General features: G+C 35.3%; 1 protein-coding gene across 2 annotated transcripts; it reads right to left on the minus strand.

Moving 5' to 3' along the window:
- Nucleotides 1-78,370: 78,370 nt before the first annotated feature.
- ARHGEF28 (Rho guanine nucleotide exchange factor 28) lies at nucleotides 78,371-243,501 on the minus strand. Of its 2 annotated transcripts, XM_051992267.1 has the most exons (28): nucleotides 242,432-243,501; nucleotides 214,703-214,827; nucleotides 210,602-210,879; nucleotides 206,072-206,279; nucleotides 201,523-201,634; nucleotides 196,780-196,822; nucleotides 190,721-190,844; nucleotides 190,211-190,343; nucleotides 186,367-186,422; nucleotides 185,566-185,617; nucleotides 184,165-184,312; nucleotides 183,925-184,052; nucleotides 179,542-179,682; nucleotides 177,911-178,158; nucleotides 174,236-174,358; nucleotides 172,338-172,455; nucleotides 168,780-169,034; nucleotides 167,734-167,810; nucleotides 149,537-149,715; nucleotides 146,219-146,310; nucleotides 143,920-144,102; nucleotides 142,244-142,375; nucleotides 138,050-138,150; nucleotides 134,027-134,065; nucleotides 133,861-133,908; nucleotides 124,777-125,262; nucleotides 121,908-122,208; nucleotides 78,371-79,505 (listed from the first exon to the last, which is right to left on the minus strand). In XM_051992267.1, exons 1-28 carry the CDS (start codon nucleotides 242,514-242,516, stop codon nucleotides 79,345-79,347), a joined length of 4,176 nt encoding a protein of 1,391 aa, XP_051848227.1. In that variant the 5' UTR covers nucleotides 242,517-243,501; the 3' UTR covers nucleotides 78,371-79,344. The 2 variants fall into 2 exon arrangements, with proteins under 2 accessions (XP_051848227.1, XP_051848219.1); XM_051992259.1 differs by lacking the exons at nucleotides 133,861-133,908; nucleotides 134,027-134,065; nucleotides 242,432-243,501 and adding an exon at nucleotides 197,470-197,550 and having other exon boundaries at nucleotides 214,703-214,822.
- Between the last annotated feature and the right edge of the window lie 10,816 nt (nucleotides 243,502-254,317).

Genomic DNA, 254,317 nt, shown 5'->3' on the forward strand with positions numbered 1-254,317 from the left:
GGCTATCATTATTTTAATGGCAGAGAAATTTTGAATGCTATGGATAAATTCATTTACCTTGGCAATATACTTTCAAAGGATGTATACATAGGTGATGAGGTTAACATATGCATTGCCAGAGCTAACTCAGCATTTGGGAGGCTCCAAAGGAAAGGGAGAGAAGAGGTATTAGGCTTCCTATCAAGCCTTTGATGTCTGGACACTTTACCAAAGCCATGCTAGAAAATTCAACTGCTTCCATTTGAACTGTGTTAGCAAGCTTCTGAAGTTCACCTGGCAAGATAAAGTAATAGACACTGAACATTCACACTCTACTGCAAAGGATGCAGTTCCATGGGCTGGCCACATTGCTCAAATGCCAAATGTATACTTTCTTCAAAGACTATTTTACAGAGCACTTACACAAGGCTTCCCTTGGAGTTTACATGGAGATCAGAAAAAGCAATACATAGACTTTCTCAAGGTCTCTCTGAAGAACTTTGGTGTCAGTTGTGAGACATGGGAGACACTGGCACAGGACCATCCAGTATGGAGAGCTTGCATTAAGGAAGGCACTATGATCTATGAGCACAGAATTGCAGTAACTCAAAAGAAATACAAGAAACTCATCTCTATCCCAAATAGTCACCCACATTCAGACACACTGTACACTCCCAATATCATGATGTCATTTTGATCTTCTTCAAGCAAGAAGGACAATATCATTATCTAATGGTGAAAGACAAAGCCCAATAGCTTATTTGGCATCATCTTAAAACTTCTGCCTTATATTCTAGTAGAAAATAGATCTATTTTACTTCATGAAAGTATCAACGTATCTCAACAAATGTTCATTAAATTGTGAACAGATGATCAGGTTGCATACTACTTTATAGAGAGTATAAATGCATAGGACTAATTTTTAAAATTAGAGTTACAACAAAACCAATCCTTTACATTTAAGTGTGTGTGTGTGTGTGTGTGTGTGTGGTGTGTGTGTGTGAAATCATTATTGTCTTCTATAGTCCTTAGGCACAAAAGGTAATCACTTCACATATATAACTATTATTAATATTATTTTTATATAGTTGTTACTGTTTGTTTCCAACTTTCTGTGACTCCATTTGGGATTTTCTTTGCAAAGATAATGAAGTAGCCATTTCCTTCTCTTTTTATAGATGAGGAAACTGAGTTAAGTGACTTGTTTAGGATAACTCAGCTATTAAGTGTTTGAGACCAAATTTGAACTCAGGAAGATTACTCTTTCTGATTCCAGAACCAGCACTCTGTCCACCATGTCACCTTACTATACCAACTTTTATATGTACAAAATAAATTTTAGGTGTTTTCTTCTCATTTTTTGCTAGCTTTCTAGCATTCATAGTTAGTGTCAATGTTAAAAATTCCAACCTGAAATCCATGATACTTACCAACCATCCACAAAATACAACCTAACACTCTAATATACAAAAAGTCAAATACTTTGAAGACAACAATCCAGTAACTAGGTGGTACAATGCATAGAGCACTGAACTTGTCATCAGAAGGCCCGGATTCAAAACTAATTTCAGATAGCTATGTAATCCTTGACACATCACTTAATCTCTGCCTACCTCAGTTTCCTCAACTGTGAAATGATGATAATATAATAGTTCATACCTACCAATATTTATAAAGTATTTACCACAATAGTTGACATATGTTAAGTGTTTAACAAATACTTATTCTGACCATTTTCAGAAGGAGAAATCAAAGCTGTCAATAGTCATGTGAAAAATGCTCTAAATACTAGTGATTAGAGAAAGTAAATTAAAACAACCTTGAGGTACCAATTCTTACCCATCAGATTGGCTAACATGATAGAAAAGGAAAATAACAAATGCTGAAGGGGATATGGAAAATTGGGTATGTTAATATACTGTTGGCCGAACTCTCTGAACTGATTCAATCATTATGGAAAATTTGGAACAATAATTTGGCTAAAAATCTATGTGTACCTTTGATCCAGCAATACTACAACTAACTCTATACTCCCCAAAAAGTAAAAAAAAAAAAAAAAAAAAAAAGGAAAAGGACCTATAGAGACAAAAATATTTATTGCAGAAATTTTTGTGATGTCAAAGGATTAGAAATTAAGAGGATACTCATTAATCCAGGAATTGATAAGCAAGTTGTAGTATTTGATACTATAAGAAATGATGAAAAGGATGCCTTCAGAAAAACTTAGGAAAATTTAACATGAACTGAAGCAAAGAGAAGTGAGCAGAACCAGAAAAACATTGTGCACAGTAATGGCAATATTGTAGCAATGATCATTTGTGAAATACTTAGCTACTCCAAAAAGACAATGATCCAAGATAATTCAAAAGCAGTCATAATGAAAGTGCTATTCACCTCCCAAGAGTGAACTGATGTAAATTGACATACATAGTTTTTTTTATTTTATTTTTCTTGCTTATTTTTGCAACTTGGAGAAATATGTGGAAATATGTTTTGTATGACTTTTTGTGTGTAATGAATATTTTATTTTTTGCCTTCTCAATAGGTAGGGAAGTACATCAAGGGATAGAATTTGGAACTAAAAAAATGTATTAACCAAAAAAAAAAAATAGACATAGAAAAACTAAAATAATTAAATAAATTCTTGTTCCCTTCCCCTTTCCCAACAGCTGGATTCTCTTGCACTTTGCTTCATAAGCATGTCCTATCTTCCATATACACCCATCCTTCAGGCCTTAGGGCTGAGGTTGGCTATGCTCCAGCCATGAAATCCCTAATCCTACCACTTTTCTCCTCTTATTTTCTACCCCACCCACCACAGCTACTTAGCTTCTCCCTGTTCCTCTGTTCCCCCACCCACGATGCAGGAAAAATATGTTATTAGGCTGTGGACTGCCTGTAAAAAGATGACAGTATAATTACCATACTGGGATTGGGAGTGGGTGGACAGGAGGATAAGAAGTAGCATTCAAGGACAGAGCTCAGTGAGAATAGGCTCTGGTCTCCTTCATTATTGGATGGAATGGAGAAAATGAGAGTTAAAGGAGAGGAAAAAGGGCTAGTCTCAAAACTCTACTGTTCCTTTTAACTGAGTTCTCTCAGGTGCTTTTAAAAAGGTGGGATTAAAATAATTTCTCTCTAGAATTAGAGAAAATAGACGTTGGATTCATAGACCACACCATCCTACCCCCAGGAATCCATGGATAGATTTCAAGGTATCTGTGAATCATTTAAATTATCTTTATACCTATTTCATTATAATTAATTTCTTTTGTAATTCTATATATTTTCTTTTTGCATTTGAAAACATTATTCAAGAGCTCCACAGGCTTCCCCAGACTGGCAAAGGAATCCAGGACACAAAAAAATCAAACTCTTGGCCTGGCATATAATATATGATTTCAGAAGCAAGCAGGAAGCATCCTCACCTAAGAAAAATCATCTCCCTCATCTGTTTAATATTGACTCAAATTTCCTTTAATTAGAGACAACTTTTAGACCATAATTAAAGAGGAAAGGCTTGAAAATGCAAATACAGTCAGTGTTCAGTATTTCATATTTGACAGCGGAAGCTCCCTGGGGCTCAAAACACTGGCTGGGTAGAATGGAAAGAATCTTTCCCAATAGGTTGTCCACCCATTAGAAACTTTCAAAACTTAGAGCAGAAGTTCTTAACTGTATCATATATGTCATGTTTTCCTTTGGCAATCTGGTGAAGTCTATGTATTCCTTCTCAAATGTTATTAAATGTATAAAATAAAATTTCAAAGAATTAGAGAGGAAATGAATTATTTTGAAATATAGTTGTAAGAAAAAAAGTTAAAACCCCAAGTTAAGAGCCCCTGTCTTGGAGTATCACGCTTTAGTGGAGGGGATGTGGAATTTGACAACCTTGTCACAATCTCTAACAAGATATAGCTAGCTCATCATCTGATGTAAATGAACCACTATTCCTGGCCCACATTTCTCTACCCCTAAATAGACTAGCTCTACTCCAACCAGCGCCATATCTGATTACCATTATTGTACCACCATGTTTTCCTACACCTCTTCACCTTCAATACACTTAAACTAGCACCAGGAAACAATGTATGCTGGTGATCTGATTACCACCACTATACTACTCTGTTTTTCCCTTTTCATAGATTTCATTGAATCTAATAAGGAAATCACATTAAAGATTATCTAATGTTCTTTCTAACCTTCCTTCAAGTTGCTATAAAGGGAAACTAGGAATTATGCTATTCTCTAGTCAGTATGTCCAAATGTGACATGTTAGTTTTGTCTCAGCTACCAAAATCAGAAAGCATAAGACATTTTCAAGGAATGTTGTCATCCAATTTTCAGCATACACCATATGAAGGGGAAAAGTCACATAAGATTAGAGAGGTAGATGAGAATCAAATTGTGAGATACCTTGAATACCCAGATGAAAAAATTTGGATTTTATTTGGAATACATAAAGTTATTTATTTACATTGAAGAAAAACGGAAACTTTTTATGAAATGAAATGTTGTAAAAATTAATAAGATTAATGTGGCAGCAAGTATATAAATAGATTGAAGTGAAATGCTGAAGATGGGAATACTAGCAGCCTGAGGGAATTGAACAGGATGATGGCAATGAGAGTGGAAAGGAGGACATGGTTAGAAGCAGCATGGCATAGCAGATGGAGAATTGGCATTGGAGTCAGGAACACTTACATTCTAGTCCCTCTGCTGGCATAATCCTAGGTAATTCATTTAACCTCTCAATACTGCAGACAACTCTCTTACGTTGCACAATAGTGGCCTATCTGCCTAGGTAGAAGGAATTTCTCTACCAGGTATTCCCCACTATACAATCACATATCCTATTCAGATAATAATAATAATAGTTATAATTACAATTATATTTATGTTACACTTAAAGATTTGCAGAGGCAAGCAGGTGGTGAAATAGATCCAGTGCTGAGTCCAGAATCAGGAATATTCTTCTTCATGAGTTCAAATCTGGCCTCAACTTCTTACTAGCTATGCACTGGATAAGTCAATTCACCCTGTTTGTCTCAGTTTCCTTATCTGTAAAATGTGCTAGAGAGAAAAATGGCAAACTATACATTTGTCTCTGCTTTGAAACTCCTCCAAAAATGGGCCACAAAGCGTTGGACATGACTATATGGCAACAACAAAAGATTTGTAAAACATTTTATGCATATTATGTCTTCTCCACAGCAACCTTATGAGATATGCCATATTATCATCCCCATTTCCTTTCTTCTAATTATTCTTTGTTTATTTGAATATTAATTTGGGGGGGGAGGAGGAAGCTTGATGTCATAGTGGATAGTGTACTGTCCCTGTAGGCTGGAGAATCTGAGTTTAAATCTGGCTTCAGACACTGTACACTTCCTAGCTGTGTGAGTCTAGGCAAGTTACTTAACTCCAATTGCCTCACAGAAAAACCAAAAAAAAAATTTTTTTTAATTTTGAGTGTCCAGTTGTCTTTCTTCTTCCAATTCCTTCCCAACCCATTGAGAAGGTAAATAATATATTATCCTATTTTCTGTTTTTTAATAATAGCTTTCTATTTTCAAAATAGATGCAGATAGTTTTCAACATTCACTTTTGCAAAACTTCGTGTTCTAAATTTTTTTCTCTTTCCCTTCCTCCTACCCCCTTCCCAGATAGCAAGTGATCCAATATATGTTAAGCATGTATAATTCTTCAATATATATATTTCTACAATTATGCTGCACAAGAAAAATCAGATCAAAAAGGGGGAAAATGAGGAAAAAAAAACAAAAAGCAAGCAAATAGCAAAAAAAAATACTATGTTGTGATCCACATTCAGTTCTCATAGTCTTTTTTTTGGATGTAGATGGCTCCCATCATAAATTTATTGGAATTGGTCTGAATCACCTCATTGTTGAAAAAAGCAATATCGATCAAAATAGATCATCACATATTCTTGTTGTCGCTGTTATTACCCCTATTTCCAAAGAAGTTAAGTGACCTATCAAATAAGAATATGAGATGGGATTCCCACTTAGGTCTTCTATATTTCAAATTAAGGATTCTCTTCACTTGTGGAACAATCATATGAAATGTCCTTGGGAAGTGAGGGTGGTGAGCTGCATGTCAGCATCTCTTTGTGACTCAGGATAAACTAAGTGCTTTTAAGTATCAATTCTTACTTTGGGACTTTGACTGGTTGAAACAGGGTCCAAATCAAGTAATTCCAAATTTAGGGTTTATATTTTCTAATTCCCACTTAACCAGTAAGGGAGTATAAAGGATTGGGGGCCAGTGAGGAAAAAGATATTCTAAGAATTTCTGAGTACCTTACCTTTTTGATAAATATCTCCCTCTTCCTATTTTGATCAACAACAAACTTTATATTGCTTCCTGAAACCTCTATTGGAACAAAGTTGAAAGCATGTCCTGAGTATTATCAAGTGTAGCCTGAATTAAATTTAAACAAGTTATCACCAGACTAATGTCTATCACATTAGACATGGTACTCACTATTTAAGTGGCCAGTGTGAATATCCATAAATAGAACAATTGCTGAGTGTGGCAACATTGACAAGAAAAGAGCCAAAAGGTATAATGAGGGCAAATCTCCCTCAAAGAGGCCTCGCCTTCAGCCCAAGGAAGCCTTGTGTAGGCTGAGACAACCAGCTGTGTTTACAGGCCAGCCCAGCATGAAGGCACAGTGCCAAAGGGTTAACACCAATCTGAGTGGTGGCTGTTTACTTGGTTTAAACCATAAAGAAATATCTACTTCCCCAGTCTTTTGTTCTAGAAATAAGATATGACCATATAATAGAGAATTAGAGAGAGGTAGAGCTAGAGAATCTCTAGTTAAGACCTTGCAATGTGTAAGCAGTTTTAAGTGGCTTCATCTCAATTTCATCTGCATTTTTGTGTTTAAAAAAATTGGCAATATAGTTCTTCTTTGTTTGGGGTGCATATTTTCTTTCCAGGGTTCAACTATGCTTGTATTTTTTTTTATTTTAGTTTTAAATTAATGTGCTAATCACTATCCAATTCTGAAAGCTTGTTCCAGATAGTCTGCAGTAAGACTAATCCAGTCTTCTAGGTAGAGAAAAATGACCTAAGAAGTGTGATCAAACCCCACTGTTTTGTGTCAACCTCCTCCCAAGATTCCCTATATTTGGATCTAGTTGCTCAAGGAAAAATGGGAGGCATGAATCTCTTCCATTTAAAAAACCTTTTTCTCTTCATAAATCCTTGGACCACAAGTTCTAGGTTCTGCTCTTAACTAGCAGCTATGTAATTTTGTTAACTCTTCTTTAATAGAACTCTTTAATAGAGCAGATAAACTTCCCAGCTCTAAAATGCTGTGAGATCTGCAATGGAAAATCCCTGTGACACAAAAATAAAGATATCAATAAAATTCATTTCAATAAAATACCATCAAGAGCAATACGATGTTTCCTAGCGTCCCTTCCAGTTCTAATGTTCTTGCTATCATTATACAAATTTAAAGCCCATTAAAATACCTTGAAAGATAGATAAGTGGTCAAAAGAATTTTTAAAAAAAGTTCTCAAGGAAAAAATTTCAAATTATTAAGAACCATATAAAAGAATGAACAGCTAGGTGGTTCAGGGGATAGAGTGCTAGACCTGGAGTCAGGATGCTGTGAGTTCAAATATGACCTTAGACAGTAGCTAAGTGATCCTGAGCAAGACACTGAACCCTGTTTGCCTCAATTTTCATATCTATAAAATGAGCTGGAGAAGAAAATGGCAAATTACACCAATATCTCTGCCAAGAAAACCCCAATTGGGTCATCTAGCTTAGGTTGGAAAGAAGTAATTAAGAATTTGAATTTAGATTGATATGTATATGAATTTGGAGAAGTGGATGAATATCCTAAAATGATTTTGCAAAGTCAAGTAGGAGGATATTCTCTGTTTATGTACTCATTCTTCCTTAGATAGATAAGTGGTGCAGTGGATAGAGTATTGAACCTGAATTCAGGAAAATGTGAATTCGAATCCTGCCATAGATATTAGCCAGACAAGTCACTTAACCTCTCTTAGTAAAATACAGATAATAATAGCACCTAGCTCCCAGATTATCTGTGAAGATTAGATCAAATAATATTTGTAAAGAACTTAGCATAATACCTGGCCCAGAATAAGCAGTTAAATATTTATTTCCTTCCTTTACTGGGAAATTCAGTATATTTTTGGCCATGAGCCAATTAACTCATTATTTCCTGGTGAAATAAATAGCTTATTTCATAGATGAAGAAATGCAGAGTGTAAAGGGCTTTTCTAGGTCATACTGTTATTTTGTGTTCAAGTTAGGGCTCTGGTCTTCAAGTTTACACCTCCCAGTTTTCTTCTAATATACACAATAGATTCAAAAACACAATGCCATAAACCACTGGTGTCTGCACACTGCCCAAGGGCAGTATTTGGTGTGATACTCCCAAATGTAGCTTAGAACTAGATTAAACATAATTGTGAAATATTTAACAAAATACATAAAAATATGATAAAATATAGATCACATTACAGTTTAAAATGAAATCAATGTGTGTGTACTGCGTAGATCCTTAGGTATCAGTTTGACAGTACTGCCATAGAAGATAATTTAGGAACTGAGAGGAACCTTGTTGTTATTCAGTAATGTCCATCTCTTCATGATCCTGTGGACTCCAATATTATCCATGAGTAGGGTTTTTTTGCGGGGGGAGCAGGGGAGGAAAAGATACTGGAATGGTTTGCTATTTCCTTCTTCAGTAGATTAAGTGACTTGTCCAGTGTCACACAGCTAGTGACTATCTGAGGCTAGATTTGAACTTATGTTTTCTTTACTTCAGGCCCAGTGCTCTATCCACTGAGTCAACTAGCTCTCTCAGAAGGGATTTACAGGTCATCTAATCCCATCCCCTCATTTTTCAGATGAGGAGAAAGAAGCCTAGTGAGTTTTAGTCCTGCCCACAGATACACGGGTAATCAATTGTAGAAATACCGTTTAAATCATGGGCATCTGAAACTAGATTTTATACTTTTTCCAATGGACAACTTTCCCTCCCACGATACTATTTTATATATATATATATATATATATATATATAAAACCAGGAGCTGGCATAGACACAGCTGTGGCTTAGCAGATATAACCTCTCCATGTGCAGAAGCTGAGGAGCTTGCTCCCAGATTGCAATGACAGGTAAGGAAAGTGTTTTGGAGAGACTGTTGAACATGTGTGGACCTTCTGTAATAGCCAACCACATGTGGAAGCCAGAGGGGTTTCTCCTTGTGAATGGCAGGACTGTCCTGGAATGGTTTTACTCTGAGTGAGGGACCTTGACTTATACATTGTTGTGGCACAGGGCATTATTGTGGCTGCCCCTGGAAGAAATGAGACAAGTCTGATTCGAGGCACTAAGGATGCCGATCTCAGTGGTAGCAGCAAACATTGAGAGAACCTTGAAGTTCTCCAAAGTGGAGCAAGTTTCATGTGGAACCTGATGAACACAATCAGCAGCTAAGTGACAAAGTGGATCGAGTGCCTGCCTTGAAGCCGGAGGACTCATCTTCTTGAGTTCAAATCTGGCCTCAAACACTAGCTGTGTGAGTCTGGGTAAAATGATTAACTCTGTTTGCCTCAATTTCTTCATCTGTAAAATGAGCTGAAGGAAGAAATGGCAAACTAACTGCTCCAGTATTTTTGCCAAGAAAAGCTCAGATGATGTCACAGAATCAGATATAGCTGAAATGACTGCACAATAGTAATTCCTGAAAGTTAAGTAAAAATGATTCCAAAAGGACTAGTGATGGCTTCCATTGTCCTTGGATGATCAGAGAGAGAGAGAGAGAGAGAGAGAGAGAGAGAGAGAGAGAGAGAGAGAGAGAGAGAGAAGTTAAAAATCTCTAAATCTAGAATGCTTCCATAACCAAATTTAGACAAGGCTCCACATATGGCATTTTTGCTTTGACTTACTCTCCCAGAGCCAGGCAGGATACATCTCTCCCCATCCCCATAGTTCTACTGTATCAAGAAAGCTTTGAGTGTCTCTTTTTCTTTAATGTTATTTGGAGCTTCCAATGACTATATTCCCATGAGGAAGGAATGTTATCCATTGTTAGGAGTCATCGACTAGTCCTAGTTCAAGGTATCACTTTAGCATCAATTAACTTTTCAAAGTGATAATTATTTCAAAGATATGACAAAAAATGCAAATATTTCCACCCACACCTCGAGGGAATACTCTCCCTTACATTCATCAATCTCTAGGCAAAATAGATGAATAACTTAGCTCAGTTCCTACATAACATTGTTCCCACCAAGTTCCTGGTACATGTCAGATGAGTTCTCATCTCGCCTTTGATGCCTTTGGGTACTGAGGGTCACTTATTGCTGATTCTGGCATCAAGACCAAACTGGCTCTAGAGTCCAGTGTCTGGGAACCAAAGGATGCTGATACCTTATGGATTTTCAAACTCACAAGGTCATGGCATCTCTGCTCCCTTCACCTAGAATGGAAAAGAATAAATACAGAAGTCAATGACCAAGATCTTTTTGTCAGCCTGTGTAACCTTATAAGGAATAGTTTTTCCTTGTAACCACATGTTTTCATTAGGTCCACACCCAAAAAAGTCACTGAGATTTTCTCAGGAGTAAAAGAGACAAAATAGATTGTGGTTGATGCTGACAGGCCCTTTTTAATGCCTCCACAACCAAGCAAAAAGCCTCTTATTCAACAAGTGGCTAATTGACCATAACCAGTACCAAATGTCTATATGTGCTTCACAGCAACCCCAATAAGTTGTTGCCCTTACGCAATATTGTTAATCTCTCAGACACAAGCTTCCTAACTTCTTCATAAGCCAATGGAGTCTGTACATATGCTAAATCTCAGTTACTCGTACTTTCTAATGCCATTACCTGAGCTGCATTTTGACAGCTCCCAAATCTCCTTGATGTGGCAATGGATTTTTTGTCTTTATTTAGACTTTTTACAGCTAATAGGATGATATTCAATGGCTCATCAGGTAAAAAGGGAAGTTTTTTAATTAAGTTTTGTTCTTTTCCTCAGTCTCTTATGGCCCATTAACTTCAGAGCTGAGAGGAGGGAATGATCCAGGATAAGTGGTATTATTATTTGGGCTTCACCATAATAGCAGAATCTGGAAGTTATACTCCCAGTTATTTCCATCAGTTTTTATTGGTCCCCAAAACATTAGGAAAGAATGGGGAATTCTGTCCATCTCTTCTGAGATATCTTTCTGTCCTGAGCTTAGCATAATCATGCTGCTATTAAACAAGAGGTAGGGGGGAGGGCAGAATGAGTTACCTTTTAGCCCCTAGGAATATCTCCCCTCTAGGAGTCTCAAAATGCCATGGATTTTTAAAAAGTCATCATCTGATTACATTTCATTACACTGAGAAAAAAAATTGTTTTCGTTTATATGCTTACCCACAGAGGCCCTACAATTGGTGTATTCACCAAGTCAATTAGAGTCAGTAAATTACTCAGACACATAAAAGTAATGAACTTTTCTGACATAATTGTTTTCTAGAAAGCTCAAGGTGTCTAGAGAGCTGCAAAATCAAATCAGCTGACTTATCCCATTCCTATTCTCATTCACGTATGAAAGCAAAGTTTATTTTTCTTCTTCACATTCCTGCTTTCTAAAATATCATCACTATTATCATTATCACCACTACTATTATGGGAGTAAGGCATTGTGATTCTGGAGTTGGACAGACTTGGCTCTAAGTCCTTCTTCTGAAATATAATGCCTTTGAAACTTTGGGCAAGTCACTTAACCTCATAATGTCCCAGGAAACCTTCCAAGGCTCTAAGTTACAGGTGAATCACCCATTCACATTGGTGGAGGGATCTTCCCATACTAGAAGCACCCCACAACTTTGGAATCATGGGTATGGAAACCTAAAACACATGATTTCATTTCTAAGATTTTCAGAACTAGACAGAGGCATCCTATTCCATCATCTCTTTGCCTCTAGGCAGGAGTTTTTTTTAAATTCTCCCACATAATTAGTGCAGAATAGGAGTAGCAGTATTGTCACCACATGCTAAGAGAGGTGGCCTGAAAAGGGGCTCAGGGCCCTACCTCTCTTAACTTGTTATATCCCTTTCCTCATCTATAAAATGGGGATAATAAGTGTCTTCTGCGCAGTGTTCCTATGAGGATCAATAAAGTTAGCAAGTAAAGTGCACCATAAATATTAGCTATTCTCATCATGATCATCATTATAGGAGGCCTCTATCTTTACTGAAATACATTACACTTTTTGTTGTTTGCTTTTCATTATTAAGTTTTCCCATGAGGTCTTTGTTCCCTTAATAAAAACATCTATTATGGAATAAAGGAGATAAGCAAATAGCAATTTTATTGCTAACTGGAGATACATCTATATCTTTATGTATGTTTATATTTATCTATACCTATATCAATCTCCAGGTAGATGCAACAGAGATATAAAGATATAGATATTCATACGTATATGAATATCTATATCTTTATATCTCTGTATATATATATATGTATATATATATATATATATCCATACACACACACACATATATATATATATATATATAAATCTAGGTGATAACTACATAAAATATATACATACATATATCTGTATATATATATGTGTGTGTATAATATATACATACATAAATAGATATAGATAGAGAATTATATGTGTGTATGTGGGGGGTAACATGTATGTATATGTGTATGATCAAACAGTAACAAAGTATAAGTGTATAGTTATATACGTATGTGTGGTGATACATATGTGTATACACAGATATATGCACACATATATACACATATATGTATAGTGATTATATTTATACACATTTTATTTATTTATATTTATACACATGTTTATATGTGTTTATGGTGTGTGTGTGTATATATATATATATATATATATATATATATATATATATATGTAGTAATACAGATAAAGGTATATGTACATATATGTGTGGTTTTATATTTATATAGTTTTATATATGCATCATATAAATATATATAGTTTTAAAAATCAGATAGTAACCATATATTTTATATGTATGTGTGGTGTTTTATATATGTATGTATGCATATATTAAAAATTCCACATACATATAAATGTTTTAATATATATATATATATGTATATACAATAACCAGGTCAAACAAAATGTATATATGTATATGTTTATATATGTGTGTATATATATATATATATGTTTGTATATGTGTATGTATTCTTAATTGTTCACAAAATTAGTTTTTTATACTCTCTCTTGTTTATATATTAAAATATTTGTGTTTGTTGATGATTATTAGGTTCACAATTATTAAGATTTTTTTTTGAGAGCTAAAAATTTTGTATGCACCAATATGAAAACATAAGGATTCTTTTTGGTTAAATTTTCTGATTAACTTCCCAGCTTTAAAACCTTTGATGACTTTCAATTCCTTTCCAAATAAAGTTCCAACCTCTTACTTTCTAAATTATGATCCAGATTCTGACTCCAACCTATGTTTCCAACCTTATTTCACGAGAACTCTGTTTTACCTACTTTGTATGCTAGCCAAACTGTTCTACCAACACTGCTTTTTTCAATGTTGTTTTTACTCATGCTTCTGTTTGTTATGCTTGAATTGCTGCTCATTCTTGGTTTCCACATGTTGAAATCTTTCTGATTCTTCCGGACCCATCTTCCCTTCAAAGCCCTTCTTAATTCCACCAACCGGGAACACTCTCTGATTCATTGGAATCATCCTACTCTTCTGCATCTATTTCTTTCTACCTGGTGTTATGATCATTTGTGTACATTCTTGAATGTAGAGGCCATCTATTATTATTCCCATGTCTTTTGCCTTGCATGTAGTAGGTGCTTGATAATTCTTTGTTAAGTTGAATTGACACGGGCAAATGTCATAATTCCAATCAAAGAGCTTTAGTGACTCTATGATAGAATATAAATTCCTTCATTTGGCATTTAAGCTCTTCAAGGAGTGATTCCAATATCTGTTTCCAGCTTTATTGCATACTATTCCTTGTTCCTAACCCAACTGAACTACTAACTATTCCTTAATTTTATATTGCCCTTTCTTCCCTCCATGTATTTATAAACTCTTTCTCCCATTTCCCATGCTTGGAATGCCCTTCCTCTGCAACTCAGCCTGCTCATCTCTTTCTCTCTTCCCTCAAGACCTAATTCAATTGTCACCTCTTCTCTGAAGCCTTCTCTAATCTTTCAGCTAATACTTCTTGGACTGGACTTCTCTTTGACCTGAATTATATTCTACAAACTTGTATCAAACTTGTTTGAGCATGTACCTTATTAATTTCAATTATATTATAAATGTATTGAGGACAGGAACTATACTATATTTTATCTTTCTACTCCGAGTTCACTGACTTGTATTTAATATATGCTTAAGATAACATCAAATTGAAATGAATTGAGCTGAATTGAAGATATGTCTATTTGGATCCTGAGAGTACTATGTAGAAATTACATCTTATTCTCTCTTTTATAGTATACCATACTTAGTAGTCATTATAATAGCAAATGGATTGAGTGCTCATAGCATACAGTAAGCTCATTGAGGCTTAAACTATGTCCTGACCTTCTTCTCTTTTCCCCATGGCATTCAGCCAATACTAATCACATCATAAATTCCCAATAAATCATTGTTTGTTTAATTACTTATGACCCTATGTTCCACATATTGAATAAATCAAATGCAGTCATCTCTTCTGTTACAATCTGTAACAGGTTGTTTCTTTAATCAAATGAGATCAAATGAGAAATGTATTAAGTGTTTAGCACAGAATCTGGCACATAATAGGTACTTAATAAATACTAGTTCGCCTTATTTTAAAACTCAATTCATGTACCACCCCCAGTACAAGCCTGTGCATCATGATGTCCTTAAATGTTCATTCTCTCTATCTCTCTTTGAATATGTGTGTGTGTCTGTTTCTGTTTCTATCTCTCTCTCTTTCTTTTTTTTCTTTGTCTCTATCTCTTCATTTTTCTCTTTCTCCGTCTCTCTCTCTCTCTCTCTCTCTCTCTCTCTCTCTCTTTTTATGCTTCTCTCTCTGTCTGTCTCTTTTTTTTTCCCTTTCTCCCTCCCTTCAAGTTGCCTTATGGTTGCTTGCCAATATATATATCCTACCTCCCCATAATACCCTTGTAAGCCCCTTGAGTTGGGAGACTTTCATTTTTGTTTTTATATCCCCAGTGAATTGTATAACATAGGCAGTTAATAAATGCTTGAAGTATTGGATGGGATCATATTAAATGGTTCTCACTTTCCCCATGCTTCCAAGTTTCAATCTATTGCCAATTTCCAGTATATGCTGTTATTTTTTAATATATCGTCCATGACTACTGTGTACCCAAACAAAACCATATGCTATTATTTTTGGAGGCCATCACCAGTATGAAATGAATTGAGAAAACTTGGCTTTCAGCCTGTTGAAATTTGAGTAATCAAGTGGGTGTATACAGTTGGTCCAGTTGGGCAATTTTTATAAAGATGTGTGGCTCCCTTGATTTTAGTTCCACATTCTTTGGGCATTTGACTGGGCAACCTTGAACTTCTAGGTTCTAAGAGTCTGGGAGCTCCTGAGTGTATTAAAATACTTGTAAATTCATCTCACTCTGAAATGTTCACACCTTAGTAAGTCAGATTCATTATCATGGAAATAGGTGTAGTATTTGACAAACATGCACATACATTTTCAACAATCCCATTTTCCATTTCCACTTAACCTGTCAAGAGGCAAGTTATGTATATACAAACAAACAGCTTAGTATACAAATGATTGTTCAGGAAAAAGATTCACCAGTGCATAAAGAAAAGACATTTACATCTAGAAATCTGATCCTAATGTGAAACAAGCTAATCCTCTGAATATTTTTCTCCTGTTTAGAGTGCCTTCCAATGACACATACTTACTTTTTCCTTCTAGCTTTTTTTTTCATATTCATCTTATCTGAGAAAGCTTTCCTATGTAACTTCTACAAATACACTGCTATCCTGATGAGGTTTAAATATATTATATTGCAACAATTTATGGAAAACCACTGATTTCAAAGCAACTATCATACACAGAGCAATAAAGATATGAGGGAGATATAATATGTAATTAATGTGAGAAGGAAAACAATAGTAAAAATTGTCATTAAAAAATTATATGATGAAAAGAGAAAAGAGTTGATTGTGTTACAAGAGCAAAGGATGAAGGTAAATAATCATACTACTCAAATGGTACTCTGGCCATGTTGGAATAAAGTAAAGGTTCTCCAGGATTTTGGATAGACCCTCTGGATAAGAATAGCACAGAATGGGCAGGCATCAATGGCATATGATCTTCACATTGAAGGGAATTCTAAAATCAATAAGATCATAGATTTATTGTGTGTGTATGTATGCATATGTATATATGTGTGGGAACATACATACATACATGTATCTGTCTGTGTAAATAATTTGTTTTATGTATGTACTATGTTTTAATCTTCTCTCTCCAGCTAGATATAAGTGACTAAAATCAAGTCAGTCACTTGAGGATGGGCATCATTTATTCTATATTAGGAGGGAGTACCTCAGAGTTTATACTAGCAAAATGAATACAGTCAGGAATCAGTAAATGTTTTCTGAATGTTGCATAATAGGATATAATGTTCCTTAGAAGATTTTTTAATTAGTGGGGAAGGCACGGGAGTCCAGAAAATTTGAGTTCAAAGACTAAAATGCTTCATCTTCTGTGAAGTGATGATATGATGTAATACATCATGGTGTGGTATATGGAAAGAGCCCTGTACTTGGAGTCAGAATCAAAATACCTTGGGTTAATTCCTGACTCTGCTAATATTGATAATATAATCTTGGCCAATTCCCTTAACCTTTCTGAGAATCAATTTTCTCATTTATAAATTGCGGAAAGAGAAAGATAGCATCTACATTACATTAAAGAAAAAATGCATATAATTTTTTGTAAATACTATAAAATGTGAAGTATTATTATTGTTATATCATCACAATTGTCACTGAACACCAGCCATGTGACCAGCACCACAGTGAAAAGCATAAGAAATATCTGAAATAATAAATAAATTCATCTTTGTCCTCAGAGTATCTCTAATCTAGTTAAATAGCATATAAGTTGTAACATAACAAGAAAAGGGGTAACTATAACAGTATATGTAATTAGGAGTAAATATGTGTAACAAAGGTATAAATACAACCAAAACTCACAAAAAAGGGAGATTAGTGTAGATTTGTATAGTCAAAGGAAACTCAGACAGTTTACTCCTGGAGCTTCAAGATGCAAACAAAATTTTTTTAATAACATAATTTTTATAATTATTTAGAATTCAGATATCTGGCATTTTTATTTTTATGGAATATAACTATAAACTAGAAAAGACGTTTATATAAAATCTCAACAATAAAAACTGATGCCTAAAAGCTCATGCACTATAAATATAGGAGACAACTTAAATCCCTCACCCTGAGCTGATTTTATTATTTTGTTACATTTTACATACAAGTCTAGGAAGAAAAGGAGGGGAAGAAAAAGGTATGAGAGAAAAGGAAGAAAGGGAGGAAAGGAGAAAGGGGGAGGAAGGAAAGAAGGGAGGGAAGAAGGGAAGGGAGAAAGGAAGAGAGAGAAAGAAGAAAGGAGAGAGGAAGGAAGGAGAGAGGGAGGGAGGAGAGAAAAAGGGAAAGAGAGAGGGAGGGAAGAGAAAGAAAGGGAGAAAAAATTAGTTTAGTGAGTTTGGAATTACATGCAATGTTCTGAACCACATAGTATTACATCCTTGTAATAAAAAAGGGATAGAGTGAATATTTGATCATCTTTTTTTCCCCAAGTTCTGTTTTGTTATTCTATCCTATTCTATCCCACCCTATCCTACTCTATTATGTAGGAAATCACTAAAATAGAGGCAGCATAGAATCAAGGCTAGAGAGCCAACCTCAGCGCCATGAAGATTAAGTTTCAGAAAAGTCTTAGAGAAGATTCTAAATGGGTTAGATCCTGACTGTCACCTTCTGACTGTGCAGGTATCTTTGTTTCTAAGTGTTATCAGCAATTCTCCCAGACTCTAAGTTGCAAAGCAGGTGCAGATCTGCCCTGGTTCAGGATGCTCTCTATATTAATGAAATCATAATTCTGTTCCAAAAAACATTTCCCAATAATGTCAGAATGCTTTAAATGTGTAGGGAGAAACATTCCTACTTCATCAGCAAATTGTAAATATTGACACACCTGAACCTAAATTCAAGTAGAAACCCCTCAAGCATTTACTATGCTAAACTAACTCCATAAGTTGAGTTGATTCTCTGTGAATGATACCTCAAACCCTACACCACCCCACTATTGAAAGGCAGACAGGCAGGATGGGACAGTGCAAGTCAGAAAACAGAAGAACCCCTCCAGGATGTTTATTAACCATGACCATATGTAGCTTGCAAGCACATTTAATGAGCACGATCTGACTGAACATAAGCCCAAGAAGCAATGCTTCCAGTAAATGGACACTAACAATTTTCCATAAAAAATGTATCAAGTAACAGACTCCAGAGTCCGTCTAAATTGCCTGCTGCTGCCTAAAAGGACAGGCACTATATGATGCTTTTTAACCATTACAGGAACTATATAGTTACTTTGTAGCTGACATTTCTAGCTTCTCTCAGACAAGTCAGATGCTGTGTTTTCTCATCCATGTCAAATGGTAGTAAGAGTTGCCATTTATTTGAGTGACTTTTTACTAGAGTTCCTTGCTGATACTGTCAGGCTAATCTTCACCACGTACTCCAGGGTAAAGAATGAACAGATTATTTATCTCCATTTTACAGGAGACACTGAAGCAAAGACCCAATAGGACTGGTCTGTCCCAGTACGCTCAATGCACTGAGTCTTAATCCAATAGTTAGTCTGTAGTCAGCAGCAATATGAAAGCCAATATCAACTGGAAATGTCAGTGGATCTTTTAGCTTCTCTACATTTCTTGTTTTTCCCTGTTAGCCATCAACAGGAACATAAAGAGGGTGAGAAGTATGGAGAAATAGTGCAATCCAGCATTTTCTCTCCAGGTCATATTTAAAAGAATATTAATGTTATTATATACAATGTTCTCTTAGTTCTGCTCACTTTGCTCTTCACCATTTTGTACAAATCTTTCCATAAGCTCTTCTCAGATCCAATGACTTCCACAAAATAGAACAGGCTGATTTCTATGGTGTCTGGACTTAAGGCAAGGTTTTTAGAGCTAGATCATAAGTTCTGTTTTGAAAGGTTCCTTAGCAGTCATAAATATACAGAGGAAACTACAACTCAGAACTGTTATGGGCACAGAGAGAGTCCACAGCTAGGATTTGACTTATCATAAATACACAAATCAAAAACAAAGGACCTGTGAACAGAGACACTGTCTGTATCCAGAGAAAGAACTGATTAATAGAAAAAGGGGATAGAATAATTTTACCTATGTGTATGTACATCATAGATCTGCAGCTTCTTGTGTAATCATCTTTTTTATACAATATTGTAGAAATACTTGTTTTATTCTATAAATTTAAAATAATTTTTTTTAAAAGGAAAAGGATAAAATAAAAATGAAGAAATGGATTCTGGGGGGCAATCACATGTGCCCAACTTAATGTTCTGTTCTCTCTTTCCATCTAACTCACAGTATTGTGGTGAAGCTAAAATGAGATAATTTGTATATTTGCTGTGCAAACTAAGGAGCTGTGCAAATGTCAATTATTTGTAATATCAACAGATAATCAAAAGCAACCTTCTTTAATACAAAATTTGGTCCTATCTTCCCCAAGGAGGAGGAACTTCAAATCTGAAAAGTGGTTGAATGATCTCACAGAATTGGAAAGTGAAGTGTCCAAAAGGAGAGGATCATTGTAAGGGGTTTTATAGATCAGCTGTCATATGCTTCTCATTTTGCACATGAAGGAATGGAGTCCCAAGGAGGTTGGGTGATCTGCTCAAATGGCCACAAAAGTAGTCATCAGTAGAGTCAAGTCAAATAGATCATTTAACTCCAAATTCAATGCTTCTATCACCATACTCCCTCCTGTCTTCTATATTATGTTCTATAAAAATAAGCTTTTTTGCAAAACCAGGAAAACATTGTACACAGTAATAGTAAAATTGTAAGGTGATCATCTCTGAATGGCTTAGCTATTCCCAGCAATACAATGATCCAAAACAAATTTGAAGAAGTCATGATGGAAAATGCTATCACTCTCCAAAGAAAGAACTGATAGAGTCTGAATGAAGATTGAATGATGCTTTTTTGGCCTTTTTTTGGTCTGTATTTTCTTTTGCAACATGGCTAATACAGAAATACATCTTGCATTACTACACATATATAACCTATATCAAATTGCTTGACTTCTCAACAAGGGGAGAGAGGAGGGAGGAAGAAAAATCAAACTCAAAAATTTTTTAAATAAATGTTAAATTTTTTGTATGCTATTGTGGCAAAATAAAATAAATTTTAAAGAATGTAAAGTCCTTAACATCAGAAATTATTAATTTTTGTCTTTGTATCCCTAGAAAACTAGTATAATGCTATAAATGCTTATTGAATGGATGAATGAATAAATAAATATTGAAATCCTTTTATTCTCCCAATTATTCTCTAACTGCTGCATCAGAATAATAGGCCTGAAGCCTCTTCCATCCAAGTAAGGCTCAGGGAGCAAATAATTTAGTCCTACTTGAGACTCATTAGATGTGATCTCCTGAACCTCTAATTCAGGAGTTCTTAGCCTAGGGACCATGAAAAAAATATATATATATAGAAAGAGCCATATACATACAATCATACATACATTATGCTATTTCAACATAATTGTCTTCTTTTATAATTTTATATATTTTATATTATGGCATTAACAGCATTATTCTAAGAAGGGATCCATGACAGGACCTGCTCTAAGGGATTCAGTTCTTATTATAAAACCTGCCACTTACTGATTACACCAGCAAATTGGAGATATTGTTGATTTAATTATCACATATCTCCCTGGCATGCCTACTTTTCACCTCTCAACTCTGCCAAATATTACTGGCAAAATGCTTTTTCTTCTCTCATCAATATGACTATTTCCCCCTTGATGAATCCCTATTGCTCCCAGCATCATATTTGGACTACTCTTCTCCAGTATGGATATTCTCCCTTACTCTGTGTCTTTCAACTTCTTCACTGATATCTTGGACTTGAATTAGGCATACTCACCAGTCTGGAGACTTGTTTAAAAGCAGGTCTTTTTAATTAGTTGGCCCTGAGAGAATAGGCCAGAAGTGTTGGGGGTGGCCCTGAAGAGTGACAAATGCTTCACAACAGAGGATATAAATGGGAATAGAAAGACAGATTATCTATCCTTCTGCTTTTCTTCTTTCTTTCCTACTCCAAATCAGTTATTTGCTGCTCAGGAAAAAAAAGAGAGCTAACAATAACAATAATAATAATAATAGCAATTTTTGATGTTTTAAGGTTCACCAAGTGCTTTATAAATATTGCCTCACTGTATCTTCACAACTACCCTAGGAGACAGGTGCTATTATTATAGTCATATCTATAACTATGTCCTTTTAGTTGAAATACTGGATGGATCTAGAGAGAAAGGAAAGCAGAAAGAATATTGGCTTTGATGAGGGAAGTCCTGGATCTGAATCTTGATTCTGCAACATGCTATTGTGGGACTTTTTCCTCTGTGAGACTCCCTTCCTCATCTGTATAATGATGGGATTGGACTCATTGACTTCCAAGAGCTCTTCATCTATCATCCTTTAATCTGAATTATGAACATGCACTTGCCTCCTAATTATGCCTCTTGGCCTAAAATCAAGCCTTTAAATCCCTTGTGCAGGAAAAAGAGGTGACACATACATTATGATTTGGCCTATGTACCGAACACATATATAGGTACTGGTCATCAATATTGCCTGGAGACTGGGGCTTCAAGAGGATCATTGATTATTTGACTGGCTGGTTTATTCCATGCAGAGCCAGAAAAGTTTGATCCATTATGACACTGTATCTTCTGTGTTTCACATTGGAAAATGACTTCTGGCAGAATGCATCTTCCCCATTCAAAATAAAACAGCTTGTAAAAAGGTCTCATTAGACTTCCTGGACATCAAATAGCTATTACAAAAGAGACTGTGAATGAGTTTCTGCATGAGGGAGATATGGAAGCATACGGAGTAAATTTCCCTTCAAAATGCACATTGTCTTTAGAACCCAGTGCTGGCAAAACACGCACTGGGTTCTACCCAATGAAAATGGTTGGAGGCATTTGGCTGAACCCAAAATGCCAGAAGTCTTCCCAATGTTTAATGCAGCAGGGTTGATTTTTCCAATGCAGCCAGATTGCAGGTTGCTAGGGGAGAATCTCATTATGTCATCCCATAGAAGAATCTGTTCCAACATGCCAACTTTTCTACAGTGGGATCAAAGACTTTCTCCTCTCTTTCATCTTTTCTTCTCTATAGTATCCCAGGGTTTCTAAGTTATTAGCTGGGGTTCATGCTTTCCACTGGGATCAGCAGAGTTTATCAGCTTGCCTAGGGTAGGGTGAGTAACTCAGGCTGCATAAACAAATACCAGCAGGAACACAGATTGACTAATTATCCATTGTCATAACATTAATTTGGTGTGGGATGTTAGAGGTATTAGGTGACCTCATTTTAGTCCAGAAGATGACATCTTCTACTATTATCGAGCTGGATAGAGATTCTAGCTCTAATATTTTTAAAAATAACAATCACAGTTCCATTTTTTATTGCAAAATTATTTGATAATACAAAATGGTTTCCTTAAGCCAACTGCAGAAAGCTTCTAGTAAGGGTTTAGTCTACCAGTTCACAAGATTTAGAAAATGATATATAATGAGCATGATTTGAGTAGATAATACAACTAATAGGTAAAAGGGCTATGATTATAAATTCTCTTTTCACTGTGCTGTCTCTGTACCTTATGTGATGTGTTTAATAATATACTCAAAACTCTGGATTTTTTTGGAGAGAAATTATGTGTGAAAATACACACACACATACACATACATATATGTTTACATATACATACAGATAGATATGGATGAATGGATAGACAGACATATAATTCTAGGATTGCCCAGGATGTTCTATTTGCTGCATTCTATGGGTGACCATGTTTCATGTTGAATTTGTAATGTCAATTACAAAAGAACAGGTCATGGTTTGTATGATTCTTCTATCCTCAAAGGGGAAATAGGAGGAATAAAGGTGTATCCCAAGTTAACCTTGGCGTGGGGAAAAACCTGGGCTGGTCCAGAGATTCTCCAGATTTTCAGATAGTTCAATAAAATCAGGAACTTCAGGAAATTCAACAAGACTAAAAGATAATAAAATCCTAGTTCTAGAACCAAAAGAGATCCCATAGAAAAAAGCATTTATTAAATGCCTACCATGTGCTTAAGCACTTAAGATTGGTTTAAGCACATTACAAATATTATCCAATCCATACATTACCTAATCCAGTCTCTCATTTTGCAAACAAAGAAACTAGGGTCAGGTAAAATTAATTTATATAAGGATACATGGGTAGGATTTAAAAGCAGGATTTGAACCTACATTCTCCAAATCAATGCTCTTTCCGATCATACCACACCAAAGTCAAACTGGGATATACTCACAAAACTTAATAAATAGTGATCCAAAATTTCCTGGGCCTGATAAGAAAATGAACACATTCTCCCTAGGGTTCTTCCTAGAGTACTAAGGAGTAAACATTTTTTGGTAGACATAATTTTTGGTGAGATATGATTTGGATAAAGTGTATTTTGAATCCCTCCCAACTCTAAGATTCTATAATGTTGTGATTATCCTAGACTTTAGGGTCAGACTTTTTGAATGAGGGCAATCTCAATCAAAAATAACTGAGATAGCTGGTCTTTCCCCTTAATTCAGAGAATTTGTTTGAAATAAGAGCAGTCTTGGAAACATGGTGGATAGGACAAGCAAACAATTCTTTACATCTAGTTCCATGCAATGTGTCTGGAACAATTCCATGATGCACCCAAACCCTAGGTATTAGATAATTTGCCTAGGAACACTTCTTTTGTAGTTGTATCAAGACAATAAGTAGCAAATACATCTTTCTTTCTGTTCTGTAAACTTATATGACTGTGCTTGAGAGGTCAGAATTAATTATCTCTCATTTGGCTGATAGTACCTTGAAGCTCTCTTTAGGCACTCACTTAATCCTTATGTCTTAGCAGGGAAGGAGGTGATGAATAATAACTGTCACCACTTCCTAGGTAGAGGCACTAAGGTCATAAACAAAATGCCTGGAGAGGAAGAGCAGAAGAAAGATAAGCATCGATCTAGGGTCATCCAGCTAACTAATGATGACCCCCAAATTAGAAAGGTCAGACCTCCATCTTAGGCCATGTCCTCTGTCTTAAAATAACCTTTCTCTTTCTTCCTTTGAGAAAGAGTTGGTATTTGTCCAACTGAGACACTAATGAAGTTTCTGAAATTTGCTTTGAAGTCTTTGGAAAGAAGACCTTGGGTGACTATGGGATGAATGTCATGGCAGATACAGGGTTAGTTCTAAATGCAAATTTGGCATGTCCCAATTACCACTTTCTGAGATGGCTACTCAATAATTTTCTTTATGTTAGAAAACCTCTGAGCCTTATTTCATCCCATTCTGAAGATGAGTCCTTTTGAGAATATTGTTTGTGGGAGGGGGATGGTAGAAAGAGTAGCAAACTTGAAGTCCAAAGATCTGGGTTCAAATCCCAGCTTCGCTATGATAGCAAACTCTTTGAAGGTAGACACTGTTTTCATTTATTATAATAGCTGAGGACATTGCATAAAACATATCAGATATTTATCAAATGGAAATCACAACTTTGGGAAGCTTCAGTTTCTTTAATTATAAAATAAAATAAATGCAAGCTTTTATATTTAGATTAGATAGCTATGAGGTCTCTTTTGGCTCCAACATTCAATGATTCTATAATTAAAAATGAAAATACTACAGTCTATTTCCATAAGAAGAAATGGCTCTGCATCATATGTGCCAAGCTAATGAAGGGTTAAAATTTTGTAGAATGAGTTAACCTGAAATCTTCCCATGACTACAGCTGGCGGATCTAACAAGCATCTCTTTAGAAGAAACTTTTGACCTGTACCTTATAAGCTCTATTAACCATACTGGAAATGACATGTCATGCAATTAGACCAAATACATTAATATCAAACATCGGTGACTCCAGCAGAGAAATAACCCAACAGTCCTGCTGGGGTGATGCCAGGATGCTCATGGATGCTAATTTGTAATGTGAGCCCACCTGCGTGAGCCTATCATCAGAGTGGTAATTAGCAGTTGGGAGAATTCCACAGATCCCAAAAGCTTGTGGGTTTTGCTTTTTTTTTTTTTTTAAACATTTATTCTCAGGTCTAGAGTCAAGGGCCTGGACTATTACCCCTGACAAACCAGGAAAAGCTGCCAATAGGCACTCAGTGGTTCAGACAATTAGTTCATTTCCTTAAACAATGTTGACAGACCCCTGTCTTTCATTAAGCTGCCTGGAACTCAATCCTTTGATGCATCCCAAGGGGAAAATCAAGAGTGAAGGAGTTTGTTTCCAGACAGTTCAACAACAACAAAATGAAGAAGTACCTGAAGAATGATAATTAAATCATTTCACCAAAGAGTGAATTTAGATAAATGTCCCAAGAGCCCATCTATACAAATCAGTCTAGAAAATCCTCAGTGCTAGCCAAGGGCACAGTGTGGGTTTCTAATGTTGCTAAACTTGAAATTCATTTTTCTTTAAAAACATAGTTATAATGATTTGAAGACCAGTATTGGAGTGGGTATGATTTAGAAAATTCATAATACATATATAAACACTTACCTCAAACAGCCAGCCTCTTTGTTTAATCAGTTGATGTTAATATTCAGATACTTTTTGTATCTTGTTGCTTAATTTTTTTTTTTGCAATCCAGCAATCAAGTTACAATAAAGTTAGTACTTATGCAGAAAAAAGAAATCCATTTTTCTTGATATTTCAAGTATCCAGGAAAATAATATTTAACTAAAGCAATAATTTACCTCAACACATATTAAGATTTGCAATATAATTTATATATATTATTTCATTTGATCTTCAAAATAATCTTAGGAGGCAATGGCTATTACTATACTTATTTTACATTTAAGAAAACTGAGGCTAAGAACAATCAAATGACTTGCTCAGGATCACAGAGCTAGCTCATGCTGAGGTAGCATTTGAACAAAGGTTTTCTTAATTTCACGTCTAGTCCTCTATTCTCTGTACTACGTTGATGCCTCTTTTTTTTTTCTTTTTAAAATGCTTATTCCTCTAATTTAAAAAAAATAGCTATCATTTCCTGAAATCTCCCATCACTTCAAGAGAACTTTTTCTTTTAACCGTTAAATACAGTCAAGTTAAGCAAATAAGTACATTGCCATGTCTGAAACTTGATGTCCACCTCTCTGAGAGAAATAGGAGGTATGGTTTACCATTATTCCTCTGAAGTTATGGCTAGTTATTATTTTGAGGAGAGTCCCAAGGTACTTCAGTGCTATGTTCCTATACATCATTGTGGTCTTTTTGTAAATTGTTCTTTTTGATTCTGCTTGCTATACTTTGAATTAGTTACATCAATCTTCTTGAATTTCCAAATTCTTCATATGCATCATTATGCACAGAAATATTCTGTTGCATTCAAATATTATATTTTGTTTATTCATTTCCCAATTGTTGGGAACCCATTTTCTTTCTTGTACTTTGTTGTCACAAAAAGGATTGCTAAAATGTTGTTTTAAGGAGTCAGATGTAACTGAAACAACTATACAACAAAAATACGTGTTTTTGTGAATAAAACATCTTATCTTCTCAGGAAACAATAGTCAAAAGATAATATGCTATCTGATAGTGTAAGCATTTTTTCAACTCTTCCTTTGGGAAGGATTTTTGACTGTTTTTAGTGGTAGGGTGGTAACTAGGGGGTATAGGCAATAAAGCACTGTATTTGTTGTCAGGAAGTTCTAAGTCAAAATCCTGCCTCAGACACTTACTAGCTGTGAGATCTTTGAATGTTTAACCACTTTGAGCCTCAGTTTTCTCATCTGTAAAATGAATGGGTTAGATTCAATGGCCTTCAATGTCTTTTTCAACCAAATGTATGATTGTATTAACCTATAAAAGGATCCTGTTATCCTATAAAAAAGAAGTAATTTAAGCCAAGGAGGCTAATGAAAAGAAAGAATTCTATATTGCCTTCAGCAATTCAGACTTGCAGAAGTAAAGACTAATGACCCTAGCTTGAGTGAAAATATTTATTTCTGTTTCTTCATTTTTTGACAAGCAAAATGGCCCCATAAAGAAAGTTCAGAGTTTTCTTTGCTTATTCTTTTTTTAAACAGGTCTTTTTGAAGTTTATTCAAGTATCATCTTGACCAATATCATCTCAAGAAACCTTCAGATATTTAAATATTTTGAAATGATTTTGTCTCATTCTGAGATGTTAAAATGCTTTACATTCAACTTTGATGCAGTCCTAGAAGAGCTTAACGGTGATTATTGTTCCCATTTTAGAGAGAGGGAAAATGGAATTCAAAGCTTCATAATCAGGTTCCCAACTTTGGAGAATATTTAGAGGAAGACAAAAGTGGCAGTGAAGAGCCATTGGAAGAGCCAAAGGCCATTGCAAATGTATTAAAGTACTAGAGATTTGAAGGCCTGGAGAAGAAAAGGTTCAAGGGGGAAACAAAAGCTGCTTCCTGGTGTCAGAAGGTCTCTTATAGGAAAAAAGGACTACTCAGAGTTGACCACAACCTAATACTATGCTAAGCTCTGAGAAAATAAAAACAAGTAGAAAGAAGGACAGTTCTAATCTTGAAGTAACTTAGAAGCAATAAATAAAAGAAGACTGAAAAGGGGGAGATAGAGGGAAAGGAGAATGTATCCACATGTGGCAGAGTGGATTAGATATGGAGACCAAGAGTCGAATTTAGAGAAGAAAAGTCATGGTTGACCAGGGCACCTTCCTTAAAATGGAGATTTTGGAAGAAGTCAACCAATCAGAGGGAGGGGCCGGAGGGAAAGCATGTCCTTCCAGTGTGATAAAACCAAAGGAAGAGCAAACTTCCAGTGTAAGAAGATTATTGTGACATGGTAGAGAAAGTTCAGCGTATAAAGAGAAGACCAAGGGAAGGAAAGATTGGTCTTCTGTTTGCCCCCACAAAGGGTAAAAGTAGGAGGATTAAGTAGAAATTTCAGAGTTAAATTTAGACTTGATGTCAGGAAAAAAACTTTATTTTTCCCTAATTATTTTGCTATTTTATTTTTCCCTATATTTATACAAAAACAATTTTAACATACATTTTTAAAACTTTGAGTTCCAAATTCTACCCTCCCCACCCTGCATCTTTCATTGAGAAGGCACAATTTGAAACAGGTTATACATGTGTAGTCTTGCAAAACTTTTCCATATTAGTCATGTTGTAAAAAAAACAGACCAAAAGAAAAAAACTCAAAAGAAATAAAGTTTAAAAAGTTATGCTTCAATCTGCATTCAGATCCCATTAGTTCTTTTTCTGGAAATGGATAATGTTTTTCATAAGAAGTCCATAAGTTGTCTTAGATAGTTGTATTGCTGAAAATAACTAAATCTTACTTGATTTTCAAGATACTTTTTGAGTTCTTTCATGGCCTAAAACCAATTAATATTTTTCTTGGAGGTTTTGAATGTAGGACTTTTGACTTTATACCTTCTTCTGAGTATGTGTTTTTATCTCCCTTGTCACTAGAGTAACTTTCTATAGTCAGAACTTTTTCTATTGTTTGCTCATTTTTCTAGCCTATTTCTTGACTTTTAACTCTTTGATGGTATCCAGAAGACCACATTGTCCCAAACCTCAGGGATTTTGTGCTACTATTTTGAGAGATATTTCTAAAGACTTATAAGTTTTCAGTTCCTTGGAAGTTGAGTGGATGCCCATCAGTTGGAGAATGGCTGAATAAGTTGTGGTATATGAATGTTATGGATTATTATTGTTTTATAAGAAAAGATCAGCAGGATGATTTCAGAGAGGGCTGAAGAGACTTACATGAATTGATGCTAAGTGAAGTGAGGAGAACTAAGAGAACATTGTTCATAGGAATAGCAAGATTATATGATGATCAATTCTGACGGATGTGGCTCTTTTGAACTGTGAGGTGATTCAGGCCAGTTCCAATGCTCTTGTGATGAAGAGAGCCACGTGCACCCTCAGAGAGGACTGTGGGGACTGAGTTAAATCACAAAATAGTATTTTAACTTTTCTAAATGTTGCTTGTTTGCATTTTGTTTTCTTTCTCATTTTTTTCCCTTTTTGATTTGATTTTTCTTGTGCAGCATTATGATTGTGGAAATATTTATAGAAGAATTGTACATGTTTACCATATATTTGGATTACTTGTGTTTAGGGGAAGGAGTGGGGGAAAGGAGGGAAAAAATTTTGGAACACAAGGTTTTGCAAAGGTGAATGTTGAAAATTATCTATTCATGTGTTTTGCAAATAAAAATATTTAATAAAAAATTTTTTACAGAAGTTTTCAGTTCTTTTATGGTGGTATGATCTAAGAAGAGATGCATTTCCTAATCTCTCTGCCAATGCTCTGGTCTATGAGTAAGGATAAACACTCTTTTCTGCTTTGGAATTGTAACAAGGTTTCCTGTGCTCACTACAGCCATGAGCTGGAGGTATTTCTGCTTATCCTGGTATCCTTTTCCTCTTTTTACAGTCTCTTTGGGATACAGACCCTATAATCTCCTTCTGACCAGTTGTTCAACCTCCTTGCTGTCTATGGGCTAAGCTGCTCTTGCTGCTTATTCAGTAGCTCCCAATAGCTGCTCCTAATTTTCTGGATCTTGTCTGTACTGGTACGGCCTTTCCTAGACTGCGTTCTAATCTCACTGAAACACAACAGACCTTCTATGTTATCTTTGGCTGGAAAATTATTTTAACTCATCCTTTTGTGAGTTCTATTGCTCCAGGAATTGGTTTATACTATTATTTAAAGGTTTTCATACAGGATTTTGGGAGAATACTTTTTCTCTACTGTCTTAGTTCCACCCTTCAGACAAAACTTCTTAGATTATGTTCATAGGACAAAATAGTCAGTGATTATATTAATCTAGTGTTTGACAGCTTTTAGGATAAAACTCACTATAATATTTTGGGATAAAAAACTCACTATTTGACAAAAACTGCTGGGAAAATTGGAAACTAGCAGAAAGCATTGACTCACACCTAACACCCTATATCAAGATAAGGTCGAAATGGATAAAGAGTGATAATATAAGCAAATTAGAAGAACAAAGGTATAGTTTACCTCTCAGATCTGTGGAGAAGGAATGAATGTGTGGCCAAAGAAGAACTGGAAATCATCATTGAACAAAAAATAGGCAATTTTGATTATGATAAGTTAAAAAGTTTTTGTACAAACAAAACTAATGCAGGCAAAATTAGAAGGGAAGCAATAAATTGGGGAAATATTTTTACATTCAAAGGTTCTGATAAAAGCCTCATTTCATATAGAGAATTTATAATATAAGCCATTCTCCAATTAATAAATGGACAAAGAATATCAACAGACAATTTTCAGATGAAGAAATTAAAACTATCTCTAATTATATAAAAAGTGCTCTAAATCACTTTTGATCAGAGAAATGCAAATTAAGACAACTTTGAGGTATCACTGCCCACTTCTCAGATTGGCTAAGATGACAGGAAAAAACAATGACAAATGTTGGAAGAGATGTGGGAAAACTGGGACACTAATACATTCTTGGTGGATTATGAATGGATCCAACCATTCTGGAGAGCAATTTGGAACTATGCTCAAAAAGTTATCAAACTGTGATCCAGTAATGTTTCTACTGGGCTTATATCCCAAAGAGATCTTAAAAGAAGGGAAAGGGACCCATATGTGCAAAAATGTTTGTGGCAGCCCTTTTTGTAGTGACAAGGAATTGGAAACTGAGTGGAAGCCCATCATTTGGAGAATGGCTCAATGTGTTGTGTTACATGAATGTTATAAAATATTATTGTTCTATAAGAAATGACCAGCAAGGTGATTTCACAAGGCTTGGAGAGACATATAAACTAATGCTAAGTGAAATGAGCAGAACCAGGAGATCATTATACACAACAAAAGGAAAATTATATGATGATTAATTCTGATGGATGTGGCTCTCTTCAATAATGAGATGATTCAGACCAGTTCCAGCAATCTTGTAATGAATAAAGCTATCTACAACCAGAAAGAGGAGTGTGGGAACTGAGTATAGATCACAACATAGCATTTTCACTCTTTGTTGTTGTTTGCTTGTATTTTTTCTCATTTTTGTCCTTTTTGATTTGATTTTTTTTGTGCAGCAAAATAATTGTCTGAATGTGTTTGCATATATTGGATTTAGCATATATATTTACCATGTTTAACATATATTGGATTACTTGCTTTCTAGGAGTGGGGATGGGAAGACCGGGGAAGAGAGGGGGGTATTGAAAATTTATCCATGCATATCTTTTGAAAATTTAAAAGTTTTAATAAAAAAAACTTCTTAATTATAGTGGGCCAAAGTGAATGAGATGGAAGTCTTCAAATAAAGTTTGGATGTCCACTTGTCAGGATTGCTGCAGATAGAATGATTGTTCAAGTATCAGTTGGACTGGATAGATGGTCCCTGAGGTCCTTTCTGGGATGGTATGAAATTGATTAGCTGTCCAAACAATGTCTACACTGCCTAACTCCTAATCATCTGCCCAAGCTATTCTATCACATTTCCTTCTAATTACTTTTTTCCCCTTCCAATTACTTCTTAACCTAGTCACTGAAAATAATAGCTGCTTTTTACAAATTGGATACTAAATGTTTGAATAGGGTAGTTTCAGTTGCTAGCCTGAGGCTTTTAAACTTTCTTTGGCAGGTGAAGGCTGGTCCTATTCATTTCCAGAATAATTTTTCCTCTAGTTGACAGCAAGGTTAATCTTTAAGGTAAATGCTCTATTTCTATCAAAAGCACTTTGGCTATTTAGGAATACAATAATCTGTGTGCCTAATTTATAAAGGTCTAAAAGAGCTTTTAATCTTTTCCTTAATGAAGCCAAAATGAAAATGTGTCATAGTGGAAGACAAACAGGTGAAAGCATTTGAATTATTTGGTGCCAATGGAACCCAACTTTCTGTAGTTGTTCCAGGGAATGTCTTGGCTCATTTGCTCTTGGCTGGGAGGTAATTCATTACCCCAATTGTAACTAGCCTGCCTGAGTGCTCATTATCTCATATCCCCCATTTCCCAATCAATCACCTCTCTGGTTGTCCTGCCTAGGCCTATTCTATTGAAATGTCAGCTAAAGTTAGAATCTGCTTAAAAAGTCAGGGTCTCATTATCTTTAGTTCCAGGTTAACTTAGTCTCATCATTTTTTAAAGAAATCATTAAGTTAACTGAGGATTTTCTAATAATGTCTGAGTCGGGGCTTACACTGCATTTTGATGAGAATTCCCTTTTAACACTGAATCCTGGGTAAAAATGAAGATGCTACATATTGCTCTCAGCCATCTAGAAAAAAATAGTTTTATTTTTAGATTTCTAAGCAACTTTATAAATGTACAGTTTTCCCAATTGAGTTGACATTTCATAAAGTTGGTATTCTCTGAAAGGGAGTGAGAAGGATTTATCAAAGAAGGGAATCCAGCATGATGCTAACACAGATAGCTTGATTCTATTTACATCAGGATTGAGGTTGGTGACTGGGTTGTTTATTTTAAAAAACAGAAATTCTTCCTATCCTTCTCTATAAACTTGGTCAGGAGGAATATATCATCATTTATTCAGGAAAATTTTACAGTGCTAATTAGCCCTTTGTTTGTCTTCCCTAATTACTTGGAAATTTTTCAAGGAAAAAAAAACATTTGTAAGGATGGCTTTTTAATCTCTTTTTACTTATCTCTACCTCTAAACATATCTACATGTTCCTCCCAAACCTCTGGGAGAGGGAAAACTAAGCTTTCCGGCCTGGCAGTAATGTACAATGAAAGATTCCTGAATTTTGAGTTATAAGACATTATTTTAAATCTCAACTCCACAACCTATTATCTGTACAGTTTTGAACAGTCACCTCATTTGTCTCATCCTTACCTGTTGCCAGACCAGAAATGAGAGTTTCTGGCTATTGCTCCAAATGCCTCTTCTTTATCAAGGAGCATTCATTTTGCCCTTATTGAAAACATCCTTATGAAGAGAGATTCCAGCTAACCCTATAGAAGAATGTAGGGAGAGAGACCTGTTAGTTTTTGAACTCCGTCTCTTCCTTAGTAACCTTCATTTAGTACAAATGCTGGTTATTTTAATTTCATTTCTTACCCTAATCTCTAACATCATAAGTCATCAACATAGTGGTGCCTTGAATTGATCCATTTTATTGGTAAGAATGTTTTGGCTCATTTCTGATAATGAGCATTAGTTTCTTCTTTAGAAATTGTTGCAGTTCTTCTTTGAGGCAATGAATGTAAGCTTTATCATAAAGGAGACTTATAGAATATTCATCACACAACTTTGAGCAAAATCAATTGAATGGACCCTATAATCCTCAAGAATGTAAGTATCCTCAGCCTCCCTGCAAAGGATTTTATGGAAACATATCATGGCAGGTGTTTTGAATTATTTACTTCCATACCACAACCAGATCAGATCTCATCATGTTGTTTCCCCATGTTAAAATCATGTTTTAAAAGTTTAAAATTTTTAAATTTTCAAAAGATATGCACGGATAAATTTTCAATACCCTCCTCCCTGTCTTCCCATCCCCACTCCTAGATAGCAAGTAATCCAATATATGTTAAACATGATAAACATATATGCTAAATCCAATATATGCAAACATATTCAGACAATTATCTTGCTGCACAAAAAAAAATCAAATCAAAAAGGAAAAAAAATGAGAAAAAATGCAATGGAAACATTGTTTCCATGTTTCAATTCTCCCTAACTTTGTCAGTCTCCAAAAGGCAGAAAACTACTTCTCTCCTGGGGAATCTAGGAGTATTCCTAAAGGGCTGCAACCATCTTCTTGTACTGTCACTCAAGAAACAGCATGGAGGATATTCCCCAATCAAACTCCATTAGTCATACAGATCTAATTAGCTTTTTTTTTTAATTTTTTTTTATTTAATGATTACTTTATAATGACAACATTATTCCTTGCACTCGTTTCTTTTCCGATTTTTTCCCCCCTCCCTCCCTCCACCCCCTCCCCTAGATGGCAAGCAGTCCTTTATATGTTGGATATGTTGCAGTATATCCTAGATACAATATATGTTTGCAGAACCGAACAGTTCTCCTGTTGCATAGGGAGAATTGGATTCAGAAGGTATAAATAACCCGGGAAGAAAAACTAAAATGCAGATAGTTCACATTTGTTTCCCAGTGTTCGTTCTTTGGGTGTAGCTGCTTATGTCCGTCATTTATCAATTGAAACTTAGTTAGGTCAATAAAATATTTTCTTGGAAGTCTGATTGGTATAGCACTAAATAAATAGATTAGTTTAGGGAGTATTGTCATCTTTATTATGTTCGCTCGGCCGATCCAAGAGCACTTAATATTTTTCCAATTATTTAAGTCTGACTTTATTTGTGTGGAGACTTTTTTATAATTTTGCTCATATAATTCCTGACTTTCCTTTGGTAGATAGATTCCCAAATATTTTATGGTATCAACAGTTATTCTGAATGGAATTTCTCTTTGTATCTCTTGCTGTTGGGTTTTGTTGGTGATGTATAAAAATGCTGAGGATTTATGGGGATTTATTTTGTAGCCAGCTACTTTGCTAAAATTATGAATTATTTCCAATAGCTTTTTGGTAGAATCTCTGGGGTTCTCTAGGTATACCATCATATCATCTGCAAAGAGTGATAGTTTGGTTTCCTCATTGCCTACTCTAATTCCTTTTATATCTTTCTCGACTCTTATTGCCGAGGCTAGTGTTTCTAATACGATATTAAATAATAATGGTGATAGTGGGCAACCTTGCTTCACTCCAGATCTTACTGGGAAAGGTTCCAGTTTTTCCCCATTGCATATGATGCTTACTGATGGTTTTAAATATATGCTCCTGACTATTTTAAGGAAAAGTCCATTTATTCCTATGCTCTCAAGTGTTTTTATTAGGAATGGGTGTTGGATTTTATCAAATGCTTTTTCTGCATCTATTGAGATGATCATGTGGTTTTTGTTTGTTTGGTTATTGATATAGTCAATTATGCTAATAGTTTTCCTAATATTGAACCAGCCCTGCATTCCTGGTATAAATCCTACTTGGTCATAGTGTATTATCCTGGTGACAATTTTCTGTAATCTTTTTGCTAATATTTTATTTAAGATTTTAGCATCAATATTCATTAGGGAGATTGGTCTATAATTTTCTTTCTCTGTTTTCAGCCTACCTGGTTTAGGTATCAGTACCATATTTGTGTCATAAAAGGAGTTTGGTAGGACTCCTTCAATCCCTATTTTTTCAAATAGTTTATATAACATTGGAGTTAATTGTTCTTTAAATGTTTGGTAGAATTCACATGTAAATCCATCTGGTCCTGGGGATTTTTTCTTAGGGAGTTGATTGATAGTTTGTTCTATTTCTTTTTCTGAGATGGGACTGTTTAGGATATTTACTTCTTCCTCTGTTAGTTTGGGCAAGCTGTATTTTTGGAGGTATTTTTCTATTTCATTTAAGTTGTCGAATTTATTGGCATAAAGTTGGGCAAAGTAACTCCTAATTATTGCTCTAATTTCCTCTTCGTTAGTGATGAGTTCTCCCTTTTCATTTTTAAGACTAACAATTTGATTTTCCTCTTCGAGAATCTCAAGGGAATTAATGAAAAAAAAATCAAATGAAGGTGGCCTAGCTGTACCTGATCTAAAATTATATTATAAAGCAGCAGTCACCAAAACCATTTGGTATTGGCTAAGAAATAGATTAGTGGATCAGTGGAAAAGGCTAGGCTCACAAGACAGAATAGTCAATTATAGCAATCTAGTGTTTGACAAACCCAAAGCCCCTAACTTCTGGGAAAAGAATTCATTATTTGATAAAAACTGCTGGGATAATTGGAAATTAGTATGGCAGAAATTAGGCATGGACCCACACTTAACACCATATACCAAGATAAGATCAAAATGGGTCTATGACCTAGGCATAAAGAACGAGATTATAAATAAATTAGAGGAACATAGAATAGTTTATCTCTCAGACTTGTGGAGGAGAAAGAAATTTGTGACCAAAGATGAACTAGAGACCATTACTGATCACAGAATAGAAAATTTCGATTACATCAAATTAAAAAGCCTTTGTACAAATAAAACTAATGCAAACAAGATTAGAAGGGAAACAACAAACTGGGAAAACATTTTCACAGTTAAAGGTTCTGATAAAGGCCTCATTTCCAAAATATATAGAGAACTGACTCAAATTTATAAGAAATCAAGCCATTCTCCAATTGATAAATGGTCAAAGGATATGAACAGACAATTTTCAGAGGATGAGATTGAAACTATCACCACTCATATGAAAGAGTGTTCCAAATCATTATTGATCAGAGAAATGCAAATTAAGACAACTCTGAGATACCACTACACACCTGTCAGATTGGCTAAGATGACAGGAAAAAATAATGATGAATGTTGGAGGGGATGCGGGAAAACTGGGACACTAATGCATTGTTGGTGGAGTTGTGAACGAATCCAACCATTCTGGAGAGCAATCTGGAATTATGCCCAAAAAATTATCAAAATGTGCATATCCTTTGATCCAGCAGTGTTTCTATTGGGCTTATATCCAAAGAAATACTAAAGAAGGGAAAGGGACCTGTATGTGCCAAAATGTTTGTAGCAGCCCTGTTTGTAGTGGCTAGAAACTGGAAAATGAATGGATGCCCATCAATTGGAGAATGGCTGGGTAAATTGTGGTATATGAATGTTATGGAATATTATTGTTCTGTAAGAAATGACCAGCAGGATGAATACAGAGAGGCTTGGAGAGACCTACATGAACTGATGCTAAGTGAAATGAGCAGAACCAGGAGATCATTATACACTTCGACAACGATATTGTATGAGGACATATTTTGATGGAAGTGGATTTCTTTGACAAAGAGACCTGAGTTTCAATTGATAAATGACGGACAAAAGCAGCTACACCCAAAGAAAGAACACTGGAAAACGAATGTGAACTATCTGCATTTTTGTTTTTCTTCCCGGATTATTTATACCTTCTGAATCCAATTCTCCCTACGCAACAAGAGAACTGTTCGGTTCTGCAAACATATATTGTATCTAGGATATACTGCAACATATCCAACATATAAAGGACTGCTTGCCATCTAGGGGAGGGGGTGGAGGGAGGGAGGGGAAAAAAAAATCGGAACAGAAATGAGTGTCAATATAATGTAATTATTAAATAAAAAATTTAAATAAAAAAAAAATAAAAAAATAAAAAAAATAAAAAAAAAAAAAAAAAAAAAAAAAGAAACTTAGTTAGGTCTCTTTGTCAAAGAAATCCACTTCCATCAAAATATGTCCTCATACATCTAATTAGCTTTTATAAAGGAGTATCTACTAAAATATAGAATGAAAATAGTGGGTACAAAAACATCCTCCCAAAATCTGATATATGCCTTCCTATAAATAAATCTTTTCTCACTTACAGGAATCCTCATGAAGGGTATGTAACTCTCCACAGATCTGGGGATTCTGTTCTAATTTCTCTAATGATATAACCAATGGGGCAGAGAGTGAAGAGTGCAGAACCTCCCTCTGGTCTCATTCCTGCCCCAGCCCCTTGTTTCTTATGAAATTTTGGCTTCTCAAAAGACTCCCAAAGCTTAAATAACTAATGCTAAAATCTCTTATTCTAAGATACTTCTCTGAGTCATTTTCCAATCATCTGACTCTTTCTGACCCCATTTAGGATTTTCTTGGAAAATATATTTGAGTAGTTATCTTTCTCAAATTCATTTTACAGAGGAGGAAACTGAGGTAGTGACTTGCTCAGGGTCATATAGTTAGTAAGTGTCTGAAAACAAATTTGAACTCAGGCAAATGAATCTTCCCAATTCTAGTACTGGTACTCTATGCATTATGGAAACACCTAGCTGCCCTAGAATGTGTCTAATTCTTTCAACAAGTCTCAACATATTTTGTCATCTGATTGGCTCAAATCATTGCCTGCTTCTTCTTTTAATTAAATGGCATTATACTAAGCACTTTACAAATATGTCATTCAATCCTCATGTTAACATTGGAAAATAGGTGCTATTAATATCCCATTATACAGATGAAGAAACTGAGACAGAGATTTGCCTAGTAAGTATCTGAGTTCAGATTTGAACTCAGCCCAACAGGCCCAGTATTTGATCCACTTTGCTACCTAGTTTCCTTTTACAAATTTGATTGATGGAAAAATTTTGTAACTCCAAAGAGGCTTTCTCACTTGTTAAAGATATAAGAACGGGAGACTATTTTGTTATTTACCATTAAGTGGAGTTGAGGGTGGAAAGGGATACTCCACTTTCATTTCAATAAATGCACAATCCTGTCCAAATGATTAAATCCCACCATGGCCTCATTCAAATCCTTGCCTTCTCATCTTATCCCTTATCACTCTCCTATAAAGAACCTTCTAATTCTTGGGAGACTTTCCTCTAGAGCTGTTACTATTCCATAGGTATTACAATTACAATTTTTTGTACCATTGTAAATACCATTACAATATTTTCATTTGTTCTCTCTTGTTCTTAATACATGAACAGTCAACTTCCTTGTTTAGTCCTACATTTCATGGATGATGTCTGTGACATTTCTTGAATGTATTTCATTGCTGGCAATATACTCTAACTTGTTTATGGCTAGCATTCAATCCTGTGTAGTCCTTTCAAGGATCTGTAATTCTGGTTCTTCAGGGGATGCAGTGATTTGTAGACACAGAGAATAACTGGAAACATTTCTGTGTTTAAAGATGTGATTTTGTGTCCAGGAGCAACTTGGTAAGATTGAAAGTATGAAATCAAAGCTGCTCTTTTTTCCTACTAAATTCTGTTATGATCTGTAATGCCTTTTGAAGATATAATAATTGATGAGCTGATGATCCAACTGCATGCTGCATTCTAGGGAATATATATTCTTTATTCATTTGTATAATTTGTTTTTCCTGTGATTATTGTTGTCAGTCTTCCTCCCTCCCTTCCTCCCTTCCTTCCTTCCTTTCTTCCTTCCTTCCTTCCTTCCTTCCTTCCTTCCTTCCTTCTTTCCTTCCTTCCTTCTTTCCTTCCTTTCTTTCTTCTTTCTTTCCTTCTTTCCTTCCTTCCTTTCTTTTTTCCTTTCTTCCTTCTTCCCTTCCTCCTTTTTTTTATTTCTTTCTTTCCTTTTTTTCTTGGTTGCAATGTTCAGAAATTACTCTCTTATTGACTACTAGGAGATGCTTACTTCTCTGGCCTTCAGCTTCTGCAAAAAAATGAGGGGATTGGACTAGTGACCTTTGAAATCCCTGCCAAAATCTAAGTATATGATTCTATGAATATCTTGACCAGGCTGCTCCTCAGCCAGCACACATCATGTGATCCGTATACCATACACCGAAACTATAGCTTAGCGAAATGCACCAGAGTTTGCATTCTTTTGACATAGCTTTCAAAATCCTGGGTTAACCTTTTTGCTGTGATGAGGCATCAGATTAGGGCTTTTGGATGTCAATATGCCTAGAAATAATTATCACATTCTTTCCACAAAATTGGGTGATTCTTTTCATTTCCCTGTTGCTATCAATGGTACCATTATTCTCTCAGTAGTTTTGGCTCAAAGCTATTTTTCATTGATGTCTCTTCGTCATTCTAATCTCTGCTTTCTCTCCATAACCATACCCTAATAGATTATTATCAAATAAATTTTCCTAAAGCAACACTTTCTTATATTTCTTCTCTTTAAAAACAGTTATTAACTGTACATTGCTTGGAAGATAAAATATAAATTCTTTAGTGTGACATCCTAGATCACAATCTAGTCTTATCCTATCTCTCAAGCTTCAGCTCCTACTACTTGCCCACATGCATCCTCTTCTTAGGACAATAATCTATTTCTGGCTCCATTTCACAGGTGTTTCTACCTCTGGACTCTTTCTTCACATTATTCTTCTTTCACAGTTTCAATCAATTTCTTACATAATCTGCATTGATCAAATAAGCCTAGACTGTTTAAAGATAACCTCTCTGTTAATTTTTGTAGGCAATGACCTGACCCCAAATTATTTCCATAAACTCTTCCATTTCTGAAAACAAAAAGGCACATGACAAAGTCATTTATTTGATTCTTCTTTATCAACATGTGGTTGATTGACTTCATGTGGATGTCACTCATGGAGAACCTTTTGATACCAGTCTTGGATCGTAGCCATTTCACTGGCTCTCTCTGGAGATAAACCTTTTTCATCGCTATGTGACAAATCCAATGGCATATACCTTTTATGGGCTTATACTTTTACTTTTCAAACTGGGGTCTGTTTCATAGAATTATTATATACTCTGAAGATATCTATCTTTCCACTGTTTTTTAACAGGAAGTGTTAATTTTTTATATAGTCCTTTAGGAACTGAGCAAAAATGAGGCCTCTTAAAGGAATGGATGTTTGGGGAGTTTTTTTTTAAGATACCTTCTAGATCCATTGGCTTTAATTTTACTATGCCAAAAGTATATGTATGGAGGGCTACTTGTGGGTTTTCATTTTCTAAATGTGTTCTTATTCTTGTTATTAATGTTTGGCATTCACAATATTATTTTCAGTGTCTAGCACAGTGTTGGCCAGATAGTGAGTGCTCAATAAAAACTTGCTTAATGAAGAAAAGAACATAAACTCTGGTTCATTTACCAGGTTCCTAATAAGAATCAGATAACATGTCTAATGATGTTTAATGAATTTGCCTCTTTTCTAAGTGCTGCTTTCCACTTGGCTTTCCTTGAAATCTGTGGTTTGGCAAGAACTTTGAGTTTATTTGAAGCCAATAGTTGAATGAACTCACTTAGCTTCAGTTAGTCAATCAATAAGAGTTTATTAAACGGCAATTCTGTATCAGTCACTGTGCTAAGTTCTAGGGATGCAAATAGTAGTAAAAGAACTTCTGTAGTTGAGGAACTCACAACTAAAAGGGAGAGAACCATGCAAATAACTAAATACAAATAAGCTATATAGAGGATACATTAGAGTTAACCAATAGAGGGAAGGCACTAGAATTAAGAGAGATTGGGAAAGACTTCCTAAAAAAAAGATAAGATTTTGGTAGATATTTGAAAGAAGCCAAGAAATCCAAAAGGTGAAAGAGGAAATTTTCATGCTTCTTGATAAAGGTAGTAAAGCAAGGAAAAGGAGATTGCTGTTGTTCCTCATTCACTTCATGTAGGTGACAGATCAGGAAGTAGGGTATTGAATTGATCACAACTTTTTTTGATATTTTGAGCTCCTCTGAAGAATTCTGTTTTCTAAATGTTTTCTGATAACAAAGTCCCCTAGCTTGTTCACTGGACTAGACATATATGATAAAAGGAGATTTTCCTACTATTTATTTTGCAATACCACAGCTGAATCAACTCACCGAAGTCAACTCCACTTTGCTTAAAGATTTCCATGGTTTCCCTTATATTAAAGTATCAGCCTGTTCTCACTCTCTTAAAGCTGAAGTCATTCATTTTTTTTCCTTCCAATTTTTTTCAGCAGATAAATTATCTAAAATATATTTTGCCTTGATGGAGGGGGAGGGTATGGATATTAGTGAAATTCAAAACATAGTTGAGCTTCTCATTAGTGGCCAGAAACATGGAAATAAATCTCAGCTAATTCCAAAGGCAAAATTTAATCTCTGCTAACTACTTCCATAACCTTGTCATAGTGGTTCCCCCCACAGGAGAACAGAGATAATCCTCAAATAATAAGAAAGGTGGAAAGTGCAACAGATTTAACAGTCAAGTTGAAGGGTGGGTGAACCACAGACCACATCTGGAGGTGATAATGGGTTGTCCTTTGTATGCACAGATGCAACCACATGCTTTGAGTTTTTTCTGTTGTGATAATGGCTTTGCACTCATGTATCCCTGCCTTCCCTTTTGCAATCAAAATTGCCCATCTGTAGGATGATGAATGGCATTAGAAGGGCGCCCCATAGTAGGCTGGCACAGAATGAAACAACTGACCAGCTCAGAGGCTGAAGCCTCAAACTTGTCCTAAGCACCATGCTTCCCCCCCCCACTTCAGACACCTAGGAGACATCTGAGCAGTCACTGGTTGAAATCATAGAAGGCACTTTGCAAAAAAATATAATGATATCACAGAAACTAATCACTGACAATAGAAGGAGTGAGAGTCCTTATGACAAAGCCTTTCCCTCCCTCAAGACTTCACTCATTTCCATCTCCTACATGAAGCCTTCTCTGATTCTCTGAATAGAGATATCAATATAACTAATAATCCATAACCATGTTCTGAACAATCCTATGTGCCAGGCATGTGATAATCACCAGAGAAACAAAAAAAGACAAAATATATCTCCGGCCTCAAGAAGTTCACACTAGATAAATTTTGGTCTAAGGATATACTCAAGAGGTTTCAGGAAAGTGAGTATCTTATTTTGTCTTGAGGTGAATTAAAAAAAAAAGACATGGTAGATGTTATGAGAATACCACTTTTTAGAATGATAAATATTGAATAGGATGTGGGAAAACTGAGACACTGATGTATTGTTGGTGGAGTTGTAAACTGATCCAGCCATTTTAGAGGGAAATTTGGAATTATGCCCAAGGGGCTATAAAATTGCATTTCTGATCCTGCAATGTCTCTATGGGGGTCTGTGTCCTAAAGACATCATAAAAGAGGGGAAAGAACCCCCAAGTGCAAAAAATGTTTGCAACAGTTCTTTTTGTAGTGTTACCTACTATATTCTAGTTATTTTGTTAAAGTTCAGAGAATGAAGAACTTGCGATTTCATTGGTATAGAACCTCCTCTACCAGGAGAGATCAGTAATTATTTTCTAGGCTTAAAAACTTATTCAGGGTGCTGTCATATGGCTAGTATATATCTGAATCACACTTAAATCTATCTCCAAGGTCAGCCCTCCATTTACTATGTTGTGCATTAGTTGTAGTGCTAAGTGCCAGGAATATATATATATATGTTAGAGGCGGGAGGCGGGAGGCGGGGGGCAGGGTTAGGGTTAGAGTCGGGTTAGGGTTAGGGTTAGATTTAGATTTAGGGTTAGGATTAGGTTTAGGGTTAGGGTTAGGGTTAGAGTCGGGAGGCGGGAGGGGGGAGGCAGTTGATAGAGTCGGGAGGCGAATTTAGGGTTAGGGTTAGGGTTAGAGTCGGGAGGCATTTAGGGTTAGGGTTAGGGTTAGAGTCGGGAGGCGGGTTAGGGTTAGGGTTAGGGTTAGAGTCGGGAGGCGCGAATTTAGGGTTGGGGGAGTCGGGAGGCAGGGTCGGGAGTCGGGAGTCGGGTTAGGGTTAGAGTCGGGAGGCGAATTTAGGGTTAGGTTAGGGTTAGGGTTAGGGTTAGAGTCGGGAGGCGCGCATTTAGGGTTAGGGTTAGAGTCGGGAGGGTTAGGGTTAGGGTTGGGTTAGGGTTAGGTTTGGGTGAGGGTTGGGGTTAGGGTTAGGGTTAGGGTTTAGGCTTAGGCTTAGGGTTTAGTGTTAGGGTTAGGGTTAAGGTTTAGGGTTAAAGTTAGGGTTAGGGTGCGAATTTAGGGTTAGGGTTAGGATTAGGTTAGGATTAAGATTACGATTAGGGTTAGGGTTAATGTTAGGATTAGGGTTAGTGTTAGGTTTAGGTTTAGGATTAAGTTAGGTTAGGGTTAGTATTACGATTAGGATTAGGATTCGGGAGGCATTTAGGGTTAGGGTTGGGTTAGAGTCGGGTTAGGGTTAGAGTCGGGAGGCATTTAGGGTTAGAGTCGGGAGGCCCGAATTTAGAGTCGGGAGGCATTTAGGGTTAGAGTCGGGAGTCGGGAGGCGGGAGTCGGGAGGCATTTAGGGTTAGGGTTAGAGTCGGGAGGCATTTAGGGTTAGGGTTAGAGTTGGGTTAGGGTTAGAGTCGGGAAGCGGGAGTCGGGAGTCGGGAGGCGGGAGGCATTTAGGGTTAGGGTTAGATGTGCGAATTTACGGTTAGGGTTAGGGTTAGGGTTAAGGTTAAAATTAGTATTAGGATTAGGGTTAGGATTAGGATTAGGATTAGGATTATTATTAGGGTTATTAGGGTTAGAGTTAGGATTAGGATTAAGATTATTATTAGGGTTATTAGGGTTAGAGTTAGGATTAGGATTAAGATTATTATTAGGGTTAGGGTTAGAATTAGGATTAGGATTAGGGTTAGCTTTTGGTGAGAGTTAGGGTTAGGATTAGGATTAGGATTAGGGTTAGGGTTAGGCTTTAGGGTTAGGGTTAGGGTTAGGGTCGGGAGTCGGGTTAGGGTTAGGGTTAAAGTTAGGGTTAGAGTCGGGAGTCGGGGAGTCGGGAGTCGGGAGGCGAGCATTTAGGGTTAGAGTCGGGAGTCGGGAGGCGCGCATTTAGGGTTAGGGTTAGGGTTAGAGTCGGGAGCGCGCATTTAGGGTTAGGGTTAGGGTTAGGGTTAGAGTCGGGAGTCGGGAGGCGCGAATTTAGCGTTAGAGTCGGGAGGCAGCGCGCATTTAGGGTTAGGTTTAGGGTTAGGGTTAGGGTTAGAGTCGGGAGGCAGCGCGCATTTAGGGTTGGGTTAGGGTTAGGGTTAGGGTTAGGTTTAGGGTTAGAGTAGGGAGTCGGGAGTCGGGAGTCGGGAGGCATTTAGGGTTAGGGTTAGGGTTAGAGTCGGGAGGCAAGAATTTAGGGTTGGGAGTCGGGAGGCGGGAGGCATTTAGGGTTAGGGTTAGAGTCGGGAGGCAGCGCGCATTTTGGGAGTCGGGAGGCGGGAGGCGCGCGCATTTAGGGTTAGGGTTAGGGTTAGAGTCGGGAGGCATTTAGAGTCGGGAGGCATTTTGGGAGTCGGGAGGCAGGATTTAGGGTCGGGTTAGGGTTAGATAGAGTCGGGAGTCGGGAGGCGAATTTAGGGTTAGAGTTGGGGGAGTCGGGAGTCGGGAGTCGGGAGGCATTTAGGGTTAGAGTCGGGAGGCATTTAGGGTTAGGGTTAGGGTTAGGATTAGAATTAGGGCTAGGGTTAGGGTTAGGGTTAGGGTTAGGGTTAGGTTCAGTGTTAGAGTTAGGGTTTTGGTTAGGATTAGGATTAGAATTAGGGTTAGTGTTAGAGTTAGGGTTAGGTTAGGGTTAGGGTTAGGGTTAGGATTAGGGTTAGAGTCAGGCATTTAGGGTTAGGGTTAGGATTTGGGTTAGGGTTAGGGTTAGGGTTAGGGTTCGGGTTAGGGTTAGGGTTAGGATTAGGCTTAGGGTTAGGATTAGGATTAGGATTAGGATTAGGATTAGGGTTAGGGTTAGGATTAGGATTAGGATGAGGATTAGGGTTAGGGTTAAGATTAGGATTGGGATTAGGATTAGGATTAGGGTTAGGGTTAGGGTTAGGGTTAGGATTAGGATTAGGATTACGATTAAAATTAGGATTAGAGTTATGTTTAGGGTTAGGGTTAGGATTAGGATTAGGATTAGGGTTAGGATTTGGGTTAGGGTTAGGGTTAGGATTTGGGTTAGGGTTAGGATTTGGGTTAGAGTCATGCATTTAGGGTTAGGGTTAGGGTTAGGGTTAGGGTTAGGGTCAGGATAAGGGTTAGGTTTATGGTTAGGGTTAGGGTTAGAGTCAGGCATTTAGGGTTAGGGTTAGGATTAGTGTTAGAGTTAGGGTTATGGTTAGGATTAGGATTAGAATTAGGGCTAGGGTTAGGGTTAGGGTTAGGGTTAGGGTTAGGTTCAGTGTTAGAGTTAGGGTTTTGGTTAGGATTAGGATTAGAATTAGGGTTAGTGTTAGAGTTAGGGTTAGGTTAGGGTTAGGATTAGGATTAGGGTTAGGGTTAGGCTTAGGGTTAGGTTTAGGTTTAGGATTTGGATTAGGTTTAGGGTTAGGGTTAGGGTGCAAATTTAGGGTTAGGGTTAGGGTGAATTTAGGGTTAGGGTTAGGGTTAGGGTTAGGGTTACGGTTAGGTTTAGGGTTAGGGTTAGGGTTAGGTTTAGGATTAGGTTAGGGTTAGAGTTAGCGTTAGGATTAGGATTAGGATTAGTGTTAGGGTTAGGGTTAGGGTTAGGGTTTAGGGTTAGGGTTAGGGTTAGGGTTAGGGTTAGGATTTTTCGCGAATTTAGGGTTAGATTTATGGTTAGGGTTAGGGTTAGGGTTAGGATTAGGATTTTTCACTTAAAGCCAATTCTGAAGGCAGTAAGATACCCACTATATTCTTCCCCCTCCATTCTTTCTGTCATATATAATTGGTTTCCTATGTTTCTTCATGAGATTCAGTACCCCCACTTTACTTTTTTTCTGGTACACTGTTTTTTCCACATCAGTTTCTAGAACAAGGTATACATGTATTCTTTATACATCTTTATATCAGAAATATAGTTCCCTAGATTAATCTTTACCTTTTTAGATTTCTCTTGAGTTCTATATTTGTAGATCAAACTTTTTGTTAAGTTCTGTCTTTTTCACCAAAAATAGGTGAAATTCGCTTACTTCGTTGAATGTCCATCTTCTTCCCTGGAAAAAGATGCTCATTCTCGCTGGGTAAGTTATTTTTGGTTGCTTACCAAGTTCCTTAGCCTTTCGAAATATCATATTCCAGGCCCTTCGATCCTTTAATGTGGATGCTGCCAGATCCTGGGTGATCCTTATTGTGGCTCCTTGATACTTGAATTGGTTTTTTCTAGCCGCTTGCAATATTTTTTCCTTCGTCTGAGGGTTCTGGCATTTGGCCACTATATTCCTTGGTGTTTTGATTTTAGGATCCCTTTCAGTGGGTGATCGATGAATCCTTTCAATGTTCATTTTTTCCTCTGATCCTATGACTTCTGGGCATTTCTCTTTTATAATTTCCTGGAAAATAGTGTCCAGGCTCTTTTTTTCATCATGTTTTTCTGGGAGTCCAATGATTCTCAGATTGTCTCTCCTGGATCTGTTTTCCAGGTCTGTTGTCTTTCCCAGAAGGTATTTCACATTCTTTTCCATTGTTTGATTTTTATGGATTTGCTTGACTGATTCTTCTTGTCTCCTCGAGTCATTCAATTCCAATTGTTCAATTCTGATTTTCAGTGAAGTATTTTCTTCACTCACTTTTTAAAAATCTTTTTCTTATTGTCCCATTGAGTTCTTTTGTTCTGTGGAATTTTTTTCCATTTCGCCAATTTTGTTTTCCAGTTCACCAATCCTATTTTTCAAGGATTTTATTTCTTTATCCACTCTCTCTTTAACTGACTTCTCCAGGCTCTTTTGCCAAGCCTCCCTCTCCTTTTCCCATTTTTCTTCTAGCTCCCTTGTGAGAGCCTTCTTAATTACTTCTATGAGGTTCATCTGTGCTGAGGAACAGATGATCTCCTCCTTTGGGTTAGGGTTAGGGTTATGTTAGGGTTAGGGTTAGGGTTAGGGTTAGAGCGAATTTAGGGTTAGGGTTAGGGTTAGAGCGAATTTAGGGTTAAGGTTAGGGTTAGGGTTTAGGGTTAGGGTTAGGGTTAGGGTTAGGGTTAGGATTAGGGTTAGAGTCAGGCATTTAGGGTTAGGGTTAGGATTTGGGTTAGGGTTAGGGTTAGGGTTCGGGTTAGGGTTAGGGTTAGGTTTAGGCTTAGGGTTAGGATTAGGATTAGGATTAGGATTAGGATTAGGGTTAGGGTTAGGATTAGGATTAGGATTAGGGTTAGGGTTAGGATTAGGATGAGGATTAGGGTTAGGGTTAAGATTAGGATTGGGATTAGGATTAGGATTAGGGTTAGGGTTAGGGTTAGGGTTAGGGTTAGGATTTGGGTTAGGATTACGATTAAAATTAGGATTAGAGTTATGTTTAGGGTTAGGGTTAGGATTAGGATTAGGATTAGGGTTAGGATTTGGGTTAGGGTTAGGGTTAGGGTTAGGATTTGGGTTAGGGTTAGGATTTGGGTTAGAGTCATGCATTTAGGGTTAGGGTTAGGGTTAGGGTTAGGGTTAGGGTCAGGATAAGGGTTAGGTTTATGGTTAGGGTTAGGGTTAGGGTTAGAGTCAGGCATTTAGGGTTAGGGTTAGGATTAGTGTTAGAGTTAGGGTTATGGTTAGGATTAGGATTAGATTTAGGGTTAGGGTTAGGGTTAGGGTTAGGGTTAGGGTTAGAGTTAGGGTTAGGGTTAGGGTTAGGGTTAGGGTTAGGATTAGGGTTAGGGTTAGGCTTAGGGTTAGGGTTAGGTTTAGGATTTGGATTAGGTTTAGGGTTAGGGTTAGGGTGCAAATTTAGGGTTAGGGTTAGGGTGAATTTAGGGTTAGGGTTAGGGTTAGGGTTACGGTTAAGTTTAGGGTTAGGGTTAGGTTTAGGATTAGGTTAGGGTTAGAGTTAGCGTTAGGATTAGGATTAGGATTAGTGTTAGGGTTAGGGTTAGGGTTTAGGGTTAGGGTTAGGGTTAGGGTTAGGGTTAGGATTTTTCGCGAATTTAGGGTTAGAGTTTAGGGTTAGGGTTAGGGTTAGGGTTAGGATTAGGATTTTTCACTTAAAGCCAATTCTGAAGGCAGTAAGATACCCACTATATTCTTCCCCCTCCATTCTTTCTGTCATATATAATTGGTTTCCTATGTTTCTTCATGAGATTCAGTACCCCCACTTTACTTTTTTTCTGGTACACTGTTTTTTCCACATCAGTTTCTAGAACAAGGTATACATGTATTCTTTATACATCTTTATATCAGAAATATAGTTCCCTAGATTAATCTTTACCTTTTTAGATTTCTCTTGAGTTCTATATTTGTAGATCAAACTTTTTGTTAAGTTCTGTCTTTTTCACCAAAAATAGGTGAAATTCGCTTACTTCGTTGAATGTCCATCTTCTTCCCTGGAAAAAGATGCTCATTCTCGCTGGGTAAGTTATTTTTGGGTTAGGGTTAGAGTCGGGAGGCATTTAGGGTTAGAGTCGGGTTAGGGTTAGGGTTAGGGTTAGGGTTAGGATTAGGATTAGGATTAGGATTAGGATTAGGGTTAGGATTAAGATTAGGATTAGGGTTAGGGTTAGGATTAGGATTAGGATTAGGATTAGGGTTAAGGTTAGGATTAGGATTAGGATTAGGATTAGGATTAGGATTAGGGTTATGGTTAGGATTAGGATTAGGATTAGGATTAGGGTTATGTTAGGGTTAGGGGTAGGGGTAGGGTTATGGTTAGGGTTAGGGTTAGGATTAGGATTAGGATTAGGATTAGGGTTAGGGTTAGAGTCGGGAGTCGGGAGGCATTTAGGGTTAGAGTCGGGAGGCGCGCATTTAGGGTTAGAGTCGGGAGTCGGGAGTCGGGAGGCGCATTTAGGGTTAGGGTTAGGGTTAGGGTTAGGGTTAGAGTCGGGAGGCATTTAGGGTTAGGGTTAGGGTTAGGGTTAGGGTTAGAGTCGGGAGGCATTTAGGGTTAGGGTTAGGGTTAGGGTTAGGGTTAGGGTTAGGGTTAGGGTTAGGGTTAGGGTTAGAGTCGGGAGTCGGGAGGCAGCGCGCATTTAGGGTTAGGGTTAGGGTTAGGGTTAGGGTTAGGGTTAGGGTTAGGGTCGGGAGTCGGGAGGCGCATTTAGGGTTAGGGTTAGAGTCGGGAGGCGCGAATTTAGGGTTAGGGTTAGGGTTAGGGTTAGGGTTAGAGTCGGGAGTCGGGAGGCGGGTTAGGGTTAGAGTCGGGAGTCGGGAGTCGGGAGGCGGGAGTCGGGAGTCGGGTTAGGGTTAGAGTCGGGAGTCGGGAGGCAGCGCGCATTTAGGGTTAGAGTCGGGAGGCGCGAATTTAGGGTTAGGGTTAGAGTCGGGAGGCAGCGCGCATTTAGGGTTAGGGTTAGGGTTAGAGTCGGGAGGCATTTAGGGTTAGAGTCGGGAGTCGGGAGTCGGGAGGCATTTAGGGTTAGAGTCGGGAGTCGGGAGGCGAATTTAGGGTTAGAGTCGGGAGGCGAATTTAGGGTTAGGGTTAGGGTTAGGGTTAGGGTTAGAGTCGGGAGGCGCGAATTTAGGGTTAGGGTTAGGGTTAGGGTTAGAGTCGGGAGTCGGGAGGCATTTAGGGTTAGGGTTAGGGTTAGGGTTAGGGTTAGGGTTGGGTTAGAGTCGGGAGGCAGGGTTAGGGTTAGGGTTAGGGTTAGGGTTAGGGTTAGGGTTAGGGTTAGGGTTAGGGTTAGAGTCGGGAGGCGCGAATTTAGGGTTAGGGTTAGGGTTAGGGTTAGGATTAGGATTAGGATTAGGATTAGTGTTAGGGTTAGGATTAGGATTAGGATTAGGGTTAGGGTTAGGATTAGGATGAGGATTAGGGTTAGGGTTAAGATTAGGATTGGGATTAGGAATAGGATTAGGGTTAGGGTTAGGATTAGGATTAGGGTTAGGGTTAGGATTAGGAGTAGGATTAGGATTACGATTAAAATTAGGATTAGAGTTATGTTTAGGGTTAGGGTTAGGATTAGGATTAGGATTAGGGTTAGGATTTGGGTTAGGGTTAGGGTTAGGGTTCGGGTTAGGATTAGGATTAGGGTTAGGGTTAGGGTTAGGATTAGAGTTATGTTTAGGGTTAGGGTTAGGGTTAGGATTAGGATTAGGATTAGGGTTAGGATTTGGGTTAGGGTTAGGGTTAGGATTAGGGTTAGGGTTAGAGTCAGGCATTTAGGGTTAGGGTTAGGATTAGGGTTAGGGTTAGGGTTAGGATTCGTGTTAGGGTTAGGGTTAGGGTTAGGATTAGGCGAATTTAGGGTTAGGGTTAGGGTTAGGGTTAGGGTTAGGGTTAGGGTTAGGATTAGGATTAGGGTTAGGGTTAGGATTAGGATGAGGATTAGGGTTAGGGTTAAGATTAGGATTGGGATTAGGATTAGGATTAGGGTTAGGGTTAGGATTAGGATTAGGGTTAGGGTTAGGATTAGGAGTAGGATTAGGATTACGATTAAAATTAGGATTAGAGTTATGTTTAGGGTTAGGGTTAGGATTAGGATTAGGATTAGGGTTAGGATTTGGGTTAGGGTTAGGGTTAGGGTTAGGGTTCGGGTTAGGATTAGGATTAGGATTAGGGTTAGGGTTAGGGTTAGGATTAGGATTAGGATTAGGGTTAGGGTTAGGGTTAGGGTTCGGGTTCGGGTTAGGGTTAGGGTCAGGATAAGGGTTAGGTTTAGGGTTAGGGTTAGGGTTAGAGTCAGGCATTTAGGGTTAGGGTTAGGATTAGGGTTAGAGTTAGGGTTATGGTTAGGATTAGGATTAGAATTAGGGCTAGGGTTAGGGTTAGGGTTAGGGTTAGGGTTAGGTTCAGTGTTAGAGTTAGGGTTTTGGTTAGGATTAGGATTAGAATTAGGGTTAGTGTTAGAGTTAGGGTTAGGTTAGGGTTAGGATTAGGATTAGGGTTAGGGTTAGGCTTAGGGTTAGGGTTAGGTTTAGGATTTGGATTAGGTTTAGGGTTAGGGTTAAGGTTAGGATTAGGGTTAGGGTTAGGGTTAGGGTTAGGGTTAGGGTTAGGGTTAGGGTTAGGGTTAGGGTTAGGGTTAGGGTTACGGTTAGGGTTAGGGTTAGGGTTAGGGTTAGGTTTAGGATTAGGTTAGGGTTAGAGTTAGCATTAGGATTAGGGTTAGGGTTAGGGTTAGGGTTAGGGTTAGGGTTAGGGTTTAGGGTTAGGGTTAGGGTTAGGATTTTTCGCGAATTTAGGGTTAGATTTAGGGTTAGGGTTAGGGTTAGGGTTAGGATTAGGATTTTTCACTTAAAGCCAATTCTGAAGGCAGTAAGATACCCACTATATTCTTCCCCCTCCATTCTTTCTGTCATATATAATTGGTTTCCTATGTTTCTTCATGAGATTCAGTACCCCCACTTTACTTTTTTTCTGGTACACTGTTTTTTCCACATCAGTTTCTAGAACAAGGTATACATGTATTCTTTATACATCTTTATATCAGAAATATAGTTCCCTAGATTAATCTTTACCTTTTTAGATTTCTCTTGAGTTCTATATTTGTAGATCAAACTTTTTGTTAAGTTCTGTCTTTTTCACCAAAAATAGGTGAAATTCGCTTACTTCGTTGAATGTCCATCTTCTTCCCTGGAAAAAGATGCTCATTCTCGCTGGGTAAGTTATTTTTGGGTTAGGGTTAGAGTCGGGAGGCATTTAGGGTTAGAGTCGGGTTAGGGTTAGGGTTAGGGTTAGAGTCGGGAGGCGGGAGGCATTTAGGGTTAGGGTTAGAGTCGGGAGGCATTTAGGGTTAGGGTTAGGGTTAGAGTCGGGAGGCGGGAGGCATTTAGGGTTAGGGTTAGAGTCGGGAGTCGGGAGGCATTTAGGGTTAGAGTCGGGAGGCGCGCATTTTAGGGTTAGGGTTAGAGTCGGGTTAGGGTTAGGGTTAGGGTTAGGGTTAGGGTTAGGGTTAGGGTTTAGGGTTAGGGTTAGGGTTAGGATTTTTCGCGAATTTAGGGTTAGATTTATGGTTAGGGTTAGGGTTAGGGTTAGGATTAGGATTTTTCACTTAAAGCCAATTCTGAAGGCAGTAAGATACCCACTATATTCTTCCCCCTCCATTCTTTCTGTCATATATAATTGGTTTCCTATGTTTCTTCATGAGATTCAGTACCCCCACTTTACTTTTTTTCTGGTACACTGTTTTTTCCACATCAGTTTCTAGAACAAGGTATACATGTATTCTTTATACATCTTTATATCAGAAATATAGTTCCCTAGATTAATCTTTACCTTTTTAGATTTCTCTTGAGTTCTATATTTGTAGATCAAACTTTTTGTTAAGTTCTGTCTTTTTCACCAAAAATAGGTGAAATTCGCTTACTTCGTTGAATGTCCATCTTCTTCCCTGGAAAAAGATGCTCATTCTCGCTGGGTAAGTTATTTTTGGGTTAGGGTTAGAGTCGGGAGGCATTTAGGGTTAGGGTTAGGGTTAGGGTTAGGGTTAGGGTTAGGATTACGATTAGGATTAGGATTAGGGTTAGGGTTAGGATAAGGATTAGGATTAGGTTTAGGGTTAGGGTTAGGGTTAGGATTAGGATTAGGGTTAAGGTTAGGATTAGGATTAGGATTAGGATTAGGATTAGGATTAGGGTTATGGTTAGGATTAGGATTAGGATTAGGATTAGGGTTATGTTAGGGTTAGGGGTAGGGGTAGGGTTATGGTTAGGGTTAGGGTTAGGATTAGGATTAGGATTAGGATTAGGGTTAGGGTTAGAGTCGGGAGTCGGGAGGCATTTAGGGTTAGAGTCGGGAGGCGCGCATTTAGGGTTAGAGTCGGGAGTCGGGAGTCGGGAGGCGCATTTAGGGTTAGGGTTAGGGTTAGGGTTAGGGTTAGAGTCGGGAGGCATTTAGGGTTAGGGTTAGGGTTAGGGTTAGGGTTAGAGTCGGGAGGCATTTAGGGTTAGGGTTAGGGTTAGGGTTAGGGTTAGGGTTAGGGTTAGGGTTAGGGTTAGGGTTAGAGTCGGGAGTCGGGAGGCAGCGCGCATTTAGGGTTAGGGTTAGGGTTAGGGTTAGGGTTAGGGTTAGGGTTAGGGTCGGGAGGCGGGAGGCGCATTTAGGGTTAGGGTTAGAGTCGGGAGGCGCGAATTTAGGGTTAGGGTTAGGGTTAGGGTTAGGGTTAGAGTCGGGAGTCGGGAGGCGGGTTAGGGTTAGAGTCGGGAGTCGGGAGTCGGGAGGCGGGAGTCGGGAGTCGGGTTAGAGTCGGGAGTCGGGAGGCAGCGCGCATTTAGGGTTAGAGTCGGGAGGCGCGAATTTAGGGTTAGGGTTAGAGTCGGGAGGCAGCGCGCGTATTTTTAGGGTTAGGGTTAGAGTCGGGAGGCATTTAGGGTTAGAGTCGGGAGTCGGGAGTCGGGAGGCATTTTAGGGTTAGAGTCGGGGAGTCGGGAGGCGAATTTAGGGTTAGAGTCGGGAGGCGAATTTAGGGTTAGGGTTAGGGTTAGGGTTAGGGTTAGAGTCGGGAGGCGCGAATTTAGGGTTAGGGTTAGGGTTAGGGTTAGAGTCGGGAGTCGGGAGGCATTTAGGGTTAGGGTTAGGGTTAGGGTTAGGGTTAGGGTTAGGGTTAGGGTTAGGGTTAGGGTTAGGGTTAGGGTTAGGGTTAGGGTTAGGGTTAGGGTTAGAGTCGGGAGGCGCACTTTAGGGTTAGGGTTAGGGTTAGGGTTAGGGTTAGGGTTAGGATTCGTGTTAGGGTTAGGGTTAGGGTTAGGGTTAGGGTTAGGATTAGGCTTAGGGTTAGGGTTAGGATTAGGATTAGGATTAGGATTAGGATTAGGGTTACGGTTAGGATTAGGATTAGGGTTAGGGTTAGGATTAGGAGTAGGATTAGGATTACGATTAAAATTAGGATTAGAGTTATGTTTAGGGTTAGGGTTAGGATTAGGATTAGGATTAGGGTTAGGATTTGGGTTAGGGTTAGGGTTAGGGTTCGGGTTAGGATTAGGATTTAGGGTTAGGATTAGGGTTAGGGTTAGGGTTAGGATTAGGATTAGGATTAGGGTTAGGGTTAGGGTTAGGGTTAGGGTTAGGGTTAGGGTTAGGGTTAGGGTTAGGGTTAGGGTTAGGGTCAGGATAAGGGTTAGGTTTATGGTTAGGGTTAGGGTTAGGGTTAGGGTTAGAGTCAGGCATTTAGGGTTAGGGTTAGGATTAGGGTTAGAGTTAGGGTTATGGTTAGGATTAGGATTAGAATTAGGGCTAGGGTTAGGGTTAGGGTTAGGGTTAGGGTTAGGTTCAGTGTTAGAGTTAGGGTTTTGGTTAGGATTAGGATTAGAATTAGGGTTAGTGTTAGAGTTAGGGTTAGGTTAGGGTTAGGATTAGGATTAGGGTTAGGGTTAGGCTTAGGGTTAGGGTTAGGTTTAGGATTTGGATTAGGTTTAGGGTTAGGGTTAAGGTTAGGATTAGGGTTAGGGTTAGGGTTTAGGGTTAGGGTTAGGGTTTAGGCTTAGGGTTAGGGTTAGGGTTAGGGTTAGGGTGCGCGAATTTAGGGTTAGGGTTAGGGTTAGGGTTAGGGTGAATTTAGGTTTAGGGTTAGGGTTAGGGTTAGGGTTACGGTTAGGTTTAGGGTTAGGGTTAGGGTTAGGTTTAGGATTAGGTTAGGGTTAGAGTTAGCATTAGGATTAGGATTAGGATTAGTGTTAGGGTTAGGGTTAGGGTTAGGGTTTAGGGTTAGGGTTAGGGTTAGGGTTAGGGTTAGGGTTAGGATTTTTCGCGAATTTAGGGTTAGATTTATGGTTAGGGTTAGGGTTACGGTTAGGATTAGGATTTTTCACTTAAAGCCAATTCTGAAGGCAGTAAGATACCCACTATATTCTTCCCCCTCCATTCTTTCTGTCATATATAATTGGTTTCCTATGTTTCTTCATGAGATTCAGTACCCCCACTTTACTTTTTTTCTGGTACACTGTTTTTTCCACATCAGTTTCTAGAACAAGGTATACATGTATTCTTTATACATCTTTATATCAGAAATATAGTTCCCTAGATTAATCTTTACCTTTTTAGATTTCTCTTGAGTTCTATATTTGTAGATCAAACTTTTTGTTAAGTTCTGTCTTTTTCACCAAAAATAGGTGAAATTCGCTTACTTCGTTGAATGTCCATCTTCTTCCCTGGAAAAAGATGCTCATTCTCGCTGGGTAAGTTATTTTTGGTTGCTTACCAAGTTCCTTAGCCTTTCGAAATAACATATTCCAGGCCCTTCTATCCTTTAATGTGGATGCTGCCAGATCCTGGTTGATCCTTATTGTGGCTCCTTGATACTTGAATTGGTTTTTTCTAGCCGCTTGCAATATTTTTTCCTTCGCCTGAGTGTTCTGGCATTTGGCCACTATATTCCTTGGTGTTTTGATTTTAGGATCCCTTTCAGTGGGTGATCGATGAATCCTTTCAATGTTCATTTTTTCCTCTGTTCCTATGACTTCTGGGCATTTCTCTTTTATAATTTCCTGGAAAATAGTGTCCAGGCTCTTTTTTTCATCATGTTTTTCTGGGATTCCAATGATTCTCAGATTGACTCTCCTGGATCTGTTTTCCAGGTCTGTTGTCTTTCCCAGAAGGTATTTCACATTCTTTTCCATTGTTTGATTTTTGTGGATTTGCTTGACTGATTCTTCTTGTCTCCTCGAGTCATTCAATTCCAATTGTTCAATTCTGATTTTCAGTGAAGTATTTTCTTCACTCACTTTTTAAAAATCTTTTTCTAATTGTCCCATTGAGTTCTTTTGTTCTGTGGAATTTTTTTCCATTTCGCCAATTTTGTTTTCCAGTTCACCAATCCTATTTTTCAAGGATTTTATTTCTTTATCCACTCTCTCTTTAACTGACTTCTCCAGGCTCTTTTGCCAAGCCTCCCTCTCCTTTTCCCATTTTTCTTCTAGCTCCCTTGTGAGAGCCTTCTTAATTACTTCTATGAGGTTCATCTGTGCTGAGGAACAGATGATCTCCTCCTTTGGGTTAGGGTTAGGGTTATGTTAGGGTTAGGGTTAGGGTTAGGGTTAGAGCGAATTTAGGGTTAGGGTTAGGGTTAGAGCGAATTTAGGGTTAAGGTTAGGGTTAGGGTTAGGGTTAGGGTTAGGATTAGGATTAGGATTAGGGTTAGGATTTGGGTTAGGGTTAGGGTTAGGATTAGGGTTAGGGTTAGAGTCAGGCATTTAGGGTTAGGGTTAGGGTTAGGATTTGGGTTAGGGTTAAGGTTAGGGTTAGGGTTAGGATTTAGGGTTAGGGTTAGGGTTAGGGTTAGGGTTAGGGTTAGGGTTAGGTTTAGGATTAGGTTAGGTTAGGGTTACCATTAGGATTAGGATTAGGATTAGGGTTAGGGTTAGGGTTAGGATTAGGATTAGGATTAGGATTAGGGTTAGGATTAGGATTAGGATTAGGGTTAGGGTTAGGATTAGGATTAGGATTAGGATTAGGGTTAGGGTTAGGATTAGGATTAGGATTAGGATTAGGGTTATGTTTAGGGTTAGGGTTAGGATTAGGATTAGGATTAGGGTTAGGGTTAGGATTAGGATTAGGATTAGGATTAGGGTTAGGGTTAGGATTAGGATTAGGATTAGGGTTAGGGTTAGGATTAGGATTAGGATTAGGATTACGATTAGGATTAGGATTAGGGTTATGTTTAGGGTTAGGGTTAGGATTAGGGTTAGGGTTAGGTTAGGGTTAGGGTTAGGGTTAGGGTTAGGGTTAGGGTTAGGGTTAGAGTCGGGAGGCGGGAGTCGGGAGTCGGGAGGCGGGAGTCGGGAGGCGAATTTAGGGTTAGAGTCGGGAGGCGCATTTAGGGTTAGGGTTAGGGTTAGGGTTAGGGTTAGGGTTAGGGTTAGGGTTAGGGTTAGGATTAGGGTTAGGGTTAGGGTTAGGGTTTAGGCTTAGGGTTAGGGTTAGGATTAGGGTTAGGGTGCAAATTTAGGGTTAGGGTTAGGGTGAATTTAGCGTTAGGGTTAGGGTTAGGGTTAGGGTTACGGTTAGGTTTAGGGTTAGGGTTAGGGTTAGGTTTAGGATTAGGTTAGGGTTAGAGTTAGCATTAGGATTAGGATTAGGATTAGGGTTAGGGTTAGGGTTAGGGTTAGGGTTAGGGTTAGGGTTAGGGTTAGGGTTAGGGTTAGGGTTAGGGTTAGGGTTAGGGTTAGGGTTAGGGTTAGGGTTAGGTTAGGGTTAGGGTTAGGGTTAGGGTTAGGGTTAGGGTTAGGATTAGGATTTTTCACTTAAAGCCAATTCTGAAGGCAGTAAGATACCCACTATATTCTTCCCCCTCCATTCTTTCTGTCATATATAATTGGTTTCCTATGTTTCTTCATGAGATTCAGTACCCCCACTTTACTTTTTTTCTGGTACACTGTTTTTTCCACATCAGTTTCTAGAACAAGGTATACATGTATTCTTTATACATCTTTATATCAGAAATATAGTTCCCTAGATTAATCTTTACCTTTTTAGATTTCTCTTGAGTTCTATATTTGTAGATCAAACTTTTTGTTAAGTTCTGTCTTTTTCACCAAAAATAGGTGAAATTCGCTTACTTCGTTGAATGTCCATCTTCTTCCCTGGAAAAAGATGCTCATTCTCGCTGGGTAAGTTATTTTTGGTTGCTTACCAAGTTCCTTAGCCTTTCGAAATATCATATTCCAGGCCCTTCGATCCTTTAATGTGGATGCTGCCAGATCCTGGGTGATCCTTATTGTGGCTCCTTGATACTTGAATTGGTTTTTTCTAGCCGCTTGCAATATTTTTTCCTTCGCCTGAGTGTTCTGGCATTTGGCCACTATATTCCTTGGTGTTTTGATTTTAGGATCCCTTTCAGTGGGTGATCGATGAATCCTTTCAATGTTCATTTTTTCCTCTGTTCCTATGACTTCTGGGCATTTCTCTTTTATAATTTCCTGGAAAATAGTGTCCAGGCTCTTTTTTTCATCATGTTTTTCTGGGATTCCAATGATTCTCAGATTGACTCTCCTGGATCTGTTTTCCAGGTCTGTTGTCTTTCCCAGAAGGTATTTCACATTCTTTTCCATTGTTTGATTTTTGTGGATTTGCTTGACTGATTCTTCTTGTCTCCTCGAGTCATTCAATTCCAATTGTTCAATTCTGATTTTCAGTGAAGTATTTTCTTCACTCACTTTTTAAAAATCTTTTTCTAATTGTCCCATTGAGTTCTTTTGTTCTGTGGAATTTTTTTCCATTTCGCCAATTTTGTTTTCCAGTTCACCAATCCTATTTTTCAAGGATTTTATTTCTTTATCCACTCTCTCTTTAACTGACTTCTCCAGGCTCTTTTGCCAAGCCTCCCTCTCCTTTTCCCATTTTTCTTCTAGCTCCCTTGTGAGAGCCTTCTTAATTACTTCTATGAGGTTCATCTGTGCTGAGGAACAGATGATCTCCTCCTTTGGGTTAGGGTTAGGGTTATGTTAGGGTTAGGGTTAGGGTTAGGGTTAGAGCGAATTTAGGGTTAGGGTTAGGGTTAGAGCGAATTTAGGGTTAAGGTTAGGGTTAGGGTTAGGGTTAGGGTTAGGATTAGGATTAGGATTAGGGTTAGGATTTGGGTTAGGGTTAGGGTTAGGATTAGGGTTAGGGTTAGAGTCAGGCATTTATGGTTAGGGTTAGGGTTAGGATTTGGGTTAGGGTTAAGGTTATGGTTAGGGTTAGGATTCGAATTAGGGTTAGGGTTAGGGTTAGGGTTAGGGTTAGGGTTAGGGTTAGGTTTAGGATTAGGTTAGGGTTAGAGTTAGCATTAGGATTAGGATTAGGATTAGGGTTAGGCTTAGGGTTAGGATTAGGATTAGGATTAGGATTAGGGTTAGGATTAAGATTAGGATTAGGGTTAGGGTTAGGATTAGGATTAGGATTAGGATTAGGGTTAAGGTTAGGATTAGGATTAGGATTAGGATTAGGGTTATGTTTAGGGTTAGGGTTAGGATTAGGATTAGGATCAGGATTAGGGTTATGGTTAGGATTAGGATTAGGATTAGGATTAGGATTAGGATTAGGGTTAGTGTTAGTATTAGGATTAGGATTAGGGTTAGGGTTAGGGTTAGGGTTAGGGTTAGGGTTAGGGTTACGATTAGGATTAGGATTAGGGTTAGGGTTAGGATAAGGATTAGGATTAGGATTAGGGTTAGTTTTAGGATTAGGATTAGGATTAGGGTTAGGGTTAGGATAAGGATTAGGATTAGGATTACGATTAGGATTAGGATTAGGGTTATGTTTAGGGTTAGGGTTAGGATTTAGGGTTAGGGTTAGGTTAGGGTTAGGGTTAGGGTTAGGGTTAGGGTTAGGGTTAGGGTTAGGGTTAGAGTCGGGAGGCGGGAGTCGGGAGTCGGGAGGCGGGAGTCGGGAGGCGAATTTAGGGTTAGAGTCGGGAGGCGCATTTAGGGTTAGGGTTAGGGTTAGGGTTAGGGTTAGGGTTAGGGTTAGGGTTAGGGTTAGGATTAGGGTTAGGGTTAGGGTTAGGTTAGGCTTAGGGTTAGGGTTAGGGTTAGGGTTAGGGTGCAAATTTAGGGTTAGGGTTAGGGTGAATTTAGCGTTAGGGTTAGGGTTAGGGTTAGGGTTACGGTTAGGTTTAGGGTTAGGGTTAGGGTTAGGTTTAGGGTTAGGTTAGGGTTAGGGTTAGCATTAGGATTAGGATTAGGATTAGGGTTAGGGTTAGGGTTAGGGTTAGGGTTAGGGTTAGGGTTAGGGTTAGGGTTAGGGTTAGGGTTAGGGTTAGGGTTAGGCTTAGGGTTCGGATTAGGATTTTTCACTTAAAGCCGATTCTGAAGGCAGTAAGATACCCACTATATTCTTCCCCCTCCATTCTTTCTGTCATATATAATTGGTTTCCTATGCCTCTTCATGAGATATGGTACCCCCACTTTACCCTTTTTCTGGTACACTGTTTTTTCCACATCAGTTTCTAGAACAAGGTATACATGTATTCTTTATACATCTTTATATCAGAAATATAGTTCCCTAGATTAATCTTTACCTTTTTAGATTTCTCTTGAGTTCTATATTTGTAGATCAAACTTTTTGTTAAGTTCTGTCTTTTTCACCAAAAATAGGTGAAATTCGCTTACTTCGTTGAATGTCCATCTTCTTCCCTGGAAAAAGATGCTCATTCTCGCTGGGTAAGTTATTTTTGGTTGCTTACCAAGTTCCTTAGCCTTTCGAAATATCATATTCCAGGCCCTTCTATCCTTTAATGTGGATGCTGCCAGATCCTGGTTGATCCTTATTGTGGCTCCTTGATACTTGAATTGGTTTTTTCTAGCCGCTTGCAATATTTTTTCCTTCGCCTGAGTGTTCTGGCATTTGGCCACTATATTCCTTGGTGTTTTGATTTTAGGATCCCTTTCAGTGGGTGATCGATGAATCCTTTCAATGTTCATTTTTTCCTCTGTTCCTATGACTTCTGGGCATTTCTCTTTTATAATTTCCTGGAAAATTTAGGGTTAGGGTTAGGGTGAATTTAGCGTTAGGGTTAGGGTTAGGGTTAGGTTTAGGATTAGGTTAGGGTTAGAGTTAGCATTAGGATTAGGATTAGGATTAGTGTTAGGGTTAGGGTTAGGGTTAGGGTTTAGGGTTAGGGTTAGGGTTAGGGTTAGGGTTAGGGTTAGGATTTTTCGCGAATTTAGGGTTAGATTTATGGTTAGGGTTAGGGTTACGGTTAGGATTAGGATTTTTCACTTAAAGCCAATTCTGAAGGCAGTAAGATACCCACTATATTCTTCCCCCTCCATTCTTTCTGTCATATATAATTGGTTTCCTATGTTTCTTCATGAGATTTAGTACCCCCACTTTACTTTTTTTCTGGTACACTGTTTTTTCCACATCAGTTTCTAGAACAAGGTATACATGTATTCTTTATACATCTTTATATCAGAAATATAGTTCCCTAGATTAATCTTTACCTTTTTAGATTTCTCTTGAGTTCTATATTTGTAGATCAAACTTTTTGTTAAGTTCTGTCTTTTTCACCAAAAATAGGTGAAATTCGCTTACTTCGTTGAATGTCCATCTTCTTCCCTGGAAAAAGATGCGCATTCTCGCTGGGTAAGTTATTTTTGGTTGCTTACCAAGTTCCTTAGCCTTTCGAAATAACATATTCCAGGCCCTTCTATCCTTTAATGTGGATGCTGCCAGATCCTGGTTGATCCTTATTGTGGCTCCTTGATACTTGAATTGGTTTTTTCTAGCCGCTTGCAATATTTTTTCCTTCGCCTGAGTGTTCTGGCATTTGGCCACTATATTCCTTGGTGTTTTGATTTTAGGATCCCTTTCAGTGGGTGATCGATGAATCCTTTCAATGTTCATTTTTTCCTCTGTTCCTATGACTTCTGGGCATTTCTCTTTTATAATTTCCTGGAAAATAGTGTCCAGGCTCTTTTTTTCATCATGTTTTTCTGGGATTCCAATGATTCTCAGATTGACTCTCCTGGATCTGTTTTCCAGGTCTGTTGTCTTTCCCAGAAGGTATTTCACATTCTTTTCCATTGTTTGATTTTTGTGGATTTGCTTGACTGATTCTTCTTGTCTCCTCGAGTCATTCAATTCCAATTGTTCAATTCTGATTTTCAGTGAAGTATTTTCTTCACTCACTTTTTAAAAATCTTTTTCTAATTGTCCCATTGAGTTCTTTTGTTCTGTGGAATTTTTTTCCATTTCGCCAATTTTGTTTTCCAGTTCACCAATCCTATTTTTCAAGGATTTTATTTCTTTATCCACTCTCTCTTTAACTGACTTCTCCAGGCTCTTTTGCCAAGCCTCCCTCTCCTTTTCCCATTTTTCTTCTAGCTCCCTTGTGAGAGCCTTCTTAATTACTTCTATGAGGTTCATCTGTGCTGAGGAACAGATGATCTCCTCCTTTGGGTTAGGGTTAGGGTTATGTTAGGGTTAGGGTTAGGGTTAGGGTTAGAGCGAATTTAGGGTTAGGGTTAGGGTTAGAGCGAATTTAGGGTTAAGGTTAGGGTTAGGGTTAGGGTTAGGGTTAGGATTAGGATTAGGATTAGGGTTAGGATTTGGGTTAGGGTTAGGGTTAGGATTAGGGTTAGGGTTAGAGTCAGGCATTTATGGTTAGGGTTAGGGTTAGGATTTGGGTTAGGGTTAAGGTTATGGTTAGGGTTAGGATTCGAATTAGGGTTAGGGTTAGGGTTAGGGTTAGGGTTAGGGTTAGGGTTAGGTTTAGGATTAGGTTAGGGTTAGAGTTAGCATTAGGATTAGGATTAGGATTAGGGTTAGGCTTAGGGTTAGGATTAGGATTAGGATTAGGATTAGGGTTAGGATTAAGATTAGGATTAGGGTTAGGGTTAGGATTAGGATTAGGATTAGGATTAGGGTTAAGGTTAGGATTAGGATTAGGATTAGGATTAGGGTTATGTTTAGGGTTAGGGTTAGGATTAGGATTAGGATCAGGATTAGGGTTATGGTTAGGATTAGGATTAGGATTAGGATTAGGATTAGGATTAGGGTTAGTGTTAGTATTAGGATTAGGATTAGGGTTAGGGTTAGGATTAGGATTAGGATTAGGGTTAGGGTTAGGATTAGGATTAGGATTAGGGTTAGGGTTAGGATTAGGATTAGGATTAGGATTAGGGTTAGTTTTAGGATTAGGATTAGGATTAGGGTTAGGGTTAGGATTAGGATTAGGATTAGGATTACGATTAGGATTAGGATTAGGGTTATGTTTAGGGTTAGGGTTAGGATTAGGGTTAGGGTTAGGGTTAGGGTTAGGGTTAGGGTTAGGGTTAGGGTTAGGGTTAGGGTTAGGGTTAGAGTCGGGAGGCATTTAGGGTTAGAGTCGGGAGTCGGGAGGCGGGAGGCGGGAGGCGCGCATTTAGGGTTAGGGTTAGGGTTAGGGTTAGGGTTAGGGTTAGGGTTAGGGTTAGGATTAGGGTTAGGGTTAGGGTTAGGGTTTAGGCTTAGGGTTAGGGTTAGGATTAGGGTTAGGGTTAGGGTTAGGGTTAGGGTGAATTTAGGGTTAGGGTTAGGGTTAGGGTTAGGGTTACGGTTAGGTTTAGGGTTAGGGTTAGGGTTAGGTTTAGGATTAGGTTAGGGTTAGAGTTAGCATTAGGATTAGGATTAGGATTAGGGTTAGGGTTAGGGTTAGGGTTAGGGTTTAGGGTTAGGGTTAGGGTTAGGATTTTTCGCGAATTTAGGGTTAGATTTATGGTTAGGGTTAGGGTTAGGGTTAGGATTAGGATTTTTCACTTAAAGCCAATTCTGAAGGCAGTAAGATACCCACTATATTCTTCCCCCTCCATTCTTTCTGTCATATATAATTGGTTTCCTATGCCTCTTCATGAGATATGGTACCCCCACTTTACCCTTTTTCTGGTACACTGTTTTTTCCACATCAGTTTCTAGAACAAGGTATACATGTATTCTTTATACATCTTTATATCAGAAATATAGTTCCCAAGATTAATGTTTATCTTTTTAGATTTCTCTTGAGTTCTATATTTGTAGATCAAACTTTTTGTTAAGTTCTGTCTTTTTCACCAAAAATAGGTGAAATTCGCTTACTTCGTTGAATGTCCATCTTCTTCCCTGGAAAAAGATGCTCATTCTCGCTGGGTAAGTTATTTTTGGTTGCTTACCAAGTTCCTTAGCCTTTCGAAATATCATATTCCAGGCCCTTCGATCCTTTAATGTGGATGCTGCCAGATCCTGGGTGATCCTTATTGTGGCTCCTTGATACTTGAATTGGTTTTTTCTAGCCGCTTGCAATATTTTTTCCTTCGTCTGAGGGTTCTGGCATTTGGCCACTATATTCCTTGGTGTTTTGATTTTAGGATCCCTTTCAGTGGGTGATCGATGAATCCTTTCAATGTTCATTTTTTCCTCTGATCCTATGACTTCTGGGCAGTTCTCTTTGATAATTTCCTGGAAAATAGTGTCCAGGCTCTTTTTTTCATCATGTTTTTCTGGGATTCCAATGATTCTCAGATTGACTCTCCTGGATCTGTTTTCCAGGTCTGTTGTCTTTCCCAGAAGGTATTTCACATTCTTTTCCATTGTTTGATTTTTATGGATTTGCTTGACTGATTCTTCTTGTCTCCTCGAGTCATTCAATTCCAATTGTTCAATTCTGATTTTCAGTGAAGTATTTTCTTCACTCACTTTTTAAAAATCTTTTTCTTATTGTCCCATTGAGTTCTTTTGTTCTGTGGAATTTTTTTCCATTTCGCCAATTTTGTTTTCCAGTTCACCAATCCTATTTTTCAAGGATTTTATTTCTTTATCCACTCTCTCTTTAACTGACTTCTCCAGGCTTTTTTGCCAAGCCTCCCTCTCCTTTTCCCATTTTTCTTCTAGCTCCCTTGTGAGAGCCTTCTTAATTACTTCTATGAGGTTCATCTGTGCTGAGTCTCCTCAGGATTTAGTGTCTGCTCTCTATCTGTGTAGAAGCTGTCAAGGGTTAAAGTCCTCTTCAGTTTCTTGCTCATTCTGTCTAATAATCAAAGACAGACTAGCAAAGAAAAAAAGAAAAAACTGGGGTCTTTCTTTGGGGGAGGGGCTGGGTGTTGTTATCGAGCTTCCTCTACAGACTGCAGGGAGCAGCATTGAGGCACTAGCCCGACTGTACTGCGCCTGCGCTCTGAGATCCCAGAGTGTGCTGAGTCACTGTGTGTGGGGGTGGGGGGGAAGGGAGGGGGCGGCCAGGTCCTGAGAGACTCCAGCTGTTTGGAGTTGTATTCTTCAGCCCGGTTTTTAGCTTCTCTGCTGGGCTGCTGACTTGCTGCCGGAGCAAAGTATCCAAACCTGTAGCGAAGCTCTCCCAACAGAGACGGCTGCGATCACTCCCCACCCCCTCTCCATTCTGCTCCGGTGCTCTTACTGCTGCTGCCTGCTGCCTGCACCCAATCTAAAACCGTCCCAGCCCTCCAGTAAAGACAGACCTTTCTTGGCGAATCTCAAGGATGGCTTCTCTTGGTAACTATTTGAGGGTTTCTTTTCAGTCAAGCATTAATTCAGAGGCTTGTAATGAAATGGATAGTGAGAGAAAGCGTGGACATATATAGGACTGTTTGCCATCTAGGGGAGGGGGTGGAGGGAGGGAGGGGAAAAATCGGAACAGAAATGAGTGCAAGTGATAATGTTGTAAAAAAATTACCCTGACATGGATTCTGTCAATATAAAGTAATTATTAAATAAAAATTTAAAAAAAAAAAAAAGGATTAGGATTAGGTTTAGGATTAGGGTTAGTGTTAGGGTTAGCATTAGGATTAGGATTAGGATTAGGGTTAGGATTAGGGTTAGGTTTAGGGTTAGGTTTAGGGTTAGGTTTAGGGTTAGATTTAGGGTTAGGGTTTAGGGTTAGGGTTAGGGTTAGGGTTATAGTCGGGAGGCGTGAATTTAGGGTTAGGGTTAGGGTTAGGGTTAGGGTTAGGGTTAGGGTTAGGGTTAGGTTCAGTTTTAGGGTTAGGGTTAGAGTCGGGACTTTTGGGTTCGGGTTAGGTTTAGTGTTAGGGTTAGAGTCGGGTTAGGGTTAGGGTTAGAGTCTGGTTAAGGTTACAGAATATATATATATATTTTCCTGGCACTTAGCACTACAACTAATGCAAAGAGAGAGATGGAGAAAGGGAAGGAGGGGTGTGAGAAAGAGACAGAGAGAGACAGAGATAGACAGAGACAGAGACAGAGCACACACATATAAAGGAGATATAAGTTAACCTTGGAGGAGATGGCACTAACAGTTGGGAGTGAGGAAGCTTTGATATTGGGTCTTTGGGGAGTTTAACACTCAAACAAATACACCCATTGCCCCAAATTAAGGAAACTATTAATGGAAACAGGTGTGGAAGAAGGGCTTGACTTCATGTTATTTTTCCCTTAGGGAGGGAATCCATTGCATGGCCTGTGTTTTAATACCTCTTCTATTTTCTGCTCAATTGGAAAAACAACAATGTGGTCACCAGCTGAATAGGCCAAGAACCCCTCCCTCCATCTGTCCTTCCTCCCATATAATGTCATCTAATTTTCCAGAAGTGAGGGTCACTGAAACTAGCAAGCTTGGAGAAAGAAATCAAATCTCATGCTTTGAAAGGAAAACAATATTCTTTCTACCTTCCCCATCACCTGATGCAGAAATGATAGACTCAAAGTATAGAATGAAATATATTTTCTTTTTGTACATAGCCAATGTTGGAATTTATGTTGCTTGACTGAATATTTTTACAAGAGTTTTGTTTTTCTTTTCTTTATTTTTCAGTTATGAGAGGGATGACAGGAGAGAGATTAAATGAATTTTTTAATTGAAAATATAATAAAATTCAAATTCTATGAAGGAATTGGACTATATAACCTCCAATGTCCTTTCCAGCTCTGAATGTATGATCTAATGAATTGTTTCATTATTTGTCATTTATTCTTGAAGAGGACCATGACATCAGGGAGGTGATGACATTACATGCAAGTGAATTGGATTTAAGTCAGGGAGGGTTATACAAGGCCACCTACCTCATTTTCTTCTCCAGATCCATCTGAGTCCAATGGCCAGATGTTAATTACAAGACAATCTTGGAAACTGAGTGGGTCAAGGCCACAATGGAGAGAATGAATGCTCCTTTATTAAATTTTATATTATTGAGCCAGGAACAAAGTCATCAACCTCCATTCACTTCCTCATGACCTCATGAGTGTGCATACCATCCTCAAAATGAAGAAAAAAAGAGACATTGTGGGCAAAGGTCTATAAGGGTTAATAGTCAAGAAGCGTTTCTATCAATGACTAAGATCCTTGAATCTTTCATTTTCATCATTTATGATTCCATACTTCATTTTCCTCTGGGGCAGGTGGAATAGGCAGAGTTCTATTAGCTGATGAAGTTTGTTTTTAACAAAATATTATTGTAAAGTCATATCCATGAACACATTTTCTTTTTAGGAGTCTCTGAATCAAGAAACCATGGATCATTGGAGAGGGAAAGTTCTTTGGAGAAAAGAAGTTGTAAAGGACCTTGAGAGCAGTCTTGAAGTATTTAAAGGGCTGAAAAGAAAGAATGATTAAAGCTTTTACCTGGACCCAAAGGGCAAAACTAAGACCCCAGAGGGGAACATGAAGAGAGATGGGATTTTGCTCAATAAAAGGAAAATCTTCCTAATTAGAACCAGAGCTGTCTCAAAGTTGGAATGGATTGTCTAGCAAGGTAGCAAGTTTCCCATCATTTCAGGGCTCCAAGGTACCACTATTTGGGGGTAAGTAGAAAATCTCCTGCTCAAATTTAGGTAGGAACAATAACCTGTGAGGTCATTTCTTGCTCTGAGATTCTATAATCTTAGGAAACCATTTAGTACAAACCCCTTCTTTTAACAGAAGAAGCCATCTCAACTCAGATTGGCAATTCATTCATTTATAACTACTTACGTGGCAGAGTTTGTGATTAGAAGCCCAGATTTCAGATTCCTAGTCCAGAATTCTTCATTTATACAGTGCTGCCAGGAATCCTGCCTGCCCTGCCAAACTGGAGCTCTTGGCTCATGTCTTTGGGCATGATGTCCAAGTCTATGATTGCAATGAACTCCCAGTATGAAGGGGAAAATAAGTCTCTAACCAATTCTAATTGGATGGCCTTGAGCAACTGATAGTCCCAGAGGTTCTCCTAGAACATGGAGAGGGTCAGTCCAGGACCAAACAGTCAGCATATGAAAGAAACTGGACTTTAATCCAAACTTTTCTGATTCTGAGGGTGGTTCTTTAACCATTTGGCTTTGGAGCACCATATTTAACTACACAGATATATTTATATTTATGTAATGGATAAACAGATTATATTTACATATGTACATGTGTATGAACACATAGACATGTGTATTTTTTAATTTCATATATATGCTATATATACATATATGTATGTGTAGTCTTCTCATTAAAATGTAAGTTCATTGTGACTAAAGATTGTTTCATTCTTTGTACTTAAATTCCCAGTACTTAGGACAATGCCCAGGGTATGATAAACACTTAATCCATATTTGCTGATTGACTGGTTGATGTTACTCTTAAAAAAGACACAAAGGTATCAGTTCTGGTTCCTTCTAAAGGAACCTTCATACCATTAAAACTACTACCGTGTTTCCCCGATAATAAGACCTATCCCGAAAATAAGCCCTCCTCTTACTGTGTAAGATTCCTCTAAAATAAGCCCTATTGAGATTGCTATTGTAGTGAAGGTGATCCCCTGCGCTACACGCTACATTATGGTACCCTCTGTATGCACAATGCCCCCTCCCCTCCCCGGGTGAAACGCACGGACCGCTCCGAGCTGCATCCATTCAGAGCTGCAGCAGTGAGCGCGTCATCCTGTTCTTCCCCAGTGATTTGCTTGCTGGCGCCATTGAGAGCAGTGCCACGGAGGAGAGCTGAGGCAGGAAACATAAAACCCGGTATGTAAGCGGGAGTGAGGGGGCATGATGGAGGATAAAAGGGGCATGATGGAGGATAAAAGAAGAACTCAGGGGGCATGATGGAGGATAAAAGAAAAACTCAGCCAGCACTCACCGTGCTAAAGAAATGAAGAACTTCCTTGCAGAGAGAAGAATAGCTCAAGTAATGATTCCTGCAGGAATGACTGCCTATCTCCAGACCCTTGATATTGTAATAAACAAGCCATTCAAGGACCATTTGCGCAGAAAAGTCAATGACTACATTGAAAATAGAATGGAAAATCAGCGTGGAAACTTTGTGAAGCCCTGTCTGCAAGAAGTCGTGACTTGGGTGAAGAAGTCATGAGATAAAATTACTGACAGCTGTGTCGCCAAGGCACTACAAGCAGGTTACCTGGACAAGACATGTTCATTTAAAGAGAGCTATATTGCTGGACGTGACAGATTGGGTCCACTTCTTCTGAAGAAAATAGAAGCACAAGACATCCAGGACGGAATTCAGGGTATGGACACTTATGACAATGTTGATGAAGAAGATGACATGATCATTATTGAATAAAGATACTTTTTTTTGTTCACATTTACCTGTTTATTAAAATTGCTGTCAATGTTCATTAAAATAAGCCCTCCCCTGAAAATACGCCCTCTGGTGTTTTTCTGTCCAAAAAAAAAAAAAATAAGACAGTGTCTTATTATCGGGGAAACACGGTAACATTAGAACATGTACGCCAGGCCAGAGAAGAACTTAAGTGGTATTTTATTCCACTATTCAGTCTGTTTCTCTACTCATCGGTGTCATTCTCAGGATAGTCTCTCTGTGACAGTTGGGCAGCACAGCTGGCTCTCTCCCCATTGCTGGCAAAGACCCCTGAGCATCCTAGTCCACTAACACAGGTCCACCCGCAGGCTGAGTGACCCCGGCAGATTGATGAGGATACAATCATCCAGCCTCGTTTTATCTAGGTTGCAGACAGTCAGTTACTTGAACCTACTGGTCCTAAATCATGTTTTGTATTTTGCAATTTCTCTCATAAATCATGATGGAAAGGAAAAAAAAAAGAAAGAAAAACGTGTCTGGAATCCATAGCCATTTAAATTATTGCTCTGTCTGGAATGTGTCGTGGGTCAGTAGGTAAGGAGGAGAGTTGTGGAAGTCATCAGTGGTTCCTGTCACCTGAGAAACTGTCAACTGTGGCCAGTGTCTCTGTGTGTGTGTGTGTGTGTGTGTGTGTGTGTGTGTGTGTGTGTGTTTCTCTCTCCCCCCCTTACCTACACACACCCTCTTTAATTACAAACAGAGAATAGTGCATACTACACATTTCACAACATCTGTTCAGGCCTTAATTAATCCAACCCTCCTACAATCACCATGGCAACAATGCTTAACAGACTTGAATGGTTCATTAGGAAGCCTTCCTCTTCATATGTGCTTCCCTTTATAGCCGTTACTAACGTTTTTCTCCATTTGTTCCAGAGTTGATGTGCATGGAAACCAAAGCAATTTGTGCCTCAAGAGACCAGGTGATGAGACCACCTTCTTTCAGCATTACCTTAGCAACACCAATTGCCCAAACTATACTAGAAATAAGGGACAGTTCCAATTTTTTAATAAAGGGATTTCAAATCCCCAGTTAGAATCGTGGTGCTACAAAGAATTCCTGTACTGGAAAACGTGCTTGCCTGGGACACCTTGGTGGTACAATCTATTATTGTCTGAAAAGTAAGGAGCAAAAACTTAAATAATAAGGGGAACTTCATAAGGAGCTATGTTCTCAAAACCTCTATCTCCTCCTGGACCTTAATTAATCATCTATTGTCCCCTCTCCTCACCTACTGACTTGGCAACCAGGGCATAGTTTTTAAAGATGGAAGAAATGGACTGAGAGCTTCTAGGAAAGAAATGGACCTATTGACCTACATGAAATCACAATCTGAGAGACTATTTTATTCGAAGGTGCTCTAACTAGAGCCAATTATGCTGACATTTACATTTTTGGTGCTTATATAAGCTGCTCATAAAAATAAGCATTTCACAAGGAAAAAAAATCCAAATAACACGTTTCCTCTATCATGGTGGGGAACCTTTTTATTTTCTGCCAAGGGTCATTTGGATATTTATAACTTCTTTCACAAAATTATCAACTTTTAAAACTCAAGCACTTGGAGGTTGTTCTACTTAGCTTTCAACTCATCATTGTCATTATGAAATGATTTTGTGGGCCTTGGCTTGAAGTCCCCACCCCGATCTATATGAATATTGGGATTGAAGTAAAGAGGGCAGAGAAGCAGGAAAGAATAGAAGGTAAATGGAGCTGGGATAATAACTGGCTTTAGTTAAAACATTAAAGTTAGTAAGAATCTGCCAGCAGACCAAGGAGGGAGAAGCAAAGAAACCTGGATAATCACCAAGATAACATCTAATATAACAAAGAATTACTATAGGAGACAAACCACAGACATTTAGACATCTTTCCTATAAAGGAAAATATTAGGGACAAAGAAGCCTCCAAACTAGCTCTGAGCATAGAAGAGCTTCACCAACCTTGCTTAGAGTGACTAATTCTAATGAGCCAGGAGCCCAAACTTGAATCTTTTGGGGTAAGATCCCCCCAAATCTGGCAGTACTCTAAATGGGGAGTTTGATTCAGTATGGGGGCTACGAGGTCATATTGGACCTTGGAAGTCTGGAAGTCAGCAGTATCAAGTAGTTGTGACATAAGGTGCTATGAGAATGCAGTCTAATTTCCTCATCCTCTTTGCCAGGGATAGTATTCCTGATTTATATTTCCCTGGGCAAATATCTATTATAAAAATTCAAAACAGCTTGTGATAGCTGAGACTTCGGACTTAAAGGGCTTCACAGCATCTGATTGGTATCCAACAACTGGATTTTAATTATGATGTGTTATAAGCTATTCATCCATGAAGCTCCTATGAAACCATTGACCCATGACTCTCTTTCAAATTACTTCATCCAAAACAAGTTTCAATGACCAATTCTAAACATTTTCTTTTCCCTCCTCACACAGAAAAAATGCAATTGAGCAAAAGAATTGAACAGGTTCTGGGTCTAGCTCTATCTACATAATTTCAGATCATTTTTTCATCCATCCATCCATTCACTCATTCAACAAAGATTCATTAAGAACCAACTGATATTTTAAATTTTTGGAAGAAACACTGCAGATGAAGACCTGAAAAATTAGTGAATCCTATTTCCATTTGAATCATCATAAACTTGCAAAACAGGATTTTTGGCTGTTGCTGTGATTAAAAGAAAGTATATGCAAAAATCAGTGGTGGAACAGGAAACAAAGATAGTGGTTTCCAATCAGATTCCAACATTTAAGAAGCTATACAGTGCTTAATAAATCTACTTATCCCATTAGTAATTGTAGTTGATTAAAAATGAAAAAATATTATTTCTTTCAATGGATATATATTATTTTTTCAACACCTACCATATAAATGCTTTTAAGGTTTTTTGGAATCAACTACTTAATAAATTGAACTTTTAGATATGGATAGGTAGCAAAGCTAGAGATCTGATTTTAAAAAATTGTTGAGATATTCTAAGGGTGAGAAAGTTTGGGGCTGTGCTGATTGGATATCCCTGCCTTGGGATGTCTGATTTTGGATTGGTTTCTGAAATCTTGAAGATATATCACTCAAATAAGATGCCCTTCATTCTTTATATTTGATTATGGACAGGGTTGTTGCTGAATATTCCTTTTAATATTCCCTGCCCCCTACCCTTATGATTGCCCTTCATTGATACAGGAGTATATCAGTTCTTAGGGTAGTCTGATTAACAGTGCAATGGTAAGAGCATGTGTTCTAAGTTTTTTTTTTAATTTCTGTTTTAATTATCTCCATTTATTTTCCCAATTGTGCCTCCTTTTTTCCCTCCTCCATATCACCTTGGATGAAGGAAGGGTTGGGGGTTGTGATTAGCACTGGTCAAAGAAAAAGGGAAGAGAGGACAGCCTCAAGGTTTTTACATATATATATATATATATTCTACTTCAAGTTCTATGGGGCAGTATCCTCTCACAGAATAATTCTCTGGTCATCTACAAGTTGGGGGAGGTTGTCTTTGCTCTATCACAAACAGTTAACTTGAATCCTCTCACACTAAGGCCACTATTGTCTTACATTTCTTGGTGGGGAGAAAAGGGAGAGTTAAAAAGGCTCTGCACTCGTTATCAGAGGAATTATGTTCAATTCTAAGTCTGCCACTGACTGTACAAATTCGGATGTGCTATTTCTACTCCTGAGCCTCAGTTTTCTCATCAATCAGTCATGACAATCAACAGACCTTTATTAAGAATGTACTCTTTGTGGTAGGCTCTGTAGTAAGCCTAGGAGGTAAAAAGACAAAAACATTAAAAAATTGTGCCTGCCCTCAAGGAGATTATATTCTCTTTAAAATGAGGGTTTGGGCCTATATCAGTGGTATCATACTCAAATAAAACTGGATCCCTGCTATGCGAAGGCTTGATTATATTTAGCTAGAAGGCCTTAGAGTAACATTATCTATGTTGTATTGTATTTTGATTTATTTTGTTAAACATTTCCTAATTACATTTTAGTTTAGTTCAGGTCATATTCCAAAGTTTTGCCAGCTATGAGTTTGTCACCTTTGGAAATGCTCTCTAAGGTTTCTTCTAGTCTTAAAATCTATGAAACACTTCATTGGTTTGGTAAAGTGGTCAGTAGCAGTTCTTGAAGAGCTTATTTTTAGTGGAAAGAAATTGGGTCAATTTTCTCTGACTTTGTTACAGCTACATAGGGATCTTCTGTATGATTTCTGATCTCCTGATTTAATGAAGGACATAAGGAAAAGGGCAGAATTGTAATTAATTCCATGTTATAGAGCCACAGAACCAGACTTCCTCTGCCCCTTGACAACCAGCAACTTTACTGAAAAGATTCATTTGTGATTCCATTAAAATGAGAGAATTACTAAGAATTTCCTGAGGACATATTTCTGTTTCCAGGCAGGGCATAAGGCAGGCTTGACTGTATGGTGTAAATTTGCCTTATGTTTTTCCCTTCTCCCTCCCATCCTCTGGTCTTTTTTGTTATCAAAGAGAATGAGTAGCAACAGGGTATGGCTAGGTGGAAATCTGGAAGTGGCCCTCCAAGTCCATAATTAAAGCTTAAACACTCCAATTGATGGTATGGCTTCCCAAGTGGAAAGCATTAAAAGCCACTGGAGTTAAAGCTATGTGAATGGGATAAGCAAAAATAAGTCCCAACAAGAATGAAGGCTATCTGTATAAAGTAGCTATTAACTTGTATAGGAATGGATACACTTGGCTGCTTTGAAATTGCAAACAGGTTTGGGGCCATGGTAAAGAAAGCCCAGCCCTGTTCTCAGAAAGAGAGGTGGCAGGATTATTTCATTTCACACAGAGCAAAGATTTTCTGGCCCACAGGACTGATGAAGCAAGTCAGCAAGGTTCCAGCAAAAAGGGGTTTCTTGGACATTCACTCCAATTGGCTCATTTTAATTTCATTTTAAAGTCCTAAATTATATTGAATAATAGAAGCATTAAAACAATCTAGAAGGTTTGAGCTGCATAAATGATTTTGATTATAAGATTTTTGCTTACAAGTTACTTATCTGAAATAAGTGGTGGCTTGAATTAAATGAATAAAATCAGCATTAATTTTCCCCTTGCTTTTGAGGTTATATATTGCACAAAATGCTCAACTTGTAAATCGTGAAGAACTACATTCAAATGTTGGCTCAGGGACTTACTAGCTGTGTGACCTGGACAAATCATTTGATTTTTTTCTGTACCTTATTTTCCTTATCTGAAAATGAGAGGGTTGAACTTGGTGACCTCCTAGGTCCTTTCTAGTTCTCGACCTATGATCCCATGAATTCTCCCTTCCCAAACTTTACCTGTAAACTCCAGTGAGACAGGATGAGGAAATTCTGGATGACAATTCTTGATGACTACAATTATGCTGGACTACAATTAGACTCTTCTTATAGTGTTTTAAAGAAACAGATTCTGAGATTCCTTGTCTCCTTGCCATCCAAACCAGAAAGCCTACATACATCTAAATTGAAGGTTAGTGTCAGTTCCTTTAATGATCACTCTATAATAATTCATACTTTGCTTTAAAACCTCTATGAGATAGATAGCTATTATTATTATCCACATTTTATGGTTGAGAAAAGTGAAACTCAGAGAGTTTAAATAAGCATCAGAGCCATGATAGAGACATAATTCCAAATCCAGTGTTCTGTCTTTATGCCATACTATCTCAACTGAATATATTTCCTCCATACTATAGTTCAAAGCCTTCAATTAAGTTTTAGTAGATGAAATATTCATCCGTCAAATTTACCATGCTATTTGTAGGGCAGCTTAAATCTGGGAGTATTGTTGCTATATATGTATACAGACATGTATGTATGTGAATATTATATATAATATACACACACCAATATACATCTATGTGGGTATCCATATGTAAATATTTTATGTGTACACACACATACAAATAAACTAAGCTAGCAATATGGGCCAAAAAAAAAAAAAAAGACAGTTATCTTGCCCTTTTAGTTCAGTTTTCATCCTTACTCAAGTTTATCTGCATTATAAGAATACAAAAATCTTGGTGGCAATGGGGAGGAAGCAGGTATGGCTCAGTGAAGACTTTGTTTTAGACTTATGAGTCATTTGGGATTTATTAAAAAGCAGCCCTCAAAATCATTTTGAAATGGTAGATAAGCAATTAAGACACTAAGGCTTTATAACAAAAATTGGAAGCAATAATATGTATCTTTCTAGCAAAAGGAAGAGTATTCAAAGATATTTAAGCTGCTAATTAATTTTAGCCTAAGGACATTCTTCTTTGCCTGAATTTGGTTGCTAATAACCTCAATTAAACAGTCATCAGCTTGCCCACAATAAGGAGAGGCTTTCTGATCTCTGTGGTTTAGCAGATGAGAGTCAAAATGGCCAGTAGACATTCTGAAGAGATGAAGTTTTAAAATGGAATCTAAGAAAAAGTCAGCCACTTGAAATCAAGAGAGACAACTGACAAGCTACAAAGACTAAATATAGATCTAGAGCTATAGCTATATAATCACAAAACACCATCAGGAAGTAATATCAATCTAAATACCTCATGGTATAAATAAATAAAATTTTGGTAATTTGACATCATCAAGGGAATGAATTTTCCCTTCATGTGTATAATCTGACCATATGTTTCCTACATATGCATTATTCAAGTATAATCCCAATGTTTGTCTACTCCACTGATCATATGTGTATTTGTGAAAGACTGTGATCCCAGGCTTATGAAGGAAATTATTGCTTCTCTCCTCTCTATCCTATTTCATGAAATACTTTTCTTTGAATTAATTGTCTCCTCTAGCTGTGACGTAAAAAACAAACCCATTGGTGGGGACTTTTGCACTCTGCTCTTGAGTGTATGTGGATTCACTTAAGAGTTCCCTGAACCTATGTTACTTTTTCAGGGGGCCCATAGTAGTGAAAAAAACCCAAATAGTATATTCACAAAATAGGACTGGAATTTTATACAATTTAGGAATTGGGATGGATTATTCCAAGTATGTGTGGTCTTTTCCTCTCATTATCTTAAAAAGATATGTTCACTAAACATTAATACAAGACAATAAACAGAAAGAATGACAGAGTCCCTATTCCATTTGAGTTTTCATTGTATAAGAAAGTTGATGATTTGTTGTGTCAGATTATGATCTATGACTATGTAATGTAATGTAATTTTAAAAATTCAATGATTAAAAGTAGTTCCAATAAAAAGTTGGAAGATAAGAAAGTATATGATAAAGGACTAATTAACAACTCTATGAATCTGAATGGATTGTCCTTGAACAGAAATGAGTTAAACATTTATCATCATCATTGGTGGAAAAAGGAGTAAGAGATTTAAATTACTGAGAATTAGACTAGACCAAGTAGTCTTAACCTGCTACCTTCATTTATACATATGTATGTGTGTACATAATAATATATTAATATAACAAATGATTTCTTAACTAAATTTCAAAATAATTAGTGTCCTTAGAAGTCATATATTTTATTTTATTCATTAAAAAGCAGTATTTTGAGAAAAATTCCATGGACTTCACAATATTGCCAAAGAACTACTACACACCAAAAGGTTAAAAAAAAAAAAAAAAAAAAAAAAAAAACCTTGGATCTAACACACACTTTCTTTCCTGTAAAAGGTTAAGAATTTTCAAGTAGCATGATAGACATGGATAGAGCATTTAAAAAAACTTTTTCTGGAGTTATTTAAGAATGTGATTACTATGGCTAATAGTTTAGGAGTTTGCATGTAAGTGGCTTTGTTGAAGAAATCCTTTCTATTTTGTAAAATATTTCCTTACTGGCTTTTCTCATGTGATTGTGACTGTGATTGAATTTGCATAGTGTGGATATATTTCTATTATATAGAGATATATACACAAATACATATTTAATTAATGCAACAAAGCTTCATTTTAAACTGTGTGCTGGGGGTTTGTAGGTGGGGGAAAGATCAGGGCCTGTATATGTTAGTTCATCAGTACAGGAATCTTCCAGTGTGGGGGTTCCCTTTGCTGATACAGATTGGCAACTCAAGCGATATATCTTGAGAAGTATCTGGACTCCTAAGAGGTTAATTGCCTCAACTAATGTCATATAGCTAGCATCTTACTGACTCCAAAGTGCTCGCCACCATACCATGAGGATTTAAACTGAATACTCATGTGTCACAGAAAATGACAAAAGATATGATTCCAAGAGAAACTTGGGAAGCCCTGTGTAAACTGCTATAAAATGAGGTAAGCAAGATTGGAGGAACAATTAAAGCTACAATAACAAAAATAAAATTCTAATCAATGTAATGACCAACCATGATAACAGAGGACCAATGATAAAGAATGCTACCCATTTCTTGATAGAGTTTATAAACAAAATATGCAGAATGAGATAGACATTTTTGGATATGGTCAATGTGGGAGTGTGTTTTGCTTGATTATGCATTTTGGTCCTTTTGTTTTTGCGGCGAGTGGGGAGGGAGGTAGAAAAGAGACAAAAAATGTTGATTGAAAAAACAATTTAAAATAAAATAAAATAATAATTTAATATTTAATAATAATAAAATAATAATTTATTTTATTCAAATGGAGAAATCAACTTATTTCTAGATCCCAATACTCCTCTCAGTAAATGTTGACATTCAAGATCGATTAAATGTCTTAGCAAGTTTTTTTTTTTTAATCTGAGGTTTCATTATGGGCTGAAACTAAATATAAGAAATTACAATACAGAACAAGTGAGGCATAAGATATTTATTGACACTGACAAAAAAGTATACAAATTTTCTGAAGAACAAGATTTGAAAATATTTCCTGGTTTATTTCTACCACACAAAGACTGATATTACATTGAAGATGGGGGGAAAGAAGAGGGACTGCTATTTTTCCTTTCTGGAAAAGAAGAAGACATGCACTGGACTTCATAGCTGTAGCACAGTTTGTTTTTTTTCCCTTTAAAACAACTGAAGGGTTTTATTTGATGAGTGGCAAGTGGATGTCCATATTTTCTAGACAACACAGGAAAGGATGGCATCCCCCAAGTCTCTAACAAGAATTCCACTTCATGAGTCATGGTTGACTGGTGAGTATCGCTGATCCTTTTGGATGATTATGTTGAAAGAAGATACTAGATTGTAGCTTGAAGATCCATTGTAACCACTTAACCACAGTCATTCTATTTCAAGGATTCACTCATCTCTGTGCTCTCAAGTGAGAACAGCACATTTAGGGCAGCTGAGAAAGGGATTCTCCTATTCTCCTCAGTCTTCTGTAGTCACAGGTTTTTGTAAAACGGTGCCTATGGCTTAAAAAAAAAGTACTTCCACCAAACATGGAACTCTTTACAACTTTTATAAATCCAAGTTTTAAGAGAAATTTGGAGATTCGAGATGATAAAAATACAATTTGAAATTCTTGTCATTATGACATTTAAATATTTCTTTTTTAAATTGGATTTCCCCATCAGACATCTGTAAGGGGCTTTGATAAGTTAAAGATTGTTTTTTAAAAAGAGGAGTGTTTTTAAAATAACTTAATTGTTATACTCATGTCAAAAACAGGTTTTGCACAGAATATTAAATACAATTCTTAAAGCAGATAGTTCTTATGGACAGCAACTACGCACAACAGGAAAGCAAAAATTACAACTTTATCTCCAAAGTGCTAATGTTTTGTTTGAAAAAACTATGACAAAAATCAATGACAACACACAATCAGAGGTAAACAATATTTTCTTCAATTCCATCACCATTGTCCCCATCATGTAAGCTTGTGGACGGCAAGTTCAACTTAGCTTCAGGACCCTGCCAGGGCTGAACACTTCCAGGATTTGAATTGTATGTTTTTGAGCACTGACTTTGATTCTCCTCCAAATCTGTAACATAAAAATAGATACATGTTCATAGAATGCCTGATATAGGAAGAAGCAGTTAGGACTAACTTAATTCTCAAAGAATCAGTTCTCAAAGAATAGTTTTGTTTATAATGTCCTGAGTACTGAAAGCTTGATGACAGAAGAATCATGTAGATAATGGCCATGTTAACTAATAAGTGAGGAAATTAAATTCTTCATAGTCACAGAAGCCATCTACAATTCCCACCTACATTCCTGAATAGTGATCAAAAAGGATCCAATTGGACAGAGCTGTGCATGCTTACCAGTGAGTTATGGTTCATTAGACTTGTCCATTGGGACAAAGGGTTACAACCTTATAAATACATTACACATAAATCTCTATATTATTTTACATTCACATGGCATCTTTTACTTGAAGATCTCAAAGCCAAGAAGAGTTCTTGGGATGTCCAATATATTTCTTTTGATTTTTTTAACTTTTAGGATTTAATAGGTATCCAGGAGGTGTAAGCTGGGTAGGATTGGAAGAAGGGGATCTTTGGATTTTTATTATTATGTGAATCATTTAAGAGTAATCAAAGTCATTTAACTGCAATAGTTAAGGCTCCCAGAATAAATCATTTCTGTTGTCAATGATGGTAAGGCTTCCTATGGTTTCATTATTGTATTTGTGCAGTTACCTGGCAACATCAGTGTATTGCTGTTTCTATCTTTCACTGATGAAACCCAATGACACTGAATTTCGATCAGGGAGAAAGGAGACATAAGGAGAAGGTAGATGCAGAAAATTATTTTCTCTGCAATCTGTTTCCCTGACACTCTGATCTTCATAAGCCTTAAAGTACAATATGAACATGAGTCATCATCATTATTATTCTTACTAACTCGATCAAATCATAACAATGAACAACTCCTTAGAAATAACACTAAATTGGTGTCTCAGTTTCTTGATTAATAAAATAGAGATAGTGTTATCTGGCAATCTCATGGGATTTTTATGAGATAATATTTGTAAGTACTTTGTAAAATAGAAGGGTTATAGTAGAAATGGGGAATTATAGAGATAATTATTCCCCTGAGTCATAGACCATACTAATATTCTCTTTATGATTTACTAATATCTTCTCTTTTCTCAAGCATTGATAAACTATCAAAATAGCAAGGTTTAGCAATTCTTTTATAATTCAGTTTAATCTCCCTTATTATTTGAAATCATTCTCCAGTTGTAAAATTTTGATGAATGTTTTTTAAAATAATGACAATGTTGATGTGATTTAGAAAATATCTCTCATGTTGGAATGATCCTCTGGTAGTGACTCTTGGCTACTACCAAGACATTAGTAAGGCCCTGGGGTAATAAACTGCATAATAGATAGAGTACTGACCTAGAAATTAGGAGAACCTGAGTTCAAATCCAGCCTTAACAATTACTAGTTGTGTGACCCTTGTCAAGTCACTTAACCCCAATTGCCTTGACAAAAAAAAAAAAAAAAGCAGCAGCAAGGCCTAATTTGGTCCAAATATAATTCTCTTTCTCCACTAGCCCCATCCCACTCACCTACAGGAGGTACAGGATGCTTCCTCTAACTTCTCTCCTTTTACCACTCCTAAATTGTGGGCAGCAACAGGCCTGGGAGTTGGTAAGGGAAAAGCAGCAGCTTTCCTATGAAGCAATAAGCTGTCACTTGGGAAGCAAATGCCAAAGGCAGACAGGATAATTGCTCCAGGAAAGCTAACAAACAGCCCATGGAGAGGTGGCTCTGCATAGGCATTAAGCCATCAATGTTTCTTTAAATGCAGAATGTGCCAACAGTAGAAAGAAAAATAACCTTGGTCACATTAGGGTGCTACAGAGGAAATAAAGACCAGACTTCAAAATGCTGAAAATCCTATAGAAAACACCTGGTCCTCTGAGTCTGGAGTTTAGTGATAGAAACTATAAATGACAGAAAGGCTGGAGAGATGCTAACAGTCTGATATGACTGAAATTTTTAAAAGTTTAACACAAAGCTGGTACAAAATTTGAGTCAATTTCTTAGTATAGCCAAACTAGGCTAATACTCCATTTACCATGTAACTAAAAGATTCTCAATTTTGAAAAAAAAAAAGGTATATAGCCTTCTAAAAAAGTCTGGCTTTTTTTCCTTCTTGTGTCACTGAGATTATGACTGGCTTAATTATTTTTAGATTTCCTAAAGCACTAGCTAGTTGTTGAATAAATGAAATAAAAATGAATACACTCTGGTTTCTTAGGCAAATAAATGTGTTTTTTTTTTATAGATGTAGAACCTGAGACATAGAAGGTATATTCTTTAACTTCAGTAGAATGCTTTAAGGATCATTTATCTGAAAGAAATCTGAAAATATTTTCTGTCTCAAAAATTGGTACAGATATTGAATCAGCAATCTCTATTTAATAGCAGCAAAAACCATGAAGCTTTCATTTCCATCTTGCAGAAAAACTACAAGCCAGCTTATATTGTTTGCTCTAAGTTCACCTTTCTGATGATTTTACAACAGACTTTCAATTTCCTCTCAATTCCTGATCGAAGAGATTTCACTTCTCATTGCCAGTATTCTTAATGAAATGACTGCCATAAATATTATATTCCTTCAGAGTCCAAAAGGGTAAACCTAAACTCTGCCTTTCAAAGCAGATTCTGATGGATAGAAACTTTGAGCATGGTTCATGAAACCCTACACTGAGAAGGAGAAATCTATAGCTGAAGGCAACAGAGAAAAGATTGCTTATAATAATGTGAGACAAAGGGTAGAGAAAGAAAGAAATTCAAGAATACTACACTGGAGGTTCTAGGTGCTTGAAAGTCTCAGGCAAGTCTTGATTTTTCAAGAAGACTGTAGCAGAGGCCAAAACACAAAATGTGAATCATCATGTATCCCTTTATTCAGTAGAAATATTAGTTTTTACTTTGGTGAGTTTTTTTTTTTATATTGGCAAATGTAATTTTTAGTAAAAATTGCATTTTTTTACATTGGTAAATGAAGAAACTGAGAAAAACCCTTAAAAGGAAAAAATAAATTAAAAGAAGAGAATCAATAATCATTTGGTCCCAACGTGACTAATGTGAGTTAAAAGTGCAGCCAAAAACAAATGAATAACGCTGTAATTTCAGACCGATCATGGTGCGTTGTTTTGATTGTATGTCACCTGGCCTGGAACTCAATTTCCTTCATTGTGGTTTCTTCTTGCTGTCTATCTGAACTGTGCAGGAAAGGTCAGACAGTTTGTCTTTGAAATTAGAAACTGTTCCATGATTCCTGATTTTATTACTCTTTTTTCATCCTTAAAATATCTCCAGAAAGCCAGTGTATATTTATCAAGGCCAGCCCCGTTTGTCCACACGTTTTACCCAAGAGAGAATAATGATCATGTAGAATTTCAGCTAAAAAAAATTAAAAACTAAAATAAAATCATATTGAGTTTTGAGACTAAAGTTTTGAAAGGGAAAATTAATCACCTAATTTCATATGTAAGCAAAACGCTGCCAGGATTGATGAGTATAAAAACATTTTTTTTTCAAGAGAAAAAAAAATTCACTAAAGTTCTCCAATACCTCATCATGGTATAAATGTTACCCTGAGTTCTCAAAGGCAATGCTAGTTCAGCTTAAGCTCTGGAAAAGCTTTTATTGTTGCATCAAAAACATAGTGTATCTATTATCTGAGGACCGGATATCACTTATAGAATGGTGACAATATAGAAGTCTTTGACCATGGGACATATGAAACAAAGAAAAATACAGAATGATACTTTCTGCTATGACACTGGTGATGTGGTTGAAAGAAGGATTCAGATAGTTTTTAGACCACCTATAAATAATAATTTGATGGCTGACATGCTAAATGTGAATTTTGTCCAGTGGTTAGGACGGAGAGTCAATCTTTTTTTTTTCTATCATAGACACCTTTTGTAGTCTGATGTAGCTATGGGTTCCTTGTTGGAATAATATTTTTAATTCATAAAATAAAATATATGGTATTACAAAAGAAACTGATTATATTTAAATATCAAAATATTTTTTTCAAAAACAGATTCACAAAAACAAACCAAAACAACAATAAAAAAACTTTCCCTTTAAAGATAAACCAAAGACACACAATATGTTTCATATGTCTTATGCTTCATTTTGTAAAATATTTTGCAGATGTACTCTTCAGTTACTCCTAAACACCTGATTCATTAAAGAATTTCCTTTCTAATTCATCAATACAAACTTAAATTGACTGAAGTAACCTAACAAAGTACCATTATGTTCTGGTACTAAGAAAGTGACCTTTCAATAAAACTATTGAAATGCAAATAAATAAATAAATAAGTTCACAGACCCCAGATTAAGGAACTCTAAAAGGATTACTTCATTAATATCATTACTGACATCCTTACTGTAAATTAAACCAGAAGGTCTAAACATATCATATAGGAGCTACATAACCAGGAAACCAACTGGTCAGGTAGGAAGAGCTGTACACACTAAAATCCTAAATAATATTAAAAGACCTGAAGAAATTGGACATAATAGTAGATGCCTATAATGCCTGCTACTGGGTGGCTGAGGTTGGTACGTTGCATGAACTTGGTAGTTTTGAACATTACATTAAGGTTAAAGACTTATCTTTAGTATGTCTTCAAAAAGTCTGGTGCCAATAGGGTGAGTCCCTGAGAGATGGGAGCTTAAAGAGGGTTAAAGCATCCTAGATCAAAAAAGGAGTAAGTCAAAGCTTCTATGCCCATCAGCAAAGGAGACAAGCTTAATGAGTGGCTGATGCATCTCCAGCCTAAGAGAAATAGCACTCTATTTCACTAACCAGGCTCAAAACAACAACAACAAAAACACCAAATAACATCTTAAGGAAAACAATGGGCTGGTGAAATATTCTATGGAAGATTTATAGGAGGGCACAAATAAAGTCATATAAGATAAGAAGGCAATCTCTGTTAGAGAAAGAACACTGACATGGATGAAATCATAAATTCATTTAAATATGGGTAAATAACTATTTCTTCATTGAAGCATCATGGTGATGTGAAGTCAATCCTTAATTACCAAAAGTCATATTAGCAAAATGAAAGGTCTGACAGGACCAATCCAACTGGGAAAGGGCAACTTGAGTATAGATACAGAAATAGACTATTTTTGTCTGTGTAGCTATATTCAATGTGTCTCATCATCCAGTTGGCTGATCATCACTAAATTCTGCTATAATAGAACTTGAAGACTATTAAGTTCATTAAGGGGCTGTGGTATAGTTTGGTTTGGAAGAGAGTCCAATGAAATTACAGATTCTTGAAGTATTAAAGAAAAAAAAACTATTAGATTATTATTATTATTTTAAATTTTCCCAAGCCAATTGGATTTAATTACTTGCCCAAGGCTACAAAGCTACTAAGTGTCAAGTGTTGAGCTTGGATTTGGACTCAGTTCTTCCTGATTTCAGAGCCAGTGCTCTATCCAGTGTTCCCCCTACCTAACCCCGAAAAGCTATTAGTACAACAGTAAGATACCAACCCCAAAGGTAGTAGAGAATTACTATTGTTGTTATTCGGTCATTTCAGTCATATTTGAACCTTTGTGATCTCTTTTGGGATTTTCTTGGCAAAGATACTGGAGTAGTTTGGCATTTCTGCTTCTTGCTCATTGTTCAGATGGAGAAACTGTCGTCAATAGAGCTAAATGATTTACTCAAGGTCACATAGCTAGTAAATGTCTGAGCTTGGAGTTGAACTCATGAAGATGAGTCTTTCTGACTCCAGGTCCTCCTAACTGTCCATATAGCAAAGTACTGTGGACATCTCAAATCTTTCATCCAAGTATCTCAAAGCACACTTATTTCTTTAATGGTTCTATTATCCATATGAAGGTAGTTGAAAGGATAAGATAAAACCTCCAAGTATATCCTCAAATAGAAGACACTCAACTTTTCAAATACTCAAATGGATCTCTGATTTTTGGATCAGATCCAAACCTATCCCATGCCTTCTCATAAACTTGCCACAAGGGAATGCACACAAGTTCACTCCTGATCCCAAATGAGTTTCAAATGAGACCAATGTCTAGTTCCCACATGCAAGTTAGCTAGTTTCTTTAGGAAGCCAAGGGCTGTACAGTTGGCACCCAATAATTCACAATTAAAAGAAAAAGGTAGAGGCACATATCATTACAAAGCAACCTGTGTGCTTTCCCATAGCCTCTTTGGCTTTCTGCATCCTTGATCTTGCTTGCTCTCTTGGCATCTCTGTCCCAGTTTCAGCATGTCTGGCAATCATTTCCAGTTTCTGCCTCAGCTTGGAATGTTTGATGTCTGTTTCTAGTATTAACCTCTCATAGGTATTCTTGCTTTTGAGGGACAATAACAGCTTACAGCAATGGCAGCCCAGTGTGCTGTCTCTGCTTCTGACTAACCCATCAGCTACCATGGAGCACCCTATGCCCAACTTACTTTGGAAGCTCCAGCTTCCTAAGGAAGTTCTAATGGGGAGAGATGACAATGTCTTTTGTCTTCTTCGTCCCATCCCTCACATCATACTGTCAGCAGCTAAGAATGCAAAATTTATTTTATATGCAGATAGAATAGTAGTGTGATGCTTAATCAAGAAGCTAACTTGGCTTGTTTTACCTATAAATGGAATTTTTCCCTAGAATGTTTTTTCTTTTACCTGAGGCTGACTAGTTCTCTTAATTCAGTCTTAGATGTTGCCAGATAGTGGCTTAATTCCAAGAGAATTCCCCATAATTTTCTACAAGAAAATTATGTTCTTCAAGCCTTCCAAACCCTAAGTTATTTACTTCCCTGGATCTTACAACCAGAACCTACTGAACTGTACTTATCTCATAATCCAATCATAACCACTGCTTCTGGAAAAAGATGGATCTGCAGACTTCTTTTCTGTTCCGTTCACCATCTTCTTGACTTCTTGACCAAAATATCTTTTTCCAAATCACCATCATCCCTTTTTTAGCCTCTTCATTTCAAGCTATTGATCAGGTTTATATTTCATGCCTTATTCTTCTGAAGTATGTTTTCTTCAAACTCATTATCACTACCTCTTTCTGTGAGTTAACTTCAGAACCGCCATAATTATACTGAACACGCAAAGGATCTATGATTTTGTCCCAGGGCTATGGTAAGGTCTGGGAGAATGGGAGAGAGGGATGATTCCCACTCCAGTGTAACTTCTGAGATTTATAATGATCTTCTGATGACAATTCAAAGCAATTCCATTTCCTGGCATGGCATCAGTTTACTCTCCAGATTTCACAGGCACACAACAATAAGGTCAGACCAATAGCTCTGTAGTCAATGTAATACTTTTCTTCTGTACTTTCCTTCAGAACTTCCCAAAACACTGAGCTAGCTCTGGAAATGCATGAATCAACCTTATAATCTATGTGTACATCTTACGAAGTATACTTCCAAGGTGAGTGAACTTAGCCACAGTATTCAAAATTTCCATTTGTTGTAATTAATCGCTCTAAGTATGGATGGCATGGCACTGGTTGGTACTGAACCTCTGTTTTCTAGTGTTAACTGTCAGATCACAATTAGTATATGAGCAGAGAACTATTTGAATTGTGTAAGGAAGAGTCTGAAGATCACCTGGCAAGATAAGATACCAGACACTTTCTTGAGTTGAATTGTCAAGCATTCAAACTCCACTTCAGAGAGCCAACTTTGGACTGGCCTCATTGTTTGAAAGCCAAACATTTGTTTACCTAAAAGCCTTGAAAATTCCTACCAAGCAAGCACTCATAGAGAAGTCCGAAGAAGCAATACAAAGACATTCTCAAGATTTCTCTCTCTCAAGAATTTTGAAATCAATTATAAGACATGGGAGTCACTGGCACAGGTCTGTCCAGCATAGCATCTCTCATCAGAGAAAGTGCTGTGCTCTATGAGCAAAGCAAAATTGCAGTAGCTCAAAAGAAATGTGAAATACAAAAATTTAGAGCCAGATCCACTCCAAACATTCATGTAGACTGTTTGTACCCAACCTGTCTTCCAAACTTGTATTGGTCTGTTCAGCCACTGTCAGACACACTGTACTTCGATCCTGACAACGTAATGTCATTTTGGTGCTTTTTGAGAACAAAGGACAACAACATGACTTCAAAGAGAAGTTTACTCATATATTTAGTGAGGGCCAGAACTGGTATTTGAACCCAAGTCTCCTAGTCTTCTATTCATTGTTCTAGGGCAGTGGTCTTCAAAGCGTAGTCCAAAGAATTGTTGGGGTCTCTGAAACCCTTTCAGAGGGTCTACAAATTAAAAATTATTTTTTATTTCTAACATAGTAAATAGCTATAAATATAACCCATGTGAACAAAAACTTCTTGAACAAATCCTTGATGGTTTCTTAACAACATAAAAATACTGAGAACAAAAGTTTGAGAACCACTGTTAGGCTGTCTTAATATCATAAAACTTTCATCTGTAAAGCCCTTTGTTATTAAGGAGATATTTTATTTCTAAGGAAAAGAGTATAATCATGATAGGGTTGAGGCTATCATAATAGTAAGCACAAAAGAAGCACTTTGACTAAAAGGATTCACATTTGAACTCACCAGAGTTTGTTCACAGTAATAATAATATTGCAAGGATGATCAATTGTGAAAGACTTAACTCTGATCAAGACAATGATCCAAGACAATTTCAAAGGACCCATAAATGAAAGGTATTATTTACCTCCAGAGAGAGAACTGATGGTCTCTGACTATTGATTGAAGCATGCTTAAAAAAAACACCTTTATTTTTAATTGTATTTTTAATTTACAACAAGACTAATATGGAAATATGTTTTGCATGACCTCACATATAATTCAAATCCAACTGCTTGCTTTCCCAAGAAAGAAGGAAAGATCAGATGGAAGGAGAGAATGTGGGACCCAAAATGTTAAAATATTTATATATATAATTAGGAAATATTTAAAGAAATCTTAAAAATTAAGCTTACCAGAATAAAGCCTATATCAAGATTTTTTTCAGTAAGAAGCAGCATAATAAATTCAGGCCTAGATAAGCTTTGGGAAAAGGATAGAAATGGGTAGTCAGCTGCTCTGTCCATTACTGTCCTGTTCCTAATTCTCAGAACTAATAAAGTTATGGAGAAGGAATCTACTACTCAAAAGATCTATGCTCCCCAGTCTCACTCTAGAAGCTTTATCTACAGTCTAGAGTCATGGGAATTTGCCCATTATGCTCTGAGGAACCATTAAAACACTCTATGTACTCTATATAGTGTGTGACTATTAAAGTAACTGATTGTTTTACCAGAAGAATTTCTACATCCAAATGTGTGCCTGGGAAACTACAATTATCCCAATTATGCTCTCTGCTCCAAATATCCTGACAAATCTTCTTTGGAAATAGTCTTCAAATGACTTTTGAATCTCTGAAGTCACATTCTTTCAACTATCTTCTATGGTGGCAAGTCTTTAGCGTTTGAGGTTGCTTCAATTCTTAAAAATGCAGTAACTATACAGATCCTAAAGGTAACTATTAAAAAGGACAACATCCATCTGTCCCTCCAAGCTTGGTATATGCTTATGCAACCAACTGTCTCACCCTCAAAAATTCAAACCCAATTGTCATCACTTTATAAGCTCATTGAATATTTACTAAAATATTTATAAAAAATTTATATTCTTAAATATCATCTGAGTATATTAGAGGAATTTGACCTTGAATTTTTTCATTGTTATGTCTATTCTACTATCCAGCAGGGGTTATCTTAGTCATCAGTTTTATTCATTTGCTCTCCGGCAACTCAATTGCTTTGTCAACCTTTAAGTGTTCTATAAATAGGACCAATTATTCTCATATTCAACTCTATGACCACAACTATTTAGCAGAGAATATGCTCTTAATGCTAACAAAAATGTTACTTAAAAATACTCAATGATTCATAGTGTCTACCTTAAGTTCTTAATCACTTAAAAGTTTATGTATCAATTTTACTTTCCAACATCCACGGAGCTTGATTGCAGCGATATCTTTTGTTGTTTTTGTTGGGTTCCTTTTTAGTCATGTCCAACTTTTTGTGACCCCAATTGGAGTTTTCTTGTCAAAGATACTGAACTGGTTTGTCATTTCCTTTTCCAGCTCATTTTACAGATGAGGAACTGAGGCAAATAGGATTAAGTGACTTGTCCCAGAACCATTAAACCATACAGCAATACCTTGTATTTACCCATTTCAAAGGGTAACTAGATAATTCAGTGGATAGAGTGCCAGGTCTACACTCAGGAAGATGGAGTCCAAATCTGGTCTCAGACAGAACTAGTTGTGTGACCTTAGGCAATTTACTTAATTAACCTCTTTTGCCTCAATTTCCTCAACTGCAAAATGAGCTGGAGAAGGAAATGGCAAACCATTCTAGTATCTCTGCCAAGAAAACCCCAAATGGGGCTACAAAGAGTAAGACTTGACTGAAAAAAATCTGAAAGTAAAAAATGACTGAACAACACATTTCAAAGTGCTTTCACGAGCATCATCTCATTTGATAAGAAGGTAGCATTGTATTATGGGAAAAGCTGTAGAGTGAAAATCAAACAGCCCCAGCTAGATCCTGAGTGTGCTGCTGACTGATTAGTTATGTAACTCAGAGTTATTTCTCTTTTTTGAAGAACTTCAATGGCTTCCATTTCCTCACCTTTAAAATGAAGAGCTTTGGCCTAGATCAATAAGGTCCCTTTCACTTCTAGAAACTTTCAAGTCTCTATGACTAATTGATGTCTTCAACAGACTTAAGGTAAGCAGATAACCTACTCCCTCTTTTAAAAGCAGATCTGTAATTCCACTGTATATAGAATTGTGGATCAGAAAACTTTAACAGTGCAGGCTATCACCTGCTTTAAAACTTTACTGTTTTAAAGAGTTTCTAGGGGATAGCAAACAACACAGCCAGAAATAGGGGCCAGTCTAAAAAGGCCCAAAGCTCTTCCTTCTTCCCTTGTATCATTCATCAAGTAGACAAAGGCAGATCTTGAACCCAGATCTTCCTGATTTAGAGAATTGCTTTGATGGTCCTGAACCATACTGTCTCTTTAGATAGCTTTATCTCAGTTTCGTGAAAGAAGAAGCTCAATAGGCTAGCCCAAGATTATATAGCTACACACTGATGGAAGTGGAATTGGAATCTAGATCTTCTGGGCATGTTGTTTGAATGTCAAATATTCATTTGCCTAAAAGGCTATTTTATGGAGAATTCGAACATGGAGAATTCGCATAAGACAAGCACCAACAAAGAAATCAGAAGAACTTACATGGATACTTTCAAAGTCTCTCTGAAGGACTTTGGAATTTATTGTAAAACATGGAGATCTGGCACAGGATCATCCAGCATGTGTGCCTATATCAAAGAAGGTGCTATGATCCAGGTAAAGCACAATTGTAGTAGCTCAAAAGAAACATGAAATGTGCAAATTCAGAGCCATCTCCACTCCTAATGTTCACGTACACTATTTGTGCCTGATCTGTAGTAGAGCCTCCTAAACTCATAATACATCTGATCAGCCACAATCAGATACACTGTACCTTGACTCTAACACAGGAGTATCATTTTGGTCCTTTATAAGAACAAAGGACACCTCTGAATACAGATATTTCCTTCCTATAGAGATATGTCAAGCAAAATTCCATGAATATTCAATTATCTATAGTAAGGAAGGACAGGCCTGACAATGCAAATTTAAATCTAGAGACAATCCCCAACTCTCCCCTCATTAACTATCTTTTTCAACTTCCTGATTGGCACTTGAGTTTTACCATTTCTGTCTGATCATTCCCTGCCCCTTCTCCCAAAGGATCTCTAACAAGTAAGGAAAGGACAGAAGGGCAGAATAAGACAGAGAAACTATGCAAATCAGCTTCTGGACAGTTGAGGTTTGCCAATAAGTGAAATCAGCATTCTCTACTATTAGCTCTCATAAACTGTTCCCTCTGGGCAGCTGGATAATTCATTATTTTCAAGGCTGGACTATACAATTTAAGAGGAATTTCTGTGTCAAGTGAATAATGAATAAAATACTCCCTAAATTGTGGCGTGCTTTAACTATTTCAAGCCACAAAGTCACCATTTACAATAGAACAATTATGCTGACGATTATAATGGTGATAGTAATAATAACATTAGCTTGCATTTATGTTCCATGCCATGATTATATAGTACTCTCATACATATTTTCTCATTTGTTTTTTATAATAGTGCTGTAAAAGAGGCAGACCAGGGATCACCCAGTGTATGCATAACAAAGCTAAGGGTCACATGGTTTTTCTCAAGGTCATATGGTTAACAAATGATGATGGTGGGCCTTGATTCCTGGGCTTTGGACTCCAGATACAGTCTTCTTTCCTTTGTTCCTCTCTCATTTACCAAATGGCATGTTAATGTCTCAAAACAATTCACTTTCTAAATATTTTGTCGACATTTAGGAAACACAATTCAGTATCTTAAACAGTATCTTAAAATGAATTTACATCTTTTTAAAAATTGGAGTTTATACTGTTTTTCAGCATTATTTGACAATAATGGCCCACCACTTATCTCTGCCCTTCTAAACAACACATTTCTGAGGTGAGCCCACCCACAGCCTATTTCAGCTCTCCAAGGACAATGTTTGGAAAAGCAAATGATAAATGAAAAAGGATGTTATTGCAGAAGTCTGTGCTTCATCTTTAACATGGCTGCGACTGTGAGGAAAGGACTTGAAGAGGCACCTAACTACTCACTAAGTGGGCTTTGAGGTAGACACAGGGTTTCTGTATCTTTCTTGTTCCTTCCATACTGATTTACAGCCTTCATCTACATGCCCTACTGTGGAGCAAAATAAGTTTTAAATCAGTATCACTTGTACAAAGCTTTGATTTAATTTTTTTTTCAATGCAGTGCCACCTGCCCTCCTTCTGTTAAAATGTCAGGACTGACTGCAAAGATCTAAATTTAGCTCAACAGCGCACCCCAGAGCCAGGCACCCAGAAGTTCAAGGCAGCCAGAAGCAAAATATTTAGTCTACTATTGAATTCAACCACCAACTATTCTCCCTGTCATCCCATTCCATCCTCCCCTCTAACACTCATCACCCAGAACATCACGTCTCTCTGACTTGGCTTTGGTCTTGTTTAATGTGATCAAGTGTTCTGGTTTACATTTTTTTTATTAATATAAATATACAAATATTTCACTGCTGTTATTGCCAAAAGCCAAATTGTAATTTTTCCCTAGGGCAGCCTGGACTTGAATTTAGATTTGTATCTTTGATGTTCAGCCCCCTTCAGAAAAATTATCTATTCTATTTGATCATTAAGATATCCCCATGCTGCTCAGACATTTCTAATGCCAGTTCTGAATGTAGACAATGACTAATAGTCACTCTGTGGGGCAATCTACAATAGTATTATTTTACTAGAAAACATTTTCTGCACAATAGAACCCACTGGGTTTGGAATCAGGAAGATTCACTTTTCTGATTTCAAATCTAAATTTCAAATCAAACATTTACTAGTTATGTGGCCCTAGTTAAGTTACTTAATCATGTTAGCCTCAGTTTCTTCATCTGTAAAATGAGAAGGAAATGGTCAATCACTCTAATACCTTTGCCAAGAGAACACCAATTGGGATCATGAAGAGTCAGACATGACTATGTATCAACAACAACAACATGGAGATTTTGGAAGTGTAGTCTTTTCCCTGTCTTGTTGGTTCACAATTTAAATTTGGAAGACATCCCAAGTTTGTTCATCTCAACTATCATAGTAATAATGTTTAAATCCTAAAAAGCAGCTAGGAATAATGATGAGAGCAACAGCCTTGGAATCAAGAAGACCTGAAATATTACCACTGGCAGATACTATTTGTGTGACTTGTGGGCAAGGCAACTGACCATGCAGTGTGCCCAAGAGACTCTCTAAGATTATATAAATTATGGATGAGTTGCTGATCTTCAATGATGGAAGAAGTGATTACACAGGGAATTCCCTATTCCCATAAAAAAATCACAAGTCTAGAATTGTTGGGGAGTTTTAAAGCTTGGACAGGACTCCTTTATCATTATTTTCTTCATTTCTTCAGTGATTCCTTCACTGATGTAAATACTTCCAATACAGAGGCAAAATCTGTGATAGGAAACAGTCTTCATGAGTTGATATGGCAAAAAAAATTACTTAATGGGTAGTTAACTTTGTAGCAAGAATCCTGAAGTTTGTCTACACTAGTCTACAGGGGATAAACATACACAGATCATCAACAGTATCATATCTGAGATCTTTCCAGCTTGGTATGTCCTAACAGAATTAGTGTTTGTTGGTTCAAGAACTCAGGGATATCTTCACCTAGCAAGGAGACATAGACATTGAACTCTAAGGAAAGCAACAGTGTTACTGACTTTTGTATATTCATTGGATCTCAGTCATATTTTTGGTGCTGAAAGTGAGTCAATAACTTTCTTGGAACAACTAGATGGCAGAGTAGATAAAGTATTTGATCTGTAATTTGAAAGACCAAAGTATATATCTTGCCTTAGATACTTACTAGCTGTATGATCCTGTACAAATTATTTCACTTCTCTCAGTCTCAGTGGTTTAAACTATAAAGTATGGATAATCATATGAAATAACATATGTAGAGCTCTTTACAAATTTTTAAAGTGCTATATAAATTCTAATTGGTGTTAATATTATATTATATTATGTTGTATTTATTATATTGTATTGTATTGTATTATATTGTATTATGTTATATTATATTATAATAGTGATATTATCTGGTTACTGTTATTATCACCCTATGCTCTTTACATACAAATACAGTTTTTTTGAAGTAGGGAATAAAATTACACTGTGATTTTGAGTGGAGTAAAGAACCATGAAATGACTAGAAAATGGAATTTAGCCTTTTCTTATACTAGTCATAAACACATCCTTACCCTTTTGTTCCTTTCCAACTCTGTTGCCGGATAATCAATAGATGCAAGTCAGTGTCATGACACCAGCATCATTCAACATATTTTTCTATATCAGCTCCATACTTCAGAGGAGTTTGAGATTGTAGATATATATGTTTTTTAAATTATCTCCCTCTCAAGACATTATTTTACTTAATGTCAACAGAATCCTATCTCCATCCAATGATCTCAGCCCAAGTTTTAGTCAAGATAGAGTTCTGTTACTCTATTGGTATAAGTCTTGTCTTATAGATAAAAACATAAAGATTAGGTGGTCTGTTAAAGGGCAAGGCTGTTTTTATTAAAAATAGAACAAAAGTTAAAACATATTGTATCCTTTCATTAGAATATAAACCCTGAGAGATCAGGGACTGTATTTGTTTCCTATTTGTGTTTGCATCACTTTTGCATTTGTATCTTCCATGTATGTAAAAATGCTTGTCAGTTGATACATCATCTCCAAAATCTTATCTTCCTAGATTTAGAAGCTGATACATCAGTATCAGTAACTCAAGGGCATCTTCATCTCCTTATATTCCTTCAAGGCTCAACACAGACATCATGTTTTTTGTAAAGCCTTCTCTGACCATTTCATTCCCTATACAGGCTTGTTAATGTCTTCTGCTTCTCTGTGTACAGATTACCCTCCTTTCTCATCTCACCTCAGACTTCTAAGTTCGAAGAGGGTATATAGTTTTTCATTTTAATTTTTATTATAGTAGGACCTAGAACCTTGTTAACTGTTGTTATTCAGTTATTTCAGTTCTGTCTGATGTTTGGTGATCCCATTTTAAGTTTTTCATGACAAAGATATTGGAGTACTTTATCATTCCCTTCTCCAGCTCCCTTTTATAGATGAGGAAACTGAGGCAAATAGAATTAAATGGCTTACCCAAAAATCATACAGCTGGTAAGTGTCTAGAACTGGATTTGAAATCATGAAGAGGTGGTCCAGTATTCTATTCACTGTGTCACTTTGCATTTATTAACTGTCCATTAAAATGAAAAGACTACTGGAAGTTAATGACAGAACTAGAAAAGGAAGGGCTCTCAAGTTAAAAGTTTATAATGTTTCAAACACTTAATATGACAGAATTACTAAATGCATTGTATTTCCTACTCTATTGCCACTTCAGGTGTGGGATTTCTTGGTAACTGGGGAGTCACAATGAGCAAAAATGAGAGACATTCTTTAGGTGCCAAACAACCTTCAATGACTTGATACAACTCTGAAAGATCAGTCACCTGTATGTGTTTGTGATGGTTTCAATATTAAAATGAAGAAAGAAAAAGAAAATTATTCCCACAAACCTCTGCCACACACTGAATGAGGTTTCATTTGAGTTTATAGATGCTCATAAAAATGAAATGTCATGCAAGGTCTTTGCCCTTGACTAAAATAAGCAATAATGGTTTTTAGGTAATATAAAATTCACAGAATTTCTCATTTGATGTTTTAATTGGATTCTACCTAATGTAATAAATGTTGCTATTGAGGCAGTTCTCTTGGGGCTTTGACTCCCCTCTTTTGTCATTTATTTCAACCTAAGGTCATTTAAATCTGAAATCATTAACTTTTATAACTAAAGAAGGCTGCATTTCTTGCAGTGATCAACATTGCTTAAGATAAAATTTTACCTCTTGGAATTATAGTCACATGAGTCACTGATTCAGTTTTAGAATGCAGAAGCAGTCTGCAAAGTTCAAGTCTGCTGTCTTGGCATTTAAGCAAGAGCTGGTACAAATTCCCAGAAAAATAACTGGTAAGTATTGTAATAAGAAACACAATGACTGATATTTATACGGTGACTTGAAGTTTTCAAAGTGTTTTACAGACATTACTTTATTTGAACCTCATAATAACTATGTGAAGTAGGCATTATCACTATTATCACACCTATTTTACATATGAGTAAACTAAGGCTAAGAAAAATGATAAAATAGATGTGTATCAAAGGTGAGTTTGAACCTAGAATTTCTAGATTCCCAAGTCCAGCATCTAAGTCACACTACTTCCCTAGTATATAGAGTGGTTGATTGAGTAACCACTCAATCATGTACAACACAAGATGTGTTAGTTATTTGGGATCTTGGATCATCTAGTCTTGTCTGACTCATTTGACAGATGAAGAAACTAAGAGTCAGAATTATCCAAGATCACATGGCTAATTAGTAACAGAATTGGAACAAGAAGCTGTATCTGTGTCTTAGTTTAGCATTTTTTTTACTCTGCTCCTCAGGGAAATCTTATAGGCACAAATTTATTTGCTGACAAAATGAGGGGGAGATCCATGAGACAGAATCAGGTTCCATTTGTTAGCTTTTGAAAGGAGTCTGACAAGCCTGGGATGAAAGGCAATGTGTGAAGGCACAAAGAAAACATCTCTAGTCATAGGCAAGGGCAATGGATAGAGTGCCAGCCTTGGAATCAGGAGAACCTAAGTTTAAATCCAGACACTTGCAAGCTGGGTGGCCCTGAGCATGTCACTTAACCCTATTTGCCTCAGTTTCCTCATCTGTAATTATGAGCTGGAAAAGGAAATGGTCAACCACCCCAGTATCTTTGCCAAGAAAAGTCCAAATGGCATCAGACGCTACTGAAATAGCCAAACCACAACAAAAGCATACAGTAGAATAGATCAAGGAATAGACTAGAACTAGAATAAAAGAGTTAAATAATTGATCAATTTATGCATTCAATGTGTCTGTGCACTATGTATATTATGTATATTTGCTTTATGTCTCTGGACTTTTTTTTTCAACAATAGTGGGTTTTTTTTAATGCCTTAGAAATAGGCAGACTAGTTGATCTTTAAGGTCCCTTCTATGAATAGAATATAAGAGATTATTGGAAGTAGAATGAATTTAAGAGGAAGCAAGTGTCATCTAGTAGAAGAAGCACTAGCATGGAGCTAGAAGACCCAAGTTCATATCCGATGCTATAACTTGTTACCTATAGGATCCTGGGCAAGTCACTTAAACTGGCAGAGGCCATTTTCTCATTTATAAAATAAGGGGACTAGAATAGATATATCTCTCATCCTTTAAAAATAATTTATTTCATGCCCGAAGAGATATCACATTGTACATACCCTTTGATCTATCAGTGTCTCTACTGGGCCTATCTCCCAAAGGGATCATAAAAAAGGGAAAAGGACGTACGTATACAAAAATATTTGGAGCAGCCCTTTTCGTAGTGGTAAAGAACTGGAAACTGAGTGGAAGCCCATCAGTTGGGGAATGGTTGAATAAGTTATGGTATATTAATGTTATGGAATATTATTGTTCTATAAGAAACAATCAACAGGATGATTTTAGAGAGGTCTGGAGAGACTTACATGAAAAGATGCTAAGTGAAGTGAGTAGAACCAAGAGAACACTGTGCACAAGAAGAAGAAGAATATGTAATGATCAATTCTGATGGATGTGGTTCTTTTCAACAATGAATTGGTTCAGACCACTTTGAATAGACTTGTGATGGAGAGAGCCATTTGCATCCAGAAAGAAGACTGTGGGGACTGTATATGGATCACAACATAGTATTTTCACCTTTTTTTTGTTGTTGTTGTTTGTTACTTTTTGTTTTTTTTCTCATTTTTTTCTCTTTTTGATCTGATTTTTCTTGTGAAGCATGATAAATGTGGAAATATATAGAAGAATTGTAAATGTTTAACATATATTGGATTACTTGCTAAGGGGAGGGTGGGGGAAAGGGAGGAATAAAAATTTGGATAAGAAGGTTTTGCAAAGGCGAATATTCAAAACTATCTTTGCATATATTTTGAAAATAAGAAGCTATCATTTAAAAATAATTTAGTTCAATTCCTCATTTTACAAATGAAGAAACCAAGGCAAAGAGAATTGGTGTTAGAATCTGAACTAAAACTAAGGTTTCCTCATTCTCAATACAATTTTCCCTTCTGCTAGACTGAATTGGCTAAGAGATCAAAATCTGGTTTTGAATTTATTTGACATACTATACAACTTTGAAGAGTGAATTAAATTGCATTGATAACATAGTACTGAACTCCTTCAAATATAAAGCTTACATGGTGGGCAATACTGTCATAGCAGTAAATGCTTCATACTTTTAGTGACTCAGAAACATACCCCACTGTAATCTGACTATGCATGGCACCCATCCATACCCTCAAGAACTATGTTCTTTATTCTGCTGAGAAAAGAAAATTCTAATACATTTGTTTACCAGCTGAATGAGACAGAAAATCAACCTTGCCCGGGAAAAGCAGCTGCTAAAAATCTCAGGCAAACAAGACACACACAAAAACATCATTTCACCAAGAGAAGACAAGCAACTAAATCAAAGAGATGTGAGCTAATTAGTTGTCTGTCTTTTAAGGATTGTGTTGTTATTGGATTTCAATAACAAAAAAATTTGTCATCCAATTTTTTACATTAAAGATCTATAAATAATTGTTTCTTTTGTTTCCTCTCTTGATCACACTGGAATTATTTAATGTCAAAAAAATGGCCACTCCTGTTTGGTATTGTATAATTAGCAATTACATAAATAAATAAATAAAAAGCAACATGTAATGCATTTTCTTCTTCACTTTATAAGTTTTATCTTATAAACATTAAGTGAAAAATCACTTTTTGACATAATCAAGAGTCTACCAAGAAGTGAAAATGTCTCTGAAATATCAACCTTTCCAAATGGAGATGGGGCTTTTTTTATGCCAAACTCAAAAGTGATTACAAATCTAAAAGTAAATTACAATTTGTAGAGGACTTTTCTGGCAAGATACAGATTTAAAAACACTTGGTTTCAGAAGTCAAGGTAAAGGTCAGTGAATTATATGACTAGAAGTGAAGCTTGATTTTTTTTTTAACCTACACAAATCATTCACATGTATAGGAAAAGATAAATCCCAGTAGTATATGCAATTGTTAAAATGGAAATAAGTCAAGACCATTTAAAAATAGAAGAGAGCATAATGCCAAAAGATTCTTCCCCCCCTTTTCCTTTAGAAAATGATTTAAAATGTGGTCCTGGCAACACAGATGTCATGTGTATTGACTATGTAGTAGTTAATATTTGTATACTGTGACACATGACCCATGACTAACAGATGGGGCTGAAGCAGGCAGTTAACTTCCCTCTAATTAGCCACCAGGTGATAGGAACTATCATGTCTATGCTATATCCTCCTCCTTTGGGAAAATTATTTTTCTTCTGTAAACAATCATTCACTGGAAGGAGTCATACTATTACTAAAAAGTCTAGCTCGTTTCATTGATGAGTACATGTAAACAAATACTAACCATAAAGAGCAGAATGCTTTTCTCATAATAGAAGAGGTCTAGTGAACCCCTAGAGTAAGGAGTAATGTAAGTAATGAACTGCCCCCTCCGGCTTTGATCCTTTTTAAATACAAAGGACAACAGACAAAGAGCAAGGAGACATATAGGTAGGTAAATGTACAAGGTACAGAACCTTGGTTGATTGTAAGAACTGAGCCCATTTTAGGGCTCAGATTTAGGTGCTAAACAGGACACCAGGAATCACTGAAATTTGTTGCCAGATATAAAACCAATTGGAGGGCAACCTTTTGTCTCTATATATTGAGTTTAATTTCCTCTAAACAACATTCTCTTCATGGCCAGTCACTTAATCTCTCTAAGCTTCAGTTTTCCTATCTGTAAAGTGGAGATAATACCTATAGTACCTACTCTCTTAATTGTTATAAAATGAGATAATGATGTAAAGAAGCTGTAAGCCCTAATTAAGGTGCTATAAAAATATTAACTAATATTACCAATAGTATCACTAACTGTGGGCCCTAAGAAAGGTTTCATGAAGAAGGTATTTTATAATTGATATGATTTCAATAGATGTAGAAGATGGTGGGGAGGTACACTGTAGTTACGGAGAATGAAATAAGCAAGGAACTGAGGCAGGAAAATACACAATGTATATTGGAACTGAATAATCCCATTTTTGGCTAGATACTAGATTTTGAAATAAGGTAGAAATGAAGGGTGGTGACAATTGTGGGAGGTTTTGAATACCAGGCTAAATTGAATGAATTTTATTCAGTAAATAATAGGGAATCATTGATGAGTTTTGAATGGAAGATCTTTGAATAGATTTGTGCACATTTTTTATATAATGCTTTAGATTTTGCCAAGCCCTTCACAAATATTATTTCATTTGAGCCTAACAGCAACCTCAGGAGATGGCTGCTATTATTGTCTCCATTTTACAGTTGAATGAACTGAGGTCAACAGAGATTAAATTACTTGCCTAGACTCACACATATAGTGTCTGAGACTAGATAACAAGTCAGGTCTTCCTGATTCCACATGTCTGGTGATATTTCCATTATATCACAAAGAAAAATGAATCTATCACCAGAGGTCAGGATAAGTTGGAGAACACAGCAAGTGGAGACACCAAGTTGGCCAGTAGATTAAGTAGCAACAGTCCTGAGAGCCTACAGCAGTCCTGCCCCTGTTGTAGAAAAGCAGTAGGAGAAATAGAGAGGATTAATGGAAGATTTCTTGTGGTCACAGAATCAATAGAACTTGAGTATTGGTTTTTAGAAATGAAAAAGGGAAGAGTTAAAGATAACAACAAGATTTCAAAAATGGAAGTCTAGATAAGTAAATCTTTTAATGTAATTTATAGTAGGCATCTAAATGTTTTCATTAATGAATGGAATCTATAATGATCTCAGTCTTGATCTTATTAAGATATATATATTTTTGGTCTTGATATGTACTTCTCTAAAATAGATTAGATAGATAGATAAAAAATAAACAGAATTTAAAGGAAAGGCAGATTATGCAGAAGATTAAATCTGCCCAATTTTAGCTCCAACAAACTTGAGATTTGCATAAATAACTGTAGATGCAGTTATGGAGGTCTGGAGAAAGGTGACATACAAATGATGGTTTAAGAAACATATAGAGAGAGATGAAATCAAGAACAAAAGGGTTGATTTTATCAAGGAAAAGCCCCAATTCATCAGAGAATAAAACAAAGGAAAGACTTGGGGAATGGTAGAGAGGATTTTTAAGGTATGGGGGAGAACAGTCAGTTAGAAATTAATTGCCTCCATTTTTCTCAGAAAGGTAAGAGGGAAGGGTCCTTTGCTGAGAGAGTAATAAAGGGGAGCTGAATAAAAAGAGAAGATTAAAGACAACAGGTAAAAAAGATTAGCCATGGCAAAGAATAGTGAAGTCTCTCTCTCTGGGACCAGGAAGAATGTGGGAAGAATGGGTGAAGGTCTTTAAAAGCTTTGCTTCTTCTTCATTAAAACCATGAGCAGTTAAACATTTCCAGACTAAACATGGTTATGGGACTTTCAGCACAGTGAGCATGTTAATAGGCACAGCTTTCCCAGCTGCTATGATGGCCCAAAAGCACTACTCAGAAAGGCCTGACTAGGATTTACATGCTTCCATGCTGGCTTTAGAGACAAATAGGCCACAGCTACTAACCACACACGCTAGCTTTATCAAGTTGTTATTGGATTTTTTGATGTGTCATTTATATCTCAATTATTCCCATGAAGGAGAAATGCAGATATGCTCCATAAAAAAGCCCATTTTGGCATTTTTTTAGGAATAAACTGAGTGTCTCTCTCAGTCATCAAAGGTCCAATTGGCACATTAGACTAGTACACTCTAGCAAATAGATCTCTGGTGGCTTGAGAAATTCAAGGCTCTTTTCATTGGAGTTCACTTTCTTTTCACAAGCAAGAGCAAGTTAAGTAGCATCTAAAGGGGAGTTTGATACTCTACAGGTAGACTGCATGATTAAAGCAGATATGGCAGGAGTTTGGAACTGGCCCACAGCAAATCCCTAGAAAAGGTATGCATTCATATTTTTAGAAGCATTTTGTTATTCTCTTCTGCCAGGGAGCACTGACTACTCACTTGATGCCCAGAAAAGGAGGGTAGGGTGGTCTGGTTGATCCCATTTCAGCATCTAGAATGACATACCTCAGTTCTGCTTATGGACTCATTTGGACTCATCCTCCTCAAAAGACTCACCAGTATTTCCAGGGGATTTTCAACAGCTCTCCTTTGCCAAGAATTACCAAACTGTGCAAACAGTTGCTTTGTAGGAGGTGAGAAATCCCTCTGTGATGCTCCTAATCACTAATGCCTGTCCCCTCAAGCTACCTTGATTTAAACTACTTTATATTTATTCTTTTTCTCTTTTTCTGTATATGTTTATATATGCACTATATGTACATGTGTGTATACACATATCTGTATATATATACTTGTCATCTTTGACCCATAAGATGTAGGTTCCTTAGAATAAGGGCTGTCAGATTTTTCTTTTTATTTGCCATATTTGGCATAGTACTAAGCACATAATAGATGCTTAACAAATGCATACTGATTTATAATTGATAGGATAGCCTGTAAGCAATATTTGGAGAGATTTATGAATATCAAAAGAGTTTTAATTTTGAGGCTATCATGATTGTTTTTAGGTATAGAGGGAGTACTTTTTAATGTGGATATTCGCTGAACAAAATCTGAACATTTTAAGCAGGAAAGATAATAGTAATACAGAAGGAACATATTCACTGTCACCAACAAATAAAAAGCCTTTCCCTTCTCTTATCATTCACTGGTTTCCTCGGGTGAAAAGATTTTCACATAATTTCCCAAGTCATTTTATTTTCTAATTGATTTGAGCAGCTCACAGATGAGCCCATTCGTTGTTCATTAAAGTTACCAAAGCAAGAAGCAGTTGTTAAAGAGTGATGGGACATAGGAAATGATAGAAGCATTTCCAGGTAGGCAGTCTTGCAGTCATGTAAAACTTCTTACAAATTCATTTTAGTTGCTTACTCAGCACATTGTAAGTAAAAATAAATTATCCTAACAACTGTGTGGCAGCTACAGAAAGGAAAAAAAAAACCCAAAAAAACAAAAACACCTCACCAGATTCCTCTCCCCACTCCCAAACCAGCATTGCTTTATTATTTTTCTAGGCATCTGTGATTGCAGTTTGTAATCTCTAGGGTAATGTTAATGTACAACTGCACAGTCTCTTGCAGAACCCATGTTTGAATCCTGACAATTACTATACTACCACAAACAGACCATCACATTTTGGCAAAAATATTGTTGTGCTTTTTTTCTGTACACTATGTACATATAAAAAGAGGTTTATATATGTAAAGTCTTATGAATTCATGTTAAAGGAAATATGGAAATTGTGCATCAAAAGTCATATGACAATTTCTCACAAGATTTAATTCACTGTTAGAGTCTTGAAAAATGAACATAGAGTCAAAGAACCATGGAACTTCTCAATAGCAATCAGTGTCAAATGTCAAAGATGTAACTCTCTAATCAAAAGCTGACCACTTTCAAAACCTGCTGTTTCTAAGGAAATGAAAAAAACCAAAACCTTTTTCCATTTATGTAGCTGTCTCTCTACATCAAGCATTCAAGCATTTAAATGCTCCATAAAAAAAAATCAGGAAACAAGGTCATATGAAAACTAGAACAAGGTACACTATTGATATACATACACTTTCAGGTCTTATAATAGCTCCTTTTACTGTACTAAAAAGACAACAAAGCCAAATAACTTTGTAGGAATGTCATTCAAAATGATAGGAATAGTTGCCAATTTTAAGTCTGAATATGAAAATTCCAGAAGTATCCACCAGAGCAGAGTTACGTGGTGACACTTTTCCCTTTAGTGTCTCACTCCAGTTCTTCTGCCTTTCACCATCTGCTTCTAACAAATGGTGCTGTTATTCCCATGGCAAAAACAAGTTTCCCCTGTGACTCAGTCCTAAAAAGAATCCCACAAATGTTTCCTCATGCAGCTGAATATGAATCTTTGGATTCTTGGGAGGGGGGTGTGAAACAACTAGTTAGCTATTAACAATCAAGATGGCTGAAGAATTTCCCTTTTCCTTTCCCCCTCCTCACGAACACACTGTGAACTCCTTCTCTCCCCCATTATTTCTCACTGTCTGCATCGTAGGAGCAGAATTCCCCCATGGAGAAGTTCATGTTGTTACTCAGTTGAATCAGAGAAATGGGGAACCAGCAAACTGTGAATACCTAATGCCCTGGAGACCTGCTAAGGCTTCTGAGGGCACATAAGAAACCAAAAAGTCATGTCAGTGTCAATGTGGAGTCTGCCTTTTGTTCCTTGCAGATCCAGATTGCTAGACTGCATTGCTCTCTTTGTAGGATTACAACCTTTGAGATGATGAATTGATTGCAAATCACCGCAGGGGATGAGGGTGCCAAGATCACTAAGGAAACAGGTCATTAAGTAAAATTAAAACCCTGCTAAGATCATTCTTGTAAATGTGTCTTCCAGGGTTTTACAGCATCTTTCCTCAAAACAGTCTCAAATCACTAGGGGATCACCACTGGCTATGTTTTTGGTAGAACATCCAAGGAAGTTGTTTTTAGCCCAAACACCTAGCATGTTATGCCGGATCTTGCTCAATGTGCTTTAGGAAAGAAAAAAAGTCTTATGATATAAGGGGATTTGGAAAAAAAAAAAGCCGTTAGTACAGATGAAATCATTAGGGAAAAGAATGTTCCAAAGATTTTACCCAGACTTGGTGCATAAAACAAAAATACTATGATATAATTAAGGGAGCAACTCTAGGCCTTCTTGGCACTATGGCATCTTTGGAAGCTTTCACATTTGTTTTTTGCTAAACCACCCAACTGAACAACAAGATTTTAGATTAAATTGAAGTTTACACAATGGTACTAGATGAATATCCTGCCCTTTTATCCAAGGAAACTTTAAAAGTGATTTATTATGTCGAGTTAACTTCTCCACAGATGGAAAAGTAAAGAACGGAAATATTTATTGTCTTGTCCAAGGTCAGCTGCAGAAAAGCAAGATAGCGTCTACTCCCACACAACCAGCTGGGCTTCCAAATCAATCTAAAGATAATGCTGGAGAACTTTTCTGACAATTAACCCAGTGGAAAGGATAGGAAGCAGATAATTCTTGTGGTGCTGGTAAACTTAATTTTAAGATTGTTGGAATAGACAATGCATTATTTCATATCATATTTCGGTGTTGAAGAGAAGATTGTGCCAAGAAAATTATTCACACTTTGAGAGCAGTTCTAAGGAAATAACTACTAATTGCTTTGCCTCAGGGTGATACCATAGACAGTTTAAAAAGATTCAGCCTCAGACTAAGGGTTTAAGAAGGAATTACATAGGTGTCTAGCTGGTCTACCATCCTTAATTTGCTGACTTTTAAGCTTCCTTATGGAGGAAAATCCTAGTGCACAGATAAGCTTATTGTTTTTAATACAGCTATTAAATTTGACACTAAATATAATTACAGAACATTCTTACCTGCTTGGAAAAAACTCAAGTATTTTAAGGGAAAAATTATAATCAACATAATTTTCCTTTGCTATTCAAGTTCATAACATACCAGATCAGTGCCATCATATTGAGAAAAGAACTGGACCAGGAGTAAGAAGATTTAGATTGTAGTCTAGTCATGACACTTTTCAGTTGTGTAACTCTGAATAAGTCATTAATTATTATAAGACTCAGTTTCCCAATTTGGAAAATCAGAACAAGAATCCTGTCCTGTCTACTTCAGAGGATTTTTAGAGGTTCACTTGAGGCAATTATATGTGAAAATGCTTTAAAAGCTAGAAAGCCTAGAAAAATGTAAGGAATTATTAGAAACATAATGATGATGATAAAGCACAATGTTTTTAATGAAGAATTAATCTACAAAATTAGACTGCCCTTATAGTAGTAAAGAATTACCCCCAAAGTCTAATAAATTGACTTCACATACACTTAGCACATAGTAGATGTTTAATATGTGTTTGATTAGGTAGGTGCCACAGAGGATAAGAATGCTGAGCCTAGAGTCAGAAAGAATTATCTTCCTGAATTCAAATCTGGCCTCAGACAGTAGTAGCTGTGTGATTCTGAACAAGTCATTTAACCTCAAATTTTTGCCTCAAATTTTTGATCTGCAAATGAGCTGGAAAAGGAAATGACAAAGAATTCCAGCATCTTTATCAAGAAAACTTTAAATGGGATCATGAAGAATAAGACCTGACCAAAAAAAAAATGACAGAACAAGTATATCTTTGTTGATTGATTACTAAATTAATTAATACAGTTAGTTCTGCTATGATGCTTGGTTTGAAAATGCAAATCTATTCCAATGGGATTGATATAGTAGGAACAATTTGAGTATAAGTTATATTTCAAATTTCCTTGTGTACATTTCAGTATCTGGGGAAGTTGCAAGAATGCAGAACAACACCATTTTATCATAGATCACAAGCTGCACACACATTTCCATAAATAAATTTCAGGGTTTTTTTCAAGGGGAAATGCCATCTTTATTGTATATATCTTCTAGTGAAGAAAGAACTGTGCAGTATTTGTCTTGCCCACTGTTATTGACTTTGCCATCTCAGGAACAGGGGTGTAGCCTGAGTAGCAGCAGACCAAGTCTATGGAAGCTACTGCCATTATTGGGATATTTTCCATTTCTTAACCATTTAATATGTATTATTATATTTATTAGGTTTCTATCTTTTTTTAATGTATCACTAACAAAGTTTTTAGTGTCATGCCCTTAACCTCAACTTTCCCATAAGCCCCGTGGTTTTTAGTGCGTTGTTTTACATAAAATGGTGATTTTTAGGAATACTGTCAGAGCAGAACTGATTAGAATGATGTATATCTATCCTATCATATATTGTACCATACATTACTATATATGTAAGACTATGATAATATATGTCTATTGACTAATGTATAATAATGTATGATTGTAACAATGTATGTAAATAGATACATTTTGAGACAACTGGGTAGGAAGAAGATTCCTCATGACTACACATCCATTCCTCACTAATAAGTCATTAACCAACATCCAAGAGAGAAAATACAGAGTAGATGGAAAAGTAATCTGAGAGGGAAAATCTCATTAGCTGGGGGCACCAGGAACAAAAAAAGAAATGGGATGTGAAGAAATGGGTCTTGAAGAGAGACAAGGCAGCTAAAAAGACAAAGCATTTTAGGAATGTATTTGTTTGTATTTATTTTTATGCCATTTCCCCATTTAGATCATAAGCCCTCTGACAGGAGAGAGTGTCTTGTGCCTCTTTTTATATCCTTAATGTGCATAGTGTCTGGCACATAGTAGGTGCTTAATAAATGTTTATTGATTGACTGGTTATGGATTACTTGGTGGCCAATCTCCTGGTGGAACTTAGAAAGATTCTTGGGTGACCACTCAGCCTTAAAACCTCAATGTCATCTTTGACTCTTCATTTGCAATCACCCTAAATAGTCAATTGAATGTCACATATTGTTGTTTCTATTTCTACAACATCTCTCCTATGTCCCCCCCGCCCCTTCTCCTTACTCACCACCCTGGTACAGGCTTTCTTCACCTTGCATCTTGACTATTCCAATCGCTTTCTAATACATTACTGCCTCAAGTCTTCCCACACAAATCTTTCTTTTATCAGCTGCCTAAGTAATCCTTTCTAAAACACAGGTCTGATCAAGTCATCACCCTCTCCCCTCTACTCATTAAACTTGAATGGTTCCCTAATACTTCAAAAATCAAACATAAAACATTCTGTTTGGTATTTAAAGTCCTTCACCCCCCTGGCTCCCTTTTGCCTTAATCCCTTCCATGTATAATATGATTTAGTGACACTGATCTTACTGTTATTTGAATAAGAATGTCCTCATATTTATCTCTTAGTTTCCTTGACCTCTTCAATGCTCTGCTCAAATTTTACTTTCTACAAAAAGGTCTTACCAGGTTTTCCCATAGGAAGTGCCCATTTACACTATGTGTGTGTATGTGTGTGTGTGTATATATATATACACACATACACACATATATTATCTATCTATCTATCTATCTATCTATATATATATATATATCTTAAATATATGTATATATCTTGTATGCATGTATGTGTGTGTGAGAGAATATATATATATATATATACACACACATATATATATATAATATTGTATGTACACATAGTGATTTTCACATTGTCTTTCCTCATTAGAATATAAATTCTTTGAGCTCAAGGACCATATTTTTGCTTTTCTTTGCATTTCCAGCATTTAACACTGTGCCTGATACATAGTGAGTGCTGAATAATAACTTATTATATGATTAATCAAACCTATCAACAGCACTTCCAGCTTATTAAGACCTAAGAAAACTTGGATTTTCCTGGCAAAGCCTTTGAGGACCTTAAAAACAAAGAGTACGTATAAGACTACTACTAGATAGAAAGTTCCTTATGATTTACATATACAGTACACTATCCAGGACCCAACAAGATTCCAAAGCCTTTCATCTCTAGGAAGAAAAGTAGACCATGTATATGCATAACAAAAAGACTTCAAAACTAATCAGATCTATCCAGTCAGCTTAAATTACTCCTACTTTCTTACAAATAATGCTGTACTTACATTTTTTAAACATGTCAGTATCTTTAGGCTGTGGGAGCAACAGGTCCATCTACGTAAGTGGTCAGCCTGAAAACTGCATGTTGCTGATCTGGATCTGTGCTCCTCACCTTTACAAGCATATTTGAGTTTTTAAAATTTAAAATTTTTTAAATTTATTTCAGGGTGACCAACCCTATTGGAATGATTTACACTCACCAAACTTACAAGAAACTAAAGATTCACCTGCAAAAAGGAATACAATACCCTACTTTTGCTAGGTAGACTTTCCCCTTGGTCAATGTTAGAAAGAAAGGCCCCCAAATGCCTTCTCTCCAACTCCTCTTTTCTTAACCATGAAGACTACTATGCTATTGTGTAATTATTTTTGAAGTCTTTTTTCTTATCATTCTGAAGTTTCAAAAATGACAGATTCTTTTTGATGTTTCCCCTTGGTTTTGGCTGCTTCTTGATGGTATGTAGGGAAGTTCCTTAGTTTTAACAGCTACACAGTTACAAACTGGAAGATTTCCTGTGGGTATCTAATCCAAACCATAAAGTATAGATTTTTCTTAGCTTCTATTATTGGGAGCCTTATTCTTTTCCTTGGTGCTATGGGGTAGGATAGGGGCTCAGCACTATTCTCTCACTATTCTCTGAGAAAAGAACCATCTTGATACTTTTAGGTCTCAATAATCAGCAACTTCAGCAGTAACTACCCTTCCTAATATGACCAGCTCAGACTAGTTCTGTGAGCCAATATGGCAGAATGGAAAGAGTGTTGAAAGTGGAGTCAAAGAACCTGTATTCAAGTCTGGGCTCTGTTATTTACTATATAGATCTGGGAAATCCCTAATCCTTTCTAGGCCTCAGTTTTCTCATGTCCAAAGTGATCGAGTTAAACTAGATAACTTCTAAAGACACTTACTGCTCTAACTCTAAGATCCCCTAGTGGACAAAAACAAGTCTTCTCCTAAGGAATCTCCAAATCTCCCAGACCTGAAAAACATGGGATTATTCCCTGGACCTCAGGCTTGAACTGGAAGACTGCCAGAGAGCAACCACATGGTCCTGCCAGAATAGCTATGGTGCCACAGAAGAGTGTTTTGTTCAATTAAACTCAGCTCCACTGAAGCAAAGACAAGTAGCCAGAATTGATCACCAGTTTCAGGTTCTATCTGCAGTTGAATCTTATTGGTGTTTATGGGCAGAGTGAGAATTGGCTAAGGAAAACCTGTACCTACTGATCACATTCTCTCTCCTGCCATTCTGTAGTAGTATGTGAGGTTTTCTCTATCTGCATATCTCAAATATGCCTCCTTCTAGATGCCTTTGAGTGGGATTTTTTATTCTTGAGCCTTAAATTTGTTTTCTATCAGATGTCTATGCTTCTGTCTGACATGCCATGTTATCAGCAATATAACAAAGATACAAAAGATTCCACTTCCTCATTTCACTCTTTTCACTTACGTTGGGTCCAAAATGTTCTCTTCACCTAGTGCAGACATACTTGGACTTTCTTCACCACTACATATGTTTAGTAATACTAAACAAATGTACTTTTAAATTATGGAACTAAAAAAAAAAGAATAGAGACATATACTCTTAGGCCCTGACATTGTTTTATTTAGCATCGTAAAATATTAAGATTGGAAGGACCTTTAGATTTCATTTAGTCTAAGCCTTCATTTTATAGAAATAGAAAACAGAGGGTCAAACATATTAATTAACCTCAACAAAATCACATAGTTAATTCACATTAAGATTGGAACCCTGTTGTCCTAACTTGCAAAAATACTATTCTTTCCACTATATTTTGTAGGCCCATGGTGATTTATGCGATACACAGTAGTGGTCTTTCTAAATAAGAAATAAATGAGAAAACCCACCATTAGTAATAATCAACATTTAATAAGTAAGGCATGAAGGGCTGGCACAGCTTTGCAAAGTTTTAGGTCATCTTTCTTCATAGGTAAAGGACAGTAGTCTTCATGGTCAAGACTAAAAGAAGTAGAGTTGGAGAGTAAGGATCTGTCAGCCAGCCTTCATCTAGCATTGGCCAAAAGGAAAGTGTTCTATGTGGCCAAAACAGTATTGCATTCCTCTTTGCAGGAGAATCTTTGTAGTGGGTAAGATTGATTCAGGTACCTCAACTTAGTGAGGTAACCTTAAAATTATTTAACCCCTTTTGATGTGCTATATGTGGTTATATATTATGGTTCAATTATATCTCTACCTTCCCCATACACAGTTTTTAGATAATGAGTATTTTGAAATGCAAGGAGTTTAAATCAAAATTAGGGTTAATCTGTGATCATTAAGATAGATAAATCAAAAGAGAAAAGCCAAAACATCAATAAAGTCCAATAGAGCAGGAAGAGTGAAGACCAACAAGAGTCTTAAGGTATTAATGAATGTGTGTGAAGTAGAATACTTTTAGTGACCTTTAAACGAAGTCCCACGTTTTCAGCATCAATATTCTTCTGATGATGTTAAATAACTGAAACATGAACTGACACAATTTCCAAATGATTGACATTTCAGGTGAACCAAAGGGCAATGAATAGCATGGTGGGCACAGAGTAAACTGCAGCAAATTATCCACAAAGAATTGCAAGACAGAATTGTGAAAAAAATATTTTTTAAAAAATTACATGCTTTGAAAAGAAGGAAGGCCAATAAAATAGTAAGAATATGTGTATAGGGGTGGAAATGGGGGAAAATGTATTCAAGAGATCACCATGTGTTTCATGCCTAGCCAAGCAAGGTCACAAGAGCCCAAAGGAAAGTTTTCGGTATCTTAGGTAAACCTCTTGTGTAACATTTCCAGGAAGACATGGGCAGAATTGCAAAGAAAGAGTAAATCATGGTTGGTTGGGATTCTGGATTTTAAAATCAATGAGGTTACACATCCATTAAAATATCATAGCATGAAGTAGAAAAGTTGGCTTGGTATCTGTATAAAAGGAGTCTTCCTGCCACCAGGGCTTAGAACTAAGTGGGTTTGAATAAGAATTCTTGTACCAGTCTTTTCTAATCTCCATCTGTACCTGCCCACGTCAAGCCCACCACTCCCAAGCAGCTTCTGTACTAAACCACGATATGTACAATGCAAAGGGATCAACATAGGTATACTTCTACTATGGGATTTTTATCTTGGTCATGCTTGGTCATACTATCATTTTTCCTTAGAGACATAATCTTGTCAGAGTCCATGGCTGAGAGTAGTTTGTGACTACTACTCTGTAGTATTGGGGATCTTAAAAACACTAGAGAAGACATGGTACACAATGGCAGGTCTGCTCCCAATAGCCAATGGATGGCTTTATCCTGAAATGACTGGAAATTATCTTGGAAATAATACCAAGGAAACCATGCTGATCCAATTAGATTCTTTTGTCTGAGAACTTCATAATTATGTCTTCTAGAAAAACTGATGGTGGCACTTGAGGCTCTAGACAATGGAGATACTCCTCCTTACTCTCAGCTCTTCTGACCAATGTCTATATTTCTGTTCTTGAGTCTTTCTTTCCTGAGTCTTCCTCTATTGTTGTAAAATGAATTACTTCTGTAAACTATCTAATCCCCAAGGATGAGGATAGGGCTGATATAGTTGTGTTTTTTTTTCTTCAGAGGCAGAGCAAAAATTATAATTATGCTTATTGATAGTAATAATTTAGATTAAAATCTTTTCTATGTATTCAAAATGTCTTTATAATAAGCCATGGGAAGCAGACAATGTCATCAATGTTCTTCAGCTTAGGGACATAATACAGAGACAGGCTATTTAGAACTTGCCCAAGGCCACATGTATAGTTAACCATTCCTCTGAGACTTCTAGTCCAATCTTGGGGCAGCTAGATAGCACCGCAGATAGAGTCTGGAGTCAGGAAGACTCATCTTAGACACTTACTAGCTATGTGACCTGAACAAGTCACTTGACCCAGTTAGCCTCAGTTTCCTCATCTGTAAAATGAGTTGGAGAAAGAAGTGACAAACCACTTATTATCTTTGCCAAGAAAGTTCCAAAAGGGGTCATGAAGAATTGGATATAAATAAAATGACTGAACAAGTTTAAACTCTCCTCTTCTATATGACTACTTCCACATAATAATGATAATAACTCGCCTATGTATCTCCAGCCTCCAAGTCTGCAAATTATTCAATAGCTCTCTTCAGAACCCTATGCTGTTGGATTTTGGGGTCATGGAATGACAAATCTACAATGAAAAAGGAACTCAGAGACCATTGAGTCTCACCACCCTCATTTATGGGATGAAGATACTGAGGGCCAAGGAGATTAACTGACTTTCCTTACTTCATACAGGTAATAAGCCAACACTGGCAGCATTTGATGCCAGGTCCTCTAACTCCTTCCATCTGGCTGGTTTCAAATTGCAATTTACAATCTAATCATCATGAGCAGGTCATAACATCTTAAAACCTCAGTTTTCTTATGGAAATAATAAAATTTTTAGTCATGGATGAGGCTGAAATGAGATCAGAGCTATTAACACTTGGTAAATTTTAAAATATTTAAAATATGCTTAAATAAAAATAAATACAAATTTTAAAATATTTTAAAATGTTAAGCAATAATGATGGTGATATTACTATTGCTCTTTCACTTTAATCTGACTCTTTAAGAACTTACTTAGGGTTTTCTTGGCAAAGATACTAGAGTGGTTTGCCATTTCCTTCTCCAGCTCATCTTATAGATGGGGAAACTGAAGCACATAGGATTAAGTGATTTGCCCAGAGTCACACAGTTAGTAAGTGCCTAAAGCCACATTTGAACCCAGGTCTTCCTAAATCCAACCCAGAATTCTATTCTCTATGGCACCTCGCTGATGATAATAACTGGCATTTATATATCACTCATCATATAGGCTACCCCATTCAGATTTCATCATAATCTTTTGAGGTAAGTGCCTCAAACTGAGGCTGACAGAATTTATATAACTAACCCAGAGAGACAAACAGCTAGTTAAGTGTCAATGGTTGGATTCAAATTTTAGGTTTCCAAATTCAGTACAGTATAATTATTATTATGAATCATTGCCTAATCTCAAAAGGTTCAAAAAATAAAGCAGCAAGATAAACAGCTATTCATTTATCCCTCTTCTCTCAGAATCAAATCTAGTTCTGATCAAGGCCAAATAATACAAACCTACCAGAGAAGACCCAACTCTACCCAGTCAGCCAACCCCATTGTAAATATTATGAAAATAATTCCCAAGATCAAAGTAGAATTTCAAGGTTATTTTGATCAAAAAGCTGCAGTTTTCTGATGGATGTGACCCTTTTCAACAATGAGATGAACCAAATCAGTTCCAATAGAGCAGTAGTGAATTGAACCAGCTACGCCCAGCAAAAAAACTCTGGGAGATGACTATGAACCATTACATAGAATTCCCAATCCCTCTGTTTTTGTCCGCCTGCATTTTTTATTTCCTTCATAGGCTAATAGTACACCATTTCAAAGTCTGATTCTTTCTGTACAGCAAAATAACTGTTAAGACATGTATACTTATATTGTATTTAATTTATAATTTAACATATTTAACATGTATTGGTCAACTAGCCATTGGGGGGTGAGGATGGGGGAATGAGGGGAAAATTGGAACAAAAAGTTTGGCAATTGTCAATGCTTCAAAATTACCCATGCATACAACTTGTAAATAAAAAGCTATTAAAAAAAGAGTTGCAATTGAGAGTATTCTGACATTCTGCTCTAGAAATATCCTACCTATCAAATAGAGATAATAATAACAAATATACCAGATTGTATTCACAGAGTATTTTAAAGCTCTACAGTGGTTTGTCTCAGTTGATCATCTCCAACTAAATTGTATCCCTTCAAATCCAAATGCAATTATTTCTTGGAAACAATGTTCTAGAACATTTTAGTTGTGTGTTATTTTAGTTGTGTGGATTGGGGATGATGCAATGCCAACTAAGTTCTCATGGGACCCTTTGATCTTGGAACAGGCTCCCACCTTCGTGGCTCATCTGAATCCAGATTGGATTCCAAGGGGAGGATGAACAGGCTCATTAAATTCTATTTCACTTCTGAATATGGCCCCATGCTGGATTTGCTTCCTGCACATCCACTCTAAGCCCCCAGACTCCATGCACTGGGCTGCATGCAATAAGAGAGAGTGGCTCCCAGCCCAGTAAGCTTCTGCAGCCCTTCATACACTCTGGAGCTGGATAATCAGGCAGCTGGCAATCAGCCACTTTTTGCTCACTCAGACTCTCAAGACAAATGTCATGCTGCTCTTTACTGGGAGAGAACATGCAGAAAGCTAAAGTCAAGACTTTATACTTGTCCTTAAGAAAAATTAAAAACCAGCTCATTGAGTCTAAGTTGTTTTTGTTTAGTTTTTTAAATTTAAATAAATGTAGATTAACTAAAATAAGTTCTTATTCTTCTCAAACTATTAATCAAAACCACAGTATAATTCCTGAAGGAAGAAAGGAATGAGACTTCCTAATTTCCATTTTCCTTGAAATGGATACCATGCTTCCTGAATGTTTATTAGCTATATTTAGGTAAAAATTTATTTCCCAAACAATACTGTGATAGTATCTATTTTTTTTTTTGCTGAAATTAAACCATTCTTAGGTTGAACATCTAAAGTAGAGGGGGGAACCATTTTCCTGCCAAGAACCATTTGGATATTTATAACATCATTCACAGCCATACAAAATGATCAACTTTTAGAACTCAAGTAGTGGGAGGTTGTTGTACCTAGCTTTCAGCTCATCATCAACTGCAGTTGATTATGAAAATGATTTTTCAGGCTTTATATAATCTTCAGACAGAATTCTAAAGGAATAGAGATTCTAAATCAGTGGTTCTCAAACTTTTGTTTTCAGTATCTTTATCCTAATAAAAATTATTGAGGATCTCTCCAAAGTGTTTTTGTTTATCTGGATTATATTTATAGACATTTACCATATTGGAAATAAAAACTATTTTTGAATTTGTAGACCCTTTAGAAGGGTTTCAGAGATCCCCAGGATTCTCTAGACCATGCTTTGAGAACCACTGTTCTAAATGGTAAGCAGTAGAGAGCTGGGTAGCTAGATGGTTCAGTAGATAGAGCTCCATGCCTGGAGGTAGGAGGACCTGAGTTCAAAAATGACCTTAGACACTTATTAGCTGTGTGTCCCTGGACACACAGTTTACTCTTCTGTAAAATGAATTGAAGAAGAAAATGGTAAACAAATGCAATCATGAAGGATCAAACACAACTTAGGTGAATGAAAAACAAGTACAGAACAAAGCTCAAAGCCAGGAGCACCGGGGTCCAAGTCCTGCCTCTAATACCTACTAGACATATGATTCTACACAAACCATTTAACTTCTCAGGACTCTAGATGAATCTCTAAAATTATAAATTGCAGGTGTAAAGGGAATTTCTATAGTCAGGAACTCTCTATGTTACTGAAAAATGGATCTAATCCCTAACTCATATAGATATAGAAATGTCAGTATATCCTCAATTGTAGCTTAAATTGAGAAATGCAGTTTCTAAATCTACAAAGTTTTGGAGAACTTTTAATTTTGTAATAGCAAAATATTTAATATAATCATTTGTATAGTATAATATAATATGTATAGCATAATATATCTATAATATAATATACAATAGTATAATATTTATATCCTATAATATTAAATACAATCAATGGGCCATTATCAATATTTATTTCTTTTAAGTTCAAATTTACCCCTAAATCAAATATAGGAAGTAGCAACAATAGTTGGCCAATTACAACTGAATTTCAGCACCTTCAAATAAGTTTCTAGCCTTCATGGAAAGAGAAAATATTGCAATTTGAAAACAACCATTTTTCTCCTTATGGCCCTTTTAAACACAACTTTCCAACTAAAAGTTTACCATCTACTACTACTATAACTGTCAGTTTCTCTTTTGTGGAAAAATCTTAAAATCTTTACTGAAACTACTTTCCAAATAAGAGACACAAATAAGTTATTATTGAATTATTCCATCTTAAGTACCTACAGAATTGACTATCTTTGCAAAGTTAAGACTATGTAAAGACTATACTTACAAAGTTAAACACTATGGTGTTTTTATTTGGGAATTCAAATGTCCATAGAATCATGGAATTTTTATGACTCTTGGGACCTCAGAGGTCATCAGGTCCAATTCATACCTGAAAGGAATCCCCATAATAATATCAATAGGAGGTTATTTAGTTTCTGCTTGAAGATCTCTGTTCTTAAGGTATCCCATTCCATTTCTAGTCAGCTCTAGCTGATAGAAAGTTTGTCTTGTTATCAAATCTAAATCTGTCTCTTTATAACTTTTATCTATAATTTCTGATTCTGAGGGGTCTCTGGGCCCAAATGACACAAGTCTTTTACAAATCAACCCTTTAAAGATTTGAATAGTGCTTCCATGTCAGAGCAGCTAGGTCATCACAGCTGCACCCAAAGCGAAGAAGACTCATCTTTCCAAGTTCAAATCTAGTCTCAGACACTTAATAGCTGTGTGACTCTGGGCAAGTCATTTAACCCTGTTTGTCTCAATTTTCTCCTCTGTAAAATGAGTTGGAAAAGGAAATGGTAAACCACTCCAGTATCTTTACCAAGAAAAGTCACAAAGATTCACACATGACTGAAATGACAACAATAATGACAAATGCCGCTTTATTTCCTTATTATTTTTTCTCTAATATACACTTTTAATATCTTCAACCAATCCTCATATGGTATAAACTCAAGGTCTATAGTTTTCCTTGTTGTACTATCCTGAATGGTTTCCTTTGTCCTTATGTCCTCCCTAATCCACAGCAACAGCCAGGATGGATCACAATATTTTAACTATGGTCTGATAATAGTAAAACACTGAGAAATTTTCATTTCTTCATTTCTAAAAGCTTTGTTATTGTTGTTCAATCATTTTTCAGTCATGTCTGACTCTTTGTGATTCCCATTTGGGATTTTCTTGGTTTTCTCAGTAAATAGCTGAGGTTGTATTTGAACTCATGAAGATGAGTTTTCTTGATTTCTGGCTCAGTACTCTATCCTTCAAATTACCCAACTCCCCCTTAAGTGAAGGAATACAAGTTGTATATTGCCAGTGCTCAAACAAAGGTCACAAAAGGCTGGAACATTAACTTTGCTCCAATTTCTAAAGCCAAACCCAAAAGATAGAACACTCATACACCCTATTAATAACTAAACTAAATGAAGGGCCTGACAACTTTAAAGGGACTCTCTAGGATCAGCACAGAATTCATTAACATATTATAACTCCTAGGGGAACTGGATTGGACAAACGAACTCAATTCTAAATCTGGGCCAAATTTACAACATCTGGGAATTATTTCCTTTCTGATGGCCTTTAATGTTTCAGAAATTGTATGAAATTTGCAGTTCTACTTATCTGAGCAAGTCATCACCAATGATTGCTAGAGCAACTAACAAAGTATTGTTAAATAATTAATCAAGAAGCATTTTATTAAGTGCCATCTATGTGACAATAAAAAAAAATTCTGGGCAGGAATCAAAGAAGATGTCTTCTTAAGTTCAAATCTGTATACTTATTAGGTAGGTGTCCCTAAATAAGTCACTTAATCCTGTTTGCCTACGTTTCCTCATCTGTAAAATGAGCTAGAGAAGAAAATGACAAACTTCAGTATCTCTACCAAGAAAACCCTAAATGGAGTCACAAAGAGTCACACATGACTAAAATAACTAAACAACAAAATGTGATTTACACTATGCTTCCTGGGGTTTAGGTATATAAACACAAAACCAAAAAGATTTTCCCTCCTCTCAAGTAGCCTATAAGCAGGCTTTGTTGAACTTATGAATTAACAAACTTGTATTTACAACATTGGATAAAATTCCCCTAATTAAATGGATCAAGATTAAATGCAGATTTAATTAAATTCCAAGAGTCACATTAAGTGAAAACTAAATGGAAAAGGTTATAGAAAATTCAGAGTCATTCTACTCACTAAAGGTCATTCTCCTCTCTGTTTCAAAGAACTAAAGAAAAGAAAGGCAGACTAAATTGCCTTCTCATTCTGAATCTTTTCTTCTGCAACTTGGCTTTCATCCTGTCTCTCTTCTCTGTGAAATCCAAGGAAATACAAGAGCATTAGCAGTTCATTTTGTGCTGCTTTGTATCAGTCTTTGAGGAAGAGTCTCTCCTAATGGCCCGGATGACCTGTTCTCATTCTGTTTTCTCTCTCCATAGATTTCCCTCCTTTAATGTTCATTTTTATATCATTCATTTGTCTTGTTACTGAACTATTTCGGTCTTGTCCAACTCTTCATGGCTTTTGGAATTTTCTTGGCAGAGATACTGATGGGGTTTGCCATTTCCTTCTGAGGTAAACAAGGTTAACATGAATGCCCAAAGTCACACATTTGGGCCAATATCTGGACCAGTAAGTATCTGGGCCAGGTATGAATTCAAGAAGACAAGGCTCCTTGACTCCAGGCCCAGCATTCTATCCACTGTACCATGTAGCTGCCCATAATCTCTTAGCAACCTCTTTTCTCCTCTACAAGCATCATGAGTCATATTCAATGCAGCACAGAGGGTCATAAATCTAGAACTGGATTTAGAACTTTTAGAGGCCATCTGTTTTAAACCCTTCATTTTACAGATGAGAAAACTGAGTCCTAGAGAGATTAGGTCACACAGCTACAAATTATTGGAATCAGGATGGAGATCTAGGATCCCTTAATTTCAAATCTTAGCAAGTCTGTTTGTATGTTGTCCAGTCTGTCATTGGACTTTTGCTCCAAATCTTTTCAGTGGAAAATACACTAGAAACAAAATCCATCAAACATAAGAGTATTTTTTAGTACTTCCTCTGCCTACAAACTGTCTTCTGCTTTCATAGGAAGATGGGCTTTGTATATAATCACCCTATTTTTTTCCATAGTTCATATCCTATCTTGCTAGCTAGTACAATGCCAAACTATTTTAAAAGCTTTCCTCTCTGAAACATGCTTTGACAAAGGAATTAAATCTAAACACAGCAATGAAAAAGCTGGCAAAAAATATGGAGATGGGGCGGGGTGAAAGAAAAAGAGAGAGAAACATTTGTTTAAATAAATATTGAGTATGGTTTAACTCAAACTGAGTCTTATGAATTAAACTAAAGCCAGTAAGTGTAACCACACTGATGAGAATATAAAACATGATAAAAAAAACAAGTCTGTCTCATATCATTACAACAAATCCATACCAGCCCTAACCTAATATTTCTTCTCTCCCACACTTTCTTTCTACTCCAAATGTTCCTATAGACTTTTCATATCCAACTTGTTCTAGTGTCTTCCAAGCTGATACTGGTCTGATCAGCCACAGTTGGATATACTATACATTGAACCTAACAGTGATGTCAATTTAGTCCTCTAATTACAAAGGACAACAACCAGTCACTACAGCAAAATCTTCTCTTAAACCTATTGTCCATCTCTCAGGAATGGGAATAGTTCTAGAAAAAGTACAAACTAAAATTTTACATTCAACATTCATTTAGCATTTATGATGTTCATAAAGCTCTCTGACCTCCATAGAACCTAAGACAAAAATGTTACAAAATTTATCCTATATGTTGAATACATAAATCACATTCCATAAAATGGCTTTCCTTCCCTTCCAAAAATGAGAATTTTAAATAGTATTTTCAGGATATTTGGCTAATTTTTCTTTGAAATAGATAGTTTGCAAAAATGAGATGATGGCTGAAATAGCTATGAAATTGTGCCTATGGCATGGCTTGGTAGTCAATTACAGATTACAAAAGCAACAAAATGCACAGGAGAAAATGGGTGTGCTGCCCTGAAATATTAGTACACAAGTGTGTGTCTTATGTTTCTAGAGCATTTTGTGGTAGGTGATTTATTTCACTCCCATGTGGCCAGTCGTTTGCTAATTCTGTATCATGCCATCTGTTTTCTGCTAAAAGATCTTCAAGTTCTTCTCATTCTCTCTACTGTATCCCACAGAACTCATTTTATAAAAGCTATATATCTGATTCATTTAGATGCATGGTAACATAGATGCCTTTTTATTTTTATTTAACAAATGCTTTAATGAAATTAATAAATTATGCTATTATAAGGTAATTATGAAGACAATATCTTTTTAAAATACTAGCAGTTTCATTTCTGATGTTTACTAGCAGTAGAAACAATTTCATTATACAGTAGGAAAATACCTGTGATTGGACCTACAACCACCTTTTATTCAAGTGCAACCTATATCCTCCAACTCTTCTGAGAAACAATTACTCATAGTTAGTAATAGTAGTTCATAGTTATAAAGGCTTTATAGTTTGTAAAGTATTCCTGTCACAGAAATCTTGTGAAGTAGGGAGTCAAAATATTATTATCCCCATTATATGAATGAGGGAATGGATTCTGAAAGGTCAAGTGATTTGTAATTACTGGAATTGGGACTTGAATCAAAGTCTTTTGGCTCTGTGCCCATGATTTTTCCAAGAAAACATGCCTTAGGTCTAGGAATTGATGAAGGGAATACTCTATTAACAGTTGGTAAGCAAACCTGCGTAGAATCGAAACAGGACAACTTCTTTTAGTACAGAATTTCATTTAGTCTATGGCTTCCACCTCTACCTATGTTACTATATTTCATTTTGTTAACTCAACTATTTTGCTTCTCACTCCTTCATATAAAGATATCCTAATCTGTCCACATAGCTGGACTTGCTGCCATCACCAAGAACGTCTCCAGTAGATCCTGTCACAGATACCAGCTCAGTCTCCACTGGCGTCTATGTCATTGACCAATCATGACTCTCCTTTCTTCCAATCTATTTATGCTCCCCCACCCCTAAACAAATATATATTACATACATTTAGTAATTTCTATCTATTCATATTCTGCAACTAACTTTGCTTGACTCTAAGATGACTCATTCAGCAAACAATTAATTGCTAGTCTAAATTATACAGGATATATATATATTTAAAATCAATTACCATTGTTACAACAATCCTTGTTGCCTCGGAGGAGATTAGGTACCTGATGACCAGGATCAGTAGCTCTCCATAGTTCATGTGTAACATTGGAGTGATAAGAAAGGTCCATCTTGAGGTCTGTCTGGTTCTCACTAGTCCTTGTTAAATCAGAATTTGAGATATTTAAGGGGAATATGATATCTTGGTGTACTCCAGATGAGTTTGATTTGTTGACAGTGTTGAGTGACATATGTACCAAAGCTTCATTTATGAAGAATGAATTCTCATGGCAGAAGCTGTCCGATCGATTAAGGCCTGTTACCTGTGCAAGAAATTACAAGGGAAAATATTACAGATTCTCTAGTAGTTTACTTATAACATTGTTCACAAGACAGACTCCAAGAACAGAATTTCTTAAATTAGTTCCAATGAGAGGGAAGATCAGGAGAAGTACTCTGACCCTTAATATTCTCCTCCTCCCCATTTTTCTCATGGACCTAAAACTAGATAGATAGATAGATAGATAGATAGATAGATAGATAGATAGATAGACAGACAGATAGATAGATATAGATATAGATAGATATAAATTTGTTTAGCATTCTATTTCTACTATTTTGGATCAAAGGCATTGAGAAGAAATATTCATTTTTTCTAAATAATTTAAAAAATTATCCAGGATTATAATAGAGTATTTATACATCATAAGTTTATAAAGAAGATATTTTATGGTTCAATTAGGATGGAAAATTAAATGCAACAGAAACCAGCTGAAAAACTGGAATCAAACTTTGCAACTTAGTGCATACTGAATCATGCCAAAAATGAGGTTTGGTATAAGAAAGTAAATTGCAAAAATATATTTAATTTTCCATGCATCTTTGGAAAAGAAAATTCAATGGAAAACTTCCTTACCACTAGTTAATTACATATCAAACAAATCTTCATAGTCATTAGTTCAAATTTTTTTGCACTTAAATATCAAATTAACATGGAGAGAAACATCTTCTTAATCAAGGAAAGCAGAGGTATAAAACCTGCCTGCAATGGGCCAGAACAATGTAACTTGGGAAATATTTAACAAAAAATGCCATAAAATAAATGTTACATTTGGTTCTGTTCAATCAATATGAGCCCTAAGGGATATTTATGAATGAAGAATAGTCCTATCTCTATTTAACACCACCAATATGAAGGAAGCAACACAAAGAGACTAAGACATCTCATCAATGCAGTGATCAATGATAATTTCAGAGATAATCTCAGCAGAGATGTGGTAGAAGCAGAAAGACATGGCCAATGTGCTTATTTGTTTTGTTTAATTTTACTTATTTATTACAAAGGAGGAGAGTCATTAAGAAATGTCAGTGGTATTAAAAAGAAGATTAGTAACACGTTTTTAAAAGGAGAGTTTTAAATAGAAATAATGAAATATAATTTAATCTCTAAACAAGAGCAGTTGTGAATATTTATTTTTGGTCCAGATCTGTTTGACTTTATTGTTATAGGGAACTCCCATTGTAGAAATTCCCTCCATTTATATAAATCAGCAACTCTTCTGTAATAGAATTTTGGGGGGTATTTGGAGTACTGCAAAATTAACTGAATTGTCCATCATCACACAGTCAGTGTGTGTCAGATGTTGGATATACACCCAGGTCTTCTAGTGCCAAGTTTGACCTTCTACTCACTATACTACAGATTTCCCCAACAGATACTCACTGCCCAGGATAACAAAATAGAACAAAATATAGCCTTAAGGGTCTCTGGATGATCACATAAGAAGGTTCTTTAAATAACAGAATGCCAGGGTCTTCTCAAAGAAAAGCTCTAGTTCAGGATCATGAACTCCTTTAGCAATCTGATGATTCCCTTCACAGAATAACATTTTAAATGCATAAAATGAAAAACATAGGATTACAAAAGAAACAAAATTATGTTTAAATAGAGTTTACAAAATACTAAAAATTATTTTTTTAAAAGTTCACTGGCCCCATATTAAGGGCTTCGGCTTTAGAACAGAGTTGTAAATGGACCACTTTAAAATGCAATTGGAAAATATTTAAGAAAAATGAATTAAAATACAATACAAAATGTTAGTGTATAGTTTTTTAAGTTTATGTATGCAGGGATGCCTTAGTCCTATTTAGTGGCTTTCCCATCCCCATTTCTATTTGTGTTTGACAACACTGGTCAGAAGATAAATGTTTCTTTGTTAACTTGTTTCCTTCCTATGGAAAGAAAACCTAAAAAATGTAAGCCTTTCTGATTTCTATTTCTCATTGTTATAGAGAGATGTATAAATATTTGTAAATTTGAATAAATTTCATATAATTATATTAAACATGAACATAGTATGTTATTAAATTGCATATCTAGCTTGTATATCCATTTCTATATCTTTATCTTCAAGACGTAGCATGCCCCAATAGATAAAGAACTAGATATAGAGACCTAGGTTCAAATTCTATCTCTAACATATCCTATGTGACCATGGGAAAGTCACTTCTCAATGTTCCAGGTTATGCAGCACTTAGTCAATTACTTAACACTAGACATTCAGCGCAGATATCTATTTGCACTAGTAGAAATAGTACCAGAAGTTCCCTACATTGATGAAATGACAGATTTAATAAAAATCAGATGAAGGAGGGAGGAAGGGAAGGAAGGAGAAAGGGGAAGACAGAGAGAGTTCCTAAGACTTCTGATACCCACAAATAAATTCAAGCATGGCACCTGAACTCTTACTTAAAAACTAAAAATATGATTCTTTAGAAATAGCCCTAGAGTGGTCCTAGAACTACCATGATGTCTTATGAATGGGACCTCCAAATTAAGAAGCCTCTCTGACTACCCATCATCAGTAGCCACATGCTCCCCAAAGCTGTACCTCATTGCTTCCTGGAGAAAAGGCTGCAGGGAGACTACTCTGCCGACTGTGTTTCCAGTGACAAAGGAGATTCTGCTGGATCCTGACCTTCGCTCTTTCCCTCTCCACCATCCTCTGACCTTCTCTTAGCCGCTCAAGATTTTGCTGATACTCCTGAAGCTGATGATCTAGCTCCCCTCGACTCCGACTGAGCATCTCCTCCTGACTTTGACATTCCTTCTCACGCTCCAGCAGCCATTTTTCCTTTGCCTCCTGCTCCCGCTGCCTCTGGTCACATTTGCGGTACCAACGCTGCTGCTCCTGCTGGAACTGATGCTGTAGCTTGTGGATGTTGGCCAGCTCTTCCCGCTGTTTCTCCAAGTGGCGGGATTTTTCTTGCTCCTGGAGCAGTCCACCCCGGAGAGATAAACCATGGGGCATTCTCTCAGGGTCCTGGAGAATTAACTTATGGAGCTCAATGTGACTGTCTTGTATGGTCAGGGCAGCCTGATTCAGGGGAAAAGCAAAAACCAAAAAGGGTCCAATATCATTAAAGCTCTGGGTGCAGACCACCCTCTCACTTTGAATCCATCAGTATTTATTAAGCACCTAATATGGGGCAGGCAGTGGAAACAGGCCACAGGGATACAAATACCAAAAAATGAAATAAACCTCAGGTTGCTTAAAAACACATAAAAATAGAATTCAGGACCATTCATTTTCTACTACTGTTTTGATTTTTTCTTAATGAGTTTACTTGATCTATCTAAGGCTCCTAGAGCTAGGGTTCTTAACCTTCTGTTTTTCAAGGACTCTTTTGGCAAAATGGTGAAGTCTATGAACCACTTAGAATAATGTTTTTAAATGCATAAAATACATAGAATTAAAAAGAAAACTAATTACATCCAAAGAACTTTAATCAAGTTCTATAGAGCCTAGGTTAAAAACTTCTGTCTAGCCAATCTCTAAAAATTCCTTTCAGTTTTACTTTATTAATCAATCAATCAACAGACATTTATTAAACCCAAAGAAGCAAAAGAGTTTAATATTTCAAGCTGACTCTTCAATTTCTTTTCTAAAGATCTGGTTGGGGATTTATATGGAGGAACATTAGTGGGAAAGCATCCCATATGTCAGAAATGTATTCTGCTATTGCTCCTTTGACCATATTTAAATAAATCTATCATGTAGAAACTGAGTACATGAAATTACAAGGCTAAATGGTATAAACCTAGTTGTACTCTCCTCCAAATCCCTAAATGGAGTCCTTCTTTAGCTATCCTGGCTACATAAGGACACACAAAAAAAAAAAAAAAAACAAGGAAGCCCTTTGGAAATCACTGATAAATAATATCTTGCTAAATTACAAGGACTCTTCTGAGAATAGGAGTTAATGGTCTTAGCTACTAAGGCTGTTGCTGTTGCTCTTACTCAGCACCATAGCTGGAAGGCCATATATAAGGCATTGAGTAGAAATTATTTGATTGCTCATAGGAGTCTGGGATGATTAAGGAGAAATAGACAACTTACAAATCCACAGGACATTACTAACTAGATTTAAAAATAATTTTGTGTTATAGTATCTGACTTTGAAAAGTTTGGCAGTATCCCTAAAAAAAATTCCCTAGATTTTGAAGGATTTCACAGAACCAGAAAATCTCAGTAAATGCTCATGGCAGCCTTTAATTTTAAAAGTGTGAAAGATTAGGGTAAGGATAAACCCAAAATGAATACATGCTGGGTCCACACATATATTTGTATCTGATATGACATTATTGTTCTCTTGGGGCCAAAATCACATTATTCTCCATATTTCTTAGAACATTTTTTAAACTGTCCACATAGCAGATGCTGGGAATACAGAGATTTGACTGAGAAAATCTCATGTGTGGGTAATTTTTTTTTCATTTTGAAAAAACAAAGAATTTTAGATCATGTTTAAAACTAATGCCACTCAACAGTTGTCTCATATTCATAATATAATAACTAGGAATGTTTGCACCTGCACCAAGACGAAAGAAGGATGGAAAGAGACCCCAGGAAATCAATGTGTGAGAAGAAGAGTGTGAGAGACAGGGTAGAAAGAAAAACTCATTCCTGGTGCTCATCTGGCATTTTTCAATCCAATCCATCAAGTATTTATTAAGTACTTACTAGATGGCAGACAATACGGTATAAGTCTTGAAACAACAAAAACAAAACAAAATAATTTCTGCCTTCAATAAGCTTAAATTCTATTGAAAATGCAATCCATCAACAGAATAAACATGATAATTTGTGGAAGGAAGGAATGAGCATTAATCACTGAGGGGAAGAAGGGAGCAGGAAAGATTTCCAGAAATATCAAGAGTTGGCCTTGAGGAAAACTAGAGATTCTTAGAGGCAATCACAAAGAGGAATATTTTCTTATCAGGAAAAGCATGGAATCGGGAGATGAAATGTGGAGTTCAGGGAACAGCAAGTTGGCCAATTTGGGCAGAATGAAGAATAAATAAATGGGAGTTATGTGAAATAATGTTGAAAAGAGGGCTGGGGCTAGTTGAGGTCTTTAAAAACCAAATTGACAAGTTTGTGTTTTGTCATGTGACATTAGGCAATCCTTGGAGTTTCTCAAAGGTTCTTTAAGTGACATTGTCAGACTTGTGCTTTAAGAAAAATATTTTCATATATGTGTGAAGGATGAATTAGAGAGAACAAATAAAGGAAGGGGGGAAGCTTGGCGTGGAGGACACAGCAATATTTGAGATTAGTGGTGTCAAACTCACTACTACATTGTTCATAAGAATCTCTGCTATTGGATATAGGTTTAGAACACCACAAATTAACATCATTTATGTTCTATTGTATTTTTATTTAATTTGTTAAATACTATCCAATTATATTTTAGCTTGGTTTTGGCAGTAATCTGATGTTTAATACCTCTAGGCTAAGAAACTAGTACTTAAATCAGGGTGTGGATCATGTGAGCAGAGAGAAAAGGGTGATTGGAAGAAATGTTGTACAGGTTAAAAAAAAAAAGTCAGTGGAGGAAAAATGAAAAAGTCAAGGATAATTCCAAGGTTACAAGCCAGGATGAGTATAAGGCTAATATTGTTCTAAAGTGAAGTAGAAAGGAAACATGATTTTTCCAGAGGGAAAACTAATGCATTAGACGCCTAAAACACACCTTGATAGAGATGAATATAGTCAAATTAGTGCAGAAGAATTAGCCCCATGGAGAAAGACTAGGGCTGGATAGATAGATCTGAAAGTCATCTTTTAAAAGATGCTGATAAAAGGTTGGAAATTGGGAGAATGCCCACTAATTGGAGAATGGCTGAACAAATTATTTTATGTGGTTATCATTGAATACTACTCTGCTATAAGAAATGATGAACAGGATGCTCTCAGAAAAATCTGGAAAAACTTATATGAGCCAATACAAAGTGAAATGTGACATGTACAAAGTAACAGTAATATTTTAAGATGATCAGCTATAAATGACTTAAGCTATTCTCAGCAATTGAATGAATCAAGACAACTCTGAGGGACTTATGATGAAAAATGCTATCTATCCCTGGACAAAGAAATTATAAAGTCTGAATACAAATTGAAGCATACTTTTTTTAAAACTTTCTCCATTTTTCTTGAGGGCTTTTTTTGGTCTATGCTTTCTTTTACACATGGAAATATGGTTTGCATGAATACATATAACTTGCCTTCTCGATGAGGGTACTGGAGAAGGAGGAAGGGAGAGAATTTAGAACTCAAAGTTTTAAGACAAATGTTTTCAATTGTTTTATATATAATTGGGGAAAATAAAATACAAATACTAATTTTTAAATGAGAGCGAACAAGATTATCAAAAAAGCAGGTGTAGAAAGGCAAGAAACAAGGAACTTTGCAAGAGGACAAGAATTTGGGAGGATGTTCGTCAAAGAAAATGGACTCGGCAGACAGATCTGAAGAAAAACAGTTGATGGAAAAATCATGAAAGTTAAGTGGAAAAAAAGAGAATTGAGGAAGAGGAGGTAGACAAAAGTATCAAGAGTTTCTGAGAGGTCAAGGATGAGGAGTGAGAAAAGCATATCAGATTTTACAGTGAAGAGTTCCTTGATAACATCTGAGAGAACATTTTTAGTTGAGTGGCAGAATTGGAAGTCAAATTACAGGGGATTAAGACATAAGTAGAAGAGGAAGGAGAGGCAAGGAGTAAGAAGGTTTGTTTTTATAGAAAACTGGGTATATAAGAACAACACAGGGTGAAACTACATAAGATTGCTTGCCATGGAAGGAGAGGGAAAAAGAAGTAGAATTCAGAACTCAAAACTTAAAAAAAAAACAGTTTAAGAAAAATAAAATATTATATATATATATACATTATGTATATATATATAATATTTTATTTTTCTTAAATTGTGTATTATATATATATGTATATATATATATATATATATATATATATATATATATACACACACACACACACACACATACACACACACACACACAGGGTGCACCCAAAATTTTTGTGCAGCTTTAAGCTATTAAAGCTTAAACAATTTTAATAGCTTAAAACATTTTTTCTATATTGCTATCCTAAACCAGTCAATCCATGCAAGCTCTAACTAGCATACTAGCAAAAATGATTAATTAGAAAGCTATCATCTATAAGATGTCCCAAAAGTTTTAGAGAAGTTTTAAGCTACTAGAAACACCCTTCAGATGACAGTTTTCTAACTAATTGTTTTTGCTAACAATACGCTACTTGGGTGTTGCATGAAGTTCTTGGTTTTGGATGGCTAACATTGGGGGAATAGGGGAAAGGTTCAAGGCCATTCTTCACTCACCTACTTCTTCTATATCAACTACCCCTATTTCTATTCAGAACTAACTATCATCCTAAGCATTCTTCCCCTTCTTCCTCACACTGACGTAGGCTAAGTCTTGAACACAGGAAGGAGCCGCAAAGGTAGGGAGGCTCCTTTAAGATGCAGGGAGCTTACCTGACAGCTTAACCCAATCGAGGTCAAGCAAAGAAGACCTGATAATTGTGTGTGTGTGTGTGTGTGTGTGTGTGTGTGTGTGAGAGAGAGAGAGAGAGAGAGAGAGAGAGAGAGAGAGAGAGACAAACAGACACAGAGAGACAGAGACAGAGAGAGAAGGAGAAAGAAAGATAGACAGAGACAGAGACAGAATGAGAGAGAGACAGAGAGAGGAGAAAGAGAGAGACAGAGACAGAAAGAGATAGAGAGAGAAGAAGAGACAGAGAGATACACACAGACAGATAAAAAGAAAGAGACAAAGACAGAGGGACAGAAAGGGGAAGAATATGACAGAAAGAAACAGATGGAGGAAAGAGCACTGACCTTTCTGAAGTGAAAGGCAAAGGGACATTGGGTTAAGAGCACCCCATGCTTATAAGGTGCTCTCTCTGCTATTGTTCTCCAGATGATTGGGTATCTCAGGTGTTGAATAAAGGTCCTGGAGCGTCTTTGAGCTTTAAAAGTGTTAGTGCTGTAAGAAGTAGCAAAGACTGATAAATTTTCTTAACCTTGAACAAAAGGGTGTCCAAAAGGAGCAATTCAGTCTTTTCTCTCCTTCCCTCCTTCCCCCAAAAATTCAGTTCAAGGCAGCTAGATGGCACTATAGTACACAAAGTGCTGGGCCTGCAGTCAGGAAGGCTCGTTTTTCTGGGTTCAAAACTAGCCTCAGATATTTCCCAATTGTGTGACTCCAGGCAAGACACAACCTCCAGTAACTTTGCCAAGAAAACCTAAAAAAGGGTCATGAAGAGACAGACATGACTAAAAACAACTGAATAACAAATTCAATCCCATGTACAGAACACTATGCTAGTTGTTGGGGATATAAATACAAAAATGGTATTCTCCCTGAGCTGGAAGAACCTAAATTCTAGTGAGGTGGGGGATACATTATGTGCATAGATAAATAAATGCAAGAAGGAGAAATGGAGAGAGAAAAAAGAGAATAAGATGGGCCTGATTGAGCATTAATAGCTAAAAGTGATTGCCAAAGGTAGTGTCATTTGAGACAGTGCCTCAACAACAAGAAGAAATGGTTTATATTAATCTTACTCTGTATAAATTAGGTCCTTGGGACTAAATATACTGGGTACTCTAGAATACATACATATTAGAAGTCATGTAGTCCAAGGCTCTCACTTTACAGATGGGGAAACAAAGGTACAGAAAAGGTTAAAAGTGACTTGCCTAAGATGACACATGTCAAATGGCAGAGTCTGACATCAAATCCAGCATACTAATCAGACTTAGTAAAGCTAAAACTAGTTGAAAATATTCCCAAATTCATTTTACATTTTAGCTGCTTTAAGGTCATTAGTTGTTATCATTCCTTTGTTCTCGAAGAGGACCATGATATCAAAGAAGTGGCTGCCATGACATGAAAGTGAATTAGATTGAAGTGAAGGAGAAATGTGCACTTTCCCCTCCAAAGTCACCTGGGTCCCATACCCAGATATAGATTAGGACCACTGGAGATGGCCCTGGATGTAGCAGTACCGAAAAGTCAGAGAAAGGATACAATTCCCTTTCTGAATGTGGGGAAATGTACTTGGTACATTCTTTCAATTTGAGTTTAATATCCATGCTTGTGCTATTCTGACCCAGGACAAATTTTACACTGTTTTAGTATTTCAAAATAACAATCCCTAAGAAACCAAGACAGAACAGTGAGATATTTCATTACAACCACACAATTCTGGTTATCACACCATAATTCTTCTGTTATAGTCCAAAACGGACTAAGTACAGGACAACTAGATGGTGCAATAGATAGAGAACCAAACCCGGAATTAGGAGGTCCTGAATTCCAATTCATCTTCAGATACCTTAACATTCCCTAGCTATATGACCCTGGGCAAGTCAGTTAACTCCAATTTCCTCACAAAAATAAAATAAAATAAAATAAAATGGACTAACTAATAAAATGCATGAAAATGTAGAGTTCTATTTAGTTATTCAAAATCTAAAGAGATACCACTTTTTGATTTAGATTATATCATAGAATTTAGAGCTGGAAGAACCCAACTTCAGATATGCCTGATCCAACTCTTTTTAGTTTACAAATGAAAAAACTGAGACCTAGAGACAGTGACTTTCTAGTCAGTGAGATCACAAAGCTGTGGAAAAAGATTTAGCATCTGAATCTAAGTCTCTGATTCTAAGTATACTCTTCCCAGAGGATAAGACCACCTGTATATTAAAATGGAATACTTAGATGGCACAGTAGATAGAATACTGGTCCAGGAATCAGGAAAACTGAGTTCAGATCTGGCCTCAGACTTCCTAGCTGTGTGATCATGGACAGATCACTTAACTCTGTTTGACTCACTTTATTCATCTGTAAAATGAACTGGAGAAGGAAATAGCTCCAGGATCTTTGCCCGGAAAACCCCAAGTGGAGTCATGAAGATTTGGACATGAAGATTTAACAAACAACAAGTATATTAACATGGCTTATAAATGGAATCTGAGGATTGGATTTTTGTTTGGGCTGGAGTTCATATTACAGATTTTAGAAAGTTTCAGATTCTTTTCTCTTCTGAACCCTAGCATAACAAGCAGGACTTGGCCAGACTTACACAGCCCAGAAGGAAGTCAGCAGCACTGGCCCTAGGGCAGTGTGAAGTCACTGTCCCCTATAGAGGAAACTTGGACCAATCTCCCCTTAGCCCTAAGAACAGACTTCAACCTTTAAAAATGAGCAAAAAAAAAAAAAAAAGCTAAATAGGTTTTTTTTTGGAGACAGGGAAGAACTGACCTCAAACCCTGAGGATGCTAAAAGCAAAACATCTCCAGATGAAGCCTCATCTGGATACAAGTTGGTTTCCATCTCACAAGGCTCTCTTGGAAGAATTCAAAAAGGGTCTTAAAAGAGTTAGAAGAAAAATGAGGAAAGGAAACGAGGGACCAGGGAAAGGAAACTCAGAAATTGTCTAAAGAAAATCATTACTTAAAAATAGTTTTGCAAAATGAAAAAAGAAAAGAACTCCTTGAAAAACAGAATTTGTTAAATGGAAATATATCCAATGAGCAAAATAACTCCTTTAAAAGTTCAATTGGCCAAATGTAAAAGAAATGATCAGCAGGATGATTTCAGAAAGGCCAAGAGAGATTAGAAGAACTAATGCTATTTAAAATGAATAGAACCAAGAGAACATTATACATAGAAACAACCAAGATTATATGATGATCAGTTCTGATGGACATAAATCTCTTTACAACGGTGAGGTGATTTGAGCCAGTTCCAATAGACTTGTAATGAAGAGAGCCATCTGCATTCAGAAAGAGAATTAAAGAGACTGAATGTGGATCACAACATAGTTTTTTCACCTTTTATGTTGTTGTTTGCTACCTTTTTTATCATTTTCTTTCCTTTTTAATCTGATTGTTCTTGTGCAGAATGATAAATGTAGAAATATGCATGGAAAAATTGTTCATGTTTAACATATATTGGATTACTTGTTGTCCGGGGGAGAGATGGAGGAGGGAGAGAAATTTGGAACACAAGGTTTTGCAAGAGTGAATATTGAAAACTATCTTTGTATGTATTTTGAAAATTAAAAGCTATTATTTTAAAAAGAACTAATGAGAAATATTCAATAGTGTTCCTATAGGTTTGTTGCCTTCTTTATCATAAGCCAAATTGATAAATAAATGAAAGAAGGAAAAATAAAAGAGAAGAATGAGCAAATGGCCCAGATCCCTTCCTTGGCTTCACCAAGAGCTGATCATCAAGCCTGACAATTACATGTAGTCAAATGACATTCTAAAAGTTCAAAGGCCAGTTATGGAAAAGAATATGAGCTTTCTAAAGAAAGCATAAGTAAGATGCTCCACTAACCTGACTGGGACTCCTACCAAAGCATATTTAACAACATTTGAAAAAGAACAAATTGCTTCATGGATTTAGGACACAAGCCCAAGTAAATTCAATTATTTAGATGAATTGAACTTTGTATATTTCCTTGGGGTTCTTTTCCTTTAGAAAAACTCTCATATTCAAGTCTAGGAATCATCAAATAAGGCAAATTACATGAAGAGTAACATTTACAAAGTGAAAACTACAAAAGGGATCAATTACCTGAAGGCTATACAAGAGACGGGTTAGATTCTGGATGGCTTGTATAATCTGAAATATAAGATTAATAGGGTCAAGTTTTTTTTTAAAGTTTAATTTAAAATTTTAAAAAGTTCAGTTTATCCAAGTAAAAGATATAAATGATATATTTGTGGTAGAGGAAGCTCACCTCTGCCTGTGATGAACCTGGAAAATCTATGTATTCAGCCTACAATGAATAAAAATATAAGATTTGTTGTTGTTATAAATACAAATAATTACTACAACTTGAAAAAAGTATGCTATTCAATTTTAAAACAATCTCTAACTTCTCCCTCCCCCCAAAGAATAAAGATTTCATATTTTTAAAAAGAAAATAATTTGGAAGTTATCTTATACACCAAAAAAAAAATCATAGCAAACTCAATCACAATGCCAAAGGTTACCTGGTACAAAAGCAAATGGAATATTTCTCTGAAGCACTAGACTATAATCCAGACTTTGGTATAACACTGGATTCATGCTGCTTTGTAGACTCTAAGACTAAGTTGACCTTCCAAATTTCTTTCAGGCCAGAATATCTTGCAATTAGAGTATGGCTGAGTCTATGCAAAACCAAGATTAGAAAGGCATAAAAGAAAGAGAAGGCTATAGATCATGGTTCCTTTGAGACCAGCTTCCGAGGTTATATTCTCATCTCTGAGATCTCAAATAAATTTGGTGTGACTCTAAAGTGGAAGCTCTTAACCTATAGTCAATGCCCCCCCCATAAGGCATCTATGGAGAGATTTCAAGGAGTCTGTGAAGTTGGATGGAAAAAAATACATCTTTCATTTACTAACCTCTACCCCAAATTTAGCATTTTCTTATTTTGAGAAGGTGTCTGCCCAAAAGCTTCCCCAGACTCAAAGGGGTCCATGTTACAAAACAGGTTAAGAGCCCCTGTGATGGAGGCAATGTATTAGACATATAGAGAGGGTGAATCCCTCTGAGCATCTCTAAAATTCAGCCCATGAAGACAACAAACTTTCAGCTATCCCCTTTGGACTATGAGCGATCTTGGAGAAGAAAGACAGCCATTTATTTTTCTTTGACTCCCCAGATCTTAGCACAGTGCCTAGCTCAGGGTAGGCAAAATAAATATTTATCAATGGACTGACCTTGCATGTGCCCAATGACTCAATTATTGAGAGGTTGGCTACATAACCTTAAGAAAGTACTCGACATTTACTTCCTCTTCCTTTTCATTACAATTCCTACCTGCCTTGGAAACACTCCATTACTGTTATTTTGTCTGCTAGAAGGAAAACAAGAAAAATGGCAGGTGTGGTAAAGCTCTGCCTGGCTATTTAACTACCTGCCTGCAACTGAAAAGATTTCAATTTAGGAGGATTAAACTGGTGCCTGCAAAAGCTGCCAGGTTATTTCTGAACTGTGTGTGTGTGTGTGTGTGTGTGTAAATGCACAGAGAGAAAGAAGAAGGAAGAGACAGAGGAAGGAAGTGGGGAAAGGAGGAAGGAAGGGGGGGAAGAGAGGAAAGAAGGGAGGAAGGAAGGAGAGAAGAAAAGAAAAGAAAGAAAGAAAGAAAGAAAAAAAGAAAAGAAGGAAGGAAGGAAGGAAGGAAGGAAGGAAGGAAGGAAGGAAGGAAGGAAGGAAGGAAGGAAGGAAGGAAGGAAGGAAGGAAGGAAAGAAGGAAGAAGGAAGAAGGAAGGAAGGAAGGAAGGAAGGAAGGAAGGAAGGAAGAAGGAAGGAAGGAAGAAGGAAGAAGGAAGGAAGAAGGAAGGAAGGAAGGAAGGAAGGAAGGAAGGAAGGAAGGAAGGAAGGAAGGAAGGAAGGAGGAAGGAAGGAGGAAGGAAGGAAGGAAAAGGAAGGAAGGAAGGAAGAAGGAAGGAAGGAAGGAAGGAAGAAGAAGGAAGGAAGGAAGGAAGGAAGGAAGGAAGAAGGAAGGAAGAAGGAAGGAAGGAAGGAAGGAAGGAAGGAAGGAAGAAGGAAGGAAGGAAGGAAGAAGGAAGGAAGGAAGGAAGGAAGGAAGGAAGGAAGAAGGAAGGAAGGAAGGAAGGAAGGAAGAAAAGAAAAGAAAAGAAAAGAAAGAAGAGAAAGAAAGAAAACTTCTGAACTCTATGAGACAAACTTGTATTTATATTTTATATATAGGGAGAGAGAAAGATTAAGAAGTTTACAGACATTATATATATGCATATATATGTCTGTATGCTTCTTAATATATTAAGAAGTATATATATATACACATTCATATAGAGAGACAGAGAAAAAAAGAGATTATTTTTGAAATACATACATGAAAAATTATGTGTGTATATGTATATACACACATATGAATACTTTTTCCCATTCCATTTTCCTTTCCTCCTCCATGATTATAATAATTAAATCAAAATTTAGTTTACTCTATTGATTCCTTTTAAATTATACCCATAGATACCTGAGGCATGAGAAACAGAGAGGGATGTGTCATTTCTAGATAATTACCACTAGCTTCCCAAGAACTAAATGAGTCAGGCAAAACATTGTTCCTTATATGAAGAAGTCTTGGCCCTGGAGGGCTGCTCTTTAATGGGGCTAGTCAGCCACCTCGTGGTACATCTGGAGAAGTACAAGATTGATAGAGAACAAAAGCCAACAAATGTTCCTTATTTCAATTTCAGCTTTAATTGTTTCTAATTTTTGTAGAAATGCCAAAAAAGTCACACAGAGCTACCTAGAATAGTAAATTCCAAAGCACAGTATTGATGGTATTTCAAAGGTTAGATGGCCATTTAAATGATCCCTTTTTATGCCTCATCTTACTTATGACAAATAGCAAGACCTTTCCATAATATTGCTGCAGGGGCAAAATTTCTGGAAGTTAGTTGACTCTAATAAGAATAACCTGCAAAGTTGATCCATCCTTCCTATCCATCTTTAAGTAAAGGGAAGAAAAGAAGACAGAAACCAGTTCTCTCTTATACTATTGAACTCCTGAGCATCAGAAATTAAGAAGTCCTCAATGAGAAAAGTAAATTTGAGGAAATAGGTGATAAGTTAGGAAGCTTATAATCAGAATTAATAAAGGAAAAAAATTTATTTTTTATAGAAACATGTATTTGGGGATGCATCAAATGGATGCATATGAACACATGTTAATAAATATATTCCTATTTTAGGTACAATAAAACTGAAGACTAAGCCAGGTTATGCTGTAGTATAAAAACCCAAGATTCAGATTCAGAAGAACCTGGGTTCAAATCGTGTTTGTGTGACCTTAAATAAGTGATATCCCTGAGTTCCAATTTTCTCAAAAGGAAAATGTGGAGGAGGATTTTATTAAAGTATAGTCTTAACATTTTTGTTTTATCATGGACCTTTTTGGTGGCTTGGTGGAACCTATGGAGCCTCATAATAATATTTAAATAATTTAAGAAGAAGCTAAATTTCAGTTAAAAGCTAGTTAAAATAAAGATATATAGATATAAATATTTTCCTAACCAAGTTCAGAAACCACATCATCCTTGGGAACCCTAGACCCAAGATTAAGAGCCCCTAGACTAGCTTTTCTCCAAAATTTCTTTATATCTAAATTGGGTGGTAGAAATAATCAGAATTCAGAGGTCTTGCCCTATTGCCTCAATACCACCCCAATTAAAGACAATCAGAAGTGTCATAGGTGCAAGAAATAGCAAAGGTATATGCTAATATGCCCATTTTAGAACTAGTCAAAGAGAGATGAAATCTTATAAATTCCTATCACCCAAAAAGAATATCTTAGGTCACAAAGATGCCACCCCAAGACATAATTAGATAGTATGGATGTTAATGGGAAGAACATGAGATCTGAGAAGTTGGAAAGAGGGAACCTAAAAGGTCACACAAAAAGGGAAAAGGGGAAAAAACAAAAACAAAAAGCGCATTTGGGTGAGAAATAAGAAATAGATGAAGAGCAGGTACACACACACACATAATTCATCAGATTATAAAATCTTTTTAATGCTTTTTAAAAATCTGCTGTTTTGTTAATACCCTACATGGTAGAGCTATTCATATGGATGTTCAAATTAAGGCAGGGAGAAAAACAAAGTAATTCAGGAAAATAATACAAATATTGATATTCCTGCTATCATTTCTCTTGTCATTTATGGCCCAGGAAATTAAACTTCAGCTGACTTTTATTTTATAAGACAACAAATGCATTTTACTAATAGTTGAGTAACAATACCTTCTCCCCTGCATCAGGGCTTGTCATGTTATTTACAATACCACGGATACAGGAATCCAAATCACAAGATTCTCTTCTTCCTTCTCCTTCGATAACTTGTGCTGAAAGCACACCATTTAAGACAGAAACAAGAAAGAACTTAGCAAATTCATGAAAATATGCAAAACGTTTTCTAAGCCATAACATCAAATAATATTTAGTGAAGCCCCAATATCTAAAGTATTAAAATGGAATATGACAAAAAAAAATCCCTGCCCTCTTGGAGCTTACATACTAACAGAGAAAAGAATGGTGTAAAAATCATTGAAAGAGGCAAATAGATGTGATAGATGGAGGGTTAGACTTGGAGTCAAAAAGACCTGAGCTCAAATGTGGCCTCAGATACTTACAAGCTGCATGACCTTATGGAAGTCACTTAACCACTGTTTGCCTCAGTTTCTCATCTGTAAAATGGGGATAATAACACATACTTTCCAGGGTTGTAGTGAGGATAAAATGAGATAATTGTAAAGTATTTTGCAAACCTTAAAGCACTGAGATACATGTGCAAATATATAAAGATATGTACATATGTAGATAGATATAAAGATGTTATATGTAATTAGATATAGATCTATATCTATCCACCTATCATATAACTTTTAATGCCTCTTTTTTCTTCAGACTGGATTTTACAAGTCATTTCCACTTAATCAGGGGAAGTCTTGCCAAAAATTTAATATAGGTTACTGAGGAAAGAACAGTATATCTATAAAATTTATAGGGGACAGTGAGTAAAACAATAGATTTCATACTATTTTCATCTAGTATTTTATACTATTTTCACATAGTATTTCATACTATACTATTCATACTTTTGTAATATGCTCACTTATCAGATAAAGAGAATAAGCAATACAGCAAGCATTGACAAATATGCCAAAGCATATGGAAAGTAAGAATGAAGTATATTCATAAGGATTATAAAGATAAATGTCTATTGTATTCCAATGCAATACTCAAGGAATAAAAATCTCTATCCCTCCAAATACTTTTCAATCATTTCAAAACTGTTACTTTTTTCTTATGCTACAAATTAATATGCTGAATAGCCATTTAAATTTTAAAAAATCAAGAGTATCAAAATAGTAGGTCCACTACTAGAATACTGCATATATTTTCTGAATTTTTTGATGTTTTGATCAGTTTTTCTGATTTGTTTTACTCCTCTTATTTTCTTTGAAAATTATTACTTGTTAGAACAAATAGCTCTCCAGAAAGGGGAAGAAGACTGAGAAAATTTTATGAATTTAAAAACAAGAGACATCAATTTAAAAAATTTTAAATAGCACTTGAGGAAAATCTGAAAAAAAAAAATCACATATCATTTAACTTAACAGTTAACTGTTAAGATTTCTTTATGGGATTTTAAAATTATTTACTAATACTGTATTATAGAACTTAAACTCTATCTACTTTATATTTATATAGCACTTTTCACCTCTCAGAGAGTTTTCACATAATATATTTTATTTGTTCCATATCAAATTAGAGTACTGACAAAACCCATGTATATCTTGTGACATTTTTAAATCAAGTTACATACCTGAACATATTTGTGTAAGAACAAGGGATTTGTGATTCCATCAGCCAAGGGCATACCCAACATGGATATACCTCCTATCCTAGGCTAAATTAAGCTGCCTTTCATTTGGTTGATAAGTCATAGGGAGTTATCTGAGGCACACAGATATTAAATAACTTATCCAAGATTATAGCTAATGAGTATTAGAGGCCTGATTTGAATCTAGTTTTTTTTCTGATTCAAAATCCAGCACTCTCTTCATTAATTTATGTTTTGCTCTTCTTTTCCTTCCCCCATTCATTTTCTTTCTCTTCCCTTTTCCCCCTTTATTTGGGTGTATTTTTCTATAGTGCCACTTTGGGACTCTCCATACCTATGTGGAGAAGTATGTTCAAATGCTTAAGGAAATCTGTGATTTCATCTATGTAAACATTCCCTCTAATAAATGAGAAAGTGATCTACCTATTCCTGCTCACCTCATCTTATCTATGTCTTCCCACAGAACAAGACATAGATGCATCACAGCAGTTAGAAGACACCAGGAGTCCAATACACATTTCTATGATGTATTAAGAGCCCTTTCTTATGTATATGTGAATTTTCTTTTCAATGGAATGGGCTAAAAGATCAAAATTAACTTAGGAGAATTGTTCCCCCACCTGTTCCCTGTTCAGTTAGATTTCATTTCATTCAAAAGAAGATTCCACTGTTAGACACTTTACTTAACACTCAATAAAATGTACTAGATGAAGTGCTAAAGAATCTGTCATTTTCCTCTCCTGAAAGAAATGATGACAGTAACATTTAGGGGGAAAATTACACAAAATCCTCAAAAGGAGTTTGAGTAAAATAAAGGCAAGAGAAAGGAACAGAGAAATAAAATTTCCCCTTGTTACAGGAAATATATTAGTCTCAGTCTAGTTAAGGGGTTTTCCAGCATGCATTCCCAAGAAACCAAGTATCTCATCCCAGTTATTCTCAGTCAGACTCTGGGAATCTAATTCTGGAAATCTAAGGTATCTTGGGTTTGACTTTGAATAGATTAAACCCTAGAGCAATTTCAGAACTCATCCAGTCACAGTCAAGTATCTTCTAAGCTCAAGAGGACTTTAGATTTTGCTGAACTTCCAGAAGAGGACTTACCTTGGGCAGGAATGGAATGCACACACCTGTCCCTACTCACCAGCACCTCCTCTGGGGTCAGCATAATGCAAAGCAGCCTCCCCAGATGTGTTAACCTCAGCACCCAATTAGGGACAAAGCACAATGAATGGACAACATCTTCCTCACCATCCCCCTACACTGTATTCATTTTGATGATACAATATTGGAAAAACCTCAATATTGAAGGATCCAGACAGTGGCAACAGGTAAAAGGAAATACATTAGAAATTTCTCTAAGCCCTGTGATGAGTTTGGGTGATGGAAACAAGGAAACTTGGAACCACCTCAAACATGAGAGGAAGGAAGAAGTGATCATGTGTTCTCTGCAGCTGCAGAGATGGAAAAGGGTCCTCTTCCAGTACTCCCTCGGGTGGAAAGGGAAGAAGCAGATGCCTACATATATTTTTAGATAATACTTCCTCAATCACAAAAAAGTGATTCTTTTTTAAAAAGGAAATCGCCCTGTGTAGCTCAATCTGGGATTTGTAGAAATGGGAAACATGTGTACACATTCTGGAAATAGAAACTGAAAATTAGATCAAGCAGGACCTGAGAAGAAAAATTTATTATATTGTACAGAATCTGTAAATTTTTAAAAAAAGAAACTCTCCTGCTTCTATTTATCTTAATTAAAAGAGCATTGAATTTTTAAAGAAATGCCAAAGTTGCAATTTTTCCCTCAAAACTTTGACTGCTTGTAAAAGGATTAGTCATTGTGCATTTATGACTATTTGGAAGGAGGTTTATGTCATTTCTCCATGGTCATGGAGCAATGCACTATGTCGATGGCTAGGAAGCTCCACCTCAGTAACCTTTGTAGAAGATATCAATCAGCATGGTGTTCAGATTTTTGATGGTGCTTGATCAGTAACAGAAACGTGAAGTCTTGAAAGTTTACCTAACTCATTTTCCTCCACCTCAATCCTCCTGCATTTGAAAGAAATTGGAATGCTTCCTTAACTAACTGGCTCTGAGCTGAGCTTTGGTTTTCCCCTTTCAGGAACATTTCTTTTGACATCTTTATCTCTTGTAGATTTGTGTTTGGGGAGAGAGAAGGAGCATGCATCATTTCTAATTGTCTGGTCCTGTTGCCTCAGTGGATACATGAGACTAAAATCAAAGGTTAGATTCCTGTAGGAATCTGTTTGCTTTGTCCTGGTTAATCCTCTCTTTTATAGGCTATTAACTTCAGACATTTCTTCAACTGAGAAGTGTTAAATCAAAGATAGTAGTATCAGCTAATCCTATCCCATTATCACAAGAAAAAGAAACATTCATCCCCCTTATTTTTGCATATGGACAATATCTTCCAATGAACATTTTAAGATTAAGTTATAGAGATGGCAGAGTTGGGCAGACAATCAAAAGCCCCTGACTAAGGAAGGCTAATTCATCTAATAAGATCTCATTCTTCCCCAACAATCTGGATCATCTTTTGCTCCATTCCAAAGCCTATTTCCACTTACAAGCAGTAGAAGGTGCAAGTACTTCGCTAGCCTGGAGTGTGTCTGTCGAGCCCAGTTCTCCACAATTCTCCTCTGATGAATGATTTGTATCACCTGTTTGTGTGGCCATCACAGCAACTTGGAGGCTCTCAGCTGAAGAGACAAATACACAAGACTGGGTTAAGGAAGAGAACTAAGTTTTGACATCTGAAGGGTCTCTTCTATGCCAAAATGTTCAAAGAAGCTTTCTTTTGTGGTAACAAAAAATTGGAAACAAAGTGAGAGTTCACCAGTTAGGTGATAACTGAATGAATAGAGGCATATAAATATAATGAAATGTTGTGCCTTTTGAAATGACATATATGAAGAATTCAGAGAAACATGGCAAGATCTGTTTCAAGTGATGCAGAAAGAATTCAGTATAACTACAACAAAACACATGTAATTATAATAATGTAAATGAAACAATACTGTGAGGTATCCAACTGTAATGGTCTCAGATAGTAGTGCTGAAATATATCTTTCTAACTTTCAGTTTTTTCAACTGAAGGACCAGAGATTTGGAATCTAGCATATGTTGTCAAACATGGTGACAATATCTGTAGATACTGTAGTGTCTAAGCCCAAAGTATACTTTTGGTGACCAATACAAAAAAGCAACAAGAAAACTATTTTTAAAAGAAAACAAAATAAATGTATATAATGGAAAAACTTCTCTGCAGTTCGATTAACTAAGGTATTATGAAAGTATTATTTGAAAGTATTAGGTATTCATGAAGACCAGAGCTAAAACATTTGATTTTAAATTAAGGCATATCAATTGATTGATATTTATATAAGTTGTTACAAACAAATGTAATGGAACATTATTGTGCTATGGCACAATATAAGTGATGGAAATGAAGAAAGCAGAGGATGGAAAGACTGATATAAAATTATACCCAATGAAATGATCAGAACCAAAAAAAAAAAAAAAACCAACCAAACAAACAAACAACAACAACATATACAATGACGATGTTCATATATTTGGAAGTAAAAGGGGTGTGAAAACAAAAAATACTCCCAAAAACAAAATAAAATGAAAGAATGTCTACTAGAATGAGGAAAAGCATTATAGAGACCTAATAATTGTTAAAAGAACTAATGGCCTCATTCTGGCAACAAAAGTTCTCAGGTACAAGTGGATGTGTTGATTGTCAATTATTCAGGGCTGACAAGCTTGTTAGTAGCTGCCCTGGCTTCTTGGGAGCTCTCCAGCTCCTCAATGACTGCCTGCATTTAGGGTCTGTCATTGTCACAAATCCAATCAAAAAAGGGCAAAAGCAATGAAGGTAACTGAACCCATAACAATTCAACAAGCAATTAAGTACCTATTTAGCATATGTGTTCAGCACTTGATTTTACTGTCAGTACTCTAGTAAAAATCTTGACAGGGTAGACTTTCAAAGCTTGACTAAAATGAACTTGGCAATGTTTCTGAATTTTAGTTGTGGAGCACACCCATTATCAGGGTGCTTCTCTTTGTGTCGGACTTCTGTCAGAGTAAATCCACCATAACATCTCTCATTTTGGGAAATCACTTCAATTTACTAGATCTAGCCTTAAAGGGCTTAGATGGGGTACTTCTTAGTGATCCAAGTTTTATGTATCCAACAGTGGCTGAATTTAGCAGCTTCCTTTCTAAACCAACTCACCTTCCTTTAGTGCTGCTGCTAATAATGAGGCTGCCTGAGGAGCTTCTCCTGGGTCAGGCTTAATAAGGAGATGAGGTTCTAAATGCACATCTTCAAGTCCACTCATTTCTCCAAGTTCAGCATAGATATGTAATTTTTCTTCCAAATATGTGCAGATCTGTTGGTCCTGGTTTCTAAGTAGCTCTGCAAAATTATATTTGTCAAAGGGTAAAACCATTGTTCACATTAAAGGAAACACTATCTCAAATGAGATAACGTATGACATCTACTTTGCAAACCTTATTAAAGGACTTATATTGAATTGTTCAGTTGTGTACGACTCTTTATGGTCCCATTTGGGATTTTTTTTTTTTTTTGGCAGAGATATTAGCGTGATTTGCTGTTTCCTTCTCCAGTTCATTTTACAGATGGGAAAAAAAAAAAACTGAAGCAAACAGGATTAAGAGACTTTCCCAGAGTGACATAGCTAGTAAATGCCTGGGGTTAGCTTTGAACTCAGGAAGATGAGTCTTCTTCACATCTGCTCCTCTCTACTGTGATGCCCAATGAACTTAAACAGGGTGTTCCAAATAGTTTTAAGTAATTGAAATTAATTAAAAAATTAAAAATGGGGGGGAGGAATTCTGCATAAATATTAGCTTTTATTTTCATATGGAGACAAGTTATAACTCCAATAAATCAATACTCATTAAACTCCTAATTTATGCCTATGAGACACAAACATAAAAGCAGGAGTCCCTAATCTCAAGAAGCTAAGGCTCTACTGGGGAGAGAGAGGAGAGAAGACAAAGATTCTGCCATAGCAACGTTGCCAGTTTCAGGAAATGGCATTCGCTGCTATATGGTAACGATTGTTATTTTCTCTTCAGTCTTGAATCTGATACAAAAAATGGACTCTTTAAGTGGTAGCTAGATAGTGCAGCAGATAAAACACTAGCCCTAAAATCACGAGAACCTGCGTTCAAATCCAGTCTCAGATACTTAACACTTATTAGCTGTGTGACTCTGATAAAGTCAGAACCCCAATTGCTTTGCTCAAAAAGAAAACAAATTAAAAAAAAAAAAAGGAATGGACTTTAGATAATTCTGTCATTATTCACCAATAAACAAATTAAAAACTAAAAAAAAAACTGAAGCTTCAGATTGCCTTAGGTAGGTCCTAATACACTGGCTTGTTTCTGTTTATAAGAATTCATAGTCATTGGTTATTTCTATGTGTGCACTTTTCACTGACTTAATTATACTAATTACACAATATAAGTGTATTTAAGTACATTATATGTATATATACCACATATATACTTATATAATATAAATATATGTAATGTACTATAAGCATGACATATAATTAAATACATGATACAAATATATACTATATAATATAAATACATGTATAATATAAATAGATAATATACTATATGCATATAATAGAACTATGTGATATGCCATATTATGTTTAACACATTAATGTTATATAAATAAATATAATAAATATATGGTTTATAATATGTTATATTGTATATAATATATAATAAAATGTTATACCATGTATTTACATATTGCTTATGATATATTACACTGAACATATGTAATATATCCTATGTGTTATATAACATAAACATTCCATTGTAATATATAAAAATATAAAATATTTATATTCCATTGTAAATATTACATGATATAAATACATTAATGTTTGTTATGTAACATATTCTATATATTATATATACTTTATACTATACTGTTCTGTATGTACTGCATATTATACTAAATCATATCACATATATGAATATATAATTACATATTTCATGTATATATAATACAAGTCAATATATTGTATATTATACTAAAATATATCATGTGAATATATAATTATACATTATTGATAATCTATACATATATGTAATTTATGTGTAATTATATATGTATATATATATAATCAACTAGAAATTTTATTGAAAAAAATAATGCAAATGGGAGCAAGATAGGATACGTATTGAAAAAAGCAACCATTGATTAGGCAGAACACGAGTTTTGATTCTTGCTCTACAATTAATTGCCTCTGTCACTTTGGACAAGGCACTTTAGCCTCAGTGTCCTCATCCATAAAATGTGAGAGTTGATCAATCTCCATGATTCCTTCCATCTCTAACATGCTAGGGCATCTGTGACTATGACAATAGTATGTACAATTAGATAATGGTATGTAAAATAGAATGGGGGCACTAAACTCTCAAATTTGCCTTCAAAACAAACTTATTTGATGGCTGGACAGCTGTAGCTTACGGATCCACCATACCTTGGCATTGCTGGATTCTAGCTACTCTTGCTTCAGTTTTCTTTTTATCCTCATCAGATTCACTCATCCTTCCCCCTTCTTCCTCTGGGCAACTGAAAAAGACAATCATTGACAGAGACAACTTGAAATGAAATCCTTATGTTCTCATTCTACATTCATTAAGAAACACACTGGAATAATGATCTGTAGACTGACCAATACAGTACTAGATAGAGAAAATTGGTACATTGTAGATTTATCCTGAACCTCATCCAGTGCCAAAAGAACTTTCTAATATTATATGACAGTTCCATGGCTCACAACCCAAGAACAGTGTTAAAATGAAAAGTTTCAGTACAGAAGAAAAACATATTTGGCAGCCATTGAAATGAAATATGAACTTCTACTTTCTAATACATGTATCCTTTTTCATGTTGTTAGATTTTTTTTGGAGGGGGAAACAGCTGAGGAAAAGGAAAACTAAAACTGAGTATAACTTTAAAATTATTTTTTATCTTTTAATTTTCTTTTAATTATCTTTTAAGATCCATCAAATAATCTGATTTTTTTTTTAATTTGAAAACTGATTGTGCATAAACTTTGACTACATATCTACTGAGGAAAGGCTTTGTTCTTTCTTCCTCATCTTTCCCACTTTCCTATGTGTGTGTACCAATTATTAATATTTTGGATATATATGGTAAAATATGATGTACGAATTTGTTCCAGCTATTTCCCTTCTAATTCAAACAGTATTTATCTTATTTGAGCAAAAGCAATGTTATGTAAACAAAACTGTCCATTTTATCTTCTATGATCATCTCTATTACTTATTTAGTTTAAGAATTCTCCCTTAGGGAAAAGAAAAAAATGTTTCTTCAGAAACTTATTATCTTCAAAGGGCATTGAGCTAGTTAAATAAGAAAGAGAAATCTGGGATAGATTTTTATGCACAACTATAAACAGTTTGGTGACAAAATACATCAAATGCAATATGGAAGATAACAAATGCAGAGAGGGAAAAGGGATAACTAAAAGGAAGGGAAACACCAGAGGGGGGATATTCTCAAGCAAAACAAACTTCCCAGTCCTGAAGAAGCTGATGGAAAGAAAAGGAAAAGGAGAGGAGAGGTGAAAAAAGGAGAGAACTGGAATCTAGTGGGCTGTCATCAACTGATAAATGACTGTACAAATTGTTGTATATCAATGTGATGAAATACAATTGTACTATAAGAAATGATGGAAAACACATCAGAAAGTCCTGGATAGTTTGAATTGATGCAGAGTAAAATAATAAGAACCAAAAGAAAAAATTATAAAAGGAAACTTTATAATGAAAAAACAATTGTAAAACATTCATGACCGTAAGCGATGATCAACCAGATTTCCTATGATGAAGTAAATTATACACCTTCTAATAGAGAATTATTGGACTCAGAATGCAGCAAGAAACATATATATTGCGGTCATGGTCATTATTTGTATTTTCTTTGCTTTGCTTATTTGTTACATGTTGTTTATCTGTTTATATACATCTAGATAGATAGGTAGATAGATGAAGAGAGAGAGAGAGAGAGAGAGAGAGAGAGAGAGAGAGAGAGAGAGAGAAAGAAAAGGAAGGAGGGAGGGGGAGAAAGGATATGAGGAAGGTAAGTTAGCAATATTGATACAATGTAATTTAAAAAGGTCATTGAAACATTTTTTTAATGTTCAAAAGACATTAGAAGGAAGTTCGTATGAAAACACAGACAAGCAGGACAATTTTGATAACATTTGGAATTTATTTTTATACTTTAAAAAAAATCAAGCAATAGGAAATGGAGAAGACTTGTGATTTTCATATATAATCCTTTTTTTGCATTCCATTGTGTTCCTGGAAATTCCTGTTTTTTGTTTATTTATTGTTTACATTGAGAATAAGAGATACATTTTAAAATATTTCTCTCCTTCCAAACTATGAAACCATGTGGAAAAGTTGCTAGACTTGGTATTATGAAGACTGGGTTTCAAATACTGCTTCAGACATTTACAAGTTATATGTTTCTAAACAAATCAAATAAGTTCTGTCAGCCTGTTTCATAAAACTGGGACAACAATAGCACCTACCTCACAAGAGTATGTGAGGATCAAATGAGATAACATGTATGCATTGTAAACATTAAAGTGCTTTGTAAATATTAACTACTATTATTGTTAGAGCAACTAGGTGGTGCCATAGATAGAATACCAATCCTGGAGTCAGAAAGAGTCTATCTTTATGAATTATAATCTGGCTTCAGTCACTCTAGGCAAGTCACTTAGCACTGTTTAGCTCAGTTTCCTCATTTGTAAAATGAACTGGAGAAAGGAATGGGGCATACCCCAGTATCTTTGCCAAGAAAACCCCAAATGGGGGTCACAAAGAGTTGAACATGACTCAACAACAACAAAATTATTATTGTTCTTAAATTCACAATAAAAAATTTTTAAATCTAATAACTATTATAAATCACCTTAATCATTTCTATAAAAAGGCAATAAGAAAAATGTAATTAAGGATACTGTACTATCATTTCAGTTACATCTGATTCATTGTGACCCCATTTTGGAGTTTTCTTAATAGAAATACTGAAGTGGTTTGCCATTTCCTTTACCAGCTCATTTGACAAATGAGTAAACTGAGGCAAAGAGGGTTAAGTGACTTACACAGGGTCACAAATCTTGATAAGTGTCTTAGACAAGATTTGAACTCAGAAAGAGGAACCTTCTTGACTTCAAGTAGTACTCCATATGCTATATCATGTATTTGCCCTAAAGATATGCAGATCAAGTAATCAATATATTTATTAAGTGCTTATGATTTGTAAGATATTCTGCTAGCCATTATAAGGGATACAAAGAAAAATCAGAAATGGTCCCTGTTCTCAAAGAGCTTATAATCTAACTGGGGAGTTAAGAAACATTTCACAAAAAAAAAAAAAAAAAAAAAAACATACTAATGTTATGGATGTCCTTTGAATGGTACACATTGGACACTGTATAGGAACTCTGTGTAAAAATAAAAAAGAGAACTTGAGGTAGTCAGGGAAGGCTTCATGGAAGAGTTGTGATTGCAGATGATTCTTGAAGGATGGCTAGAAGTCAAATGGGTGGACAGGAGGGATGAGGAGATTCCAGGCAGGAAAATAATAAATTAAAAAAGAGAGGCAGCAATACCCAAGGCGTGTTCAAGGGAGAGTGGGTGGATCAATCTGGCTGGAACAAAGGCTTTATTTAGGGGAGGATTGGAGATAAGGTTAGAATGATCTTCCCTCAACAATCAGCTTCAATTCCTAGTACAAGATAACATTGCAACATTACCTTTCTACTGCTTGTTGTATCCTCCTCATCCAGTTATTACGCTCTTCCTTAGAATTGGTATGAATTTCATACATCTCAGGGCCAGCAGATGAAGCACTGATGAGAAACATCCCTCTTTCTTCATTGGCTACTTCTCTAGCAATCAGCTTTTGAAGGGAGATAACAGATGGCTTCTGGTCCTAAGTAAAATGAGAAGAAATCCAAATAAAATTATGTCACTTCCAGAGGCAATTGTTTCACCTAAATGCTATTGCTAAAGATATTAACAGAGAAGAAGTTCTCAAACTTTTTAATTTCAGGGTCCCTTTAAATTCTTAGAAATTGTTAAAGACTCCCAAAGAACTTTTGTTTATGAGATTCTATTAACATTTGCCCTTTTAGAAATCAAGGCATTTTAATATCAATGATACTAATTAACTGATGATAATAATTAATAATAAAATATTAATAGTTTTTATTATGCAAATAAATTTGGCCTTACACAACTCTTGAAATAATCTTTTGACAACTCTGGTGATCCTGACCAACTCTGAGGATCACTTATAAAAACTTAGTTATTCATGTAAATAGGGATCAGTCATAGAAATGAAAAATTCCACAAAATTTTCTTAAATCATGAGGTTCAGCCTATTACACACTATCCTCTAACTCATCTGACATTTTACCAGCTTCATTAATATGTAGCTAAATTGGTGTACATTTAAATTTGTTTTGTTTTCTTTATTTAATCTGTCACGGAAATGTTAACTGAGCAATATAAGAAAAGCGTGATTAAAAAAAAAAAGACAAGAGAAATGGGTAAATTAGTTTGTGAAAACTCACTTTTCAGCTATTTTCTTCTCATTCAAACAAAATAAATCTTAGAAAATAATCTACAATACTCAAATTTTCTCACTTTTTTATCCATTTCTTCATTCTAAAAGGCATATAAACTAGATCATAAAGACTGCATCAAACATCATTTTCTTAGATAAAGCTCTTTTATTAACACAAGTATAAAACATGGCATAAAATTTTAGATAAAACCTCATCCAATGAAAAACCTTTAAATAGATTGTTGACAACTGAGTAGTACAGTAGATAGAGCTCTGGACCTTGACTTCAACTCAAAGCAGGTTTTAACAACTTAAAAGCTCTGTGATCCTGGGTAATTCACCTAATCTACCTCCCTCAATTTCTTCAGCTATAAAATGGAGAGCATCTACCATGGTTATAAGTAGCAAATGAGATAATGTAATTATCATTTCCACATAATGGGAGTTAGGGGCATGGTGTTTCAGTGATCTGGAAAATCCATGTAAAAATTTTGGGCTTTCTCTTTATACCAGAGAAAAAGCCTGAATTGTGTTATTAAAAGATAAAATATGTTGATATCAGACAATATTATACGTATATATTATGTACATGCAGTTTTGAGTTTCTAAACTTTTTCTGTCATTAACTAGTCTTTGTGTGTTGTCTGCAGCTTCTGTAAAACTCCAAAAACATTTTCAGCTAATTTGTTTTGCCAAGCTACAATATATCAAAACTGCAATGGGGAAAGTCATGATGTGAAAAGTATATATGTATTTGTAAAGTCCTTTGAACCATTCCAAAGACATAGTAGGTGGTTAATAAATGCTTGTTTTTTCTTTCATTCCTTCTTCCCTGTCTCCCAATCTAATCCTGAAAATTAAATTTTATCCAAAAAACCCTCTAAAGTAATCTTATAATATAACTGCTATAATTTAAAGATCTCTTCCCCAAACACAAAATTAAGAGTGTTTTACATGTTCAAATTTTCCAAACACATTTTAGCTGCTGTCTTCTGTAGTAAAAAGACCAAATATGAGTTGCTGTGTCAGCAAACCAAAATCAGTTTTCTAACCTGTGGCTTTTTCATTTTGTAAATATTATAAATTTATAGCTATCATTGACATCTCTCACCCTCAAATCAGGACAGCCATTTGTATATGTCAGGTGCAATACTTTTGAAAATAGTAGGTTTATCTAATTAATCATATTTGAACTGATACTATCTTTTTATAAATGACTTTTTAAATCCTTCCAACTTCACATGAAAAATTGCAGAGGTAGAATTCTCAGACATCAATCCAAATCAGCAAAAGGCCTGTTTGGGAGCAGTCACAAGAAATTATCAGGGAATCAGAAGAAAAGAGCAAAAACAACCATCTCCCTCACTCCCCTGCCAATAAAAGGTATTCAAAGATAATCCATTGACCATTTGGGAGGAGCTATAAAGGTAATTAAAAGAGGCATGTCCAATGTCTTTGTTCTTGAGTATATGTATCCTTGAGCCATATTTGGAGGCAATATTTATATAGGATCTATCACAAGATCAGAAGATCTGCATTCAAGCCCGAGCTTTGAAATATACTAATGTGATGATCAGGACCAACATGTTACTCTGCCGGAAATCCATAATTTTCTTATCCATAAAATATTGAAGTTGAATTAAATTGGTCCTTAATTTTTTTTCTTTTTTTTATGGACCCTTTAGCCATATGATAAATCTATGGACATCTTCTCATAATAATGTCTAAACATATAAAATACATAAGATTACAAAGGAAAGCAACTATTGACATAGTTACTCTCTTTCACCTATATACATAGAGATAGATGAAAATAGATATGAATAGAGATGAAATTAGGCAAATAGATAAACATAGAGAAATGGAGATGAAAGGAAGGAAGGAAGGAAAAAAGGAAGGAAGGAAGGAAAAAGGAAGGAAGGAAGGAAAGAAGGAAGGAAGGAAGAAAAGAAGGAAGAAAGGAAGAAAAGAAGGAAGGAACAAAGGAAGGAAGGAAGGAAGGAAAGAAGAAAAGAAGGAAGGAAGGAAAGAAGGGAGGGAGGAGGTCACAGACCCCAGGTTAAAAACCTCTAGATTCTTTTTTTTTAATATTTTATTTTTCCCAGTTACATGTAAAACATTTTTTACATTTAAAAAAAAAAAAACTTTTAGAGTTCCAAATTCTCTCCCTTCTTCTCTCACACCCTACACATTTCATAAAAATCATGTTATGAAAGAAAACATAGATCTCCTCCCACCCATCCCCCAAAAACCCTCAGGAAAAGTAAAGTTGTTTTTTAAAAGTATTCTTCAATCTTTTTTTTCAGGCACAATCAGTTCTTTCTCTGGGTATGGATAGCATTTTTCATCATAAGTCCTTCAGAGAAGTTTTGGGTCATCTTGTATTATAGGAAAGTTGTTCATAGCTGATCATCCCCCAACATTGCTGTTACTTTGTACATAACACATTTCATTTTGCATGAGCTCACAGAGAACATTCCAGGTTTTTCTGAAAATATCCTGTTCATCATTTTTTGTAGAAGAATAGTATTCCATTATAATCACATACCATAATTTATTCAGCAATTCCGCAATTGATGAGCATCCCCTCAATGTCCAACTCTTTTTCCTGAGAAAAGAGCTGCTATACATATTTTTGTATATGTAAGTCTTTCCCCCTTTTTAAATCTCTTTTGGGACACATGCCTAGAAGTAAACCTCTGTATTCTTGAGGTCCCACTAGCTTAGACATTCTATGAATATAAGAATTATAATTATATAGCTGAACACTTGATTTTTACTATAAAGTTATCCTTAAGTTTCTTGGCATGAAAGTTCCTTATGGAAGAGTTTGTCTTACAAAGAAATCTTTTGGTTCATTACTTAAATTAAATCCCTTTGGATGAGATCCAAGCTAAGAGGATAGCAAGAATGACTGTTGCAAATTCAATCTTCTCTATGGTCTTTACAAAATGCAAGAAAAAATATTTAACTCATCACCAAATATTAAAGCAAATGTTATTAAATATAAAGCATATTGACATTGGTTGGAAAAGCTGGACAAGGTCTTCATAAAAGATCTTTACTTTTTCATCTTCACCAATGGATATTGTAACACAAGCTACAATTATCTTTATGATAATAATGGGATTATACTTTGTGTGTAAAACCTCCTGATGCCAGGGGGAATCCCTCCTGAGCAGGAAAGGGTTGAGTGTAAGCCCAAAGACAGCGTGTTTTTGTCTTCCAACCAACTTTGCTTAACTTACAAAGGCTCGGTATCAAAGGATTGGCCTTCAAGAATTTTACTTGAACATAAGGGAAACACAGAAGCATCTTTCCAGAAATGAAAAGGTCATGATCTGTATTAGTGGTCAGCATTCCACAAAGAATGAAATGTCATTTTGTATCAAGAAAAGATCCTTTATAATTGAAGTCTAGTCATCCTTTTAATTAAGAAACCATGAATTAAGAAATTAGTAAGAAGACTGCAATGTTATCTAATGGATTTATGATCTTTTATACTCCCAATGTACCTTCTTAGCTATATGATTCTCATCTATATCTTACACTAAGTCCTCCATAGAAGATCTACCTAAATTATACTAGGAAATCATTCTAGGATTCTTTTAATACTACAAGATTACCAATGTAGCACATGAGATAACTATTTTTGAATCTCACTTTCAATTTTATTTACAACTTATATGTACTGGATATATTTTATGTCACTTCTCATCATGTCATTTTTGTATATAAGTTTGACTTACTTTTATACCTACTATGAATACTTCCATTGCCCTTTCAGTTACTTTTGATTTCAATTCTGCAGAGACTCTAGTATTTGATGATTTACACTCATATGACAATACTGTGGGAATATGGGTTTTAAGGAGTTAAGTTTTTATAAAATCACAGACTGGGATTACTGAAAGTATGGCACAATTTCCCAAATGCAAAGCAATCCGAATCCTTCAGCTTGACCCAATTCTGGTTCCATCTGCAACAACCCATCTGAAATAGACATATATATATATATATATATATATATATATATATTGAAAGACTAACTTGACAGGCTGCCAATAGAGTTATATATTGCAGTCTATGCAATATACATTTTATATCCATTTTGTTTTTCCAGTGTGGATAATTACACAATCTATTTTGTGCTGCCATGGATTTAACTGAGGATTCTTTGTAGTATCCTGGGGTTGAATGCAATTAGTACAATGTCATCTATCAAGAGAAACATTTGGATAATCTCACTACCAATAATAAGTCCTTCTATTTGAACTGTACATGAGACAGTTAGAAAGATGTATATGATGATGTATTATTCATAATGTATATATGTGTGTGCATATATGCATATGCATATACATATGTGCATACAAAACACTCAAGTTTCTGAGTAGACTACAAGCTTTTAAATATTCTTTGGCCTTTTAATATTCTTTATCTCAATCCACATTTTTCAAAATTATTTTATGACATTTTCTCCTGTTCCCACCTTTGCATTGACATTATTAAATATGAATATATATTGACCTAGTTGAGAGAAGTTTGTCAAGGTCTTTATAAACCATCTCTACTTATTCATCTTTATCAATGGATGTTGGTAAATAAGGTATAATTATCTTCATGATAATCATATAGATCATAAAGATAGTAAAGCAATATATTCAACTGCCACATGGAATCAGATATTTTGCTACCTTTGGGAAGTCAGTCAGTCAACTAGCATTCTTTAATTACCTATTATGTATCAGGAACTGTACTAAGCTTCTGGAAGATAAAGGAAAAAATAAACAGTTCCTGTTCCCAAGGAGCTTACAGGGCAATAAAAGAAATAGCTTGCAAATAACTATGCATAAATAAGGATAACTTATAACTTAGAGTTGAAATTAGGGGTATTTTCAGAGCGAAGGCATTAGGACTGAATGAGAGGAAGCAAAGAGAAACTAACTCTGTCAACTCTTCTCTTTGAGATGAACCAATGAACTCCTCTTCCATTTGACTAACACTTCTTTATGCATTCTGGTTTCATTTGTAGTGCCATGAATGAAATTCAATAAAGGTCATCTGAGGCACATATTCTCTGAACAAGATAATAGTTGATTAGCAAGACAAGGGTCCACCAATAGAGTGGGTTAATGGCCAAAGACTCCTATCAAGGTGCAGCTCCTTTTTATAAGTAAAACGCAAAGAACAGAACAGGCAGTGTCGTAGGAATGAGAACAATATGATTGGTTACAGAGCTAACACGAAGGAATAATGATTGGTTGGAAAATAGAAATCAGGGACTGGCAATAAACCTCTCTTTGTCCCCTGTGACTAGAAATGTACATTGTTTGAGTCCACCTGCAAGATTAGAGATAGTAGATCAGACTTCTTTGGATAGCAAACCGGACATCCTTGAAGAATAGTTTGGTTATGTAAAGATATAAGCGCACACTCCCTGGTGTCTAACCAAATTTCCCACAGATAACAGACTTCCTTGAGGCAAGACTAGACCAGTGATTAGCGGGAAAATTGGATTTTTAAACTTAACTCCTTGCAGGCAAGCTGACTTTCTGAATTAAGTTCAGAGATAAAGAATCACAGCTTAAGCTGTCACAGGACAAAACCCTTTGACTGTAAATAGGATCAGTTTTTTAAAATGATACAGGATTAATTTACTCTTCTCAGTAGTAAGAATGCAAATAAGGTCCAGTTTCTCCAGCAAATGTCATCTCCACTGGTTGTGGACAAAGATTATGAATTAAGAATGCCAAGTTAAATTAATGTTTACTTACAATTTAAGAATATTCTGATCCTTAGAATCTCCTGACAATTCTGATTTTATACCATTCTGCTCTTCCATCATCATCCTACAAGTGAAAATGTTGTCCCACCACACAGAAGCATTTTGTATTTTTGTCCATTTCATGGGTCACGATACCCCACACCCCTCCCAACAAATCTCCTTTTGGTTTTTGGCTAGGTTGGTCCCCAGAAAGCAGATAGACCCAGTCTAAGGCCCAGGTTAAATTCTTTTAAGCTTGAAAAGACATTTTAGAGCTTGCATTTCATTGTCATAAGCCCAGAGTTCTTTCCATTGTAAGGTCACTAAGTAAAGACTTTGTGCTGTGTTAGAATTTTTTTTTTTTTTGCTTTGTTTTACTTTTTGGCCCAGACCTATGATTTCATGAATGTGAACAGATCCTAGTGTTGAAATTCTTTCTATCAACATGCAAAATAGTAACTTCTCTGAAACTTAAAATCTTAGAAATCTGCCTAGAGCATTGAGAGTTTAGTGGCTTACCATGGTCATTCAGTTAATATATACAAATTTAGGATCTTCTAACTATAAGGCTTGCCTTCTTCATCAGATGATGCTATGTCTCATAGAATTTTTTTTTGAAATTTTGACTGACATGGCTAAATTGCACAAATTTTACTTTGGATAGCAGCAAATCCAACTCTGGAAACACTTTAATGCACAGATATCTTTAATTAAAGACTAAGGATTTATATAAATGAACAATTGATTAACCTCAACATTAAATTTGCATCAACCTTATTAAATATGTTGGGACTTAGTTGGGAGAAGTTTGTCAAGGTTTTTGCACACTATTTCTACTTATTCATCCTTACCAATGGATGTTGGTAAATAAGGTATATTTTCATAATAATCTTATAATCATATTCATCATGAAGATGGTAAGGCAATAAATTCAGCTGCCCCATGAAATGAGATATTTTGCTATCTTTGGGAAGAGTCAGTCAACTAGAATTCTTTAATTATATACCATGTGTCAGATACTGTGCTGAGCTTCTGTGCTGAGGAAAAAAATAAACAGTCCCTGTTATCCAGGACCTTACAGATTATAAAAGAAATAGCATGCAAACAATAATTTCTTCAGGTCACTACATAAAATAACCTAGAACATAAAATGTTATCCCAGGTCAAAATATTAATCCATCTAAGTCCAATATTCTATGTAAGAAGTATTTTGGGGGCTTCATGATGATTATACCCTTGGACCATTATATCAACTTCCAAGATAACTTTTACCAGTGGTGACTTCTTTGAATTAGTTGTCTAATGAAATCAATATAAGAATTTAATAAAATATAATACACATTAAAAAGGATATTGATATGTGTGCACACATACATATACAGAGGAATTGATAAGAGAATCCCTGAGAAAGTAAAGAATCCTTAATTTAAATCATTTTTACAAAAAAATAAAGGGAACAAAAGAAATCAAGAAGAAAAGAAATAAAGGGGGAAATGGAGTTTTCAATTGGAACTCTTCTTTTTGGATGTTCTAATATTATAGGAATTTCCTAGAAAATTTAAAATTTAACCAGATAATCAATTTTTAGTATATCTCCTTTACACATCAAAACTGTTTCTTTGAGATGATTTCTTCATGGATGAATGCATATAGGCTATCATCTACTCATGAATATAGAAAGTCATATGAATGAACTTTGTGTCATCTAAAATACTGATGTCTAGAAACTCATCTACAAAACCACTATGGAAGTTCATATAGGTAGGCTGGTGAATGACTAGCTGAGTACTAGACTTGAATTCAGAAAGGCCTGAATTCAAATCTTGTCTCAGATACTTACTAGCTATGTGACCTTGAAGAGATCATTTAATCTCTCTCAGCCTCAGTCTCTGAGTCTATAAAATTGGGATTATAACAGCACTTACGTCCTAGGTTATTCATGACAATAAAATAAGATCATTTATATGCAGTACTTCACAAACTTTTAAGTGCTATTAAAGAGGAGCAAACCAGTGTGGATTTGTAAGCTCTTATTATTGTATAAGTGGGTATTGACAGTATTCCTCCATAAAAGCAGATGACAGCCACTCTCTGGAGAATTTAACTGATAATAGAGGTTAAGTTCATACAAGGGATGTAACATAAGAAATTACAGATTATCGACACATGAACCAGCTGAAGCTAAGAGACATACTGGGGCAATAGTATATGAATGGTATGGAGAATGGTCTTCTATCTTTTATCACAATGATATACCATAATCCATCATAATGGAGCCATCTCCATTTTAATTTTATGAAAAGCCTAATGAAGACAGTATTTTATAAGGAAAACCATTGAACTTCTAATATTAGCATTGATAATAATGTTCACATTTATGTAAATAGAAATATATATATATATATTATATATGATGCTTTTAACTTTTAAAAGAACTTATTTTATTTCCTTTTATTTATAACACAATTTACCTCCTTTAAATCTTCAAGGAGTGCTGCCTAGCCTTAATATCCTAGATTTTAGGAGAAAACTATTAATACTTCTCACAATCTTCCACACTTTGATCCAATATTTGAGTCTTCATCTGTCAAAGTAGAGTCTCATGCCTTTATCCTCTGTGCATTCTATCTCCTTGATAAATTTAGCTGTTAATCCCAGAATCTTTTCCAATTTCCTAATGTATTTCTTGAGGAAGAGCAACCAGGATTTATTTACCCTTGCTAGTACCAGGCTTGTACACTTCCAGATAGAGAAAGTTTGAGTTTGTCTTTTTTAAAGGGTACAAGGAATAGTAAAACCTCAGCTACTCATGACAGAAGTGGGTGACGGAAATATCAAGGAAAGCCATTACTCAAGAACAAGAACAATAGCCATGACTATTAACTGCTACCATCAATTGTTCGAGTACTAAACAAATGGCATGCTTATGTAACCTATAATATGATCTACAAAATGATTAAGAAATTTATATGCAACCAGTGATAAAGATGAAATTGCTACTTCAAGAATAACATTGCTCATAGTAATAGATGACCATGAAATCTAGTATTTAATAAACCTAAAGATCCAAGCTTTGGGAGCAAGAACTCACCATTTGAAAAGAAAATTGATGAAGAAAACTGGAAAGCACTTTGGCGAGACAGAAACCAACATTTCACACCATATACCAAAATAAAATGAAAATGTGTAAATTATTTAGACATAAAGGATGATATCAAATTATAGGACTATAGAAAAATTTATCTTTCAGATCTAAAGAAAAGAGAAGAATTTATGATCAAATAATAGATAAAAACTATCATGGGAAGTAAAATGGTTAATTTTGATTACATGATTAAAAAGTTTTTTCACAAATAAAACCAATTTAGCCAAAATTAGAAGGAAAGCACAAAACAAGGATAATTTTTTTATAGAATATGCTCTGATAAATGCCAAATTGTTCAAATATATGAGCCATTAAAAAAAATAAGAACCATTTCCCCAATTGATAATTAGTCAAAAGACTCATGAATAGGCAGTTTTCAGAAGAATCAATAATCACATGAAAAAGTACCCTAAATCACTATTGATTAGAGAAGCATAAATTAAAGCAAATAAGAAGTACCACCTCATTAGATTAGCTAAAATGAAAAAGAAAATGACAAATACTGTAGAGGAATGTGGAAAAATAGGTAACCTAATGTACTGTTAGTAGTGCTATGAACTGTTCCAACCATTCTGGAGAACAACTTGGAACTATGCCCAAAAGTCTATAAAACTGTGTATACTCTTTGACCCAGCAATACCACTACCAGATCTGTATTCCAAAGAGATCAAAGAAAAGGGAAAGGGACCTATTTGTACAAAAACATTTGTAGTAGCTCTTTTTGTGATGGCAAAGAACTGGAAATTGAGAGGATGTCCATCATGGGGAATAGCTAGACAAATTGTAGTATGTGATTGTGACAGAGTACTATTGTGCTATAAGAACTGATGAACAGGATGTTTTCATAAAAATCTGAGAAGACATATATGAACTAATTCAAAGTGAAGTGAACAGAACTACAACATTGTACACAGTAACAGTAATGCTTTAATCATGATCAGCTCTGAAAAACTTAGCTCACAGTGATAATACAATGATCCAAGACAATTCCAATAAATAACAAAAAATCTTTCCAGAGAGAGAATTGATGAAGTATTTTTTTCGTTTTTATTTTTTGCAACACATTCAATATGTCTTGCATGACTTCACATGGATATTTGATATAACTTATTTTATTAATGGATGGGAAAGAAACTGGAGGAAAGGATAACTTGGAACTCAAAATTTTAAAAAAATGAATGAGGTAGATAGACAGAGAGATAGATAAATGTATTTTTTTAAATAGTTTTAGTTTCCTAAGATAACTAGTACTTGGTGGGCTTTTTGGAATGTAGTAACATATTGGATTAATGAAGCATTATCATTAGCAGTATCTTAATATCATCTATCCTCAAACATATCCTAGTATGAGAAGTTATATTACAGCAAAGGTATAGCTTCATCCTAAGACTTTGGTTATTCTGTCCTGCCATTTATCATAGATATGGTATGTGGGTAACAGTGAAAAAAGAAGCTGAGTATGAAATCTGCAGCAAAGTCACATATCAGAGTCATCCCACTATTGCATAGTTCTTTAGCTAGACTTGATCTTTCCTGCTGCAGTGACTGAAGGTCTCTTGAGAAAGAGGCTAGTCTTTTTAATTCCAATTTCTAATTCCAATTCAGTACTAGGCAGTAAGTCATCAAGGCAACAAAATTTGGTGATAACCACATTTTTTGCTTTAAATAAAAACCTTTGCTAAGATTCCATTATTATGGGACTTCCGGCCAAGATGGCGGAGAGGAAATACACTTCTGTGTAATCTCCGTGTTTTTCTCTCACTATTCATTTCATTTCATGCCTCTGAATTAATGCTCGACTGAAAAAAAACCATACAATTACATACCAAGAGAAACCATCCTTGAGACTCGTCAAGAAAGGTCTGTTTTTGCGCGAGGGCGGGGACGGTATTTGGAAGCAGTCTGCGGGCAGCAGCTGCAACCAGAGCACAGATAGCAGCTCAGAACCGGGTAGAGCGGAGAGGGGGTAGGACGCGATCGCAGCCGTCTCTGCGGTGAGAGCTTTGCTATAGGAGCAAGTCAGCAGCCCAGCAGAGAAGCTAAAAACACCGGGGGTGAAGAATACAATCCCAAACAGCTGGAGTCTCTCGGGACCTGGCCACCCCTCCCCCACAGTGTCTCAGCCCGCTCGGATCTCAGAGCGCTCGGATCTCAGCGCGCAGGCGCCATAGCACAGTAGGACCCGTGCCTCACGAATACCCTGCCCCTCCCCCAAAGAAAGCAGCCTCCATTCAAGGGGTTTTTTTCCTTCTGTTTCTTTGATAGTTTGTCTTTGATAAATAGACAGAATGAGCAAGAAACTGAAAAAGAATTTAACCCTGGACAGCTTTTATACAGATAAAGAGCAGACTCCAAACCCTGAGGAGACTAAAAACAAACAGTCCCCAGGTGAATCCCCGAAGGAGGAGACCTTATGTCCCTCAGCACAGATGAATCTCATGGAGGAAATTAAAAAGGCTCTCACAAGGGAGCTAGAAGAAAAATGGGAAAAGGAGAGGGAGGCTCTGCAAAAGGAGAGGCAGGCTTGGCAAAAGAGCCTGGAGAAGTCAGTTAAAGAGAGAGTGGATAAAGAAACCAAATCCTTGAAAAATAGGATTAGTGAACTGGAAACAGAAAACAGCTCTCTAAAAAACAAAATTGGCAAAATGGAAAAAAATTCCACAGAACAAAAGAACTCAATTGGACAATTAGAAAAAGATCTTAAAAAAGTGAGTGAAGAAAATACCTCACTGAAAATCAGGGTCGAACAATTGGAATTGAATGACTCGAGGAGACAAGAAGAATCAGTCAAGCAAATCCAAAAAAATCAAACAATGGAAAAGGATGTGAAATACCTTCTGGGGAAGACAACAGACCTGGAAAACAGATCCAGGAGAGACAACCTGAGAATCATCGGACTTCCAGAAAAGTATGATGAAAAAAAAAGCCTGGACACTATCTTCCAGGAAATTATCAAAGAGAACTGCCCAGAAGTCATAGAAACAGAAGGTAAAATAGACATTGAAAGAATTCATCGATCCCCTACTGAAAGGGATCCTAAAATCAAAACACCAAGGAATATAGTGGCCAAATGCCAGAACCCTCAGGCAAAGGAAAAAATACTGCAAGCGGCTAGAAAAACCCAATTCAAGTATCAAGGAGCCACAATAAGGATCACCCAGGATCTGGCAGCATCCACATTAAAGGATCGAAGGGCCTGGAATATGATATTCCGAAAGGCTAAGGAACTTGGTATGCAACCAAAAATAACTTACCCAGCGAGATTGAACATCTTTTTCCAGGGAAGAAGATGGACATTCAACGAAATAAGCGAATTTCATCTATTTCTGATGAAAAAGCCAGAACTTAACAAAAAATTTGATCTACAAGCACAGAACTCAAGAGAAATCTAAAAAGGTAAAGATTAATCTTGGGAACTATATTTCGGCTGTAAAGATGTATAAAGAATACATGTATACCTTGTTCTAGAAACTAGTTGTGGAAAGGACATTGTACTAGAAAAAAGGGAAAGTGGGGGTACTACATTTCATGAAGAGGCAAAGAAAACCTAGTATATCTGAGAGAAAGAATGGAGAGGAATGAAAATAGTGAGTATTTTACTGCTTTCAGAATTGGCATTAAGAGAAGAATTTTAGACATATTCAATCTATGGTGAAACTTCTCCCACCTCATTGAAAAGTGAGAAGGGAAAAGTGAAAAAGGAAGGAATAAGCTAAGTGGAAGGGAATACGGTAACTGGGAGGGAAAGGGGCAAGTTGGGGGGGGAACTCTAAGGGGGGGGAGGGATACTGAAAAAGGGAGGGCTGTGAGAAGCAAGGGGAGCTCACAAGCTTAATGCTGGGAAGGGGGGTAAGGGAGGGGGTAAGGGAGTAAGAAGGGAGAAAAGCATAAACCGGGGTTAACAAGATGGCAAGTAATACAGAATTGGTCATTTTAACCATAAATGTGAACGGGGTAAACTCCTCTATAAAGAGGAAGCGGTTAGCAGAATGGATTAAAAGCCAGAATCCTACAATATGTTGTATACAGGAAACACACCTGAAGCGGGGTGATACATGCAGGTTAAAGGTAAAAGGTTGGAGCAAAATCTACTATGCTTCAGGTGAAGCCAAAAAAGCAGGGGTAGCCATCCTGATCTCAGATCAAGCTAAAGCAAAAATTGATCTAATCAAAAGAGATAAGGAAGGGCACTATATCTTGCTAAAGGGTAGAATGAATAATGAAGAAGTATCTATATTAAATATATATGCACCAAGTAGTGTAGCATCTAAATTCCTAAAAGAGAAATTAAGAGAGCTGCAAGAAGAAATAGACAGTAAAACTATAATAGTGGGAGATCTCAACCTTGCACTCTCAGAATTAGATAAATCAAACCACAAAATAAATAAGAAAGAAGTCAAAGAGATAAATAGAATACTAGAAAAATTAGATATGATAGATCTCTGGAGAAAATGTAATGGGGACAGAAAGGAGTACACCTTCTTTTCAGCAGTTCATGGAACTTATACAAAAATTGATCATATATTAGGACATAAAAACCTCAAACTCAAATGCAGTAAGGCAGAAATAGTGAATGCATCCTTTTCAGACCATGATGCATTGAAAATTACATTCAATAAAAAGCCACAGGAAAGTAGACCAAAAAATAATTGGAAACTAAATAATCTCATACTAAAGAATGATTGGGTGAAACAGCAAATTATAGACATAATTAATAACTTCATCCAAGAAAATGATAATAATGAGACATCATACCAAAATGTATGGGATGCAGCCAAAGCGGTAATAAGGGGAAATCTCATATCTCTAGAGGCCTATTTGTATAAAATAGAGAAAGAGAAGGTCAATGAATTGGGCTTGCAACTAAAAATGCTAGAAAAGGAACAAATTAAAAACCCCCAATCAAACACTAAACTTGAAATTCAAAAAATAAAAGGAGAGATCAATAAAATTGAAAGTAAAAAAACTATTGAATTGATTAATAAAACTAAGAGTTGGTTCTATGAAAAAACCAACAAAATAGACAAACCCTTAGTAAATCTGATTAAAAAAAGGAAAGAGGAAAATCAAATTGTTAGTCTTAAAAATGAAAAGGGAGAACTCACCACTAACGAAGAGGAAATTAGAGCAATAATTAGGAGTTACTTTGCCCAACTTTACGCCAATAAATTCGACAACTTAAATGAAATAGAAGAATACCTCCAAAAATATAGCTTACCTAAACTAACAGAGGAAGAAGTAAATATCCTAAACACTCCTATCTCAGAAAAAGAAATAGAACAAACTATCAATCAACTCCCTAAGAAAAAAAACCCCAGGACCAGATGGATTTACATCTGAATTCTATCAAACATTTAAAGATCAATTAACTCCAATGCTAAATAAACTATTTGAAGAAGTAGGGATTGAAGGAGTCCTACCAAACTCCTTTTATGACACAGATATGGTACTGATACCTAAACCAGGTAGGCTGAAAACAGAGAAAGAAAATTATAGACCAATCTCCCTAATGAATATTGATGCTAAAATCTTAAATAAAATATTAGCAAAAAGATTACAGAAAATCATCCCCAGGATAATACACTATGACCAAGTAGGATTTATACCAGGAATGCAGGGCTGGTTCAATATTAGGAAAACTATTAACATAATTGACTATATCAACAACCAACCAAACAAAAACCATATGATCATTTCAATAGATGCAGAAAAAGCATTTGATAAAATCCAACAGCCATTCCTAATAAAAACACTTGAGAGCATAGGAATAAAAGGACTTTTCCTTAAAATAGTTAGGAGCATATATTTTAAACCTTCAGTAAGCATCATATGCAATGGGGAAAAACTGGAACCTTTCCCGGTAAGATCTGGAGTGAAGCAAGGTTGCCCACTATCACCATTATTATTCAATATTGTATTAGAAACACTGGCCTCTGCAATAAGAGTCGAGAAAGAGATTAAAGGAATTAGAGTAGGCAATGAGGAAACCAAACTATCACTCTTTGCAGATGATATGATGGTATACCTAGAAAACCCCAGAGATTCTACTAAAAAGCTATTAGAAATAATTCATAATTTTAGCAAAGTAGCAGGATACAAAATAAATCCCCATAAATCCTCAGCATTCTTATACACCACCAACAAAATCCAAGAGCAAGAGATACAAAGAGAAATTCCATTCAAAATAACTGTTGATAGCATAAAATATTTGGGAATCTACCTACCAAAGGAAAGTCAGGAAATATATGAGCAAAATTACAAAAAAGTTTTCACACAAATAAAGTCAGACTTAAATAATTGGAAAAATATTAAGTGCTCTTGGATAGGCCGAGCAAATATAATAAAGATGACAATACTCCCTAAACTAATCTATTTATTTAGTGCTATACCAATCAGACTTCCAAGAAAATATTTTAATGATTTAGAAAAAATAACAACAAAATTCATATGGAACAATAAAAAGTCGAGAATCTCAAGGGAATTAATGAAAAAAAAATCAAATGAAGGTGGTCTAGCTGTACCTGATCTAAAATTATATTATAAAGCAGCAGTCACCAAAACCATCTGGTATTGGCTTAGAAATAGATTAGTTGATCAGTGGAAAAGGTTAGGTTCACAAGACAGAATAGTCAACTATAGCAATCTAGTGTTTGACAAACCCAAAGATTCTAAATTTTGGGATAAGATTTCATTATTTGATAAAAACTGCTGGGATAACTGGAAATTAGTATGGCAGAAATTAGGCAAGGACCCACACTTAACACCACATACCAAGATAAGATCAAAATGGGTCCATGACCTAGGCATAAAGAACGAGATTATAAATAAATTAGAGGAACATAGGATAGTTTATCTCTCAGACTTGTGGAGGAGAAAGAAATTTGTGACCAAAGATGAACTAGAGACCATTACCAATCACAAAATAGAAAATTTTGATTATATCAAATTAAAAAGCCTTTGTACAAACAGAACGAATGCAAACAAGATTAGTAGGGAAGTAACAAACTGGGAAAACATCTTTACAATTAAAGGTTCTGATAAAGGCCTCATTTCCAAAATATATAGAGAACTGACTCAAATTTATAAAAAATCAAGCCATTCTCCAATTGATAAATGGTCAAAGGATATGAACAGACAATTTTCAGATGAAGAAATTGAAACTATTACCACTCATATGAAAGAGTGTTCCAAATCATTATTGATCAGAGAAATGCAAATTAAGACAACTCTGAGATATCACTACACTCCTGTCAGATTGGCTAAGATGACAGGAAAAAACAATGATGAATGTTGGAGGGGATGCGGGAAAACGGGGACATTGATGCATTGTTGGTGGAGTTGTGAACGAATCCAGCCATTCTGGAGAGCGATCTGGAATTATGCCCAAAAAGTTATCAAACTGTGCATACCCTTTGATCCAGCAGTGTTTCTATTGGGCTTATACCCCAAAGAGATACTAAAAAAGGGAAGGGGACCTGTATGTGCCAAAATGTTTGTAGCAGCCCTGTTTGTAGTGGCTAGAAACTGGAAAATGAATGGATGCCCATCAATTGGAGAATGGCTGGGTAAATTGTGGTATATGAATGTTATGGAATATTATTGCTCTGTAAGGAATGACCAGCAGGATGAATACAGAGAGGCTTGGAGAGACCTACATGGACTGATGCTAAGTGAGATGAGCAGAACCAGGAGATCATTATACACTTCGACAACGATATTGTATGAGGATGTATTCTGATGGAAGTGGATTTCTCTGACAAAGAGACTTAACTGAGTTTCATTGGATAAATGATGGACAGAAACAGCTACACCCAAAGAAGGAATACTGGGAAATGAATGTGAACTATTTGCATTTTTGATTTTCTTCCCGAGTTATTTTTACCTTCTGAATCCAATTCTCCCTGTGCAACAAGAGAACTGTTTGGTTCTGCAAATATGTATTGTATCTAGGATATACTGCAACATGTTTAGCATATATAGGACTGCTTGCCATACTGGGGGGGGGGAGGAGGGAGGGAGGGGAAAAAACGAAACATAAGTGATTGCAAGGGATAATGTCGTGTAGAAATTATCCTGGCATGGATTCTGTCAATGCGAAGTTATTATTAAATAAAATAAAATTTATTATTAAAAAAAAAAATTCCATTATTATGTCTTGGTCTGGACCAGTGATTTTATTAGGAAAGGGAAGTTTCAGTGAAGAAACTCCCTTTATTAATGTGGATCAACAAACATTCATCCAATCAATAAAAATTTATTAAAGCTTACTTTGTATAGGATTTATTGATTTTGTAGTTACGATGCCATTTTTTTCATCCTGGTCTCCCTAAATCTTAGCACTGTACCTCATTCAAAAGAGAGATCTAAAAATTTGCTGAATTTGACCAGACCCCCAAGATATCAGGTTTTTAAGAAACATGTAAAAAGGCAATTAGAATATGCTTTTTATGACAGAGGTTTATATACTCACAACTGCTGCAAAGATGTATTTCTGATCTTTTTCTTGTAAAAAGAGTAGCACATCAGTTAGAAGCAGAGCAAGGATATCTGTAAAGAAAAACATTGATGGAATTTAATAAAGAATATAGCACAATTAATTTTCTTTGTGTAGTAAAATTCTGAAGTTTTAAAACTTAAAAAATGCTTTCTAACTAAGCTTTATTATGAGCTTACAATAAATTATAATTAGGTGACTTTAAAGGTGGCTCCCATTAGGCATTTTTCTACTTAGAAGAAAAAAACACATTAAAATATTAACTAGTACAAAAAAGTATTAATTTTTCAAAAAATACTATGTTTGTAAAAAGCAACAAATACTGGTGCTATGCTGAAATATGATGATTTTTTGTCTCAACAAAAATAAACCTAATATTAAATATTAAATTTAAAATATTGATAGATAGCTTCTGCATTTTTAGATTATGAGTTTCACATTCCTAATAGTCATCAACTAAGGTAAAGCCTGTTCCTTTGTTTTCTGTTTCCCAGCTAAGCATTTCAGGGATATACATCATTAGCACAAGTTTTGTTTTTTTTTAAAGCAAATTTGAGTGATGGTTTATATAAAAATTACGTAATTTATGAGAAAATTTACAAGAGAACACTTTGCTAAACAAAAAATACTCCTCTGGTAACAATTAACCAGATTTTTGTAACTCTAATTCCTACCACACATTTATTTCAACATCTACAAGATGTGAAAATTCATATATAAAAGTACTTGTCCCATCAATGCAGAGTCCTGCTTCTGTTTAAGTTTCTCAAATACTTACAAATTTATAAAATGTGATTTTGTTTTGGAAGCTTAAAGTTATCACTTGGGAAAACAAACCACCATTCAAAGATCTCCCACTGGTGACATCTGACTGAGCTCATAACTTGAGCTTTCATACAAGTACATTTAAAATTATACCAGGTGTATGAACAGGTCACATTTTTTCATTTAAAAATTCATCCTTCTGTTAAATTAATAAGTCTAAGAGATGTTCAACGGATTGGTGTGCAGAGACATTTTACCTTTGAATCGGCCTGTGGCAGTCTTCCAATAAACTAGACCATCATATAACAAAGTCCTTTCTTTACTTATCAGAGCTTGCTTCCTGAAAACGTGGCCATTTTTAAGCTTTGTATAAGTTTTGTTTTCTATTTTATTCAGGATCTCCAGCCATTTTTGCTTTTTCTCATACTCATTGACTTTTAAATCCACTGCAGCAATCATGTCCTTAATTAAGCAAAGAGCTTTGCACAAGTCTTTGTGTTCTTCAGTCCCTTCTGTATAAAGTCAAAAATAGACATTTTAAAATTAATCAGCTCTGTCTAAGGAAAAACATTGTTCTCCAGTATTTTTAAGCTAGTTAAAATATTATCTGATAGTTATGTTACCACAAAGAATATGGCAAATTCATAAAAAATCTCCTGTTAATTAATATCTTTGGGTCCCAAATTGAATCATAAGAACTTTAAAATATGATTTTGAAAGATCGCCATTGTTAACTTAAATAAAATTTTAAAATCATAAAAACATTATAAAGTATATATACTACAAAAATACATAATATTGTAAAAATAGAGATGCCAGTGAAGATTTTGAAGTTTATACTCTGAAGATCAGAAATAGACAATTGATTAATAAAATGGGAGATTGGATCTAGTCCTTCAAACACCTTCTACCTTTCCAGATCTTGTCCATTTTTAATTCTCAGCATTAACACATCTGTCCTTTAACCTCAACAAAAGGTAGTACATATTAAGCCCACCCCTGGTCATCTTCTTTTATTATTCCTAATAATAATGAGTCACATTTATAGAATATTTTATTGCTTAAGAAATATTTCCCTCCCATGAGTCCTGTGAGGTATTATTAGAGCTTTAACTTCTGATTCATGAATTATGAACTGTTTTTGTGTGACCCATCTTGTTGTTCAGTCATATCAGTCATGTCTAACTCCTTGTGACCCTATAAGGGTTTTTCTTGGCAAAAATATTAGAGTGCTATTTCCTTCTCCAGCTCATTTTACAGATGGGGAAACTGAGGCAAACCACATTAAGGTGATTTGCCCAGAGTCACACAACTAATAAATGTCCAAAGTCAGACTTATGTTTTGATAGATGAGTCTTCCTGATTCCAGGCCTGGCACCCTACCTGTGCTATCCTTTGTAAATAAAGGAGTTGCTTCTTCCAGATATCATTCTGCTGGAATAGGCAGGCAGATCTTTTCTTTTTACTATCTTAACCCAACATTGATCTGTTTGCTTTTCATTCCACCACACACACTGTAAATTGCTCAAAAGAAGGGATTATTTGTAGTTTTTTCCCATATATTCCCTAGCACCAGGATCATGCCTTAAACACAGCAGGCCCTGAATAAATATTTGCTGAGTAGACTCAAATGGAATGCTGCCCAAGATTCTAATTCATTGATATCCTCAGTAACTTCCCCTTAGTTATTTAGTCGACTTTAAAATGGTTCAAGACAATTCACAATTTGAAATCATAGTAACTTTTTTGATCTTATTTCTTTTTATTTCCTTCCCTCTAAGCTCCTACTATTAATCCCTGTTCCTCAATATGAACTAATCTTCCCTCTCTCTAATTTAAATCTACCTTACCATTGTCACTATTTCTCCTGCCAGCTAAGAGAATCCTTTCTTCAGGAGAAGATATTAGTATCACCTACTATGAAAATCTTAAAGTGTGGGATAAAGCACATTATTGTTCATGTTACTTGTATGTTATTGAAAAAAAGCAAAATAGACCATGGAAAACTGAAAAGATTAAGGTTCTGGGGCTCATGAAAACCTACTACTGTCAAGGTAAGAGTTCTGAGCATATGCAGCATCTTCTCTCCCCTTAAGGTTCTTTTACTTGTATGTGTTCTCATAGCATCAATGTTTATTATCATTCCTCATGATATCAAAAGTAGCATTATGCACTCAATAAACATTCATTAAATACCCATTATATGAAGAACTGTGCCAGAAATTGGGGGAGGGACAAAAAGTATATGGTCCAGGATTTCATGGAACTCGTAACATGGCACTATATAAGTATATTAGGGAATTGTAAAGTACTGTGGGAAGCTAAGGGTAATAGAATGCTTGAAGTGAAAAAGGGGATTCTTTCAGGCAAGGCTCCATGGTGCATTTGAGTTGGATTTACTAATCTAGGCTCAAAGGTACTCAGCTGGAAGAGGCCTTAAAGGTCATCTTAATGCCAACGCTTTCATTTGTAAGATGAGGAAACTCAAGACCAGAGAGATGAAGTATCTTGCCCAAGGTCACATAGGTAGTCAATGATGGAGGTGGAACTTAGAATGAAAACTCTTTGAATGCTTTTCCTTTCCTTGCTGAACTATATTTTTGTCTTTGTATCCCAGCACTTAGCCCTGTGTCTGGCATATAATGTTTCGTAAATGCTTCATTTTTTTCCCTTTCTTTTAAAAATATTATTTTTTGACCTTTTAAAAAATTTTAGTTCTAAATTTTCTCCCTTCCTCGAGCCATTCTCTCATCCATTGAAAAGGCAAGCAATATGATATCAGTTATAAATGTGAAATCATGCAAAACCTGTACTTGTTGATGTAAACCCATTCAAGGAGCCTGATACTTTTAAGTAGGTGTTATAGAAACCAAGGGAAGACAAGAAACAAGGCAATATGTATTTTTAAACTCTTACCATGCATCAAGTACTGTGCTAAACACTAAGAATACAAATATAGGTATCCAAAAGGAAAGGAAAATCACTTAAACTTCAACCAAAGACATGTATTTTTCTACTCCATCATAGAGCATGAACATGATCTGAGAGCATCTGATCACAAATTCTAGCCATTCTTAGCTAGGCTGAAAAGGTCTATTCAATTAAAAGTCTAGCAATGGACTTGTCTAAGAACCAACCAGCCAAGTGATCCCAACCTATATCAGAGTTCTGACCACTAGATGATAAGTTGTTAAGTATAGTTTTGTTTTGTTTTGAGAAGTCTTTTTTCATCCAAAGAAACCCATAAAGATATCCTAAGATGTGGAAGGATTATCATCTGTGCCAAAGAATAAAGTGCCCCAAGAATGAAACAGCTAATCTTAAGTAGAAATTTAAGCATTTTACTCATATACATGATTCCATGAACTACTTTGTCAGAAGCTGCCCTTCATAACAACAGCTCTCTACCCACATTTCATCATGTGGGAGAGGTGAATTTTGGCAACAGTGGAAGGAACAGAATGGTTTAATAAATGGAGAGTGGGCTGGGGCAGAGGAAAGAGGAGGATTAAGGCAAACCAGATGCAAGAGTAAACTTGGTAAGGAAAAATCAAGGTCAGTAGAAATGAGGTACTGGACTCGGGGGAAAAAGGCTGATGTGGTCAAATTGGGGGTGTCTGGAATGTTGGCTCAGCATGTTAATCCCCCAATACTTGCCATACTAAATCCAAATGTGCAGGCTTTTATGCTCTATACTTTGTGAATGACTTTGTAAACCAGAGACAGCAGGAATTTACATGCTTTCAAAATGTAATAAAATTTCAGAGGATGTGAATAAGGAGGACAAACATTTGCTCCCCGAACTTGCCACTTACCCTTGGAGTACTGTAGTATTCTTTCTACTAAAACTGGGTATTTTGTGATGCGCTGAGTGACCAATAGAATACACTCAGGAATTCCACGCCGTCGAGCCAAAAGGTTACTATTACGTACCTGAAAATATACATAAGTTTATGTAAAGCACAAACCATTTTTTATTAATCTCTAAATTTTGAGATTAATAATACAAGAAATCTACTATAACCAAGATAAAAAATCTTTGAATCATAGGTATTAACTCAAATTTTAAAGAGTGCATTCATATAATTCTCTAACATTATTCTCCTGATATCCCAGACTGTGGCTCCATTCCCTGTCTATTATTTTACTACATATGTAATTATGTATTAGAATACATATATGTAGAATAGAATATGTATTAGAATACAAGATTTTCAGGGAATTGTCTCATTTTTTACTTGACTCCACTACTTAGTACAGAACACAGTTAATGTGCAACTAGGTGGCATAGTGGGTAGAGTGCCTATGCTGGAGTTAGGAAGATTTATCTTCCTGAATTCAAATCGGGCCTCAGACATTAACTAGCTGTGTGACTCTGGGCACGTCATTTAACTCTGTTTGCCTCAGTTTCCTCATTTGTAAAATGACCAGGAAAAGAAAATAAAAAATGACTTCAGTATCTTTGCCAAGGAAATTCAAAATGGAGTCAGAAGGAGTCAGAAAAAAAACTGAAAATGACTGACTAGCAAGAGGTATTTAATAAACGTCTTTTATTAATTTATTCACTGGAAATTTTGGAGGTTTTAATTTAGCTCACTATATTTCTAATTCAAGTAACAAAAATACAAATGCCTAAAAGCCATGGTGGATAACCAAGAATAATTTTTATGGTTAGTTCTTCATTTGGCTCAGAATAATTTCATGTAATCATTTCTTTGAGCTGGAACCTGCAGGTGATTAGCAATTTTAAAGGATCGAAAAGAGCTTTAAAAAGATAAGAAAAACAAAAATGAAATTTACATTTCGTGTTTCACTGAATCTTATTTCCTGTAGCTTTTGATTCAGCTCTAACATCCGAATCAACTTTAATTAAAGAAAAATGAGAAATTAGAGGCAGGACTCCCTCTAAGATTATTGCATTTTTAGCTGTGCATGTACTGAATATTTATACTTCACCTCTTCTAAAGGAAGGTTTTTCCTTTAAAAACCTCAGGATGCTCTTCATACCATCAGAAGATAATATATTAGAACTGAAAGAAATCTTAAAGGTTATCTAGTCTAACTTGATTATATTACAAATAATGAAACTGAAGCTAAGAATGGTTAATGATTTGTATAAAGTCATAAAAGTAAGGTTAGGCACCCACCCAGGCTCTCTGACTCCTAATTCAGTGTTCTTTCCATTGGGCCACACTGCTCAATCTTTAAATGAATCAAAGAGGAAGGGAAAAGGTTGAGGGAGAAAATCTACTTGCTTTGGAGACTACTATTCTAAATATAGTCTATAAAGGGAGCAGGAAAATAGTCAAGGTTAGCTGCCCTTCTCTAATAGTAAAATGTTGCCATTACCCAGTCCCATACACTTCTTGATCTTTCTGAGAATACGTTCTACTGTTTGTGACTGCAGGCAGATGGAACAGCTAGAATTACAAACGTACCCAAGGGTTGGGAAAATAAGTAATTTTACAAATACACACCAAAGAAGAAAAGGAAATTGGAAGGACAAAATCCAATACTAAAACATTATCCCCACTTCCTTCATCTTTGTCACAAACCTATTTCCTTCTCATTTCCCTAAAAATATCACAGGAAGTAGGAACTGGAGAGATCCCGGAGGAAATATACACAAACCATAGTCCCAGAAACTGGGATAATAATTCATTATTACCACATAATAATTCATCTTGACATATCAGGATTGTAAGATACTCACTTTGATGAAATTCTGAAACTTTTTGTTCTGCTGCAACTCTTTGAAGAGACTGACGGCTTCTTTATGATGGCTACAAAATTCTCCATATATTTTCTTCATTGTATTTGCATTTTCTTCTGAAAACTAATGGAATCATCAATTAAATGATGGCTTACAAATCTGGTTAATTTTCAAAACCTAGACACATGGCAAGGTGGAACCAGTAGAATAAGCCTTGAAGCCAGGAATGCCACAGTTTAGGACCTATCTCTGATACAACTTGTATAGGCAAGTTACTGAACCACAGAGTAATCTAGGGTACTCAATAAGGTCCAAATTTCTCTCCAAAAATTCCTGACTTGCATGGATAATAGAAACTTCCTCCCCTGGAAACTCCCTATACCAATGAATCACAAGTCTAGTCCTTAACCCCATCCCTAACCACTTCTGAAATCAGATTTTAAAAATGAAGAAAAAAAGGAACATTATAATAAGAATTTAATTTAAATTTAAAGACAAAGAAAAGAAATAATAATATAATAATGGAAATTACAGAAACAAACTTCTCCATAGTTCTCAAACTATTTCACTTGGAAATTGGAATAAAGAAATCTGAGAACAAACTTTGGAAAGCAAAATGATGTGATGATTTCACATAAAATCTATTGCAATACAAAATACTTTGACTATTTGATAAACCTATTATTTCACTGATATAAGTATTCCTTACATGATAACAGAAAAATCTCTTAATATATGTTCTCATTCTGCATGATTCCTATCCATACTTTTCCAAAAATCTTCCTTAGGGATTTACCCAAAATCCTGAAGGCTTTTCTTCCTTTATACCTGAAAGGTACCAGTACAAATTAGTCTATCTATTGCTTTTCATTGTTAATATGTGACCTATTCACAATCTTTTCCTGGTCATAAGATCAGAGAATCTTAGAACTGCAAGGAAATTTAGAGGTTATTCAGTATAATCCCATTATTCTATAGATGATGAAGCTGAAACCCACAGAAATTTAGTGATTTGACCAAAATCACACAGGTGCCAACTATCAAAGCTGGGATTTGAATTCACATGCTCTATCTACAAATTCATCATTTTGTACACTATACTTTATTGCCTCTATTTGTACTTTAAACATTCTCAATAATTTATTTTATGTGACATCTAGAGGATGTTAACCATTTATTTTATCTGTAAAATCAACATATATTATATATTACATCTATGTTAACTTATTATTATTCAAAATTATATGTATGTAGATGTAGATAGCATTTAACTAGGTAGGACAAAATGCAGACCTGAAAGCTCTCCTCAAAGAAAACAATGTATATGTTAAAATTCTAGCAACAATTATTATTTTTACATTTGATTAAATAACAAATGGTATTTCACAGTTACAAAGTATCTACAGTTGACAACTTTCATTGCACTTCTTCTTCATAACAACTCAGCAAGGTAGGCAGAATTATTCCAGAGAATGACAGATACAATTAGAGACATAAGTAATAGAGTAATTTCTACATAAGCAAATATATAAATAAGTAATAAAACGCATATATTCCCTTTGGCTCTGTTGATCTATAACGATAAAGAAATGATCTAATATAGAATATAAGCTTCAAAAACTTGTCTGCGGACAGCTAGGTGGTGCAGTGCATTGAGCACCAGCCCCGAAGTCAGGAGGACCTGAGTTCAAATCTGGTCTGACACTTAACACTTCCTAGCTGTGTCACCCTGGGCAATTGATTCAGGAAAAAAAGCCTGTTTGTTTTCTTCTCGAGAAAAGAATAACATAAATTGCAAATATACAAATCATCCAAAATGTAGGTAAGGAATTGTCTTTCTGGTTGCTTTTTTTTTTTTACAAAAGCACCACTTGTAATCTTTGAAAATTTTTCTTCTTTGAGACATCTTGAAAATTTTTTGCTAAGTGCTTTTAAAATTATTACCTACAGAGCAGATAGAGCCCTGTGCCTGAGGTCAGCAAGATGAGAGTTCACAACCAGTCTCCCATACTTATTAGCTATGTGACTCTGAGAAAGTCATTCAATCTCTGAATGTTTCAATCTCCTCATCTGTAAAAGGTGATAAAAATTGCAGTGAATTCCTAGGATTGTTGAGAGACTCAAATGAGATAATTTTTGTAAACTCCTTTGCAAACTTTAAAGCATTCTATAAATGCTAGCTATTATTATCTTTACCCTTATTATTGTTATAGTACCATGGATGATGATGGTATGCTAGGTCTGTAGATGGAATGCTAGGTCTGAAGTCAGAAAGACTCATCCTCATAAATTCAAATCCAGCCTCAGATACCTACTAGATGCATGACACTGGGCAAGTTACTTAATCCTGTTTGCCTCAGCTTCATTATCTATAAAATGTGCTAGATAAGGAAAAAGCTATTCTAGAATCTTTTCCCAAAAAAATCCAATACTGAATCATGCAGATTTGAACACGACTGAAAAACAATTCAACAACAAAATATTATTGTTATATTTTGATTAGGTTTTAAGCTCTTAGGTTCCCTTGTTATTTCCTCAAATATCCACTACTGAAATGGTAGAGTGCCAAATGTAGCAGGATTTCCAGTATTTTATGAAATGGAAATAGATTACAATAAAAATATAAGCAGATGTGTTCCATTCTATATCTAATTGCTATACTACTGGTTTCATCTACAAATGCAGTTGAGATGATATATCTTGGATAATATGCCAGTTTCTCTGGAAGCCAGTGGAAATCACAGAAGTATGTTTGCTAAAAAAGCCAAATGGCCATCACAAAGAGTCAAATACAATTGAAATGACTGAATAGCAACTACTCTAACTCCAGAACAATCCTCCATAGTGGATTCTGAAATCTAAATTACAATTATCTTCAGAGTGGTATATCAGTTTATATTTATAGTGAATGTTACAGCATACATACTAGAAGATCAAGTGACCCAGAAAATGATGCTAACTTTGAATAAAAGAGGAAAGCAATTCAGTCAATTCCTTTGCAGCTAAGTCCTGATTAATGTGAATAATGAGTCCCCTGAAATGATTGCATTATTTAAGCTCACACAGCCTTTTCCCATTGAACTACAATCAATTACTATACTTTACATACAACTATAAATTCTAATAGTATGAATTCAAATAATGGAGTAGAGTTCTTATTTGTACAAATCTGGACCTACTGGCTTTATTAAAAGAGTTTAAACATAGTCCTTTAGCAAAAATTATAATATGAATATGACTGAATTCCTGCACTAACAAGTTCTAAATTTCTTCATCTATAAAGTGAAGGGTTGAATAGAATATCTACTAAGGTCTCTCTCACATCTAGAATTTTATAATGTTCTTATCTCCATTACCTAATTACCTTTTTGAACAGCAATCACTTTTGTAATATCTCTGTCAAGTGTTATAGAGAGTTTTGGTCACATATGTTACTTATTGTAAGGATAATATTGGGGACAGAGTAAGAAAACTAAGGCATTTTTCCAGAGAACACTCTCAGAGAATGGACTGACAAAGCATTTGAGCATCAGTCTTCCAAACAAGCAATAAGGAAAGATGCCTAAACTCTATTCACTTATTCAAGATTTTCACAGGGACAAATACTCTAAAAATCACTAAAGACCTAAAAATGGCTAAATTTGTTACCCACACAGACATTCAAAGTACTTTTACCTGCTGCACCAGGATATCTCCAATTCGATTGATGATAAAATTTCTGTCACTGCCTTCACAGGATTCCTGCCTCCTCTCCTTCATACTATAGAAGAAATGCCTATGAATCTCTAGTAACTCATCTAAACAGGGAAATATTTTATCCACGGTGCTATGGTCAAGCTGGAGTTCTTCCTTCATTCCTTTTCTAAATATTTCAGACATGATGAGCAGGGTCTGGATGTGATGCATTTCAGTTTGCATCAACTCTGTAACAAAAGAGCATCTTAGTCAGAAATGTTTGCTTAATATTTGTGTCGAGCTGTTCTAGTGCCACATTCCCTAATCATTCCAAAAAAAGATTATGATGTCAACAAAACACTGGGGGCTTGCTTCCATAATGGAAATAAACATTGATACAGCATTTAATTTAAAGCCAAACCCCCCCCCTGCTTTATTATAATCTTCCAGAATTAAAAGAGAATAAGGTTATATTGAATTTATTATGTCAGAATCCATTATGCCACAATTGAATAAACCTGTAACTATCAGAAGCCAGTGTCTGAGTAATAAATCATTTTTTTAAACTAAGAGACCACTGCATATCCTTCCTATCTGCCCCTACCAGACCTGTTCTTTATGCTGTAAGCTTTGTTTTCCACTGAAACTCCATTTCCTCCAGGAAAAAAAAAAATTCCATGAGAGAGAATAGATAATAATTCAAAATAAATGGAGGGGTCAAAAGCACAAATTCCTGAACATTGGTTATTTCATTCTATAAGCTGTGTCAATCTGATATAAGCTTAGTAGAAACTCAGTTTTGTACAAAAATTCCATAGTGTCACTTATGAAGATGAGACAATCCTAAAAGCATCCTTTGTTAGCATCCTAACTTCAAGTAAAATGCATTTATTTGCACTGATTGGGTATTTATGACAATGTATCATAGATCATAGGGAAGTTTGTCATAACACTATGAAAAAGACTAATTATAAAAACTAATGACTTGAAGGACACAATATAAGGAAAATACTAAAAGATACATAAGTGAAAAAATATTCAGCATGGATTTGCAAAGAGACAAATCATGCACTTATTAGAAACTAATAGAGTGATTAAAGGACTCTGCTTGACAATATTCTGTTATCTGGAGGTTATCCTAATTAAACAAACTGAAGAATCTAACTGAATTTCTGTAAAATATTCTACATGTCAAACTTGTCCTTTCTCAAGACTGGCCTTCTCTATAATTATTCTGAAGTGAGGTGTAAAGTAGTGATGTGAGAGCCACTAGGTAGTGCCATAGTACACAGAACACCTGGGCCTGGAGTCAGGAAGACTCATCTTCCTGAGTTCAAATATGACCTCAGACACTTATTAGTGTTACTCTGGGCAAGTCACTGAATCCTATTTGTCTCAGTTTCCTTGTCTGCAAAATAAGTTACAGAAGGAAATGGTAAACTACTTCAGTATCTTTACTGAGAAAACTCCAAATGGAATCATAAAATTGATTGAAATAACAACAAAATGAGATATGACCCACAAAAGTGAATTTTCAGGTGCCTGGAAAGATAGGTACCTACTACATTTTTACCTGGCCTTGAACAGCAGTAGTTAGTTCTCATCTACCATACATACCCAACAGGACTCACCAAAAATGACATCCTGTCTTTTGATGACATCTTTTTCCTGCTTGCTGCAAAATGCTGGTTCTACTGCAAGACTCCAAGATTCCGCTTCAAGCTCCTGTGCATCTGAGCTGAGATCACTCCACAGAGACAAATCAACAACTTCTGGAACAGACAGAAACCCATCAGGAACATCTCCAAACCCAGCCTGATGGTACTGTAACAAGGACAGCCCTTCATACACTTGCAGCTGCAGCTATTTCTTCCTATCAGTCAATGAACCAGAGCCAGCCTTCTTAGGAAATGCAAATGATTTAATCAAATGATTTAAGATGGAAACCTACATATTGCAACATACAAAGAGAGTATTAACCATGGGAAGGGCTTCAAAAGCAAGAGAAATTTGGTATTGAAATGTTGATATTGATTGGAATTGATGCATTGATATTGGTACATTGGTATTGTATTCTGAAATACACATATTTTAAAATCCTTTTTATGCTCCTCAGTGTTTGCAAAGCCCTTGAGTATTTTGAAAACATAATTTCTCTCTTCCCTACTATTTTCCACTATTTATTTAAATACTGAATTTTGTCCTTGTCTGGTTTTTATTCATTGTCTTGCTAGTCATCAACATGCCCACTAAGCAGCAGACAGGTATTCATTGTCACATGCATTAATGGATTTTTCTATCACTCTGACAACTCTTACAAAAATACTACAAGAAAAGCAATATTTGAATTTGTCTAGAGATTATATTGCACTTGAAACATTCCCACACTTCTCTGTCAAGTTGAAAGGGACAACGGCCTATAGAATTGAGAGAAGTCTCAAATATAAAATATAAAGAAACATAATAAGACCATCTTAAAAATGGAAAAGATCCTAGTGGTCATCTAATCCAATCTCTGAAGAACAGTTTTCCTTTCCAATAAGTAGTCATTCAATCTATATTAGAAGACTTCTAAAAATGGGAAGCTCACAACCTACCAAAGCAATCCTCTCCATGTTTGGACAGTTTTACTTATTAAGAATGTTGCTTCTTATAGTAACCTAAAAGTTGCCTCCATACAATTTTCACTGGTTCCACTTCTACTCTTTGGGACTAAAGAGAAAGAAAAATAAAGAATATATGTGTATATATAGGCATATGTATGTATATTTGTATAATTTCTTCTTCCGTGTGACAACCCTTCAAATGTTTGAAGGCTGAAATTATCTTCTCTCTTTTTGGCTAAATGTCCCCAGATTCTTAGAATAATCTGTTAAGACTATGACATCAAGACTCCTCACCATCTTCACTATTTTCTCATGGACATGCTCCAGTTTATTCATGTTCTTCTTTAAATATGATGCCAGAAGTGAACATCATACCAAAACTGTAATTTGATCAAAGCAAGCTAATCTCATAATTCCAAATGTTACTTTTCTTTGAAAGAAAACTAAGTTAAGAGTAAATATGGCTGAGTGGATACAATGCTGGATTTGAAACTGATAAAATCTGGTGTCAAAATCCATGGCTAACACTTGAGCTGTGTGATCATAGTTACATACTCAAAATAAAAGGGTTGAACTAGAAGATCCATAAGTTTCCTCTTACCTCTAAATCTTACCTCTAAACTATGATTTTATGAATTTATGTATTTTCTATTTTGGGCTACAAAAATCATATTAATGACACATGTTAAGTTTACAATCCACTAAACTCTTTACCTAAGTGAGTTTCATAAATTCTTGGTGATTGATCCAATGTGTTTCTGACTTTTGCCCTGTTATCATTCTCCTTCATTTGCATATTCCCTCAGACATAGGATAAGTATAGTACTTTAGCCCCTCTCCCAAACTAAACTCTTAATTTAAAATACATCTCTCCAAAATTAATAGATAAGAATTGTGATGTTTATTTTATTTGCCACCAGATACTAATTTCATTTGCATTACCAGGATCTGTGAAATTCAACAAACAAATATTGAGCACCCACTGTCCACAGAGTACTCACATTAAAACACAGTCCTGTGTTATCAAACTTAAAATGTAGTGGAGGGGTGTATAAAGAACTCAAAATAACCAATACAAAATCACCCATGATATAATGTGAGGCAGACCAGATAAATTTCATACTCTGCCAATGCCATCTAGTTGATCAGGAAATTCAACAAAGAGATCGGGGCTCCACTGAACAATTCCCCATTCTCTCATGATGATGAATTCACAAGACAATCAGCAAACATGGATTTATGAGAAGAAAGCTAGATCTTGAGAGCAAAGATCATATTAATTTTCATCTTTGTTTCTCCCGTGCCTGGCACAGTATTTAAAATATATTAGATACTTCATAAATGCTTGTTGATAGATCCAAGAGGCTACTAGCAAGTAAACTAGGACATAGCCTTGAGTTGAATTTTGAAGACTAGATAGGAAGATGAAGAAGGTCATGGTAGGCACTGAGGGAAATGTACATTCAAAGGGAGGGCCTCTCATGGTCATCTCTTTATCAATCCAGATAATACTCTGAAACCAAGTTGCTAGACCCCATTTGAGAGCCACCTGAATTGGATCTTTCCACAAGTGAGTCAAAGGGAGTTATAATATATATAAAAAAGAGGGTGGATCTCAGAACCCATCAAAATTCTCTAAGCAGAGAACAACTTCTAGCTACATAGCAGATAGGTGACATAGTAGACAAAGCAAAGGATATGGAATCAGAAAGACCTGAATTTTAATCCTACATTAGACATTCACTAATTGTGTGATCCTGAACAAGTCATCTAATGCTTTTGTGCCTCAATTTGTATATCTGTAAAACAGGGATAATGATACCACCTACTTCACAGGGTTCTGTGAGGATTCAATTAATTAATATATATGTATATTTATATTAATTAATTGAATATACATATATAAAGCACTATAGATATCTTAAAATGTTATATAAATATTAGCTAATATATTGCTTATTGTTATTATCAGATTGTCTGGGCCAGGCTTTTTCAGAGTACATTCTACCCCCATTCAGTGCTTCAGACTTCAGTGCTCCCTTCTTCCCCATGTCTAAACCAATACTCATGGAGTTCAGAAATCTAAGCCAGAGACCATAGCATAATAATTCCAATAAAGGAAAAAAAATAGTTACTCATCAATCCACCCAACCAATAGTTTATCCAGGACATACAAAAAGTAATTCAGTTGTGTTTGTGGTTGGTAGCAATGATTATGAATGATTTCTATTTATTAAGGCCTTAGAGTGTGATGGGATTTTTTAAAAACTTCTTTCATTTCAACTACTTTTACTTATTCAGGATGAATACTTATTCATTTAAGGCAGAGAGAACATAAGAAATCTCCTGAGAGAACAGTAGCCAGTTGGGATCAGTTTAATTTAGGTATAAAGTTTTGATTGCCCCTCAAATCCCAGGATTCCTCCCTTACTGTAACTATGATATCCCCTTGGGCTCTTCACAGAACTATTTCATTCCACTTGTATTCAGAAAGGAACTTTTGAACTTAAGTAAATACTTGGTGGCTATGAAGCTTTAGGTCAGTTTCATAAAAAGTGCTGAAAAGTTCATTAGATTTGAGCTTGAAAAAGTATCTTGTTTTTTCATTTTTGGGGGAAGGGGTAAAGGTGATCCAGACCTGTGATTTTATCTCTGAAAGAATCACTAATATGGAAACACTCTCCATCTACAGGTCAGTAACTACTCTGTTACTTAGTCTTAGAGGATAATCCAGGGTATTGAGAGGTAAAGTGATTTGCCCATATATCTATGTGTCATCATCACATCAGTATGTGTCAGAATAAAGATCTGAATGGAGCTCTTGCTGATGTAAAGGCCAGCCATCAAGCCAAAATGTCATTTGTCTCTCTATTTTAAAATACATTTACAACTGTAATATGAAAATCTGGATTCTATATATAACTAAATCAGTGAAAAGCTCAGATATACAAATATTAATTAATTTTGAATGGGATCCTAGACAGGGAATTGTCCTTTTTTCCCATTTTGATGTCAATAAAATACACAAAAATGATCATCAATATACAATGAATTCCATAATTTTCACTAGTACATAACATTCTTGACATAGTATTTCTTAGAATATGAATCTTATAAACTTTATAAATATAATTCTCACTAAGCCACATATGATGCTACTATGTGTCAAATTTTCCATTCTTTTTTACTGCAACACAACATACTCACAAGTTTTATGAAATAGAATTTAAATAAGGGATCACTAATTTCTCAGGAAGATAGACTATCCAATCTGAAGTACCAGAAAATATGTAATACAATTCTGATACTACCTGATTTCATAAAACAAAGCAGGAAATCTTATTTTTTTCTTTTTTTCCCCAAATGCTAATAGAGATATCAATGACTAGAAAGTAGTACTCTTCTCACCTTCCATTATAAATGAATCCATGGAGGGAGAGGATCCCATTGACTGTAACAGCTCATCAGAATGTGACCTAGTCCTCCAGTTGTTACTGTCAGCATCTGATTCCAAAGATGTCACTGACCTTCGGAAACTAAGCCAGGTTGGGGGAGAGAGAAGGAAGAGAAAGGGAGGGAGAAAAAAGAGATGTAACCATAGCATCCACTCTGAGAACTTCAAGGATGTGAAAACAAATTGAATCTTACCTTTCTAGGCTGGCCCCAGGAACACTTCTCGACAGTGAGTGCCCTGGACATGTAGCTTCTTTTTTTCCTGTAGGGAGGCCAATAGGCATGGAAGAAGAAGGGTGCAGAGAAGAGGAATTGGGATGAGGAATATCCCTAAATGAAGAATCTGGAAAGCAAAATCCAAGCATCAATAAAAATAACAACAAGGTACAGAAAACTCAAAACTAAAAATAGTTCACTCACGTTTTTTTAAGAAGTTAGACATCAGATCATTTTCCACATACACTCCATCTACTGGCAACATCCCTTCGATTTAATACCCTACCCAAGAGCCATGCACACACAGAGCCATATTTTGGAGCGTCCAGAGGCTGTAGCACTACATAAATAATGAGGGCAATGGGACGGGGAAACACGAAACACAGCTTACCCATAAACTACTGCTTATGCTTATGGAGATGAGTTTTAAATAAATACAACATGTTATTAGCATCATTAGTATAATACACGTTGTGTGTATAGCCTTATACCCACACAGGGTATATAAATAGAATGGAATGCTGTTGGTGAGGTGGAGGAAGGGAAAAGGAGGAGTGTCCCTCGTGGCATAAGAATGGAAGTAGGTGAAAAACTGCCACTCAAGTTAAATTCAACTGCTCCATCCTGAAAATAGAATGGTGTTTCAATAGGCTATTATATTTAATATCCATTCTTGTATGTTGGGAGGAGGAAAGAAAAAACATCCTGAATGCAGACAAACCTGTAAAATACTATAAATACGTTTAAAGAATATATGCTAGGACAAATTATCTGAAAGGAGAGGAAAACCATTAATCCACAGCTCCTTCTCATTCAACAAAGTTAAATAAATATGTATTAAGTGCCTACTCTACACATACAACAGTGAAAAATAATCCAGTCCATGCCTTGAAGTGGTTCACAATCAACCTGATGTGAGGAGAAGAAAGAAACACAATTTGTGCTGCAATACTACTAATATAAGACAGAGGTTGATGAGGCAAAGGAGAGACATTCTTGAGGAGAATATACACATGGAGAAAGGTCAGAAAATAACCAAATAAGTAAGGATGTGCTCTATTTCTAGTAAAGGTGAGGCTTTTTCTTTGTCTTTTTTTTTTTAACAAACTTTAACCAATTGAGCTTACTATTAAAAGGTTCATACAATAAATGAAAAATTCATATAAGATCCTTGACTAGGTTTGATGAATGATTTTCATTTGTGAGTTGTATATTTCAAATGTAAAAATCATATTAAATCCACAATAGGTGGGAAGTAGATAAACTTGAACAAATAAGAAAACAATAAAAAGAGATTTTTTATTTGGAGAGATGTTTGTGGGGTGCATTATACTTGAAAATAACTGTCCTGTCCATTTCATTATTATCCACAGAACTTACTTCCAAGGATGGCTTGTGGTCTGTTCTTGTTGTGATATCTCTCCTGGAGTTTCTGGTGAGGAAGAACATTAGAAATGCAAAACATCAGATCAAAGTCTTGCTGTGAGAAGGCCCACAGAGTTAAACAGAAGGAGAATCTAATCAGACATTATCATCTTGGACATCACATTTTTTATGAACATTGTTCAATAAGCATCCTCAGAGGAGTCAGGAAGAACCTGCCCACCTGCTAAGAGCAAAATGGAAGAGTTCCTTTCTATCTAATCCCCTAGTACCTTTTTCTTCTTCTTTTTTTTTTAACTACTAGCTCCCCTACCTGTTATTTACGTAATGGAAAATATGAAATGGGGTACTCCAGGGCCACTTCTACCACAAACACTGAAGTTCATGTGCCAAAGGATGAATAATAATCACTGTGCCCATTTGCATGGTCCCTTAAGGAACCACCTTCATATTAGGTCCAAATATGTTCATTGATTCCTTCATTTTAACCTTGATTTTCTAAAATAAGCTACAAAAAGGAAAACTAATCTAAGCCCAACCTATTTTCCTGTGTGGTTGCTCTTCAGTCTGTATATATTTTTTAATTTAATAATTACTTTATATTGACAGAATCCATGCCAGGGTAATTTAATCTGTATATGTTTTTAAGAAGCATCTGCATCAAGTACAGAACTTGATGCTTGACTCCTGAACCTAACAAATGATCACCAATCACTACAGCTTCTGCATTGGGAAGACATTTAAGAGATGGGGAAATTTAACCAAGAGAGGTTAACAACAGACATGGTTTTGGATTACCTTGGTACATGGAAGGGTGCATTCTCTACAGCTTTTATGTACACTTGCATTACAGACTGAAAGAAAAAGCAAATCTTTCAATATTCATGTCAAAGAATCATTTACTTAAAATGCAGAAGACTAGAACATTCTTTCTTAAGATTCTCCATACAAAATTGCTTCTCCCACTAAAACCTGAAAGTGTAGTCCTTTCCAAAAGTTGACATAATATATATTTCAAAATATTTATTTAACACTAAGTAAGTCTTAATTTCCTTAATTTTGTTAGTTAGCAAAGGCTAAACAGAAATTTGTCATATGTCCAGCTTTGTATAAAGGGCTATAGGGAACATGAAAGAAGTCTTTTGTCCATGTCTGACATATTTGTCCATTACATTGCTGGTTGTCACTTATATGTCAACCAAGGATTGAATAACAACTTATTGTAACGTATTTATGGATTTTTTTCCAACAGTATTTGACAACTGCTCCAAAAAATTACAGGGATTTTATCCAGAGATTATACTGCACTTGATAAATTCCTATTCTTCTCTATAAAACCAGACAAAATACGAAAGGCAACTAATGAGAATGGAATAGAAGGAAATTAAATGAAGGATTAAGAATCATGAAGAAAATAATTCATTTATTAATTAGATATCAGGCCCAAAAAAGAAGGTGGTCAAAGATAGATCCAAGATTCTTAAGCTTAAATTAATAGGACAATAGGCATCAAATTATTAAACAAATGTATAAATTATTAGGGTAAAATATTTACCTACACTAACAAACAATTCCAAAAACTCAATGATAAAAAACATTTTCTATTTCCAGAAAGAGAACTGTTTAACTCTGAGTACATATTGAAGCATATTTGTCACTTTATTTTTCTTGGGATTTTTTTGATAACATAGATAATATAGAAATTTGTTTTGCAAGTCTTCACATGTATAATGGGTATCATATTGCTTACTTTCTCATGTGTGAGAGAGGGAAAGAATTTGGAATTCAAAAAAGAGAATGTTAAAAAAGGTTTTAAATACGTAAATGAAAATAGCAGCACAATACCCCTGAAACTTGGGACAATACACCCAATACTTTGGAAGCAGAGCCTCACTTTAACAAAAAGCTAAAAGTCAAGAAACAGGCTAGGAAAAAATAAACAAATAAGAGAAAAAAATTCTGAACAGAAAAAGTTACTGTAATGACAAAGAGGCACAAAAACCAATGAAAAGAATGTGCTGAAAAGCAGAATTAACCAAAAGGGAAAAGAAGTACAAACATTCACTGAAGAAAAAAAAACACTCCTTAAAAAATAGAATTGGCCAAATAGAAAAGGATATACAAAAGCTCACTAAAAAATACTTAAAAATTAGAATTAAGCAAGTGGAAGTTAATGATTTTATGAAAAATCAAGAAATAACAGAACAAAATCAAATGAATGAAAAATAGAAGACAATGTGAAATATCTCACTGAAAAAACAACTGACCTGAGAAAATAAATCCAGGAATAATTAGATTACCTGAAAGCCATGATCAAAAAAAGAACCTAGACATCATCTTTCAAGAAGCTGTCAAGGAAAACTGCCCTATTATTCTAGAACTAGAACGAAAATAGAAATGGAAAAAATCCACCAATTACCTCCTGAAACTGATCTCAAAATGAAAACTCCAAAAAATATTATATAGCCAAATTCTAGGGCTCCCAGATCAAGGAGAAAATATTGCAAGCATCCAGAAAGAAACAAGTCAACTATCAAGGAGCCATAATCAGGATAGCATAAGATGTAGTAGCTTTTTCATTAAAGGATAAGAAGGCTTAGAATAATATTCCAGAGAGCAAAGGAGCTAGGATTGCAATCAAAAATTACCTACTCAGAAAAACTTTCCATCCCCTATAAACAATTTTTTCTTGTCTCTTTAATGTGAAATAATTTATCCCATTCTACCTCTCCCTTCCCCTTTCCGCAATTGCATTCCTCTCTCACCCCTTAATTTTATTTTTTTAGGTATCATTCCTTCCTATTCAAATCACATTTGTATCTTGTGTCTAAATAGATGCTTTTAACTTTCTCATTCTTATGGTAGTTTGAAGAGAGAAAAAGAGAAAGAATAGAATAATTGGGGGACAAGGGAAAATGGAGACAAATACATTTATCAATACGTCCTATGAAAAAAATTTTGAAGCAAGTTTCTCTGATAAAAGCCTCATTTCTCCAACATAAAGAGAACTCAAGTCAAATTTATAAAACCATTCTCCATTTGATAAATAATAAAAAAGATATGAACAGTCTCAACTGAAGCAATCAAGCTATCTATAGCCATATGAAAATATGCTTCAACTCACTACTGATTATAGAAGTGTAAATGAAAAGAATTCAGAGACACTACCTCATACCAATTAGTTGAGCTAATAGGACAGAAAATGAAAATGACAAATGTTTGAGAGAATGTGAAAAAAATGAGACATTAATGCACCATTAGTAGAGATGTGAATTAATTCATCCATTCCATAGAGCAATTTGGAATTATGCCCAAAGGGCTATAAAAACATGCATATTCTTTGAGCTAGCAATATACCACCACTGGGTTTGTATCCCAAAAAAGATAACAAACAAAAAGTAAAATAGCCTATATGTATAAAAATGTTTATAGCAGCTCTTTTTTGCAGGCAAGGAACTGAAAATCAAAGGCATGCCCATCAACTGGGGAATGGCTGAACAAATTGTGGTGTATGATTATAATGGAACACTATTATACTATAAGAAATGATGGACAGAAAAACCTGGAAAGATTTCCATGAGCTGATGCAAAGTGAAATGTACTGTGTACAAAGTAACAAAAATATTTTAAGATGATCAGCTGTAAATGATTTAGCTATTCCCAGCAATCTAAACATCCAAGAAAACTCCAAAGGACTTATGAAAAATGCTATCCATCCCAAAAAAAGAACTGATAGTGTCTGAATACATATTGAAGCTTAGTTTTTAACTTTCATTTTCTTGAAATTTTTTGTCTATGTTTTCTTTCACATCATGACCAATATGAAAATGTTTTGCATGACTACACATGCATAACCTATATCAAATTATTTGCCTTCTCAATGAGGTGGGAGGGGGTGGAGTAGATAGGGAGGAAGGGAGAGGATTTTAGAACTTGAAGATTTTTTTTAAACGAATGTTAAAATTGTTTTTACATGTAATTGAGAAAAATAATTTTTTTCTTAAATTTTAAAAATAAAAAGTTCACAAAAGAGTATTTATTCAAGTTTGGGACAATTATATTAAAGAACTGTACACAAGATGTCCTTAACTTCTGATTTTCTAACAAGCAAAAAAAAAGTGACTTATTCAAGGGGAACAGAAGGTTAAAGTGTATCTGATGAGAACTAAAGTCCACAATCACAATGAGGAAAAAATAATCAGTGCTTCTTTAGAAACAATCTGCTAATGACATTTATCATAACTAAAAACCTCAGTTATAAATTCAAAATTTAAAAGTTTAAAAATGGAGCAAACACCCTATATGCAGCCTCAAAGAGGGCAGATCATGGTGGGTGCCCCTAAGAGAAGAGTCTGCCTGGGTATTTGGGAATAAAAAGTAGTTTTAATATTTATGAATTAAATCTCATTTGTTTGCTTTTGTAAGTGAACATTAACCCCGCCCCCAAAACTAAGGAAAAGTAAAAGTAACATAAATTTTTGAGAATCCATCTACCAAATATATAGTGCTGAAAAGGGAAGCTAAGATAATTTTTGTTTGGACATAGTCTCTTCTTATATGAAGCTTATTTACAAACTAATGAAGAGAAAATAAATAAAGATGAAATACAAACAAAGTCAACAAAATCTGAAAAACTACTTACTAGAACACTGGAATGACTCTTTTCCCAGAAGGGGCTTATCACAAACAAAACATGGTAGAACCCCCGAGAACATCCCGGGGACAAACTGATGTCGATTCAGTTTTTCTTTGTCTTTGGCATCCTTGTTCTTTGTCTTCAGACACAACAGTATCAGGAAAGGGAAAAGACACAAAGGCAGTTGGAGTAGTAGGAGCCAATTATTTTTAACAGCACAAAGTCTTTGTATTAATAATTATCTCTGCAAATATTATACCTGGTACTAAGTGACACTCCCTTTCCCCCAACCTCCAGCCAAAGTAAGCTAAAACTCTGAGTTTAGACACAATCACTCTAAACACAAAATCAGTTTCAAATACAAACACTGTAAAAATGCAATTTAGAAAAACTACGAATTTTTAAGTACACAGAAGAAACATTTAGCGCCTGCTGGGAACCACAGACTTCAAAAATATGAATGCAATGTCCATTATCTTTTTCTGCAAGATAGAATATTGGCCCCCAGTTGATTACCTTAGATTTATTCCTAGGGCTGGTCATTCTGTTCATGAGAAAGCTAAATGTGCGGCTCACTTTGTACTTTTCCGATTCTGATTTGGCAGGTATGATGTATTTATCCCATTCCTCCTCTTGAATCCTAGAACATAGAATCATTTACTGTGAACAAAGCAGGGCAGAATTGAAGATTTAGAACCTCATTCACTGCACTTAGTCTAGCATTTGCAGTGCAAGATGTATTGAAATTTTAATGGCTTTTCTAAAGGCATGAAAATCTTTTCTGTTTATTCAGAAGTCATTTCAGACTTCTCACCCAAGAAAATAGTCAACTCTCCATTATCAGTGATAAAACAAAGTTTCCAGGTCCCAAATGAGCCAACCAAGCAACAATCTGAAAAGCATTTGTAGGCTTGGGAATATGGTTGGATTCAATCCTTTTGCAGACATACAAGGATATGTACAAACATAATCCTCAAAAATACACAGAGCTCATCACCTCTGTGCCCAGATTCAAAGTCCTCCTGCTTATATCTGAATTCCAGAAATCTATCAATCATTTGACAAAGTGGAGGAGGCTGCATGAAGTTACTGATAATCAAGAACTGACTACATAAAATTTAGAAATCTCCTAAGCCTGGCTCCTAAATCACAGAATTAAAAAGACCAAAGATCTTCTATGAAAAGATAGATTTGCCTAAATATGAATTGTCAATGCTGTAATTCTCAAAGTCAAAAAACAAGAGTAAAACTTGAAAGATAAGCTGCTCTACAAAAACTCATTCCATAAAATGAAAGAACGCCACACATTTTAAGTTCAACTTAATATCTATATCAAATTATATAATGTTTAAGAAAGTAACACTTTTCCAATGTGTTTAAAAAATGAAATCTCCTACTCGATGACTAATTTTCATCATTGAAGACTATCACATTCAGTGCTAAGAAATGTTTCAAAGCATAGAGAGAAATGTCAACATATTTGAGACTATATTAATACTCCTCATCAATCAAAGACTGAGAGAGATTGACTTAAAAAATATTATGCCAAGGGTTCCTAACCTAAAAGTCCCATGAAATTTTTTAAAAAATATTTTACTTACTGGATTTCAATACAATCAATTCCCTTTGTAATCCCAAGTATTTTATTTCATGCATTTAAAAACATTAGGGGTTCATGACACACAAAAAACCCATTAAGATTTTCTACTTTAGTCACTGAAATTAACTCAAATATAAATATTATCAAGAAAGTTTAGTTGGTTATATTGCTTACCCATAATCAACTTTTAAAAATTGATTTTTTAAAAAGGAGATATCTCATAAGAAAGTTTTGTTCAGTGACTTTACTTGTTTAGCCCGTTCTTTTATTTAAAAAATTAGGAGTTGGGCTAAATAATCCCTAAGATCCATTCTAGGCTACAAAAACCAATAGTGTCTATAAATTTCAATATGTTCTAAAGGAATCTAAAATTTTCTTTAAATTTCTGGTAGCTGTTTTAAAGTCAATAGCTGGACATTCACTTGGCTATTTTATTTTTTACAGGAAAAGAATTGCTAAGTGTTTCAAATTCTGGTGACCTCAAAAAAAAAAAATTAGAAAAAACTGAACTTGATTGAGCTGAACAAGGATAACAGTAGCCCCTTCTTGAATTGTTATGATGAAAGTGATGTTACACTCCTATCCCCAATTGATGATTATGAAGGTAGAAGGACTATCATGTAATAACTGTTCCTAAAGGATTAGTTTCTTAAAGCAGACCCTTGAAAGAGGAAGGGTAGAATAAATATAACTTAAGTATTTCAATGGTAAGAATGGAATCATGGTATATGTAGCGTTTCTCCTCTTATCCTTTTTACTTCCCTAGCAACTGCAAAACACATTTACAAAACATATAACAGATTAGCCAATTCTTCAGCTGTCTCATATGTTTCCCCTTTACAATAATATGAAGGGCAAAAGTGACACAAAAGCCCTCAAGGTTTAGAAAGAAAAAGTCTCTCTGGACTCGCTGATGAGCAATCATTTTAATTTCATGCAGCTGACCTTTTAAATTCAGAATTTTCAAATCAACTATTCCCTATCCATTTCCATGACTTTCCTTCAAAATCAACAGATTCAGGCTTGGACAGACCAAGTAATGATGTATATTTAATATATACTGAGGAACAGCTTTTATTCAGATTAGCTTATATCCAGCAGTCCAATAGCCCTGACTCAAGGCTATCAACTGTAAGAGAAAAACTTTCTTTGAGTGTTTCCATGTCAAAGCATTGAAAAACTACAGATGTAGGGCCTGTAAAAAATACTCATCTACACCCCCTATTTCCTGAGAGATCACTCCTACACTGTCCCAGCAAAGGAAAATGAATTCTGTTTTCTCATCAAACTATCTTTACTCTTCTTCCAGTATAGTTGTAGTTACTATTTAGAGAATCTACAAGACTACAGCTAAATACAATAATTTTTCAAATTTTAGGTTTTAATGAGATAACATATAAAATAACCATAATTCCCAATTTACATGTGATATGGGGTGCACTGTCTAAGAATACAATAATCATAGACTCTAAGACTGAACTCACCTACCTAAAAGCTTAACCAAAAAACAAAACAGGGCAATACTGTGCTGGACTGGGAACAAATCTGAGAAAGACTAGGCTTATAAATTCTCAGAATCTCCCATATGGAGAAAAACACAGAGTTCAAAAACCTCCTCCAGCTTGTTAGAGGCAGTTACCTTATTGGCTATTTTTCCAGAGGCAAGATATCAGGTAATGCCTTCTTACAGACTTGCCTCTCCCTATGCCATAACACGAAAGAGTCAGAAAAAAGTAAGAGAGAAAGGAAGAAAGAAAGAGTAATAAAGGAATTGAAAGGGAGAGGAGAAAAGGAAGAAATAAAATGTAAGCAAGAGAGAAGGAAAGGATGCAAAGGGGAAAAGAAGCAAACGAAAGAGGAAGAGGGAAGGAGAGAAGAAGGAAGGAAGGAAAGAAAAGAGAGAGGAAAGAAGGAACAAGTCACAGAAAGGCATTCAAAAGTCAGACATGTATCATTTAAGAAATTCTCACATTCATCACAATCTGAATTGCAAGGTCAGGAGTAGGTTCTTCTTCAGCTAACAGTACTCTTTTATGGAAACTCAGTTTCCTATATAAAGTAACAGAATCTCTAAAACAAAACTTAAATAGAAGCACAACCTAGATCAAACATTCTTTGTGATTTGAGATGCCACTGATTTATTTGGCAAGATACTAAACAAAAACCACACATAATGCTATTTCTTGATCATACTATGTTTTATGCTATGAATATTCCCATATATTCCTGCCACTAACGGAGTCCCTATCATGATCCAAAACATCAAGAAATACAGTGAAAATCAGGAGCTAGAAGAAGATGAGAAATAAAAAGTAGGAGGAAAAGGATAGTTATAGTAGGCACTTAATAAATGCTTATTCCCTACACCATATACAAATGCCTACAGAACTAATTCCATGTTTCAGATGCTAAGATGTAGCTAAGTGTAAATAAGGTTTTGTTCCTCCAGTCAAGTGCCTAATGCCATACCATTGTTTATATAATGCTTAGAAGAATTTTGATTTCAAAATGGTAGCTAGATGACCAAAAAGCTTGACCCTATAGAAGATGTGAGAGAATGTCCTTCTTTCTTCCATTTTTTTTTTTTTTTTGCCGAAGTCTAACACAGAAGATGCAAAACAGAACATACAATGTCAGACTTGAGTAATGGGTTGATTGGCTTTACACACTGTTCTTTTTCCCTCTTTAAAAATATTATAAGGGATGGCTTGCTGAGTGGAGTAGATAAAAGAAAGATATTTAGAAATAAAGGTAAAATGAAAAATAAAAGCTATTAATAAAAAAAAACCTTCTTAAATATCTATAGGAAGATAGCCAAACTTTGTAAAATGTTTTAAAGGGATATTTAATGACACTGAGTTTAATAACATTTATTAGTCATTTATTGCAGATATCTTTAGTAATAGTAAATTTTTCTCCTTTGCTCTAATAATCCAAGTTTTTATGATTATTTGTATGTAAATTCTCTCTTACCAATTTAAATTCAATTCAACAAACATTTATTATACACATATTGGAAGCAAGAGGGTAGAGTCACAAGATAAAATCTGTTGTTCCTGAAAGGCAGACATTTTATCTTAGTTCATTTTTGTATACTAAGCCCCTGGCCCTGCCCTATACAAATAGGAGATTTGTAATAAAAGTTTACTAAAATGAAAAAGCAGCAAGGGATATTGGAAAGAACTGTCTCTGGAATCCAGAGCTGTCCATCTGTCTCCAGAATCAAAGGACCCGAGTCTGTAAACGTTCCTTAATTCAACAATTCAATAAACATTTATTAAACCCCTCCTATATTCAAGAGATAAGGGGAAATATAAGAGTGGATAGGGAGTTGACTTCATAAAACCTTGGATTCAAGTCTTGCCTTTGGTACAAATTTACTTTGTGATCCTGGGCTTTCAGAATAGATGCTAATCTGCAGGGTTTCCTTCCATCAGTGAAATCAAAGCCCAGTTGGAAAAAAAGCATTTAGGGGGTATAAAGGGAAAAAAAAATGAAACACTGTCCTCAAAGAGTTTACATCTACTTTAAGAATAAAATTTATACACGAATTAGTAAATTTAAGAAAACTTGAGGAAGGAGGGCAGAGAACAATTTTGCATTTTTGTAGGCTCAGAATTGAGTACATTGCTTGGTACATAATAAACATTAATAAATGCTTGTTGATTCATTAACTAACTGAAAGAATGCTAATGATGGTGGGAAACAGGAAAGGTTATAGGATTAAAAAAGTAAAAGGCCTGGAAGTAAAAAAAAAAGAGTTCAAAACTGTTGAGTCAAAGAGAAAGAGAATTGTGGAGGCAGGAGACTGTATGTCCACTATTGAAATTAGTTGGTATATAGCCAACTTGGCTAAAATCCAGAAGCTATAAAAGGAAGTAATAGAAAATAAAGCTGAAAGTATAGGGATTAAAGATATTGTCTTTTACTCAAAGAACATAAGGCAATTTAATTGAATAAATTTTCAAATTAGTATTCTACAAAGATATGTAGGTTAAGGATTTTAAAAGGTTGGATCAACTTTGAAAAGTTTTTTTTTGGTTGTGGTGGGGAGGGAGTTGCAACTAATCATAACAAAAATCACATAAGAATGGATTTTTATATGGCAGATGTAATTTAGGGAAGAAAATAAAACGTTCACTTTAAGATTCCTTGTTTTTTTTTTATTCTAGACTTAACTATTCACTTTCCAAGGATACTTCAGTTTCCAAAGACTGATTCCAACTGAGATCTGTAACCTTAACCTTTACCTTCTCATTTAAATATAAAATATTTAAGGACTAAAGAAAAAATCACAATCAAATCTATTTAAATGGACTAAATATCTTAGTTACAGCAGGATTAGAATTAACCCATTATTCTCATGAGGCCTTTAAAAAAACCATCTAGAGAATTTCTGAAACTTCTTGACATAATTATAGGTCTTTGCAGCTCCAAATATCATCACTGTCACACCATTTTCATGATGGAACCAGAATACTGACAGTCATATTGTTTTTGTCAATAAGTATGCTTTTTAGTAAGTCTGTGGGCATCCCAACTTCTCTCCATTAATATTCTACAATTCTGGTATCCTGGGAATGGAACCCTTCAGGAGAAAAAGGCTAACCTCCAGTTCCAAGGCACAGAAGCCACTGAGGTGATGGTGGTAAGGGAATGATCCCAGTTAACTACTAACTGATGACAGAGACACCCCTCCATATAAAATTTTACCTTCTCCTACTGAGCTCCTTGATACTGCCATGCTCAGACATGGCAGTTGTACACACCAAGCTGGTAAACCAGTATTTTTTTTAATAAAATGAATCCACACCAATCCTGAAGTCAGGAGAACCTGAGTTCAAATTTGGCCTCTGACACTTAATAATTCTTCCTAGCTATGTGACCTTGTGCAAGTCACTTAACCCCAATTGCCTCAGCAAAAATAAAAATGAATCCAACAAACATTTTCTTAGGAAATGTGTAATAGTTATACCTTTTCTCTCGTGATGGATCCGATAAGCTGTAAGCTCTTTGCTCTAAAAAAAATATAGAACAGAAAATTAAAACTAAGGCTAATAAACTAGCTTTGTCATTGCTTTTTCATATGAAATGTACAACCTCCACCATTTTTTGTCAGGCCAGGTGGAAAATTAGAAAACAAATTTTTACAAGCAAGTGTCACCCTGGATACAATCATCACACTCCATAAAATAAAAATACCATTACATAAAGTGTTGGGATCTTTTTTTTTTCACCTGAATCTGGGTTAGCTTCAGCGAGTGCTAGCAAATGTTTTCAGAATTGCAGAAAATCAGCCAAACATCATGTGCTTGATCCCAACAATACTAATTTTCCCCTTTATATAGTCCACCCTGCAGTTTCATGCCTGATTCAAAACAGTCACCAACACACAAAAGTGTTTTAAAAAAAAAAAAAACCTTTAGCACCTTTTAGCAAAGCTCAAGAAAAATATCCTGCAGTCTGGCAGAGGGAATTATAAACTGTAACATGGCTGCAGTACCCATAATAAGTTGCAGCAGCAGCAGCAGTCAGCTCAAAGTAGGGCAATAAGATTTGCCTTAAGGTTCATCAAAAAGAAAGGGAAAGCCAGTTTCCCAACAGACAATGCAGGGAGCTTCATGCAAGCAGCTTAGCACCATCTTGTTTCCAGGAGAGTACTTACTACAAGGATGGAGCAGAGACACTGATTTAGACAGTGAAAAAGACTGAAGGAGTGAACGACCACTGTTGAGGAACACACCATCTACAGAGTGAGGATAAGTCCTTTAAAGTTGTAAACCAGAACGTCAAAATGATAACCCCAAAATGGAAAGTGGAAATGCTTTATATGCTTAAGAAGGAATTTATTGTGAAAAATGTAAGTAAAAGCTATACAAATACTGGACCAAATCCATAATTTTATTAGTAGAAAAAACTCCTATACTCAGACTTTTAGAGATTAATGTAAATATGGGGGTACATTTATGATGACTAGTATTATTTTGTATTCAATAGAGAATCTAGCTCACAGAAGTTGATGCTTTTGCTTTATAAATGTTATCTAAGTTGTCCTCCCAACAACTCTATGAAGTAAAATACACATTTAATTTACATAAGTTGAGACATCAATTATCAAGCAGAATAATGATGGAACCAGATCCTAAGCAAGCTTCAAGTCACATCACCTGAGCTTCTATCCATATGACTACATTACCTCTCTCAAATAAACATTTATTTCATGTGCAATCTTTAAATATCTAACTATTTTAGAGAACTATTAGACTTTATAAAATTGTGATTATGATTCCAATTTTCATAAGGTTCCCTTTAGCCCAAACATACAGTATGTTTCCCCTAAAAGATGTGATTTTGGTTTAAAGCATATTCAGAGGTTGCCATTTTGATTCCTAAAGGAATTATGTGCTGTATATGAAAACTGACAACTTAGGTTTGGCAATGGAAAGAAGAAGCCATAGGAAACAGTAGAAGTGGATCACTGTCTCCAGAATCAAATCCCATTTCTGAGGCTTACTATTTACTGTTGCCTTGGATAATATCTTTATTTTTCATAGGCAGGTTTCAGTTTCTTAATCTATAAAATGAAAGGGTTAGACTAGATGGTATTAGAGGGCTCCTAAAGTTCCAGATCTGTGATTTTAATATGATATTGAGAGGTAACAGCACAGATGATATAGAAAATAACAATGCAATGACATTATTTCTATGCTAATATGTATCTATGGATGGGAATGGAGAAGTAAGTATATATTCAAAAAATCTTAGAATTAAATGGAATCTGAGATGTTATCTAATTCCATGCGTGTGAGTGTGCATGTGCATGTATTATGTTATATGCGATATAATAGAGAAACTCAATGCAAATGGTTAAATAAATTAAAATAGGATTAAAATAGCCAAAGTGCCAGCATAGCTTGAAAGAAAACTTACAATAAAGTAACTGTCAATGCCATTTTCATTTGAGACAAGAAATAAAACAAAACCATGAGTCCATGGAAAGATAGATATGATGCATTTAATTTGCATTTTATTTTAGAGTTTTTATTTTAGGTGAAGCAGAGCTAATGTCCCAGGTGATTGCAAATGGTTCTGCTGAAAAAGGCCATTTTTTTATACACAGATTGTAATCTGCCATGGATTATTATGCCTAGAAATTCATGAAATTTGGTCAAAAAGAAAAAAAATTCTAAGTGCTCAATTTTGGAGGAAGAGTAAACTTGACTTCAAATGGCATTTAGTGTCTAGGAAAGGGGTTTAGGACTCAACAGAAAAAGATCTGATAACTGATAATACCTTTCCTTTACTATCTGGACATGCAGACCTTATTGAGGAACTGAGCTTGAAGCAAAGATATTACTTTAAAACCTTCCAATTACTCAATTAAGAATTCAGTTCACATTATTGCTAGAAAAAATATAAGTTTATGGTATGGCAATTCCCCTTCTTTGACATATCTTATTCTTTCTCAGTCTAGTCAGTTTTCTCATAATTCTTAGGAATGGAAAAAAATCAGGAAAGGCACACACACACACACACACACACACACACACACACACACATCCCTACATGGGATTATTTGATGCCACCATTAAATAGCTTTTGTTTTCCTAATATTGAGAATGTAAACTTTGTTTAACAGTTAAAAATCAATCACGATAATATCAGAATAATTTGACAGGAAAAAAATGGAAATAGCATCAAAGTAAATCTGGTCTATCTCAAAAATCTTGGCAGTTTCCAATGGAAGGAACGATTCATGATCCAAACAGAATAATCCATTGAACTTTCCTTTTCTCCTTTCCTCCAAATGTACTATAAATCTTTAAAAAAAAACTCTTCTCTTCTTTTCTCTTTTCTAAAGTCATATATATATATATATGTTTATAATTGATTTTTTAATTCTCTCTATTCCTCTCAAAAGGGTAGAAGTAGGAGTAAGGAAATATTATATATATCTATATATATATATTTATATATCTATCTTACCTAATTTTTTAAATGACTAAATTTTATACAAACTAAGTTTAGTGGGAGAAGTAAAAAGTGTTTTTATCATATATTTATTATGTCAAATTATATAGCAACAACAATGCAATGACAGAATTTCAATAAGTTTTTCTTAAATGGTCAACCAAAAATACTTGAGGATATTCTGATTTTTCTAACAGTTTCTATACTTTTTAGCCTTTGTAGCCTTGGAATGGAAAGACTTGCAAAAATATGATATAAAAGGAACAACATAATGAATAAATAAAAGGAATTAACTGTTTTTGTAGAATGCGGGTAATGTTGGGGAAAGAGATATTAAATTGATTTTTATTATAGATATTAAAATCATAAATGCGTTTCCCCTTTGGGAGTCACTATAGAATAGAACCAAAAGAATATTGTACATAGCAACAACAAGATTATTCATTATCAACTGTGATGAACTCATTCAATCCATTCAGCAATAAGTTGATTCAAGCCAATTCCAATAGATTTGATGGAGAGAGCCATCTGCATCCAGAGAGAGGATTAATGGGACCGAATGTTGATTGCAATATAGTATTTTTACCATTTTTGTTAGTATTGTTTGCTTGCTTATTTATTTTTCTCTCATTTTTTCCTTTTTGATCTAATTTTTCTTATGCAGCATGATAAATGTGAAAATATTTTTAGAAGATTTGTATATGTTTAACCTATATTGAATTAGTTGTTATCTAGAGAAGAAGGTGGAAGAGAGGTAGGAAGAAAAAATTGGAACACAGGATTTTGCAAGAGGGAATGCTAAATCTGTATGTATTTTGAAAAATAAAAAGCTATTATAAATTTTTAAAAAGAGGACATCACTATAGAGCTTAGGGGAAGGGAGAAAGGAGCAGGATTCAAAAAATCTGGATTCTAGACCAGATCTTTTGTGCCTCTAACTGTGTGACCTTGAATAAGTCATGAATAAGTCATTAAACCTCTAAGGACCTCATCTGAAAAAAACGAGGGAATTGGAAACAATGATATCTGCAATTCCATAATCCTAAATTAGAAATGTTGGGGATAACAAAAAATTTGCACATGTACACAAAATACATATTAAATTCTCTCTTAATTGGACAGCTATATGGCAAAATGGATAGAGCACCAGCCCTAGAGTCAGGAAAACCTGAATTCAGTCTCAGACATTTAATGTGTGAAGCTAGATAAATCATTTAATCACATTGCCTCCCCCCAAAATACATATATCTTTCTGAGATCATCGTTTTAGAACAGAAAGCTTATAAAATGTCTAGTACAAGACCCACAATTAAAAGTAAGTAAATTTAGGTCAATAGAAATAAAGGGATTTAGCTACAGAGACCTAGGTAACATGTGGCAGAGCTAGGATTTGAATCCAGATTCCTTAGATTCTGAATCCAGCTTTTTTTCCCACCAAACTCCTCAAAGTAATTTATCTGATATGAATTGTGTACCAGAAAAAGTATTCTCATTAATTCCTCACAAAAGGAAAACTATCATCTTATTATCATTGCCGAAACAATAGATTGGTTAGGGGTCTGTGTGGGTGGGTGTCGGTATGGGTATGTAACACTAAAGAGTAAAACAAAAGAAAACAGAAATAATCTGCAAAATTCAAATGAAAACCCCATTTATTGCCTAGACATAATTTATTTACTTTTCTTGCCTGCAAATACTCTCAGGATGTTTGGGGGTTCTCAGAATAGGAACAGAAAATAATGCTTACCTTCACTTGAATCACACACTGTACAATCACGTACCCAACGGGTTTTTCCTAAGGAAATTTTGGGTGATGAGCAGGAATAGGAACGTGAACGGAGTCCAGAGAGGAGTGAATCCTAAAGGACAGTACAATTAAGTATAACAGATTCAATACATGACTTAGAAACATAATATGATCCATCACATTGTATATATTGCTAAAGCTTCTCTTCTGAAAGTAGAGGACATTGAACCAATTATTTCTGCTACATTTTTTTCTTAATATGAAACCTTTATTGCTCTTTTTTTTTTTAATCCCACAGTTCTTGAAATGCCATTATTCTTTCCAATGCTTAAAAATAATCGGAAAATCTACAATTTATTTTCCTGATAAGTTTGGAGCTTTGAAGACAACAAAGTTTAAACTCAGGCAGGATAAAGGATCTCTACAAAAATCAGGCTATTCAGATATGATGCAAATATTACCAGTGAAAAGGTTATCTAGAATAATTTTTTATCTTATGTGATGTCAAATAAAAAAGTATGTTGGATAAATTATTTATGACTCACTCCTGGTACAATATGGACAAGAGTTTTACAAAATTGGCGTGGACATGGTAGGAAACTGCATCACTGGATGAGAAACACCCAAATTGATGAGATCATCAACCAATTTGAGAATTTTGAGTCCTTGAAGCATAAAATGATCAGTCTGATTTTGTACCCAAAAGAATTGGTTTTTCTGGCATTATTTGGAAAAACAATGAAAAGATAAAAACTTGTACAGTAATTTGAGATTATTTAGACTGGAAAAGAATATTAAAAATGAATCTAAATTTTTAAAAGTATGATGTCAGAGTAGTTTTTAAAAGTAATCAACTTCTATTTAAATACATTATGCAAATTGTCACCTCTGGGGAGAAACCTAAGAATCCTTATTTTGGAAAAGATTCATTGTATAATCTTTCTAGATCTGTACTTTATTTCCAAGACATTTCCACTCCAGCTGTTTTTCAGAGAATTGCTCTTCTCCCATCCCAGTATATTGTAAAACATTATTTTCCAAGGCCAGATTGTGGTCTTATAGTCTAGCATTTATATCACTGAATTTTATATGACTATTTTTTCTATTTTTTATTCATCTTAAATGGATTTCTATTTTTGTCTTTTATCCCCAATCATGTGTTATTGTTATTAATACATCACAGAACACTAGTTTGCATGAAGATAAAGAAAACAAGATAATATATAACATTTTCCACATTCTAAAGAAATTAAATATGTAAGCACCAGAAATTTATTAAAGACAGACCTGGACGTAATATCATTCCAATATGTCTCACTGAGTATATAGACACCATGTTCCCAGAAGCAAATGCTGTCTTCTGTTTTCTAGCTATTACTTATGATCAGACCCAAATTAATGAGTCCCTGCAACATTTGTCCACAAGCATCAAACTTTTCTTAATATTCCCCTCTGTCCCAAATTTATGGAGTGAAATGAAACATAGTCCAGTTATGAAGGACTTCTGTCATTAAGTTATAACTCCAAGAGTCAGCTAGGTGGGGCATTGGATAGAGCACCAGTCCTGAAGGTAGGAGGACCTGAGTTCAAATGTGTTGTTAGACACTTAATATTCCCTAGTTATATGACCCTGGGCAAGCTACTAAACCCAATTGCCCCAGGGGAAAAAAGTTATAACTCCAAAAGAATCAGAATTATAAATCCTTGTTTATTTTCAATGAGTTTCAATCAGGCATATTTCTTTTTGGGCATCAAGGACCAACAAGTCTCTTTCTGACATTTTTCTGCCAGAAAAAAAAATGAGGTTCATGTACTTTCAGGACTGTTGTCAGACATGACTCCAAGGTCTTAATGCTGAACCAGAGAGTCTTTGACTCGTGATCAGTATTCTTTTAAAGTTTTCTTTAAGTTTAAAAACAATTTTTTAAAAGTTTTCCAAAATTCTTAAGACAATTCCACTTAATGTCTAACCCACCAATGATCAGGTTACATTTAATCTAAGGATGACAGAAGGATTTAGAAGGAAGATGAGATGGACCTGGAACCAATGAAATGGGCTTCTCCACTGGAAACCCTGAATATTTCAGAGCTATAGAGAAAGAAACTTTTCTCACAATGTCTACGCTGAGTTGTTCCTAGTAATAAGAGAGTGATGGAGAAATTCCAAAGGACAAAAACTTTGTGCAAACAGTCATAAAAGTTTTGACTAAATGCAGAGATTATAATAAGTTAGTCTTTGTATTATATCTATCTACCTATTTAGATATTTAGATATACACAGGTATGCATGCATACAAATATACATATATATCTTTATGTATACAGACATGCATACAAATATACAAGCACACATATACTTGATCTTAATGAAACAGACTAAGAAGTAGTATTGGTAATGTATATGTGTACATGTGTATGTTTGTATGCATAAGTGTGTATTATACATATATTCATATGTTTGTAAAATTTCTAATATATGTATAATATGGATCTGAAGCAAAAATTCAAAACATAATGTGATCAGCTTAGACATCATTGAAATTACTCATTTAAAAATAGAAGAAATTCAACTCAAGTAATTCTGCTACATTTTTTCTCTGTATAAAAAGCTTAAAGGTTCTATTGGCATTATATCTTGCACACATTTATCTTTCTATATCTCAAGAAAGAAAGGGAAAAGAGAGGGGGGAGAGAGAGAAAGAGAGAGCGCAAGAGAGAATGAGAGAGAGCGAGAGAGAGCGAGAGAGAGCGAGCGAGAGAGAGAGAGAGAGAGAGAGAGAGAGAGAGAGAATATGAATGAATCAGACCTGCTATTTAATTCACATAGGGAAATTATCCTGGAAAATTCCTAAACTAATGCAAATGGCATTGTGATACCTGGCGTCTCAGAGAAGTTTCTAATATGTGGCAGAGGTAATACTTGAACCAAGAACTTACTGATCCCTAGAATGGCTTTCTATTCACTCTACCAAAACTCCTTTCTAAGTATAATATATAGTTTCTAAAATATAATTTTTCCAGAAAGTGAACTATATGAGATTGTTACCATTTCATGAAGATTGAACTGTCTCTCACCTCAAGTAAAGGTGGTTATTTCAGAACTTCATACAATATTCATAACCAGACCTCTGGTCTACATTTGTAACTAAATACAATTTTTATCTTCAGAAATATTACTTGAGTAGCAAATGATAAAAGCCTAGAATGGTAATAAATAAATGTCAACTATATCAAATATTGATCACTGAGAAAAATTGCTTGAGGGAAAGGGGTATAGAGATGGGAAGAATGCTTATTTCTTTCCAAATACATTTCTTGAGAAGCTCAAAAACAATATAAAAAAGCAACCACTTGTAGTTGCAATTACAAACAGACTTTTTCCACTTTCTTTGGGAAAAGATCACCTAAATCTAGCCATTTCAAAAAAGAAATATGCACCTTTCTCAGTACTGTGTACAATTAAAAGAAGGGCAATCAAAATCAGTTTCACTAAGTATTTTAAAAACTTGATATTTCACAATGCAATCTGCTCATATAAATTCATATTGCTTGAACAGAAACACAAGAGTAAAATGTGAATACAAAAATAAAGGAGTGTTATTATACAGTAATATTCTTACATAAAGAAATATACTGGTAGCAACAAAAAGTAAATAGGTAAAAGGAAACTATTTCTACATACTAAAAAAAGCATTTTCTCAAATAGCATTGGAAATTAATTAATATTTCCCTTTTAAAAAGCAGCAAAATAAAAGAGAATCTCCACTTGAAATTGCTCCCAAAGAGAAAACTGTACTACTAAAATTTTGTTACAATTGACATTGTCTAGTAGAGATGAGATGCTTAATAAATATCATCCCTTCTTTGTTTACCATTTACACCTAATTTCCTAAGTGTGTGAACTTTTATTCATTATGCCATCAGTTGTTGTCCATTAGCCAAGCCAATATGTAAAAATTTTCCATTTTTTATACAATTGTACTTATTTGTATTGAATGGATGAACCATAAGTCTTTATGAGTAGGGGCTATGCAAATTAAATGAGGAAGAATGATGAAAACAGGCAAACCTAGACTCAGCCAGGGTCTCCAAAATGCAGTTCATATGTTGAGAACAGCATATGGTGTCTTTCATGCTGGTGTGTGTGTGTGTGTGTATGTGTGTGTGTGCATATACATATTTATAATGTATGCTATATGTAAGTGGCTATATATGTGTGTGAATATATATGTACATATGCATGGGTAGATAGATGATACTTTAAATAGAGCACCGGGTTTGCAATGAGGAAGACTCATGTTTCTGAGTTCAAATCTGACCTCAGACACTTATTAGATGTGTGATACTGGGCAAGTCACTTAACCCTATTTGCCTTAGTTTCCTCATTTGTAAAATAAGCTGTAGAAGGAAATAACAAACCACTCCAGTATCTTTGTCAAGAGAACTCCAAAGAGTTAACATAACAGAAATGACTAAACAACAATATATGTGTTTGTTTACATAACCAAGTTGTTCCAGTTAAGTAAAAAGAAAGTAAAAATCAAAATACCTTTGATTGTAGATTGTTAGAAATTGAAAGGGATTCAGTTCTACTGATGTTAAAATCCAGTTCAACATTAGTCTCAAATGAGTCCAACTCATCCCCACTTGTGGTCCCTGGTGCTGAGGAACTGTGGGCCTCTGGAGGACAGCAGATATGGGTCTGTTCAGAATTCCCTTCCCCTTCACTGTCAGCATCCAAGGCATCAAGGCTTGAACTGAAGTACAAAATAAACATTTTTTTTCCTATTATGCACACATCAAATGTTAAAAGGTACCTTTGCGATGACTAGGCTCAAAGGTATCCAACTCCAAATCTGGCAAGAGTACTACTGAATCAGATTAAAACATAACAGGAAAATGTTAAAAATCAATAAAAATATGATGCAACTTAGGTATATTAATTTGTGGTATTCTAAGACAATATGTAGCTTACAGAGATCCATTTCTAGCTGAGTTTGACACCATTGGTCTAGGCTAATCTCTCATTTTAAGAGATGTAAAATTACTGGTCCAAGGACACACAGCTAGTTAATGGGAAAACTGCAAATGCAACCCAAGCAAAGGATCAGATGGTAAGACTGGAAAAGACTTTTGAGGTCATCTGTTTCAACTGCTTCAATTGGTAGATAAGGAAATAGATATTCAGAGAGTTTATATGACTTATCCTAGGAAATGGTACCAAAGGAGCAGATTTGGGAATCAAACCTAGATCCTCAAGCTGTGGGTAGTCTTGTAATAGGCTCTAGGATGCAAAGAAAGGTAAAAGTATGATCTCTCCCCTCAAGGAGCTCATGGGGAATACAACATAGAAACAGCTATGTACCACATACAAGAAAGATACAGGATAGATGGATACAAGGTAATCTCAGAGAGAAGGAGAAGGACTGGGAAAGCTCTATGAAGACAGAAAATGCAACATTCCTTCAATTCTGTATTACTCATAGCCTAAAACTCCATTTTTGTACCCAATAAATTAATTAAAGACATAAATTGCTATGTCAACCATATCTTATAATTCTTCATCCAAACCCACTAGTGAGGCAAAACTCTGAGCAAAGAATTCTTGTGTCCATTCTCAAAGTTGTTTATTTGTTTTCTTATTTTGTTTATTTTATAGTTTGGTGATTTTGTCCAAATTTCTTTTCCCCTAAAATAACGTTCCTCTCTAGTTAAAAAGCAGTTTGATCATCCTAAGAGGTAAAAGCTGCTTTCAATTAATCATGCTCTCTGCTTCACTTTGTTGTTTTAAAATTTTATTAGAAGCCATCCTCCAAATATTTAAAATGCAAACAAAACAGAGTCACTTGGCAGCTTTAATGTCATTCTCTGGGGGAAATCTGCATTCTGAAATATGTGATGTGATCATTCTCACCCTTGTCCTTCAACTGGATGTCTCAAGAAAACATGTATAAGATACCAAATAATAATTCAAAGATCAGTGCATCCTCCTTTATACCTTCACCTCATCAGATAATTTACCAAATTAATAGCTCCATTCCATCTGAAATTTTACCTCATTTTTGTTACCTTCAGATTGAAATGAAAATAAAGGAGCTAATCATTTATATTAAAATTTTATTTCATTTCATTTTAAACTCTGAACAAATCATCTCAACACCCTCCCTGATATTAAAATACTTGTACTACAAGGATATATGACTTTATTATGTGTATCATCTGCACTAATGCAAATTGTAGTCTCCTTTCATGCCTTAGAAAGCACACTTTATGAACAACTTTGACTCAAAAAATGTATCATCTGCTGCATACAGTGAGAAGCCAGTCTGAATTTAACAAAGGCTGGTTCCTTTAACCACAATGGACATCAGGCTAATATGGAGCCTTGCCCACTAGATAGGATTTTCTAGGGGAGGGGCTCCATGATCACCATCTTCCAGAATTCAAATATCTAAACCAGAATGAAACATTCGAACAGGATTTTATTGTCTGAAGTGAGAAGTTTTTTATCATTACTATATCACAAGTAGTTTTATTTCGGTTACAACAAATCTGGTAGAGTTAGGGAGAGGGCAGATCAAGTAAGAATTTATTAAGTACCTAGTATGTGCTAAGCACTGCATTGGGTGCTGGGGATGCAGAGATAAAAGATGACACAATTGCTCCTCTTGAGGACTTTTTATTCTAACTAAAGAGATATAGACATGCATAAGGACATAGAGAAGAAATATAAAATAATTAAATATAAGGCAATTTGGAGAAGAAAATATTAGCAGTTGGAGAGATCATAAGGAAAGGCTTCCTGTGGAAGATGGTGCTTAAGCTGAAACTTGAAGTAAGAGAGGGACCTCTCTTAAAGGTAAGAAATAAATATCTCCCAGGCAAGGGGAACAGCCATGCAAAAGAATAGGAAAGGAAGATGGAATGCTATATATGAGAAAATGAGAGCAAACCACTCTGGCTGAACCACAGAGTACAGGAGAGGGAGTAATAGGGAGATAAATCAGGAGCAGTTTGTGAATGGTTTTGAAAGCAGAGGAGTTTGTGTTATATTGCACCATATCAATTCATTTATATCACATATTATATTATATTGTAGAACCAATAGAAAGTCACTGGAATTTACTAAGAAGGGGATATCATGCGGAGTAGAGTGGGAAAAAACTTGAGGCAGAGAGACCAATTTAGAGGTCATTTCAAAAGGCCAGGCCAGAAGTAGTTAGGGCCACTAAGATAGAGGAATTCTCGTTAAAAAAGAAGTTATAAAGATATAAATGGCAAGACTCAGCTAGATATTTGGAGTGAGGGAGAGTGAGAGCTCTAGAAAATGCTGAAAATAACACCAAATTGAAAGATGGAAAGAAAGATGATGCATTCCTCCAAAACAGAGAAATGCAAAAAATCGGGACAAGTAGGGGAATGAGGAGGGAAAGCTATTAATTAGTCTGTTTTGAACAATAAAGCATCTAGTAAGTCACAGAACAGATACTTTGACTTATGTAACTTTGAACAAATGTGGGGTTTATGCAAATTTTTTTTTTTTACTACAAGTTGCTTTACATGAGAAGGAATAGATCAGGTCTCAAAGCCTTGAACTATTCCAAAATCACTATTATACATAAGAACATTGGGCAGTAATACTAGCATACTTGGGGAACATAAAACATGTCTAAATCTCCAATGGCTGTGTTTGTTCTAAATGGACTGTTTGGAAGAAAGTAATGGCTTAAAACTGTAGCTTCTTAATTCACCATGATAATATTTTGAATTTTATAAAGTTGATTTTCAAAATAGAAGTTCAGTCCTATTAAAATATTAATAGACAAACAAGGTCAGTCTTTGAAATCATTTTATGATAATTTGATTGTAATTTTTTTTAAAAAAATCTGCTGTGTAGTTTTTTTCAGTTTAGCAAAACTTTCAGTAGAGGAGAGGGAAAAAGAAAAGATTTCTCATCTTTTAACTTTTCTGGAATCCATAAACCACTGGGTTCTTTAATAACTCAAGAAAATCAAATGGTTGACTGCCTGCAATAACATTCTAGCCTCCAGCACAAGACTTTCAGATTATTTATGCTATCTTTCTATCTTAAAAAACCAACCTAGGAGTAATGAAAGAGCTGATTTACATAACACATTTTAAGAATTGTTTTCCCTATGGAATCAAACTAATTAAGTTACTAATTCTCTTTACTATGTTACTGATCTCTAAAACTCCAGAAGCACAGAAAGTATACTGCAGGATGACTTTATTCCATTAGAGTAACTTCCTATATGAACTCTAATTAACAGTGACACTAGCCTAGCTTCTCCTTACAAATAATACTTCATCTTTCCATGTGTGCCTTTCCATTGGCAGTCCACATTCTTGTCATGTCCTCCCTCCTCACCTCAGACTTTTGGCTTCCCTTAATACCCAGCTTCAATTCCACATTCTGTGGAAGACTTTAGTCTCATAGAAAAGCTTAATCCAAATGAAAAAAAATATGTTAAAATTACTGAGAAGGAAAAAAGCTAAAACTTTTTATCTTAAATTAGTGTAATACGGTGAATACTGAAGTCAATAAGATCTCTCTTAGTTCTGTCTCTGCCTACTAACTAGTCAGGTGATCCTGAAAACACACTCAGGGCTCTCCAGGCCCCAGTTTCCTCATCTGTAAAATAAAATCAAAATGAAATCCTTCAATTTCTTAAATTTTTATTTTTATAATTATATGTGCAAATATGGGATCATATGACCAGAATCTAAAAGAAAATAGGCTTTACATTATAATATGAAGGGAAGAAAGCCAGAATTTTTTTTAAAAAATCTTTTCTACTATTAACTCTTTTATTTTACTGATATTTTATATTCTACTGATAATTCTAATAATAATTTATTTTATACTGAATGGATTTTTAAATGTCTTTTTAGACTAACTACAGATATAGTTCATAATAAGAAGACTCAGAAAATATTATGAAAACTTTCAACTGAGAAAAATTATAGTTGGGTTGGTTTTTCTGAAACTGACTTTGACAAGATCAGTTCATACACTTAACTGAGATTTTTGACTATTTCTCAAAGTGTAACTTCTTACCTTCTTTTCTTCAATTGATTTTGCTCCTTTTCAAATTCCCGCAGGTTGAAGGGAAGACGTGAACTTGCTGTACACAAACTGGTAGGAGACAGGAAAGGCTGTCGACCTCCACTGTTTACTGCTACTTGACTGTTTTCACTTAATGCAATATCTTGGCTGGTTTCCTTGGGCAAACCATGTGCACAGTTCTGAGATAGCAAAGTTGAATTCATGGATTCTGGGCTGGATTGGGCAGTCAGACCCTCCACATTAATATAATTAATATCCAAATCACCAACCTGGAGTTTGAAATTTTAAAATATGGTAAGGGAAAATAGATAATATTAGTATCACTAAAAATTAACAACTTTTTAAAAATTAAAACACAGCTTAAGTATTCATCTCCTACATGGCTCTCTTCAACAATGAGATGAGTCAAATCTGTTCCAATTGTTCAATAATAAAGAGAACCAGTTACATCCTGCAAAAGAACTATGGGAAATGAGTGTGAACCACAACATAGCATTTCCACTCCTGTTTTTTGTCCACTTGCATTTTTGTTTTCCTTCTCAGGTTATTTTTACCTTATATCTGAGTCCGATTTTTCTTGTGCAACAAAATAACTGTATGGATATATATACATGTATTATATTTAACATATACTTTAACATATGTAACATGTATTGATCTACCTGCCATCTATGGGAGGGAATGGAGGAAAGGAGGGGAAAAGTTGGAATAGAAGGTTTTACAAGAGTCAATGCTGAAAAATTACTCATGCTTATATCTTGTAAATAAAAAGCTACAATAAAAAATAAAAACAAAAAAGAATTCATTTCCTATATCATCCCTATTTTATATGAACAGCTAAATGATTATTTTAAAGGCAAACAAGTTTTTGCAAGAAGATTTAGCCCTGCTCTTCCATAATTGTGAGAGGGAAATAAAGTGGTTCCCAGTTATGTTGACATAAGGAGATATGTACCTGCACAAACATCATACCCTCTCACTTCCCAGAAGCTTCTGTGTAGACTCCACAGCATAATGACATTGTTCAATTTGTACTCTAGTCAGATAGCAAAAGGATGAAAATCTAATGGGGGTGATAGGATACTGGGTTGGAGAAACACAAAGACAGTAAAAAAGAGGTAAAAGACATGCCAGTAGCAGGGAGAGATATGTGAGCAAGCTTCACTTAACGTTCCTAGAAAGCCTGTGCTCCTTAATCAGCAGCGTTATACTTAAGAGCCCACACAACTAAAATCTATAGATAGAAAACTAACACTGTGCCAGGAGAACTTTGATATAAACTTCTTCCATTTCATTGGAGAAACAAGGGGGCCAGTTAAAAAGACCAATAGCTCTCACAGAAGGCATTTGGTGAAGGCAGTGATTTGGGAATGGGTGCCAAAAGCTTTTAGCATTTGGGTTTATTCCTTGTTATTAAGTTGGCATTCTAATTTAATTAAATAAATTTGTTTTGAATTAATGTATCATCTGTCATGAGCTGGTATAAAGAAATAGATTGAGGGGGGCGGGAATGGAGCTGTGATTTTTCTTTAAACAGATATATGCCTCAATACTACCTGCAGCTGGAAGTGAGGTGAGGAATTAAGTTTGGAGAATGGGAATCATAAATTTTAAAATCCTCAGTAATCCTACTATTTAATTTAAGAAACTTTTTCTTGAAATTGCAATTGAAAATCAAGTCATCAGTATGATAATGTCATACATTGATTTTAAGATCGTAATGCATTCTTTTAAGAAGAGGGATAAGTTTAGGTGTTTTAAAAAGGTTTTTTGAAAGGAATTATTCAAACTTTTCCAATTGTTTCCAGAAAATTATTTTCTCAAACAGGCAGGTAAATAATCTGGATGGGTTACCTGCCACCGGATGGTTGGTAGAATAACTTAGTACTATAAGTATTAGCAACATTTTTAGGAAATTGTGTGAGGTGAGAGGGGAAACAGGGAAAGGAGGCAGGATGCTTGCCAGGCTATTGCTAGAGTAAAGAACAACCCAACATATTTCAAAATTGTACTCTGTGCTCCTTACAGTATTTCATGAATACTGTAAACAAAGTGGAAACAAGAACAGACAGAATTCACTGATTTTATAGTATTAATCAATGTATGTATGTGTGTATATATATATACATATATACACACACACACACATATATATTGATCAGTACATTAAAATAATATATTATATGATGTAGAAATGAGATTATATATATTTACATATATATAACATATTGTTATGTATTATGTATGTTTCCATATATATATTTATATGTATATATATATATATCTGTTAACAAAGCTCTTCAGAAAACTACTCAGACTACTCAGTCAGAACTTAATAAATATTCTTATTAATCATGACATCCATTACAGTTATTAAACCAAAGTTAAACCTTATCCAAAATTATTCCAAAGACAAAGAAATCTCATTCTAATCTCATGCTGGAAAGAGAGGGAAAGCCATGTTGCACACAATATATTAGTAACTTGTCTTCACTCAGTAAATCACCCAGTTTCTGCATTTAACAACGAAGTTGCTTAAGGAATATAGAATCTGAGAAAGAATAGAAGCAATGCAAAATTCAATGAGTACCCATTTTAAATAGCAGAACAGAGTTATAACTTAGAAATTATAATGGATTCAAAGTACATCACAACTAATTACTCTGTCCTTGCAAAAATGGTACCAAGGCACTCTGATTTTTATCCAGAAGTTGGCACTCATGGAAGCACAGTATCATCTCACAACACTTTGGGCTTCTGTTACTATCTATATATCTGACTTGCTACAAAAGGGAATCTAAGGATGTCTCAAACTTAAACCATACAAAAGAAAAGCTGAGATTGACAATAAATTTAAGGAAACACATCCCCGGGCTCTCCAGCCAGAAACCGCAATAAATTAGTTTAACAACAACAATGAAGATAATGAAGTGTTTAGCCATAAGGTGAAATTTAACATGGGAAAAATTCAAGTTTTACATGTGGATTCATTCAAATAATCAGCTTTATAAGTACAAGCTCAGGGAGGCATTGCTAGGCCACAGGATTTACTAAAATCTGGGGATTTTAGTAACCATTAAATTCAACAGTAGTTACCAATGGTGATATAGCAACAAAAGAGCTAAGCAATCTTAGACTGTGCCTCAATGGTCCAATATCTAAAACTAGGGAGTTGTATTCTGGCCTAAACCCATTAAATCTGGAGTGCTATGTTTGTTTTCTAGGCATTCTGAATAATACTTTGACAAGCTGGAGAACAAGAAAGGGAAGTTAAGGGGAAGTGAGGGAAATATCTATTAAAAGCCTACAATGTGGTAAGCACTATTATAAGTGCTTTAAAAATATATTATCTCATCTGATGCTCCATGACATCCATTCTACAACTGAAGAAATTGAAGCAGGGATAAAGTTATTTTCCCAGAGTCTCACAGTTTGTCTGATGTTAGATTTGAACTCAGGACTGCCTAATGTCAGGATCAGTATTCTATCCACCCAACTGGAGAGTAACTAGGAAGGGACTTAAGATCATGCATTTTCAGACTCAATTGAAGGAAATGAGAATGTTTAGACTAAAAAAGAGAAAATTTAGAGAGAAAGACAGGATAACTCTTTTCAAGCTCTTGAAGGGCTGATATGCAAAACTAGAAGTAATGGGGAAAGTTTCATAGAGAAAAAAATTTAGATTTCCTATGAGGGAAAAATTCCTAACAATTAGAACTTTCCAAAAGGAGAATAGATTGCCTCAGATGATACTGGAATGTCCCTCATCGAAGGTAATTAAGCAATTGTAGGACAGCCATTTCTTGTCCACAAACTGTTGGACAACAGCTATATTGTAGAAGAGATTCATATTCAAGTATGGGTTGGCTTCCGGAATCTCTAATGGCCAATTCTACGATTCTATGACATGTACTCAAGCAAGAGTAAAAAATAATTGGAACGAAGTCACTTCTCTCGTGCTTTTGTTTTGTTTTGTTTTGTTTTGTTAGGGTTTAATACACAATGGCATACCTTTTACTTTTACCATTTGCTGACTTTAAAATTGGAAATAGACCAATTTTGTAAACAGAACATCAGTGTTAAGAACCTTACCTGATTGATCACCATGCAATTTGCATAGACTTCATCACCGCCATTGAGCATGTTGGAAAGCTGAGATGCAGCAAGGAAAGTTGAATTTTTAGATTTTTTGAGAACATCGAAAGAGTGGTGTCGTTCTAGAAATGGGAAAAAGCAACACATAAATAATAAATATTATATATTTATATATAATGTAAGTAAATCATTTGCTTTGGTTGCCCATTTTCTTCCCTCCTTTATACAATTAAAAAAATCAAGTTCATATTTATATTGAGCACTGTGGTATGACCCTATGGCTTTCGGCAATACTCAGGGAACAAGTCATTTTAGAAAAGCAACTTTTCCAGGTAGCTTAGTGTTTATTCTTTTCAGTTTCAACATTCCTTTTTATTTTAATGGAAATTAAAAATTAGAAATTTACTTTAATGGGAACATTTCTTAAATGTGTTTTACTTACATGTCTTTTAAAACAAAGCAGAGTAACCATAACAATCTTTACATAGTGACTAAAGGGCATCATTATGGATATTATTTATTGTACTAAGATACAGACTCAATTAATAGTTATATATATTTGTCCCCACATTAAATGTCAACAGGTTGCTCTGATCTTTTAGTTATATCTGTTATTTTTAGTTTTTTTTCTGTCTTCTTTGTTGTTAAGTTGGCAGCTATCACTTTTCACTATTATAAAACTATGTGTCTTCTTACATCCTCCCCACTCCATATAACATATTGCTTCTTAATCTATTGAGAGTTTAAAAAATGTCTAACTAAATTTGATGGAACTTTTTACAAAGTAAAAGCAAAATAAACTCTAAGTGAAAACTCTCTTAAGATACAAGTAATGTATGTGAATTTCAGTGCATGGGCTGTGTGACATATATTTGGGCTATTTGGAGACACTTTTTAAAAATATGATTCCTAGTTCTCAATCATATTCAAGAGAGAGAAGGTTCTCAATAAGTGAAATACCATATTAATAATAAAGAATCAGATTTAAGTATAGTAAATAACATTACTCTTATACCAAAAAATATTCTGAGAGGGGTTTCTAGAATAGCCAAACATTATCTACAGAGGCAGTGTGACTTAGTGAAGTGGCTATTAAACAGAGTGCCAAAGTATGTAGGCTTTCTTCCCAGCCCTGACACGTGGTTGCTAGATCTCACTGGTCTTAGATTCTGTGTCTATACCTGTCTTTCCCCACCCCATCTAAGCTACTAAAATAGATTCATATGCAAAATGCTACTCAAAAAGAGTACACAAAAAATTATTATTTTCATCTAGATGCAATTGCCTTTTTATAAGATCCAATACTTTTCAATATAACACAGACAATACATTATTCACAATTATAATTTTCTTGTAACTTATGATTCAGTCTAATTCCAAATGCACAAAAAGAAAAACATGTTGTCAAGTACTTGACATGTTGTTCTGAAATATTAACATAATTTCCCATTTGTCATTTTTAAAAGCATCTATAAATATCTGAACATGACTTTTACAAAAAAATTAATCTGGTCAAACTACTCCATGTTGTTTCTTGTTTATAAATTGACAATTTGATAAAAATTCTGACGTGGCTGCTACAAAACTGGGCTATCTAATTATTAACCAATTTCCTATTGTTACCGCATTGCAAAGTACTAATTAGAATGTCCCAAGAGTCAGTAAGATGAACAGGGAGATTCAATATTAACACAAACAACACATTTTATTATCATTAACAAGATTTTAAAAAATATATCTATGAAATGGCATTTTCTACAACTACACAGGGTTCTGAAATGCTCAGCAAGGACTTTGTAGGGATAAACTATGAAACCTCATTGTTTGAGGTTTACTTGAAAAAAGAACAAGGACCTAGAAATGTCCCTTGTGAAAAGAATATACCACTCAGCTTCGTATTCTCAAGGAAGAAAATCTGTCTGGTCAGAAGTCACAAAGGAGGCTCACAAAGATCACATCGGTGGGAACAAAGTAATCTAACTATGGCAGAGATTATCCAGTTACTCTGAGCATCTTAGTAGACTATTTGACTTTTGCATCATTAATCTGATTATCTCTTTGGACAATGATGGCTAATGGAATAAAACACTTTGAATTGGCCATTCTGAGGCACAGACAAGACTAAGAGACTGAAAAGACTCAGTAGCATAACTGCCATATTGCTGGGTCAGTAATTCTTTCTCTGAAGGGAGCCCCTTGTTTTAAAGTTTGTTTCATTTCAACTCCACAAAGATCAAGTCTCCGCCAGGATAAACTCATCACCTGAATTTTTGTCATCTTGGAAATTGATTCAGCTTTCAGATGAAGCATCAACTCATCATCCTCAGGCCTCTCCCCTTTGAATGGAAGGCTAGAAGGTGGATTAATGAACTTTTCCCAAGATCTCCCTTTATAGAATACTCAGACTTTTTAAGCTAACTTCATTTATCATAAGCTGCTTTGCTTGCTTTCCACTCCATGAACATCATGTCCCACTTAAGTACCCACCCCCCTTTTCACAACATACTTTTTTATATTGTCTTCTCCCATCAGATTATAATTTCCTTGAGAATAGTGATCTATTTTCATTTTCCTTATTTGCATTTCTAGTGTTTATAATTGTGCCTGGAATATATCAGAGACCTAATAAGTGCTTATTTATTATTTAAGAGGAAATGTTGTCCTAGAAATGTATAGGTCAACAAGATCAAGATTTCTTCATGTGACTTTCTATTACTCACAAACTCCATGTACTCAGACTTGCCATTTATTTTTCACTATTTTCTCAGCAACAAAATGAGCACAAGTCTTAGCATCTCTAGTCTAATTTAGAGATCTTACAGTATCTATATTTTAAAGGGCCCACCCAAATCACTAGCCCTGGAAAAAAGTGAACACAATCTAATAACCAGAAAGGATAAGGTTGTTAAATATAAAGAATCACCTGCCTGTGGCAGTGAGAATTCCATCCAAAATAGAGCATGAATAATATGTACTATTAATATACAGTCTTCAATGCTAGCCAAATCATATTTACTGGGTAATGATCTTTTGAATAATAAGTGGCAGATACATATAGTTGAAGTGTCTGATTTTAGTAATGAAAGTTACTACACCCCACTATTATAGGCTAGACTATTTGAGAGAGAAATTCAGTTGTTCATATTTAAAATATATAGGACTGCTTGCCATCTTGGGGGGTGGGGGGGTGGAGGGAGGGAGGGGAAAAAACAAAACATAAGCGAGTGCAAGGGATAATGTTGTAAAAAATTACCCTGGCATGGATTCTGTCAATACAAAGTTATTATTAAATAAAATAAAATTTAAATTTAAAAAAAGAGAGAAATTCAGTTGTTGCTTTTTTAATGTGACCTCTAATAATTTTTCAATAAATGAAGCTTCATGACTTCCAATATGCATCATATTTTTCAGGAATAAACTTGGATAACACATTATTGCTAAACAAATATCCAGGATCTTTTCTAATGAACAAATAAAAACAATTCATAAGTAATGTGTACTATTTAACTAACTCCATTAAGTGTTTAAAATATGCAGCATACTGTTTGATCCTGGATGAGATACAAAGTTTAGATAAAACAAAGTTTCTATCATTGTGAAGAATTTGTAAATGCTTAATTTTTTAAAAGAACATTCTATACCCAACGAAAAGTAAGAAACTTCATCTCCTTCCTTGTCTGAACTATCATGAATTCTCAACTGGGACATAGGTTTGGTTTTTTTTTTTTTTTTTTACTGTATTGTCAAATTTAAAAGAAAAAAGATTCAGACTAATACTAAATTACTTCAAGAGTTCAGTTAAAAACATAGAAAAATCCAAAAGGGACAAAGAACCCTTTGCTAAACAGGGAGAATAGAAACCTGGATGGCAATTTTCTTTTGCTACTCTTTTTGGGGGAGAGGTAGTTGAAATTAAGTAACTTGCCTGGGGTCACATAGCCAGTAAGTGTCTGAAGCCACTTTTCAAGGAAGGAAGATGAGTTTTCCTGGCTCCAGGCCTAGCACTTCTATGGCACCACCTAGCTATCTCTTTTGTTACATTTTTTTTTTTAAGAATTGCTCTCTTTTGCTTCACATTCATTACTAAATAGATCCCACCCAATGAGTTTTTACTTTTATCAAAGATTTAAAAAGAAAAAAAGTGGTGACAAAAACTAACCAATACATAGATATAACCTTTTTCATTCAAACTTCACTTTGTATAAGGGAGCTTTTTAAAAAATGCATGCTAGTCTGAGAGAAACTATATATAGACCAATTATCTTACACCATTTACCAAAATATGGTTAAAATGGATATAAAGAGATATATTATAAGTAAATTTGAAGAACATTAAACACATTACCTATCAAACTTAACAAACTTATGGATCGAAAAAGTATTTATGAGTAAAAAAGAGCTAGATAGCATTGTGAGACATGAAACAGATAATTGTGCTTATATTAAGTTTAAAATGTTTTGCATAAATAAAATTAACGTAATCAAGATTAGAAGGAAAGAAAGGGGGAGAATGTATAATGAGTTCTTTATAAAGGTCTCATATCTCAAATATAGAATGAACCTTGTCAAATTTATAAAAATATGATTCATTCCCCAATTGATAAATGGTCGAAGGATATAAATAGGCAGGTTTTTTTGGATAATGAACTGAAAGCTATATATGTAATAATGTGAAAAGATATGTTCTAAAACATTTATAGCAGCTCTTTTTTGTTGGCAAAGAACAGGAAATTCAGGAGTAGCTATTACCTGGGGAATGGCTAAACAAGCAGTGGCATCTGGTTGTGATGGAATACTATTGCACAAGTTGATTTTAGAAAAACATAGAAAAGCTTACATGAAATAGTAAAAATAAGATGAACAATACCAGAAGAACATTGTAGACAGCAACAGCAATAACGTTCAAAAAATAGCTGTGAACAAATAAGCTATTCTGGGTATTATAAAGATTCAAATCAACTATAAAGGATCTAAGATGGAAGATATAATCCACCTCCAGAGAATGAACTGATAAATGTAATATGGTTGTATGAGTGAGTGAAATAGGAGTCTTCTCTAGTGTGGAGTAGGGAGGAAAGGAAACAGTTTGAAATATTTTTAAGAAAAAATAAGTTGTCATGATTTTTTAAAAATCCATCTTAATAGGAAAAACCCACCTATCACCACCTCAAAGAAATCCTTTGTAAAAAACACATATGAATATTATTGCCAAATTTCAAAATCCCTAGATCAAAGAGAAACATGAAAAAAATCAAATATACTGAAGCTACAGTTAGAATTGTACAGGACTTATCAGCAGTACAATAAAAGACTATAAGTCCTGGAATCATATATACTGGCAATCAAAAGAACTAGGCTTGTAACCAAAAAATGTCCTATCTAGCAAAATTATCCATAATTTTGAATGAAAAAAATGAACATTCAATAAACTTGCAGATTTAAGTACTTTGTCTCAACTAAACCTGAAGTTAACAGAAAATTTTAACAAATAAAAGCCATATAAGATTAATTTCAAAGAAATTAACATGGACAAATTGCTTTTGTTTTTTTTTTTAACATGGAAATGTGTTCTATATGTTTAAAATTGACATCAGTATTTAGATAGAACAAAAGAAAGATTGGGGCAGAGTTAAGTATGATCTGACTTTGAAAAAGCAAAACTCCCCAGGAAAAGGTAAAAATAGCAATCATGTTATACAAATGAGGTGCAAAAGGAAGAATAGACACAGACATTAAAGTGGGGAGGAGGGCTCTTGCTTCTGAAAATCTACTCACATCAGGAATATGTTATATAGATAACACTACATATACACTATGAAGGATATAGGAATCTCCAAAAATTATTTTTAAAATAAGGGGGAGGGGGGAATAAAAGATGGGAAGAAATCCGAGAAGGTGGCATATAGAAGGAAGTGTAGATTTATGGTAATGGGACAAGGTGTGTAGATTAATGATCACGGGATAAAGCAAGGGTAGCGTAGAATAAGATGGGATACAAAAAGGCATTTAATTGGAGTGGAATAAGGTATGGAGATTAATGGGAATGGAATAAAGAAGGAAGAAAAGGGTGAGAGAAGATAATGGAGGGATACATGAGTGGGGGAGGTTAAGTAATGGCAAGGCAAGTTAAGAAACAGAATTAAAGTAGACATGCTAGCAGAGATCGGAAATAAGAGATTATATAAATTGATTTCAGACAATGTCAAAGTTAAAGATTCAAACAAGAGAGAAATCTAAATTATATGTCAGCCATATTAATAGTGTTTTAGATGCATGTTTACATATGGGTAAATGCATACGTGTACATATATCTGTGTGTCTGAGTATAAGTAGGTATGTATGCAGTCTGTGCATGCCTGTACATAGATATATGTATATGTGCATGACTGTGATTATATCAAATTGAAAAGGTTTTGTACAAACAAAACTAATGCAGACAAGATTAGAAGGGAAACAATAAAGTGGGAAAACATTTTTACATTCAAAAGGTTCTGATAAAGGTCTCATTTCTAAAATATATAGAGAATTGACTCAAATGTATACGAATTCAAGCCATTCCCCAATTGATAAATGGTCAAAGGATATGAACAGACAATTTTCAGATGAAGAAATTGAAACTAGTTGTAACCATATGAAAAGGTACTCTAAATCACTTTTGATCAAAGAAATGCAAATTAAGACAACTCTAAGATACCACTACACACCTATCAGATTGGCTAAAATGACAGGAAAAGATAATGATGAATGTTGGAGGGGGTGTATGAAAACTGGGACACTGATGCATTCTTTGTAGAATTGTAAACAGATCCAACTATTCTGGAAAGCAATTTTTTAACTATGCTCAAAAATTTATCAAACTGTGCATACTCTTTGACCCAGCAGTATTTCTACTGGGATTATATCCCAAAGAGATCTTAAAGGAGGGAAAGGGACCCAACATGTGCAAAAATGTTTGTGGCAGCCCTTTTTGTAGTGGCAAGAAACTGGAAAGTGAATGCATGCCTATTAATTGAAAAAATGGCTGAATAAATTATGGCATATGAATGTTAGGAAATATTATTGTTCTGTAAGAAATAACCAGTAGTATGATTTCATAGAAGCCTGGAGAGACTTACATGAATTGATGCTAAGTGAAATGAGCAGAACTAGGAGAGACTTACATGAATTGATGCTAAGTGAAATGAGCAGAACTATACATGGCAACAATAAGATTATATGATGATCAATTCTGATGGACATGGCTCTTTTCAACAATGAGATAGTTCAAACAAATTCCAATTGTTCAGTGATAAAGAGAGTCATCTATACCCAGAAAGAGGACCGTGGGAACTGAGTGTGGACTACAACATAGCATTCTCACTCTTTCTGTTGTTGTTTACTTGCATTTTGTTTTCTTTCCCAGTTTTTTTTTCCTTGCTTCTTGATCTGATTTTTCTTGTAGAGCAAGATAACTATATAAATATCTATACATATATTGGATTTAACATATATTTTAACATATACCTGCCATCTAGGGCAAGGAATGGGGGGGGGGAAGGGGGATAATTTGGAACAGAAGGCTTTGAAAGGGTCAATGTTGAAAAATTATCCATGCATATGAGTAATGGGCTGAAGCTCGAGTTGATGCACTGAGGTCCCAAGCACGTGAAGCTAAATAATAATAGGACCATACTCTATTAATATATGCTTGGAGAAAGAATGGCCCCTGCCCACTCTTTGTGCAAGTTTTGAGGTGTTATATGGGAAGTAAGGTAGGGATGATTTGGGTGGGTGGAGAGAGAAGGGGCGGAGAGAGAGACAGAGAGACTGCTCACAGTCCTAACGCCATCCCCCTTCACCTCCACAAAGAATAAAGATCAAAGATTTTCTCTTAACCTAAATTCCTGACTCCAGCTGATTTTTAAATATGCAGTCATCACACATATGTTTTGTAAATAAAAAGCTTTAATAAAAAATAAATGGAAATTTATTATATATTTTGAATCCTGATGTTCATGACAATATTCTGTTTGGTTTTGTTTCTTGTTTTCCTTTTTTCCATTTTTCTTGTTTCTATTGTTTTTTTCTTTTTTCTTATTTTGTATTTAATTCAATAAATAATTTTTAAAAAATTAAAAACAAAAAATGCATTCTAAACATTACTTAATATTGAAGTAAGTTGGCCTGGATTTCTATCAAACAAAACTAGCAAGAGTTATCTCCAGCAATTCACAAAAGAGTTAATATATTATATGTGAGATTAGCACTGAAACTCTAATGGAGAAATTAAGTCAATCAATTAGAATCATTCTCTGTTTCTTGAGAACAAATAAGAGAAAAATAAAATGCTTTAACATGATTTTGTGTATTTGTGGACTGGGAACAATTTCTCATAGCAGAATGCTGAAAAGGAGGACAATAAAATCACTTGAAAAGATCCTAGGATCATTTTCTTTTCATTTATTTTATACTCTATTGCTTTACAATATATTCTAACTCATTGGTCTTCAAATCGTTTTGATCATGTAACTATATCAATGAAAAGAAATGTATTATCCCCAATGGGTACATATTTACATACATTTAAATTGCATATATATATATATGTATATATATATATATATACACACACACACACTATTACATGCATGACTGTGTGTAGAAACAGTACAAAATATTTTTCTGTATAAATGAGATAAAGATCAAATAATATTTAATCCTAGGGTCATTAAGGATCCAATAGAGTTTAAGTAGGGTAGTAACATGCTCAGATTGGTGATCTAGGAAAATTGCTGTGACAGGGGTATGTGAGCATGGATTGAGGGGAAAAGGCAGGTAGGGAGAAACCTTTAAAGAGGCAATGGAACTCATGACTATGAGTAAGAGAGAAGAACACAGAAGCACAAGAGATGTTGTAAAGGTAAAAATAACAATGGTAGAAGTTGATAGTCCAATAACTGGACTTTGAATAAAGAGGAAAAGATTTGAAGAAAAGATAATATCAGATTTGATCATAGCCCATTCATGTCAATTTATCAAATACTATTAAGTCTTCTATGGAAACAATGGCTCCAGTCCCAGAATATATAATGTCTACCCTTCTGAGGATACTTCTTATAGCAGATTAAGGAGGCAGTTTGGATATACTAATAGAGAGAGAGATTTTACTTTCATTGCTTCTGAGGTGAATCCCAGTCCCAGTTATAATCATGAAAGTGTATGAAATCAGATAACAAAAGAAGAGTTTCCATAGCCAGAAAAGGGGACAAAGAGGGCATGGTGCGAGAAGTGCTGGATAATGAGTAAAAGATTTGGTGTAGCTTTCTTGGAGAAAAGCCTGTGGATTCCCTGCTGAAGTTAAGGTAGAATATGGCTCATCTTCCCACTCTCTTATTTGATCACATGTTCCCTAGGATCATGATGGTACCACTGGCCTATGTAACCATGTAAAAGGTATTCAAAACAGACCACTGTTATCTGCATTTCTATTGCTGCCCTGGATGTAGGTAAGTTAATATAAGAGGGATAATAAAATATATTCTTTGCTCATAGAAGGCAGGGGAATTACTGCTGGCAAGGTTAAGTGACACCATTGAAAGTGCCTTCCCTCTGTTTAGGTGAAAGAACTATTCAAATCACAGGAAATGGAAGAAGACTGCATAAAGTCAGAATCTTACAACATGATAGAAAAAGTTTAAATACAAAGTTGGCAAAGAGGCTATAGTGATAGATAGATAGATAAGTAGTTATAGTTATATATGTATAAGATTATGTACCAAATTGGATATGTCTCAGAAATGCAGTATTGGTTCAATATTAGGAAAAGTATAAATAGATTATATTAATAATAATGATAAAATATATGATTAGATATATAGATACAGAAAAAACAACACAATTCAACACCCATTTCTATTTTTAAAAGACACTAGAAGCCATAGGAATGAAAATAAAGGTCAAAACTTGTCTTTTGTCAATGAAAGTAAATATTATTTAATTAGAGGTAAATGTTCCCTTCCTCAATGTTTATGTCAACAAATATCGAGTGATGTGGAGCAGCAGGCTGACCAGTAAAGAGAAAAATATTAGACAGAAGTCAGTGAAGGAGAGAAAAATTAGAAGAGAAGAAAAGTGAGAAAGGGAATTCTTTCTCAAAGGGAAAGTTTGCCACCAGCAAAAAGCTTATCTATTATATTCCAATAACGAGTCAAGATAAGAAAAATATTCCTAAGCCAGCTAGAAGTCTAATTCTGACAGAATTATTATATGAAACAACCATTTACTTCATATTATATTTATCAACTCTCTATTCCAGTTGATTTAATTTTGAAATAAATCCAGTTGAATCCAGTTGATCTATGGGTCCAGATCAGAGAAAGTCAAGAGAAAGCCAACCAATTCTCCAGACTCTCTTAAAACCTGACTGCCCTAGTGAAATATTAATGAATTGAAAATTACCCTATAGGTAAGGATTCATAGTAAGAGTTGTCTTCAAATATCCCACGGAATCAGACAAAACTAACCTCTCCTTGAAATAAGCCACAATCTTTATTTTATCCTGGAGAAGATAAATCGGTGGCCAGTACTAAAATTACATCAACTAATGGTGGGGAGAGGAAATATTCTTACTTAAGCTAACTTATACTAAAAAAATAAATGTTGAGAGTAATTTTACTTGGATCTCAGTTTTAGATATATAGTTTTTTGGGGAGTTAGGTTTTGTTTTTGCTTTTAGAGACAATCAGGGTTAAGTGACTTGTCCAGGGCCACACAGCTCATAAATGTCTGAGGCCTAATTTGAATTTATGTCCTCCTCATTCCAAGAGCAATGTTCTATCCACTGTACCACTTAGCTGCCCCTAGATATATACTTTTGATCATGTTACAGGAGAAACCTTCTATGTCTATCATTTTGGAAAGGAGGTGTGATAACTGCAAATAAGTACAACCTTTTGCCAAAAGTTTTTTCTGCATCTATTAAAATAATCATATGGATTTTTTGCTATTTTTATTACTTATATGTGTAATTATGTTAGTTGTTTTCCTAATATTGAACTATCTTTGAATCCCTGGAATAAATCCAATTTGGTCATAATAGTCTCTCTGCTTATCTGTATTATCCCTACAAGAATTTTGTAAGCATCAATATTCATTATGGAAATTAGGTTATAGCTCTATTTCTCTGCTTTGTCTTTCCTTGGTTTGGGCATTAAAAACATTTGTCTCAAAGGAGTTTAGTACTGTGCCTTTCTGTTTCTTAGGATCATTTTTTTAAAAATGGAAATAACAATAGTTCTTTTAATGTTTAAAACAATTCATTTTTAAATCCATTAGATCCGGTTATTGTTGTTATTTGCCAGTTCATTTATGGCTTGCTCAATGTCTTTATCTGAAACTGCCTTATTTAGGATTTCCAATTTTTGTTTTGTTAGTTTCAGCATTTGATATTTTTATAGATATTCATCCACTTTGGGGGGGGCATATAATTGCATTAGTAGTTTGGGATAATTCTAATTCTTTTGCATTTCAATTCATTTTGTTCATTTTTTATTTTAGCAATTTTATTTTCCTCTCTTTTTCTTGATTAAGTTAATTAATGGGTTATTGATTTTGTTAGTCTATTTAAAAAGCCAGTTCTTGGTTTACTTGGATAGTTTTATCTATTTCTCTATTTAAGTTTCTCTATTTCTCCTCTAATTTTCACATTTTCACATTTCTGTTTTCTTTATGTTCTAGAATTTTAATTGCATACTCAAAGTTCATTGATTCTCTATTTTGTCTATAGGAGCTTTCAGAGGTACAAATTTTATCCTGACATCTTATTGTTACAAGCCTCAACATAATTATTTATTGTTTCTATGACTTACAATTCAGAATGTCATTCCTTAGTCTTCTGTATGTTTTGTTCATGTTGCTCATATTTCTTGTATTAATCACTACTTTTGTTGTTGTTCAATCACGTCCAATCCTCCATGACCCCATTCTGGGGTTTTCTTGGCAAAAATACTGGAGTAGCTTGCCATTTCCTTCTCCAGGTCATTTTATAGATGAGAAAACTAAATTAACACCTTTAAGTGACTTGCTTAGGTATCTAAGGCCAGATTTGAATTTGGGAAGATCAGTCTTCTAAATACAGGACCAGCATTCTATCCACTGCAGCACCTAGCTGTGCTCTTGGTCATCTATAAAGAATTGTTTATTGTTGCTGCCTTTTTAAATACAATTTCAAGGACATTTTTCTAATTTATCTGGGTGGAGGAAGTGGCAGACGGCAAACTGTTTTAGATTACTCTTACTCTGCTAGCTTGGAAGGGATAACAAATTTGGAGGGGACCTGAGTGTGAATCCGTTTTCTGCAACATACTATGTGATCCTGGGTAATGATTGAACTAGATGGTCTCTAAAATCTTTTCCAGCTCTAATTCCACTACTCTATGAAAATATGATCCTATGTTTTTCGCAAGATTCCTGCTGTTCAATTTAAAAAACAAATATACTTCTTAGATATGATCATGTCACTCCTGTTTCAAAAATCTTCAATAGCTCCCCTTTTCAATCAAGTCTGGCATTTGAGGTCCTCTACAATCTGGAACCACTCCTACTTCTGATTACCTTCTCCATTTCCTCTATAACAAGACAAAAATCCTTCTTGCAACTGAAATACCTCTTCATTTCACCAATTGTAATACTATCTCTACAAAAGCCCAGTTCAAATACTCCCTCTTACATGGATAAAAGCCTTACCTGATCAGGTCCTTACCAGTGATCACAGTCCCAGGCACTTAAGAAAGATGTGTTGATCTGATTTGACCTTGGTTTTTGTACACCATGTGGCATTTTATTGGTATCTCTCTCAATACACTTATAGAATAGTATATATTATGATTATATTAGGATATATAGTTGAGAGACAACATAATATAGTCAACCCTCTAAAATTTGCAATCATTATATTGCACTAGTATTACCCTTTCCTTGTCTTCAGTTACTAATTCCACTTGCTTCTCATTGGCTCATATTTGGGCTCTGTGGTAATACAGACATCCACTATTTCCTTCTTCTTCTTCCTCTTCAACTCCTGAATTTGAATCCTGCTTCTAACACTTGCTATGTGCCTATTGGCAAGTCATTTAACTCTGTGTCCAAGTGTTTTCATCTACAAAGTTAGGATATATAATATCCATTTTGCTCACTTCAAATATGAGGATTAAGTAAGATAATGTACATACAGCATTTTTTTCTTAACTAAAATTTCTACACCCTCTTGCACCTAGCAAAATATTTTGCATGCAGTAGTTATATACTATATGTTAATTTTGAATGAATAAAGGAATAGAGTAGAATAACAGATAATGATCCTATGTAAACATCTTATTTGATCTCTGCCCTAGATTTCATATCTTTTGCCTCCTCCTTTACCTCATCAATTATTCTTGTCTCTTTATTCTTTCTTCCTTTATCTGTTCAACTCCTGTCTCAAGAGATTTTCATCCTTCCTTACCTATATCAAACTTCTTCAAAGAATAGTTTATACTCACTGCCTCTATTATTTTCTCATCATCCACTTTTCCTGACCTACCAGTAATGTAATTTTTAATCTCATTACTTTTTGTAATAATATCCATATTTGGATATTAATAATTACCAAATACAGTAATCTTTTATAGTATTTGTGGTACAGTAAAATCATTCATTTTTAAGGAGGAATAATAGGGAAAAGAAAAGGAAGGAAACAGTTGATACTATTATCCATGGGCCAATGAGAAGTGGAACTAGTAGTTGGAAAACAAGCAAAGGACAGTCAGTGGGCACTTAAAATGGTTTTATGGTAGGTCTGCTAGCTTGAGCTTTCCAATAAATAAAAAACTTAAAATGGAGCAATGAGGAAACAGAAAGACAGAAGAAGAGAGAAATTCTATTTGGGATACAAAATGATAAGAGTAGGATCTCAGATTTGTAGAAGCTGGAAGTAGGGAAGATCAGAAGACTATAGAGTCATAGAATCTAAGAGAAAATGTTTTTGTTTGTTTGTTAACCATGAAGGATTGAGCTAGCCATGAAGAACTAAGAGAATTTGTCAGGGGAGGAGAAAGTAGGGAAAGCCAAAAATGAGAATTGAGGTCAAAGTTAAAGAAATGAACAATTTCCAGGAGGACAAATCATGGAGATATTAGATAAAATATGAGATGGAAGCATCAGGACTTAAAATACAAGGGGAAATGATACTGGGGGAAAAGGTCTCACCTCAAGTTAAAAGGGAGTGAACAGAAAAGGGTTTTTTCCCATCTAAAATCTAAAAATAGATACAGAGTTAACCATCCCAAGAATGATTAGGATCATTATAAATAAGATGATGTTACCTATCTCAGTCTTAGATTCACACACTCCCTAACTGAGGACTAGACATGTGGGTTCTGGACAGCAGAAATGCCATGGCCTGGCCAGTCCAATGCAAAGAAAAAGAGGGAAAATTTTGGAGGAGAATGGAGAAGGAAATAACGTGTTCTCTTGGACATATTGTATTGAAGATGAGATATCCAGTTGGGGTTGTTCAATAGACAATAGACATAGGAAAAAAAAATTGGGATCAGAAATATAAAGGTGAATAAATGAATTAGGAAAGGAAGAAGAGACAAAGGCACATTTAAAGTCAGTGAATAGGAGTTGATAGGAAGAAATTTCAGATAAGAAAAAGAAAAATAAATGGGCATACTCACAAAAGAAATAAGAAGGAAGGGTATAAAAGTACAAGTTAAATACGTTGACCTTGTTCTAAACAAGGAAAATAACTTTCTCTTCCTCAGATATTAGAGCAAAAGAGACAAGGCCAAGAAGAGCTGCAAAGTGACTTTGAGTAGTCACTCAAAGTTACATGGGTAGCTGAGATAAGGATGCTCCCAATAAAGAGTCAAAATTTTTTCAATAAAGTCATTTGAAAGCAAAGGATTGAAAGCCTTCAAGTCTAGCTAAGAGCACTTGAAGAAAGAAAGGTTATTCGAGGAGATCACAACAGATAGTCAGTCTACCAGGGAAGAATAAAAAGATTTCTGTGCTTCAATGATGGCCCAAATAGAGTCAGATAATATCAATTTATGGAAGACCAAATTGTAGGACTTCATTAGTAGCCAACAGGCAAGAACAGAGAAATTGGAGTCAACCCAGAGTTGAGGACTGACAAAGCCTGCATGACCAAAAACAAAAGCAAGTCATTCAAGGGCAGAGAATGATGTATACAGTTGAACTGGTCAGCTGCTTATCCAGATTAGGAAAGAAGAAATGTGAGTAAAAGAGGAAAGGACCATCATGTGCAAAATCTTTGTAGTGGAAAAGAACTAGAAATTAAGTGGATGCCCATCATTTAGGGAATGGCTGAATAAGTTATGGTACGTGAATATAATGGAATATTATTACTGTTCTATAAGAAATAATAAAAAAAAAAGAAATGATGAGCTGGCTGATTTCAGAAAAGCCTGGAAAGACCTACAAGTACAGATGCTGAGTGAATTGAATGGAATCAAGATAACACTGTATATGTAACAAGATTATGTGATGACCAACTGTGATGGACTTGGCTTGTCTCAGCAAGATGCTTATTCAAGGCAATTCCAATATACTTGGGATGGAAAATGTCATTAACACCAAGAGAGAGAACTATGAAGATTAAATGTGGATTTAACCATAGTATTTTCAACTTTTTCTTTGTTTTTTTCTTTCTTGTGTTTTTTTTCCTTTTTCATCTGATTTTTCTTGCACAGCATGATAAATATGGAAATATGTTTAAAATTATTGCACATGTTTAACCTATATCAAATTGCTTGCTGTCTTGGGGAGGGGAGAGGTAAGGAAGAAAGGGAGAAAAATTCGGAACACAAAGTCTTACAAAAATGAATGTTGAAAACTGTCTTTATATTTATTTTAAAAATTAAAATATTACTGAGGTGGAAAAGAAAAAAATGTGAGGTCAGAGCAGGACTGATAGACTGGAAGAATTAGGAGGGGAAGAGATTGAAGATTAAAATAAGAGCAAAGAATATATTTGAGAAAGGAAAGGCAAAGAGACAGATGGAAGGACAAGAAATTGTGCTCAGAGAAGAGAGTTCAAGATCCTGGAGTGAATACAATAAGCTTAATTCTCTCTTAGCAAATCTATCCATTCCAACCTGACTTTCCTCTTGAGATTAGAACTTAAGTTTTAAACCAACTTCTGAGTATCTTCACAAGACTATCATCAGCAATATAATTTCAACATACCTTCTCATATCAATCCCCATTCTGTCCAATTCTATTGCCTCCACCTTCTTGGGAGCACTGCTCTGCCCTTTTCCCTGAATTACTGCAAATACCCCTGACTGGTTCTCTCTGTTCTGCACTATCATGGGTTAGTTACAGCCCCAGTTTCCCTCCCAAGATTAGGAGTCCAATTTCTGATGCCTCTCTTTCCTCATACACAATATTGCCATATTAATCATTCTAAAGCACAGCTATGATCTTGCCATCACATTGTTGAAAAACATTCAATAGCTCTCCATTGCCAGAATATGTCCTATCACCTCTCAGCATACCATTAAAACCCTATGTGATCTAGATCCAACCTTTCTTCCCAGGCATTTCTCCAATTATATTCCTATTTTACCCTGTATTCCAGTAAAGCTGAACTTTCCCTCATTCCCTGAGCTTTCTCAGCTTTTGTCTTTGTTCATATTTTTCTTCTGAGGTATATTTTTCATTTCTACTTGGAAGAATCCTACCTATCTTTAAGAGCCCAAATTAAAGTCATCTCTTCTAAGAAGTCTTCTCTGACTAATCTATCCTCAAGTCACATCTCTCTCCTCTGAACTTTCATACATCATGTTTGTTCTTACAGCCTACATCATCATCTGCCCTAAGAAACTATTAAATTGCGAAATATCTTCTTATCCAATTGTTCAATTTAGATGTAGAACTTGCCCCCGTTTTACTAAATGATTTGGTTCTAGAAAAAAAAGGGAAAAATGTGATTTCAAAATATCCTTTCCTAAATATTCTATTCTGATATTTTTAACTAGCCCTTTTACATCTGTGACATATGTGTGAATTGGCTGGGACACACTGGAATCCTTATATTCTTCCCTAATTTGTTTCTTTTTTTCCCCATCATATTCCAATGATCTATTAGAACATTCATGTGTCCATCCATAATTCCAGGCCCCACTGACATCATATAACTATGTTTATTCGTAGACAGCATACACATAAAAAAAATCTTTCTTCTTGTACAATAGTTACCAGGATCAATACTAATTCTTGCCATCCTAGCCAAGAAGTGGCTAAAAAATCATACTAATAATAACAATAATAGTAGCAGATAGTGTTTATATAACATTTTAAGATTTGCAAAGTGCTTGTTTTTGCTTATTATATCACTTCATCCTCAAATACAACTCTGGGAGGTAAGTTGTATTATTCTCATTTTGTAGGTAGTTGTGTTAGGAAACTGAAGTCAAAAATAGAGATCAAGTGTCTGCCCAAGGTCACAAAGCTAGAAAATATCTGAGTCAAGATTTGAACTGATTTGAAGAGTCTTCTTTATTCCAGGCTCCATGTACTACCTACTCCACCATGTAGTATGAAGAAATTACAATGCTGGGAGAGAACAAAGCCTTCACTAGAGGAAACACTTCCACTCTATTTCTTTAAAATAATGAATTCAGAGAAATGGTGGCCTTTAAATTCCTTATTGTTTTCTGATTCTTATCATATGGACAAACCTGAGAAAATGCTGGGCAGAGAAATACAAAAATGTCAAAGTATATTCTCAAGAAGTTCACATTTTGATTAAAGAAAATAACATATTGGCAACAAGATACATCTTTTTGGTAGAAATCCAAACCTGTGATCTCACTGGTATTTAGCAGGTCCCTCCATTGATGAGGATTGGAAACTCAACTATAAATTATAGTCTTAGGGCTACCTGGGTTCCTAAAAAGTTAAGTAATTTATTTACTCAAGTTACACATAGCTTGTTATTATTGTTCAGGTGTGTCTAATTCTATATGGCTCCATGGACAAATGTTTACCTTATGGTCAATATACTGGAGTAGTTGCCAATTTTCTTCTCCAGGGTGTCCCCATTTTACAGATGAGGAACTGAAATAATTAGGAGTCAAGTGACTTGCCTGAAGTCATATAACTAGCGTCTTGAATTCAGATGTGAAATCAGATCTTCCTGACTCCAGGCCCAGTTTTCTAACCACTGTACAACTTAGCTCCCCACACAGCTAGTATATGTTAAAATATGCAACTTGAATCCAGTTTTTCTTGGTTTGAACTCTGTCATATTGCCATTCATACAGTAGGAGTTTCATGAATTGAAAATTAATTAGATAGAAGTCAAGGATACTAAAAGAAAATATATGGATGTTTCTTAATAGCAATATTCCAATAACTTTCGGTGGATTCTGGCAAAAAGAAGTCCCATATTTTGGATGAAACAAAAAAAAATTTTAAAGACTTACTTTACCTCTAAAGAAAATATCTTTTCTAATTTCTGCTAATATTTTTTAAACCAACTGAAGTTGTAACATCCTGACTCCATTACTAACCCAAGGGATATGAAGTAAAATGAAACAGAAGAATAAAGAAATACAAGTTGATAAATAAAAGAATGAATGAATAAAGATTTAAAGAACCGCATATGATTTTGACAGTTCTTGGAATTTACATCATTTACATTATTTAAAGTTGAAAATAATGGATTACAGGAAATTAGGGTATGGTCTGGTTCATGTACTTTATCTTTCTTGTTAGAGGAACTGAAATAGTTTCTTGGTTGAGTTTCTTTTTAAAGTAAAGAAAACAAAAATCCAGGCATTCCTTGAGTCTTCCAAGTGGAACGATCATGAGCTCTGGCTGGTACAAAACACTGACCTCTGTGTGCCAGCCCCCTGTAATAGATCAAAGGGCAGCTATGGAATGGGAAAAAGGCACTTTTGAGGACCAGTGGAAAGCATTCATGGAAGGTTCTAAAGTACCAGCTTTCTTTCTACTCTTCTTCTTATCTTTCTCCATTCTAACCTAAGCAGACACTCAACTTTCTCAGAGCACACCTATTAAGACATAACCTCTTTTATTTCCCCTCTTGAGTCACAAGGAAAGAGAGTTGCATATGAATTTGATTGTCACAAGTTCCTGTTCTATGTAATCAAATCTAAAACAATAGTTCTTCCATGACTCCAACCCATGACTATATTCTCCATGTTATTCAACTTAAAAACTTTTTAAAAGGTAGGGAAAGGGGCTCAAGGAGTAATAGAGGATCACATCATTTAGAGTTAGGAGGAATTTTGGAGATCATCTATTTCAGTGGTTCTCATGCTTTTGTTCTCAATATCCCTTTATACTATTAAAATTATTGAGTATCTATCCAGAGTTTTTGTTTATATGGGTTACATTTATAGTTATTTACCATTTTAGAAATAAAAACTAATTTTGAATTTGTAGACCCTCTGAAAAAGGTTTGAGAAACCCCTAGAATTCTCTGGATCACACTTTGAAAATCACTGATCTAAGCTAATGTTCCTCATTGTACAAATGACTGTACAGGAACTGACTGAGAGGGAACAGCCCTTGGCTCTTTAAAAACTAATCACTTTGTCTGAAAAAATCAGGTTTCCTGGTGCTTTTTTCTTCTGTCTGTATTAAATATAATAACAATTCCAAGAGCCCTTTAGAATCTGACCTAGACAACTAGAGTGAATGATATCTATTATCTTAGTAATAGAAAAAAAAAAGCACAGAATAAAATTTAGGTTATGCTCTTCCAAATCAATTTTGTTTTCACTTTTTTTATTTTCAAGTAAGGTTCAAAAGGACCAGTCAGAAGTCAGAATTTGAAACCCTCTCACTCTTTGCCACTTTCCTGCCCAGGTCTTCCAGCACTAAAACCAGTTCACTTTCCTCTACATTTTTTACTTTATTCTATGAAATACAAACAAGAAAGGATATGATAATGAGCAAAGACAGCAAGGTAGTACCATATCTAGAGCAGGGGAATCAGGAAAACTCTTCCCACTGAGTTCAAACCTGCCCTCAAATATTACTAGCTGTGTGACACTGGGCAAGTCACTTAACCCTGTTTGCCTCAGTTTCCTCATGTATAAAATCAGCTGAAAAAGAAAATGGCAAACCACTTTAACATCTTTGCCCAAAAAAAAACCCAAATGGGGTCATGAAGAGTTGGACATAACTGAAACAACAAGACAATGAGAACAAAAGGAAATTATAAGAAAGAGTCAAATAGAAAAGCAGACTAAGTAACAAATATAAACAATAATACTGCTGTCAGGGCAGAGAAAAGAAATTTTGCCAATGAACTAAATGACCAGGCTATAAATTCCATGATCTCATGATCATGGAACTTCATCAATGACCTCCTAGGTCAAGGGTATCCAAGTTTTTCCAGTAGTGGGCCACAGGAGCAGAAATCCATGTGTGTGGGCCACATGAATCTAATTACATAATTAATTACATTTTGTTTCAATTATAAATACTCATTGAGCCAAACTTGCTAGCCTGACACCTGGTGGCAATCAGTTTTCACTATGTCAATTTAGGGTAATTGATTGGGTCTCACTGGTCTACTAGTGCTTTTTTACTAGTTGATTAGATTTTTGGTTTTTTTACTTAAAAATTTTTTATCAGGAGGGCTGTATCCAAGGGTGAGGTGAACTACATTGGCACATGTTAAAAGCCTGACTTCCAAATATTTCTAATCCCCAATCTGAAAAATGCAAAGATTTAGACCATATCATCATTATATGACTAAACAAGAAGATAAAGATGAAAAGGAACTGAGAGGAAACAGCCCTTGGTTTTTTTAAAAACTAATCACTTTATCTGAAAAAATCCTGGTGATTTTTTCTTCTGTCTGTATTAAATATAATAACAATTCCAATAGACCTTTAGAATCTGACCTAGGCAACTAGAGTGAATGATGTCTATTGTCTTAGTAATAGAAAAGAAAGTCACAGAATAAAATTCAGGTTATGCTCTTCCAAATCAATTTTGTTTTCACTTTTTTATTTTCAATTAATGTTACATTTTTCTTCTGTGCTCTTTTAACTAGTTTAATTTTTTTTTCTCCATCACATCTTGAAAGAGGTCAAATCTCCTAGCACAGGCACCTGCTTTTACTGTATCTCATTTATTTTACACACAAAGTTGTAATCTATAAACAATTCTTCGTTATTTCTTAAACTGATCAGTCTCTGGGCTCAGTTCCAAACAAGAAAAAGAACAGGTCACAGAGCACCAAAGTCAATATTATTTTCTCAGTTCTCATTCTCCTTGACCTCCTGTAGCTTCTTTCAATCCACCACACCCTCCCTGAAATTTGTTTTTCCTTTGGCCTTAACATTACACTCTCCTGCCTTCTTTTTGCACTTAAATAATTCTATTTATATTTCAATGTTTGCAAAGCACTTGATATATATTTTTTTCAATCCTCACTACAATCCTGATAGGGGTTACCTCTGCATTTTAACAGATGAGAATTCTGGAGCTAAAAGTCCTTAAATGACTTGTCCAAAGTCACACAACTAACAAGAGTCTGAGGAAGGATTCAAATTCAAGGTCTCCCTAACTCCACATCCAGAACTATATCCCTTACACCAGAAGGCAGTCAGTATGCCCTTACTGAATATTTTTTCATGTTTTCTCAATCTCAATCTCAATCTCTCTCTCTCTCTCTCTCTCTCTCTCTCTCTCTCTCTCTCTCTCTCTCTCTCTCCTCTCTCTCTCTCTCTCTCTCTCTCTCTCTTCTCTCTCTCTCTTTCTCCCTCCCTTCCTCCCTCCCCCCCTCAGTATACAATACTAACAGTTTACAGTATTAACAACATTATGTGATGATCACATATGAAAGATAATAGATTTAGGTCTTCTCAGCAATCCAAAAAAATTCCAATATACTTGGGATGGAAAATGCCATCCACATTCAGAGGAAGAATTGTGGAGACTGAATAAGGATTGAAGCATATTGTTTTCACTTTTTTCCTTGTTTTTTCCCCTTTGTTCTGATTTTTCTTTCACAATAAATTAATATGGAAATATGTTTTAAATGATTTTACATACATAGCCTATATCAGAGTATTTACTATCTTGGGGAGGGGGAGGTAAGAGAGGGAAGGAGAAAAAAATTTAGAATCCAAAGTCTTACCAAAATGGATGTTTAAAACTATATTTACATGGGATAGAAAAAAATAAAATACAATTAAGCAAAAAAAACTGCATACACACACAAGCACTTTATTATCAAAGACATCCTCCATCACATTTTTGCTACCACTACTATAAGGCTATATGCGCAGGGAATTTAATTTTCACTAATGTTTATTTTTTTCATAACAATAATCATCATGCTCTTCCTCTTTTTTGTAACAAGAGAAAACAGTCAAGCAAAACTGATCAATACAACAACTTTTATCTGTCCATGGCTGCCTCACTCAACATCCTTAATCTTTCTGATGTGTGTGTACAAATTATATTGTACTACAGAAGTTATATGGTATAATAGCTAATAATGAATCTGGAATCAGAAAAACCTGAGTTCAAATCCTCTAACACTTACTAGCTATGTAATAGCCCATTTCCCCCTATTTCTGGAGCTGTGAATTGCAATCAAATCTACACTAGCATCCCTACTAGGGGTACACCAGTCTTGAAGATCTATTCACTATCATTCTAACTTTCAGTAACAAAGTAATCCTCCTCTACTACTACTCCCCTTTTCTATGTTGCCTAGCAATGGGAAATATAAACTCTTTGAAGGCAGGGATTGTCTATGCTTTTTGTATGTGGGGGGGGGAGGAGCCCAGTGTATAGGGTGCAAAGAATAGAGGAAGGAAAACTCATCTTGTGTCTCTGTGCCTTGCACATAGTAAGTAATTGCTCTCTTCATTCATTAATTCAATCAATCAATCAGTCCTCTATGATTTCTCCCAAAACATGAAATCCTATCCATTTTTGCTTTGATAATGATGTTGAATTTGTTTCTTCCTTTTCACCCTCATGGCTATTACCCTAGTATCATCACACATATGAATTAGCTACTTAATGGTTTTGTCTTCAGTTTCTCCTCCTCCAATCCATTCTGCAGATCCCTTTGAATTAGTCTTTCTCAAATTTTATTTTCCATCATGTCATTTCTCTATTCAAAAACCTTCCATGGTTACTCTTTGTCTATAGAATAAATGCAAACCTCTTAGCTTAGTACTTAAGATCTTCCATTTTCTCCTTTTCTAACCATAACATTCACTACATACCAATGCCAACGCTTTTATACTTAGGATGGTCTACCTTTTATCTTCAAACATTTCTCAACATCTGTCATGTCTTCCCTTCTCTCCAGCCATCCACATCTCATCTCTGTTAAGCCTTCCTGACAACTCCAACTCACCATCATCTCTTCTTCCACTTACCTCTTATACTGCTTTGTATCTAAGTTAATTATATTTATTGCTTTGTACTAACTGACTTTTTTCTAATATGGATTTGAGATCTTCCCAATAAGATCATCCATTCCTTGCTAACATTACCGATGTTCAATAAATCTTTGCTGATTACCTTAATGGAAAAAAAAATTAGATCAGGGACAGGTATGTTGGAAAATTCTGTCCAATATTCATTACAGTAATTATCAATTATGTGTCAACTGATTATGAAATTATAGGTAATCCAGACCACTTTCTTCCCCTCTGCTTCTCATTTTGTTGCCAACTAACATCCCCATATTAGAGCAGTTTCTTTACCTGTTTCTTACCTTAGTACAAAGGCAGTGCATTGTGCAAAATGGTCAATTAACATTTTTGTTGAATAAACTAGCAAAGTAAGGTTAAAACAAATTCATCTGCTCTGCTATTTATTAATTACTCATTAATGATTTTGATGGGTAGAATGATGGATTTATGGTTATAATGATGTCTGGAGATTATTTGTGAATCTTTTTATTTATTTAGAGTCTTCTTGTTCCCTATTAGCAAGAAGTACTTGTTTCAACTGAATGAGCTGGAATGCTCTAATACCAGTTAGTTGGACCAGGAGATCTTGAGTTTCTTTTGAGAATAAACCACCTAACATCTTTTCTTATTTTCTTCTTATTCAGTGAGAGGCTATATTCATGTAATTACTTCCTTACATAAGTAGACATAAAAATTCAGCTAAATCACTTTATTAGACACAATATCTGCAAGATTTTGTTCATGCTAGGTGTTGTAGAAAAGGGGATAGTTCACTGGTAAAATGATATTAGACTCTATGAAATCTAAGTTTCCTTCTGGCTCTAAATCTATGATCCTTAATCTAAATCTGTGATTTCTTAATATTGTATACCCTGAATTTCCTCTCTATTTCTTTTCTTATTTTGGAGCTTGATGTCACTGGAGCAATATCAAACACAAACAGAAGTATCTGAAGAGCCTTACTCTCTAGGAGATCTCTTTCCCATTTATAATCTAAATGGGACAAAATCAAAGATTACTCAAAAAACAATGGATAAAAAGTTGGTACAAAATTAGGCTGCAGCATCTTACCAACAATAATTTAAAAGTAATAAAGATTACTCAAGAAACCCATTAGGCACTCAATAAATATCAATTAAGTACCTATTCCATGCTAAGAGTTGGAGAATCAAAAAAAAAAAAAGTAAAAGACAGTTCCTCCCTCAAGGAGCTCACAATCTAATAGGACATGACCTGCAAAAAAATTGTAAACAGACAAAATTTATGTTAAGGAAATGAGGTGGCAAAGTAGCAAGAACAAGGGTTAACACATGAATAAAATAAGTCCTTCACTAATACTTACAGAATGTTTAAAGATCAAGAAGATGGTCTCTAAAATATTGTCTATATTATTTATTAAATATAAGTGGGAAGTCACAGATATATGCATACACAAGCACAAGATGATGAATTAGATGGTCTATGTTCACTATCACCTTATCAATGAGATCTCAAATCTATGAATTTGTGAAATATCAAGATGATAGGTCCAAAGCTGAAAGGATTCTTAGAGGTCTTCTGATTTAATTTCTTCATTTTATCAGTTATGACACTGAGCCCAAAGAGATTAAGCAATTTTTCACCAAAGTCACAGTCACACAGATTGTAAATTGCAGAGTCAGGATTGAACTCAGGGCTTCTAAAACCAATCCTCTACTATGACTGCCTCATCAAATCAGCACCTACATTTCTAAGCTAGAATTCTCTTAGGCAGAATGATGAAGCACCAGCCTGACCTAAAAGTCAGGAAACCAGGATTCTAGCACCAGCTCCATCATTAATTAGTCATTTAAGCTAACACGATTCAACTCGGAAAACATTTAATAAGTGTCTAATGTGGAAAAGTCACAGGACAAGTAATTTATCTTCCCTGGCCTTAGTTTCCTCATTCTTAAAATGAGGGCAATGGATCAAAGGATCTCTAAAGTACTTTTCAGTTCTAAAATCCTACAATCTCTATGAGTCTGGTTTTACTTTTATCCTCTCTTTTTATACTCTTCAGTGCTTCTTCATTATTTCATTCCCCTGTTTCCCTATACTCTCATGCTGCCTCATCCCTGCACCCCTAAAAGACAACTGATAACACTAGATAAAGATAAGAGTGAATTATATCTCCATTTGTATCTCTCTCCTTAACCTCATACTACTCCCACACACTCCATTATTACCTGAAATTTTAAAGTATATCTTAAGAGAGAACAATTGATTAATACATTAATAAAGTACAAATGATAGAGTCCAAAATTGACAAATTAGTTGAGGTCTGTGGTTGTAATTGTTGTGGTGGTTTTGTGGTTGTAGTAGTTGTGGTAATTTTCTGTCCATATATGAGAGAAGAAAGAAGAGAATCCCACCCCACCCACCCCACCCTGCCCCAGATAGGTAAGTTCTTATTATATTTGGGAGTTGGATGCCAACAGAACAAAGGCAAATATAAACAGAAGTATCTGATGGCCTCACTCTCCAGGAGATCCTACTGCCATTTAGACTCTGCACAGGATAAAATCATAGATTCCCCAAAGGATAATGGATGCATGATTTTTAACCAAGGACAGTTCTTCTCCCAGCAATAAGACAACCTCTCTAATTTACAAAGAAAGCAAAAGATTTTCCTCTCCAAATGCTTATATCTGCAATTTTTATTATAATATTTAGCTTGACATTCACTTTATAATTCTGAAATTTCATCTATAAAAAGAGAATCACAATGCTATCTCCCAGACATATGAGGAAAGTGTTTTATATGCTTAAAAGCTTTAGAAACATGTAAGTAAATAGAAAATTATCTCTCTAATAACTAGACTTCAACTGAAGCTAAGAAAAAGAACTTGGTTATGTTTGTGAGTGTAATTTAGTCTCACGTGACAGAACAGGTTGTTTGGAACAAGGGGAAGGAAACAACAAGTGCAAACTATGTGCAAGGCACATGCTAATCATCAAAATTTACATTCACCTGTTTTCTATTTGCTAACATATTTGAGTATTCTGCCTCTGATTTTATAAGGACCAGTAAGCTTCCTTCCCACCCCACCCCCATTTTGTTCTATTTTCTACTTTGACTATAAGAACACAAGTAAGCACTTAAAATGGGGTTTTCCATCAGAAGATCAGGTTTTGATTCCCTCGATCAGTTACTGCCTGTGTGACCTTGGAAAAATCATTTAACTTTTCTAGGCCTCAATTTGTTCATTTGCAAAATGAGGGAGCTGGACTAATAGCTTCTAAGGTCTCTTCCCATTCTAATGCTATGATCCTGTGAACCAAAAAAACATTTGCAATGGAAAAGGAAAGGAAGAGTTTTCCAACAACTTTCCAGGCTTCCATTTTGAACTCCTTAAAGCAACCAAAACCTATCAACTATATCATGGCTTTGCCAGTCTATAATAATAGAAACCAGTTATTTACATCCCCTTTATGGACATGCTCAACTAAAACCAGTCCACACACCACACCCTTCTCTCCCCTCCCCCCATGCCCCATGCTTGGTTTCTAAGGACTGGATTACAACAAAGGTGGCTTGTACTTAGTTCAAGAGCTGTGTAAACGCCATCATTTATTAGAGTTCAAGTAAGTTTTTCTTTGTTCTTTTCCCTTTTTTTAAGGTACTCAGTGACGATATATTTAAAACATTTCCATCCACTCACTACTCCTTAGCTAGATCTTATTGAATTTTGTATAAGGTTCTTGTTCTCCTCACAACATTTGTAAAATTCTCAAAGGTATGTGGGTCAGACCAATCCAACAATTTTCTTTACTTTGAAACCAAGAAAGCTAGCAATTCATATTATGAATTAAAATACAAATCTTCTAGAGTTTAAGTACTAAATGTTCATAAAAGTTGTCTAGCTATTAACATAGGGAAGATTTAAAAACCCTACTCAGCAACCCCCAATGTAACTGTGCCAGAACCTAAAGCATATTCTTTGCACTGAACTCCTACTAAATAAATGTCTATGTGTAATATGATAGGTCAGGAATCCGACATATATCCCAAGGACAAGAGGAAAAGAGCAGGAAGGACAATAATAGGGTTTATCACAATAGGCTAGATAAAAGTTGTTGCATGAAGAGTAGCCACCTACAAACACATATACCTGTGTAATAAGCAAAACAAAAAACAAAAAACAACAACAACAACAACAACAACAAAAAAAAAAAAAACTTGTGTTTAATCCTTAAGAAGAAGCAGCAACATCAATAACAACAAGTCATCTACCTTGTCTAGATGCCCTTCGTCGAATCTTCATTTTAGGAAATGAAGGCCACGAGTAGTTAAAAGGTGAGTCTGAATCTGAATCCATCCTCTCTGTTCAATCAAACAGATCTTCTGGAAACCCTCTTCCAAGGCAGTCAAGTCGAAGTGTGATGCAAAGTCAAGGAAGGAATGGGGCAGGATCAAATAGCTCACTAACTCAGGGGAGGGAAAAGCAGTAAATGCTGTGTTCCCTTCGGGCATCCAGGCATGTAGATAGCGCAGCCTGTAAATATTAAAGCTAAACTAGGAGGGGGGTGGCTTCTTTGCTTTTAAAGAGAGAGAGCCCAAGAGAGAGAAAACTAGAAGCAACACTGATACATCACAGTCCAGTTATTCAAAAGGTCACTGGGAGCCAATGAATCATTAACTCACCTTTTCTCTTTGCTGAAAATGGAAATGAATAATGGAGGGAAGCCAGGATTGAAAGTAACTAAGAAAGAAAGCCTTTGAGGACTATTTTTTTAAAAATGCAAAGTAAAACACACCTTCAAAAATAGCGGTTTGCTTTGCTTTGGTGTCAACAGTATCATTTTTCAGAAAGAAAAAAAGTTTTTTGGCTCAGTTTTTTTTTTTTCTCTGTGCAACATTAGATTAAAAATTTGAGCTCGTAGAGCAACTACAAGCAAAAAGTCTGATTGCGTGCCAGGTTGTGTCTCTCCTTAGTGTGAGCAGCCTTGGCAATGTTTCAGATCTTGCAGCTGAGAAAGCACCGATAACCTAACAATCCAGATTCCCCATCTTTTCAAACCTAAAGGGCAGAGAGTCTCAGTATTATAACAAAAAATACCGATTTCATTAAAGAAGTCTTTCAGCCACACACGTTGGGTTTGATTTGAGTCTTCCTCTTAGAACTGTCAGTGAGTAGGGCCATCCATCATAAGGATTTTGTGGGCCTGGCACCTGTACAACACAGCTCTAAACTTTCAGTCCTTAACAATACAACTAGTGACTAATTTAAAACAAATCATCCCTTCTTACACCGTCTCTCCAACAACTCACCAGTAATTAGCATTCAGTCAGAATCTATTATCCCCTCCCCCAACATCTTTTCACCAAACAAAATTAACTTCCCTATTCTCCAAATACAGACGCTTCCAACTGGCTGTGATTTACCAAGTCTTATGCAAAAATGTCACAGCCCGAGATTCTCCAGGAATCTCCTGTAAATCCTTAGTGGTCCTGGAGATTAAGTTTATGTGTGGGCTTTACTGTGATTTGTGGATACTTTGTATCTGTTCATGATTTCCTATCTACTCAACTCCAGGCTGAATTATCCCTGGGTAAAAAGAAAAAAGACTAAGTGAAAGTATTCCATTGATTGTTAATAATTATAATAGCTGACATAACACATATATCATAGTAACATATATATGTATTTATATATATGTGTGTGTGTATATGTATGTATGTCTATCACTTGTAAGTGTGTGTATGTGTGTATATATGATAGTATTTACTATGTGCTAGGCACAAAGGAGGCTTAGGTGGTTCAGTGATTAGAATCCTGACCCTGGAGTCAAGTTAAGATCTGAGTTCAAATTTAGCATTAACTGTGTGAACCTGACGAGGTCATTTAACTTCAGTTTGCCTTAATCCACTGAGAAGAAAATGGCGATCCACTCCAGTATCTTTGCCAGGAAAACTCCATGAATAGCATAGTCCATGGAGTCATGAGGCATTGGACACAAGTCAACAACAATGTACCAGGTACTGTGTTAAATGCTTTGCAATCAGCATCTCATTTGATCCTTACACTAACTGTAGGAGGGAGGAGATATTATTATCCCCATTTTATATATGAGGAAGCAAAAAGAAATTAGATATGTGGCCAAATAAACACAGTTAATAAGCTGTCTGGGGCTAAATTTAAATTAGGTCTTCCTGATTCCAGGCTCAATATTCTATCCATTCACCACAGAGCTGCCATAATCTGGTGATGGATAAAATACTGTCCTGTACTCTTCCATCTCTCTTCCATGAAAGAAGAGATATTTTTCATTATCTCTTCTCCAGTACTTTATTTTTTTCAAAAGCTGGATTTCATTACTTTTTTTTCATAGCATGTTTCCTGCATTTAGAAAGGGAGATAAATTATAATACATGCATTAAGGCAATGTGGAGTTGGATTATGGCAACATGTTTGGTAACATTTTACTTCAATTATGTTACAGACTGGAGAAATCAAGATTGCTACATCAGCAAAGTCAGCAGTTGGGAAAAAAAATGTTAACTTCTAATCCAAATCATAATTGTATCAAGAGCTTATTTTGTTATATACAAAATTTCAATTTAATGGGAAGTTACTTCAGTTTTATAAATATCCTATTCTTTGCATATTCTCCTTTGGGATAACTAAATAACTATCTGACCAGAAACAAATCACCTAATTTCTCTGGCTTTCAATTTTCTCATCTACAAAATGGGAAAAACAAGTAGTCCCTTCCAGATTTAAGTTTCATGTAAATAAACTAAGACAGTAACATGTTATTTTCTGACATGCACATGTAATCAGATTCTCCCTCAGTTCCAGATTGTCTGAATGACATAAGAAGTCTCCTGTAACTTGAATAATTCTGTCCTAAGGAATTTCAGTGACCCAAAAAAAGAAAATTGAGGGAAAGTTGGAGGAGAGCACTGTTGCATCTCCAGACTCATAAGAGATGCTGGCATGCTACTGTTAGGGTTAGCTTAGAGGTTGACAAAAGATATCCGACTGTTACCATGACCTGAAACAATCCAATACTGAAATATTCTGAGTAGTTAAAAGAGGGTGTAGATACCAAATAATTATTAGGCATACTTTCCTTAAATCCTTGGAGCTGTAAGGAGAAGTTCAGATTAGGGACTAGTATCAGGAGTGAAGTTCCTTTATGTGATAACAGGTAAATATTCTGAGCCTGAATTACCAGATAAACAACTGACCTTATTAAACAGAAGGACAAGTGGTCACAGTGTCCCTAAGTCTTTTATAAAGATTTACCCAGTGTGCCAGGAAAAACAGTCCCCATAAATATAATAATCCTCATGAAATTTCCACTATTTCTCTGAAACCTCTTTTTGTTCTGTGTGAAAACTTTTTATCTAGGTTCATCTGGATGCATCTATTAGTTGCTAGAAAAGTGGGAAATTAGATATTAATATCAATATCAGTTATTAATATTATATTGGAGAATGGAGATTCTGGCAATTCTCTACCCCAAATTCCTCTTCTTAGAAAATAATTTTAAAATCTTAGATATGACTTCTATTTGTATATTGTGTAATTTATATATATATACATTATGTATGTGATATATAAAATATGTTTCACATTATGATCTATCAAGTAAGATGGAGCATAATGAAACAAAAAATTGGCTGTCCTGAGAAGGTGGAGAGTTTTGCCATTAAAAAGATTTCAAATAAATCACTTATCAGAGTCTCAGTTTCTCAGAGTTTTCTCAGTTTAGTTGACTAAGTGATTTCTTAGGTTAGGATAAACACAATTTGCAAAATATTTTTTAATTAACATAAAACTTCAATGAGGGAGCAATCAACCCATCACTATAAATTTAAGAAAGCATGAAGCTCTCTTTAAGCTGTGTATGCCATCCTTAAATAAATCACTGATCTGCTTCTATCCCCTCCACCAAAACCTGACTTTATGAGTTAAACATGCACTGACTTTTAAAGGAATCCTTTTTATAAAGTAATAGATTTATTATTATATTGAAATATGTAAAAGTGTTCTAATCATCCAGCAATGAAGAAAATATTTTCATAGCGATTTTAGGCTACATGTGGATGTGTGAATGTGAATATAGACATAGAATATAAGTATCAGAGTGTATGTGTATGTATAGACATGTATGTGCATGTGTATATGCAGAGGTATAATAGACACACAGATGGACTTCTTGAAGTTAGGAACAAATATAGCCCTTTGAACAAATTGGATGTATAAATCACTTAACCTCCCAGTGCCTGGCCAACTCTTTAATTGCAGAACAATTTCAAATTCCTATTCATAGAAGGAGTTTCCCACCATGACTTCTCTATCCCGATGAAATTAAGTGTCAAATATGTGTGTAGGTATATTTGTAAGTATATATGCATGTATAATCCAGATCAATAATATTATGGTCAACTTCCAACAATAGTGACTTCTAGCTTTCTGACTTTGTTTCTTAAGGGTGGAAACTCTTGTTTTAAGAATCTTCATGTGCCCAAAAATAATTCAAATGTAATGATCTTTAAACCAGGTTTAACACCTAAACAGAATTTTTGCAACTAAGCTTATCTAATAGTATTCTATTTTTCCAAATACATGCAAAGATAGTTTTCAATCATCACCTTTGCAAAATCTTGTGTGGAAAATTTTTCTCCTGCTTTCTCTCCCTTTCCAAGACAGCAACCAATCTGATATAAGTTAAACTTGTGCAATTCTTCTAAACATATTTCCATATTCATCACACTACAGAAGAAAAACCAGATCAAATGGCAAAAAAAAAGGGTGACATTTTTCATAATTGAAATTGTCTTAGATCACCTCATTGTTGAAAACAAGTCCATCACCAACTAAGATAATCTAAAGGTTTATTAAAAGGACCTTAAAAATGATTCCTCTCAATTTACAAATAAGAAATCAGACCAAGAAAAGAGGGAAGAAGGAGGAAAGGGAAGGAAGAAAAACAGGAAGGAAGAGGATTTAAGTATTTACTATATAGACACTGCAAAATGCTTTATGAATATTATCTCACTTAATGATCACAACAACCCTGGAAAGTGGTTGCTTTCATTATCTCCATTTTACATTTGAGAAAACTGAAGTAGACTGTGGTAAGATGGTTTGCCTAGCATCACACAGCTAGTAAGTGGCTGAGGCTGATTTTGACTTAGATCTTGCTAATTCCAGCCCCAGCACTCTATGCATTGTGCCACCTAACTAATTTTAGAAAGGTGAAGTAACTTTCCCAAATTTGCTTTATCTATAATTTTGTTTTATATAATGATATATCCATTAAGAAGCTCTACCTCCATGAATTTGTGCCACTATTTCTCCTAAGCTTCTTCATTATCACTTTTTGAATTCTTTCTTTTTTTTCAAGACCCAACTTAGGTATATGTTGTATACATGTTTTGTCTCTCTAGTAGAGCGTAAGCTCTATGAGGCAAAGGATTTGTACCACCTGTGACAAGAGGAGCTAGATAGCTTGGTGAATAGAGTTTGGGGCCTGGAGTCACTTAGACATTTGTTATATGACTTTGGACATTTAATTTATTTTGGCTTTAATCTACTGGAGAAGAAAATAGCAAACCACTTTGGTATCTTTGCCAAGTAAATTCCATGGACCATACATGGAGTCACAAAGAGTTGAACATAACTGAATCAACTGAATAACAACAATCAATGACTAGTACTTAGTTGTAGAGGACTGAAACTCCAAAAAAGGCATGCTTGAATCAGACAACTGAGTACTTAAGGCTAATTACCTATTCACTATGAGATAATGACTCTATTAGCATATATTTGGATACTCTTCACCATTGGTGCTTGCTGAATGTTTGGTGTTAAGATAATCATAGGCAAGGACTGGAGGGCTGGGAGAGAGAAGTCAGAAGCACTTGGTGGTAGGAGGAGGAGGAAAGAGACTGGAGACTCTGGACTCCAGAATCCAGGATACATCTTTGGCAAGCTGCGTAGCAGCTTGCTTGCCTCCTTCCCTTCTCCTCCCAAAGACCAACGACTTTGATTTATCCTGAGTCTGGCTGACCCTGAGGACCTCCAGGGAGCTAGCCCATACTTTACACTTAGTAGAATTTGAATGAAATAATGTTTATTGAATTGACTTGGTCAAGGTCACATGCCTAAAATGTAGCAGAATGAGGCCTTGAACCTACTAGTCTTATGACTCTCATTCTTAGTGCTCTAAGTACTCTGCCAAATTGGCTCTCCAGGGCACAGCAAGAACGTCACAACAAGTGCCAACCCTCTTCCAATTTTTTGTCATGACTTAATTAAGTGATATTAGCTCCAATCCTACAAGGTGATAAATGTTCTCTTAATTAAGTAGCTTTTCACAGTCAGGTGTCCTTATAACTAAATGTACCACAATCCATCTCTATTTATTCACATTCAATATTGTACATGAGTAGCTGATTTTCAGAACATGTTTACAAGATAATAAGGAGAATTAAAAGGATTAAAGATCCAGAGGGTGCTTGGAAAATAGCCAGGTTCTCTTTTTCCCTAGACATTTTTCTTAATCTTATAAAAGAACAAAGAGAGGAAAGTGGAATAAAAAATGAAAGCTTAAAGTTCCTTTATAACCTTTTCTTTCAGGCTTTTTATTTTACAGATGAGGAAACTGAGGCTTCAATAAACTAAATACTAAAAATTGCACAGCTAATTAGTGACAGAAATGCATCTGAAAGGAAGCACTCAGACATTCCATTCCCATACTTCCTCTATGACCTCAAGCTGAAATCAAACCTCAACCAGCTGCATCTGGTAATTTACTTTTTTTTAATGAAACTTCATTTGATAATTACCTCTTTTGTTCTCTTGTTTTTCCCAAAAAAAAGTCTTTTGGGAAAAAATAGTAATTAAAAATTATAAATTGAATTCAAAGAGAAATGGAGTTTAAAAAAACAAATCTCTTAGGAATCATTTTGTTATTGATGTTTAGTTATGTTAGTTGCATATGACTTGTGGTTACATTTAGGTTTTTCTTGATAAAAAATAGTGCCCTTTCCTTCACCAACCCATTTTACAATTAAGGAACAGAGGCAAACAGGTTAAGTGACTTATCCAGGGTCATAGTCCAGATTTGAACTCAAGAAGATGAGTTTTCCTGACTCCAAACTCCCAAACTTTACTCACTGCTTTATCCACTTGAAATCAATCCTAGATTAATCCTAAATTCAAAGTTCAATAAACATAAGATACAAGCTTCTGTTTTAAGCAGCACAAAATGGAGTCAAATGAGTTCCATAGACCTTATAATCTCATGAGCAAAAAGTCAAAATAAAACTGAAATAGATACAAATGAATTTTATAAAGAGCTCTTCCATGCAAAAATGGTTTTTTAGACAGATTTATAAATTAATAAAATTATCTCTTTTATTTGTGGGTAGATACTACTGAATTCTTCGGATTCTGTAAAGCCTAAGGTGACTTTTATCAGGTACCTCACTCTCTTGAAGATAGGACCACTGGAGTTCACAGCTAATAATTTGGGACCACAGAGACATATGTGATCATCAGTTGGATGGAGTAAAGGACTGCAATGGAACTTGTTAGGAGGTTTAAGAGGGATGATCAGTTCAAAACAGATAAAGGGGGAATTAGACTAGGGGAATTTATGGCTTAAAATAATTAATTTGCACTAAAAATTTTACCTACATCTTATTGCTGTTGTTGTTTATGCTTCATTCTTAGAGGACCATGACATCATGAAAATGATGTCTTGACTTGAGCCTGAATTGGATTTAAATGAGGTGAAGTTTGTAAAGTTGTCAATCTCACTCTTTCCTCTCCTAAGAAAACTTAGACATGAGCTGTCTTTGGAGAATTCTTCAAATAAACTGAGTGAACTCAAAATGGAAGCCTTCCTATGATTCTTCAAGACTGGACTTTGTTCTTGTAAGTCAAGCACTTGGGATGATATCCCACAAGTTAGATAGTTTTCTGTGTTTGAGACTTACTAATGACTTTAGAGATCATCAGTGTAATCACAGTATCTTATTTAAATTTCATAACTTCCACTAGCATTGAACATAGCCCTCCACACAGAAGAACAACTTAATAAACACATTATGTTTTTCAAATGAATGGAGTAGGCAGAATTCATATATTGCCTGCATATCCATATCCATATCCATGGATATGTTATATGTATATGCAATACAATTGAATTTTAAAAATATTAAATTATATAAAATTTCCAAGTTACCTTGGGGGAACTGGTAAGACCTTTAACAGTTTTATTACTTCATTATCTTTGCAAAGATCATTGAATTGTTTGTTACAATACCCTAAGGATTATTGCCAATGAGAAGGTCTCACTAAAGTCAGAGGAAGGAAATCAAATTAATTGTGATGACAAATCTCAGTTCCAGACAAAAGATGATAAAATATATTTCCCTCCTCCAGTAAGAATAATGGAAGAAATGGAAAGCTATATATCCACTTGTATGGAATCAAATCAATTATTTTCCTGGTCCCTTTTAGCTAAACGTTTTGCTGTTTTACTGTTTTACTTTACTCTTTAGGAGGAGTTAAGTAGCAGAATTGTAAATAGATTAAGAAATAGGAGGAAAGGAAAGGGCAGGAAAGGAGAGGACAAAAGAGAAGAAAGGAATCAATTAAGCCTTTAAAATAATAGTCAGTGTATGTCCAAAGGGCTGTCAAACTGTACATACCTTTTGATCCAGCAATGTCTCTATTGGACCTTATTCCAAAGAGATCATTAAAAAGGGAAAAGGACCCACATGTGCAAAAATGTTTGTAGCAGCCTTTTTTGTTGTGGCAAGAACTAGAAACCGAATGGATGCCCATCAGTTGGGGAATGGCTGAATACATTATGGTATATGAATGTTATGGAATATTATTGTTTTATAAGAACTGATCAACAGGATGATTTCAGAAAGGCCTGGAGAGACTTCCATGAACTGATGTAGAATCAAGAAAACATTGTACACAGAAACAAGATTATGCAATGATCAATTCTGATGGACGAAGCTCTTTTCAACAGTGAGGTGATTCAGGCCAGTTCCAGTGGACTTATGATGAAGACAGCCATTTGTACTCTGAGAGAGGACCTTGGGAACTGAGGATGAATAACCACATAATGTTTTCATTTTTTGGTTGCTGTTTGCTTGTTTTTTGTTTTCTTTCTCATTTATTTTTCCTTTTTAATGTGATTTTTCTTGGACAGCATACTTGTGGAAATATGTATAGAAAAATTGTACATGTTTAATATATATTGGATTATTTGCCATCTAGGGGAAAAGGGGAAGGAAAGGGAATAAGGAAAAAAATTTGGTACACAAGGTTTTGCAAAGATGAATATTAAAACTATCTATGCATATGTTTTGAAAATAAGCTTTTTGAAAAATAAAAAATAAAATAATAGTCAGAGGGAAGGAAGGTTTTACTTCAAAAAGGTCAATAGACATCTTAGTGGTTGACCACCTATATGATCACCCCAAAAGTACTAAATCCAGACAATTTATCCCAATAGCTCACATCCAACTATAGGTATCCTCAATATCACTACCTCCCTTTCTTTCTTTTTCTACCCACTTATAAGTTATAACATCATTTTCTGTTCAAGGTTCTATCATTAATTATCTTGCTTCATCAGTAATTACAACTGAACCATACCTAGTGCATGCTCTTTTGTTACATGCTCTACAAAGCTTTCTCCTAAAGTATTTTTAAATTATATTTTTCCAATTACATGTAAAGATAATTTTTAATATTAATTTAAAATAATTTTTGAGCTCCAAATTTTCTCCCTCCCCCTTTCCTAAAAAATGGCAAGAATTTTAAATAGAATATAGTGATATAAAACATTTCCATGTTTCTACTAGAGTCTTAAAAGCTAGTGAAAAATCTTTTTTATTTCTTTGCTAAGCCTAAAGATGAGAACCATTATAGTATAAAACTTTCTTCCAAATTTGGCAGTCTTGAGGACAAAGAAAAATTGTCCCAATAAATTTTTAGCACTTGCAATGCCTGGTAAAGAAAGATGACCAAAGTTTTAATTGGGCCTATCCTTCTTTGATGATCAGCCATAACTCAGCCAATAACAAGCAAGTCTGAACTTATGTAAATAAGTTTATACAGTCAACTAAAATATTGCATAGAAATCCCATAGACATAATTTTTGCATGTGCATATACACAAATGTATGAGTAAATGAAGTCCTGGACTGATCATATCAAAGGTTAGAAAATGATCCTGTTTATTCACAAAATTTCAAGTTACTAAACACAAATTTCATAAATGAGAATTCTGGAATTCTTGTCACACTTCAGACTCTCATTTCACATTCTAATTGCCGCAGTTATCCTAAGATTTTTCTTTAGATAAGTTTGCTATCAATTGTAATAAATTAATTTGAATGTCACAAGAAAGAGCCTTTTTTGAAAGAAGGGAGTATTCATTTCATGAAAGTCAAAAGAACATAATCTTCCTGAGAACAGAGATAATGTTATTTTGTCTCTGCATTCATAACAACATTGCAGGGTGTCTACCATACTGTAGATTTACCATATTGTAGATTCTTATTAGATGGTAGAATGAATGGAATTATTTTAAGTTAGGGTTAAGTTTGGGGTGGGAATTTTAACATTAAAATTATTATGAGAAGGCTAGTTTGAAGAGCTCAGATATAATTTTTTTTTAATTTTATAATAGCTTTTTTATTTTTCAAAATTCATGCAAAGATAGTTTTCAACATTTATCCTTACAAAATTTTATGTTCCCCATTTTTTGTCCCTTCCTCCCTACCCAGATATAATCCTTGTTCCATGCTTTTAGCAAGAGTTAATTATATATGTGTCAGAGTAGAAGAAGGAAAGAAGATAATACAAAAAATAATTTTAAAAAATTTAACAATATCCCGTGGATTGAATCAAGTATGAAATGTACTCTGTGACCAATAATTGTCCAAGCACTGGTGTCAGCCACATGACATGATGGCAATGTGGTAAGCATACTAAATATGGAATCAAAGGACCTGGGTTCAAATATTGTCTTTGTCTCTTACTACTTAAGTGTAACTTAAAAAGCTGTCAAGCACCTGGTAACACAGTAGTTATTTAATATTGACTCAGCAAGTTACTTCTCTGGGCCTCAGTTTCCTAAATGAAAAATGAGGAAATTTGATTAGATGACATCAAAAAACTCTTCTCAGAAAGGGACCTCTATGTGCAAGAATGTTTGTGGCAGCCCTCTTTGTAGTGGCCAGAAACTGGAAACTGAGTAGATGTCCATCAATTGGAGAATGGCTGAATAAATTGTGGTATATGAATATTATGGAATATTAGTATTCGGTAAGAAATGACCAACAGGATGATTTCAGAAAGGCCTGGAGAGACTTACACGAACTGATGTTGAGTGAAACAAGCAGGGCCAGGAGATCATTATATACTTCAACAACAATACTATATGATGATCAATTCTGATGGATCTGGGCATCTTCAACAATGAGATGAACCAAATCAGTTCCAATGGAGCAGTAACAAACTGAACCAGCTACACCCAGAGAAAGAACTCTGGGAGATGACTAAGAACCATTACATTGAATTCCCAGTCCCTATATTTTTACCTGCCTGCATTTTTGATTTCCTTCAAAGCTAATTGTACAATATTTCAGAGTCTGATTTTTTTATACAGCAAAATAACAGTTTGGTCATGTATACTTATTTTGTATTTAATTTATACTTTAATATATTTAACATGTATTGGTCGTCCTGCCATCTAGGGGAGGGGATGGGGGGAAGGAGGGGAAAAATTGGAACAAAAGGTTTGGCAATTGTCAATGTAAGATTACCCATGCATATAACTTGTAAATAAAAAGCTATTAAAATTTTTTTTAAAAAACCTCTTCTCACTTCATGTGGATCTCAGAATGTGAAATCCCTGTTGATCCATTTCCCAAGGACAAGTTTGTGACATATTTTTAATTAATCACTGCTTAAAACCCCAACAGCTCAGTCCAAGTTGTAGGTATCCTCCATTTTGACCCTTTCTCTTGCTTTCTTTTTCTATCCATTTAAAAGTTACAAGAAAATAATAGACCATTTCCATATTTCTTATAACAAACCAAGAAAAGAGAACCCCTTCTGGTTTAGAAG

This window comes from Antechinus flavipes, chromosome 1 (assembly GCF_016432865.1).
Source record: "Antechinus flavipes isolate AdamAnt ecotype Samford, QLD, Australia chromosome 1, AdamAnt_v2, whole genome shotgun sequence".
Taxonomy (NCBI): Eukaryota; Metazoa; Chordata; class Mammalia; order Dasyuromorphia; family Dasyuridae; genus Antechinus; species Antechinus flavipes.

Excerpts from the sequence above, each read along its gene's own strand:
- ARHGEF28 (XM_051992267.1), bottom strand. The coding sequence starts at position 242,516 with ATGGATTCAGATTCAGACTCACCTTTTAACTACTCGTGGCCTTCATTT. Across the intron at positions 186,423-190,210 it reads AGAGTCATTCCAGTGTTCTA|TCTGTAATGCAAGTGTACAT; the intron begins GTAAGTAGTTTT and ends TTTTTCTTTCAG. Across the intron at positions 79,506-121,907 it reads CAAGGATTGTTGTAACAATG|ATTTGGAGGAGAATCAAAGT; the intron begins GTAATTGATTTT and ends TTTATGTTACAG.